The 288,358-nt window shown below is 38.0% G+C and overlaps 1 protein-coding gene across 1 annotated transcript; it reads right to left on the bottom strand.

The window, feature by feature from the left end:
* Positions 1-93,095: 93,095 nt before the first annotated feature.
* LOC149256312 (uncharacterized) lies at positions 93,096-187,434 on the bottom strand. Its single transcript, XM_089455309.1, has 3 exons — positions 186,242-187,434; positions 183,703-185,719; positions 93,096-93,332 (listed from the first exon to the last, which is right to left on the bottom strand). Exons 1-3 carry the CDS (start codon positions 187,432-187,434, stop codon positions 93,096-93,098), a joined length of 3,447 nt encoding a protein of 1,148 aa, XP_089311435.1.
* Between the last annotated feature and the right edge of the window lie 100,924 nt (positions 187,435-288,358).

Below are 288,358 nucleotides of genomic sequence, written 5' to 3'. Positions count from 1 at the left end.
GTGTAGGTACTTTCCAAGTGATTTAAGTACGAAAAGGAGTGACGAAATTGGTCAAAGGAGAGAGGGAGCAAGTGAAAGCTATAGGTTGGTTTCTTTTCCTCCTTCTCTTATCTATTGATTATAGGAAAAGCAACGAATTACTTTTTCTGTTGTTTGTAGACTAGCTACTAGGTCTAGAGGGTTAGGCGTTTGTAGAAACACTAAATTTGCCCAAAAAAAATTGGTGACTCCACTGGGGATCGTTTTAACCCTTTTAGTAGCTTATCACCTCCTTAGACACCTTGACATACTTTAGTTGTTGTAATTCAGCCTTTTGCATTGAATTTTGGTCAAAATTTGAGGGTAGATGACTCTTGAGTGGCCTCACAGGAATCGACGCACACTAGCCTTAGAGACAGTGCTATGCAGCACAGTTATGCCTTCCTTGATCTATGCTGATAACAATGGAATATTTTAATCAGTGTAGATTGGCCCTCTTCGACCTACGCTAATCAATGCAGGTAGCCCTTCTTTGACCTGCACTAATCAATCTTGAAATCATTGAAAATAGCGCAGGCTTTAGTGAGAGACAGTGCACTGCAGCGCTGTTAGTCCCTCTTTGACCTGCGTTGATCAACCTTAGGTTAAATTCTGAACTTTGGGTTGAGTTTTTGCCAAAATTTTTCTGATTTCTTGCTTGCTGAATGTCAATGATGTTTTGTCTATGAAAATAGTTTTTCATCTCCTTAATCTAGCCCTACTTTGATTCGATTGATTAATGTTTCTTTAATGTTTTCTTTGTCATTATCAGTCTATAGTCAAAGTTAGAATATAGTTGATTGATCTTTGTCGAAAGAAAGTGTTGTAAAATCATCTTTTCCTTCAAAAGTTGAATTGTAGTAAAGTCTTCATTCATGAAAGATCGATTGATTGATGTGTGCACCTGATTTGTATTTTAATTTAAAGTGTCGAAAATCTTCATTTCTTTAAAATCAAAAGTGTCGTACAATCTTCCTTTCCCTTTTAAAAGAAATTGTCACAAATCGTCATTTTTTATGAAAAGAGTTCTGAATCATTTGTGCATTAGTTTTTCTTATTGCATCATTCACATTAAGAGAAACTGAAAAGAAATACATGCAATTGGAATTTTGTAGTTTGTGAATGCTTGAAAGGAATGGTTTAGGTAATTGCATTAGTTTGTACTCTTTGTTGCTTATTCAAAAAGTAATTGTATGCTCTATCCCTCATAGGTAGGATTTTCATTGCTGAAATTAAATGGAAATAGTGCTTCTCATTTTAGTTGCATTTTTAGGAATTTCAAAAAACATCACATGGTGAACCTTGAAAGGAAAATTCTAAAGAAGATCAAGTTAAAATTTATCTGAATTAATCTAATAATGCATTGAAACTTAACAAAAAACATCTAGAGGTCTAGGCTAGAGACGTGTTTTGGCATCTTTAAACCTAGTGGCTGTCGTTTTCACTGAGGTTGGGTGATTCCTCCTCTCTGATTTGATAAGTGCTAGTATGGACTTGTTCTCCCTGTACCATCAAGTATATAGTGGGAGACCCCAATATTTTGAAATCATTTATCCCTAGGAAGCCAAGTCTGCCACCTTATCATTTGCAACGCACCGAACACAGCATTCGGGAAGATTGACTGCAGTATGTAAAGTACTTGGTCAATTCTCTTTCATTTATCACCAAGGTTTATATTGTAGTTTTTCGATTTGTCTGGTAAACCCTCTCATCTAGAATCTCCAGAGCAGTCACTTTCATTCCTTTTCGACTTTTTAAAAGTAAAATGATCATCTAAGCACTTGTCCTTTCAGGATCATTAAACATCGAAGGTGACTAGAGTTATCTTTTTATTTTTCTCGAATATTTAAAAATGAAAAAGCAAAGTTGTGTTCTAGTGTCATAAAATTAATTGACAGCGGATAACATCCTCCATGCTCTCTCCTTTGTTATCTTAGGTTGAAATATATGGTGACAAATATGGAGTCCACCAATCAAGGAATTCCTTTTAATGGGAATCCTAGTCCTTTTCCTCCATTTGGAAATATTGGTGCTCCATATATGGCTACATTGACCCTTTCGAGATTTATCTTCAGCTTGCCAGTATGGTTGTTTTCAACCTCCTTGGATCAAACTATTGTGATTTCTTCGTAATCCAGTACTCCTCCAACTGGACAAAATCAACCTCCACTTGATCCTAAAGTTGACCCTTTTCCTTTTTCCTCGGTTGTTTCTTCCTCCCCTTCTTCCTCTTCGCCTGGTGAAAGTATTGGTACTAGTAACCAGGTGGCTAAGAAGAAGAAGAAAGGGAAGAAGAAGAAGAAGAAGAAGAAAATTCAACAGAGGGGCAACAAAGAAACCATTGCTTTGAATTCAACATCAGATGAGAAACCATCCATCAAGCCTCACAAAGTTCGATATCCATGAAAACTTTTGTGGGAGACCATCTTCTTCAAAGTTGTCCTGATATTCCTCAGATCTTAGAAGAATGGTTTTCTTGTTTACGTCATCCTGTGTCATCAACTTTTGGAGATCATGTTGGTGACACACCATCAACTAGTGATAGTAAAGTTCATGGAAAGATGAGAAAAGTTAAGTTTCCATGTAGGTTATGTGAAGGAAATCACCCCATTCACCTTTGTCCCTATCTGGATGAAGCCAAAAAAGTGTTGGATAACCATCCTACTTCACCGCAGTGACTTCCATCTGGTTACAGGAAACTCTTCGTAAATCCTTCACTAGTTGATGAATTGACTAACTCAAATCAACTGTCGATCAAACCCACTCTCTCTAAAAGTGAATCCTCTGAGTCTATACTCGACCCAAATCAACAGGTTGAGGTAACAGTTGACCCGATTTCACCTTCAACTAATCATACCTTTCCCGAAGAGAGTGAAAATGATACCACTCAAGTTCTTTTTGTTTCTTCAGATTCAAATGAGCTTGGGGGAAATCCTCTTGTTCCATCAAGACAGGAGGAAAATCCTCCCGTTCTTGTAACTCAAGGGGTTAATTCTCCTATTTCTATGGTAGCCCCTCCAAGTAGTCTAGTCACTTCCTTTGATTGGAATCGACTATCAGGACTCTGCCTTCCTTCTTATGTGCCTTTCCAGATCATAGTAAAAGTTTGTAATATGATTGTATCTGGCACTATTATAGACGAAGGTGCATCAGTGAGCATCCTTTCCTCAACTACTTGGCAAGCGCTTAGTTTGCCACCACTTGTTCTTGTAACATAGAATCTGTTGGGTTTTAAGAGAGGAACTAGTCAACCATTATGGATCCTCCCTCAGTTTCCTATTACTTTGGGAGGAAAAATCATTTATCTAAATGTGATGGTAGTCCCAGGCCCTTTAGATTACAATTTAATTATAGGGCGCGACTATGTTTATGACATGGGAGCTATTGTTTCAACACTCTTTCATGTGATTTGTTTCTCGGATGAAGGAAAAATTGTCACCATTGACCAACTTTCATTTCCCGGTCCAAATATGACTTCCAGTCAACCATCTTCCCTAAATGGTCCTTTTGTACCAATGGTATCATCCCCGCCATGGGTTAATTATGTGGAAACCTGTTCCATACCTACATCAACTGACGATCAATTCAGTGATGTTGTACACCATGTACTAGGGGCATTTGAGCTAGATCTCTCCTTCATGACTTCTTATGAGTTGTGATCCAAGAGTCCAAGGATAGTTCCTGGTCTTGTGTCAACCTCGTTAAAAAATGAAACAAGTAGTCCGAGGATAGTTCCTAGTATTGTGTCAACCTCGTTAAAAATTGAAACAAGGAGTATGAGGATATTTCTTTTACTGTGTCAACCTCGTTAAAAAATGAAACAAGCCCATGAGCATAGTTCCTTGTCTTGTGTCAAGCTCGTTAAAATATGAAACAAGGAATCTGAGCAGAGTTCCTTGTCTTGTGTCAAGATCATTAAAAAAATGAAACAAGGACCCTTGGAGAAAAGTTCCAAGTCAAGTATTTGAGTAGATCTCGTAAAATCCCAGTCAAGTCTTTCACTTGAACTCGTAAAAGAACCTTCATTCCATCCACTTGATAGCCATGAGTAGTCTACTTAGGTGAATGTAATGAAGCTTAGGGGTGTGCACCTAGTGGTAAGGTCAAGTTTCCCTGTAGGTTATGTGAAGGGAATCACGCATTCACCTTTGTCCTTATTTGGACGAAGCCAAAAAGGTGTTGGATAACCATCCTGCTTCACTGCAGTGACTTCCCTATGGTTACAGCAGACTCTCCATTTCATCATGTTGGGGGCATGTAAACCAATCTGAAGCATAGTTTTTCGTTTCGAGCTTGTGTAAAAATGAAACTGAATCCAAGCATAGTTTTTCATTTCAAGCTTGTGTAAACATGAAACCAAATCCAAGCATAGTTCCCTATGATTCAAGCTTGTGTAAAAATGAACCCATTTCCATTTTAACCCTTGTGATTGCCATTCTATTAGCCTTTTCTATTAGATGAGACTTGGTTGTTTATTTCCATCACCACCATATCTTTGGCTGATCATACGCTTTCACTTGGTTTTTTTACCCTTTTTAAGGAACAGTTGCAATGAGTGGTCTTATTAGCCAACCTCTTCACATAAATAAAAATGTTTTGAGAAGTTCCAACATCATTGGAACTAATTGCTACCCTAGACACCACTCATTCCTCAAAATGGAGTCCTCTTTAAGCTCTTTTCAGACTCTCTAAACATGAAAAGATTTCCAAGCACTTGTCATTTCTAGCTCATTAACGGATTAGAATTGATATCTACTAAGTATAGTTTTACCCCTTCTTCAGGCTAAGATAGGTTAACTATGAAAAAATTACTTGTTGATCGAACATGGTCAATAGATTCTCTCTTGTATTATTTTATGCTTTTTAGAACTTGAGAGACAAATATACGAAAAAGAACTTGTGTAGTTTCCTTTTAGTCCCTTTTTAGACTCTCTAAATGTGAAAAGGACTGAGTTATCTTTGTCATTAAACTCATTAAAAACATTTAATAGCGACAAACTTGTCCATCTAGACAAGACCGAGTTTCACCTTTGCTAGACTCGTTAAAACATCAAATAGCGATGGATTCACCCGAAGGGTGGAATTATACAACAAGCATATGTTATCCTCCTCAAGCTTGATAAAAAATAAAGAGGTACTAGTCATAAATGACTGGGGAAAATGGGAAAAAGCCGAGAACACTTTATGCTAGCAGGTCGCTCTTGAACATGACACTTTCACCTCATCACTATGACTATGTGGGTTAGGTCATTCAGCTTGATGGTTATCAAACCTTTGGTCTATCATACCATCCATCACTTTGTTTTCGGTCAATGCTACCAATTCACTTTCAATGTTGCCGATATGTTCAAGAGTAGTCATTTAGTTCGAAACTTCATCATTTATAATACAATAAACCTTCATTTTCATGCCCGCCATTCCTGAACCTTGTGTCATCAGTTGATGTTTCATCTCCAAAATCATTTACCTCGTTTCATGTCATTGATGTGGGATACATCAAGGCCCTCCTATGACAAGTTGCTTCTTGTCGACATTAGCACATCATCCAAGAAGTTGATTAGAAACACCCCTTCAGTATCTTGAGGCTTGCATACATCAATGGTAGGTTTCTCACTTCCAGTGATATGTTGACATCACTAGCCTTTGACCGAAAGACTTCGTATGGTGTTCGAAATCAAATCATTTATTCACACCTTGCGAAATGTACTACAGTACCTTCAGGGTCATTATCATTATCGATGATTCCTCTCACATCTATTAAGGACTTACATCATTGGCTAGTAATCAGACGATGTCTCTCCACGTTAGACTTCAGATCATTTATTCACATGGTTAGACTTGTACATTGAGTGAAAGATCAGATGAGATTGAAGACCTTGGATCTAGTTTCATCCATCTGGGCTATGATATATTTTCAGGAGTACTATATCAAATGTAAAAATGGCCTTACATTCATGGGTCTATATCTGTAGATGACTATATTTGTTCATGTAATGAAAGTTTATAAGCTGAGCATGGGTATGCCTTCCCTTAGCTAGTTCATGAGAAAAAATCAAATTATCATGATATTTGTATTGTAACCGATGCAGGTCACCTTCCACTTCGAAACCTTCTCTCTGAATGGTAAAGCATCTCACTCGACAGGTTTATTTTCGGCTTCATGCTTTAGGGGGCAACTATTACAGGTTAATTTTGGCACATCAATCCAAACTTCCAGATCAGTATTATAAGGGTCCATCAATCCCTAATTCAGTTGTTTTCATTCCCTAATGAGGTCAACCTACATCATGCTTGCCTCCCAAGAGTTTCCATGACACCATTCATCCAAAAAGTGTCCCTAACGAGATCAGTGCAGGCAACCTTTTATAACGCTGCATTGCAATGCAAAAACTACACTGATTGGGTGCACTATAGCACACCTAGACTTTGTTTCACCCGCGCTGAGAGAGATTCATCAAATTTTTTAAATGAATCCATTGGATTCCTCATCCAATGGATACTTTTGGAAGTTTCCAGGTTGATTGAGCTCGCATTTGGACGAGGAAGAGGATGAATGAACCTCAATCCATTATCCCTTCCTCCATGGAACCACTTCCCAAATTTGGTAGAGAATTCAATAAGGCCATTAATGGCTTAACCTCCTCCATTCAGCTATAAATTGACCAAGCATTCAAAGGCTAGTCTAGGTTGGAATTTCTTGAGCTAAGGAAAGGTTGTTTGAATGAGATTAGTAAGAGTATTGTAATGATGTCGAATTGTTACTTCATGAGGAGAGAAGGGATTGAAACTGGAAGGAAGACTCTGAATCAAGCATGAACATTCATGGGTTGTAATCTTTCCTTTTATCAATAAAGAGTTCAAATCTTTTTCCATTCATGTTCTTATATGATGTATATCGTATTGTGGATTCTATGATATGTTTAATTAACATATCTTTATGGTATGCTTTAATGGGTTTCTATCTCGGCTTGTGTGCAAGTACTTTCCAAGCGAGTTAAGTACAGAAAGGAGTGGTGGAATCAGTCAAAGGAGAGAGAGAGAAAGCGAAAGTTACAGGTTGGTTTCTTTTCCTCCTTCTCTTATCTGTTGATTATAGGAAAAGCAGCAAATTACTTTGTCTGTTGTTTCTAGACTAAATACTAGGTCTAGAGGGTTAGGCATTTGTAGAAACACTAAATTTTCCCAAAACACATAGGGTTGTTGATACTGAAAATTACTTGATCTAGATGGACCAACGTGATTCTAAACCTGTTGGTACTGGACATTGCTTGATCCAGTGGGGTCAGCAGGGTTATAAATAATACCAAAGAGGGTTGGTTTATACTAAGCATGTGAGCTTGTGATCCGTTCACATCAGTGGCACCTAACACCATAGAGACATTCAGGTTCTACCCCCAGGTGCTGGCACAATCTAGCCACTGACTAATGGGACAGAGGAATTGATAGAGACGATCTTTGAACCTACCAGTTGTGACTAATTTGTAATTGGGATCGATGATACAAGTGTATTTAGAATGGTGGATTGCACCGGGACTATAGTAACAACTTGTTGGGAGGTCATGTTCATGACGAATGGGCCTGATGCCTGATGCCCAAACAGGATTATGGTAGAGTAATGAGGCACTACGTGTGCTTGAAACTAAGTGCCCCAAAGACAGATAGTTGTGTGGAAAACTAGCGGGAATACCTTCCAAATAAGGGAAACCCTTGGGAGGAAACTACAGTTGCAATTCTTCCCCCTCAATAGCGTGCGGAGTAGAAACTTTGGACTCATCTGGAGATGTGACTAGAGCATCGCCTTTAGGTTCCATGTTCGAAAATAAATGACAACGAATGGTCGAACGGGTTCTAGGGTATAGTTCCAAAGGAACACCTAGCTAGTCATACAGATTGTAAGGACGCTACGGTGATATCTCAACAACATCAAATAGAGGGTTCAGAGGATAGATAACCAGTCTAAGCTGACTGTCAGTGGTCAATGAGTTCTCTAGAGTTTGAATGGGATTTTCCAGAGATTCTAGTCCAACATCAGCAGATGACCCTGAATCGAAAGTAGGCGGAGGATGAGATGACCATGGTTGAACATTCAAAAAAATTGCGAGTTCAACATTTTGGTCCTCAAGTGACTCTGATAACTCAGGAAATTATTCCTTAGACAATCTTTCAGATGGAGGAGAGGAAGAGGAATTGGGTGAACTAGATGGTTCAGCCATAATGACCTTGTCTTAGTCGATAGACCAAATAAATTCAAGGCTTTAAAATGTCCTTTTAAGGGAACTCACGATTTGGTCAAAAAGACTAACAAGATGTTTTGGATTGTGGGCAATCAATTATTAAGACGCATAAAAGACTACTCAATCAAAATGAAAACAATCAAGCAACTAAAAACGAAATGATCTTTCACTACTTCACTTTTTCAAAAAATAAACTAATGAAAAATGCATTCCAATTCATAATTCCTTGATAAGCACTTATCTATCAGTCCTTTCAAAATGAAAAAAATTCTCTTCCTTTTTCAAATGTTGAGGCAATTCTAGTCCTTAAAAGATTCAAATTATTGTAACATAATGATCCAACAAGCTATAATTTCATACTTCCTCATGAAACAATGAAACAAAATTTTCGCATATAATCTTTCAATGAAATTCTTTTTGAGATGATGAGCTCTTCAAGCAAATGAAAACATGAAAAGAGAAGTTCATTCAGATCATTGAAACATTGAATTTACAAAACACAAGAACAACAATGTAATCTATGCTGGAAAGAAACTTTTAGGCTAGTAAATGAAACTTTTTTAAACTTGTGCAAAAAGAGGTCAAAGTCGTAAAAAGGGCAAAAAAAAATGCAAGGATCAAAGACACCCACAACCTGAATTAATGAGTCCACAAGCTATTGAATGGATGACTAACTATATTCCCTAGTGTTGTTGGCCACTCAATGACTCAATCAATCAAATAGAAAGATGACAAGCCAACAAGAAAGGAAAACCAAATGAAAAGTAGCTTTCTAATCGAGGAGAAAATAGTCAAAAACACAAGAGAAAAACACACTAGCCAATATTGGGGTCAAGCCCTAATCTTCACTTATAGGCATCGACATGACTTCCTAACTGACAACAAGCGCCAGAGGCTGGTTGGCATAACTATTCCTTAGCAATTCACACTGGTCGGCACGACTATTAGAAGATTAAGTGCACTGGCTAAGGCAACTAAGGAAAAATAAAAATAAAATTCATAATAGGGACCAGATCTGCTACCATGAATTTTAGACTTAGGCCAGTAAGTGGGAGAACAGAAACAGAACCAAAGGGAAAATGTGAAACTAGAAAAGTTATCACAAAATCATGAAATCCAAAACAAGCAAAAAGATGGGATCCCCAATGGAGTCACCAATTTGTGGTGATGTAAAATTATAAGTGCGGACACGAATGAATTCCTCTAGCCCGATAATGGGTCTAGCCACAACAGATACATTCTATGGAAGACTTCCTTAGGTTAGAATCAATCAAGAGGGCCTACCTCTTGGTCTCTTATCCTGCTTGATGGTGTCCTCGCTTGCTCGCTCCAGCAATCTCTCACTTCCTTCTTCAAGCTCCCGAAACAAGTAAACAACAGTACACAAACATAATAATAGACAAATTGCAATTCAACCTACTTAATGAGTCAAGAAGCATTCAGACATGGATATGTAATATTACCGAACATGTAGGAAATCTATCGATAGTTGCATATATTAATATCAAAGAGAGATTACAACCATTCCTCTTGATGCTGCAGTCTTCCTCTGACAAGACCAAGTTCCCACACACTTTTGCTAGCATTCCATGATGGCTTCAAAAAACAATAGTTTAAAGGATCTTCCCTTTAGGCTTCACTCTAAACCAAACACACTTCTTCCTTACACAACTAGATGGCTACAACTAGTAATAGCTTGCTTGTATAATCCAAAATAGTATACTCACACTCAGCCAAAACTCTAACTAGTTTGTGCTTGGGAAGAAGGCAGGTTTATGTAGGAAATATGGATGGGAGAAGGATCCTCTTCTCATGGGAGAAGGACTTATGCCTTGAGGTAGTTCTATCATTATAGGGGAAAGGATCCCAAACTATCATCCTCAACCCCATCCGGCAAAATCATTTATTAGACTTCCGTTATGGAGCTTCTAGAGCTGGAAGCTTCAGCTCTAATTTTAAAAACTTTCCATAACAAGACCGACGTGACTGAAACACAGCTCAGTCACTCCGGTCAGCGCGAGGAGTAGTGCTAATGTCTGCACATCGGTGTGGGGGAGACAAAGGCCATTAGTGCTGGTCTTGTAAACTGGGAAGAACAAAAGTTTCAGGGGAAATGGTGCAAAATGGAAATGATCTGCTCATGAAGAGGAACATAATGGGAGTTTCTCCATGAAGCAAAAGTATGCGGGGTTCACTATAGAGGTCCTCTAGGATCAAGGAACGGGGAGTACAGGGATAGTGACAAAATACTATGTAACAATTCTCCATTTGGTGCCATCTGCAATAAAGACCATTCAATCACATGATCAACATCTTTAACATACTTCTTAAGCAATGACACATCAAAAACATCATGGAATTTCATTGTCAGAGGCAGTGCAAGTCGATAGACTACTGGACCAATCCTCTCAATGATACTAAAAGGTCCAAAAAATTGTGATGCCAACTTGGCACAAGATCCAATCCACAAGGAGATCTTCTTTGGTTTAATGAGCAAGTACATTTGTGTCCCAACCTGAAACTCCTTGAGCAACCTGTTCCGATCTGCATATCTCTCCTGCCTATCCTGTGTTGCCTTTAGATTTTTCTTTATAATATTCATTTCATGTTCCATGTCTACCAATATCTTTGGTCCAATCAACACCCTGTTAACTGTATCACTCCAACTGATCAGAGTATTGCAACTCTTCCCATACAATGCCTCAAAAGGACTCATCCTCAATGACTCCTCATAACTGTTGTTTCATGCAAACTCTACCAAAGGAAGATACTCTTCCCACTTCCACTACTGATGCATCACATACATCCTAAACATGTCCTCCAATATCATGTTGACCCTCTTCATCTGTCCATATCTCCACGTATGATAAGTTTTGCGAAAGGCCAACTCTATGCCCAAACCTACAAATTACTCCTTCCAAAACTTGGAAGTAAACTTCACATCCATGTCTGCACAATCTTCTTTGGAACACCATGCAATCTGACCACATCTCTAATGAATACCTATTCCACATTGCTAGCTGAGAATGTAGACTTCACCGCAATGAAGTGTGAAACCTTCGTCAACCTATCCACAACAACCATGATGAAATCATGTTGTCTCACTATATTTGACGACCTTGTAATGAAGTCCATGGAAATCACCTCCCATTTCCACTCTGGAATCACGATCAGATTTAGCAATCCACTAGGATGTTTGCAATCTTCCTTCACTCGCTAACAACCAAAACATCTATCCACAAAAACTACTACATCTCTCTTCAGATTTGGCCAATAATATTATCTCTTCACTGCAGTCAATGTATTTTGATAACATTAGTGACCTGAATAAGGTTTTACATGAAACTCCCTAAAGATCACCTTCTTGAGCTCACTGCTATTTAGCACATATATCCTATCTCTGAATCTGACCAATCCATCCATTGCAAGACAATAGTCCATACCCTATGCACCTACACCTATACCTGTACCTATGCATGTACCTATACTATAACCTATACCTATACCTAGACCTGGACCTGTACCTATAATATCACCTGTACCTGTACCATCACCCTATTACAACCAGTGCACAATATCCATATACCTAACATCCTGCTAACATTCCTGTAAGATCCTATCTTGTGAGTCTGTCCCATAGGAGATCATAGTCGCCAAGTGATTTATCTATACCTGCCTGCTGAGATCATCTGCCACCCTTTTATCTTCTTTTTTTTATGCACCTGCTCTTGAAATCAAACTCACTTGTCGTGGCAAATCATCTGGCTTGTCGAGCGTTCATATTCAACTGGTCAAATAAATATCTCAACCCAATATGATCACTCATAACTACAAACCTCCTATGAAGCAGATAGTGCCTCCACATATTCAACGCATGTATGAGCGTTGCTAACTCAAGATCATGTGTCAGGTAGTTCTTCTCATGCTCATTTAGTTTCTGGGACTCATAGCATACCACCTGTCCATCCTGCATAAGGGCTCCACCAAGTCCTCTATTACAATCATCTGTACATACTACAAACTCCTTGTTTGGATCTGTAATCTATAGCATTGGTGCATGTGTCAACAACTCCTTGAGATACTCAAAGCTAGCCTCACACTCCTCTGTCCATTCAAACTTCTTACGTTTCCTCTATAATGATGTAATAGGATAAGTAATTTGCGAAAATTTCCAGATGAACCTCCTATAATAGTCTCCCAGACCCATGAAATATCTCACCTCATCCACACTCTTAGGAGCTGACCACTCCATGATGGCCCTTATCTTCTATGGATCTACCGTAATGCCTTCCTTGGAGACAACATTTCCCAAGTAGTGTACTTCACTCTAAAAGAAACTACATTTACTGATCTTAGCATACAACTAATGCTCTCTCAACAACCTCAACATTGCTGCTAAATGCTCAGCATGCTCTTCCTCATTTTTAGAATATACCAGTATATCATTAATGAACACAATAACAAACTTATCCAAATATGGATGCAACACACTATTCATCAAGCACATAAATGTAGCTAGAGCATTAGTTAAGACAAATGGAACAACAACAAACTCGTAATGCCCATACCTGGTCCTAAATGCAGTCTTGTAAATGTCCTCCTCTTTGATATGTACTTGATGGTATCCCGATCTCATGTCGATGTTGGAGAACACTGTTTCTCCATTCATCTAATCGAACAATTCAACAATCCTCAGCAACAAATACCTTTTCTTGATGGTCACTTTGTTCAATTGCCTATAGTCAATGCATAATCTGAGAGTTCTATCTTTCTTCTTCAAAAACAAGACCAGTGCGCCCCAAGGTGATACACTTGGCCTAATGTATCCCTTGTCCAACATTTCCTTCAAATCTAGCTTTAACTCAACTAACTTAGGTGTGCTCATCCTGTAAGGTGCTTTTGATGCTGGAGCTACACCTGGCACTAACTCAATAGAAAGGTCTACCTCCCTGTGCGGTGGAAACTCTATAATGTCCTCAGGAAATACATCATGAAACTGCTGCAAAAATGGTAACCTTATTAACACATCCGAATCCTCAACCTCCTTACCCTTATCACTAGAAATGTGTACTACAAACAACATGCAACCTTTCATATCGTTATGCTTTTCTTACATAGTTGTCACCATCATAACTAATGTGGATTTCTTCTTACCCTACAAGACTCTTTATTCCCAATTGTCATCAAACCACTTAATGGATTTGCCATAGAAGTCTACCATGGTTCTATGAAGATACAAAAAATCCATGCCCAACAACATAATGTATGATCCCAATGGTAATACATTCAGATGTGCAACAGTAGGCATACCATTCAAATCAAATGCACAAGCTCTTACCTAATGATGAACTCGCTTCTTTGTAACTATTGCCAACTGCACTAACCAAGATTCTGTATGCAATTCCTTACTCAAACCACATTTACCCACCAAGTAAGGACTAAAATATCTATAATTAGATCTAGGGTCAATCAAAATAGAAATAAATTGATCACAAATATTACCATCCATCTCAATGATAGATGCATGATGGTCTTCCTACCCATTGTCCATTGCTGCATAGATACGTGGAATACTATGACCAAAATCCCCAAAAGTTTGTGCCTCCTGTGCACTATATATCTTAGGCCTACCACCCTGATTCTATGGATAATATCTCTTAAGGTTCTCCTTACAGCATGTCCAACACTCCAACCGACCAGTACCAACACCTCTATGCTGCTTCTGCGACTCATGTCACCTGTCTAGCTGCATGGAACTTATTTTGCAGTGCCACATTCTCTTTCTCATCTACATTCTGAGGCCTTGTTCTCTTAGGATGCCATTTACCTTTACCATTTTATTTTCCCTTCCATCCTTGTTGAGATTCATTCTTATGCTTTAGTTGTTCATAAAAATGCTTTAATTTCCCAATAAATTCCTTAAATGACTGAGGTTCATCATGCTCAATCTTATCTCTAAATGCTAATGTTAAACCACTAACAAATTACTAAAATTTAGTCTTCTCATCAGTAAGATATATTACATACCTCAATAGCTCCAAAAACTTGGTCATGTACTCTTCGTCTGCCATTGATCCCATCTTTAGCTAATAAAACTCTTTATCCTTACTGTCGTAGTACCTTTCTGACAAGTACTTCTTCCTAAACATCCTCTTGAACTCCCACCAATTCCAATCATTCGTCCTGATGTCTTTGACCCGCTTCACATATTCCCACCAAATGTCTTTACCCTACAAGTTGAAGATCGCTACTCTGGCCTTCATCTTATCTGTGTAATTATGAAACTCAAATAATTTTTTCATCCCAAGTATCCATGCCTCTACAGCTTTCAACTTCTTCATATCTCCATCAAAATTAGGTTGCTTTTATTTCTTAAACTCATCTCATAAGTATCCCATATCATTCTTCCTATAAGGATGATAACAATGACGATCATGATGTTTGTGTTAGGGCCTAAATCTACCTCAGGCTGAGAAAGGCAGGATCTAGGGTAACATCAAACCACGCTTAACCTGGTAGCTATCCCTACGAGGTCCAGAGAGGGCTCTCTTCTTGTCAATCTCAGAAAAAGGTGGCCAATAAATCTTGAGATGACTGATGTGATCACTGATTTTAGGCTAGGTATGTGCACAGAGGATTTTGATTGAATTTGATGTTGGTTTGATGGCTCAAATGTGAAAGGCAGTTTTGGGTCTGGGGAATGGACATAGTCTTGCAAAGATCTCTATGGGGCTAGGTAGGAAAATGGTTTAGCACCTCAAATTGAGTGAGATAGAGAGCTTTTAGACTAGTGAGGAGTTGGAGAGGTCATTAAAGTCTTAGGGATCCTCTTCAAACAACTGAAAACATAAATAACTAAACAAAACCCTAGGTAGAGCACTGCAACTCAATGAATTCTACCTTTATCCTTGTTTCATTTAGTTAATATGGATAGAGAGAGATGATGGCATACATAAAACACATGTAAAATTTCAATTATAGAAGAAAAAACAATACCAAATCAAGTTGCCACAAGAATCCCATAAAGTGCTGCAAACCCTGGTCTATTCCTTTGCCAAACTGCTGAAATGAGTGGACAATAATGCTCAAAGCATTCACAAGAGTCCAACCTTATGCCAAATTCCAACCACTACACTATGAAATTCATAAAATATATACATTTTCTCATCCTTGTACTAAGTGAATTGAGCTCAACCATTTTCTTCAAAATAGAATTAGTTACATTAAACTTGGACCGAATTTCTGAAAATAGGTGTTGAATATGAACTCGTATCTCCTAAACCATAGCACCTATTACAAAACGGAAAGAGGTTTTTGCAGATAATGTCATGTTAGAGAAAAAAATCTCTCAAATTTTGGAAATTCGTTTCCAGTTTCTCGTAATATGTGCCACAAAATCATCTCTAAAACAGAAAATCATTAAAAATTTAAATCTATGAAAATGCATTGTAAAGATCTAGTCACATATCGCAATTCATGACACCTGTGAATAAACTGAAAGAGGTTTTTGTTATATGGCTCATGATTAACAAAAAAATCCTTGGATTTTGCAAAATTAATTTCCATTTGTTGTAAAATGGCACCACAATAAAATGACTAAAACAGTAAAAAATATGAAAAATTTGTTTTGTTTTAATGTAGGCTCCACATATCACTATATATCTCTCACATAGTAGCACCTGTTCATAAACTGAAGGAGGGTTTTTTTATTTGGTATGTGATGAACAAAAACCAATTTCACTTTTGAAAAATTCCTTACCATTATTTCAAAAACTGATTCTTTACTAAACTTGTTATTGTGTGCAGCAACTGACCTCAAAACATGCATAACCAAGAATGATTCATTCATTTCAATCATATCTTCTAATCAGGGAGTCAGTTACGGGAGTGTGATATTCCGTTGGAAATATTTTTCCGAGCTTCTTTTGATGGACACACTTGTTGCATGTTTTGTGCTGAACATCATGTGCAAAACATCTAACAAAACAAACATAATAAGAGTTCATGTTGATCCCTAGTGACAGGCTGTGAATACTGGAACTAACATCGGCTCCATTGGGGATGGCAGCTCCTTGGAGTTGTCAAGAACACCATAGACCAAGTGCTTCATCCATTGGGCAATATGGTCAAACAACTACAAACCCAAAACAACTCATACCAATCCAAAAACATATACATACTGCAACATGTACATAAACAAATACCGAAAACTGAAATGCTACTGCAGGCAGCTTATTTATGTACAAATCTAACCACTTTGCTACAAAATTGATAGATCAAGTAACATTGTAATGCCATATCAACCAATCAAGTAACTGTGGGAAGGATTTTGCTTGAAAGTGCTTCAACCAAGACACAAATGTAAATGCTGATAGCCATACATGCACATAATGAGTTTGGTTGTGTAAAAGACAATTTGATCTATCATTCAAAATGAAAAAAAAAAATCCATGTACGTTGCAATAGGATCGAAAAAACTAGACTCTGTTTGCTACCCCAACTCCTCAATACATTCTTCCGACTGCAAATTATCAACGCAAATATCCACGGGCAGCCTTACCTTTTGTTTCTTCTGCTGAAAAAGGTCCCCAAGGAATGGGACTCAACAGTCCAGATAGTGGGACTGTATTTGGGTCTCTAATTCAATTATATCTCCTTTAATTTTGATTGCAAACTCTTGCAAAAAAATGAGCTTAACTTCATGGCTGCATCGACAGGATTTCAGATAAGAAGAAAGAGATGAAGCAAAGTTATCATCTACCTCATCATCCGTGCACATATCTTCCCATTCTCTAAAACCTTGAATAGAGGGCACCTTTATTTTGAATTCATCCTCTTTCTCCATCCATGTTTCTAGAAAGACATGCCAAAAATCTGCAAAGGACTTAATAGATTTGATAAGAAAACCTTCAATCCATTTTCTACATTTGCCTTGAAACGAATCAAAGAACAACCTAATGAAGACATCTTCCTTTTTAACTCTAATAATTTCCACAAATGTTTTAAAATTTTCTATATGTTCTAGAGTCAAAGTCAGATCTTCCCCATTGAATTTAGGGTCATTACTCAAAATTTATGCATCCTTTGGTAATTGATTAGGAAAACCAGGAAGCTTAGAAAATCGATACATGAATACCTTGAACAAATAGAAGCAACATCTGAGTCCTTCATTTAGCCAGTGGAGCCACCATCAATACTTTGAAACTCGGGACTTCTAACAATGGAGTCACCAGGTAGATGATTTCAACCTTCATATGTGTCTGACTGCTGTCCACCATCAGCAATTAGATCTGCAACTTGAATGATCTTCCTGGAGAAGATCTGTCACCTCTTCCCTAGTTGAGTTCAGTTCATAAACTAAACCGGAGTTTGACTGAAGCAACATTCATCTACTATGCACTTGTAGAGAAAGAGCAGTTTGAAGGCTACCTGGCTAACTTCAGGCTTCGTCTGTAGTTTATACAGCAAACAACAATAACAAACCAACAAACTTTTCGTCCCCAGTAGAGTCGCCACTATGTTAGGGCCTTGATCTACCTCAGGCTGAAGGAAGTGATGAGCCCCAAAAATGGATAATTATATGGACTCATTTAGCCTCCTAATTCAACTTAATCCACCATTCTCATTAGTTTACTGCATGTTTTTTATTATATTTATGCTAATAGAGTGAATTTGGTTAGTCATTATGCCAACAAGTCTAATGTGTGCTTTATGCAGTCTTTTTGGTCAATTTGGAGACAAAATCAAAGGTTTAAATGAACATTTGGCAGCCAAATTTGTGGAGAGGATTTTTAGGAAGGTGTCCCCTTAATTTATGGGCCCTTACCTCGAATTATCCACCATCAGCTCGGAGTTCAAGGGCCACTAAATCGATTACCACAAGGGCAGCTGAGCAAGGGCTAGTAAAGTTGTTGTTAACTACAAGTTTTGGCAACCGAGTTCCTAAAATTTAGGAGGGTTGTTGGGGTCCTCAATTTGTATAAATAAGAAGGCTTAGGGACTCATTTTAGTTAGTCACTTTGTAGGCAGAATTTAGCTATTTGGCAGTTCGATTTTAGTCATTTTTTAGTCAGTAGGTTAGCACTCTAGTGCTGCTCTGTTTTTGCTCATTTGTGGAGCCTTTACTGTAAACATTTCTGTGATATGGTTATTTTATGAATAATGGAGATCAGTTGCATTTTGCCTCAGTTCTGAGCTTCTTTTTGGGAGCCTATAGCTCTTGGGTTGGGCACAATCAAAGTGCCAGGACCTCATTTGTGCACTGTTATATGTTTTTCTGTTGTCTTTAATTAATTTCTGCTAGTAGGTTACAATCTTTTTTGGTCATTTAGCTCATTTTTGTCGATAGAAATATTTTCTTATGTTTTAAGTTGATTTAATAGGTTGGTAACGGAAAAGATCTTTAGAAAAAGGCTATCAAGTACCCCTGATCTCACCTCTCCCTCTGTGGGACCATGAGCTAAGACCAAGGTGTCCTTGTTGCCACCAAAAACACTGTCTTTGCTTCATGATGCAATTATTAGTGTTAGATTCTCATTTGCAGATGTTGATACCAGTTTTGGTTACATGATCAGGTTCATGATTTCTTAGGTTTCATAGCTACTTCACATTATTTCATTGCAAATAAACTGCTGTTCATTTTCTTTGCTGTTATTTAGGTCAGATTAGGTTAAAGCAGCTAGATCTTTGGTTTTCTTAGTCTTTGTTGTTTAGTTTTGAAAAAATCACATGCAGAGCACCTATGAAACCTCCTCTCCTACCCTTACCCCATCCATGCAACCTGATTCATCCTCCAACTTAGATTCTTGCCTCTCATTTGCTACGTTTTCTCCCTTTGCCCTAATTTCCATATTTTTGTACAACATTGCTCTACCACTCCTTGAACAAATCCAACCACCCTCATCACTCCTCAGCTCCATCCATAAAGTCCTGGACCTCCTCACATCCTTATCTGACCTCCATACCCACTTCTTCACCTTTCTTCCTCCATCAACCCTCCAAAACTCCCTTTCGGAACATCTTGTAGAAATTACAGAACATCCTGTAGAACCCCTGTAGACTTCCTGTAGTAGCTCACGAAAGTGGTTTCTTGAGATCCGATCACTGTGAAACTCTTAGGAAGGGTGCTAGGGACCCCTTAGGACCTCTTCTAACCTTCCCAACCTCCTGCAAACATTTCCTTTCGCCAATCAACCTCTGCACAGTAAAAAACATTTAAAACACATGCACAATAATTCTGCCAACTTACTCAAAAATACAAAAAGATGTTTCGTTTCAGATTTCACTTCAGAAGTAGCTTAGTCACGCATTTTACCTTTCTAAGAGTCAATGGCATTGCTTTATGTAGCTTTCATCATTTTTCTTGCACTAGTAGGGTTAGTCGGTAAAACTAGTGTTTGCTAGGGTTTGCATTTCCTTTATGCTTTCAGTTTCTTTCTACAAGTAGATTAGCCCCCTTTGAGTTAGCTTTCATCCATCAGTTAAAAGGCTTCTTCTAAGAGATCATAGAAGTTGGCTTAAGCTCCTAGCGGACTTGTGCCTGCTAATCAAGTGACAGCTACGGCAAGAGCTAGTACTTGTGCATATAGCATCGTCGCTTCCAAATTTGTTACGAACTACCGGGTTGATAAAATTAAAGAAGGGAGTTCCAAGAGTTACAACATTATTGCTGCAATAATGGGGTCCACCCACCATCTTTTTGGCGCCGTTGCCGAGGAAGCATCAGAGTATTGGTGATTGCTGCTTTTCTTCTATCTTCTACTACAACCTTCTGCTAAGTAGTTTATTTCATTTCAATTCTGCAATTTCAATTCTGCAAGCGTAGATTAGCATTTAAATTCCGCAATTTCAATTCTGCAAGCGTAGATTAGTATTTCAATTCCGCAATTTCAATTCTGCAAGTGTAGATTAGCATTTCATTCCTGCAATTTCATTTGATAGTTAGTTGCAGTTCAATCTATTTTAGTTTTGTAGGTACAAGCAAAAAAAAAAAACCGAAAATCAACCAAAAATATTTCCTTTCATGCCTTGTAGGAGTAGAGATAATTCAGAAAAATGATTTCACAACACCCCCACTACTTCACACAGCCAACATTCTCTCTTCTTCAATGGCTGTGATTAAAGAACCCTTAGGTTGACCACAAGACATATTTGAAGAACCTCAAGGGAAGAAGAAGAAGAAAACATTCCTCTGGAGCAAATGGCTACAAATAGAAATGTTGGGAGCACTACCTTGTCCAAAAACGAATTTGCAAATTAGATGGAAGATTTCAAGAGCAAGATGAGGCAGTTTCCTGCCATGCAACTGGATACCTTGCAGATCCAAAGGAAGTAAGAGGAAGCCAAGAGGGCTTTGGCCATATTTTGTCCCAGGTGCACTAGAAAGCATCCTAGGAATGAATGTCCATTGCACTCCATAGAAGTGTGTTTCATCTGTGAAAGAGACCATCCTATGAATCAGTGCCCTTCCTTGCCTAGAATTAAAGATGCATATCAGAGAGCCAAAGGAGCCACTGAATCACTCTATTATATGAACCAAAGGAGGCCACATGGACCCATACCCTACCAGCAGGGAATGCAAGGGACATCCCAGACCTATTACGACCCCTATCAAGCCACTTTCATGCCTTCTTGGCGTCCCCATTCTCATCCTTCCTGGCCCACACCCCCTCCTTGGTCTATCCTCCTCAATACCATGCTTCTCCAATTGCTCATTTGTTTCACCCCTATGCTCAGCCACAGCCTCAGTGGGATGCACCTCATTAGGGGTGGAGGCCCCAGTACAACACTCCTCCCACTCCTTTGCCTCCACCACCTGCTCAACCACAACCCCTTCCACATCCATCTCAAATATAAACCCCCACTCAACTACCCATACCACCATTTCCAAACTCGCACATTGGAATAGCTCAACCTAATTGCAAAGCTGAGGCACAACATGTCCAAATGACTCCTCTTGAGCTCAATGATCTTCACCATAGCTTAGGAAAAGCATTGCAAAAATCTTGACAACATTGAAGGAAAAAAACCAGCAAAAGAAGATTCAAAAGATGAGATCAAAGAACCATGGGCTGCACTTGATGAAGAGAAAACATCATAATCAAAGATTAAGAGTGCTTCCTCATGGTTACCATCAAATTCTCCATGTATTCAAGAGAAAAATCAGCAAAAAGAGGAAGATGAGAAGGTCATGATAGAAGGTGACATCAAGAATGATCCAGATCAGCAAAAGGATGTTGGAGATAAGATGCACAGCAAATTCAACTAAATACTCAGCAAATAAATCAAGCACATAAGACACAGAGGTTTAACGTGGTTCACCCAACCAATCTGGGCTACCTCCACACAACATACGCATCGGCAATCTTTATTAATCAAATAAGAGATTACATAAATCAAATCCTCACAAACTCTCTCACCTCAAAAACAATCTATATGGATACCTGTTTTATAGCAAGGAGAATCTAACTGCCTCATAAATCCTCTCAACTCAAATTTAGGATGCATTAACTCCCTCCCAACAACCTGGAGCTAATCTAGCAACCAATTCCTATTGTTGTCACACATTAGAGATTTTTGCCTAATTTATGAAACATAAAATCTCAACAATCTCCACCTTGACAACAATTAGCCTGATGCCTTGTTTCTTTATTACTTTATCTTTTCTGCAAGCCAAGAGAAGCCAAACACCAGCATAGCTTCTCTAACAAAACTAGTTTCGTGAACATGTCTACACAATTCTCCTTTGTATGCACCTTTTCAAGAGAGACTCCCCTATCAGTGATAACCTGTCTTACAAAATGGTACTTGATCGGTATATGCTTTGATTTACTATGATAGGCCAGATTCTTAGCCAAATGTATTGCACTTTGACTGTCACAAAATAACTTGATGTTGTCCTGCAACCTACCAAATTCACCAAACAAACCTTTCAACCAAACCGCTTCTTTGCAAGAATGAGAAGCAGCAATGTATTCTGCTTCAGTAGTGGATAAAGCGACAATGTTCTGTAGCTTTGACATCCAGCTGATAGCTCCACCTGCAAGAGTAAAGACATACCCTGAAGTTTACCTTCTCTTATCCAAATCACCTGCAAAATCGGAATCAACATATCCGCAAACAAATTCACTACTCTTATTGTAAGTGATACAATAACTACTTGTGCCTCTCAAATACCGAAGCACCCATTTCACTGCTGACCAGTGTTCTTTACCCGGATTTTCCATGTACCTGCTGACAACCCCAACTGCATGTGAAATATCTGGTCGCATACACACCATCGCATACATTAAACATCCTACTACATTAGCATATAGAATTCGAGACATATAATCCTTTTCTTCATCTGAATTAGGACATAAACTCGAAGAAAGCTTGAAATGGGAAGCGAGAGGGACTGACACAGGCTTCACATTATTCATACCAAATCTCAAAAGTATTTTCTCAATATACTTCTATTGTGATAGCCATAGCTTACCATTGCTCCTGTCTCTGAAAATCTCCACGCCCAAAATCTGTCTTGCTGCTCTTAGATCTTTCACATCAAACGTCCTTGCCATCTGAGCCTTCAACCTGTTGATTTCTTCTATGCTTTTGCTTGCTAAAATCATATCGTCAACATACAATACCAAGATAATGAATATGCCATTATTTAACTGTTTAAAATAAACACAATGATCATATTCACTTCTAACATATTTCTGACTCAACATGAAAGAATCAAACTTCTTATACCACTGCCGAGGCGACTGCTTCAGGCCATATAATGACTTCTTGAGCCTGTAGACAAATTTCTCATTGCGATGCTGAACAAACCCTTCCGGTTGTTCCATATATATTTCCTCATCTAAGTCTCCATGTAGAAATGCAGTCTTAACATCTAATTGCTGCAACTCTAAATCAAGCAAAGCCACTAATGCTAATACAATTCTAATTGAAACAATTTTAACCACTGGTGAAATAATCTCATGAAAGTCAATACCGGCTTTCTGAGAAAACCCTTTTGCAACCAGCCGCGCTTTGTACCTGTCTTCCGTATCATTCACACCCCGTTTCAGCTTGAAAACCCATTTACACCCCACATTTTTCCTGTCTTTCAGAAGCTCAACCAGATCCCATGTGCCGTTCTTACCTAAGGCCATCATTTCATCCTTCATGGCTGCTTTCCACTTGTCACTTTTCGAACCTTCTATTGCTTCCTGATAACATAGAGGTTCATCGTCATTAGTAGTAAATGCAATAGAAGTGACATAATCATCATACCTTCTCGGTGGCCGTTTGATTCTTGTTGACCTCCTTAAGGATGTTTCTGGCACTTCCTCGATTGGCTGACTACCATCTCTAGGAACTTCTTGATGATCAGTATCTGAGACCTGTTCATGATCTAAACCTGAACCCTGTTCATGTTCTGATTGTGAAACCTGTTCATGACTAGTATTTGAACTATGGTCATCATGACTATCATTAGAAATGCTATCAAACTGAATGTGCTGAAAGTCAGATACATCATCCTGTTTCAATCTACTATCTACATCTAACTGTACAAGAGAGGATTCATTAAACTTTACATCTCTGTTGATGATGATTTTGCGGGTAGTAGGATCCCACTATCTATATCCCTTTGTTCCAACACCATACCCAACAAAGATATACCTTTTAGACTTTGGATCCAATTTAGTTCGCTGATGTTTAGGCACTAGAGCATATGCATCACAACCAAACACTCTGAGTTTAGAATAGTCACAAGGGTGTCCTTTCCATACCTCTTGCGAAATATTGCAGCCTATCGCCGTTGATGGAGATTGGTTTATCACATAACAAGCTGTTGCCACCGCTTCCGTCCACAACTCCTTTTGCAAGCCAACGTTACTCAGCATACTCCTTGCTCTCTCTAGAAGAGTCCTGTTCATGCGTTCAGCAACTCCATTCTGCTGAGGAGTATAAACTGTGGTCTTATGTCTCTCGATCCCTGCATCCTTGCAATAACTGTCAAACTCCTTGGAAGTAAACTCACCACCATTGTTAGTTCTTAAACATTTTATTGTTCTACCAGTGTTGTTTTCTACCAATGCTCTAAACTGCTTGAAAACTGAAAAAACATCAAACTTTCTTTTCAACATGTAGACCCACACCTTCCTAGAAAAGTCATCAATGAATGATACAAAATAAGATGAACCACCATATGAGGTTGTAGGGGCTGGTCCCCAAACATCTGAATGGATATAATCAAGTATGCCTTTACTAGTATGTTTGCCTGTTTTAAACTTCTTTTTACTTTGTTTTCCAAACAGACAATGCTTACAGAAATCTAACTTTCCAGACTTTAGATTTGGAAGTAACTTTCGATCAGCCAAAATTTTCAACCCTCTTTCACTCATATGCCCCAATCTTTGATGCCATAAGTGAATGGAACTACTGTCATGTTTAGACACCATAGACACAAAATCTGACCCTGTACCTCCTTCTAACTGAAATAGATTTCCTACTTTCTTAGCTTTCATAACTAGTAAAATGCCTTTGTAAATTTTCATTACTCCACCTTGAATTACAGTTTTATATCCATTCGAATCAAGTGCTCCTAATGAAATCAAATTTTTTCTTAAATCTGGTACATGCCTCACATCAGTTAATATTCTTGTTGTCCCATCAAACATTTGTAGTTGTATGCTCCCAATCCCCACAATATTACATGTTACATCATTACCCATGTACACAACTCCATCATTAATTGATTTATATGTCGTAAACCAGTCTTTATGAATACACATGTGGTTTGATGCACCAGAATCTAACAACCAATGTTTACCATGATTTGACACATTAACTAATAATACTTCATCACTCATACCTAAACCAGATGTCGAACCTGTATCTGTCGTATTTGCCTCCTTCTTTTCTATCGAAGAATCTGCTTTAGAAGTTTGCTGCTGTCGCTTCCAACATTCCTTCTTTAAATGCCCTGATTTGCCACAAAACCAACACTTTAGCTTACTCTTCTTCCCTTTTGACTTTGAACGTGAGTCGCTCGGCCTCCTGGAGTGTCTTTCTTTCGAACGACCTCTAACCATCATAGCTTCTGATGTAGAGGTTTCGGAATGCGACCTTCTCCTCATTTCTTCCGATAATAAGGATGCAACTACATCATCAAACTCAATAGTTTCTGATGAACTAAGACTTATAGAAGTAACAAAATGATCCCATGATTTGGGCAACAAGCACAATAAAGTAATAGCTTTATCCTCGGATTGAATATTTACTTCTATACTTTGTAATTGCCCAAGAAGAGTATTAAAAGCATTTAAATGATCAGCAATCGATGTACCTTCCTTCATTCGCAAACCGTACAGCTGTCACTTCAGGAGAATCCTATTGGTTGAGGATTTGGTCATGTACAGTTTCTCCAGTTTCGTCCACAAACCAGCAGCTGTTGTCTTCGACACGATATTAAACAGGACATCATCAGCTAGACACAGTTGAATAGCACTTATCACTCTTTCATCCATCTCGGCCCACTCATTATCTGTGATGTTGTAAGGCTATTTGGATTTTCCCAACAACGCCTTTACCACACCATGTTGGACAAGCAAATCATACATTTTCACCTTCCAGATCTCGAAATTATTCTTGCCATTAAACTTCTCAATTTCAAACCGGGCACTCTGAGTTTTCGCCATTTGTATCAACCAAAAAACCACAATAATCTCCAAAACCAATGTTTAAATACCAGTAATTAACAAAAAAACTGCCTATGCCTTATATGCCTTTGCTTTTAAAAAACAAACAAATATCGGCCCTTTGTACTTCACATAAAAAATTTCTGCCATATGCACTTCTCATAATTTAAAAAATACGTTTTTAAAAAAAAACTCAATGCTCACAAAGTTCTGGGATATCGACCAACCTCAACAAACTAATTCAATAACACATACGCACCAGGTATATATATCACAGCACATAAATCTTCACGCACCAGATATACATACCACTGAGATATATAGTATGACAGAGGCCGGTAACATATGAACTGCACCACCCAACATAACGATGAAAGTAGCTTCTGAGGGAAACTCTGTTGTCATACGCCATGATTTACAGAATCTTCCATAGGCAATGCACCAGGTAAGTGTACACATCAGCAGTTCTGCGCACCAGAAATTCAACAAATAGACCAGCAATCTCCACGCAGGCTTTACTCAGCGCACCAGCAGTCGCTCGGTCAATTATTTCTCAGGCAAGTTCATGATACCCCATTACAAATCGATGCTGCAGAGGGTAAAAGACAAGCTAAAAACACGACGGTGCTCGCCCGATTACAAATCGATGCTCCACGCACGCACCAGCAGGTTTTAATCCTCAGCGCCTCCAGCACTCACCTCAGCAATACACTTCACCTCCAGCATGGCTGTTGAAGAAAGTTAAAAAAAAAGAAAAAAAAAAACTCCACGCTGTCATATATATGCAGGTAGGCGATCGCCCCCAACTACGCAGCAATCATGCGCTCCTCCACGCATCAGCATTCCAACAATGCTCTGATACCACTTGTTGGAGATCAGATGCACAGCAAATTCAACTAAATACTCAGCAAATAAATCAAGCACATAAGACACAGAGGTTTAACGTGGTTCACCCAACCAATCTGGGCTACCTCCACACAACATAGGCATCGGCAATCTTTATTAATCAAATAGGAGATTACATAAATCAAATCCTCACAAACTCTCTCACCTCAAAAAAAATCCGTATGGATACCTGTTTTATAGCAAGGAGAATCTAACTGCCTCATAAATCCTCTCAACTCAAATTTAGGATGCGTTAACTCCCTCCCAACAACCTGAAGCTAATCTAGCAACCAATTCCTATTGTTGTCACACATTAGAGATTTTTTCCTAATTTATGAAACAAAAAATCTCAACAAAGGACCAAGGATATCAGAGCTATATTGAGATATGGTTTCAGACGGTCACTAAGTTGCAGCAGTACTCTCTTCCTCAGTTATGCTTGATCCCTTCAAAGTCAAATCATTTGGTCTCTGAAATCCAGATAGCTGTCAAAGCATGCATTTCAAGCCTCCACATAATTTTGTCTTTAATCTCGATGTGCACATGGCTCCATTGGAAGTATTCTTACACTTGAAAATGATTTTGTTTTTCAAGTAGGGTAGGGTAGAAAAAGAAAAAAAAATGAAAATAAGAAGAAAATAAAAATCTAAGGTGAAAACCTCCTCGGAGGTGCCTTAGATTGGCTCATTGATTGAAAACCTCCATGAGGTGGTCAACGGGTTGGAAATAAGAGAAAATAAAAAGTGAGTAAGATCCCTGGGTGAAAACCTCCCTTGGAGGCGCCAAGGGCAGGCAATTAGGGTGAAAACCTCCATGAGGCGCCCTAGTTGTTTTTCAAAAAAAAAAAGAGAAAAAGAAAAATAAAAATAAACCTAATTTCCATTGAATAATCGCAGGTTGTAGCAAGGACATTGCAGGTTAGGAGGATTACTCAAAACAAAGATAGAGGAAGTTCTGTGCCTTCTACAGGAAGTTCTGTGTCTTCTACAGGAAGCCTACAAACAAGCGAAAATTGATCTCCGAAGAGGACCAGAAGGCTAGGAATATGTCCATGAGGGTTGCAAGCATCCATGTTTCCATCCCTCACCCTTCTCCATCATTTTTTCCATCTCAATGTGCTTCTTTCCTAAAAACTACGTGTTCTACAGGAAGTTCCTGTAGAAATTACAAGATTTCTATAGGAAGCTAGAAATGGATTTCAAAAAGGCAGTTTGGCGAACATGATAGCTTCCTCATGGGTTCATAAGTCCTCCTACAATCCTCAAACCTCTCTCCCATCAATTCCATGCCTGCATCACATCCTGAGCTCATTTTTTCTTACCATGCAAAAAACTGCACAATGCTTGGAAGCAAAAATACATAGTGCTGAATTTGTTTTTTCCCTAGCTTGAAAACCGTGCATCCATTTGCAAAACTGTTACATGGGGAGTTGTATAAGGATGATGGCAACGTGCCCGAGCAATTTCAGCCAATTCCGATACACGGTTTCCAACAAATCAGCCCCCATCACCTTCAGCCATTTTTGCATTTTCTCCATATATGTACATCCATTTCAAAATCTATTTCATGGGGAGATGCATATGGGCGATAGTAACCTACCCAAGAAGTTTCAGCAAATTCTGATGCATGGTTTCCGAGAAATTGATCTCTGTAATCTTCAGCCTTTTTTTTGTTTTTCTCGAAATCTGTGCATCCATTGATCACAATTTTTCTATGGGAGGTGCATAATGATGATAGGAACATGCTCAGAAAGTTTCAGATCAATCCGGTCTATCGTTCAGGAGAAATGGAGAAAATAAGTTGCTGCCTTGTAAAAATTCAACATCAACAGCTTGAGGGTGCAGATCTGAATGTTGAAGCCAGCTCCTGTAGCGTGGATCCGGCTAGAGGATACTTGCACAAGGAAAATAACCGCACATCAGACAACAAAAAGCTTATAGCATAAAGGATCCAAGCATGCAACAACAAAAAAAGGACCCAGCAGCACGTCGACTTACAGGTATGTGTCTAAACCAGTTCCTCTATTTGCATCAATATGATTCGAAAGTGCATAAACGAATGAAGTGGTGGGATTCATCCGATAGTGCCTTGTCCAATTCTCTAACGCTCAGCCAGAAATCGTGCAGCATATGTATATAGACAACTCACGTGAAATTAAAAAAACAGGTAGTGTTGGCTGTTTGAACTCCAGTGCAACTGATTAACAAGAAGAGAACATACAGTTCATCATAGCACTACAGTCTACATGTGGCCACGTACACCTGGCCACCTAGCTCCCTCACCATGAATCACGCCGAAATTAAATGGTGCTCGACTGAAACTCTCACCAGTCTTTGTTCAACTGCGGTCATAATTGAAGCACGCGTCCACCACGTCCAAATCAGTTAACCAGTGGTCCTTTGCAAGATTCCTGCCTGATTTCTCAAGATTTCTTCCATTTTCTAAAAAATCTCCTACCTATCGGGCTCTACAGGAAGCGTCGTTTCGTTCTATAGGAAGGCTTCTACAGAAAACGCAGGAAACAGCCATGCAGAAAGAAAACCTGGGATTTTCAGCGAAGTTCAAGCTCAAAATGAGGTAGGATCGAGGAAACTTCTTTGTGCATGATTTGTAGGTGCAAAATGGTGAATTGAACACGACATTAAATTGACAAATGAGAGTAAAAAGTTTGCCTGTGCATTGAGAACAATGGAAGTCTTCCTGCATGATTCACTGAGTTTACCCATTTTTTTTCTTCTGCATCCGAAATCTCCTCAGCAGTTTAAAAAAGAAAATAAAAGATTCCCTTGCAAAGAAGACATGTAGTAGTAGAGACCAACCTGTGTGTGTGGAAAAACCTGAATTTACATATCTATCAATGTGTTGCAAAAAAAAAAAACAATGTCCTTATGCTCTGCTTTGTAAAAAAATTTGTTTCATAAACAGACAGACCAATTCTAGGTGATAGCAGTTTTAACACAAGGGAATTACTACCATTTGATTTTGTAAGGAGAACAGGAAGAATTCCTTATTTGGTCTCAGAAAAAGAAGAAAATTCAGTTATCCTCTGTCACAGTGAAATGACTATTTCCCTTAACAATTTTCTTTTTTTTGGTTAAAACACAAACTCAACACCATGCCAACTGAAGAAATTGAGAATAACATTGATGAGAGAGCACAAGACATTCAAGCAGAGGGCAAACAGAGGAAGAACAAAAGGAAAAAGAGGAATTTGACATGACCACTGAGCATGAGACAGAAAAGGAGACAACAACAAAAATAGAGAGGGCGAAAAAGGAAAACGGTTGGGAAGAAAAAGGCCAAGAAAGCCCAAATGAAAGTTATCACAACCAAGGCAACCACACAAAAATTAAAAGGAAAGACACATCCAGCCAAGCAGACCAAAATAGTTGAAAATAATTTCTACAGGAAGCATGAGAACAGTCGACACAGGACTTTCTACAGGGAGTATAAAAATAGAGCAGCAAAAGGAGAAATCACCTGAGATATTGACTAGGGAGGTAGCAGCTGTGCTTGCTTCCTTAAGCACATCTCCCAAGAAGAAAGGGAAGAGAAAGAGGCAAACCTCGATGAACTTTAAAGCGAGGAGGAGAACACAGATCAAAGTAGGCCTACCCCAGCCACAGTCAAAGGAGCAATTGTCATTAAGGACACAACAACTAAACAAAAGGAGGAGTCTTATTCAAAGATAACCATCACCTATGAATGAGGAAGCCAACAGCCTTCACTTGGAGAGAGAGAATTTAGATGATGGACTCAAAGACAACTCTACAAGAAGCTTAGACAATTCTACAAGACGCTAAGATAGTTCTATAGGAAGCTGAGAATTCTCTACAGGAAACTCGGGCTAAGCTAAGAGAGACCGAGCAATTGGAGGAAAAGGCGGCCAAACAATCACAGGAAGAAGGAAAGACAAGGAAACATCTGATGAATAGAAAAGCGAGGACAAGCTATAGGCTAAGGTTGAGGTGCTAACAAAACTGCTACAAGAAATGGAGCGCAGGCAGTGGGAAGAAGCAGAGAGAAAAGAATGGTTTCATGACCGAGAAGAGGACATCACTTCAGAAGCTTGGCATGACAGGGAGGCCACCAGGGCCATCAAAGATGAGGAGATAGATTAGTTGCTCAGAGGATGAGCAACACTTTCGGTAGGGGGTGATGATGAGCCCCAAAAATGGATAATTATATGGGCTCATTTAGCCTCCTAATTCAACTTAATCCACCATTATCATTAGTTTATTGCATGTTTTTTATTATATTTATGCTAACAGAGTGAATTGGGTTAGTCATTATGCCAACAAGTCTAATGTGTGCTTTATGCAATCTTTTTGGTCAATTTGGAGACAAAATCAAAGGTTTAAATGAACATTTGGCAGCCAAATTCGTGGAGAGGATTTTTAGTAAGGTGTCCCCTTCATTTATGGGCCCTTACCTGGAATTCTCCACCATCAGCTCGGAGTTCAAGGTCCACCAAATCGATTATCACAAGGGCAGCCGAGCAAGCGCTAGTAAAGTTGCTGTTAACTACAAGTTTTGGCAGCCGAGTTCCTAAAATTTAGGAGGGCTGTTGGGGTCCTCAATTTTTATAAATAAGAAGGCTTAGGGCCTCATTTCAGTTAGTCACTTTGTAGGTAGAAGTTAGCTAGTTGGCAGTTCGATTTTAGTCATTTTTTAGTCAGTAGGTTAGCACTCTAGTGCTGCTCTATTTTTGCTCATTTGTGGAGCCTTTGCTGTAAACATTTCTGTGATATGGTTTTTTTCTGAACAATGGAGATCAGTTGCATTTTGCCTTAGTTCTGAGCTTCTTTTTGGGAGCCTGTAGCTCTTGGGGTTGGGCCCAACCCAAGTGCCAGGACCTCATCCGTGCACTGTTATATGTTTTTCTGCTGTCTCTAATTAATTTCTACTAGTAGGTTACAATCTTGTTTGGTCATTTAGCTCATTTTTGCTGATAGAAATAGTTGCTTATGTTTTAAGTTGATTTAATAGGTTGGTAATGGAAAATATCTTTAGAAAAAGGCTATCAAGTACCCCTGATCTCACCTCTCCCTCTGTGGGACGATGAGCTGAGACCAAGGTGTCCTTGCTGCCACCAAAAACACTGTCTTTGCTTCATCATGCAATTATTAGTATTAGATTCTCATTTGCAGAAGTTGATACCAGTTGTGGTTACATGCTTAGGTTCATTATTTCTTAGGTTGCATAGCTACTTCACATTATTTCGTTGCAAATAAACTGCTGTTCATTTTCTTTGCTGTTATTTAGGTCAGATTAGGTTAAAGCAGCTAGATCTTTGGTTTTCTTAGTCTTTATTGTTTAGTTTTGAAAAAATTACGTGCAGAGCACCTTTGAAACCTCCTCACACCCTTATCTCACCACCATACCCACTTCTTCACCTTTCTTCCTCCACCAAGCCTCCAAAACTACCTTTTGGAACATCTTGTAGAAATCACAGAACATCCTGTAGAACCCCTGCAGATGTCGTGTAGAAGCTCATGAAAGTAGTTTCTTGAGATCCAATCACTGTGAAACTCTCTAGAAGGGTGCTAGGGACCCCTTAGGACCTCTTCTAACCTTCCCAACCTCCTACAAGCATTTCCTTTCACCAATCAACCTCTACAGAATAAAAAATAGTTAAAACACATGCACAATAATTCTGCCAACTTACTCAAAAATACAAAAGGATGTTTCTTTTCAGATTTCACTTCAGAAGTAGTTTAGTCACATGAATTTTACCTTTCTAAGAGTCAATGGCATTCCTTTCTGTAGCTTTCATCATTTTTCTTGCACTAGTAGGGTTAGTCGGTAAAACTAGGGTTTGCTAGGGTTTGCATTTCCTTTCCGCTTTCAGTTTCTTTCTGCAAGTAGATTAGCCCCCTTTGAGTTAGCTTTCATCCATCAGTTAAAAAAATGCTTCCAAGATCTCATAGAAGTTTTCTTAAGCTCCTAGCGGACTTGTGCCAGCTGATCAAGTGATAGCTGCGGCAAGAGCTAGTACTTGTGCATATAGCACCGCCGCTTCCAAGTTTGTTACGAACTACCGGGTTGATAAAATTAAAGAAGGGAGTTCCAGGAGTTGCAGCATTATTGCTACAATACTAGGGCCCACCAGGAAGGCAAGTCTAGTGTAACATCAAACCATGCTTAACCTGGTAGCTAGCCCTACCAGGTCGGGAGAGGGCTCTCTCCTTGTCAATTTCAATTAGGATATTAGCAATTAGGGCTTGAGATGACTAAATTTAATATAAATTTTAGGCTAGGTATAGTAACTCAGGGTTTCAGGTTTGATTTTTAGGTTTTGGTTTGAAATAGCAAGAGAAAGGATGATTTGGATTATGGAATCAATGTCAGTTTCTGCCAGCAAACTTGGGGCAAATTAAGTGCCATGTTTAGCCAAGTGAAGATTGTAAATGTGAGAAGTATAAGGGAGAAAGCCCACTACCCTGCAGGCATCAAACAAAGGATGGATCTACAGCAACAACTTTAGATGAAAGAGAATAACGAGGTTTCTCAACAGAGCATCTAACAATGGATGAATTCTGCTAAAACTACCATTACAGCTAACAGCAAAATCATCATGAAAGGAGCATCATTATGGATGAATTCCTAACACATCACTTAGATAACGCTGAAACAAAGGAGAACAAGATAATGTGTAAATGAATTATAGGAGAAAAAACATACTGAACATTTAAGCACCGTGATGAATTCCAGGCCTAAAGGGCAAAAACTGCTTTATTATGATATTCAATAAAACTTTACATAGTCCAAATGCTTCTTTGTTGCCAAAATCCAACCTCTACACTATGAAATTCATAAAATATATACATTTGCTCATCCTTCACTTGTGGACACAAATGAGCCTCCTTTGATATGAAAAAACTTTATGTAGCATTGGCTTTAATTTTTCACGCAAGAAAACCCACTTCGCTAATGTTTATTTTTTCACTTGATTTTTAAAACTCTGTTTTGGGCAGTTTGCTTTACATTTTGCCGTTGATGGACTAAATACTTTGGCATTTTGTTTCTTTCGCAGGAACTAGAGTGGTAGAGGCTTGGCAAGGTGACCAGGGCTGCCTCTGAGATTATTACATACAAATAAAATGAAATTACTTGAAATTTAGTAAATGAAATATAAAAAACTCTGTTTTTCTTCAAAACAGGGTTTTGAGGGAAAAATCAATCACTGAGCATGTGATTATTCAAATTATTGTTGTTGATACTTTATTTGAACTCCTCATGCACCTGCTGAACATTATTGAATGTTGACAAGACCTTATTGATGAAACCCTAGACCTAATGAGACCTAAGAACCTAAAAATGACTTTTGCAGATTTAAAGACAATAAATGACTGCAGATGATCTAGATGTATGAAAATGGGCTAGCAGGTAAAGAAAGTGAGGGAAAGTGTATAATATTCCACTACCATGAGATGATCCATGACCCTAATGGAATGCAGCTGATCGGATGAGACACCTAACATGCAATGCAACAAGAGAATTTGATCACTGATGGAGGGATGAAGATACCGACACTAACAGTTGGTAAGAACCAGAACTAAAATAGTACCTGTACTCATCGCTTATCCTATTCGGAGTATCCAACAACCTGCCATCTCTCACCATATCAGATTTATCCAACCTGTGTCTACCAAGAGACCTACTTCTACATGCCCCATTAGTTCTATCCTCATGTCCATGACTGATTTGAAGTGGCCCTTATTGTTGCAAGTCTCACGAACTTTCAAGATGTATAACATTAACCTCTGCTTGTTTCTCTTGTGCCTGTATGATTCAGTCGTTATCTACCTTACAACTCCTTATCTCTTCCTTCAAGCTTCTCAATGTGTGTGCCAAATAAGAAGAGTGCCCCAAACCACGTTTCCCATCTAATTCATAGGGAGATTCTATGTAGTCATCTTTCTAGCCATTTGGTCTCTTTCCTACAATGCATAATATTTCACATAAACCAAATCACAATAAACCAACATACCTTAGTATAATTCGGGGAGGATATATTGTCTACAAGATCATCAAATCACATGATACATGTATAACATAATTGTAACAGCGTATAGACACATAACAAGTAAGTGCATCAACGCATAAACATCATGCTAGCTAGGGTCCAATCAATAATGAAAGGTCATATCAACAATGCATACTATGACCTCATGCATGAAAACAATCATTACTCCATCATACACATTGCCACATGCAACCATCAATATTTTTGTACAACATTGCTCTACCACTCCTTGAACAAATCCAAACACCCTCATCACTCCTCAGCTCCATCCACCAAGTCCTGGACCTCCTCACACCCTTATCTCACCACCATACCCACTTCTTCACCTTTCTTCCTCCACCAAGCCTCCAAAACTCCCTTTTGGAACATCTTGTAGAAATCACAGAACATCCTGTAGAACCCCTGCAGATGTCCTGTAGAAGCTCATGAAAGCAGTTTCTTGAGATCCAATCACTGTGAAACTCTCTGGAAGGGTGCTAGGGACCCCTTAGGACCTCTTCTAACCTTCCCAACCTCCTACAAGCATTTCCTTTCACCAATCAACCTCTACAGAATAAAAAATAGTTAAAACACATGCACAATAATTCTGCCAACTTACTCAAAAATACAAAAGGATGTTTCTTTTCAGATTTCACTTCAGAAGTAGTTTAGTCACATGAATTTTACCTTTCTAAGAGTCAATGGCATTCCTTTCTGTAGCTTTCATCATTTTTCTTGCACTAGTAGGGTTAGTCAGTAAAACTAGGGTTTGCTAGGGTTTGCATTTCCTTTCCGCTTTCAGTTTCTTTCTGCAAGTAGATTAGCCCCCTTTGAGTTAGCTTTCATCCATCAGTTAAAAAAATTCTTCCAAGATCTCATAGAAGTTGGCTTAAGCTCCTAGCGGACTTGTGCCAGCTGATCAAGTGACAGCTGCGGCAAGAGCTAGTACTTGTGCATATAGCACCGCCGCTTTCAAGTTTGTTACGAACTATCGGGTTGATAAAATTAAAGAAGGGAGTTCCAGGAGTTGCAGCATTATTGCTACAATACTGGGGCCCACCAGGAAGGCAAGTCTAGTGTAACATCAAACCATGCTTAACCTGGTAGCTAGCCCTACCAGGTCGGGAGAGGGCTCTCTCCTTGTCAATTTCAATTAGGATATTAGCAATTAGGGCTTGAGATGACTAAATTTAATATAAATTTTAGGCTAGGTATAGTAACTCAAGGTTTCAGGTTTGATTTTTAGGTTTTGGTTTGAAATAGCAAGAGAAAGGATGATTTGGATTATGGAATCAATGTCAGTTTCTCCCAGCAAACTTGGGGCAAATTAAGTGCCATGTTTAGCCAAGTGAAGATTGTAAATGTGAGAAGTATAAGGGAGAAAGCCCACTACCCTGCAGGCATCAAACAAAGGATGGATCTACAGCAACAACTTTAGATGAAAGAGAATAACGAGGTTTCTCAACAGAGCATCTAACAATGGATGAATTCTGCTAAAACTACCATTACAGCTAACAGCAAAATCATCATGAAAGGAGCATCATTATGGATGAATTCCTAAAACATCACTTAGATAACGCTGAAACAAAGGAGAACAAGATAATGTGTAAATGAATTATAGGAGAAAAAACATACTGAACATTTAAGCACCGTGATGAATTACAGTCCTAAAGGGCAAAAACTGCTTTATTATGATATTCAATAAAACTTTACATAGTCCAAATGCTTCTTTGTTGCCAAAATCCAACCTCTACACTATGAAATTCATAAAATATATACATTTGCTCATCCTTCACTTGTGGACAAAAATGAGCCTCCTTTGATATGAAAAAACTTTATGTAGCATTGGCTTTAATATTTCACTCAAGAAAACCCACTTCGCTAATGTTTATTTTTTCACTTGATTTTTAAAACTCTGTTTTGGGCAGTTTGCTTTACATTTTGCCGTTGCTGGACTAAATACTTTGGCATTTTGTTTCTTTCGCAGGAACTAGAGTGGTAGAGGCTTGGCAAGGTGACCAGGGCTGCCTCTGAGATTATTACATACAAATAAAATGAAATTACTTGAAATTTAGTAAATGAAACATAAAAAACTCTGTTTTTCCTCAAAACAGGGTTTTGAGGGAAAAATCAATCACTGAGCATGTGATTATTCAAATTATTGTTGTTGATACTTTATTTGAACTCCTCATGCACCTGCTGAACATTATTGAGTGTTGACAAGACCTTATTGATGAAACCCTAGACCTAATGAGACCTAAGAACCTAAAAATGACTTTTGCAGATTTAAAGACAATAAATGACTGCAGATGATCTAGATGTATGAAAATGGGCTAGCAGGTAAAGAAAGTGAGGGAAAGTGTATAATATTCCACTACCATGAGATGATCCATGACCCTAATGGAATGCAGCTGATCGGATGAGACACCTAGCATGCAATGCAACAAGAGAATTTGATCACTGATGGAGGGATGAAGATACCGACACTAACAGTTGGTAAGAACTAGAACTAAAATAGTACCTGTACTCATCGCTTATCCTATTCGGAGTATCCAACAACCTGCCATCTCTCACCATATCAGATTTATCCAACCTGTGTCTACCAAGAGACCTACTTCTACATGCCCCATTAGTTCTATCCTCATGTCCATGACTGATTTGAAGTGGCCCTTATTGTTGCAAGTTTCACGAACTTTCAAGATGTATAACATTAACCTCTGCTTGTTTCTCTTGTGCCTGTATGATTCAGTCGTTATCTACCTTACAACTCCTTATCTCTTCCTTCAAGCTTCTCAATGTGTGTGCCAAATAAGAAGAGTGCCCCAAACCACGTTTCCCATCTAATTCATAGGGAGATTCTATGTAGTCATCTTTCTAGCCATTTGGTCTCTTTCCTACAATGCATAATATTTCACATAAACCAAATCACAATAAACCAACATACCTTAGTATAATTCGGGGAGGATATATTGTCTACAAGATCATCAAATCACATGATACATGTATAACATAATTGTAACAACGTATAGACACATAACAAGTAAGTGCATCAACGCATAAACATCATGCTAGCTAGGGTCCAATCAATAATGCAAGGTCATATCAACAATGCATACTATGACCTCATGCATGAAAACAATCATTACTCCATCATACACATTGCCACATGCAACCATCAGTATGCATAAGCAATGCCAAATGAACTACACATATGCATAAACTCATGTAGTCGAGCATAAGTGATCAATTCTTGTAATCAACCTACAAGACTGATACATGTAATAAAAACTACAAGAATGTAGCCTAACATACAAGGATGTAAGTAGGCGACATATGCAAATGACATGCATGCATGACAAATGCACACTGTCCATCTAGTCAGAGGGGAGAACCATGTTCTGATACCACTCTGCAACACCCTCCTCCCACATCTACCCAAGTAACCATGCCAACCAGTAAACATGTGACGAGAGGCTACTATGATTAGATTCAACCTCCTATGTGACCTTAAGGAAGCGGAATCAACAAAACACATCAACCAACTTATCCACATCCACAATATAACCCTCAGGAGACATGTGAGCCACTCAGACATCTTGTCCCTAGGTCCCACTATTGTTCTAGACGTCTTAGGCCTCAGTTGTTGACATGATATAGAAAAGAGAGCATCCAGAAACCCAAATTTGCTCTTAGAGGCTTGCCTACTAGCAACCAAAGACTAAATTTGTTATTGCTATGCCAATGACCCCGAGATTTAAGACACTTTTTCAGGCCGAGAGATTGGGTCACTTCCTAGAATGGAATGATAACTTAGGAAGAATAAAATAATAGGGAGACAATGATGCAAAAGCAATAAGTCGAATAATACCTTAATTGGATCTCGACTAGCCATGACAGGCATTTCATCAAACATATCACCAACATGTAACCTACAGGTGTAAACAACATAATTAAGTGTAGGGATATCATACATACTTGAGAATCGCTATGAACCATTGTTCCCTCATGTCATTTGCTGCATTATCATCTATTAGGCCATAGATACATTAGTCCATTCATTTACAAGAAAAAACATGTTTAGATCCATACATAGCTGTTGTCGTAAAACACACATATAACCAACATAATAACAAAATAAATAACCATGAAAGTATAGCTATATAGATCACATATAATCCATCAAAATATTCATAGAAATGCAAGGATAAATAAATTTTTATTAATGATGAAAAAACCAAACCTCGGATGGAAATTCAACATTCCACCCGACCATAGAATGGCTGAACCAAAATCTCTCTTCAGCGATTCACCCCCATGCGATTTTCCAAGTATGAATGTGGGACTCAAACCAAATAAATAACTAGGGCATACCGAGGCTAAACCACCTCACCCTCATTAATGGAAACTAGGCTTTATCGTAATGCACCCTGGATCACTAGGCCAACACAATGAACACATCATAGCAGGCTTTACCATGATGTCCACCCAATCACTAGTCCAAATAAGCATGGATGCAACCATATTTCTCCACCTACATCGTGAGGAATTATACTACCTCCTAGTCCCTCAAGATGTACCGCAATTCAAACTTGGATCACTAGGCCCTAAACCGAGACCTACTTTCCAGGCATTTACCGTATGTCCCAAACCCACGATTACTAGGCCCAATTGAGAGAAAAACACCTCTTGGCTTTACTGTATATCCTTCCATTCACCGACAAGGATTCCTAGCCTCACTGAGGCAACACGATCCTGGATTTACTACAACCTACAATTTGGCTCACGGGTCACTATTCCAATAGCTTTACTATGATCCACAATCCAGTTCAGGGACCACTAAGCCATGTGCTCTATCATTTGAAGATCCACTCCACTCATCTTCGAATCCATCTGACAATATAGCTCAACAAAAATATGAGAACCCCATCACATCATGGCTATCCGGAAAAGGAAAGGCTAGGGTGAAAACACTGTTACATCTGGAAAAACCCATTTCACAACAACAAAATAACCACATGCAATACCATGAATTCGAAATATAGAAAGTAAAATCCACATTCAAATCAATACCTACAATGAACCATGTTGTAGATTCTTGATCCTGCCTTTCCCTACTTGATCTTTGCTTCTTCTTGTCTTCTTTGCCTTTCTTGATCCAATTCCAAAATGCTCCAATAAAACTCTAAGTGTCCAAGAGTGAGAGAGAGGGAGAGAGAATAATGATAGAGCTCCAAAAATCAACTAACAAAAGATTATGAACTGATTCTCAGAAGCCTTTTTATGAATGAGACCTCTATTTTATTCATTTTCCATTATTTTCCTTCAATTTCCTCCCCACATGCAACCTGTGACCTTTCACCTACCATTTCTCCTAATTTCCATTATTTTCATAAATAAATGTGCCAAAAATTCCATTTTTCCTTTCCAAATCCTCAGCCATTGCCTTTTTTCAATTTCTTTAGCCATAAAGAACCAAATGAACACCCCCTAGGATGTCTTGTGCAACATTCATCTTGGAATAGGTGTCCCATCAACCGTGGTTATTATTTTTTCCTTTATTAACTTTTATTACGTGGAATCTTCACCAGGACTGTTACAAAACCCTCCCCCTTGGGGAACACCATCCTCGGTGTTAGACCACAGCAAGACTTCAACAAGACTGCTAAAAAGCAAACATACTTCCCATGGAACTTTATAACATAGCTCGATGTATTATTTACAATGATCACCCTGCTGAAAAGCAAACCAACATTATAACAACATAATACCATGACATCATAATGTCATGAAACCCATACCGCTTATTCGAGCTTTATAGCTTAGCTCATTTCGATATTTACATCCATATACATATGTACATATAGAAAAATTATCAAAGCATATACCAAAACATATACTAGGGCATATACCAAAGTCACATCAAAACACCAAGCCGAAACTACTTTGCCTCAACCGAAAAACAAGAAAGGATACATAGATTGCATCTGATCTGACATATCCCATGTAGCTTCATCAGGCGCAAAGTTCTTCCACTACACTTTAACTTTCTTGATCTCTTGGTTACGAAGTATGAGCACCTTTTTCTGCAATATACACTGAGGCTCCAACTGGAATTCTCCATCTGGTTCCACCTACAATACATGCTAGTCAATTGCATGATCAACATATTTAACATACCTCTTAAGAAATGATACATGGAAAACATCGTGAACTTTCACTCTCGGAGGTAGTGCATGTCGATAGGCTACTGGACCAATCCTCTCAATGATACTGAAGGGTCCACAAAACCATGGTGCCATCTTGGCACATGATCTAATCCACAAGAAACTCTTCTTCGGTTTGATGCACAAGTACACATGTTCCCCAACATGGAACTCCTTGAACAACCTGTTCCAATCTGCATAACTCTTCTTCCTGTCCTATGCTGCCTTTAGAATTTTCTTTATAACATGCATTTCCTATTCCATGTCTGTTAACATCTTTGGCCCAATCAACACCCTGTTAACAAAATCAATCCAACTAATGGGAGTATTGCAACTCCGCCCATACAATTCCTCAAAAAGACTCATCCTCAATGACTCCTGATAACTGTTTTTGTATGTGAATTCTACCAAAGGAAGATACTCTTCCCACTTCCATTGTTTATGCATCACATACATCCTCAACATGTCCTCCAATATCCTGTTGACCCTCTCTGTCTGTCCATCTTTCTATGGATGATAATTTTTTGTTAAAGGCCAACTCTATGCCCAAACCTACAAATAACTCCTTCAAAACTTGGAAGTGAATTCCACATCCCTGTCTGATACAATCTTCTTTGGGACACCATGCAATCTGACCACATCTCGAATGAATACTTGTGCCACATCGCTAGCTGAGAATGTAAACTTCACTGGAATGAAGTGCTCAACCTTCGTCAACCTGTTCACAACAACCATGATGGAAGCATGCTATCTCACTATCTTTGGAAGCGTTGTAATCAAGTCCATGGAAATGACCTCCCATTTCCACTTTGGAATTACGATTGGCTGTAGCAGTCCACTTGGATGTTTACACTCTACCTTCACTCGCAAAAAATCAAAACATCTAGCAACGAACTTTGCTAAATCCATCTTCAGATTTGGCCAGTAATAATATCTCTTTAATGACGTCAATGTCTTCTAATAACCTCAGTGACATGAATAAGGTTTCATATGAAACTCCCTCAAGATTGCCTTCTTGAGCCCACTTCTATCTAGCACATATATCCTATCTCTGAATCTAAGCAATCCATCCGCTGTAAGACAATAATCCATGCCTTGTTCACCTTCACCTATACCTGTACCTTTACCTATTCATGTACCTATACTCCTACCTATTCCTTTACCACTACATGTACCTATACCTTCAAGTATACCTATACCTATAATATCACATGTACATGTACCAACATCCTGTTGCAACCTATGCATAATCTCCATATACCTAACATCTTGCTGACCTGCCTACAAGAGCTATCCTGTAAGTCTGTCCCATATTAGCTCATAGCCTCCAAGTGATTTACTTGTACCTACCTGCTAAGAGCATCTACCACCATGTTCTCTTTACCTTTGATTTACCTGATCTCGAAATAAAACTCACTAATTGTGGCCAACCATCTAGCCTATTAGGCGTTCATATTGGGTTGGTCAAACAAATATCTCAACCCAATATGATCATTCATAAGTACAAAACTCCTTCCAAGAAGATAGTGCCTCCACATCTTCAATGCATGTGTGATCGTTGCTAACTCAAGATCATGTGTCAGGTAGTTCTGCTTGTGCTCTTTTAGTTTCTGGGACTCATAGAATACTGCCTATGCATCATGCATAAGGGCTCCACCAGGTCCTCACTTACAAGCATCTGTACATACTACAAACTCCTTGTCTGGATCTGCAATATGTAGCACTAGTGCATGTGTCAACAACTACTGAGGTTGCACAAAGCTAGCTTCACACTCCTCTATCCATTCAAACTTGTTACCCTTCCTCTGCGATGATGTAGTAGGATACGAAATCTGTAAGAAGACCCTGATGAACCTCCTATAATAGCCTTCCCTACCGATGAAATATCTCACCTCATCCACACTCTTAGGAGCTACCCACTCCATGATGGCCCTTATCTTCTCTAGATCTACTACAATGCCTTCCTTGGAGGCAACATGTCCTAAGTAGTGTACCTCACTCTGAAAAAAAATACACTTGTTGAACTTAGCATACAACTGATGGTCTCTCAACAGCCTCAACACTGCTACTAAATGATCAACATACTCTTCCTCCTTTGTAGAATATACTAGTATATCATCAACGAGCACAATAACAAACTTATCCAAATATGGATGCAACACACTATTCATCAAGCACATTAATGTAGTTGGAGAATTATTTAAGCCAAATGGAACAAAAACAAACTCATAATGCCCATACCTGGTCTTGAATGTAGTCTTGTAAATTTCCTCCTCTTTGATGCGTACCTGATAGTATCTCGATCTCAAGTCAATCTTGGAGAACACTATTGCTCCATTCAATTGATCAAACAAGTCATCAATCCTCAACAATGGATATTTGTTCTTGATGGTCACTTTTTTCAACCGCTTGTGTTCAATGCATAATATGAGAGTTCCATCTTTCTTCTTCACAAACAAGACTGGTGTACCCCAAGGTGATACACTTGGCCTAATGTATCCTACAAGGTTCTTTTGATGCTAGAGCTTACCCTGACACTAAGTCAATAGAAATGTCTACCTTCTTGTGTGGTGGAAACTCTGTAATGTCCTTAGGAAATACATCCCGAAACTACTGCAAAATTAGGTACCCGCTCAACACATATGCTTTCTCAACCTCCTTACCCTTACCACTAGAAATGTGTACTGCAAAAAAAATACACCCTTTCATGTAGCTATGCTTTGCTTGCATAGCTATCACCATCCTAACTAATGTGGCTTTCTTCTTACCTTGCAAGACTCTTGGTTCCCTATTGTGATCAAGCCACTCAATGGATTTTTCATAGTAGTCTACCTTGGTTCTATGAAGATACAACCTATCCATGGCCAACAAAATATTGTATGATCCCAATGGAAATACATTCATATGTGTTGTGGTAGGCATACCACTCAAATCAAATGCACATGCTCTTACCCAATGATGAACTCGCTTCTTTGTACCTGTAACCAACTTCTCTAACCAAGATTCTGCATGCAATTCCTTACTCAAGCCACACTTATCCACCAAGTCAGGACTAACATAGCTATAATTAGATCCAAGGCCAATCAAAATAGAAATAACTTGATCACAAATATTACCATCCATCTCAATGATAGATGCCAAATGGTCTACGTGCATGTTGTCCACTGCTGCATAGATACACAAAATACTTTAACCAACATCACCAACAGTCTATGCCTCCTGCGCACTATCTATTCGAGGTCTACCACCCTGATTTTGTGGACAACCTCTCTTAAGATGTTCCTGAACACATTTCCAACACTCCAACTGACTAGTACCAACCCCTCTATGTTGCTGCTGTGACTCATGTCCTTGTCTAGCTACACTAAACTTATTTTACGACTCCACATTATCTTTCTCATTTGTATTATGAGGCCTTGTTCTCTTAGGTTCCCATTTACCTTTACCTTTGCCTTTTCGCTTCCATCCTTGCTAAGATTCATTCTTACACTTTAAATGTTCATAGTAATGCTTCAATTTCCCAATAAATTCTTCAAGTGACCGATTCTCATCATACTCAATCCGATCTATAAATGTTAATGGGAAACCACTGAAAAATCGCTAAAATTTAGCCTTCTCATTAGTAAGATATGGTATAGACCTCAATAGCTCTAGAAAAATGGTCGTGTACTCTTCATCTATCATTGATCCCATCTTTAGCTCATAGAATTCTTTAGCCTTACTATCATAGTACCTTTCTAACAAGTTCTTATTCTTGAAAATCCTCTTGAACTCCCGCCAACTCAAATCATTCGTCATAATGTCTCTGACCTGCTTCACATCTTCCCAACAAATGTCTACTTTACCCTTCAAGGTGAAGATTACTACTATGGCCTTCATGTTATCTATGTAATTATGCAACTCAAACAATTTGTTCAACCTAAGTATCCAAGCCTCTACAACTTCCATCTTCTTCATATCTCCATCAAAAGTAGGTGGATTCACTTTCTTCAGCTCATCTGGTAAGTATCCCGTATCTAGTAAGGATTTTGGTGCAAAACCAAGGTTGACCGGTCCTCCTCTCTCTCCTCTAGTAGGACACATGGCCTCATGTGATTGGCTCTGATAAGAACACATGGCAGTGTTTGGTTGGCTTCGATAAGGACACATGGCAGCATCTAATTTTCGCTGATAAGGTAAAGTGGTAGTTGATGTAAACATGACATGGCAGTACGACAAGACTTTGGTAGACATATTCAACCTTATTTATTAGGCTAATGGGATAGAACCGGGTGACATGTATCACCACTAAGGAGTTGCCACGTGGAGTGATGACATCATATCGGAAGTCAACAATCGAAGGTTGAAGACATGAAAACTTTATAACGGGTGGAGTTTTGAAAATTTATGATATACAAGGGCTTCCAATAATGATTTTGTGCATGGGCATGAGAGGTCAAAGAACCAAGGGCATAGAGATGTTAACAAAGGGAGAATGATCTAAAATGATCATGAACTAAATACTGATGTAGAATTGATTAACCATTAATGATTTGAATGTTAGCTGAAGCATGCAAACCGAGGTAAAATGCTGGAGAAGAACACTTTACGACAACTGATTAAACATAAAATCGATGCATAATAGAAGTGAAAACAATAAAAACACAACGATACCAGATAGAAAATTGATGATGAAGTTCATCCCTAATGGACTACGTCTCCGGGTTTGCTTTCAGGGTGGGCGACTGTTTTTATTAGGAATGAGAAGAAAGGAGTGAATTACACATTGATTTAGTTAGGCTAAACTTGTGCATAGGTAATTCTGACCTCTGTAACTAGAAAGCTATCTGAACTAGCATTCCAACTCTTCTTACGGTTTTCAAAACCAACATTCGATGCTCCCGAAACACTGAAAACAAAATCGCCTATGTCCTCCAGAATTTTCATACAAAAGTCAAAAAACTACTCCCTTCCCTCAATGTAGGAAAATTTGTCTTTATAGGCATGAAGGTACATGAAAACCACCTTAGCTAGTTTGTAGAAGCATCTGGTTACAATCTGGTTAGGTTTTTCCTTCAGTCTAGTGACATAGGGACACCTAGGGTCAGTTACATGGTCATCGCAATAGTTTGTTGATAAGCTGTTAACAAAAGACCAAAAAATACCATATTATAACCATTTGACCTCTGGTGGTCAGCTAACTAGGCAGAGGTGGTTTGTCGGTTTCGTGTGACTAGTCGCAGTCTAACTGTAGGCTGCCACCTCCGTGGTCTGCCCCGGCAGTTCCAGCTACCTTCCCGCTGACGGTTTATCCCCGCAAGTCACATGACCCCTTACAGTTTGCACTGACTGTTATGACAGTTGCAGTTTCGACTAAGACTCTGGCAGTTAAACCTAACCCCGCTACAATGTTCACATGCAATGGTTATGTTACAGTCTCTGCTGCGGTTTCATACCCTAGAGGTTAGGACTACTCTGATCACATGCCCCATCGCGGTTTAGCTATCCCGACAATTATCTGGCGATTAGGGACTGTGGTTATAGTTTTGCATTTTGTATTGTTTTTTTATAATGCCGATAGTTGTTTAATTACATAGGGTTATATGTATTTTTGCATAGTTTAACATATTAGGGTCTAGAACTTAAGGTAAAGGGTTTTCGTTCATATAACTTTAGGGTTATGGATTTAATGTATTTTTAATACATATATTTAATGCATGGTGTAGTTCTAGGTTTAGGTTATGGTTTGGATTAGGATTAGGACTTACATCAAGACCCATTTACTACCCTTTTTAAATAATTTGTCACAATGTGATAAAACCACACACATCATCAACTCTAGCTATCTTTGCGATGACAACCGTGATGATGAACCTATTCCATGGACGATACCCATGTTGAACCCAAATCCTGCGAAGAAGAACGACAAAACACATGTCGTCAACCAAATCCTAGGGAACTTTCGATGAACTCATGTCGACAACCATGTGCGAACCCATATTAATTGAACGTCATGCAAAACCATATCATTACCCGAACAACCTGATCCATAACCAACACTGTTGAAGTTGAACTAAAGTGACGATGACACTGAACACTTGTGCAATTGAACCAATGGATCCTCCTTAATCATTCCTCTCCACTTGGAAGATTTTGGACCACAAAAGTTTGACTAAACAAATAGTCGATGAGGGTAGAACTCCCTCTCTTTCCACCTTGACCTGATGATGTACTAATACATTCGATCAATCACTTGCAATTGATGACCCTGATGATGTTGACCATGGAACTTTTTGATTCGGTGACCTTTTTCTTCCATCTGCAGTATGAACAAATTGCGATAATGGGTAAACAACCTGCTATAAACATGGCAATTGAATTCTTTCCATGAAGAATCATGATTTAGTGATTCACAATCTTTGAAAACAATATCTACTGAACATTGTTTAATACCATCAACCTGTATAAAAAATCTATTTTGCGAAATGACAGAGACAGTCAAAGATACTTTTGACATCAAACCATCTACTTGACTTATCATACTTTCCTGATTCCTGTTTACTAAGTGAACTTGCTACACTAAACCTATCCAATTGTAAGGTGAAATTTGTTGCAACTTAGTTTGTCTTTGAAAGAATTGATTTAACTGTTGATTTGTTTGAATCACTTTTCCTTGATTTATTACATGTTGTTTCCATTGATTAGAACTTTCCTCTGATGCATAAGTTCCCATTAGACACTTTGACGTTGCTTTGGAAAAGGCTTTGATATGAAAACAAATAGGTTTCCTCTCCACTGGAAAAGAGGTTTCCAAAATGTTCGAGACATGACATGGTGACATAATACAAGAGAAATTGAACATTGACTTTCTCCAATATTGACCTATATCCTTGAAACCGAAAATAAACATACCATCTGAAACAAGTCTCTGATTAGACTCACATGTACCATTCCCTGTAATACACTGCTGATGATGATAGTTTCTAGAATTAAGTTGAATGAATGAGTTGAGAGTCATTCTGTTTTTAAGAAGATGTTCATAGGACATTAAATGTATCTCATGTTTCTTATCTTGTTTATGAATAATATTTCTTGGAAAAGAATTAACCACCTTGACCAATTGATCTATAAACTGAATCTCGCATTCCAAACAATCATCCTTATGTTGTCCCTTAATAAACATGAGTACATACTTACTTGAAATTATTTACTGCTTAACTTTATTTGTAACAATTAAATCCAAGTTTTATTTGAATTTATGTGCCCTAACAATAAATTCAACCTCTTGTTTCTTTAGGTGATATTTATGTTCTCTTCTGTAAAAACATTGCATCTCTATCATAAAGATACAGAATTCCTAAGACGACTCCACATATGTCTACTGGGACAAAATCTAACTCCACTTCATCAATGTACTTAGATGTAATTGAAAATTTTAACCGACACTACTTTGTGACATGTATCTGAGTTGATTTATTAATCCAACCTAATGGGTATGGTCTTGGATGGTTCTGTGTCTCCAATCCCAATTTATTAACTATATGTTAAGATATTATATTTGCTTGTGATCCACTATCAAACATTGTGTCAATCTTTGTATGCTTAGAATTTATCCTTATGTGGAAGAGTTCAACTCTTCTATCCTCATGTGAAGGATTTATGTTTGAAGAAGATACAATAGTTTTCAAACTTGAACCAGTGTTAGAAGTTTTACCTGTCATAACCATAGCGGCTATCCTCCTTTCATCTCCTGAATCTGAACCTAGATCCTGCTGGACTGTTGAAATGGCCTTCTTTTCATCTTTCGCCTTAAGGAAATATTTGGGCTTATGTTCTGGATGAAGTTTCCAGTACCTCGATTCATCATGACTGATTCTCTGGAAATGAGAACAAGTAGGTATTTCCTTTTGAACAATCGCTGATTTCTTTCTCTTCGAATTGTTCTTCCCCTTACTGTCACTGGAATCTTTGGTTTCCAAATCTTTGGATGACTGCGATGAAAACTTGGATGGTTTGCCACCTGATTCAATATATATGGCTTGAACACACACCTCATCAAAATCATCAGGATTAAACATCAATAAAGTATGAGGCAAATATGAATGTAAATTGTCGATGTATTTTAACAAAGTTTCTCATGTATCTAATGAAATACCAAGCGCTAATTCTTTCTTTCTGAACTCCTGAGTAAACTCATGAACACTCTACCCTTTACCTTGCCTCAGATGCTGCTAATCAATAACAACTTGCTGCATGTATCCTAAAGGATAGAACTATTTCCTAAGAGCTTTAAAAAACTCAGACCATGATGAGATGACTTTTCCTTTACACTTTACATCTATCTGAGTTTTACTTTCCCACCAGATTAAAGTTGTTCCCCCCATTCTAAGTGTAGCTACCTGAATTTTAGTTTTATCACTAGAAATGTTCTGAATGTGACAGTACGCTTATAACTGCTTAATCCAATTATCTAGCTTTACAGGATTCATTTCACCATCATAAATAGGTAACTCAAATTTAACATCAAGTTTCAAAAGAGATGTTTTCTTAGGTTTCTTTTCCATTTTAGATTTTGCACTGGAAGAAGAAGAAGAAGAAGAAGAGGAGGATGATGGAGATGATGGAGGTGAAGGTGGTTTATCAGCCTTACCTTTACCTTTGACCTTCTTCGATGTCATTGGAGAAGATGCATCTCTTGCCTTCTTATCTTCGTACAATTCTCCCAAAATATGTTGCATAGTCAAGAATGCCTGCTGAAACTTTTCCTCACTCATCTTAGTTTCAGTTTTTTCACCTGCATCAAGTCCTGACATGGTCGATTTCTGAATGACTCATCACTTTCCAATCTCTGGATGGATCTGCTCAAGGGTTCCTTCTCCTCGTTGCGAATTTGACCTAGTTAACATTCAATGGAAAATTATACAAACGCAACCTACTCTGATACCAAATTATATGATCTAAAATGATCATAAACTAAATATTGATGTAGAATTGATTAACCATTAATGATTTGAATGTTAGCTGAAGCATGAAAACCGAGGTAAACTACTGGAGAGGAAAACTTTACGACAACTGATTAAACATAAAATCGATGCATAACAGAAGTTCAAACAGTAAAAACACAGCGATACCAGACAACAAATTGATGACGGAGTTCGCCCCTGATGGACTACATCTCTGAGTCCGCTTTCAAGATGGGCGACTGTTTTTATTAGTAATGAAAATAAAGGAGTCAATTATACAGTGATTTAGTGTGGTTGAAATTGCACACAGGCAATTCTAACCTCTATAACCAAAAATCTCTCTAAACCAGCTTTCCAGCGCTTCTTACGGTTTCCAAAACCGACCCCGGATGCTCCCGAAGCACTAAAAACAAAATATCCTATGTCCTCTAGAATCTGCATACAAAAGTAAAAAAAGTACTCCCTTTTCTCAATGAAGGAAAATCTACCTTTATAGGCCTGTAGGTACATGAAAACCACCTTGGCTGGTTTGTAGATGCATCTAGTTACAATTCGGTTAGTTTTTTGCTTCAGTCTAGTGATATAAGGACAGCTAGGGTTAGTTACATGGTCATCGCAATAGTTTGTTGATAAACTGTTAACAAAAAACCAAAAAATACCATATTATAACCATTTGACTACTGGTGGTCAGCTAATCGGGAGGAGGTGGTTTGTTGGTTTCATGTGACCAGTCACGGTCTAACCACAAGCTGCCACCTCTGCGATTTTCCTTGGTGGTTCTAGCTACCTTCCCGCTGGTGATTTATCCCCACTGGTCACATGACCCCTTATAGTTTGCACTGACTATTCCGAAGGTTGCAGTTTCAGATAAGACTTTAGCGGTTACACCTAACCTCGCTATAGTGTTCACATGTAATGGTTACGTTACAATCTCTGATGCGGTTTTATAACCCGGTGGTTAGGACTGCTTTGATCACATGCCGCGACACGGTTTAGCTGTCTCGACAGTTATTTGGCGGTTAGGGACTGTGGTTATAGTTTTGCATTTTTCATTTCTTTTTATAATGCCGAGAGTTTTTTAATTACATAGGGTTATATGTATTTTTTCATAGTTTAATGTATTAAGGTTTAGGACTTAGGGTAAAGTGTTTTAGTTCATAGAACTTTAGGATTATGGCTTTAATGTATGTTTAATACATAGATTTGATGCATGGTGTAGTTATAGGTTTAGGTTAGGGTTTGGATTAGGATTAGGACTTACATCAAGACCCATTTACAACCCTTTTTACAATCATTTGTCACTATGTGACAAAACCACACACATTATCGAATCCAGCTACCTTTGCGAAGACAACTTTGATGATGAACCAATGCCACAGACGACACCCATGTTGAACCCAAATCCTGCGAAGATGAACAACAAAACACATCTCATTGACCAAATCCTAGGGAACTATTGATGAACTCATGTCGACAACCAGGTGCAAACGCATATTAACTGAATGACATGCAAAACCATATCATTACCTGAACAACTTGATCCATAACCAACACTGTTGAAGCTGAACTGAAGTGACGACAACATTGAACACTTGTGAAATTGAATCAACGGATCCTCTTGGATCAGAGAATGGCCACCGGCAGGAGTCTAAAGGCTTAAGAACCTTAATGTTAAGTGAAAGCTCATAGGAAGTGGTCCTATGGTGAGAAATATTGTGAGGGCTAATCGGAAGGAGCTTGGAAATAAGAGGATTAGGGTATCAAAACTTCAGAACAATTGGTTATTGAAAAAGTTCTGATCAAGGGAGCTTCCAATATTGAGTAGGCTCTTGGTCATGTAAATCCATAGAGCCAAACACGTTGAGTGGTAGAAAAGGAAGATTGGCCTCAACAGGAACATTTCACTACTGTGAAGTTGCAATATGGAATTTATCTGATAGCGCAGTACAAAGCGTTGAAGGCGTATGGGTCAACAACTATCAGTTGAGTGCATAAACAAAGGAGTTGGCCCTAGGAGTAATTGTCACTGTCAGAGATTATTGGGTCAAGGCTGCAAGGACCAAGATCTCCGGGAAAGAGTGTTGGGTCTGCCTTGAGGTGATACAAACCACCTCTGTGGTCCAATGCATGTCTTCAATGAGTTAAATGAAAGTATGAAACTCTTGATATAGTGTGCAGGTCATTTGAGAATTAATTTCTCAGCATGGAGTGTAGGTTTTAACCCCGTACAGAAATTACTTGCATATGAATTCTAAAACACAGAAAATAAACAATGCGAGAGCATAACACATAAGACACATATACATGGAGATTTTCCTTTGGATCCCAAAACTGAGACTACCAGCTTGATTTTTCATTATATTCCTTTCAATGTTACAATAAATATTTATACTTGCCGAAGCATCCTATACCATGGACCAAAAACCATTGCATCCAAAAGCATGGACCGAAAACCATCGCGTCCAAAACCTGTTGGGTTATGTTATATTCTTTCCATGACTAGCCCACATAGTTAACCAGGGGGTTGGAGGGGGGGTCACATGGGGTTTGAGGCGTATGGAAAATTTTGGTTTTGGACCCTATGTTAGGATGCGCAGACCCACCTATGGTTTTGTGCATGATTTTCACACATGTTTTTGGTCGCGATGGTTTTCATTCCATGGTATTAGACGCAATGGTTTTCCGTCCATGGTATTGGATGCTTCAGCATGTATAAATATGTATTATAACATTGAAAGGAACATAATGAAAAATAAAGCTGGTAGTCCCAGTTTTGGGATCTCGGAGAAAATTTCTGTGTATATGTGTTTTATGTGTTATGCTCTCACATTGTTTATTTTTTGTGTTTTAGAATTCGTATGCAGGTAATTTCTGTATGGGGTTAAAACCTACATTTGGTATTAGAGAAGTTTTGGCTTCAAGGGGATGCCTTTATTTCTGAGGGGTTTCGCTCTGGCCTGTGGTAGACCTTCTTCAGTGGGAGATCTGTGAGATTGATTCTGGTGGTGAAAGAAGATGGTGAGCAGTGGAAAGATAGAGATCGAGAAATTTAATGGTCAGAGTTTTGAGTTGTGGAAACTCAAGATGGAGGATCTGTTGGTGGATAAATATCAGTGGATCGCAGTAGATCCGGGTACTAAACTAACAGGAGTGTCCGATGAAGAATGGAAGAAGTTGTATTGGAAGGCAAAGAGCACAATACAATTGTGTGTCTCAGATTCAGTATTGCTAAATGTATTAGGGGAAGCTACAGCGAAGGCTTTGTGGGACAAGTTAGGGACTTTATACCAATCTAAGACTCTGGTGAATAAATTATTCATGCGGAAAAAGCTGTATAACCTGAGGATGAAAGATGGAGACTCGATGATAGAGCATCTGAATGCATTTAATATTGTGGTAAGTCAGTTAACATTTGTTGACATTAAAATTTTAGATGAAGATAAGTGCATCAATCTGTTGTGTTCTCTACCAGATTCGTGGTACAGTTTGGTTATTGAAATAAGTAGCAATGCAACTTCCTTGCAGTTTGATGAAATAGGCTCATCCTTGCTAATGGAGGAGATGAGACGGAAAAATATGGAGAGCTAGAATGGTGATGCCTTGTCTGTACGAGGACGGTCCCAGAACATAAACAAAACTAAGTCATCTAAATCTAGAGGGAGATCTAAATCTCCAGGAAAACCTATAAATGTGGTGTACTGGAAATGTGGAAAGGAAGGGCACTACAAAAGGGACTGTAAATCTAAAGCTCCTGATAAAGGAAAGGGATTTCATGATGCTCCTTCTGCAAAGGTGAAAACCACCTCAGATGAAGGTGGGGATGTGTACTTGGCTTCTTCAAGTACACATGTAGATCATGAGGCATGGTTGATTGACTCAGGTGCATCCTTTCACTTCACTCCCCATAGAGAGTGGTTCTGCGAGTATGAGAAATACGATGGTGGTGATGTCTTCTTAGGGGATGATAAGAAGGCTAGAATCATTGGTCACAGAAAATTAAATTTGAAGTTGCAAGGTGGAAGGGTTAGAACACTTCCAGGTGTTCTGCATATTCCTGCATTGTCTAGAAATCTGATTTTTGTAAGCGAGCTGGATGATGCAGGTGTAAAAATAGTGTTCGAGAAGGATACCTACAAATGGTTCAGGGAGCATTAGTATTGATGTGGGGAGTTCGAATTGGAACTCTGTACAAGTTGCAAGGTAGCACTGTTATTGATGCGTGCAACGGTTCCGTGGTTCCTGAAAGTGGAGAAGAAAATCTAGTGGTCTTTCGAGAGAATACCATGTTGTGGCATCAAAGGCTTGAACATATTGGAGAGAAGGGCCTTCAAATACTTCATGGTAAAGGTATAGTAGAAGGTATGAGTAATAGCTCTCTGGATTTTGAGTTCTGTGAAAATTGTGTATATGGGAAGCAGAATCGGGTGAGTTTCCCCTCTGGTAGGAAGAGGGAGAAACAGATATTAGAACTTCTACACAGTGATGTGTTTGGACCTGTGAAGGTTCCATCACTGGGTAAGTCTATGTACTATGTATCATTTATAGATGACTTCCCAAGGAATAAATGGATATATTTCCTTAAGAAAAAATCTGAAGCCTTTGACAGGTTTAAAGAATTTAAGGTTCTCGTGGAAAATCAGATAGAGAAGAATATAAAGGTGCTGAGGAGAGATAATGGTGGAGAGCTTTGAAACAAGGAATTTGAAGAATTCTGTAAGAAGTGTGGTATAGCATGACAGAAGACTACTCCATATACACCTCAGCAAAATGGAGTTGCAGAAAGAATGAATAAGATGTTGATGGAAAGGGCAAGAAGCATGCTCAATGGTGTCGGGTTAGGACAAGAATTTTGGGTAGAGGCGGTGGATACTGCATGTTACATGGTCAACAAGTCACCTTCATCAGTGTTGGAGGATAAGACTCCATAAGAGGTATGGACTGGTAAGAAACCCTCTCTTTCACATATGAGGGTATTTGGTTGTGATGCATATGTACATGTTTCAAAGGAGAAACGAACCAAGTTGGATAGTAAATTTGAAAAGTGCATCTTTATTGGGTATAAGGATGGTTTAAAGGGTTATAAGCTTTGGAATCCAGTCACACGGAAGGTTGTGTACAACCGAGATGTGGTGTTTAGAGAGGTGAACGATGTTATTAAACATGAAGTCCAACGAAAGGAACCTGAAAAGATAGAGTTTGAGCTTAAGGAGGAAGAATCAGACTCTACATTAGATGAGGAATCAGAAGATGAAGAGCCACAAACTTCGGGTGTGAGAAGATCATTTCAAGAAATAAGGCATCCAGAAAGGTATATTCTATCTGCTTTTTGTTCAAATTTTTCTTTATCTATTACTGACGATGATCCTAGAACTGTGAAGGAAGAAGTAGATTCAAAGGATGGAAAACTATGGAAAGAGTCCATGGCTGATGAAATGGCATCTTTGCACAAAAATGAGGCTTGGGATCTGGTGGAGTTGCCATCTAGAAGGAAACCCATTGGCAGCAAATGGGTGTTCAAGAAGAAGACAAATACAGAAAGAAAGGTGGAGAAATATAAAGCTCGGTTGGTAGAAAAAGGTTATTCCGAGGTGTCAGGAATTGATTTTGGTGATATTTTTTCCCCTGTTGCCAAGGTAACTTCTATTAGATTACTTTTATTTGTTGCTGCTACTTTTGATTTTGAGGTAGAACAGATGGATGTGAAGAAAACATTTCTTCATGGGGATCTAGAAGAGGAAATATACGTAAAGAAACCTGAAGGCTTTGGAGTGAAGGGTAAGAAAGAAATGGTATGAAAGTTAAAGAAGTCTATGTATGGGTTAAAATAGTCACCAAGGATGTGGTATTAGAAATTTTATACATTTATACAGGGACTTGGCTTCACCAGAAGTAAAGCAGATCACTATGTGTATTTTAAATTAATTAGTGACCGTGTTATTTATCTGGTCTTGTATGTGGATGATATGTTGCTGGTTGGAAATGACAAAGAAATTATCCAAGATTTGAAGACCCAATTATCTTCTAAATTCGACATGAAAGATCTTGGTGCTGCAAACTATATTTTGGGCATGGAAACTAAAAGAGATCAGGTAAAGAGGAAGCTCTGGTTAAACTAGAGGAAGTATGTTGAGACAATACTGCAGAGGTTTAATATGCATGATAGTAAATCGGTGAAGTTTCCTATTCTTGTAGGTGTGAGGTTATCTGATGAACAGTGTCCCAAGACAAAAGAAGAGGAAGAGGACATGTCCCATGTTCCATATGCAAGTGCAGTCGGTAGCTTGATCTATGCAATGGTCTGTACTAGACCAGACATTGCACATGCAGTGGGAGTATTGAGCAGGTTTATGTCAGAACCAGGGAAGGAGCACTAGACAGTAGTGAAGCGGGTTTTCAAGTATTTGCGTGGCACTAGTGATTATGGTTTGTGCTATCAAGGAAGATCAAGATTGGACAAAGTGTTGGATATTCATGGCTTTGTTGATGCATACTAGGATGGAGATCTAGATCAGAGAAGATATACAAGTGGGTATGTGTTTAACCTATTTGGAGGTGCAGTCAGTTGGATAAGTAAGAAACAATCTGTAGTGGCACTATCAACTACAGAGGTAGAATACATGGTAGCCACTCATGCAAGCAAGGAAGCAGTTTGGTTGCAGATATTGTGTTCAAGTATGGGGTTAGTACAGGGAGCTATAAGGATAGACTGTGATAGCCAAAGTGCAATTTTCTTGGAAAAAAACCGTGCATATCATTCAAAGACAAAGCACATTGATGTTTAGTATCACTTTGTGAGGGATATGATAGAAGACAAAAAGGTGTTGCTGGTAAAGGTGGACACTTTGAAGAATACTGCAGATGCATGGACAAAATCTATGAGCTCTGAGAAGTTCTCTTGGTGTAGAGAGACAATGGGCGTTTCAGGGCTGGAAAAATGACAAAGCTCTCTTGTGGCCCCCTGTGGAAAGAAAACAACAAGTGGGAGAATGTTGGGTTGTGTTATATTCTTTCCAGGACTAGCCCACATAGTTAAACGGGGGGTTAGAGGGGGGGTCACATGGGGTTTGAGGCATACCCGTAATCCCGCTTTATGTTTTGGACCCTATGTTAGGATAGGCAGATCCACCTATGGTTTTGTGCATGATTTTCACACATGTTTTTGGATGTGATGCTTTTCAGTCCATGGTATTGGACGCGATGGTTTTCGGTCCGTGGTATTGGATGCTTTGGCATGTATAATAATGTATTATAACATTGAAAGGAACATAAATCAAGCTGGTAGTCCTGGTTTTGGGATCCAGGGGTAAATCTATGTGTATATGTGTTTTATGTGTTATGCTCTTGCATTGTTTATTTTCTGTGTTTTAGAATTCATATGTAGGTAATTTTTGTATGTGGTTAAAACCTACAAAACCATGTGCGAAAAATCATGCAAAAAACCATAGGTAGGTCCGCCCAACCTAATATAGGGTCTAAAAACAAAATTTTCTGGGGCGTTTCCCCAGACCCCATAGAGTGGGGTTACCTGCACCCCTCAAACCCCCTGTGAGCCCCCCCACTACGCAATCGACGAAACAAAGGGGGGGCTCTGCCCCCCTTCTAACCCTTGGTTAACTACATTGGCTAGTCGTGGAAAGAATATAACACAACCGAACATTCTCCCACTTGTTGTTTTCATTCCACAGGGGGCCACAGGAGAGCTTAGTCATTTATCCAGCCCTGCAAATCCCATTATTTCTCTAGAACAAGATAACTTCTCAGAGCTCACATATTTTTCAATGCATCTACAGTATTCTTCAAAGTCTCCACCTTTACCAGCAACACCTTTTTGTCTTCTATCATATCCCTCACAAAGTGATACTGAACATCAATGTGCTTTGTCTTTGAATGATTATGCAGGGTTCTTTGCCAAGAAAATTGCACTTTGGCTATCACAATCTATCCTTATAGCTCCCTGTACTAACCCCATTCTTGAACACAATCTCTATAACCAAACTGCTTCCTTTCTTGCATGAGTGGCTGCCATGTATTCTACCTTTGTAGTTGATAGTGCCACTACAGATTGTTTCTTACTCATCCAACTAAATGCAACTCCAAATAGGTTAAACACATACCCACTTGTAGATCTTCTTTGATCTATATCTCTAGCTCATTCTGCATCAACAAAGTCACGAATATCCAAAACTCTATCCAATCCTGGTCTTCCTTGGTAGCACAAACCATAATCACTATTGCCATGAAAATACTTGAAATCCCGCTTCACTATTGTCCAGTGCTCCTTCCCTGGTTTTGACATAAACCTGCTCAATACTCCCACTACATGTGCAATGTCTAGTCTAGTACATACCATCGCATACATCAGGCTACTGACTACATGGGACATGTCATCTTCCTCTTCTTGTGTCTTGGTACACTGTTCAGTAGATAACTTTACACCTACAGGAATAGGAACCTTCACCGGTTTACAATCCTGCATATTAAACCTCTACATTATTGTCTCGAAATACTTCCTCTGGTTTAACAAAGCTTCCTCTTTATCCGATCTCTTTTAATTTCCTTGCCCAAAATATATTTTGCAGCACCAAGATATTTGATGTCGAATTTGGAGGACAAATGGGTCTTCAAATCCTAGATAATTTCTTTGTCATTTCCAACCAGCAAGATATCATCCACATATAAGACCAGATAAATGACATGGTCATCAGTTAATTTAAAATACACATAGTGATCTATTTTTCTTTTGGTGAAGCCAAGTCCCCGTATAAATGTATCAAATTTTTGATACCACATCCTTGGTGATTGTTTTAACCCATACATAGACTTCTTTAACTTGCATACCAGTTCTTTCTTACCCTTCACTGTAAAACCTTCAAGTTGCTTCATGTAGATCTCCTCTTCCAGAACCCCGTGAATAAATTTTTTCTTCACATCCATCTATTCTACCTCAAAATTAAAAGCAGCAGCACTAGATAGAAGTAATTTAATAGAAGCTACCTTGGCAACAGGAGAAAAAATATCACCAAAATCAATTCCCGACACTTGGGAATAACCTTTTGCTACCAATCGAGCTTTTTATTTCTCCACCTTTCCTTCTGCATTTGTCTTCTTCTTAAACACCCATTTATTGCTAATGGGTTTCCTTCTAGTCAGCAACTCCACCAGATCCCATGCATCATTTTTTTGCAAAGATGCCATTTCATCAACCATGGCCTCTTTCTAGAGTTTGCCATCCTCTAAATCTACTACTTCCTTCACAGTTCTGGGATCATCATCAGTAATAGATAAAGAAAAATTTGAACAGAATGTAGATGGACTATACATTTCTGGCTGCCTTCTTTCTCGAACTGATCTTCTCACACCTGGAGTTTGTGGCTCTTCATCTTCTGTTTCCTCCTCTTCTCTAAAGTCTGAATCTTCCTCATTAAGCTCAAACTCTATCTTCTCAGGTTCCTTTGGTTGGACTTCATGTTTTATAACCTCTTTCACCTCTCTGAACACCACATCTTGGCTGTACATAACCTTACTTGTTACTGGGTTCCAAAGTTTATAACCCTTTAAACCATCCTTATACCTAATAAAGATGCACTTTTTAGATTTACTATCCAACTTTGTTCTTTTCTCCTTTGGAACATGTACATATGCATCACATCCAAATACCCTCAAATATGAAAGAGAGGGTTCCTTACCAGTCCATACCTCTTGTGGACTCTTATCCTCCAACATTGATGAAGGTGATCTGTTGACCAGATAACACGCAGTCTCAACCACCTATGCCCAGAATTCTTGTCCTAACCCAGCACCACTGAGCATGCTTCTTGCCCTTTCCATCAAAATATTTTTCATTCTTTCTGCAACTCCATTTTGTTGAGGTGTATATGTAATAGTCTTTTGTCATGCTATACCACACTTCTTACAGAATTCTTCAAATTCCTTATAGCAAAACTCTCCACCGTTATCTGTCCTCAGCACCTTTATCTTCTTCTCTGTTTGGTTTTCCACTAGAGCCTTAAATTCTTTAAACCTGTCAAAGACTTCAGATTTCTTCTTAAGGAAATATATCCATGTATTTCTTGAGAAGTCATCTATAAATGATACATAGTACATAGACTTACCTAGTGATGGAACCTTCACAGGTCCAAGCACATAATTGTGCACAAGCTTTAATATCTATTTCCCCCTCTTACCACCAGAGGGGAAACTCACCCGATTCTTCTTCCCATAAACACAATTTGCACAAAAATAAAAATCCAGAGAGCTATTACTTATACCTTCTACCATAGCTTTACCATGAAGTATTCAAAGGCCCTTCTCTCCAATATGTCCAAGCCTTTGATTCCACAACATGGTCTTCTCTCGAGAGACCACTAGATTTTCTGCTCCACTTTTAGAGACCACAGAACTATTGCACCCATCAACAACAGTGCTACCTTGCAGCTTTTACAAAGTTCCAATTCGAACTCCCCGCATCAATACCAATGCTCCCTGAACCATCTTGTAGGTATCCTTCTCGAACACTTTTTTTACACCTGCATCATCCAGCCTGCTTATAGAAATCATATTTCTGGCCAATGCAGGAATATCCAGAACACCCAGAAGTGTTCTAACACTTCCACCTTGCAACTTCAACCTTAATTTTCCATGACCAACGATTCTGGCGTTCCTATCATCCCCTAAGAAGACATCACCACCATCGTATTTCTCATACTCGCAGAACCACTCTCTATGGGGAGTGAAGTGAAAGGATGCACCTGATTCAATCAACCATGCCTCATGATCTACATGTGTACTTGAAGAAGCCAAGTACACATCCCCACCTTCATCTGAGGTGGTTTTCGCCTCTGCAGAAAGAGTATCATAAGATCCCTTTCCTTTATCAGGAGATTTAGATTTACAGTCCCTTTTGTAGTGCCCTTCCTTTTCACATTTGTAGCACACCACCTTTACAGGTTTTCCTGGAGATTTAGATCTCCCTCTAGATTTAGATCTTCCACTCGATGACTTATTTTTGTTTCTGTTCTAGGACTGTCCTCGTACAGACAAGGAATCACCATTCTGGCTCTCCATATCTTTCCATCTCATTTCCTCCATCAACAAGGATGAGACTATTTCATCAAACTATGAGGTAGTTGCATTGCTACCTATTGTAATAACCAGACTATCCCACGAATCTGGTAGAGAACACAACAAACTAATGCACTTATCTTCATATCAAATTTTAATATCAACAGATAATAACTAACTTACCACAGTATTAAATGCATTCAGATGCTTTATCACCGAGTATCCATATTTCATCCTTAGGTTATACAACATTTTCCGTAGGAACAGTTTATTCACAAGAGACTTAGATTGGTACAAAGTCCCTAACTTGTCCCACAAAGCCTTCACCATAGCTTCCCCTAATACATTCAGCAATACTAAATCTGAGACACACAATATTGTTGCGCTATTTTCCTTCCGATCCAACTTCTTCCATTCTTGATCAGACACTCCCATTCGTTTAGTACCCTTATCTACCACGATCAACTGATCTCTATCCACCAATAGATCCTCCATCTTAAGTTTCCACAACTCAAAACTCTGACCATTAAATTTCTCGATCGCTATCTTTCCACTGCTCACCATCTTCTTTTACCACTAGAATCAATCTCACAAATCTCCCACTAAACAAGGTCTACCATAGGCCCGAGCGAAACCCCTCAGCAATAAAGGCATCCCCTTGAAGCCAAAACAACTCTGATACCAAATGTAGGTTTTAACCCTGTACAGAAATTACCTGCATACAAATTCTAAAACACAGAAAATAAACAATGCGAGAGCATAACACATAAAACACATATACACAGAGATTTTTCCTTGGATCCCAAAACCAGGAATACCAGCTTGATTTTTCATTATTGTTATCGAGAAATCTAGTGTCCACTCGGAGCTGCTAGTCCCACTAAGACTAGTAGCTATCTTAGAAACAAACAAACTAAAACTACTTTCGTTTTCCTTTATGAAAAGTAGATAAGAGTTGAATGAAGGACACCAACCTCAGTCTTGCGCTTGGTTCCTTGCTCGATTCCTCTCGCTTTTGACAAATCCTTGCTGCTCCTCCTTCGTCTACCCAGATTCAAAGAGCACCCGTGGAATCAAAGCAGCATAATAATATCGAAGAACATAGATCTACAATCATAAACAATATAGGACCAGATGTATATTGACCACACAAATGCATATATCATCAAACATACAAGAATGTGGAGGAAAACTTGAATAGCTTTATTAATATCAAGAATAGCAAAGAGGATTACAACCAATTGTTCTGACCAAACATCATCCTCCAGCATGAAAGCCCTTCTTTCACCTCATGCAAAGCTTAGATCACCCAACACTATGATATTCCAACAAGAAATCAACATCACTTCCTTACAAGATACAAAATTCCAACCTCTGGATCTCTGGGATGAGGGATCCATATATAGATGATTGAAGGGGGGTGAGTCAGCTTCTAGGATTTTGATTAGTGTCTTCTCTCTGATAGTTCTTGATTCCACTTGGAGATTGATGATATCTTACTCATCCCTGGGCGAATTCAGAGAGGCAAGTGTCATAGGAGAAGTTTCTGGAAGATTCTGTGATCATCCACCTCGCAAATTGTCTCTACCATTTGTCCTCTCTCGCCCATCGCACCCTACAGAAGGGCTTTTCAGTATGCATCGTGCCCTTTTTACTGGGCAGGTGGGATGCATCGCACCCTTAGCACTGAGCAACTTGTATGGTCTAGTTTTGACCAGTTTCCTGTGGAGAACTTCTAGGAGATGATGTAATCAGCTGACCTTGTTCCTTTAGGGTATGAAACAACACTTTTAGGGACTTAGGAGCCCTTGGTTTATGGACATGTTTGATTGGGGTTGCAGTGCCCAAATATGTCTATAAAATTTGCCCCCTAAAGCATGAGGTCGTTAATCTTTTGATGTCGGGTGAAATGCTTTATCATGAGGATCCGAAGTTTTTTCGAGCTAGAAGGCGACCTATAATAAGATACAATACAATACATTATCTTCATAATATTTTTCATGATCTAGTTGAGGCAAGCATTCCCATGCTCAGCTTTATAAATTCATTTTCATGTACTTAAGACAGACAACCGTATGTATGGGAGACTGATGATTCTAATAGAGTCATCATCCTTTGATTCAGATGATCATCTGTGTAGCAACAATGTACATTTGATGTCTTTATTTTCATGAATATATCACAGCCCGGATGGATGAAACTAGATCTGGGGTCTTCAAACTCATTCAATCTTCACTCGGAGTACAAGTCGATCCATGTGAAAGATTTTCTGGAGTCGAACATGGAAAGACATCGCCTGATTACCAGCCAATGATGTAAGCTGTTAACAGGCCGAGAGGAATCACCGATAATGATGATGACCCTCAAGGTACTACAATACAATTCGTGTGGTGCGAATAAGGGACTTGGCATCGAACACCGCACAAAATCTTTCGGTCGAAGGCCATTGATGTAAACCTGTTGACGGAAGTGAGAAACTTGCCATTGAGGCATGCAAGCTTCAAAGTACTGAAAGGGTTGTTCCTAAGTTGACTTCTTGGATAATGAGCTGATGTCGAAAAGAAGTGACCCGCTGTAGGAGGGCCTTAATGAAACCCACATCTACGACACAGAATGGAGTAAATTATTTTGGAGGTGAAAACAATCTGATGATACAGGGTTTAGGGTGGCAGTCATGAAAGAATGGAGCGTGAATGTATTGCAGCGGATGAGACACAGGTGAATTCTTTGAGCGACTTCTCTTAAACATACCAACGACACTGACACGGATTGGTAGCGTTAACCCCAAATATGGATGGTGTGATGGACCAATGGTGATATGACCAGTGAACGAAACAACCCAACCCAACTCAGATGCAGAGTGAAAGTGTCATGTTCAAGAGCGACTTGCTACCAATAAAGTTTCTTCAAGTTTTCTTCCCAATTTTTCCCTAGTCATTGCTTACCAGTACCTCTTTATTTTTGTCAAGATTGAGGATAACATGTGCTTGTTCTATAATTTTCCCTTTGGGCAAACCCGTCGCTATATTTTAATGAGCCTAGCGACAGTGAAACTCGTTCTTGTCTGTATGGAAAAGTTTGTCGCTATTCGGTTTTAACGAGTTTAAAGACAAAGATAACTTGGTCCTTTTCAATTTTAGAGAGTCTGAAAGGGACGTAAAGGAAACTCCAATAATACTATTCCATCATATAATCCCTTAAGTCCGAAAAAGTATAAAATAATACGAAAGGGATGAATTTTCAGTAATTTTAACGAGCCGAACAAGACAAGCGATTGATCTTTTTATGTAATAATCCCTCAGGTCCAAAAATATTAAAATATAGAGGAGGGATAGCACTTCTAGTCGCTTTAACGAGCTGGAGAGGCCAATCGCTCAGCAATATTTTCATATTTTACGAGTCAGGTGAAAAGAGCTTAAAGGAGACTCATTTTTGAGGAACGAGTGATAATTTCATGTAGCAGCTGGTTCCAGGTAAGGTTTGGAATTTTCTAGTCATGGTAGTGTCACAAGGATGGCTAACAGGATCACTCTTCACTGATGTTCCTCAAAAAGGGGTAAACAATCAAATGGAGGTGAATGATTAGCTAAAACAGATTGGAGGTGATGATGAGAACACGACCAGGGCTCAAAAGCTGATGATAATTCATTCACAATGGTTATTTTGTTAGAAAATTATATATTATGGAGCAATGGAACACGTAAAATATTGCAAAAATATAAACACAGAAAGCACATAGAACAAGAGAGACACAGATATACGTGGTTCACCCAATTTGGGCTATGTCCACCCCGAACAGCCAGTCCTTCCTTTCTATTATCCAACAAAATTAAGAGACACAACCTACAACAGATCCGCTGTAATATCCTCTATTTTCTCTCACAGTTTCACCTCTCTATTTCCCGCTCATAGAATACACATCTATCACACAGCTTCAAAATACAATGCCCTCATACAAAGAGAGGGGTTGCATTCTAGGGCAAAAAACCCTAAACTTAACATAAGTTCTACCGTCAAATCATCCGCCTAATGAACAGCCCAGATTGACTAGAAATTACTATACTTTTACAAGGCAATTTTACAACTGTTTTTAGCTTCGGGGGCGCTGCCCCCGAAACCCCCTGCCAAGGGGGGGATCCCAAAGGTCACAACTGCCCCCCTGGACCCCCCCTGTAGCGAATATTTTACGGGCGGAGTTGCCGCCCCCATTTCGAACTGGGGTCCAATGTGGCGATACATTTGAAAATATAGAAGATAATCAGGCTCCACACCCAACAATCTCCCACTTGGAGACTGATTGTAGCAACTCCACCGCTGCTCCATTTGCTGGACAATGACTCCTTTGTGGACCTGGCTGTTTCTCATCTTCATCGTCATCCTTGAAGACCAATTGAAACTGAGCATATTCTCAGTTTCTCCCTGGTTACAGCTTTTGTTAGCATATCTGCAGGATTCTGGCTAGTGCGTATCTTTTCCAGCGTCAACTCTCCATCTTCCAACACTGATCATATGAAACAGTACTTGAGCTGTATGTGTTTAGTCCTGGAATGAAATGCTGAGTTCTTTGCAAGATGAATGGAACTTTGGCTATCAATGTATAACATGCCCATATCATGCTCCTTACCCAATTCACCCATAAACCTTTGTAACCAAATCATTTCTTTACTAGCCTCTGTAGCAGCAACATACTCTGCTTCTGTTGTTGAAAGTGCAACAACACTTTGGATTTTTGAAACCCAACTGACAGATGTTCCTCCAACAGAAAATACATATCCTGTAGTTCTCCTCCTGTTATCTCTGTCACCTGCCATATCTGCATCAACATATCCTTGTAGGGAGATGTTTGAACCACCAAAGCATAATGCTTGATTTGTGGTACCTTTCAAATATCTGAGAATCCATTTCACTGCCATCCAATGTTCCTTTCCTGGATTTTTCATGTACCTACTTACAAATCCCACTGCATGTACAATATCAGGCCTTGTGCAGACCATTGCATACATTAAGCTTCCAACTGCTGATGCATATGGAACTTTAGACATATAATCCATGTCTTCTTGGGTCTTTGGGCACATTTCCTTGCTAAGTTTGAAATGGCTAGCAAAAGGTGTACTAACTGGTTTTGCATTGTGCATGTTAAATCTTTCAACACCTTTTGTATGTACTCATTCTGAGACAATTTTAATTTACGATTTTTCCTGTCTCTAGTTATTCTCATACCAAGGATTTGTTTTGCAGCTCCCAAATCCTTCATTGCAAATGAATTTTCCAATTTTCTTTTGAGCACATTTATTTCCTGCATGTTAGATCCTGCAACAAGCATGTCATCTACATACAATAACAATATAATATAGCTGCCATCATTTTTCTTTTTCAAATAAACACAATGATCATAATGACATCTAGTATAACCTTGTTCAGACATAAACTTGTCAAATTTTAGATACCACTGCCTTGGAGCCTGTTTTAATCCATACAAGCTCTTCTTCAACCTGCACACTAGTTTCTCCTTCCCTTTCACCTCATATCCTTATGGCTACTGCATATATATCTCTTCCTCCAAATCCCCATGGAGAAAGGCTGTCTTTACATCTAACTGCTCAAGATGCAAATCTTCAGCTGCTACAAGACTTAAAATAGTTCTGATTGAAGTCATTTTAACAATAGGAGAAAATATTTCATCAAAATCAATACCTTTCTTCTGTGCAAACCCCTTCACCACAAGTCTAGCTTTATACCTCTGTTTTCCACCATCTTCTTCCTTCAGCCTGTAAACCCATTTATTCTTCAATGTAGTTTTTCCTACAGGAAACCTGACTAAATCCCAAGTCTGGTTATGCATTAAGGAGTCCATCTCTTCTTCCTTGGCTACCTCCCACTTCTTCCTGCTTTCAACCTGCATTGCTTCTTCATAACATTTGGGTTCACCGGAATCAGTCAACAATAAATAATATAATGAAGGAGAGTATCGTTCAAGGGGTCTACTTATCCTGGTAGATCTTCTAACACCACTTTCAGGTGTTTGGGGTGCCTGTTGTTGTTGTGGTGGTTGCTGTTGTTGTGTTTGTTGATTATTATTATTTTCAGGCACCTTTACTTTTTCAGTGATTTCATCAAGAACTGTGTATTCCTTGTTTTCCTTTTCCCGTTTCTTTTCCTGCAACTGATTCTTATACAAGACCTTTTCATTGAATATTACATCTCTGCTCCTAATGATTTTGTAATTTTCATAATCATATAAGCGATAACCAAAATCATTAACACCATATCCAATAAAGGTACATTTCTTTGACTTTGCCTCAAGATTTGTTCTATTTTCTTTATCAATATGGACAAAGGCCTCACAACCAAAAGGCTTTAAAATAGAGTAGTATACCTTTTTACCTGTCCATGCTTCCTCTGGAACACCACCATCCAAGGAACTTGAAGGCCCTCTGTTTATTAGATAAACAACAGTATCTACAGCATCTGCCCAAAACTGTAAAGGCAATCATGCATGCAATCTCATGCACCTTGCACGCTCCATGATTGTTCTGTTCATCCTTTCTAACACACCATTTTCTTGTGGTGTTCTTGGAACTGTCTTCTCTCTACGAATTCCATGCTCTGAACAGTACCTATCAAACTCTTTGCTGCAATATTCACCTCCATTGTCTGATCTAAGACACTTCAATTTCTTTCCTGTCTCAATCTCAACCAAAGCTTTCCATTTCTTGAAAGTATCAAATACATCAGATTTATTCTTAATACAATAAATCCAAGTTTTTCTAGTTGCATCATCAATAAAAGTAACATAATAACGAGAGCCACCGAGAGATAATACCTGAGAAGGTCCCCATACATCTGTATGCACAAGCTCTAATTTTTCGTTCTTCTTTTCTTTCCCAACTCTGAGAAATCTGACTCTCTTCTGTTTTCCATAAATGCAATTCTCACAGAAGTCCAAATCAACATTCTTCAAACCCAGCAACAAATTCCTTGAGTGAAGAATCTTCATCCCCTTTTCACTCATGTGTCTGAGCCTATGATGCGATAATGCTGCATCTGCTCTTTTGGAAGTTAAAGCATTAATAGAGTTAGAAATACCATTGCATAAATACAATGTACCAACCTTTTCACCTTTTGCTATTACAAGGGCTCCTTTGGTGACCTTCCAAGCTTTATCTATGAAAGTTGTCACACAACCTTCAACGCCTAACTGCCCTGTTGAAATCAGATTTTTCTTTAGATCTGGAACATGCCTTACCTCCTTTAATAGCCATTGGTTTCCATTCTGCTGTTTTACAAGAACCTTACCCATTCCAACGATTTTACAGGGTTTATCATCACCCAGACGAACTTGTCCAAAATCTCCTTGAACATAGTCATGAAAGTATTTCTTATCAGGTGTGGCATGGAATGAAGCCCCTGAATCTACCACCCAGGAATCAGTAATATTTTCAAAAGAAAGAATCAAAGCATCTTGTAACACCTCACCTGTCACATTTGCTTCATGATTATTTTCTTGCTGTGCATCTCCTTCTTTTCCCTTCCGAGATCTACAGTCTTTCTTTAGGTGTCCTTTCTTTCCACATTTCCAGCACACTATCCCCGATCTGGACTTGGATCTGCCTTTCCTTGATTTACTGCGATATCCTGAGCTCTTTCCTATTTCCATTTTTCTTCCTCTAGACTCTGCACTCAAAGCATTTCCCGATGTCTCACCGGAACTTTTCCGTCGCATTTCCTCGCTAAGGATAGCACCGCCAACATCATCAAACTTTAATGTACTAGATCTAGAAACAGAGTTACTAATGACCATTACCAAACCATTCCAACTTTCTGGTAATGAGCACAAGAATAACAGAGCTCTAACTTCATCATCAAAGTTTACCCCTACAGAACTTAACTGACTTGTAACTGTATTAAAATCATTTAAATGGTCTGCAACAGATCCAGCTTCCGACATCTTCATATTAAATAACCGTTTCATAAGAAATACCTTGTTTAAGGCCGAGGGTTTTTCATATAGTTTCGACAACACCAGAATCAAACCCTCTGTCGTGGTTTCCCTCGAAATGTTGAAGGCGACTGACGCAGCAAGGCACAGCCGTATTGTTCCGAGTGCCTTTCTATTGAGAAGGTTCCATTCTTCGTCTGTCATACCCGTCGGCATCTTTGATTTTCCACCCAATGGTAGGTATAGATCTTTCTGATACAGATAATCTTCCATCTGCATCTTCCACAGCGAGAAGTTTTGGCCGTTAAGTTTCTCAACCCTAAACTTACCATCTTCCGCCATTGCTCCCACTCGAACCAGGAACCCTTCTTTCCTGCGCGTTTATCAGCCAAATAGACCTTCGGCTCTCATACCAGTTGTTAGAAAATTATATATTATGGAGCAATGGAACACATAAAATATTGCAGAAATATAAACACAGAAAGCGTATAAAACAAGAGAGACACAGATATACGTGGTTCACCCAGTTTGGGCTACGTCCACCCCGAACAGCCAGTCCTTCCTTTCTATAATCCAACAAAATGAAGAGACACAACCTACAGCAGATCCGTTGTAATATCCTCTGTTTTCTCTCACAGTCTCACCTCTCTATTTCCCGCTCACAGAATATACATCTATTGCACAGCCTAAAAATACAATGCCCTCATACAAAGAGAGGGGTTACCTTCTAGGGAAAAAAACCCTAAACTAAACATAAGTTCTACCATCAGATCATCCGCCTAATGAACGGCCCAGATTGACTAGAAATTACTACACTTTTACAAGGCAATTTTACAGCCGTTTTGAGCTTCGGGGGCGCTGCCCCCGAAACCCCCCGCCAAGGGGGGGCTCCTAAAGGTCACAGTCGTCCCCCCCTGGACCCCCCTTGAAGCAAATATTTTACGGGCGCGTTTCCGGCCCCATTTCGAACTGGGGTCCAATGTGGTGATACCTTTGAAAATATAGAAGATAATCAGGCTCCACACCCAACATATTTACCAGAAATTGGTTCATTTTTTAATGAGCTTAAACTCTGGGGGAACATTTGCTCATTGCTTATGTTTAATTTTTAAGGAGCTTGAAATCCACATAAAAACTGCTCGTGCCAGTTGTATAATAAGGATATCTCATCTAAGATGCCATTTTTTATGGAGCTTGCACCTTCCAAAGCTTTGCCCCAGATCCTTTCTTTATGCAAGTTAGGAATGAACAATCCATGGTCGCTCTTCGCTTGCATGCAAAAAGGTTTTCATGCCCCCAGGTATAGTGAAAAGTTTCCAGGTTACCATATGAAAGCTCCCCATCCGCGTTGCAGACAAAATGCTTCCTTGGCGATGTCTACCGAAATCGACAAAGGTGAGTGGCGCGGTCGCCTCCACCCACATAACTTTGACAAGGCAATCTTATTCTATTCTAATGCCATTTTCCTAAATAGACGGGTGTGTCAGACTAGTCATATATCCTCCATGGAAACCTACCCTATACCCAAGGTTTTCCTGCCGAAATAGACTAGGGTGCATGCCCCCTGGGTTTCAGTCATGTCCTCCCGAATCACTCGCGCTCTTCAGGTGGACGGACTAGAGATTGATGAGACATTCCTTGCGTGAAAAGACCATTTAGGGATGGCATTTGACTATTTTCTATGTGTGAGCCGGGGAACGAAAGCTGGTCTACGAGCTTGACCACTCGGCCTTCATGCAGAAAACACATTACTCTAAAGAGTGAGGAGACAATGGCTCCCATGCAATAAATATAGTCACGCCCAAGGAGTAGATTATAATCTAGAGGTCCTCAGACTACCATTACATTCATGTAAACGATTTTCCTTCTCAACATTATGGGCACATTGGGAAGGATCCCTAACAGTCGACTGGTTCCTTTGTCAAAGCCTGTCAGATTTCTCATCTAAGGTAGAAGCAATGGCGAACCAAGTGCTTCCCAAGCAATTGAGGAAAGGATACTCCCAGAAGCCCCTTCATCTATGATGGTACTGACCATGATCATTTTGTAAGCTTGTACAATGATTCGAAATGGTACATTGGTCGGTACCCGGGGTCTGCCTAGTAGATTCCAATCGAAATAAACAACTAGGTTGCTTGGAGGTGGGACCTAATAGATAGCCGGATATGAATCTGATGAACTTCCTTCCTGCGATAAAGGAACGGGTAGACTGCCCCCATGTTCATCGGAGTTTGTGTTTACGAAAATAATTTGGACGGTGTCGTTCTCATTCTCTTCGGTGATTGTGTCATCTGAAGATAGACCTTCCGAAGACAAGACCGGGTCGACTGCCGCCTCAACCTTTTGACTTTCGTCTGGTATGGATTCAGCGGGTTTATCTTCAATGACAGATGCTTCGACCGACCAAAATGGCGTGTCAGTCAGATTTTCAACTAGCGATGGACTCGGCAAGAGTTTCTTATATCCAGGAGGAAGCCGTAGCGACAAAGCCGGACGGTTATCCAAAACTCTTTTAGCTTTGTCTAGGAAGGGACAACGGTGGACAGCATGATCGCCTTCACATAATTTACAAGGAAATTTACATTTCCTTTTTTGTCCAAATGCTTCGTTCTCACTAGTTGATGATGTACATTCAACATGGTATTCAGAGGTTGATGACGCCGGGTTGTGCAAACGAGGAGACCAGTCCCTTAATATCCGAGGGATGCAAGGACAATCTCGATGATAGTGGTCTCCTTTGCAAATGACATGTGGAGATTTAGGCTTGGATGGTTCAGTGTGTGGATTTTCACTAGACGATGCCTGGTTACCCCTTTTTGCCTTTGGCTCCTTCTTCTTCTTCTCTTTCTTCTCCTTCCCCTTCTTTTCCTTCTTAGTTACTTGATTTTTGGCCTTACCAACTTTATCAAGCGAAGAGGAAGGAGGAGAGGGAGAATCGGATGAAGTAGAAGGTTTGGGGGTAACTTTAGTATCATCTAGTTGCTGACCTGATTTCTCAGGAATCATGGTGTTCTAAACGACGGAGGTCGAGAAGAGCCATATTGGCAAGCCAATCGTCAATCCTGGAAGTGACAATATGGCCATATGAGGTGCACCAACATCTCCCCAAGAGGAGAAAGGACTAGGATTTCCCCCAAGGGGAAATCCTTGGTTGGTGGACTCCATTTTCCTCAACCTAAGACCAACACGGGAATGGTGATATTATTTCTATTAAAATAAATTTTATACGCTTTGACACAACTTGTTTTTTCAATTTTTAAGAGTCAAGAAAAAACAAAAGATGACTCTAGTCGCCTTCGATTGTTAATGAGCCTGAAGTGACAAGTGCTCAGATGGACCTTTCCTTTAAGGAGTCTGAAAAGGAACGAAAGGGACTACTCTGGAAATCTAGACAGAGGGATTACCAAACCAATCGCAAAACTGCAGAATACTTTTTATAGTACGGTAGTCAATCTTCCTGAATGTTGTGTTCAGTGCATTGCGATCGATAGGGCGGCAGACACGGCTTCCTATGGATAAAGGATATAGCCTATTGTGGTCTCCCAATATATACTCGATGGTACGTGGGAGCACGAGTCCGTACTGGAACTTGTCATCTCAAAGAGGAGGAATCACCCAACCAATAGTGAAAGCGACAGTTACCAGGCTTTACGACGCCGGAATACGTCTCTAGCCTAGACTTCTAGATGTTGTGCATTAGGTTCCAAAGCATTTTTAGGTTCATTAAATTTATTTTATAGTTGATCTTTCTTAAGAAATTTTCATTTTAGGTTCACCACATGATGTAGATGTACAATTCCTAAAATGCAATCGTTTAATCTTCTTTTTGCAATGAAAATCCTAGCTACTAAAGAAAGAGAGATGATATTCTTTCAACATAGAGCAGAGAGCACACACTAGATGCACTGTCCTAAATCAAACCAACAAGCAGTCTAAATGCAAATGCAAATGCATGTATTTGTTTTCAGCTTTCTTAATGTGTGAATGACAAGAAGAATGCTAAGTACAAATCTGAATTATCTTTTCAAAGCGACAGTACTGACAAATTTCTCTTCAAAAACGAAAGCAAGATAATGACGACACTTTACTATTTTGAATTGAAAACTGCTTTTGACACTTGAACATCTACTAATTCAAATCAAATACAAGAGTAACTATATAATCAACCATCAAGAACAATAGAATTCTTTTCTTTGACTGAAAATGACACTTGCGACACTTTCAAATCAAAAGACAACAGTTCGACTATGCTACTACTTTGTAAAAGAGAACTGAAAATGGCGGAAAATACATAAAAACATTCACAATTCTTTGCACAATGGAGGTGGAATGATGGAAAGGAAGGGGGTTTCGACAGTGGTATACTAATCACAGACAGCAAAACTCCTGAATATAGCTGAAGAGAGTGAACACAGAAACCAAAATCTGAGAGCAGAAGAGGTCTTGTCTGATCAGCACACCTGTAACATAGAGAAAGTGCAATGCAGTGCACCTACTGCACATGGGAAGTGCGATGCACCTAGATTCCAAAGAGTAAAAGGTGCGATGGTCCAGGAAAGAGACTTCAAATGGGTTCCGGTTCATAGTTTGCAGCTCAGTTCAGGGATTTAGGCTGGGCAAGTGATATACAATAAATAGAAATCACAAGGGCTGATCTAATGAGGTTACTAGAGCCACCACTAGGGCAATTAGAAATTTTGCAAATCGATTGTTCGGTTTATAAACAAAACCTGGAGATAGACTGAAGCAGCATTGATCTACTTTGCACTTGCATAGCAAATGCAGTTCGAAGGCTAGCTGGCTTGACTTCATGCTTCATCTATAAGTTTATAAAACAAACAAATATAGACAAACAAACAATCTATTCGCTCCCCAGCGGAGTCGCCATTTTTTCATCCGAAAATCTAGTGTCCACTCGGAGATGCTAGTCCCACTAAGACTGGTAGCTATCTTAGAAACAAACAAACTAAAACTACTTTTGTTTTCCTTTATGAAAAGTAGATAAGAGTCGAATGAAGGACACCAACCTCAGTCTTGCGCTTGGTTCCTTGCTCGATTCCTCTCCCTTCTGATAGATCCTTGCCGCTTCTCCTTCGTCTACCCAGCTTCAAAGAGCACCTATGGAATCAAAGCAGCATAATACTATCGAAGAACAGAGATCTACAATCATAAAAAATATAGGACCAGATGTATATTGACCACACAAATGCATATATCATGAAACATACAAGAGTGTGGAGGAAAACTTGAATAGCTTTATTAATATCAAGAATAGCAAAGAGGATTACAACCAATTGTTTTGACCCAGCGTCATCCTCCAGCATGAAAGCCCTTCTTTCACCTCATGAAAAGCTTAGATCACCCAACACTATGATAATCCAACAAGAAACCAACAGCACTTCCTTACAAGATACAAAATTTCATCCTCTAGATCTCTGGGATGAAGGATCCATATATAGATGATTGCAGGGGGGTGAGTCAGCTTCCGGGATTTTGATTAGTGTCCTCTCTCTGATAGTTCTTTATTCCACTTGGAAATTGATGATCTCTTACTCATCCCTGGGTGAATTCAGAGAGGCAACTGGCATAGGAGAAGTTTTTGGAAGATTCTGTGATCAACTACCTCGCAAACTATCTCTGCCATTTGTCCTCTCTCGCCCATCGCACCCTACAGAAGGGCTTTTCAATATGCATCGCACCCTTAGCAGTAAGAAACTTGTATGGTCCAGTTTTGACTAGTTCTGAGCAGTTTCCTGTGGAGAACTTCTGGGAGATGATGTAATTAGCTGACCTTGTTCCTTTAGGGTATGAAAAAACACTTTTAGGGACTTAGGAGCCCTTGGTTTATGGACATGTTTGATTGGGGTTGGAGTGCCCAAAAATGTCTATAACAATTATGTTTCTTTCAATATTACAATACATATTTATACATGCTGAAGCATCCAATACCATGGACCAAAAACCATCACATCCAAAACTATTGACCAAAAACCATCGCATACAAAACCATGTTCGAAAAATCATGCACAAAACCATAGGTAGGTCTGCCCAACCTAATATAGGGTTACCTGCACCCCTCAATCCCCCTATGACCCACCACCCCCCCTCCACTACGCAATCAGCAAAACGAACGGGGGGCTCCACCTCCCTTCTAACCCCTGGATTAACTACGTTGGCTATTCGTGGAAAGAATATAACACAACCCAACATGGAGCTCCACACACTTAGGCAATGAAGGACTGCAAGGTCGATTACTATTTCTGCACTATGACAAGAAACATACATGAGACATAATAGCGGCAAGGAAGGCCATGCCTGATTATAGTTGAGAATACATGCTAAAGGAAAACCGAGCCATGTGAAACCATGAATAAGTATGGGGAGCCTCCATGATAGGAGATCTATTCACAAAGAGGACTATGCCTCATGGAGTGTGCAGGTGGAATGAGAATTCATTCTCATTATGGAGAAATTGTCAAGTGCACACTCTCATGGTTAATTCACTGGTAAAGACCAAGTCATATGTGAAAAGAGAATGGTAGAGCCATGCCGAGGTACATTCGCATGATGTGAATACAAGATAGAGTGACAACATCGATCAGGGGGTAGCAGAGGAACAAAACCTAAGAGCTTAGATGAGAAAAGTGGGGAAACGTAGCATAGTTTCAAGTGAGCTAAGTGGAAAATCTCTAAGTATGTGCACTGCTATGTAAGGGTGAGAGAGAGCTAGTTCTACAGAGAAAGGCTGATAATTATTATGCAGAGGTAAGAGGCCCTGAGAGTTGAACTAATGTGAGTAAAGGTGGAAGTTTCCTGTGTGCTGCTGTAAGCAAGGCTGAAGTTTTCTTTGTTGTGTGAGCAAGGCCAAAGTCTCCTGTGCTGTGTGAGAAAGGATGAAAGTGCCTCTATTGTGTGAAAGGTCGAAGGTTCCTGTGTAGAGAAAGAAGGCTAAGAGATGTGTGTGTGTTGTGGCAAGAAATAGGCTGAGAGTTGAGTGATTGTTGATTAAGAGCAGAGAACAAAGTTACGTGGGCTATGATAAGTGACTATTGTTGAGAAGATTAGTGGGTTGCTGCAGAGTGTGCAGAGTGAGTAGAGTGAGCAGAGAACAATGTTGAGATCAGGTAGAGTGGCTACCAATTATCAAGAACACACAGTTCCTATTTGAGTGTGGGTTGGTGCTTGCATATAGTAAGTTGGTGCTTCCATCTCTAGTGGGTGCTTGAGAAGGCTTGGGGGTTGGTGCCTCCTACAAGCTGGCTTGCAAAAATTGAAGGAGTTACAAGTTGGTGCTTGCAAAAAATCCGTGAGGTCGGTACCTCACATGGTGCTTCTAGTAAGCTCGAAAAGTGTCTACAAAAAGAGGGAGTTGATTCTTCCTGCTAGTCAATGCTATCAAAAAATCAAAGGGAGTTGGTGGTTCTTGTGAGTGGGTGCTCACAAAACAGATTGATGTAATAGAGTTGGTGCTCTTATTTACATCAATAACAACAACAAGCTTTGATGGTTTTTTTCGAAAGGGTTTCTCGTAAAACCTTGTATCTCACGTGTATGATGCTCATGATGTGTGCTTGTATGTTGATTTTATATTGTTTCTCAATATTTGGATTGTTCACAAGTATGAATCACAAAAATAAATTGGCATAAAAGTTAAAATTAGACTGAATACTGATTCACCCCCCCCCCCCCCCTCAATATAATCATTGTTTCCAACAATTGGTATCAGAGCCACATTCCTTCAAGAATATATTAATATATAGAAGGGAGATCAAAGGGAAATAATGGACAATTGACCTTGGCTAACAACAGAAGGAGTTCCATTTTTATGCAAATCAGGCCATGATCTCTAGTATGAAATCAAGAAGGTTAGAATAGTAACCTATTTAATGGCCTTGGATGCTGATATTTGGCTCTCCATATTGAATGGAGAAAAGAGTAAGAAAAATGAAGAAGCCCAAAATATTATCATGAAGGGGATGTATAAGTTATATTTTGATAAAGTGAGTCATCGTGGGTCAACAAACAAAGTGTTGGACATACTGCAATGTCTACATGGTGGAGATATCCATGTGGCCCAAGAAGAGGCTGAGGAGCCCTACTGCTCTAGCAATGAACCAGAACATGGAGAATTTGTTTCTCATAACACTCCTATTGATGAGTAATAAGTCTCAGAATAGAGACCATGCTGCTTAGAAGCTAGCACCTATGGTAGTGAAGAAAAGGATCTAGATGAAATGATCTTTTCTATAAATAGGTTGACCTAAGCTCTAAAGGAGGTCAAGGACCTATTAAACAAAAATATGAAGCAAGAGGAGAAATTGAAGAACTATGAGCTTGAGAATGAGAAGTTGAGAAAAATAATAGCTGAACTAAATGGTTAACAAGAAGAGGCTAGCAGACTGACTACGATGTTAACCAATCAGCTGAGTTAGAAGCAAGCTTACTTTGAGAGACTACAAAATGAGGCAGTATCATGGAGACATGACTTAGAAAGGTAAAATAAAGAATTGTCAAAATATCAGAAGCTAAGCGGAGTCCAAGGTCCCAACAACAACAAAGAAATAAAGGTTCTTAGATAGTAACAACAACAAGGAAAGAAAAAACAAAAAAAAAAGAAAATCCAACAACAAAAGGGTAAGAAGTAGCCGGTAGTGCAACATAAGTCTAAGAAGCAGCAATAGGAAGTGCAACAAAAGAGGGTAAGGTAGTTGCAAGGAAGAGTGCATGATAGAAATTCAAGTTGTCATAGAAGGCACATGAAGAGCCAAAAGAGGTCCTTTCCTACTCAAGGACAAATCCTACAAAGTAAAGGTAACCTATTTCATCAAAATCCTTTTCATGGATATTGTTTTTCTTACAATACTTTTGGACATATGTTAGGAATGGAAAGCCCCCACAACATGTTTTGGGGCACAAAGCCCAAAATTTGAGTAATATTGTTGTAAAGACTCCACGAATTGTGGGCACAGAGTGCGAAATGTATGATAGAGTCACAGGATTGTCTACCCTAGTTTTGTAATGTAATGTCAACCTGACCATGGTCCACAGACCATGGGATTGTATAAATAGAGAAAGGCTCTAAGTGTAAAACGAGAGATAGCAGAGTAGTAGAGAGAAAAAAGAGTCCAAGTGACTAAGTGTGTCTTTGGGTTGTTGATTTAGAGGAGGCTCTGCAGCAGAGTGCGTAGAGGCCTAGTAGTCCGCAGCTAAGTGTGCAAGGCGAAGTTCAGTCTGTAACCGAGGAAGGAATTAATAAAGAGAAGTTTTATCATAATTTTGTGCATATATTCTTGGGTTAATGCATGCTTGATGTAATTTGCAAATATACTGTTTATTTACTGTGCACACCTGTATGAATGATTTATATTGTTAAGTATAACTTAAAGCATGCAAGTAGGCTAAGTTAATTAACTAATAGTGGAATATCAGTGAAGTCTTGGGTAATAATGTAGAAGCCCAGTTTCAACCCTTGAGTAGGGCTATGCAAAGGTAGTATCTCAGGCTGCGAGGTATGGGTAAGCACCCGTAGGAACGTGCGCGCAGGGTCGGACCACGGACCACTTGATACAATTAGACATTACTAAGGTGTAGAAACCTGGTTCTAGCACCCTCCCCTACTACTTCAGGTGAGACCTCATTCCATGCTCCATGGAGTGTTGCCGAAAGGGCCAGTAATACCGGGATTTGTTTGGCTAAATCAGCTTCGAACCTAGGTTAGTCCCCAACAAGCCAACAAATGGTTCCATTGCTGGGATCGGATTTGCATAAGGGATTTTTGATGTCGTGTCATTGGAATCTGACAATGAAAGAAATTGAAGGGTGGCTGCACAGAAAAATTCACGAGTTCACGGCAAAGGAAAATAGGAATCTGCGAGTATTGAAGGAACAATGGTTATAACACTACTTATATACAGAAATCCAAGAAATTCTCTTTGCATCCTTCCCCTCTAAGTTGTATGAGTGGATTACAAAGCCAGCAGATAGTCAGGGAAGGTGTAGGCTCGACAAACCAATTGTGTGGACTCCACAATTGGTGTGCAGACTAGAAGTATCGGAAGATAAGGTCACGTGTGCTGTGGACCATTGGCTCGATTGAATCATAGGAGGATTTATCACCGAATTCATGGAAGATACTTCAGTCAGCTACACTGAGGCGGAATGCCGGTTCCTCAAAGGACTGCGAGGTAAGTACATTAAATATTTGAACACTTGGATTAAAATGCTACTGTGTGAAAAGTGGGTTATGCGAATAAATTGATGTTTGGTGCTACGCGAAGTGGGAGGATATACAGAAAGGAAGGTAGTGAAGAATTAGAGATTAGTCCCTTGATTTCACCCTTGTGGGGGAGCGAGGAGGAGCTCACAAAAGTTTCACCGAGAAGCACAATCAGTCTGGTAAGACAGTGAATTCTGCGCATACCACCCCCACCTGCACCACCACTAGTCTCACCATCCTCACCCACATCTTCACCCACACCACCTCCGCCACCACCACAGTTTAATATGGTGAGCACAATAAAGTTTCCAGCATTAAGGGGAGTGGGAAACGAAGATCCGGACCAATTTTGGTTTGTGGTAAAAGCTGTATGGGAAGAACAAGGAGTCACGGATGATAATATCAAGAAGGCAACATTGGTTAGCGCCTTGCAGGATCGTGCACTAACATGGTACATCAATCTTTCCAAGGACAACCAAATGTAGGGATTATGTATATCTAAGCTGTACTAAACAGGGAATTTAGCAAGCCAAAATCAGAAACACAATCGATCATTGGGTTTAAGGAAATCATGATGCTTCCAGGTGGGACACCCTAGGAGCTGGATCAGAGACTGAAGGGTAAGATCCATGAAGCTAATATGACATTGACGAGTGCAAAATGCCACGCGTGGTTTGTAGCATCACTAAGATGGCATCTAAGGAACGCGTTATCACAACAGAATCTAACCACTCAGATCGAAGCCTTGGAGATGGCGATGAGACTGCATGAAACCCTAATACAGGATCCTAACCTGGGGGTTCAACAGATCCACACGCAGTTGCAGAACTTGTGTCTTGAGATGCAGAGCTTGAAATAAGATAGGATAACTTGGCTAGAGGGGCGCGAAGAGGTATGGTGCATAAAATGCAAAGGCCAGGGACACGACAAGGACCATTGTCAAGTCTTCGTGAACTACCTAGTAGGAGGGGGGCCAATTCCATTATGATCAGAGGCACAGGCAGGGAAATGTGTGGCACGTGCATTATGGTGCGTGATTTGTTAGATAGAAGGGAAGCATGCTACAAATAATTGTCACCTATTACAAAATTATACATAGACGCCCCAACAATTGTTCTGCAATTTCTGCAAGTCAATACGCCATGATGAACAAACTTGTAGAAGTTATGAATTGATGATGGATCGGACTCCTACCTACAGAGTTCAGACAAAAATACAAGCCCTCAATCAAAATACAGGGATAGCGCGCACTAGATTTCAGGGGCGCGGAAGAGGTCGAGGTGGAATAGGACCAGGAAGGGGTCGCAAAGAACTGATTTGTTACAATTAGAACCTACAAATGATGAGGTCTGAGCTGTGCAAAGAAGACTCGAATGTAAACATAGTGCTTCGAAGTGGTATCACAACTAGAGATGACAAAGGTAAGCAGCCAGAAGAAAGTGTGTGGGTTTGCAAGGCTCCTACAAAGGAACATGAATTTGATTTGGAGTGCGCGAAGGAGACATTCATGGAAGCTAAGAAGAGCTTCACAGAGGCCTCCACTTCAGGTAGTAAGGATCAACTAGAACCAAGGATGGATCCTTCAATGCTCACTACCTTTCTAGAGGCATGCATGAAACTGTTGCACAATAGCAGGGCTGTAAAAGGACTGCAGGAACTTATCACTAGGTGCACAGGGTCAGGAAAATCACGCGTAGTCCAGAAACATGGAAAGCATGCATTGCAAACAAGAAGGGAAATGAGATTGACTATGCAAATCGAGGAATATTAAATGGATCAAGTGATTCTGGATTTAGGATCAGAAGCGAATGTACTACCAAAAAAAACATGGGAGTGCATGGGTAGACCCGGATTGCAATGGTCCCCTATTCAATTGCGAATGGTAAACTAGTAGAAGATCTTACCGATGGGAAGATTGTAGGGAATAATGGTAGACATCGAAGGTGTGAGCGCATTTGAAAATTTCAAAGTGATAGAGATTGTCAATGATAGAAATCCCTATCCCCCACTACTAGGAATAGATTGGGCCACTAATATGAACGGAATGATAAATCTAAAGAAGCACAAAACTATTTTTGAGAAAAAGTCACTACGCATAGTGGTGCCTTTATACCCTGCGGAAGGAGCACACTATATAGAACTGGTGTGTGACAATGATAGTGATGACGATCTCGACTATATCTTTAAGACAACTGCGCGAGAATAAGATTGGGTGAATCCTACAGTGAATGGCAGGATTTCGTGGGATCGCGAAAGTTCTTGCACATCGGATTCGGATGAGGAAATAGAGTGATGGAAAAACCGGCTACATGAGGTAACCATGCTCAATTGTAACATGATGGTATGATCACTGTGCTGCATGACAACGAGGTAAGTGATCTTCCTATGTATGATGGGTTGACAATGGTGGATGAATTCTTGACCAAATTTGAAAGAGAAGTACCAGAATAGCAGTGTTTTGAAGCTCTGAAATGGGCATTGTGTGTTACGCCCACCAGGTGGTGGGGTACGCATCAAAGAAGTTTTGAAAACTGGCACAACTGTAGGAGGATGATGGTTATACAGTTTGCAAAGTCTTATCCACAGATGAAAACCGGGTATGATGGACGAAACAACCTGCACACACACCTCTCCAAATGGATACAGGTGTATGGTATGGAACCTACACAAATGCACAATGTCCTCGTGGTAGGAAAAATGCACAACAAGCAGGAGCGGGCAGGAGAAGGGCACGATCGACAAAGTATGATAAGACCAATCGCGCTGAAGATTATACACTGGGAATTCTTTAACAAGGTGTGCGATATGTTAAGCACAGTCCACTATGTGAAATGCACTGACTGGGACCTGTGCGTACCAGCAGTTCGATGGGCCTATAGGACCATGTGCACAACCCTGATTGTAAGAACAGTTCCGAAGCTAAAGCATGAAGCAAGGGCTGTAATCACTAAGAAGTATGCAAATCCTAGTCTGTGCATAAAAACACCCGTAGAAGCTCGGAATGAAGGAATCACACAGCCGTGAGAAACAAAATGCATAAGACTCGAGGAAGAAATTCGGCAGGGAAGCCTTAGACTTCGCGAACTTGAAAAAGACCAGGTACCACTGAGGGAGAAGAGCGCTTCAATCGACAAGAAGCTGGAAGATGCAATAATGGGAGCATTTCTCGTCAAAAAACTTGGGATGGTAAGGAAAGGTTCATACGCTCATACTAACAAGCTGGAGAACTATCACCATGAACTAGTTAGCCTACTAACTTGGCTTGAAACACATATCACTAAATGTATTGACCAGCGTAGCGCGTTGCAAATAGTACAGTGCGCAATGCCGAGCACCCCAATAAAAGATAGGGATTCCTCGCGAACCATGCTGGAGGATGAGACGGAGAACCACACGGGTGGTACGCTCACCTGACTAGCCGTAGGAAGAGTAGTCTTAGCACTCTAGGTAGTTGAAAGGGAGTGTGGGACTATAAAAGACTCTGTGTGGGAGTTGCACAATATTGGAGATGTGCATAGAATCACAAGGTCATAAGGTTCACGACCGCGCATGGAGGACTGCGCTGCCATGAGGGCTGGCTGGGAAGTGACCTTTAAGGTCATTGTTCATGGTGGGATGTGCGATTTGAGGCCAAATGGAGTGGGTGGCGAGCATTTAAGATGAGAGTTATGGCAAGATTTGGGAAAATCTGCTGCCAAGAAAGCATTAATGGCCTGAAATTTGGTGGAATGGTCCAATTTGAATTCAAAAAGCGCTATAAAACTAAAAGGGCTAGCCAACAAACAATACTTGGTCATTTAACATATCAGCGCTTGAGCAGAGCATAGACCATTGATAGCCGAGTGATAATTGAGCCCCTAAGTTTGCGAGTGATATAATACAGCCCAGATATAATGATGACCACTAAGGATGGGGAATTAAGGAGGGCACCACTGGCAAAGTTGCACAGACCCCAATAGTGGAGGGTGCTCTATAAGGTGCTAGGGTGGTACCAGAAATCCCCAAATCACCGCGAACACCAAGGCCCAAGAAGGATAAATAGGCAATGGGTCCTGTACGCATGTCCCCGAGGAATCCGTGGCACAACAAACTATCTATGGAAGAGAAGGGGAAAGCAGTCACAATAATAACGGATGAGGAGGAAGAAGACTTATAGACCCTGATCGCGACAGTAGAAGATGAAGAAGACATGGAGGATACCGAACCTATACGCTCTGCAACGAAACTGCTCGCGTATGTCCCTCCGTGGAAAGGGAAAACCAAAGTGCCTAAAGACCTGGACGAAACGAGGAACTAACTCTAGATCCCGCTCCTCCTAGATGGCATTGTATTTGAAGGCACACCCCTACGCCGTGTGCCAACCCTAAAATTTGAAGATTGGGACCTTGCTGACAGCGAGAAGTTCCTGCGCCTCGAGACTAGGAACTTAATGAAACAGAATACTGAGGGGGCAGTGATCACATTAGAGCCACGAAAATGGCTATGCAGTTTGGAAAAGGCCAGGGTTGCTGCATTTGTTATGGATACCACATTTCCACCATGCGCCCATCACCATTTTCGTCATCAAGCAGCTGCTCTGCCTAGTGCATGATGGGTACTTATGGTTGGAAGAGCCTATTCCCATCACGGTCGACCTCATCCACTAAATTTCTTGGCTTCCCTGTAAAGGAAAGGATCCTAGAACGATAGCTGGGAAAAGTAGCGATTTGGCACTCGTAGAAGCAATGAAGGCCAAGTATAAATTGTAAAAGAAAAAGAGGGGTTACACTATCACTAGTATCAAGGAAAAAGGGGTGTGCGTAGCCACCCAACTCCTGGCTGGTAAAATAAAGAGAAAATGTCATGCCAATGAGGTAACAGCACCATTGGTTGTGTTGGCTAAAAAGTGTGCGGAGGGGGTCTAGTTCAACTAGGCTGAGTTCCTCTGCGAAGAGTTTCTGATCAACTTTCGCGAGACCCAGGAGGAGGGTAAGACCTTCCACTAGGTGTGGTTACTCTTATCCATCTTGCTAGTAGCAGGGGAACTATTGGAGGATAGTTAGTTCCCAAGCATTGACTGAGACCTACCTGAGGCTGCGAAGTAAACTTCACTCTTGGCCACCAAAGACGTGAAACGGATTCGCGATACCAATATTTTTTGGGTGCTCATCGAGGCGAGCATCCCAATGTAGATTAATAGGAGGCCCCACCTATCCCCCACGGTGCATAATAGTCGAAAGAGTTTTGCAGACTTCAAGGCGGACATGTGCAACATCTACATCAGGGCGCGAAACGATGCGATGCAGCAATGGACAAAGCTTCGGTTTATAGCCACTGATCACATGATCTTTGTAGTGTTAGAGACATGGCCTCCTGAGTGGAGCACCCTAGATTTGGCAGAGTTGAAGAAGACAATGGCACAAAAAAGGAAGGATGATGCTAAGTTGTGCATCACCCAACCGACCGAGAGAAGACGAAATGAAAAAGTAGCAGTGAGGTAAGGGAAGCCCACGAAGTGGCATAGGCAGCCACGAAACAAAAGAAGGCTGCAGAAGTAGCAGTAGCAATTCACACAGTAGAGGCCGCAACAGTGCAGGCAGAGGTGGGCCAAGCAGTGTCTACAGGACACGGGGCAGAGGACATGGAACTTACAGAAGAGAGCGTGGACCCGGGGACTACCTCTACATAGCTCAAACGGTCACACATCGTAGAAAGATCGGGTCCATGAAAGAAGACCAAGGCCTCAAAGCTGGCCACTGACCTGATAACCTTAACTGAAGGTGATCTCCATGACATCGCAGAGACGGTCAATGATGTCATAGGTGAAGCATTCCAAGAGTTTATGATGGAACATGAGAGTGTGTTGGGGGCCCTCTAGGCACAGCTGTAGGAGTTATAGGTGCGGCCCTCATAGGAAGGAACCTTGTCTACCCACATCACAGTAGGCACGTTAGCAACAGAACTGATGCTACGCATGAAGATGGAAAATATGATAGTATTGCCAGATGGAGTGCTAGTCTCAGAAAACACAATGGATCAGGTGACGCTTAGTATGATGAAAGGCATTGGCCTTAACTTGGTTGCCCTTCCCCGAGACACACTATATCAGTTGCAGGATGGGATAACAACAGAACTCCGCGCCAGGGAGAGCCACGCGATCCTGGTTCTAAGCAACCAAAAGATTAATATCAAATAGTTTAGCTTGAAGCGTGATGAGTTGGTGTCACAAAATTGGCAGTTGGTACAGACAGTAGATGACTCTTGCCGACGCCTCCCAGAGCTGGCTATCATAGCAGATCTACTGGTAGAAGTGTGGATCCACAATTTGGCAAGTGGATGTACGACATGAAAAAAGGGACAACAAAGGTTCAGCTGGAGCTAAACCTTCAAATTGTCAAACTGCGGTTGAAGGCGCAACCTTCAAGCCCCCTAGAAATCAGAGAAAAATGCGCCATCGCTATTACAACAAAGTTAGAAGCTATTGTAGGTGCAGTGCGGGATTGTATAAATATGTTGGAACAGGCACTGGAGGTCCTCACGACTTTGCAAGGGGATCCCGAGGCACGTGAACTCCAGCAACAGTACGCCAAGATCATAGGGACTACGCAGACAATATTCCTCACTCAGCGACTTGCGAGGATACAGCAAGGCAAGGCATTAAAAGAGCAGGTGGATGCAATGCGCCATAAGGAAGACGTTCTCAAAGCTTGCATCCATCCATGGATGGATGAAGCCTTCAAAATCACGACAGCTATTGAAGGAAATCTCATGCAAACTCAGGGGATGCATGCACAGATGCAGCGCAACACGCTAGAAATAGAGGTCTTAGAAGAACAAATGTAGCAGGTACAGTAAGCAGCAGCTCAGTGTGCTCCCGACATCAAGACTCTCTGAGATCAGTTGGAGGGACTCTGCGTCAAGATCACTGCGCCAACAAAGTGACTCGAGGATGAGTAACGATGTTTGTGATGGGGGCCAGTTGGGCATGGAATCCCCCCACAACATGTTTTGGGGCTCAAAGCCCAAATTTTGAGTAATATTGTTGTAAAGACTCTGCGAATTGTGGGCACGAAGCGTGAAATGTATGATAGCGTCAGAGGGTTGTCTGCCCTAGTTTTGTAATGTAATATTGGCCTGCCCATGGTCCACAAACCATGGGATTGTATAAATAGAGTGAGGCTCTAAGTGTAAAATGGGAGATAGCAGAGTAGTAGAGAGAAAAAAGAGTCCAAGTGACTAAGTGTGTCTTTGGGTCATAGAGTTGGGGGAGGCTCTGCAGCTGAGTGCACAGAGCGCTGGTAGTCTATAGCTGAGTGTGTGGACCCCTGCAGCTAAGTGAGCGAAGTTGATTCTATAACTGAGGAAGGAATTAATAAAGAGAAGTTTTATCATAATTCTGTGTATCTTTTCTTGGGTTAGTGCATGTTTGATGTAATTTGCAAATATACTGTTTATTTACTGCGCATACCTGTATGAATGATTTATATTGTTAAGTATAACTTAAAGCATGCAAGTAGGCTAAGTTAATCAACTAACAGTGGAATATTAGTGAATTCTTGGGTAATAACGCAGAAGCATAACGTTCAGCGCTTGAGTAGGGCTGCACGAAGGCAGTATCTCAGGCCGTGAGGTACAAGTAAGCGCACGTAGCAATGTGTGCATAGGGTTGAACCGCAGACCACTTCTAGCACCCTCCTCTACTACTTCGGGTGAGACCTCAGTCCGCGCTCTATGGACTCTTGCCAAAAGGGCTAGTAGTACCAGGTTTTGTTTGGCTAAATCACCTCTGAACCTGGGTTAGGCCCCAACAAGTGAACAACATAAATCCATAGACTGTAGATGGCATGCAAGGAAACAAAATGTGATGGGAAATAACAACCCAAGGATGGAAAAAAAATACTAGAAGAAGGCATGCTACCCGTAATAGGATTTTTCACAAAATCATTGTCAAAAAGAGTAACTCCTTTTCCCCATTCTTAGGCCAAATCAATTGATACAATTGTGGTAAATTTGGGCACAAGGAAAATTTTTGCATGGATAGAAAGTCAAAGCATACATTTCAGGTGATGCAAAGAAATGAAGCCAGGAATGTCTTCAGTGCTCTGTGTCAAAAGAGAAAGATGAGAAGAGGAGGAAGAAATTAGAAGAATGATCCTCTTACTTATGTGATGGACCCCTTTGTAAGGCAGAAAGGCTCCAAGTGGATTTGGGTAAAGAAAGAGGAGTTGAAAGGAAAGTTTCTTCTACCCATGTGCAGCCAAGAAGAATCCCAAACATGGGCAAAGAAGAAGCTAGAGAACGTTGCTTCTGTCATGACCCGACCATTGAAGGTTTGGAGGAAGAAGCGGGATGATCTACTTAGGGGGAGGAGCTCCTTTGTTTCTCTTCAGTGAAGGAATAGAATGGCCTCAAGGGAGGCCAAATAAGTTAGATGCGGGAACCCAAAAAGACTGAAAATAAAAGTGCATCTGATTGATGAAGGTATGGTTGTGTTTTCTTGCTGATTACTAAAATAAATTGGTTTATTTTGAATGTATTAGCATTGAAAAGGAGCAGTGCAACCAACATGAGGAGTACATAACAATATCTTATGTTATGGGAAGAAGATGGGCTACAGTGGAAGTGTGGAATGACATGAAGCTCACAGTCAAGTTAGGTCCACAAGATCAGTCCCCGCACAGAGGCAAGAAAGTTGTTGCAAGAGATCAAGGAGAATTAGCTGAGGGGGAGCTTCTTTGATAAGTAGTAGTAGGCGACAATGGGTAGCCTCAGAAAGGGAGATTGCTGAGAAAATGAAAGGTTTGCATATTTGGTGAAATACCCTTATTTCATTTAAGTTATGAGTTTCATTATGCATAGCCATCTTGTGTTCATGAAACACAATTGGTGTATTATTTTCATTTCCCTTAACCCTCAATTGGTATCACTATGTAAATTAGTTGTTTTGGGCTCATGTTAAGTAACCTGGCATGCAAATGGACATTTCTTTTTCAGAAAGTAATATTAGATTTTTCCTGGTACATTGTTCCATATGTATAATTTCCTTTGGAGCAATTGGTATTAGTTGAAAAGCAGTCCCTATTATGTGAGTATGACCTCAAGGGGAGAAGAGGAGATGCTCAAATAATGTGAGCACAGTCTCAGAAGAAGAAGCAACAACAAAGAAGTAATAGCCGAAATGCATAATCATTAATTGGTATTTGTAGTAGCAGCAATACCATGAGCAATTTAATGGGTAGCGATATTTTTGATACAAAAAGATGCATTAGTGGAGAGAATACTCAGCTGGCAGCCATAAGGTGTTCAAAATTATAGTCATTCAAATCAAAGGAATTATATGCTTAGGAGGAGCATATCACATATGCCCAGTTTATGGAGTAGTAGCAGCGACATTCCTGAAAGAGATGTTGTGAAGCAGAATGCACATCTCAATAGCTAGATTCTTGTCTTCATAGCCAAGTAATTGGATGGGGAGAGAAAGATAGCTTGTAGCCCCTTGCCATTGATGTGAAAGGGGTAGATAATTGTGGACAAGCTGTGATGGCTTGTGTAGAAGAAAGTAGGCCATTTGTGTCTCATTCAATGAGATGTGTGGAAGAAACATGAGGTTTGGCCATCACATGAAGAGAAGGATGGAGTGTTTCCATCAATGCCAAAGGGGGATATTCTTGGGAAATTGCATTGTTTGGATGGCCAGTGGTGCAGAGTTGTTAACAAAGGGAGAATGGACATTGACAAAATTCTGAATGCTTAAGAACCTTAATGCTAAGGGGCAGGTCATAGGAAGTGGTCCTATGGTGAGAAATGTTGTGAGGGCTAAGCAGAAGGAGCTCAGAAATCAGAGGATTAGGATATTAGAACTCCACAACAGTTGGTTATTGAAAAATTTCTGATAGAGGGAGCTTTCGATATTGGGTAGGCTCTTAGTCATGTAAATCCATAGAGCCAATTGTGAAAAGTGGTAGCAAAGAAATATTCTCCCCAGTAGGAACATTACACTATTATAAAGTTGCAATGCATAATTTCTCTGATAGCGGAGTACAAAGAGTTAAAGGCGTATGGGTCGACAGCTATGAGTTGAATGAAGAAATGTAGGAGTTGGTCTCTGTAGCAATGGCGACTTTCTGAGATCATTGGGTCAAGGCAGCAAGGACCATGACCTTCAGGATATAGTGTTGGGTCTGCCTTGAGATGAGACAAGCCATATTCGTGCTCCAATGCACATCTTTAGTGAGTTAAATGAAATTATGGGACACATGAAGTAGTATTCAAGTAACATGAGAATTAATTTATCAACGTCGAGCTCCACATAGTCAAGTGATGAAGGACTGCAAGGTCGATTACTGTTTCTGCACTGTGACAAGAAACAGATAGGAGATGTAACAACGGCAAGGAAGGCCATGCCTAAGTAAAGTTGAGAAGACATTTCGAAGAGCATCCAAGCCATGTGAAAACCATGAATAAGAATGGAGAGCCTCAGTGATAGGAGATCTGTTCACAAAGAGGACTTTTCCTTTTGGAGTGTGCAGGTGGATTGAGAATTCATTCTTAGTATGGAGAAAATGTTAAGTGCCCATTCTAATGGTTAATGTAGTGGCAGAGACCAAGTCAAACATGATAGAATAATGGTAGAGCCATGTCAAGGTACACTCGCATAGTGTGAAAACATGATAGAGTGGCAGCATCGTTCAGGGGGAAATAGAGGAACAAAATTGAGGAGCTCAAATGAGCAAAATGGGGGAAAGTAGCATAGTTGAAAGTGAGATAATTGGAAAAGATATGATTAAGTGCACTTCTGTGTAAGGCTGAGAGAGAGACAGTTCTGCAAAGAAAGGTTGAGAATGCTTATGTAGAGGTAAGAGACCCTGAGAGCTGCGCTATTGTGAGTAAAGGTGGAAGTTTCCTATGCACTACTATGAGAAAGGCTAAATTTATATGTGTTGTGTGACCACTGATGAAGTCACCTGTGTTGTGTGAGAAAGGATGAAAGTGTCTATGATGTGAGAAAGGTAGAACGTGCATATGTAGAGAAAGAAGGCCGACAGTTTTGTGTGTGTGGTGGAGGGAAAAATGTCGAGATCTGAGTAACTATTGATGAAGAGAGGAGAACAGAGTTGCATGGACTGTGATGAGTGACTATTGTTGAGAAGATAAGTGGGATGTTACAGAGTGTGCAGAGAAAGAAGAGTGAGCAGAGAAGAAAGCTGATATAAGGTAGAGTAGCTTCGAATTATAGAGAACATGCAGTTCCTATGTGAGTGTGGGTTGGTGGCTTCATACAAGAAGTTGGTGCTTCTATATCTAGTGGGTGCTTGAGAAGGCTTGGGGGTTGGTGCCTCCTACATGTTGGGTTGCAAAAATATAAGGGGCTATAAGTTGGTTCTTACAAAAAATCTATGAGGTTAGTGCCTCACTTGGTGCTTATGGTAAGTTGCACACGTGTCTACAAAAAGAGGGAAATGGTGCTTCCTGCTAGTCGATGTAGCAAACAATCTAAGGGAGTTGGTGCTTCCTGTGAGTGGGTGCTCACCAAGGATAGTTTTAGGGGCGAATGTTCGCCCTTTGGCGAAATTAAGGGGTTTTAAATTTTTAGTGGGCGAATATTTTGTATCATAGTACATTTTTACAGATCACCTCAAATAGCCCACCTTATTTTAAGGGAGAGGGTTAAAAAGGTAAATTTAGCCCTTGAAATTAGGACTTACAATCTTCCATTCGCCCACTTTCAAGAATAGGTTTTATTTAAGTTAATCCATTAGCCCATTTTCAAGAATAGGTTTTATTTAAGTGAATCCTATGGGCCAAATACCATATTTATAAAAGAGGTATGGTAAACTAGTAAAAATATAAATAAATGAGAGGTATGGTAAATAAATAAGACATTTTTTATATTTACTCCATAAGTCACCTTATATACATGTGAGGGTGTAAACAAATAAAAATATAAGTAAAGTGGAGGTATGGTAAATAAATAAAACGTCTTTTTATACTTACTCAAAAGGTATGGTAAATAAATAAAAATATAAATAAACTAGACGTTCGTAAATAAATAAAACCTCTTTTTATATTTAGTCCATAACCCTCGTTCTATTTATGAAGGCTCAAGAAAGAGGTTTTATTTAAGTGAATACTATGGGCCAAATACCATATTTGTAAAAGAGGTATGGTAAATTAATAAAAATATAAATAAACGAGAGGTATGGTAAACAAATAAAAACATTTTTTTATATTTACTCCATAAGTCACCTTATATTTACGAACACTCAAAAAAATGGGTTATATTTAGGTGAAACCTATGGCCAAAATACTATGGGATAAATACCATGGACTAGATTGTTATTAATACCATGCAAAAAACCATTATTAACCCTAATATTAGAATTAATAAAAATAAAAATGGCACATGGTATTGACCCATGGTATTCACCAAAATGGCACATGGTATTGACCCATGGTATTCACCTGGAATGTAGCCTATTTAAATGGGGGAATTAAACCAGCATGTAGCCTATGCTAAGATTCACTAGGAATTTACAAAGTTTTATTATTTAGTGAAAGACTCGCCAAGATCTTACAAGATTTTATAATTGAGTAAAATATTCGCCATGCCTGGTGAGAGATTCGCCAAAAAATTATATATACATATTATATTATTGATAAAATCGCCTTCCATTTTTCCTATATACCATGGAGATTCACCCATTTATTATATTTATAAATTTAGGGGGGGTTCTTAAAATTTTCCCTGGTGCTCACAAAATAGATTGATGTAATAGAGTAGGTGATCTTATTTACATCAATAACAACAACAAGATTTGGTGGTTTTTTCCTGAAAGGGTTTCAAAAATGTTGGGATAGGGTCCCCTGGTTAATTTTTGGGGCAAAAGCCCAAGTTTTGATGTAAAAAGATGTAAAGGCTCCACAAATTGTGAATGCAGAGAGTAGAGTTAGTTAATAGTAAAAAAGGGTTATTACCCTCATTCATACTTGAGTAGGTTTTTGAATATCTACCCATGGTCCATAGACCCTAGGATTGTATAAATAGGTGTGTATTAGAGAGTCTAAGGAAGATCAATGTTTTGTCTATGGGTATGAATGAAGGAATATAGCGTAGAGAAGTAAGTCTTATAGGGGAAAAAGGCTATGTAGCTGAGTGCGCAGAGGCCTAGAGTAGTGTCCATAGCTAAGTGTGTGGACCCCTACAGCTGAGTCCACAGGGAAGTATTGAGTCTGTAAATCTATATTGTGTTGAAAATAATACTGAGAGGGGGGGTGAATCAGTATTATCAAATTCTTTTTCAACTTATATAAAGATTAGTAGATCTGACTAATGAAACTTGTGAATACCTTCCAGACTTATAGTTTAATTTATTCTTCAGATGTTGATCATTAATCTATGTGTCAGAATCATATAACAGTAAGCAGGAATAGAAAAGTAGAGTAGACAGTCACACCAAAGAACACAAGATATAAGGTGGAAACCCAATGTGGGTGAAAACCACCTGCTGCAATATGTCTCTATCTTCTTTCAATTAGAAAATTCCTTTTACAATGATTTTGTACTGGTGTAGTCTTATACTAGTATGCAGGCTTCAACCTGTAGAAGGCTACAACCTTCTCTCATTCTCCAGACTCTCCTGGAAGGGAGCTACAACCCCCTTAGCTCTTGTACTAGCTTAGGTACTAGTACGTAGGTGCTGACCTACAGAAGACTTTTCTTTTCTTCTAGGGACCACGTTTCATAAATTTTCAAACTGGATCCATGAATATCAATCAAACATCAAATAGATTTTCAATCAACCAACTTCCTTGTACAAATACTGAATCAATAACTTCTCAGAACATAGTACCAGTAACCAGACACCAATTCAAAACCCTGAACACTGCAGAAATAGACAAAAGCAGCTAAAACCTATTTCAAGGAAAAAGTCCGCAACTTCACCAATAGAAACCTCCGTACGTCCACAGTATTCCCTTCTTTACCCTGTGGGTATCCGCACCTCCTCTTTGTTGAACTTGCGGTATCCGCACCTGAGCTGTGTCGAGACTGTGGGTATCCACGCCTGCACTGTGTCGAGCCTGCGGGTATCCATGCCTGTGCTGTGTTGAGACTGGGGGTATCCGCACCTGCCCTGTGTCGAGCCTACGGGTATCCGCGCCTACGCTGTGTTGAGCCTGTGGGTATATAAATTTATCAGACTTCAATTATACCCAGATTATCAAATTTACAAATCTGCTCATGCGCCAAAGAGATCTCGACCCATCAGTAGATCCGTCTTTTAATGCTCAAGTTTCTCCTTGATTCAGGTCTAGCTATAACTCACCAACCGATCACCGGTATTTTAGATCTTTCTCCTCTCAAGATATTCAACACATTAGTTGTTCCAGCCAAAAGATCTCCTTTCCTTTTTATAGTCTAGGCCTTACTCAAACCATGGTCCAAAACCATAGAGATCCAATACTAGGGACCCAAAACCTGGGTTCAATACTTTAGATGCAAAACCATGGACCAAAACCATAGGATCAAAAATGTCGAACTAAATACCATGGACCAACCATAATATTTCTCACATGCTTGCTTTTCTCTGCATGAAAGTGCGTGTACTTTATGTCCGCACTTTTTGTTCAGAGAACCTGCTTACATGTCCGCAGCTTTTGTTTGGAACACCTGCATATGTCTGCGGCTTTGTCAATAGGAACCTGCGGGTATCTCATTTTCTACTATTTTGAGAGCCTGAACTTGTGATCTGCTACTTGAGTGAGTTTCCATCAAGGACAACACTTATGTCATTGAGCCAAACCTGTGCCGAACCTGTGTCATAATGCTAACAATCTCCCCCTTTGGACTTGATGGCAACCCAAAGTTACTCAAAGTATTTTCTCCCCCTTTGACATCAAGGGCAAAGGGTTATGCTCCCCCTGAGTACATGTTGAAAGCTCTGCTCTGCTGTTGCCCAAGCTCCCCCTGACATATAGGCAAGATCTGCAAGAATATGACTTTATACATCATAATTGACCTTCCTATCACCAAAGACTCATACATACGACTCCCAACCAAGTGGGGATACATGATATAATAAGCATATTACATTATCCATCTGAGGCATAGTGGGGTACGAAGATAGACCGTTACATGACCTTGACATAAGAAAGATAGAGACAAAATATCAGCAGCATCTGTCAATCATTATTCAGATCAGTATCCATGTTGTCCTTCTACACTTGCTCCTCGTGATATCAAAACAACTGAAGAATTGAACCAAGATCTTCTATGATAATGCCAACAATGCATTATTAGAAGAATAAATGCTCCCCCTGAACCTGTGCCAGATGGTCTCTAACAGACCCATATCATACTCTTCTCATTCTTGCTTTTCTTCAAGTCGACTATACCCACATAAACCAACGTATGTACATGTATACCCCATATGAAACTCGCGTAGAACCTACAATCAACAGGATGATGCATCAACTACCCCTAGATTTTGTCTGAGGTATTCAAAGGTCTCCCTGGGCAGTGGTTTGGTGAGAATATCAGCAACTTGTTCCTTAGAGGGAACATACTCCAATTTGACCTTTTGTTCAAGCACTTGTTCTCGGAGAAAATGATACTTGATCGGTATGTGCTTAGTCTTTGAATGCATGACAGGATTCTTTGAAATACTGATTTCACTTGTATTGTCACAGAAAATAGAGATAGGTGGAGTGCAGGTGATTTGAAGATCTTGCAATGTTTGCATCATCCAAAGGAGTTGTGTGCAGCAAGATGCAGTAGCTACTTATTCTGCTTCAGTTGTAGATAATGCAATAGAGCTTTGTTTCTTGCTAAACCAAGATACTAATCTAGGACCCATGAAGAATGCACCACCACTCATGACTTTCCTTTCATCCACGCTTCCTTCCCAATCCGCATTAGTATATGCATGAAGAGTGAGATCTCTGCCTCTAGGATACCATAAGCCATAGTTTTGATTTCCTTGAAGATACTTGAAGATTCTCTTAACTGCCTAAAGATGAGTTTCCTTTGGATTTTCCTGAAACTTTCCAACTATTCCCATTGCATGCATAATGTCTGGTCGGGCACCTGTTAGATAGAGAAGACTACCAATCATGGATCTATAGGTTGGTTGATGTACAACTGCCGATTCATCATTTGCACTAAGGCTGCATCCTGTCACCATAGGGGTACATACTGGTTTCAAATCCTCCATCCCGTATTTCTTCAAGACCTGCTTGAGATATTTGGTTTGTGATAGAAAAATGCCATGTTTTTCTTGTTGGACTTGTAAACCAAGAAAATATGTGAGCTCACCAAGCATGGACATTTCAAATTCTTTCTGCATCACCAAGGAAATTTTTTGACTCATGTCTTCTTCATTGCTACCAAAGATGATATCATCAACATACACAAACAGTATCAGCAACTTATCATTGTCAGTTTTTATATATACATTGCTATTAGTTGATCCTTTTATAAAACCTTGTTGATGGAGGTACTTATCCAACCGATAACACCACACACTTGGATCTTGTTTAAGGCCATAGAGAGCCTTTTTGAGTCTGCATACAAGTTTTGTATCATTTCCAAGAATAAACCCATCTGGTTATTCAATATATACTTCTTCATTTAAGTCTCCATTCAGAAAGGAAGATTTTACGTCCATCTGAAATACTTTGAACTTCTAAAAGCTAGAGAGAGCAAGGAACATTCTCATGGCCTCAAGTCTGGCAACTGGAGAAAAAGTTTCTTCAAAGTCTATTCCTTCTTTTTGCACATATCCTTTACAAACACGTCTTGCCGTGTTTCTAACCACATCCCCATTTTCATTCAGCTTATTTTTGAAAATCCATTTTGTCCCTATGAAATTCTTATCTTTTGGTCTAGGAACCAACTCCCAAGTATTATTCTTTTCAATATGCTCGAGTTCTTATTCCATGGCTTTGACCCAACATTCATCTTTGTAAGCCTCTCTTACATTCTGTGGTTCAGTGGAGGAGAGCAATGCTAGATAGCTTGAAGCTTCTAAAATGGTTCTTCTTGTTTGTACACCTGCCTCTTTCTGCCCCAAAATTTGAGACTCTGGATGATTCTTCTGAACATATCTAGATGGAGTCTTTTCTTCTATCCTTATCTATTCTTCTAGTGCCTCATGGGTTTCTTTTTCATCATGAATCTGATTTGATGTTGATGGATAGTCTTTGCCATCTTTGAGATCTTCAGATTTTACCTTTCTAGGAGTGTTTCCTTCTTCATCAACCACTACATCGATACTTTCAGCAATTTTACCAAGTCTTTTATTGTAACATTTGTAAGCTTTGCTGTGGGGAGAGTAGCCAAGTAAAATGCCTTCATCTGCTCTAGGTTCAAACTTGCCAAGATTTTCATCAGTTCTTAATGTAGCATTTACTTCCAAAAATTTTAAAGTATTTTACCGTGGGAGTCTTACCGTACCAAAGGTCATGAGGAGTCTGAGTGCTGTTTACCCGGACGTTTGTCTTTTTTAGAATAGTAACAATGAAAAATGTGGCTTCACCCCAGAAGGTTGCGGGAGTTCCAGACTCATCAAGCATAGCATGAGCCATTTGCTGAACCATTCTATTCCATCCTTTCCACTACTCCATTTTGTTGAGGAGTCCTTGCAGCAGAAAATTCCCTTCTTATTCCATGTTCTTCACAAAAATCAAAAAATTCATTTGAGGTAAATTCCCATCCTCGATCAGATCTAAGGCATTTGATTCTGTGATCTGATTTGTTTTCAACCAAGGCTTTGAATGACTTGAACTTTTCGAAAGCTTCATCTTTATACTTCATGAGTCCTATCCAACACATCCTTGAAAAGTCGTCAATGAACAATATGAAATACTCTTCTCCTTGAGGTGACCTCTTCCTAGTTGGACCACATATATTGGTGTGAACAAGTTGAAGTGGCCTGCTAGCTAATCCTTCATTCTCAGGGAAATTAGTTCTGGTTTTCTTACCAAATTGACATGACTTGCATATTGTATTGTCTGGAATTCTGATGTCAAGAAGATCACTAACTGCCTGATATTTGCATGCTTTCCTTATATGAGAGAAGATAAGATGCCCCAGTCTTCTGTGCCATAGCCAGTGTTCATCATTCTTGCTTAAATAGCATTGTTGTTGTTCTCCCTTGAGTACATATAAGTTATTTGGAGTTCTTATGCCTCTGATCACTGTCTTTCCTGTATCAAGCTCACGAACAATACATCCATTTGGTCGAAATATTACCTCAGTTCCTTGATCACACATCTGATGGACACTCTATAGATTATGCTTTAAGCCATCAACATACATAACATTACCAGCCTTGACCTTTTCTTTCAAACGAATAGAGCCTTTACCTTTTATGAATGCAGGGGTGTCATTTCTAAATGAGACCTTCTTTTCCTTTTCTAAGGCACTACATGACTAGAGTTTTTCTTTATTACCTATCATATGCTTCGAGCATCCACTGTCGATGTACCATTGATTTTCCTGTCCTTCCGCATATAAGGCTATCCCACATCTTTCAGGTTGCATTTCTTTCTTTTTCCACGTTTTGGAACTCAATGAGGCTTGCTCCTTCTGAGTTGTTCGCCGAAACCTGCTTCTGCATTCAGAATATTTATGACCGAAGTTGTTACAAATAGAACATTCTATTTCATTTTCAAGAGTAGAGAAGTTATTGTAGGTTCTTTTCATGATTCCTGTCATACCCCTTTGTTTTTGAGCTTCCCTAGTCATGATGGTCTTGTAGGAAACACATTGAGTAGCTTTATGACCAAAGTTATGACAAGAGAAACATTGGCCATTGAAGAAATTCCTGTGATTACCAAATCTACCAACCATATGATTTTAGTTTACTTCCATTCTTGAACCAATATGAGAATGATTTACCTGTGGTCGGTTGAGGCTTCTGTTCATCCTTGACGTAGATTGCCCCTAATTTACTTGATAATCTTTGATCATTCTTGAAGCAAATTGTCCCTAATTTACCTGGTGATCTGCATTATGGTTTGCTGTCGATTGTCAACTTGTTCACTTCTCCTTACTGCATCAAGATAACTTTTGGAGTTGGATGGCTTCTGCACTTACTTCTGAGCTTGAGATGCTTCTTCAAAATATCCGAGACCAGTCTTGACTAGAGGAGAACACTAAACTTTGATAATGTCATCTAGAGTTTCTGATCCTTTAGCAAATCTGAGATTAAGGGCTTTTGTTTTCTCAATTTCTTTTCTAAGTCCCACAATTTCACATTCTAACTCTTCATTGTGTTTATCCCTTTTAGCAAGTTGGAATGTTAGAGTATCTATAATCATATTCTTTTCCTCTAAACAAACTTTAAGTTTAGAAATTTCTTCATAAATACCTTCTTCATTTATATCATCCAAGAAATCATCATCTTCAAAAGCCATCAAAATTCTATCATCATTACCTTGTTCATCTTCATCACTATTTGACAATCCATCACTGTATTCATGCGTGTAATAGCTATTCTTATTTACATTTTGTTTTATGTTCCATCTAACAGGTTCCTTACCTTTTTCTAGTTTATCCTTATGAGGACATTTTGCAGCATAATGACTGACTCTTCCACAAGCAAAGCATTTGAATAGTAGCTTACCTCTGCATCTTCTAGTTCCCCGTTGAAGGTTCTTGACAAAATTTGATTCTTCCTCTTCTGCTTACATATGTCCTGCCTCATAGTAATCTCCTTTTCCTGAAGCCTTAAATGCAGCTTCTCTCCTATCTGATGGTCCTCCTTTTCTTATCTCGTAAGTGGTTAGAATTCCATGTAGCTGTGACATGGTAAGGCTCTCTAGATTCTGCTTTTCTTCTATGGCAGAAACTTTTGAATCAAACTTAGGAGACAAAGATCTTAGAACTTTTTCAACCAAAACAACTTCTTTTATTTCTTCACCCAAGTTTTTCATACAATTTACGATCTCATCTATACGTAGGAAATAGCTAGCCACACTTTCATCATTATGCATTCTGAGACTTTCATATTGAATTCTAAGAGTTTGTAATTTTTCTTGTTTTACCTGTTCATCTCCTTCATAGCTCAGAACGATCTTGTCCCATATTTCTTTTGCGCTTTTGAGCTGCATAACCTTGACAAATTCTGATTGAGATAGACTTCCTAATAGAGTATTGACAGCTTTTGCATTTGTTTCATACTGCTTCTTACCAGCTGCATCTGTAGGAGTTGCTAATGGAAATGTGTATCCAGTTTCCACAATATCCCAAACTTCTATACCAAGAGATTGAAGATAAGCAGTGATTCTTACCTTCCAATAGACGAAGTTGCTTCCATAAAAAATCGGTGGCCTGATAGATGCTTCTTTTTCATAGTTTCTCATGATGATAGATCTTCCTTCAAGCGGTCAAGCTTTTCCTGAAGGACCTACTCTGATACCAATTGTTGAAAATAATACTGAGAGGGGGGGTGAATCAGTATTACCAAATTATTTTTCAACTTACATAAAGATTAGCAGATCTGACTAATGAAAGTTGTGAATACCTTCCAGACTTATAATTTAATTTATTCTTCAGATGTTGATCATTAATCTGTGTGTCAGAATCATATAACAGTAAGCAGGAATAGAAAATTAGAGCAGACAGTCACACCAAAGAACACAAGATATAAGGTGGAAACCCAATGTGAGTGAAAACCACCTACTGCAATATGTCTCTATCTTCTTTCAATTAGAAAATTCCTTTTACAATGATTCTGTACTAGTGCAGTCTTATACCAGTATGCAAGCTTCAACCTGCAGAAGGCTACAACCTTCTCTCGTTCTCCAAACTCTTCTGGAAGGAAGCTATGACCCCCTTAGCTTTTGTACTAGCTGAGGTACTAGTACGTAGGTGCTGACCTACAGAAGACTTTTCTTTTCTTCCAGGGACCACGTTTCATAAATTTTCAAACTGGATCCATGAATATCAATCAAGCATCAAATAGATTTGCAATCAACCAACTTCCTTGTACAAACACTAAATCAATAACTTCTCAGAACATAGTACCAATAACCAGACACCAATTCAGAACCCTAAACACTATAGAAATAGACAAAAGCAACTAAAACATATTTCAAGGAAAAAGTCTGCAACTTCACCAATAGAAACCTGCGTATGTCCGCAGTATTCCCTTCTTTACCCTGTGGGTATCCGCACCTCCTCTGTGTCGAGACTACGGGTATCTGTGCCTACGCTGTGTTGAGCCTGTGGGTATCCGTGCCTGCGCTGTGTGAAGACTGCGGGTATCCACGCCTGCGCTGTGTCGAGGCTGCAGGTATCCACACCTGCGCTATGTTGAGCCTATGGGTATAGAAATTTATCAGACTTCAATTATACCTAGATTATCAGATTTACAGATCTGATCATGTGCCAAAGAGATCTCAACCCATCAGTAGGTCCATCTTTTAATGCTCAGGATTCTCCTTGATTCAGGTCCAGCTATAACTCACCAACCGATCACGAGTATTTCAGATCTTGCTCCTCTCAAGATATTCAACACATTAGTTGTTCCAGCCAAAAGATCTCCTTTCCTTTTTATAGTCTAGGCCTTACTCAGACCATGGTTCAAAACCATAGAGATCTAATACTAGGGACCCAAAACCTGGGTTCAATACTTTTGATGCAAAACCACGGACCAAAACCATAGGATCAAAAATGTCGGACTAAATACCATGGACCAACCATAAGATTTCTCATGTGCGCACTTTTCTCTGCATGAAAGTGCATGTAATTTACGTCAACACTTTTTGTTCGGTGAACCTACGTACATGTCTACAGCTTTTGTTCGGCACACCTGCATATGTCCGCGACTTTGTCAACAGGAACCTGCAGGTATCTCATTTTCTACTATTTTGAGAGCCTGAACTTGTGATCTGCTATTTGAGTGAGTTTCCATCAAAGACAACACTTATGTCATCGAGCCAAACCTGTGTCATAATTCCAACATATTGAAGATCAATAAAGAAGGTTGTTGCAGAAATTCCTGTGTTTTATCTCTTTACTTTTGTTATGCATGATTGTGATATATGAAATGATGCCTTTATAAAATAATGATGTATTGATGCACGAATTTACTTGATCTGTCTTATTATCTGAATGCAATTAATGTTAAGTGATTATGCAAAGAAAATAACACTTTCTGCTAAAGTTATCGAACATTTAGGTATATTTGAGTAAACACTGACTTAAGGGTTATCTATGGTGCACACAAGTAGCTAATTTTCTTGTTCAAGGTCCGCAAAGGCTAGTCACATACCTTCATGGAGGTCTGGAGGTGGATTGAGGGAAGATACAATGCTAAGCCCTAAGGGCGTAGAGATTTGCACGAAGGCACATCTAGGTCATAAAAGGAAATCACACTGATCTCTGGATGTGGAAACTTGGTTCCAACATCACCCCATACTGCTTCGGGTGAGACTTCAGTCTGCGCTACATAGATTGATGCCGAAAGGGCCAGTAGTGTAGTGATTTGTTTGGCGCAACTAACTCTAAACCTGTGTCAGGACGCCCTAAGCCAACAAATGGTTTCATTGCTGCGGCCGGGATATGCATAAAGAGATGTGTGATGTCACATCATTGTAATCTGACCAAGAAGGAAATTGATAAGTGGTTGGATAAAAAGATCCATGAATTCATGGCATAGGAAAATAGGAATCTGCACCTGACAAAAGAATAGTGGTTGGACAGATATTTGTACACAAAAATACACTAAATTTTCTCTTGCACTTTCCTAATTGAACTATATGAGTGGATAGATAAATTCACAGATGGCCAAGGAAGGTGGAGGCTTGACAGTCCAATAGTGTGCTAGTGTGGAGGTTGGAAGCCTCTCAAGATAAGATCGCATGCACTGTTCACCATTGGCTTGATCGGGTTATAGGAGGATTTGTTTTAGAGTTCGTGGTTGACACCTCACTCAATTACAATGAAGTTGAGCGAGGCTTCTTCAAAGGATCATGAGGTAAGTATTTGAGATCTTTGTATACCTGGATTAAGATTCTCTTGTGGGAAAAATGAGTTATGCCATTGCCTTGATGTTTGGATCTACGCGAAGTGGATGGAGCTTTAGAAACCAAGAAAAAGCAGGTTCTAAATACAACCCGATGATTGGACCTCCTTTAAGTGATGATGAAGGAGCGGTGCAGACTTCACCATGAACTGCTGTCCAGTTAATATGACAAGGTTTTCTACACATACATCATCCTTCCACACCACCTCCACCGTCACCTCCACAACCTACACTTTCACCCAGTCCACCTCCACCACCACTTTCGTTCGACATGTCGAATACCATGAAGTTGCCAATTTTCAAGGGCTTAGGAAGTGAGGATCTAGATTAGTTTTGGTTTGTTACGAAGGCTATGTGGACATCACAACAAATCATAGATTATCATATAAAGAAGGCATAGTTGGTTACCGCTCTACAGGATCGCGCGCTAACATGGTAGTTGTTGTCTTAGTGGGTCCTGACCCAAGTTTAGAGTTAAGTTTTCCAAATAAATCCCTACACTACTGGCCCTTTTGGCATCAATCCGGAGAGCACAGACTGAATTCTCACCCGAAGTTGTATGGGGGGATGCTGGAACCAAGTTTATGCACCCAGAGATGATTGTGATATCATTTTGTGCCCTAAACCTGCCCTCACGCAGATCGATAAGCCCTTATGGCTTATCGATGTAACACCCTTTTACTGACCTCTAGGCCTTCGCAAAGGTCTACGATTGTCTTTCATGGACCCTAAACAGGTTAATAAACCACTTACGCGCCATTGTAATCACTCCTACTTCTGTATTTACCCAGATTGGATTAAGTGTTTGATAACTTTACCATACATTAATATATTCTTCGCGTAAATAGATATTATTACTTGCGTTCTTATAACAATGTAAAATATGAAGGATCGCACATCAATACAGTATTAAATCATAAACCCATTATTCATCATAAGATAAACGTATTCATTCATGATAGAATTAAATGGACAAAACATAGGTATTTCTAGAATAGTCTCTTTATTAATACTTCATATTTGTTTACAAATTCAAGACTACCTTAGGCACTCAGTTGTAGGGGTCTACGCACTCAGGTGTGGACTCTACTCTAGGCCTCTGCACACACAGTTGCAGAGGCTACCTTCTACTCTAATACTCTTCACTCTTCACTTCTAGTGACCCATCACATTCATTGATCTCTTTTTTCTACCATTCCTTAGACTTTCTAAGACTCTTCTTTTTATAAAATCTCATGGTCTGCGAACCATGGGTAGGCCTAGAAAAATCGACAAAACTTACATAAAAGAAGGGAAAATCCATTTATGAAACTTTGTATCTACATGCTCCGCGACCATAACTTGCATAGACTTTACACTTTACATAATAAAAACTTGGGCTTTTTGCCCCAAACTTGACCATAGGGGACCCTGTCCCAACAGGCCCCCAACACAAATATTGTGACTCACCCTCAAGTCACTCTTCTAGTGCGAATATCATACTATGGAGACATCTCAGCTTGACCTGTGCCACTACTACCTGAGTCACGCTCTTCGTGGCTGCCTGCTTGATCTACTCCACTAGCTGCTCGTTTGCTTGTCCTATGCTATCTTCATTTGCCTTCTGTTGTGTCTTATGTAGGCTCGCCAACTTCTCCTCAATGGTGGTAGAGATAACATAGTCCTTTTCTAGCCAAGGCCCCAATCTAGCCTTAACGACTGACTCTTTTTGTTGTGCTGCCTCCACCTATTTGAGCAACTGCTTTGCCTCATGCAACTTAGCTAGTCACTATGATATAGCGATGGTGTGTGTCATCACTCTTACTTTGTCATATTGCTGCTAAAATTCCTAGGCCTCTATGTTTAACCTCTGCATGTTAGGATCCTCCTGCAGAGTCGTAACAACCTCCATAGATTGCTCAAAGAGCACGGTGCAGTCGGCCACCACAACATCCATTATTGCAATTGCATCCTTCATAGCAGCTTCGCGTTGTGTTCTGACCCTTGGGGGAGTTGAAGGTTGTGACTTCCACTCAAGATCTATGATTTTAAGGTTTAGTTAAAACTAAAACTTTGCCATCTCTGTCTTCACATCGGACACACTTGCAACCAACTTCCTAATCTTGGCCTTCACCGATGCTTCTTTTGGGATATTCAATTCTAGAATGGTTTTGTATGCTTCAACTACCACTGTTTTGGTTTGCTCATTCTTCTCCTAAACCTTCTTCCATGCTTCTAGCGCGACTATATTCTCAATGAATATATGTTCGTTGTTGACTTTCTGTTCGCTGATCGTGCTTAGGGCGCACTTCTCTCGGGCCTTAAGCTTGGAAATCACACCTGCTTGTATCATGTGAAGGAAGTCACTGGGGAGTGCGGCCAAGTTAAAACCAATATTATTTAATGTGCTAAAAATAGCCTTGTTAGCTTCCTCCTATGTGCTTAGATCTCCATCCAGCAGCGTGACTACCTGGAGATCCAAGGATCGAACCAACTCCGTGGCTTGAGTGGTCCCTTGTGCCAAACTAGTTGATGTCGCACTACTCTGCTTTGCACCTACTTGCAATCTAGTTGTTTGGATCTATAGCTTGCGCATACCCGTCTATATGGCACTTAGTGCCTACTTATGTTGCTGATCAAACTCTTGCAGTAGTTACACTATCGTATCCGTTACCTTCTCTCGACTATCGTCCACGTCACCCTCTGTCAAGGTGATTGGATCTAGCGATGATTTGGAGGCTTTGGTATTCTTTCAGTGTCCCTCTTTTTCCTATTCCCTATGTCCCTTTACGTGAAAAGGAGTGCTCCCCAGATCTTCGCCACCCTTTTCTGACTATTCTTCTTCCTCAATTTGGGCTGAAGGAGATTTATGACTTCTATCGGAGTCGTGCTCTTCTTGCTCGGCTTGCTCTTTTATAGCACGCTTTGATTCTGTGCATGCTTTGTCCTGTGTCTCCTTCTTCCTTTTTCTATCAAATGTTGCACCTTCAATCGGGTCGCTTCCTTTCTATGCTTCTTTGTAGACTTGTTAGTCCCCGTGGCCAAATCTGATGGTGTGTGACAATCAGTTGGACATCGCTTGACGACCTCTCCGATGGCATCATCTGTAGCCAAGTAGGGGAGATCATACCACTTTTGGTCTAGATCCTTCAACACCCACATGTAAATGCGGTGGAAGTCTGCTTTGAACTCTCCATACCCAGATAACTGCTCAAAAATAGTAGGTGACAACCACAGATTTCGGTTGATGGCCATATGAATTCTCATCTCCATTAATACCCAAAAAAATTTAGTTTCTCGAACTCGTTCAGTGTCCTTTGTGGCACATAGTGAAGCAAACTTCATTGCTTCTAGTTAATCTACATGAATTGGAGGAAGCTGGCTGTCCTCCGACAACTCCCATGTGACCAGCACAATTGACAGTAATAGCCATGAGTAATGGAAGTTTTTACTTTGGCACTATGCCTCTCTGCAGTTCGTGAGGAACTTGTTGCACAGGTAGCGTGCCTAGTTGAACTGTTATGAAACCAGCTCAAAAAAAGATAGAAAAGATATATCAATGCCTTAGAAATAAGCCTCTTCAAGGGGGAAACCTCTTTTACATTACACAAATGAACAATTCTTGGATGATACAAATGACAAGACCTCCTTTATATATATAGGAGTTTAAGGGGTCATAATATAATCAGAGTTGACATAACAATAATAATGTAAGGGCATAATAATAACAATAGTTGGCTTTTATGGGGCACAATAATCACAATATGGGGACTACATGGACATAAAAATATAATAAGGGGGTTGTATTAATAACACTAAGGGGTTACACTAGTAGTATATGGACCTAACATGCCCCTCTCCTTCAAAAACTGTTGTCCTCAACGCTTGAGTAGTTATTGATGCTTCTATATAAAAGTCTTGTCCTCCCATGTGGAATATTTAGCGGGTAAGTTCTTCCACTTGATGAGGTAATTTGAAATTGATCGATTTCGTAGTTGTTTGGTTCTTGTTTCTATGACTGCTCCAGGTTCCAATATGATTTTTCCTTCCCTTTTAAGTTCTAGCAATATTATTTGAACTGGGATTTTTTGCAAATTTTGAATGAGTGATCACACTTCTTCATCATTCTTCCATTCATCCCTTGCTTTGTTTATCCAAACTGGTTGGATAATAGAAATAGCACAAAACAATGCTTCCAAATCCTCATCCTTTCTCGAGAGTGCATTTGCAACAACATTTTTCTTCCCTTTTTTGTAGATGATTTCAAAGTCATAACCCAACATATTTGTGACCCATTTTTTCTATTCTTCTAAATATAATCTTTGTTCTAAAATGTATTTAAGAATATCATGATCCATTTTTACCTTGAAGTGTCTTGCCATTAGGTAAGTTTGCCATTTCTTAAGTGCATGTAGTATTGCCAACATTTCCTTCTCATAAATAGCTTGCTTGAGATGTTGCCATAAAAATACCCAATCGCTTACATCAAAACTTCTTTCACTACGATGTTGATCTGTCTGTTGTTGCATTCGATTCTACAGCAAAGTGGTGTTATCCTTTAAAAGTTGGAGAACCTTTTGTTGATGCTCGATGTGATCTTTCATAGCTTGAACCTTTTTCTTCTTGATATGTCCTTCTATCTTGAGAGTTTGAGGAGTGGTAAATTCTTCCAATGCTTCAAAAGATATGGTCGGATTCATTTCTTGATGCTCGATGTGATCTTTCACTTCTTGAACCTTTTTCTTCTTGATATGTCCTTCTATCTTGAGAGTTTGAGGAGTGGTAATTCTTGCCAGTGCTTTACAATACATGGCCGGATTCATTTCTTCTTTCTTTGGGGTTGGGTCCTAGTGTATATCCTCTTCTTTTGATGTTTCTTGATCCTTTTCTTCCTCCTCTTCATACTCTATGTAAAATAATTTCTTATTAGCACACTTATGACCTTTAGTGCATTTTCTATCACAATTGTAACAAAGCCCTTTTTCTCTTTTTTCTTCCAATTATTGTGGTGTAAACCTTGTAGGTTGTGGAAGGCTAGGAGAAGAAACACTTCCATAATTATAGTCATGAGTGGTGGGATTCCTTGTTTCCATAATTTCTCTTTCAATTTTTCTTGCACACCTAAATGCCTTCTCCAATGAATCAGGTTCCCAAAGACAAAACTCCTGTTGAATGTTATCCTTTGAAGTACCTATGAAGACATCAATCCTTTGCTTCTATGGAATATCATTTACTCTTATATTCAATTTTTGAAATTCCTCAATGTGCTCTGCCATTGAACACTTTTGTTTGAGATTTATCAATTGGCTAAATAAGGTGTTTCTATTTGTATCCTCATTATGTGCTATCATTTCCTTCGTGAAAATTGACCACGTAACAATTGGTTTACGAGAACAAAGCCCTTTATACCATAAAAAATGGTCCAGTTCTAAATATGAAGATGCAATACATACTTTTTGTAACAGTTACACCTCATGTAGATCAAAATATTTCTCCATCTATCATATCCAATTTACCAGATCCTTGCCATCAAACTTCCTCATATAGGCTTTTCTTGATTTTAGGAGCTCGATCTTGAAATGACTATAAATCTGTAATTTTGGCTCTTCCAATTCTGAAATTGTGACCTAAAGTAGCCCTCTGTGTCCTCTTTCCAATGCCACCAGTATGATCAAAATTGGATTCTCCATTAAAGAGTTATCTACAATCTCCCAAGATGACCTGATTATATAACTTTTTAGAAGAGAGAACTTGTATTAAGTTCCACGTGTCATTGTTTTGACCTTTAGATCTGAAAAATATACAAAATAAAATATAGTTTGTCCTCTTTTTGTAACTTCTTACGAAATTTCAATCTGATGCTAGAGAGGAAGTTATGACGATTTTCCCAAGGTGATCTGTTTGGAATGTAATTTGGGGGTCTGTAAAAAACCTAACTTCCTCAAAACATATCTCTGAAACTATTGCAAGACAGGATCTAAAATTTGGAGCCGAGCTTTAGACCGATTTCTTCTCAAATGGGTTTTTGTTTTAGCTTCTGAAACTTCGTAGTGAAAGAGTTATAGAGAAAATCCCACGATGACATGTTTTTGTTGAAATTTTGGAGCTTGCAAAAACCCTAACTTACTAAGATCATATCTCTGAAAATTTAGCGAGATAAGCTCTGAAATTCAGACCTGAGGTTTAGTGTGAGTCCATCTCAAATGGTTTTTTTTTTCATTTCTAAAACATCATAGAAAGAAAGTTATAGCAAAAATTCCGTGATGACCTATTTAGAGCAGCGAAACCCTAGAATCCAAAGCTTTGATACCAAATTTTATGAAACCAACTCACAAAAAGATAGAAAAGATAGATCAAAGCCTTAGAAATAAGCCTCTTCGAGCGAGCAACCTCCTTTACATTACACAAATGAATAATTCTTGGATGATACAAATCACAAGACTCCTTTCTATATATAGGAGTTTAAGGGGTCATAATATAATCAGAGACGACATAACAATAATAATGTAAGAGCATAATAATAACAATAGTGGACTTCTATGGGCCACAATAATCACAATATGTGAACTACATGGGCACAACAATATAACAAGGGGGTTGTACTAATAACCATAAGGGGTTATATTAGTAGTATAGGGACCTAACATGAACTGTACAGCCTTCGTGCATTGAGCCACTAACGAAACAAGTCATGCTGGCACCTCATCCACACAACACTTCCTCATCACTTTGCTAGCCAAAATTTGGGTGGCCACCTTCAATCCAGGTTAAGTAATATTGGAAATATAATACCCGCATGATTTCTTGACAAGTTTTAACTTGTCCTTCATCTTCTCGACAAGGTCATGCTCGCCCATCTTTGTGCCAAATGCTTTTGCAGGATTCAGCCCAGAGTGAGGTAACAATGTGATCTGATGGATGAACATATCCATGATTGGTATCGGCTTAGTAAACCACAAGCACCTGTTATGCACAAGGCAAAACAATTGCTTAATGACTGTCAAATTTGTGGGGGCGTGGTGGTAGTGAGGCACCCATGGGAGGTTCAACAACGCTACCTTGTTTACCCCACGAATCCATTCCACCAGCTCCAGCGTGGTGACATAAGACTCCTTGTAGAACATTCACTTCATGAAGGTATGATTAGTTGGGGGGAACCACTCAACATCTACCAAATCCCAATCTTCAAGTTTCAGATGTGGGACATGTGCCAAGAGCGGACCTTCAAAAGTGATTTTTTCTGGTAGCAGGGGTGTGTTCAAGAGGACATGTCCCTCATCTAGGTCCTTCAAAACCTTCACCTTCCCTTGGTTTGGAGGGATGTACTCTAACAGCTTCGAAATAGGGTCTACCCCTCAACATCTATGTCTTCTGCGCCCTTGTCGGCCTCCAGGTCTACCACTTTTCCCTTCTCCCACATGATTGGCTTTTATTTCCACTACACTTGTGTAGCTGCATGTTTCCTTGGTGACTCATGCACTGACAGTGTCTTCTTTTGTTTATCCTTCTTTGGCCTGGAAACCTCTCTTGGTGGCATAGGCTTCGACCTAGGTGACCTCGGTGCGTTAGGCACTACTGCAGGAACCTCCATACTCACGAATTCAAGGGCAACTCCCTCAGAGGTAACAACACCCCTAGTACTAGCAGTCTTCGCTAGTGTAGACATGATGTTGTTAATGAGCTTATCATCAGACTCAAAATACTACTTAAACATGGGGCTTGCAAGAAAATTCGCAAAGAGCTCACGCAACAGACGACACAACTCAGAAATTCTCTAAATGAAAAGTATTTCTCGCTAGATGGTCATTTGTAACTTATAGGAAATTTCAAATTCAAATTTTATCATTCCCCCCACAATCCATTCATAAATACAAGATTGGTGTAAAATTTATAAAGATTTGACACTTGATTTCATCCTTAAATGCTTTAAATGTCGACTGCCCACTCCTCTTAACTATCTTCTGGCAGTCAAATCATGAACAGTGATAGTAATGGTCACATTCTAGTTACACTGCGTGGTCTCTTGTCCTATAGCGCAGCTCCCTTTGTGCGTCTGTTGAGACTATGACACCCTTCTTTGTCGCGCAAACCCCTCATCGTGCAACTCTACAACTTGAGCAATGTAGTTTATAGTCCCGTGCCTCCCTGTAGCTGCCTGTAGCGCTAAGACTATGCTACTGTCATATAGTCGTCTAGTTGGATCCTTGGCGTATGGCTTCAACCATATTCCATTTACCTTTATGGGAGATTTATCTCCATTCAATTTCACAAGCTGAACTGTTCCACCATCGGTAATTTCCTTGATCACATATGGCTCCAACCAATGCATCTGAAATTTTCCTAGAAATTTATCAAACTTGTTGTCATATAATAAAACTAAATCATTTATATTGAAGGTGTGCATCTTTATGTGTCGATCGTGTCATGCCTTTTCACGCTCCTTCTAAACTTTATGATGGAATCCATCCAAGAATCGATCTTCCTCCAGCTCTATCAGCTGCACGAGTCGCTCTTCTAGGGCTCCGCGATCCGCCATTCCTATGAATGGCACAATGTATTCCATCGAGATCACAACTTATATGCCATAGACCATCCTGAAAGGTGCCTATCGAGTCAGCTTCCTATAAGTGGTCCTATACGCCCATAACACAATGCATACACGCACATCCCAATCATTCCTTTGTGCATTGCAAACCTTTGTCAGCAAGTTCTCCAATATCTTATTAAACGCTTCCACCCTCCCATTGGCCTGAGGATGATATGGCTTGCTCTTTTGATGACAAACCTGGAACTCTTCCATCAACGCACTGATCATTTCACTAAGGAATTGTGCACCACGATCACTCATCAAAACCTTTGGGCAACCAAACCTGGTCAACACATATTCAAATATGAACTTCACTACTGCTGCGCCTGTACAATCCTTCACAGGTTGTGCTCCTCCCATCTGGTCAAATATTCTCATGGTGATGATATACAGCGCACCCATCTTCTTTCCTGGAGGATGAATCAGTCCTACAAAATCAATTTCCCACTTTTCAAATGATTGCAACGACACTTATGGATTTAGGGGAAGCTCATCCCTTTGTGATGGCCTGATAGTCCTTTGACATGCATCGCACACCCTACAATATGCTTTCGAATCCTTATGCAATGTTGGCCACCATAATGCAACACTTAAGATCTTTTGCATTGTTGCCTTTCCTGCATAATGGCCTCATGCAGCTCCTCCATGAGCCTCAGCTAGGATACTGCTTCGATCAAAATCTGGCACATAACATCACAGTATCTCATCGGATCCCATCTTATACAAGTGACCTACAATAACAGATAAGTCTGTCGTGTGCACCACTAATTCATTCTTTTGTTGAATAGTGTACCCCTCTGGAGTCATTCCCATAGTCAGGAAGTGGATGATGACTACAAAATGATTGTCTGCCACATGCACCACAAAGAGATGCACGTCAAGCTATCCTTCCTCCAAATTAGTGTCCTCCTTTCATGTTTGAATGTGCGGCAAATGATTCAGTCCTACATTCAATCTTCCTAGCTTCACAATGACTTCAAAATCATACTCCTGAAACAATAGCAACCATCTCCATATTTCCCCCTGCAACATAGGCTTGTTGACCAGGTACTTTAATGCAAATGGTATGTATACATCTTAAAGTGTCCTCCTAGCAAGTAATGCCTCAACTTCTAGAGCGCGTATACCATAGCCAAACCTTTGTGCTCCATCGTTGAATAGTTCTTTTCAGCCTTATAAATATTTCTTCTTGCAAATTCTATCGAGTCATCCAATTCTCCTTCACTGGCTTGTGTCAGTACTACTCCCAGTGCAATGCATGACGCATCCACATGCACATGAAATTCCTTCTTCCAATCTAGGAAGACTAGGATCAGCGCGGTGACCATCTTTTCTTTTAACACATCCAGGCTCCACTGACATTCCTCATTCCAACAGAATGTAGCATCCTTCTTCAATAGTTTTTCCATCAACGCGATAATCTGAGGATAAATCTTGATGAAATTTCAATAATAACTAGTATGATCTGGTGTTGTGTGCAATTGTTTAACACTTCTTGGCGCCTCCAAATTGATTATAACTACAATCTTAGTTGGGTCCACCATTAACCCTTGTCTTCACACTACATGACCCAACAAGATTCCAAAAGGGATGCAAAATAAACACTTTTTAAAGTTTAGCGTGATTTGATACCTTTGGCACGTATCCAGCATCAAGTGAAAACTAGCTACATGGCATTTGACTAGTCCAAACACCGTCTAATCATTGAAGTATACCTCCAAAAACTTGCGAATAAACTCTTTGAACACCTTAATGACTACATGCAAAAAGATCGCTGGTGCATTCTTTAGTCCAAAAGGAATTATAATATGCTAAAAGCATCCCCACTCAGTCAAGAAGGTCGTCTTCCTCCTATCTTTCAATGCGATCTTTATCTGATGATATCCAGAGAACCCACCAGTAAACTAATATGCTTCCTATCTGCCAAAATTATTCAATACCTCATCCGTGAACGAAGTTGGAAAGGGATTGTGAATGTAAGCATAATTCAGTTTCCTGAGATCTATGCAGATCCTTATCTCATCCTTTTGCTTCTTTTCCTAAACTACCATAGGACCTACCCAATCGGACTCCTCCACTACTTCAATAATACCAGTTACCAACATTTTGTTCAACTCCAAGTGGACCCTTTCCTTGTACATAGGATTAAGGTGATATGGCCTCTGCTTCGCAGGCTTCGCATCTAGTTTCAACGTTATCTTCATCACTCCTACATCACCTATTATCCCCTTCAGGTCTGAAAAATTTATAAGGAACAAATCCTCGTATTTGTGGAGAAACTCAGTGACCTTATCCATCATAGCATCATCCTAGTAGTCCCCTATTTTTTCAAACTTTGGCTCCGCGTTTGTTCCAATGTTCACTTGCCTCGTTTTCGATGGCGCAATGATATCAGGGTTATTTATCTATGGTCCTTCAACTTTGCAGTGACCTTCTTCCTTGGGGATATTAATGTTTCTTGGATCCTCCTCTTCTTCTTCAGTAGTCACATTGTAGGACTCCAGTGCATGGTGTAGCTAGGTGGTCCAATCAGGTTGAATCAAATCCAAGGGATCTTGAGGGATTTTGAAGATTACTGCTTTGACCTCCTGCAGTGCTTCACCGAGGTACTCGAATCCATCCTCAAATATGAATGTCATCAAGAATAATTGTCTCAAAATATCCCATTCTCCCATGTCGTGGCGAAGCTCTATCTCCAAGTATCAATTCAGTGGTATTACATCCAAAGTGTGACAGAATAGATGCAACCACTCCAGTTGGTTCTTCTCCATAAGCATCAGTCCATTTTTCTAAGTGATCGTGTGGATCACTCCTCCCATTGTATTTCTCTATCAATCGCACCATTGGGCAACCAAACCGTACCCTCATCATTCTTCTGTATTCATGCCATGCATCGAAATTGTCTTTACATGTACCCCACCATCTTGTCGGTGTAGCATGTAGCGCCAAGTCCAAGGCTTGGATGCGATGATTCTCTAGCACTTCCCTTTCAAATGCATCCAAGAATTTATCAAAATTAGTTAAACCATCATAATAAGTTATACTTCTTACCTCCGATGATACACAACGCAGTGATTTAGTCATCATGTTACATCACAATGTAGCTACATTGTGTAATCGATTTTGCCAGTGTTCGAATTCCTCATCTGAATCTGATGTGTAGGAGCTCTCGTGGTCACATGCAATATTTCCATCTCTTTTTGGATTCACCCAATCTTGATCTCACACTGTTATCTTATAAATCTGGTCCAAATCATCATCACTTTTATAATCGCAAACTGGTTCAGTATAGTGTGGTCCTTCTATGGGGTCCAAAGGCACTACTACATGGAGTAATTTTCTTTCATATCACTTTGTCCACTTCTTCAAGTTGATCACCCCATTCATGTCAATAACCCAATCGATCCCAAGGAGAGTGGGATAGGGATTGCTATCATCGACAATATCTATCACTTTGAAATCCGCCAATGCGCTCACACCTTCAATATCGACAGTAACTCCCTGCAATATTACCATGGGGATAATCTTTTGTTGATTCACCATCCTTAGTTGAATAGGAGACCACTGCAACGCAGGTCTCCCCATTCTCTCCCATGTTTGTTTCAGCAAAACATTCGCATCTGACCCAAGATCCAGAATAACTTGGTCCATTTGATATTCTCTTATTTGCATGGTGAGCCTCATCTCACATCCTATTATTTCTTTATTCTTACAATTTTTTTTAACCATGTGGGGTCCCTCAGGAGTATTTTCTTTACTACCACATTTATTGATCAACTCTTGTAAGTATTTCATGGCCTTGCTATCATGTAGTAGCTTCATACAGGTCTCCAAAAGGGTAGTAAGCATTTGATGGGTCCTTTTCTTTAGATTGCTTATTCTGACTTCCTAAGGTAGAAGCCTCAGGGAATCTTTTCTTCTATTCAATGAAGGTTTCTTTCACAAACTCTAGATCAAAGCCAACCTCCTTCTTTGGAGATTAACGAACCCATTCACTTTCCTTAGGCTAGTTTCCTTTATCTTCTCCAATCATCATTCCACTTTGTAGCACAATATTCACATTAGGATCCTCTTCACGGGGTTTAGCTGTCATCATCTACAGGTTCTGTGTAGGCTGTTGAGGCTGCATCCCCTTTTTATGCATATTATTTATTAATACAAGGTAGTCTTCTGCCACGTGGTCAATTTGAGTACAGTATTAGCGCAACAAGCACGACAGGTTTGCATATTCTTGTGCATAATGTCCTGGCCCTCCACAATTTTAGCAAATAACTTGCCCCGACCTCTCACAGGTCCTCCTCCTCGTCAGCCTCGTCCACACCCCTAATATCCTCCTCACGCTCCCCGAGCACCTTTATCCGGATGCTGAGTTTCTGTCTGCATCTAGTACGTGGGTGTTCTCTCCATCATTAACTCATAACTATGGCAATTGTGCTCATTGTGACCCATTGATTTGTAGAAGTTGCAGAAGAGTTCTTGTGGTGTCTGTACAAATTTTTGCAGCAAGTGACAATTATCTGTCCCATGTTTTCCAACCACCTGACAGATAGCACACCGCAGTGCAGTCCCTATACCTGGCCCTTCATGAGCTTCTGGCCTCAAAGGCATCGAACCTCCTCCTGCAACATAATTTGTGAAGACAGGGAAATGATCTTTATCATTCCCTTGACTCTTACATTTCAAACACCAAACTTCCTTGCACACCTGAAGCCGAGCCACTTTATCCTTCTTCAAACTTTGAAATTCTAGGAAAAGGTTCTACAACTCTGCATTAATCTATTGAACTCCTAAAGCAACATATTGAATCAGCGTCTCATGAAATCTCATCGCAATCTCCAGGGCTTCCACCTGGGTCCCCATCTTTTGCTGCGATAAAGCAACCCTTAAATGAGGTAAGAGCGAAGCCACAAACCATTCGCGATGTTGCCCATCCGTAAGATTCATGTCAGCTTTGTGGATCTTGAATTTCAATCTTTGAGCCAACTCCCAGGGTGTCTCACCAAGCTTCATCATGGTTTCCTTGAATCCCACGATCGATTGCGCTTCAGACTTGACCCTACTGAATTCCTTATTCAGTGTAGTATGAATGTCTGTCAATGCAGCTGTTGGGTTTTCAGTGCAATACTTAATGTACCACGTTAGTGCGCTATCCTATAAAGCAGTAACCAATGTTTCTTTCTTCATATGATCATCTATAATGTTCTGGGCTTGCCACACATCCTTCGTGATGAACCAGAAATGGTTCGGGTCCTCATTTCCCAAGCCCTTAAAAATAGGAAATTGCACTGTATTTGCGATATTGAACGGTGGTTGAGGTGGTGGCAGTCTGGGAAAAGGTGTATGGGCAGAGGTGAAGTTGGAGGTGGTTTGTGTGGATGGGTTATTCGCAGGAACCATTGCCTTATTAGCTAGACAATGCTCTGCGGTGAAGCATGTGATGCTTCTTCATCATCACTCAGAGGAGGCTCAATCAATAGGTTATATTTAGGACCTATTCTCCTTCTATCCCTGAATAACTTTCCGCTTCACGTAGCTCCAAACATCAAGGTAGTTTCATAACCCGGTCTTCACATAAGAGCATTTTAATCCAAGTATTCAAAGATCTTAAATACTTACCTCGTCGTCCCTTGAAGAAGCGTTGCTCTGCTTCGATGTAGCTGGACGATGTATCGACCACAAATTTTGTCACAAACCCTCTGAGGACACAATCAAGATAGCGATCGACAGTGCACATGATCTTATCTTCAAAGCCTTCCAATCTCCGCACTAACTCCAGGGTCCACACTATCAGACCGTCAAGCCTCCACCTTCCCTATCCGTCCGCTAGTTTAACAACCCACACGTATAATTCGATCGGGAAGGAACAAAAGAAGATTTCATGTATCTCTATGTACAAATACCTATTCGACCACTATTCTTTCATAAATCGCAGATTTCTATTTTCTTGCACCATGATCAACGCCTTATAATTCAACCTCTTCAAGGGAGCAACCTCCTTGACATTACACAAATGAACAATTCTTAGATGATACAAATGACTAAACCTCCCTTCTATATATAGGAGCCTAAGGGGTCAAAATATAATCAAGCCGACATAATAGTAATAAGATAAGGGCACAACAATAACAATAGTGGGTCTCTATGGGGCACACTAATAATAATATGGCGACAATAGGGGCACAATAATAACAATAAGGGCTACACTGACAATAAAATTCGAGGAATCACTAGTATTATAGGGACCTAACATGCCCCTTGTCCTCAATGCTTGAGTAGTTGTGGACGCTTCTGTATAAAATTCTCATCCTCCCATGTGGAATCTTCAACGGATAAGTTCTTCCACTTGATGAGATACTCTGAAATTGATCGATTACGTAGCTATCAAGTTCTTCTTTCTGTGACTGATTCCGATTCCTATATGATTTTTCCTTCCTCGTCAAGTTTTGGCAATACTGTTTGAACTGGGAGCTTGTCACCTATAACCTTCTTTAAACATGAAACATGGAAAAATTGGGTGCACTCAGGAAGCTACAGGAAGCTCCAATTTGTATGGCATAGTACCAATCTTTTGTAACACAATGTACGTACAATAATAATTTGGTGATAATTTATGATCCTTCTTAGCTTGCTTGAGGGACATTCGTTTATATGGTAGTATCCATAGGAATACCCAGTCACCTACATCAAAACTTCTTTCATTGTGATGTTGATCTACCTGTTGTTTCATTCTATTGTTCGCGAACGTGAGGTTATCCTTTAAGAGTTGGAGAACTTGTTGTTGATGCTAGATGAGATGTTCGATTACTTGAACCTTAGAATTTTCTCTTAAATATGATGTGATAGATGGTGGATGATATCCATAAAGTGCCATAAATGGGGTCATTTTTGCTGTAGTTTGGAAGGAGCTATTATACCACCATTTATCCAGAGGCAACCATTTGACCCATTGTGTTTGTTTATTAGATACAAAGCAACGAAGATATCCTTCCAAAAATTTGTTTACTATCTCAGTTTGCCCATCAGATTGAGGATGATAAGATGAGATATGAGCTAACTGAATACCGAGACAAGAAAATATTTATGTCCAAAAATTTCTAGTGAAAATGGGATCTCTATCACTTACAATAATCTTTGGGTTTCCATGTATCTTTTTAATTTTTTCCATAAATGCAGTAGAAACTGTATTGGCTTTAAATGGATGCAATAATTCACAAAAGTGTGCATAATTGGTAAGTCTATCAACTACCACCATGATAACACTCTTTCCTTTGGACATGGGTAAACTTGTGATCAAATCCATTGAAAGCTCCTCCCAACATTGGCTTGAAATGGATCAAGTTTGTAATAGACTTGGGGTCTTAATTGTTTCAACTTTATTTTGTTGGCAAACCAAACCTTCCGCCACAAACTTTTGAATATCCGATTTAAGGCTATCCCAAAAAAAATCCTTCTTAACCCTGTGGTAAGTTTCTAAAAATCCTGAGTGCCCTCCTAAGGGAGAAGTGTGCAATTCCATAAGAATATTTTGTTTCAGTTGGTAATTTTTACATAGGTATGAGCGATCTTTGTACCATAACGAATCATTTTTCCAGCTAAATGTATCAGATCTACTAAGATCTTGTTGTAACATTTGAATGAGTGCTCACACTTCTTCATCATTCTTCCATTCATCCCTTGTTTCGTTTATCCAATCTGGTTGGATAATATAAATGGTGCACAACAATGCTTCCACATCCTCATCCTTTATTGAGAGTGCATCTGCCACAACATTTTTCTTCCCTTTTTTGTAGATTATTTCAAAGTCATAACCCAACATCTTTGTGACCCATTTTTGTTTCTCTTCAGAGGATACTCTTTGTTCTAAAAATTATTTAAGTCTATCATGATCCATTTTTACCTTGAAGTGTCTTCCCATTAGGTAGGGTCTCCATTTATTAAGTGCATGTAGTATTTCTAATATTTCCTTCCCATAAATAGCTTTGCATAAATACTTTCCTTTGATTGGACGATTTTCAAAAGCAATGGGTCTTTCATCTTGCATTAAAACAACACCAATTCCATTTTGTGAAGCATCACATTCCACAATAAAGGTTTTTGTGAAGTCCAGCGTAGCTAAGACTAGTGGTTGGCACATTGCCTCTTTAAGATGTTTGAAGGCATTTCTTGCTTCTGGAGTCGATGAAAATTCATCTTTCTTCAATAATGTTGTTAGAGGTGCTTCTATTCTCCCATAATTATTAACAAACTTGCGATAATACCTTGTCAACCTGAGAAATCCTCGCAGATGCTTTATGGATGTGGGGATTTTCCCTTTCTTAATGGCTTTAATTTTACTAGGGTCTACCTTAACACCTTCATGAGATACAATATGACCCAGATATTCCACCTCTTGTACTCCAAAGAAAAATTTGGAGCTTTTTGCATATAAATGTTTCTCCTCCAATAGTTTGATCACCCTGTCAACATGTTGAACATGATCCTTCCAAGACTTGCTGTAGATTAGTATATCATCAAAAAATACTAACACAAATTTTCTAAGGAAGGGTTTGAAAATGGAATTCATCAAATCTTGAAATGTAGAAGGTGCATTGGTAAGGCCAAAAGGCATGACCAAAAATTCATAATGACCCTCATCAGTTCTAAGTGTTGTTTTCAGAATGTCTTTAGTTTTCATTCTGATTTGATGATATCCTGAATGAAGATCCAACTTGGTGAAGTAAATTGATCCATGCAATTCATCCAATAATTCATCAATGAGAGGAATGGGAAATTTATCTTTAATAGTGAGCTTGTTGAGCTCCCTATAATTCGGACACATGCGCCATGATCCATCCTTCTTGTGCACCAATACTACTAGAGCAGAGCAAGAACTTTGACTAGGTTGAATTATACTAACCTCTAGCATTTCTGCAACCATACGCTCAATTTCACTCTTTTGGGCATAGGGATATCTGTAAGGCCTAATGTTTGGAGGAACACTTTCTAGAATCAAATGAATAGCATGATCATGATCAAGAATAGGCGGGAGGCCTTTGGGAGTCTCAAATACCTTAGAATGATTGTCCAAGACTTTTTGAAGATCTGGAGAAATAGATGATTTTGATGTGGGAACCTCTAGTGAACATAATTGTGCAATTACAACTTATTGTTCCTTCTTTAGAAGCTTTGTCATGTTGTTAGAGCTGATAATCTTTCTCGGTTTCCCTGCAATACCCCTTAATTCAACTTCCTTTCCTTCTGCACAAAATTTCATGAAAAGTTGTTGAAAATTAAAAGCAATTGTACCCAAGGATTGTAGCCACTGGACTCCTAGTACAACATCAGCACCACCCATTAGAATGGAAAGCATTGGGCTATTCAATACATATTCTCCAATGGGTAGCTTGATATTATGGCACTTTCCAGAGAAATTTATGGTTCCTCCACTTGCAAACATCACTTGACACTCTGCTGCTGGATATAGGAAGCAATTCAATTCCTTGGCTATCTTACAATGAATAAAATTATGGGTACTTCCCGAATCTATCAACACTATTACCTTTTTCTTCTTGATATGTCCTTCTATCTTGATAGTTTGAGGAGTGGTAATTCCAGACAATGCATTACAAGATATGGTTAGATTCATTTCTTTTTTATCTAGGGTTTGTTCCTGGAATATATCCTCTTCTTTTGACATTTCTTGTTCCTTTTCTTCCTCCTCTTCATAATCTATGTAGAATAATTTCTTCTCAGCACACTTATGACCTTTATTGTATTAGCTATCACAACTGTAAGAAAGCCCTTTTGCTATTTTTTCTTCCAATTATTGTGGTTTCAACCTTGTAGGTTGTGGAAGGCTAGGGGCAACAAAACTTCCATATTTATAGTTGTGAGTGGTAGGCTTCCTGGTTGCCATAATTTTGCTTTCCATTTTTCTTGCTAACCTGAATTCCTTCTCCAATGAATCAGGGTCCCAAAGGCGAACCTCATGTTGGATATTATCTTTTAAATTCCCTATGAACACATCAATCCTATGCTCCTCTGGAATAACTTTTACCCTTATGTTCAATTTTTGGAAGTCCTCAGTGTGCTCCATCATTGAAACCTTTTGTTTGAGATTTATCAATTCGCTAAAAAATGTGTTGCTTTTTGTATTCTCATAATGTGCTATCATTTCTTCTGTAAAAATTGCCCAAGTGACAATTTGTTTATGAGAAAAAAGACATCGATACCATACAAACTAATTTGGTTCCAAATATAAAGTTGCAATACATATCTTTTGTGTGTTGTGCACATTATGGAGATCGAAAAGTTGCTCCATCTGTAGTATCCATGTTCTAGGATCCTTGCCATCAAAATTCCTCATATCAATTTTTGGAACATGGTGGGTCTTAAATCCAACATTAGAGTCTATGAAATCATGATTAGCATTTATTTTTTTCTCATCATGAGTTTCCTTTAATACCCTTTCACCATTAGTAACCATTTCTTGTAGCAACTTATTCAAATTTATCTTCAATTCTTCCATCTTAGCGTCCATGCCATTCATCTTAATATCCATGCTATTCATCTTAGCTTCCATGCCATCCATATTATCTTCCACACCATCCATCTTAAATTGCATGCCATTCATATTAGGTTCCATGCCATTCATATTGGCTTTAGTTACCTTTTGTGAGAGCGAAATTTGTTGTACTTGGTCTTGTAATTTTGATATATCATGTTGCATTTCTTCATCTTCTTCAGGAGTCATGCTAGAGATTTCAGGTTATTGATGAGGTGTTTCCATTTTCTCTCTTTGGGGCATCAACTAATGGTAATAACTATTCACTATTCCCTTTGAATTCCTTCAAACTAATTTTTCAAACCAATCTTATGCAAAATAAAATAAAATAAACAACACACCTTTTTTTTCACTTTATAAGAGCTCGATATTGAATCTGTTGTATCTCTATAATGGAGGATCTCTAATATCTAAAATCACTTCTTGTGGTATCCCTTTGAGTCCTTTTTCTAACCCTGCATGTCTGATCAATATTGGATTCTCAAAGAAAGAGTTATTCCAAACATCCCACAGTGACCTGATTATATACTAGTTCAGTAGAGTGAACTTGTAAGAATTTCCACGTGTCACTTATTCGACCATAGTACCTGAAACTTATATACATAAAGGTACAGTCCATCCTCTTTCTAAAACTTCTGAAAAAATTTCAATCTGATGCTTAAAAAATAAATTATGACGATTTTCCTCAGTTCACCTGTTTGGAATATAATTCAGGAGTCTCCAAAAACCCTAACTTCCTCAGATCATATCTCTGAAAATATAGAGAGACAAGCTATAAAATATGGACCCGAAGTCCACAACGATTTCGGTGAAGATGTGTTTTTTCTTAGCTTCTAAAACATCACAAAAAAAAATTTATAGCGAAAATTCCACGATGACCTGTTTGGAGCAGCGAAACCCTAGAATCCAAAGCTCTGATACCAAATGTTATGAAACCAACTCACAAAAAGATATAAAAGATATATCAATGCCTTATAATTCAGCCTCTTAGAGGGGGAACATCCTTTATGCTACAGAAATGAATGATTCTTGGATGATACAAATGACTAAACCTCCCTTCTATATATAGGTGTCTAAGGGGTCATAATATAATCAAGCTGACATAATAGTAATAACATAAGGGCACAACAATAACAATAGTGGGTTTCTATGGGGCGCACTAATAAAAATATGGGGAAAATAGGGGCACAATAATAACAATAAGGGCTACAATGACAATAATAATGGGAGATTCACTAGTATTATAGGGACCTAACACTTTTGTCAATCTAGGATTTATGTTTTCTTGTGCCGTGAATTTGTGGATCTTCCTATCCAACCAATCTTCAATTTCTTTAATTGTCAGATTCCAGTGATGTGACATTACATATCTCTTTATACAGATCTTGGTCCTAGAAATGGAACCATTTGTTGGCTTAGAGGGTCCTGACCCAGGTTCACAGTGAAGTTTACCAAAGAAATCCCTACACTATTGGCCCTTTCGGCGTCAATCCATGGAGCGCGAACTGAAGACTCAATTGAAGCAATATGGGGGGATGCTAGAACCAAGTTTCCACACCCAGAGATGATTTTGATGTTGTTTTGTGCCCTAAACCTACCTTTGCACAGATGGATAAGCCCTTAAGTCTTATCAATGTAACACTGTTTTACTAGCCTCTAGCCCTTCGCAAAGGTCTACAACTAACTTTCGTGAACCCTAAATAGGTGAATCAACCACTTACACACCTCTGTAATCACTCCTAATTCTATATTTACCTAGATCAGCTTAAGTGTCAGATAACTTTACCATGCATTAATATATTCTTAGTGTAAATAGATATTCTTACTTGCATTCTTATAACAATGTAAAATATGCAAGATCACACATCTATAAAGTATTAAATCATAAACCCATTATTCATCATAACATAAACGTATTCATTCATGACAGAAGTAAATAGACAAAACACAGGTATTTCCAGAATAGTCTCTTTATTGATACCTCATATTTTCTTACAGACTCAAGACTGCCTTGCGCACTCAGCTGCAGGGGTCTACACACTCAGCTGCAGATTCTACTCTAGGCCTCTACACACATAGCTACAGATCCTCCCTTCTACTTGCAGACTCTTTGCCCTTCACTTCTAGTGACCCATTATATTCATTGATCTCTTTTTTCTACCATTCCTTAGACTCTCTAAGACTCTCCTTTTTACACAATCCCATGGTCATGGACCATGGGTAGGTCTATACAAGCCGACACAACTTACATAAAAGAAGCGAAAAGCCCTTTATGACACTTGCTATTTATGTGCTCTACAACCACAACTAGTGGAGAATTTACACTTTACATAACAAAAACTTGGGCTTTCCGCCCCAAAACTTATCATAGGGGACCCTGTCCCAGTAGTACGTTAAGTACTACACTGATAATCTGTTGGACCACTTTGAACAAAGAATTCAGTAAGCCTAAGTCTAGCTCACAATCAGTAATTAGATTTAAGGAAATCACGACGAGGCCTGGTGAAACGCCCTGGGAGCTAGATCAAAGACTAAAGTGTGGGATTTACGAAGCTAATATGCATCTCACAGATAGTCAGCACCACGACTGGTTTATAGTTGTGCTCCTGCCCCACCTAAGGATTGATTTATCACAGCCAAAGATAGGAACTCAGGAGGAAGCTCTGGAAATCATGATGAGATTGATGAAACACCTATTCAGGACGCTTCTTTGGGAGTCCAAAAAATTCACTCGCAGTTGCAGAACCCCTGTTTGGAATTTCAGAGCTTGAAAAAAGAAGAGGAGGCGAGAACAGAGGTGCACGAAGAAGTCTAGTGCCTCAAGTGTAAGAGCTAGGGGCATGATAAGGATCATTGCTCTGTCTTCATGAATTATATCTCAGGGGGGGCCAATGCCCCTGAGGTAGGAAGCTCTAACAAGACCAAGTATGGGGCCCGCACTATGGTGTGCTATATGTCAGGTGGCTAGAAAACATGTAACGAAGAACTGTCATTTGCTGCAAAAATTTGTGTAGACACCACAATAATGGTTCTCTGATTTCTGCAAATGCATGGGCCACGATGAGCGTCACTGCTGTAGCTATGACCTAATGATGGCGAGGACACCTACGTACGAATGCATGTAGAAACTTGGCCTCCATATCAGGGCACCGGGGGAGAGTGCAGAGGATATCAGGGGCACGGACAAGGCCAAGCTGGAGGAGGAGGAGGAGGATCTAGTAGAGGTCATGGATAGGTCATTTTCTATAATTGTGGAACACTAGGGCACTACGCATGGGAGTGTATGAGTCAGGCACACCCATCATGTCAATACTGCACTCATTTTGACCACATAATAGAAGAATTCCCTATGTTGATAGCTAAGATGCAGGAGAAGAAGGCACAGCCTCAGCATCCTACCCAAAACTTACATATGATGAGGGATGAGCCCCGCTAGGAAGACCCAAATGTGAATATTATGTCGCGAAGTGGGATAACGATTGGTGATGATAAAGGAAAACAACCTGAAAAACGTGGGTGGGTCCACAAGGCCCCAGAAAAGGAGGTTGGGTTTGTTTTGGAGCGCCTGAAGGAAATGTTTATAGAGGCAAGGAAAAGCTTCTCTTAGGCCTCTACCTCAGGAGGTTAGGACAAACTACCAGAAATGGGTGTGCCTACAGAGGTTGACCCCTCTATGCTTACTACCTTCTTGGAAACTTGTATGAAACTACTACATGATAGAAAGGTTGTGAAAGGGATACAAGAATTGATAAATAAGTGTGCTAAGAAGGAAAATTCTCCCGAAGGACACCACGTAGTCAGAAATATTGGTAAACATAAGACAAGGACAGGGCACGAGATGAGTCTCACTGCACAAATAGGAGACTATGAGATGGACCAGGTTATTTTGGATCTCGGATATGATGTGAACATTTTAGCTAAGTAGACATGGGAGAGAATGGGTAGGCCTACACTACAGTGGTCTCCAATTTAGTTGAGGATGGCGAACTAGCATAAGATTATCCCTATGGGACGGTTGCATGGAGTGACCATAGATATAAAAGGTGCGAGCGTGCTGGCTGATTTTGAGGTGATAGATATTTTTTGATGATAGAAATCGATACCTTGTGCTCCTTGGTATTGATTAGGCTATTGACATGAATCAGATCATTAATTTGAAGAAGCGGACAATGTCATTTGAAAGGAAATCACTCTGTGTTGTAGTACCATTGGACCTCGCAGAACGACCGTGTTCTATTGAACCAGTTTGTGACTATGACGAAAGTGATGATGATTTGGATCAAATCTAAAAAATTATGTAACAAGACCAAGATTGGGTTAATCCAACAGCCGATGGACGGATTGCGTGGGACCGTGAAAACTCTTATACCTCAGACTTAGATGATGAATTGGAGCACTGGCATAATATGTTGCATGAAGTATATACATTGTGCTGCAATATGATGACTAAATCACTGCACTGTGTGTCATCAAAGGTAAGAACTTTACCTTATTACGATGGTTTAACCGATGTAGATAAATTTTTGGATGCTTTTGAAAGAGAGGTCTTGGAGGATCATCATTTTCAGGTGTTGGATTTGGTGTTGCACGCTACGCCTACTCGATGGTGGGGTACACACAAGGACAACATTGATGAATGGAACCATTACATGAGGATGACGACGATACGATTTGGGCATCTTAAAGTGCGGTTAGCTGAGAAATATGATGGGAGGAATGATCCACGTGATCATTTAGCAAAGTGGACTAAATTCTAGGAAACAAAGCCACAGCCAAAGTGGGCGCACTTATTCTGTCACACTCTGGATATAATCCCTTTGAATTGGTACCTGGAAACAGAGCTTCGCCATGGCACCACAAAGTGGGATATCTTAAGGGAAGGATTTTTTATGACATTCAGTTTTGAAGATAGATTCAAAAGCATTGATGAAGTGTTGTAGGAGGTTAAGGCATCGATCTTCAGAATTTCATAGGGACCTTTGGAATTGGTTCAACCGGATTGGAGCACCCAGCTGTGCCATGCGTTGGAATGCTATAGTGTGATTGTTGAAGGAGAGGATGAGGATCCAAGGAATATCAACATCCTAGAAATGGAAGGTCATCGTGAGGTCGAAGCTCCGTAGATAGAGAACTTGGATATCACTGCACCATTGAAAACTACACAAGTAAACATTGGTACTGAAGCAGAACCAAAATTTGTGAAGATCGAAGATTATTAGGATGATGCCACAGTGGATAAAGTTGTTGAGTTACTTCACGAGTACCAAGGCATTTTTCCTACAAAATTTTTGGACTTGAAAGGCATCATAGGCGATTTGGGTGTGATGAAAATAACTTTGAAACTAGATGCAAAGCCTGTTAAGAAGAGGCCATATCACCTTAATCCAAAATATAAGGAAAAGGTCCACCTGGAATTGGACAAGATGCTTGAAGAAGGTATTATTGAAGCAGTGGATGAATCTGATTGGGTGATCCTAATGGTAGTTCAGGAAAATAAGCAGAAGGGAGATATAAGGATTTGCATAGATCTAAGAAAGCTTAATGATCCCTGCATGCATGATCCTTTCCTGACTCTATTTATTGATGAGGTACTGGATAATCTTGGAGGGAAGGAGCCCTACTCGTTCACTAATGGGTCCTTTGGGTACCATCAGATTAAGATCGTGCTAGAGGACAGGATTAAAACAACCTTCGTGACGGAATGGGGGTGTTTTCAATACATGGTGGTGCCATTCGGAATCAAGAATGCATTGATGATATTCTCTCGCGTAGTCATTGTGGCATTCAAAGAGTTTATTCACAAATTCTTGGAGGTATATTTTGATGATTGGATAGTGTTTTGGTTAATAAAGTGCCCTGTATCCAATTTACGCTTAATGTTGGATACGTGTCGAAGATATCAGATCATGATGAACCTAAAGAAATACTTATTCTGTGTCCCTTTTAGAATTTTTCTGGGTCATGTGGTGTGCAAGCAAGGAATAATGGTGGATCCTTCCAAGATCATGGTATTCGTCAATTTAGAGGCCCCAAGGAGTGTCAAACAGCTACGCGCAATGCTAGGCCATATTGGATATTATCGAAATTTCAATAAGGCTTATGCTCATATTACTATGCCTATGGAGAAACTATTAAAGAAGGACAATACATTCTATTGGGATGAAGAATGTAAGTGAAGTTTGGATGTATTGAAAGAAAATGTGGTCATTGCACCGATCTTGGTCTTCACGGATTGGAAGAAGAAACTCCATGTGCACATTGATGCCTCGTGTATTATGTTGGGAGAAAAGCTGACATAGGCTGGCAGAGGAGGGATGGATCACCCTATAGCCTTTGCAAGCAGGAAAATATCAAAGGCTGAGAAGAACTACTCCATGAAAGAGCACAAGGGATTGGCTATGGTGTATGCACTCCAAAAATTTAGACACTTGATGTTGGGCGGACATTTCAAGATGTACACAGACCACTCTCCCTTGAAGTCTCTAGTCAATAAACCTGTGTTGGGGGGAAGATATGTAGATGGTTGTTGTTGTTTCAAGAACATGAATTTAAGGTAATTATGAAACCAGGAAGGTTGAATGCAGGACTTGACCATTTGTCGTGAATCGAAATGGGGGAGGAGCCTACTACTTTGGAGGAAGGGCGGCCCAATGCGTAGGTCTTCGTGGTGTGCATAGTGGACAACCACTTTGCATATATTATCCACTTTTTGACTACAGGGACGGCTCTAGAAGGATAAACCAGCTAAGAGAAGAAATAATTAGTAGTGCACATGACTGATTTCTCGGTAATTATAGGACATTTATATAAGATGGGTTCATATGAGATACTCTGATGGTATTGCCCGATTTCAAAAGAAACAACATCCTTGCAAAGGCTCATGGAGGGGCTGCAAGAGGGCATTATGAAGGAAAGGCAATGGTGTAGAAGATTCTACACACCAATTTGTGGTGGCCCACATTACACAAGGATACCAAACCATATTGTATGGCGGGTAATGTATGTCATAGAATGGGAAGGACATTGTGAAGGGATGAGCTGCCTCTGAATCCTTATGTGTCGTTGTAGCCATTCAAGAAATGGGCTATTTACTTTGTAGGATCAATTCAGCCCCCAGGAAAGAAAACAAGTGCACGTTATACATCACTATGACTGAGTATCTGACCAGATTGTCGGAGGCACAACTTGTGAAGGATTGTACAGTGGCCACAACAATTGAATTCTTGTTTGAGTAGGTTTTAACCAAATTTGGCTGCCCAAAAGTGTTGATGAGTGATCGTGGTACGCACTTCCTCAATGAAACAATCAACACGCTAATAGAAGAGGTTCAGGTGTATCATCAGAAGAGTACGCCATATCATCCTCAGGCTAATGGAATAGTGGAGGCCTTTAATAAGATATTGGAGAATGAACTAACAAATATTTTCATCATGTAATGGAATGATTGGGACGTGCACGTACTAGTAGTATTATGGGCGTATAGGACTACTTGCAAAAAACTAACAAGTCAGATAGCTTTCCGATTGGTCTATAGCATAGAAGCTGTGATGCTCATGGAATATATCTTGCCTAGTCTATGCATAACAACTTTCACAGGGATGGTGGACTGTGAAGCCTTGGAAGAATGGCTTGCGCAGTTGATGGAGCTCGAAGAGGACAGATTATTGGATGGATTTCATCAACAAGTACAAAAGGAACATGACAAATCATGGCACGATCGACACATCAAGATGCACACATTCAAGGTAAATTATTTGATATTATTATATGATAGTAAGTTTGATAAGTTTCTAGGAAAGTTTTAGATGCACTAGTTGGGGCCATATGTCATGAAGGAAATCATAGATGGGGGTGCGGTTCAACTCGCAAAGCTAAACTAGAACCTTTTCCAGGAAGGGTGAATGGAAGTCGGTCGAAGCCATATGCAGGAGATCCGGCTCAATGACTATATGGCGACCAAATAGTCTTAGTGCTCCAGGAAGCTGTAAGGGAGCACGGGACTATAAACTACACTAGTCATTTTTAGGGACTCCACGAGTGGGCATAAGACAAGTTAGCGCCACACAGACGAGCCTGGCACTAGGGACAAGTCAGGTTACGGAGCTAGTGAGGACAGTGGATCTCAGGACAGTCATGCAGATAGAAGGGTCCCTTAGCACAGAGTCGGCTGATGATAAGATCATCATTAGCACCTTAAAGAACATCAACCTCAACATTGTAGTGCTCCCTAATGAATATCTTCACGCGCTGCAGATAGGTGTGATAGCGGAATTGAGAGCATGAGAGAAGCGCACTCTCAGCTTAATAAGAGAGTACAGGATGAAAAATGAACAAATATTCACCAAGATGACAGAGGCCCTGAATGATAGGGATACAATCCACATGCAAAGCACCTAGTTGGTAGCCATGGTTGCCAAGGCATGCAGGATAGTTCCGGAGTTGCACATACTTGAGGAGGCACCGCTCGAGGCTAAGATCCAGAAGCTACCTGCGGGCATCTGCAAGGCGAAGGAAGAGGTGGAAAGAGCTCAATTTTAACTCAACATGAAACTCAAGGAATTGGAGCTTAAGTCACAGCCTTCAAATCCACCTGAAGTCAAGAAACAACGCAGCACTATCATCAAAGAAGGGATAGCTACTGTGGATGCCACAGTCGTTAACTGCACACCTTTATTCGAACAAGCCATGGAAGTGGTGATGACCCTACAAGAAGATCCCACCATGTATATATTGAATATAAAGATACGCAAGCTCTAGTAGCAATACGACCAAGTAAGGGCGACGACATGCTCCATTTCTACAGCGCAGCACCTCGCCAAGTTGTAGGAGGCAAAGAAGCTCCTTGCAGAAGTGGAAGCAGAGCAGAGAAAAGAGGTAGTGCTTAAGGAATAGTTGGGTCCTTGGTTGGGCAAAGCCTACCAAGTCTTAGCCAACATCCACGAAAAGCTGATGAAATTGCTCACTCAGCGAAAGATCAAGTGAGTCGACAAAGGACTAGCTACAGAGTAGCTAGTCGAACAAGTAAAGTAGGTAGCCACACAGAGCACGACTGAAGTAGCAGTTATATAGGTGGAGCTAGAGGATCTTTGTGGCAAGATCACTGTGCTAGCCGAGTGACTTGAGGGTGAGTGATGACCTTTGTGTTGGGGACCTATTGCGATGGGGTCCCCTGGGTCTGTTTTGGGGCAAAAGCCCAAATTTTGATGCAAAAAGATGTAAAGTCTCCTCAAATTATGGACACGGAGAGCGGAGTTAGTTAAAAGTAAAAAAGGGTTTTTACCCTCATTCATACTTAAGCCAGGTTTTGAAGATCTACCTATGGTCCACAGACCATGGGATTGTATAAATAGGTGTGTCTTAGAGAGTCTAAGGCATATCAATGTTTTGTCTATGGGTACAAACGAGGGAGTCTAGTGCATAGAAGTAAGTCTTAGAGGGGAAAAAGGCTTTGTAGCTGAGTGTGCAGAGCCCTAGAGTAGAGTCCACAGCTGAGTGCGCAGGGAAGTATTGAGTCTATAAATCTATACTGAAGATCAATAAAGAAGACTGTTGCAGAAATTCCTGTGTTTTATCTCTTTACTTTTGTTATGCATGATTGCAATATATGAAATGATGTATTTATAAAATAATGATGTATTGATGTGCGAATTTACTTGATCTCTCTTATTATCTGAACGCAATTAATGTTAATTGATTATGCGAAGATCATAACACTTTCTATTAAAGTTATCGAACAGTTAGGTAGATATGAGTAAATGATTACTTAAGGGTAATCTATGGTGTGCATAAGTAGCTAATTTTCCTATTCAGGGTCCACAAAAACCAGTCGTATACCTTCGCGAAGGTCTAGAGGCCGATTGATGGAAGATACCGCACTAAGCCTTAAGGGCTTAGAGATCTATGCGAAGGAAGATATAGGTCATAAAAAGACATCACATTGATCTCTGGATGTAGAAACTTGGTGCCAGCATCCCCCCATACTGCTTCGGGTGAGAATTCAGTTTGTGCTACACAGATTTATGCCGAAAGGGACAGTAGTGTAGGGATTTATTTGGCACAACTAACTCTGAACCTAGGTCAGGACCCCCTAAGCCAACACCACATAAAACCTTATGTCTCATGTGTATGATGTTGATGGTGTGTTCTTGTATGCAAATTTTATATTGCTGCTCATTATATGGATGGATTCCAAGTATGAATGAAGAAAGTAAATTGGAATAAAAGGTTAATATTAGCCTTAATACTGATTCAACCTCCCCTCTTAGTATTATCATGGTTTCCCATAGTGCTCAGACTCTAAACAGTGTGAGGTCTAATTGGGAATTGATATTGGGAAGACCCCCTTTATTAACAGATTTCCATCACCATCAACGGGTTCTTGGCCAACTTTATTGCAAAAGTGTTGTTAATAAAAAGTGGAATTGAATGCACTTTCTTCTCTAGAAAATGTTTAAGAAATTTCTTGAGCCACCCAATTTCTTCATTGCTTTAGCTGCTGCCACATATTCTGCCTTAGTTGTAGAATCTACTAGAACTGACTATTTGTGTGACCTCCATGAGATATCTCCTGTTCCAAGACTAGCAACATAACCTGAAGTAGATACTCCAATTTCTTTATCTCCATCAAAATACAAATCAAACTATCCAATGAAGCTAAATTCATCCATCTATGTATACTTGAGTTCAAAGTCCTGTGTTCCCTTCAAGTACTTTATAACCCTTTTTGCAACAAACAATTGACTTTCACAGGGATTTTTCATAAACTTGGAGATGATTGCAACAACAAATGAAATGTCTGGTATCTAGTAGTATTTAGGTAGTTGAGACTTCCTATGAGTTGTTTGTTGCATCCACATATTCCTTTCCATTAGTGGAAGTAAGCTATAATTTTTGTTCCATTGGAGTAGTCAAAGGATTGCGCTAAGGCTTGCCAAACTTATTCAATAGATCTCTAATGTACTTCTTCTCAGAGAGGAATATAAAATTTGGATGTTGGGTTACCTCAATACCAATACAGTAGTAAACATATCCCAAATATTTCATTTCAAAACCTTTCCTTAAGTATTTCTTCATGGACGCAATGTAATTATCATTGTGCCCTAACATGAGAAGATCATCTACATACACCACAAGATATACAACTATTTTTCAAACTTTATTGAAAAACAAAGTTGCATCATAGAGGTCATAGTGTTTGAAATTGAGTTCAGAATATGCGTAGTCAATTTCTCACACTAGGCTTGTTGTGCTTGTTTGAGGCCATATAAGTATTTGACAAGCTTACATCCTATATACTACTGACCTTCTCAACAAATCCTTTTGGTTGGGACATAAAAACATTCTCTTTCAAATCTTCATTCGAGAAAAAAGTTTTTACATCCATTTGATGGACTTTCCAACTGTTATGAGCTACCAAGGCAAAGAGAGTCTAGATAGTATCCCATTTTTTTTGGGGACAAAAGTGTCCTCATAATCAACCCTTCCTTCTGTGAAAAATCCTTTGCCGCAAGCATAAATTTATGCTTTTCAAGTGAGCCATATCTTTTATACTTGTTTCTGAAGACTCACTTGTATCCTATCAGTTTGGTTCCCAATGGAGGATTAACCAACTTCTAGGTGCCATTATTTATCAAAGAATAATATTATTTTTTCATTAGATCTTTCCATTCATCATGAGAAGTGTCTTCTTTGAAGGAAGTTGGTTCAAAATCTATAGCAAAATTTATTTCACAATCATAAGAAACATCCATATCAACAAGTGAATCAGAATAATCGATATGATCTGTATTGGATCATTATATTATTTTTCATCCATCTCGATGCATTCAAAGTGGAAAAAGTAGACGAATCAACTCACCGGATATTTTTTACCGGCAGGGCCCAGTTTGGTAAAACAGGGCTTGAAACCTTCTAGGAGAATTTGGAGGCGTCGAACAATGTTTTTTGGGGGTAAAATATTTTTTCTTTACTGCCATACCTTTTCATGATATTCTACACATGGACATATTTCCAATTGTGCAAAAATTGCATTAATTGGAGTTTGTATGCAAAAGTTATGCCACTTACAAGTTGATCTTCCTATTTTCACACCCATAATTTAAGAGGATGTTGCGTCAGTCCCCATTATTCATGGAAAAGGGTCTGTCCATGTGATTATGATGTAAAAGCCACTATAAAATTCTATATTGTAACTTTGGTTAAGATATGAGGTAGTCAAGCTTAACCACTAGCAGGCTAGACTTTAAGCTTCTGTGGTAGCTTTTTGGAGTGGCATGATCTGGATTATCCACTAGTAGGCTATCAGGTTGTGTTGTAAGTGGGCCATAATGAGGAAGATACATTCCATTCCTTTGAGTGCATTTGTTCCATAACTGAGCAAACATATCCAAGAGGGATAGGAGACAGAGCACATAGAGAGGATATGTGCACTGTAGAAGCCCACGGGCCACAAGCGATACTTCTTTGTACTCATAGCCATATTTCAAGACATAAGAGAGTGGAGAAAACTCACTTTCTAGTTGGATTTTTCTACCAAAAGGGTTCCTTAAATAAATATTTTGTCATGTGTGTGTGAGATTTTATTTTTCCATTGTCTATTTTCTGCATAATTTCCATTCGGATGCCTGCACTATTTACAATAAAATCTACATATCTAGAAATTTAATAAAACTGTAATAGTGTAGAATTCCGTAATATTGTCATATATGTTGTGATGAACTCTCCAATGGAATATCCATTGAAGTTTATAGATCATATTGGTATTAGAGTAGGCTTCTTTGGGTATATTGTGGATATTTTTAGGAGATATAGATCTGCGATGCCAAAAATTGAAGAACCCTAATCATGGTCGATGAATCTATGAATGACCCTCATGATCCTGTAGAGGTGAGGTTTTTGTAGCTGAAACAAGAAGTTGTATATATAAATCAAAATGTAAGTTTGATCATGGTGGTTTTGAATAATAATCTTGGATATTTGAAGAATATGGGTGTTCAAATGGAGAGGATAAATCAGAAGTGGGATCAACAAATGAGGAAGAAACAAATAACTAATAGAAGAAAGAACCCATAAAATATTAACCTAGTTTGAATGTCGTGAATAAATCACAAACTTTATTTAAATAGGAAGAAAAATTCAATATCAAGTGATACCATAGCGAGATAAACACCCTTAAGTTGAATCACTGCTTATAACCATTGGAAGTTTATTTCATTGTCCATCAACTTGAGGAAGGACAAAAGATCTCATTTGCATGGCTAAAATTAAAGGGCCATGCATTGGCTTTATAGGAGAGCCACATAGAGAATCTAAGATTTGAGGGTGAGCCTCCGATGACTAATTGGGAGGAATTCAAAACCCTAATTAAGTCACAACTTTACCCTATTAGGTACATAGAGGACCAGTAGATTTGGTGGCATTACTTGAGGAAAAGGTCATGCCAAAGCATGAAAGAGTATACCACAAAGTTTAGAAATATGGCCATAATGTTGGGCATCTCTCCGAAGAGCCAGATACACTCCTAAAGTATTTGGGGGATCTACACTTACATCTATGGGAGAAAGTTATGTTGTTCAAGCCGAAATCAGTGGACTAGGTTGGTGTGGAGGCACAATACCTGGAGAACATAGGTGTGAATAGAGTGAAATCAAGAGGATTGAAGCAGAGGGAGCAACAAGGAGCTTCTAAGGAGGGTGAGAAGAAGAAAAAATAGGGAAAATATAAACATACTTCGGACAGAACGCAGTAGTGTAAATATCCTAGCAACCACCCCAACCACTGTAACATTGATGACTATATAGAGGATAAGTGTTGGAAGTTGCATCCAAAGCTAAACCCAAAGAACAAGAATAAAGAAAATAACAAGAGGAATCTCATGGCCACATATTCAATTAACAAAGTTGAAATTAACTTGGGTGTGGATAATAAGATCGTTTGTATGTTAGTGCAGAAGGAGGTGAATCTAAGTAGCCTTCAGCAACAAGTAGAGAAAGAAATGACCAAACTCTTCCATATAAATATGCATGTCAAGGAGACCAATATTGATGCTCTATTTGACGCAATATCATAGGAAAATCTCATTGCAACAATGTTGGTCAAGAATTTGGGGCTGGAAGTTCATGATCATCCAAACCCCTATCCATTGGGATGGGTAATAACGATTCATAGCTAAATATAAAAAAAAAAAGTGCAAAATTATATTTTCTATCACTGCTAATTTTATTGATCAAGTAGAACTAGATGTGGTTCCCCTTAATGTATGTGAATTCATTCTTGGGAGTCCCTACATGTACAAGAAAAATGAAAATATTCGTGTGGAGATCCAACAAATATCAACTCATCAGGGATGGAAAATCATTGATCATTTATGTGCACAAAGACAAGTCATAAATTTCACTCGTAAGTGCCAACGTAGCCAAGAAATTGATGAGTTCTAGTAAGAAGTATGTTTTGTTTTTGTTAATATAAATTTAGTTTGTAGAGGAGTCAATAAGAGACAAGGCATCATTGGATGGATGTACTGACAAATAGAAATAACAAATGGAGAAGTTGTCGTATGCATACAATGATGTGTTTTGAGAGCCTAAAAGGTTACCACCTAAGAGGGAAGAGGAGCACGAGATCCAGTTATTGTCAGACTCCCCATTGCCAAACATTGGGTTGTATAAGAATTTTGTTATAGAAGTAAGTAAGGAAAGAAATAGTTTCAGTAGCTACTAGGACAAGGTGTCATTTGACTTAGTACATTACCATGTGGGTCACTCGTCATCATTGTGCCAAAGAAGGATGAGACTTGGTGGATGTGTATAGATTTTAGGACGTTGAACAAAATCACGCTTAAGAATAGATACCCCCTACCCAAGATATATGATCTACTTGATCTGTTTCATCAACAAAAGTACCTTACCAAGATGGACATGAAGTCTGGATATCACTAAGTTCGATTCAAAGAAGAAGATACTTGGAAAATCACCTTCAAAACTAGACAAGGTTTGTATGGGTCATTAGTCGTGCGATTTGGCCTATGTAATGCACCAACTACATTTATGATATTAAAGATTGATGTACCACACCATTTTATAGATTAATTTTTTATTGTCTATTTAGATTATATATTGGTATATTGTGTTACTTTGGAGGAGAAAAACTCACATTTGAGACATTGACAAAGCACCAACTATTAGAAAATCTCAAGAAGTGTGAGTTCACACAACAATCTTTGGTGTTTTTTCCTATGTGATAAGTGGAGGAGATCTGAAGATAGATACTACCAGGATGGAGGTCATAATGAAATGGTTAGTTCCTATTAATGTTTCTGAGGTTAGGAGTTTCATTTGGGCACCACAGTACCTAAGGAAATTCATAGCCTCATTTTCAATGGTAGTAGCACCACTCCATGCCATAATAGAATGTGGCAAGAGTTTCTAGCTTGGAAGCAGTCGCCAGAGGGCTCTCGAGAAGCTAAAAGAGAAAATCAGTCAAGCACTAGTTTGGCATTACCAAACCTACAGTAGTTCTTTGAAGTGGAGGAATATGCAAATGGGTATGTTATGGGTGTAGTCTCAATGGAGGGAGGAAGACTTGTATGTTACCATTCTGAAGTATTTCATGGGGTAGTTCTTAACTACCCTACTTATCACAAGGAGCTTTATGCCCTGGTGAAAGTTGTGAAGAAGTGGAAGAACTATCTGATGGGAAAGGAGACAATAATACACACAGATTACCAACCACTATAGTACTTGTAGGCCCAAAGTAAGCTACAATAGACCATGCATCACAAGTGGATGCATTTTCTACAACAATTTCATCTGATGATCAAGTATAAGAAGGGTAGCACAAACACATTAGAGGAAATGATTTCAAGGCCACCCACACAAAAAACAGAACTTTGGTGACTATTATCCACATGGAGCCATTCACCCATGATGCATATAGAGGTATATTTAGAGGATGGGAAATTTATGGAGTTGTATCAACAGTTTCAGAGTCAGAGTCATGTGCACGATGGAAACATCAATGTTGAATACCATCTCTAGGATTGATCCAGACTTATACATGAATGAAACATGATACAGATATACACATAAAAATAGAGACATAACATAAATAAATCTTCATTTCATTAATACCAAAGAACTAAAATATGCTTACAAGCATAATGGAAATAAACTAGCTCGGGTGATGGTAGCTTAACTCTGCGCAGAGATTTGGAGGCTACACACCTCTGAACTATGTTACAATAAGTCTCAAGGGTATTTTTATTATTGGACAACAAAGGGAAACTCTAAACAACCAAAACCATAACCCCAAGAGATGGAACACCAAAAGTTTGTGGGGCCCATTGGGGTTAGTTGGGAAGCCAACTTCCTAGGGTCGTAACTTGGTCATATGATCTTCGTTTGGCATGTACGATACCTCATTGGAAAGATCTCCATGAGTACTATAGGATTTTCGATAGGCCCATTCATATGGGTCTATGGATATGGGTATGCTTCAGACATTAGAAAAACGTCGTTCAATGGGTCAAAACAACCGAAGAAGTTAAGGACCAAAAAAACTGCTAAAAATAGTAAATTATTGTATAATCAAGGAAATTGATGAAATCGAATGTAGATCTAGGTGGAGTAGGCCAATGGCCACCAATATACACCTAGATCAAGGATGGGTTACTCTAGAAGTTGGATAAGATATGTGTTCCTAAATGTGAGTGATTACAGTTGATTAGAGAGGTTCACACCTCCAAGGTTGCAGGGCACTTTGGTGTAGGGAATAGCGTGGCCAACTTGTAGAGGTATGTGTATTGGCCCAAGATGAAAGAGAAGGTAGCTAGGTTCATAAGAAGATGCATGTTTTGTTGTACCAACAAGCCTAACAGCAAGAAAAAATGTCTATATCATCCATTACCTATACCCACTCATCCTTGGGAAATCTTTTCCATGAACTTTGTGGGAGGTTTACGAACAACCAAGAAAGGATATGACTACCAGTTTGTGGTAGTCGATAGGTTTACAAATACATGTTTTATGATGCCCTATAAAAATACCATCATTAGGAAAGAAGAAATAAATGTATTCTTTTGATAGGCTTGGGTGCACTTTGGGATACCAAGGAGCATCATTTTAGATAGGGCTACAAGACTTCTCAGTGCATTCTGGACTACATTATGAGAGAACATGGACATGAAGTTGAATATATCTACAACATTTCATCCACAAACATATGAACAAATATAAGTATTCAATAGGAATTTGGTGTAGCTTTTGAGGGGGTTACAACCAGAAGAATCCAAAGACCTCAGATGAAAATATAGTATATATACTACATTCTTACAAGAGGGAAATCCACACTTCTACAAGTAAGTCCGGATTTAAAACCTATTTTTGATATTTTTCACCTTCAACTTTGGATATTTATTATGGGAAGAAAGGATTGAGGGAAGATATTATAGGAGATTCATTTAGAGATGAAAAAATTATACAGAAGATAAGGAAGCCATCTACAGGTACAAGAGACATTATAGAAGTTGAAGGAGAAATATAAGGCCATACATGATCAACATAGAACAGAGAAATCATTCAAGGTGGCAGAAAAAGTATAGATATAGGTGATAAAGGAGATGCTACAAGGGCCTAGTAAGAAAATCAAGGCTCTGAAATATGGTCCCTTTGAGATACTTGAAAAGGTGGGTGATGATACCTATTTTCTTAGTTTACCACCACATATGCGCTTTTACTTAGTTGTGAATGTAGAGAATATTAAACTCTACGAGGCTTCCATGCTAGATCAGGAAGAGGAACATGTCCTAAATTTTGTGGAGGATTTTTCACCAGATGCTTAGGAAGAGTTAACAAAATATACAATTTTGTAGACGATACGGAAACATGACCTTTGGTAGATTGGGTTGAAAGGACAACTTGAAGGCAAGGCTAAATGGTATAACATAGAGAAGGTGGAGGAAAATTTTTCTTGGCTCATTCAGTAGAAGATTTCGGGGACCAAAATCCTCCCAAAATGGGGAGGTATGATCCATATTGGATCATTATACAGTTTTTTATCCATCTCAGTGCACTTAGAGTGGAAAAAGTGGAGCAATCAACTCATGAGACCATTTTTACCAGCAGGACCCAGTTTGGTTAAACAAGGTCTAAAACCTTCTAGGAGAATTTTGAGGCACAAAATGAATTTTTTGGGGGGCTAAATTTTTTTCTTTAGTGATGCACATTTTCATGTTATTCTACACACAAATATTTTTCTAATGATGTGAGAATCACGTCAATCAAAGTCCGTATGCCACTCAGAAGTTGACCTTCCTATTTCCACATCCATAATTTGGAAGTTAGCCTTGTCAGACCCTATTATTCATGCAAGCTAGCCACATGATTATGATGTCAGGGCTCTAGAATATTCTATATTGTAACTCTGGTTAAGAGTTGAGGTAGTCAAACTTAAACACTAGTAGGCTATCGGGTTGTGTTATAACCAGGCCACTAGGAGGAAGACACATTCCCTTTTTTTGAGTACATTTGTTCCATAGTTGAGAAAGAGTAACCAAGAGGGATAATAGGTAGAGCACACATAGAGGATATGTGCATTGTAGCATCCCACGTGCCACAAGGCACACTTCTTTGTATTCACAACCATATTTCCATGTACAGAAAGAGAGCAGAGAAACCTCACCTTCTAGTTGGTTTTTTCTCCTAAAAGGGTTTCCCACAACAAACCTTGTCTCTTATGTGCGTGTGAGATTTTGCTTTACAGTTCTCTATTTTCTTCATAATTTCCATTTCCATGCATGCATTATTTACAGTAAAATCTAAAAATTTAGAAATTTAATAAAACCATGATAGTGTAGAATTCCATATTTTAAACATAATATTATCATATATGTTATGGTGAATTGTCTAATGGAATATCCACAATAGTTTACGGATCACTACATCACCTCCATTTTGTCCAGTAGAGCTTCTTGTCCTTCTCTTTCAAACCTCATCAGGACAAACACTTTCAAGTGACTTTGTGAGCCATTTTGGAGGACCTTTCTGAAATGGACCAAGTTGTTCAATTGACTGAGATGGGGCTAAATAAAGATTTAGCCTCCCAATTATCTTAATCAAATCACTCAAACTATCTTCTTGATCAGTGGATGGAGCTTCACGAGGGGGAGAGAGTGCTTCAGAAGGAGACTCCATAGATTGATCTAGTATAGGGATCCCCCCTTCAAGATGTGCAATCTCATTATCAAAATCTTGAAAGTATTTTGCATTCCTGAATTTTTCCAAGTGATCAAGCTGAGGGTCAACAAAATTGTCAGTCTTGCAATATTCAAGAAAGATCACATCTCTAGATATTATAAACTTTTTATTTACTTCATCATAGAGATGATATACTTTGGAGGTATCTGCGTACCCCAAGAAGATACATTTCTGACTACTTGCATTGAGTTTGTTTCTTTGTTCCTTAGGTATCAAGTCATAACAGGTGGAACCAAAAAACTTGAGATGCCTCACCGAAGGAATGTGGCAGCATTTCATAGGGAGTCTTGTTTTTGAAATCATGAGATGGACACCTATCCTTTATATACTTAGCAGATAGAACCACATCAACCCAAAACATCAACTTAACATTCTTCAAAACATCATTGAATGTACCATATTTAAGATTGTCTTGTTCATTCTTCAAGCTACATTGTTCTGTTGAGGATTATAAGGCAATATTGTTTGATGTTTGATCCCATGCTGACAAAGATAGTTTTCAAATTCATTTTAATTATATGTTTTTTTATTATCAATACGAATAAAGCCAATATGAGATTGTGTATCATTTTCAATCCATGCATGAAAGTTCTTAAAAGTTTCAAAAGCTTCAGATTTGTTCTTTAATAGGTATACGAAACACATTCCAGTGTATCCATCAATAAATGTTATCATGTATTTATTACCATCTATATAAGGAATAAGCGTAGGGACACATAAATCAAAATCAATGAGTTCAAGATATTTATGCGCTCTAGAATGAGAATCGTGAAAATATTGTTTGTTGTTCTTTCCCAAGATACAAGCACCACATTTCTTAAGTTTCCTAGGAATTGTTGGCAAACCTGTAACACCAAATTTCTCCAAAAAATTAAGGTTTTCATAGTTAAAATGTCCAAATATAGCGTGCCATAAAAGATTGGATGGACGTGTACCTTCATCATATTGAGAACTGTATGAAAATTTATGTTAACGAGAATAGGTTCCTTGCAGCTTCAATAGTCTTTATTCTTCTATCCCAGTCATGAGAAGTGAGTGGTACGTGGTTTTTCTAGCATCAAAATTACCATAAAATATTTTAATGGAGTGTCCTTGCCAGTGGATGTGGAGCAAAAATAAAAAGATTCTCTTCAACTTCGGGAGGTAGAGAACACCCTATAGAAGGAAGTTTGGATGACAAAACATTTTTAGATTATTGGTGCCAAGCCCCAATGGCTTTAGATTTGACTTGTCTACAAAGTAGACTGCTCCATCAACATTGTCAATAATTCTTCAAAGAAATCTCTTCTAAAAGTCATGTGGCAAATTGCTCCTGAATCAAGCAACCATGCATCTTTCCACAATGCAAGTGAAGCATTAAATAATTCTTTAGTTACTACAATATTGAAATGTGCCACAACATAATGAGCAAATTTTGGTTCTTTACCTTTCCTTTTATTTGATGATTTTCCTTTATCTTCATCCCTTTCCTATCTAATACTATCCCATGAGATATAACATGTAGATGAATCATGTCTATTTATACTACACTGTATGAAATGAAGATCAAGTCTTTCTCCTTGGAAATGTCTCCCCCACCTGCCTCTATTATTCGTCCTTGCTCATCCTCTTTGGCCACTTCTTCATCTAGAAGAACCCTATTCCGTATTCTTCTATTTTTGTTCAAGGTACATAACTTATTTAGGAGACTAAACAACTATCTTTGACTTCCCAAAAACCTTCTCTCTTTTAGAAAACTTCTCCACAAGAGATTTAAAGGAAATCTCCTTCAATTTGTGGTAGCTTGTAATGACTTAAGATAATGGGAATAAATGGGATACAATGCCTTGAAAAAAATAGTGAGAGGAACATACATTTTAACACTTATGGCTATGTAATCCATGATGACTCTTAGCTTAGAAGTTAAGGAAAGGGTATCATCATCATTCAATTCAAAATTAAACAGTTTGACCTTTAATTGAACAACTTCAAGCTCAGAGTGTGAGTCATGTACATCCTTCAACTTATTTAAGGCTTCAAATGAATTTGTGAATGGTACAATATAGAAACTTACGTCTTCATTGACTAATGTTGCAATCAAGGTATAAGCCTTACTATCCTTATTCTCCCATATGGAAAGCTCTTTTTAAGAAGTGGGCTTCTCAAGAGGATTGCCTCCTTCTCGTTCACAAACTCTTTTCCACAACTCATAGAAAATCAAGGTACATGCTTTATCTTTCTAGACCATTCATAGTAGGCCCCTTTTCCATATAGAACTAATCCAACTATGGAGATGAGTGAATGCATGATCATAAAAAATTTGAATATTTGCAAAAAAAAATGATATGCCTCTGTAATAAAGCTAATTGGTTATGTCATCAAAAAATGGTCATTAACTAAGAATGCATGCTCTCAATATTCATATAATATACCTACCAACATATACCATCCAACTTATATAATTACATATCATCATATATGAAATTCACATATTTCAACACAGTCTAGTGCTTAATTGAACCAACTCAATCAAATATCATATAAACTCAATCAGAACAAATATATAAGATATATGTATTCCATCCAATTCAATGCACTTTAATAAATGATACATATTCCCATCATATATTATATATCTCCTTAATATATATTATATGCCTCAACATATAAAAAAGGTTTCAAGTGCATAAACTTTATGCTCATCATAAATGATTTGGAATCCAAGTATTCAATCAATGAAATATAATGGCTCAACGAATATGCAATGACGGGTTCAGATAGAATTCAAAACCAAGGGTTATGTCCATAAAATATCAATATAAAATATATATATATATATCCATAAAATATCAATATATATATATATATATATTCAATGAATTCCATAATACATCGAAAGTCAAGGAACTCAATGCAGTAGGCTATGAAAACTATTATTCTTCACATCAACAACGAATACCATGCATACCAAATCTACGATGACAACATGGATGAGTAGCATAGAGAATCAACGTTATAGTTTAACGACCAGTAACGACCAACGATTTTAATGCACATATTTCTAGGTTTCCACCAACATACCTTTAAAATTGGACCAACGAAGAGAGCAATCAGCCACAAGTTGGATATCATTTTTTTAACACTCTATTATTGGTAGGAGTTGTCAACTCATCGAACAACACAAAAATAATGACCAGCGTAGAGAGAAAAGGAGTAATGCATAAATAATTCAACTCTTTATCCAAATGCACAAAAATTAAGGAAAAGGGGAGAATATGTAGCAATAATTAATAAAATGACCAAAGGGATAGGACAATATATACCAGAGAATGGTAGAGTTACAATACAAAAAGGTTAATTTGGGACCTGTGCTTTTATACCATGTCAAGCTATGCATTGGTAGCTCCACAATGGAATTTATGTAATTTCATTAACCAAACCATGAATATATACATCAGTGGAGAGACTCTTGGGATTCCAATTCCAAAATCTCTTGGTTTTCTCCAATTCATAAGTGAAATATTAAACTATTTACAATATTTAAAATAATCCGAATCCTTTCAGATTAGGTGTCAACATTATCATTAGAAAGTTTAATGTCACATATTTAAAAGGAATTGTTTGATTTTTACTTTTTTTTGTGTTTGATCGACCTATTTTTACACTTTTCTATTTCTATTCAGGGTTTTACTATAACTACATCCTAAGTTCATTTTGTTAGATTTACAATCAAGTTTAATAATCAAGTATTTCTAGTAACTAGGCACAAACTCAATTATCATTATAGGTAATCTTGCTAAGTCTTTTAACTATCAATAAATATTCATCAAAAAATTGCAATGAACAATCATAATATATGATGAACAGAATATAACAAAGTTCTGAGGAAAATTCTGTTATAATTTTCAATATGATACCAACTATCATTGACTTAAGGGCTTTGCTTGAAATTTGTCTTTATGTCATCTCCAATCATGAAACGCTACCTTGCCTCAATCACAAAAACTTAATCAACAAACACCTCCTACAACCAAACTATGAATCTTCAATTATGGTACTTCCTATGATTATTCCCTAGCCCAAAATATATTATATTCATGATCAATATGAACAACCAAATCCTTTCAACAACTAGGTGCATGTCCAACCATAGCCATAAAACATTCAAGCAATACCTTTAATACCTAGCTAATATTTATCAATAATGAGCCATTCAATGAATTACAAGGAAAATTAACATTCATATAAGTAAATAGAACACAAGATAAAATTATCATTGGCACAAAAAATGTTAGCCTTAACTTATTATTATGAGTAATGTTACAATAATACAACAAGGAAGTTTGGTGACTATTCATCACCCATTTTATAGATGTACAAATAGTCCATTGCACAACAACCTATTTCCACGATATTTGTACAATATAACCCTTGAAGTATTAGTGAATCTAAGTTCTATAAATACCATCTCTTTAATATATCACAGTATGGATTCCCAAGTTTTTCACTATGCCATATGAGACATAGCACCTCAAAAATCCTTGTTCATTTGATCTCCAATGATGACTCTTGAATGAGTGCCTTTACACATTATTTCATCCACTTATTACTTTCTTCCTGAACTATATTTACATTATTTCCCATTCTTCAGTGGATCCAAATCTATAATCCACCCTAATAAATCCATCAAATATAGGAACACTCATCCCCTTGTGTCCAAATCCAAGCACATCATACATTACTACCAAAGTTATCCTATTATTTTATGAAGGAAATTCTTAAACAACTCACCACTCTTCCCAATACCTAGCACACATTGTCTTGCACTTTTTCCTATTACCTTAATCTATCACATGTGTAAGCCAATTAGATAGGGGTTCCTATAGTTGTCTAAGGTCAAATGTGTTACAATTATCCTCTAATATGAATATTTAAAGTGAAAAACCTCTTATTGGTTCTCATATCACATCTGAAGGATATAAATCATCTTTAGATAGCTTGAGTTGTGGTTATAAGCATCATCTATGGTGTTATAGTGTCATTTATGGCTCCAACCCTTATTTTCCTCTCTCAAACATGCTCAATCCTTTGAGACACCTTATTGGTGTGAAAACCTCTTAAGATTATCCATATCTCATTTAGATTCCAAAGCTTAGACATGAGAGATTTTATAGTGGCTTGAAGCACCAATCATGGTCCATGAGCCCTACAAGCTTCACTCATGGCTTAAAGTCGTTCATTTCTTCTCTCACCATGCTCAAGTCTCATATCCTACTTAAATTCCAAAGAACCAAACTAAAGAGTTTTTTTTTTCATTTGAGACCTCAATTATAACCCATAAGCCTTAGAAGCTTTATTTAGGACATAAGTCCCTTGACCATGACCAATGCCTTGGAAACCATTCCCATTCCACAAGTCTCATAATGCAATTCATATCCTACTTGGATATAAAATATACTTTTTATATACCTTTTGAGGTTGTTTGAGTCCTTATTCATGTTTCATGAAATAAGGAAGCTTCATTTAGGACCCAATTCCATTGATTCCTTCCCTCAACCATAATCAATGCTCCATGCCCCATCCTTAATGCAAAAGCATCATAATGGTGTCCATATCTTTATCAAAGGCCAAATATTATCTATGGAGGGTTTCAAAATTCCTTTTATGACTTTCTCATGACTCTCGAGTCTTGTAAGAAACACATTTAAGGTCTAAGACCCTTATTTTCCTGCCTTGGCCATGGTTAAGACCATGAGTCCCATCCTCGGTGAATAAAATATCCCATTTATACCCATATCCCATTGGAAGCCAAATATCACATTTAGATGTCCCATGTGGTGATTTGAGTAATCTTTCATGAAATATAATTATAAAATAGTTAATTCAAGGAAATTCCCTTAATTTCCTCTTGAGACCATAGTTAAGTCCATCCCTAGTGTGTAAATCATCCTAATGGTGGCCATATCTAACTCTAGGGCCACATATATCCTTTATACAATTATATGGAGATTTACATTGTCCTCCATGATAGTTGGACTATGAAAAATATATTTAGATCATAATTCACTTATTTTACTCCCTTGACCATGGTCAAGGCCTTAAGACCCATCATTATTGCACAAAACCTCCTAGTGGTTCTCATATTCCTCTTAGAGGTCAAAGATTCCATCAAATGATAAATTATGTGGTAGAAAGCCTCATTCATGGCCCATGATATCTATAAGAATAATTTATGGCCCAAGGCCCTTTATTACCATCCTCCCTATCATGGTCAAGGCCTAGGAATCATCTGTAATAAACAAAATATTCAAATGGCACTCATATCCTAGTCAAAAAATGAAGATCCACCCTAGATTAACTATGTATATTTTTTGAGAGCTAGTTCATATCCCATGAGCCTTACAAGATTCATCTGGTGCACGAGGTCTTATTTTTATCTCTTAAAAATGGTTAAAAACTCATTCTTAGCATGTAGAACCTCATAATGGAATCCATCACCTAATCATGAAGATCCCATTTAGAGGGATTTTGTAGTGGTTTAAGGCCTTTCTCATGGTTTGTGAGCCTAATAATATTGATTTAAGATACGGGTCCCTTTTTAGCACCATTGATGATGACTAATTCTAGAGACCCATCCTTAGTGTACAAATCCACCTAATAGCAACCATATTCTACCATAATTTTAAATATTTCATGTAAATTCCTTGTGTGATGTTTTGAGGATTTATTTATGGCATTTCTATAAAAGAAATTCAAGACTTAATCCCCTTCTTTTTTGTCTCGTGAACACAACTAAATTCCTTAAAAATATGCCTAGTGTATAGAGCTTCCTACTAGCACCCATATACCACTTAGAAGCCAAAAATAACCTCTAAAAGGAATGTGTGGTGGTTTCATACCTTGTTCATGGTTCATGAATTATCTAAGTTACATTTCATGGTATAAGGATTTTATTTTCCTCGCTTAACCATGGTAAAATACCCTAAACCTATCCCAAGATAGAAAAACCTATAATGGTGTCAATATCTCAATTGGACTCTAACTATCTCCTCAGGACATTATTATTGGGTATGTTTTATACTCTTTGTGTGATTATCCCTGTGCATTATTTCTATGCACTCAACATAGCAGGGGGATCATAAGCATGACAAACCCCTAAAAAAAATTTTGATAGTATTTTACATCATTTTTTGATAGTTTTTAGCACATTGTTTTGTGCTTTTGGTGGTTATATGGCACATGATTATTGTGTTCCTCGATAATTTAATTCTCATTAAGGAACTGCAGTTGTATTATGATCCAAGGTTAATGGATGGGGGGTTTATGGATGTCGCATAATATACATATTATATCGTAACATTATAAAGATATAATATGTTGAAAAAATTTCAAGTTTTCCTATTTTGAGTGTTCAAGGAAAAAAAATTGTGTTAATGTGTGTGTGTGGGTGCCATCGCCTCTTTACTATCGTTGTCTAGACCAAGTCAGATAAGAAAGAGAGGAGAAAAATATGGTTATGCCTCCCAAATTGAGTATGGTTAATTTTTATTTTTTATTTTTTTTTTTATTTTTTATTTTTTTATTTTTTTTTTCAGGATAAGATATAATGAAGGTGATATGGAGAAAGTTATGGGATTTGCATCAATCTAAGTCCTTGGTGAACAAATTGTTGCTATGAAAGAAGTTGTATAATCCAAGGAGGAAGAATATAGTTTCAATGATAGAGCATATCAATGCCTTCAATATTGTGGTAAGTTATCTAGTATAGTTGATATTATGATTTCATATGGAGATAAGTGTATTATTTTAATGTATTATTTAGGAGACTCTTGGGATAATCATGTTGTTTCCATAGGTAGTAATGCAACTACTTTAAAGTTCGATGAAACAGTCGCATCTTTGTTATTCGAGGATATGAGATGGAAAAAAATGAAATTTAGAGAAAATATGTCTTATTTCTAAGAGAATGTTTCCAAGATAGACATAAAAATGCATTCTCAAGTGGGATATCTAAAACTAGAAGAAGATCTAAGTCTATAAGAAAATCCATAAAGGTATGCTAGAGATGTGGAAATGAAGGGAATTAAAAGAATTTTTTTATATATAAAAGTGTTGAGGGAAGGGATTTGATGATGCTCCTATTATAGAAGAGAAAACTTTCTCAAACGAAGGAAGGAATGTGTACTTTTCTTATTCAAGCACAAGTGCAGAACACGGGGAGAAATTGGCTGAATTAGGTGTATTTGTTCATATGAATCCCCATAGGGAGTGGATTTTTAGTATGAAAGGTATTATGGTGGAAATATTTTGCTATGAGATGAATTGATAGCTAGAATCATAGGATAAGGAAAATATAAGACAAATCTCAAGGACACACGGACTAGAACACACCCTAGTGTTATGTACATCCTAGGATTGGACATAATTTGATTTTTGTATGTAATATGAGTGAGGTAGGTGTGAAAAAAATGTTTGAAAATGAAACTTGCAAGATGGTTCAAGGAGCAATGATCAAGGAAAAATTTAGTGGCTAATATTCACAGGCAGGCTAATTTTTCATGCTTTTTTGAAAAACAAAAGATTCACCAATTTCCATTTTTTTTTTAATTCTTTGCCAAAATTTTATAGTGTAAAATTATTTTAACTTAAAAATTTCCAAAATATCATAAATACTGTATAAAATCATTATAAATTTGAATATTTAAAAAAAAGTATAGTCAAACATCTTACAACTTGTGTACTAGGGACTAGTAAGATTTGCAAAGGTTTCTAAATTTTATGATAAATTTCCATTCTTAAAGTTTTCCTTGGAAATGGTATTGCTCAAGGGGGTTGGGATTGTATCTATATATAAGTTAATGGGAAGAGATATTACTGGAGAAGGAAAAACTCCTATGATATTTAGATAGAAGACTATGTTGCGGAAAAAAAGACTAGAACATATCAGAGAGAAGGGCCTTTAAGAAACACATTCTAAACCTATGGTAGAAGTTATTTCTAATTGTTCTTTGGATTTTTATTTCTATGAACATTTCTGACATGAGAGGAGGAATTAGGTAAGATTCTCCTCTAATCTTATGAGGGTAGAGGGAATATTATAATTAGTGCATAGTAATGTGTTTAGATATGTATTAATTCCATCACTAGTATATATGTGTACTATGTCTCATTTATCTATGAATTATCAGGACTACATGGATTTATTTCATTAGAAAGAAAGTTGAACATTTTGAAAAACTTAAATAGTTTAAGGATGTTGTGTACAATTAGAGACAGAAGAAAATTAAGGTGTTGAGGACAAATAATGGTTGAGAATTCTATCAGTATTATTATATAGTAGAGAAGAAGAAGACTCCATACACACCTCAACAAAATACATTCATAGAAATAATGAAGAAGACACTAATGGAAAAATAAAGGAGCACATTTAGTGGTGCGAGGCTAGGAGGAGAAATTTGGGTTGAGGTAGTAGATATTGGATGTTTCTTGGTAAATTGATAACCCTCAACAACATTGGATGTCAAGACTCCACATGAGTTGTGGATTGCTAATAAACTCTCTCTTAAATATATAAGGGTATTTAACTATGAAGCTTATGCACATGGTCCAAATGAAAATAGGAATATGTCGAATAATAAAGCTGAAATGTGTATATTGGTATAAATATGGTTTGAAAGGTTACAATATCTGAACCCAAAAATGAAGAAGGTTTTGTATAGTTGATATGTGGTATTCAAAAAAGTCAAATATGTTTTGAAATAGGAAGTCCTATGAACATAGAATGAACAAAAAAAATAGAGTTTCAATTGAAGGACAGTTACCATTAAATAAAACTATAGATAAGAATAAGAATTAGAAGAAGAAGAACCGCATACCCTTGTTCATTTTAGAAATAAAGAATCTAGAAAGGTATACTTCTCTTGATTTCCATTTTTTTTCTTTGTTGATTACTCATGATGATCCTAAAACTTTCAAGGAGGAAGTGGATAAGGATGGAAAACTCTAAAGGAAGTCCATGGTTGAAGAAATGAAAGACCTGGACAAGAGCAAGGGTTGGATCTAGTGCAGTTACTAATGATCCTAGGTATTACAGCAAGAATGCTAAAACTCCCATGGCTACCAGCATTATTTATCAACCCGAGGTTCATACAAACTTGGAGGTGATAATGCTATATGCACAAGTAAAAGTGAAGGTATTGCCTATTGTTATTGCTCATCTGGCAAGAAACCCCAGGAGTTACAAGCCAGACTTCTATAGGGTTAGAAGAAGCTTTATTTTGATGGAAGAAGAGAAAATATATTCTAAGGGAGAGCTACTCTACTGCAATAATGAAGAAAACAATCATGTAATGCTAAACTCGCACTAGACCCTAGCTAACCAATCAAACAACTATGCTAAGTAGAATTTCTAGATCAATGACTAATCCAATGCTACTTATCTAAGATAAAGAAGTAAAAGCATCAAAACTAGACTAAGGGGTAAGAAAAGGAAACTAAGATAAGTCTGTGTTTAAGCGAAAGAGTAGTCAGAGATCAAAATTGGTCAAAAGAGGACGTAATGAGAAATAGTGCATAAGGGCCGTTGGATCAGGTGGGTGAAAGGTAAATTAATGGCTAAGATCGGGTCGCAAGAGGGTACGTAGATAGATGGGTGAACAGGGTTAACTAACGGGATGAACGATGGAGATTATGTCATGGTAGTTGAATGAATAGATGAACGAACAAGGTTAAGAGGAGATGGATGACTAAGATTAGATCGCGGAGGCTAAGTCAAGAGATGGATAGATAATATTAATCGTAAAATGGACAATGGAGATTAAAGCGGGAGAAGAAAACGTGCGGAAATGACGAAGCGGGTTTAGAGGGCGGTAAGTTGTATATCGCGCGCCCTCAAAGTTGTAAGAAGTTTTCTAAAATTTCACGTGATTAGCCTCCCTGGGCAACACGTAGCACAAGGAAACCACTCTTCTCGTGTTCCCTCAGGTGGATAATGGTTGGACAGAAATCCATGCGATATGGCACAACAACCATTGGATCAGGGGGGGCTGATCAACGTTAGAGATTGACCAAGCTAATTGGCGATCGGGTGAAGTGACAACTGTCGGATCGAGACAAGGAAGATCGATGGGGGGATTTAAGGTGCATAAAGTCAACGTTGAAAATGAATTGGGCGGTGATTGGTCGGGTTTTTCTATGTAAGGTAATCTATAGGTAAAAACCATTTAAACATGAATTAACTACTTCCACCTAAGTATTTCATGCTGAGGGAGAATGAAAGGGATATGAGGGAGATCAAATGATAGGAAGAGAGTGAAGGAGCAGATGATCATGAAAGGAGCAGAGTAACAATGTAATGAACCCAGTGATTACATTAAACAACAAACTCCTTGTGAAAACCAAAACCCTGTGTTTTTGGGGTTGCTGCGAGGTTTCTTCCTCGCGTCATGGTCCCATATGGAGGAGGTGAGGCTAAGACACCATTAGGCAACCTTGTGGATCTTTTCTTTGTTATCCTGCTAATTGAATGAAAGCATAAAAGAAGCAAGATGAAACACAACTAATCTACTCTACACTATTGTAATGAGACTCTAACTACTTAACCAGATAAATTGTTAAACAATGAACCTCTGTAATGCAAATGAACTAATTAAGAAAATGAACAAAAACATGAATCTATGCTAGTATAACAATACAATACAGATAAGCTTTGTCTACTAGGGTCAGGCACTAACCCAAGAGCTTCAGCCCTCTGAGTTAACTCAACGTTGGCTCAACAAAAAACTCATCTTCATTATGAAAACCATGGATTACAGAGAAAACTGTCACAAGTCTTTTTAGCTCAAAAATAAAGCAAAGCTTTTACAATCCAAGTTCCCAATCCTACTAAGGTCCTAAGCATCTCTATTTATACATTTGAAGTCTTTAACAACTTCCTTCAAAATTAGGGAGGCACGGCTCCCAATTCAATGATAAACTCGTCCTTTCCCTTTCACTAGCTTGGTTGCCTTCTAGTAGGGAGGGTTGGCTCCCAACTCAAGATAAATTCGTACTATAACTTGCTTGGCTACCTTCTAGTACACCTGATTTGGTTGTTTTTACTTTCAGCTGATGGAGGGATATTCAAATGGAGGGGAAATAAATGAAGAGGATTTACCTCCTGTAATTCCTCTCCCTTGTCCCATTCGAGTTTTTACCAAGGTATTTACCATATTTCCTTGCTTTCATATTTTATCCTTGTATTTTCCTTTCTTTTATCCTTTATTCCTACATTACATGCACATTAGACCACAAAGAAAAATATCCAACTCTACTCATCTCATAAACAAAATATAATCAAAAGTATGCAATAAGTTGTGAGAATAGTTGGTTTGACTAAGCTAGGAAGTGAATTAAGGTCAATTAAGGCCCATATAATTACTCAATGATGAGGCTCATCATCACCCCTACTGAAAGTGTTGCTCATCCTCTGAGAAAATTAGTGGCTTTAGTAGCCCCTCTGACATATCATGCTTCTATTATGGTCTCTACTTCTTTTTTATAGAAGCTTGCTTTCCTTTCTACTTCTTCCCACTGATATTCTCTAATCTTCAAGCTATGTGGCAGTGTTTTCCATTTCCTTATGCAGGCATGTATATTATCATTTCTTAGCAGCCTAATCATGTCCTCAAAATGTGAAATTGCTTGCCCTTGAGCAGCAAGATATCGAGGTGCCAGCTGAGGATTATTCACAATTAGATTATGGGTGTTGATTAGGGCCATGGGATTTGATTGTTCAGCTACTTCTCTGTCCATGAAGCCACTTAGCTCTTTCGTTTCTTGCTGCTCTTTCTTGTTCTGAAATGTAGAGGGGTTTGCCTCCTTTTCCTTTTTTGCTTGACTGGTGTGCTGAGAGTAGTGATGGCAGTTGCCTTCTACTCAGGGACCTCTAGAGACACCCTAGGTGACTCCTCCTTTTGTTCTTCCCCTTCTGTTTCAATGCCTTATTCCTCTATGCTTTTTCTTTCTCGTCTCTATCAGTTTTTTGCTTCGTCTCCTCCTTTGTTTCAATGCACTCTTTTTCTTCTATTTTAGCATCATCCTCTATATTAGTTCCTTCTTCATCCATCTCATCCCCATCTAGATCTGTATCTTCTTCTTGTTTTTCCTCCCCCTTACTGATAGAAGGACTAACATCATAGATGCGGGTTTTGATGTCATCCTTTGCTGGTAAGTCTCTGAAGACTGACCATGTTATAGGGATCTTAAGGTTTTGGAGGGCATCCTCAATGAGCATTCTGGTCACCCATGGTGAACTGACTGTTGGGAATTTCCTGTCTTTTCTTTGCTGCTGGAGTCCATGAGTGATTGCATTGAAAAATAGGGTATGATGATTCTTCGGTGAACTTTTGTTTCTACCCCAAATCTTGATTCGTCAACCTCTCTAAAATGGTAGCCATAAACGACACTATATCTACCCTCACATGAGATATATTTGAAGAGCATCTTGCTTGTGAGGATTGAGGAGGAAATAAGTGAATTCTATGATAAAAACAGAGTTTCCTGTGTATGTAATCCACTAGATTTCTAGAGGAAACTGGCCACCCTTTTACTTACAAACCAATTACCTCTTAACCTTTACAACTTTTGATCAAATGATGCATATGAGTGAGTGAATAGGATACTTACCTGTGGCCTTAATGCCATGTTGCAGTGGTCAAATATCAGAGGTGTTGTTGATGGTCATTCTTCTTCCTCCTCTACTATCTGTTGATGGTTTCTTGACTGCAGATATGATGCTGATGCTGCTGTTGTAAGGTCATATTTATTCCTCCTCCACTATCTACTAATGGTGTTTGTGACTGCAGATCTATTGCTTCTGAATGGACAAAGGGAGTAGGAGTGTGTGTGGATTCAGGGATGATGGTAATGGATGAGGTGAGGGGTTAGATCATGTGTAGAATGAATTTTGGGGATCTAACCAATCTACCAGTCAGGTGATCTTGTAGAAAACACAATTTTCACCTAAATTGGAGCAATGAAGTGAAAAAAATGGGAAATTATGGGGGGATGCATGGTAAGGAGTGGAGGAGATGAAAATATGTGAGGCAGGGATCCCTTTGGATCTTCTCTTTGCTCCCCGATTGTCTTTCTCATCCTCCTACAAATAAAAATTATGTTTTTTTTCTTCTTCTTCTTATTATATATATATATATATATATATATATATATAGATATAGATAGATATATATATATATCTCTAGATATATATATATTAAAACACCTAGGCTGCCTCAGAGAGGTTTTCACCCTAGATATTTTCCCTAGGCACCTCAAGGAAGATTTTCACCCAAGGATCTTCTTTTTCTTTCCATTTTTCTCATCCTTCGGCAGCCTCATGGAGGTTTCAACCTGAATCCTTATTCTATTTTCTTTCTTTTTTAGTGACCTGATGAGGGAGGAGCTGAAACTTTCTCCACCATCATCATTGTCTTATCGATACTGTCAATGAACTCTTGTTTAGATAAAAGCCTCTTATACATTTTCAATTTATGTCCATTAACTAGTAATGGAAGGGCTTCTTCATCTATAGTTCTGATCTACACTGAACCGTTGTCATGGCATCTTTCCACCACATAAGGTCCAAGCCATCATGTCCTTAGCTTGCCCTTGAAGTCTGTATACTTGGACTCATATAACAATGTCCAGTCTCCTTCTTGAAATTGCTTCCCCTTAATATGCTTGTCATGCCAGATTTTTTTCTGAAGCTGAACTATCTCAGCATGGAGTAGGGCCTACATTCTGAATTCATCCAAGCCATTCAAATGGAACAATCTTTCTTTTTGTGCATGGCTGAGATCCAAATCTAGTTGGGCTTCCATCTTCAATGTATTATATTCAAATTCAATGGACAACAAAGCCTTTTTTCCATAGACCAAATCATAGGGTGTAAATCTAGTGGTGGTTTTCCATGTCGTATTATAGGCCCAAGTGGCCCCAACTAGTCTGTCTACCCAATCCTTTCTACTGCTATTCACTACCTTGGTTAGGATGTTCTCCAGTGATCTGTTGGTCACCTCCACTTGCCCATTAGCTTGTGGATGATAAGGAGTGGAGGTCCTATGATTGATTTTGTGATGCTTGAGTAGTTCTTTAATCATGCTGGAGGTAAACTGGCTACCTTGGTTTGTGACTAGCTCTCTATGGTACCCAAATTTGTAGAATATATTCTCCCTTAGGAACTCAACCACCTTCTCTTCTCTTGCTTCCTTAATTTCCTTGGTTTCAGCCCACTTAGTCATGTAATCAATGCACACAATAACGTGTTGTTTTTTGTTTGAAGGAGGATTGATAGGCCCAATGAATTCCATGCCCCACTTTTCAAATGGCTCGAAATTCACTTGAGGTTATAGGGGAATTTCATCTCTTGGAGTAGTCTTTCCCATCCTCTGGCACTAATCATACTGACTAATGTAATGTTTCACATCGTGATGAAGAGTAGGCCAATAATAGCTTACTTGTAGCACTTTGAATGTTGTCCTCTTTGCTACAAAGTGACCTCCACAAGGCCAATCATGACAGGTCAGAAGGATGTCAAAAAATTCCTCTTCCTTGACACACCTTATCAAGATCTAATATGGGCCAAGTTTGAACAAATTGCCCCCAATCCAAGTGAAGAGGGCACTTTTCTTGATTATCCTGCTCTTTTCTCTGGAGGGCAGGTTTGGTGGGAACTGTGCTGACACCAAATAGTTTTCTATATCAACAAACCATGGGGAGAGCACTAAAATAGAAAAAAATGCTCGTTTGGTAACTAATCATCCACCATTCCTTCTTCACCTGCAAGTAGATTCATCCTAGATAGAAAGTCAGCAACAACATTCTCCTTACTATGCTTATCAACAATAGTTAGATCAAATTGTTGTAATAAAAGTAACCATCTTATGATTCTAGCATTTACATATGGTTTGTTCATTAAATATTTAATTGCAGCATGATCAGTATGCACAAATGTCTGATAGCTTGTAATGTAATGCCTAAACTTGTTTAATGAATGCACAATAGTTAGGAGTTCTTTTTTGGACACAGTATAATTTAACTCAGCCTTCGATAGGTTTTTACTAGTAAAATAGATGGCATAGGGAAATTTCACCTTTACCTGAGCTAAGCCTTCTCCTATGGCTTTGTGTGAGGCATCAGCATGAATATGAAAAGGGAGGGCCCAATTTGGGCCTCTGAGAATTGGTGCAGTGGTTAACTTCCCCTTTAGAATATCTAAGGCCTCTTGACAACTCTTTGACCATATAAACTCAGAATCTTTGGCCAACAACCCAAACAAAGTAGATGCCAACTTGCTGAAGTCCTTTATGAACCTTCTGTAGTATCGAGCTAACCTTAAGAAACTCCTGAAATCTCTCTACTTTTATGGAGGTTGGACCCTTTGGATGATGGCTATTTTGTTTGGGTCCACTTGCAGTCCTTGCTGAGATACTAAATGACCTAGAATAGTCCCTTCAGTCATTAAGAACTCACATTTTTCTGGACTGAGAGATAGGTTCATTTCAATTCATTTGCATAATACTTTGCCTAGGTTAGTGAGGGCTTCTTGGAAATCATAGCCATAAGGTGTAAAATCATCCATATAGATTTTCACAACATCATTTACTAATTTAGCAAAAATACTCAAGACTGCTCTCTCGAAAGTTGCAGGAGCATTGCATAGGCCAAAAGGAAGGACCCTATAGGAAAAAGTACCCCAAGGACAAGTGAATGTGGTATTATCCTGGTCTTCTGGGCTGATTTGGATTTGGTTGTACCCATTAAATCCATCTAGGAAAGAAAATAACTTCTTCCCTACCAGGCCATCTAGCACTTGGTCAATGAAGGGTAGGGAAAATGATCCTTCTTTGTGGCTTTGTTCAACTCCCTATAATCAACACAAATCCCCTACTTACCATTTTTCTTGGGAACTAATACTGAAGGAGAGACCCACTCACTATCAGAGATTGGGTAAATGAACACTGCATCTAATAGTTTTTACAGTTCTTCTTTGACTATGCCTTTAAGGGTTAGATTCATTCTCCTTTGTGGTTGCCTGACTGGCTTGCAAGCTTCCTTTATGTATATGTGGTGAGTACACACTGTGGGGTGTACTCCCTTCATTTCCTTGTAGCTCCAAGGGAAGGCTTCTAGGTCTTCTTTCAACATATTGTGCAACTTTTCCTCTTCAAGAGCAGATAGAGATCTATTGATTTTCAACATTTTCTCTGGGCCAAATTCTATGGTTTCGACTCAAAGTGGGTTGGAATTAGCCAAGAATAAGTCAATTTGATGATTGTTCAGTGTTTCCTTTACTTCTTCTTCTAATGGTAATGAACTAGGAGTTGGACTTTGGAGCAGGTGTTCAATTAAGTCATCCTCCTCTTGTTGTCCTCCTCCTATGATTGCTTCCAAAGCATAAATTTGGGCAGAATAAAGCTCATCTTCTTCCTCCTCCTCCAACCATAAAGGTAAATCATGTTCTAGGGAGGGTTGAGCAGGAGGGTATAAGACTAACTATTTGGACATATGCCCATTCTTGATGGTCATATTCCCAGCTCTGCAGCTAATGTAGGCATCAACTGTGGCCAACCATGGCCTCCCAAGGATGAGAGGGTAACCAGTAAGCTTAGCCTCAGGCTAGAGAACTAGGAAATTTGCAAAGTAGTCCCAGGAGTTGATGGAGACCATCACATCTTCCACAATTCCCTCGGGGATGACTCTGGAATGGTTTGCATGTTGTAGAACTGTTGTGGTCTTCCTTAAAGACCCTTGGAGGTTAAGCCTAAGCATGGTGTCCTCAGTCATCACATTAATAGCAGCCTTCAGATCAATCATAGTGTGTGGGGAAATGGTGCCATTGATGTGCACATCTATTACAGGGCTTCCAGGGTCTAAGTATTTCGGACGTATTACCTTCCCTAACATTAAGTCAAATAACTTCCCAATGACATTAATGGTAGAGGCATCCCTTTTTCTTCTTCCTGGATTCTTGAAGCACTTCTCCTTAATCAACTTATTGTAGATAGGAACATCCTTGATTTCTTGGACAAGGGGGATCTTTACACATATATTCCTCAATTCTCCCATAAGTTCAATTCTTCTGGGGTAGGCTGGAGTGGTTGGGCTAATCTTTCAGGAAAGGGTGGATTTTCTTTAAGGTTGCTTTGCTCTCTTTCTTCCTAAACCTCCCTATGTGGAGAGGGCGGTTGGTTATCTAGGAGAATTCTCCCAGATCTTAGGTTGATCTCCTAGATTTATATAGCATAAGCTGGGTATGATGTCTATCCAATGTATCCTTGTTGATCTTGCCTATTGCTTGGATTTGGATTTGGCTGGACAGGCATCTATGGTTTCTTAGGTGGAGCAGAGTGCAGGAGTTGTGGTTAGGTAGGTGGTGGAGGCAATAGAGCTGGAACATTGTGGAATTGGGGCCTCCACCCCTAAGGTGGGGTATTCCATTGATGTTGTGGCTGAATGTAAGGTTGAAATGACTGACTAGCTAGCTGGGAATGATGTTGAAGTGCATAGGACCAAGGAGGGGTTGTAGACTAATAATGATGAGCAGGGGGTCTACAAGAAGGTGTAGTTGTGGTTTGGTTGGGTTTGTAATATGCATGGGATGATCCTTACATACCCTACTGGTATGGTCTAGGCCCAGGAGGTCTCCTTTGGTTGATGTAGAAAAGCTGCTCAGTGACCCCTTCAACTCATTGATATACAATTTTGAGTCTAGGTAAATAAGGCCACTTGTCTGTGGAGGGGTTCTCTTCACAGATTGAGAAATTCTCAATATAGCTCAATGGGCATTCATTCTTAGGATGCATCCTGGTGTATCTAGGACAAAATATGGCCAAGGCTCTCTCTTATTCCTCTTGCTTCCTTTTGATATTCATGGTATCCAATTGCAAAGCAAGGGTTTGCATGATCTCACTTTTGAAGTCCTCCAGCATATTTCCAATTTCACCCTTGATGGATGAGTTGGAAGATGATGTACTGGGCATAGGTTGACTACTCCTACCCTTTTTCCTGGTTGCCCAGAATGTTTTTTAGAGATAGTCTTAATATCCTCATAGGGTAGTTGGTAGATATCTCCTCCTGCTAACAAATGCAAGGTATATAGGATGCCCTCCCTTACTCCTCTAAGCAGGACCAACTTCAATGACTCAAGGTCAAGTGTGCACTTGACCATTTTGTAACTGAGCTAGAATATTTTTTCATAGTCTTCTAAGGATTCATCCTGGCCTATGGTCATCCTAAAAATCTCTTCTTTAGTGTCCTTTGACCTACATTAGTCCCTATATTTGTTGTTAAAGGCTAGCTGCATCTGAGCCCAAGTTATGATGCTATCTCGAGATAAACCCATGAACCAGCGCAATGCTGCATCCTTGAGGGTAGATGGAAATAGTTTTAACTTTTCCGCATCCTCTGTATAGTCATAGGTTTGGCATATAACAACAAACTCAAATAGGAAAGTCTCAGGGTCCTTTGTGGTCAAGCCATGGAAATGAGGTAGAGTAGAGGGACTTATATTCTTCATTTTAGTGTCCCCATTGGTTTCCCTAATGGGGAAGGTACCCTCAATTCTCTCTCTATCCCCTCTCTCTTCTTGGTTTTCAGCCATTGGTTCAATAGGAATGGGTTCTTCCTCTTCTTCTTCCCCTATAGGTTCTTCAAATATGTCACGTTACTCACCTAAAGGTTCTTCCAATTCACAATCACTGAAGAAGAGAGAAGGTCGATTGTTGGATGTAGTGGGGGTATTTGGCAAGAATTTTCTTGAATTATCCCTATTCCTACAAAGCATGAAAGGAAATGTTTTTGGGTTGGTTTTTGTAAGATTTTCTTTATAGCTAGAAAGTACTCTGCAAAAAGGAAATTGTTGATTAAATAAAAATACTAACAGAATGGAAACTACTTGTAGAATGAAATTGTTGATTGAATGGAAAGACTTTTGACAGAAAGAAAACTACTTGCAGAATGAAATTCCTTAATTGAATGAAAAACTACTTGCTGAATTGAAATTGTTGATTGCAGAATTGAAAGGAAGGTAGATAAATGACAAATGAAGGAAACAAACTAGATAACTTTTGTAGAAATAAATAATGGAAGAAAAATGAAGACTAGAAGTAGAAGAAAAGAAAGTTAGAGACTAGAAATAGAAGAAGGAGAAGTAATTCACATCCTACTCTGACAATTCCCCACCAACAGCACCAAAAAGTCATGAGCCTAGGTATTACAGCAAGAATGCTGCAACTCCCAGGGCTACCAACTTATCAACCGGGGCTTCGTACAAACATGGAGGTGATAGTGCTATATGCACAAGTAGAAGTGAAGTTACTTCCTGTCGTCACTATTCATCTAGCAAGACACCTCAAGGGTTCCAAGCCAGACTTCTATAGGGTCAGAAGAAGCTTGATTTTGATGGAAGATGAGCAAATATATTCTAAGGGGGAGCTACTCTACTGCAGTAATGAATAAAACAATCATGTAATGCTAAAATCACACTAGACCCTAGCTAACCCATTAAACAGCTATGCTAAGTAGAATTACTAGATAAATCACTAATCTAATGCTAATTCTCTAAGTTACAGAAGTAAAAGCATCAAAAATATACTAAGGGGTAAGAAAAGGAAACTAAGCTAAGTCTCTGTTTAAGCGGAAGAGAAGTCAAAGATCAAAATTGGTCAAAAGAGGACGTAATGAGCAACAGTGCATAAGGGCCATTGGATCAGGTAGGTGAAAGGTAAATGAATGGCTAAGATCGGATCGCAGGAGGGTACATAGATAGATGGGCGAACAAGGTTAACTAACAGGATGAACGGTGGAGATTATGTCATGGTGGTTGAGTGAATAGATGAATGAACAAGGTTAATAGGAGATGGATGGCTGAGATTAGATCGCAGAGGCTAAGTCAAGAGATGGACAAACAAGATTAATTGGCAGATGGACGGTGGAGATTAAAGTAGGAGAAGAAAATGTGTAGAAATGACAGAGCAAGTTTAGAGGGCAGTAAGTTGTGTATCGCGCGCCCTCAAAGCTGTAAGCAGTTTTCTAAAATTTCACGCGATTAGCCTCCCCAGGCAACACGTTGCATGGGGAAACCACCTTTCTCATGTTCCCTCAGGCAGATAATGGTAGAACAGAAATCTGCACGATATGGCGCGATAGCTGTTGGATTAGGCGGGGCTGATCAATGGTGGAGATCGGCCAAGCTAGTTGGCAATCGGGTGAAGCGACAGTCGTCATATCGAGACAAGGTAGATGAATGCATAAAGTCATTGTTGAAAATGGATTGGGTGGTGATTGGCTAGGTTTTGCTGTGAAAGGTAATCTACGGGTAAAAATCGTTTAAATGTGAATTAACAGCTTTTGCCCAATTATTTCATGTTGAGGGAGAATGAAAGGGATATGAGTGGGATCAAATGATAGGAAGAGAGTGAAGGAGTAGATGATCATGAAAGGAACAGAGTAACAATGTAATGAACCCAGTGACTGTGTTAAACAACAAACTCCCTATGAAAACCAAAACCCTATGTTTTTGGGGTTGCTGCAGGGTTTCTTCCTCACGTCATGGTCCCAGAGGGAGGAGGTGAGGCCGAGACACCTGTGGGCAACCTTGTGGATCTTTTCTTTGCTAACCTGCTAATTGAATGAAAGCATAAATGAAGCAAACTGAAACACAACTAATCTACTCTACACTACTGTGATGAGACTGCAACTACTTAACTAGATAAATAGTTAAACAATGAACCTCTGTAATGCAAATGAATTAACTAAGAAAATGAACAAAAACATGAGTCTATGCTAATATACCAATACAATAAAGAGGAGCTTTGGCTACTAGGGTTAGGCACTAACCCAAGAGCTTCAACCCTCTGAGTTAACTCAGTGCTGGCTCAAAACAAAACTCATCTTCATTATGAAAACCATGGATTACAGAGCAAACTGTCACAAGTCTTTTCAGCTCAGAAATAAAGCAGAGTTTTTACAATCCAAGTTCCGAATCCTACTGAGGTCCTAAGCCTCTTTATTTATACATTTGAAGTCTCTAATGACTTCCTTCAAAATTAGGGAGGCACAACTCCCAATTCAATGATAAACTCATCCTTTCCCTTTCACTAGCTCGGCTGCCTTCTAGTAGGGAGGCTTGGCTCCCAACTCAAGATAAACTCGTACTTTCACTTGCTTGGTTGCCTTCTAGTACACCTGATTTGGCTGTTTTCACCTTCACTTGCTTGGCTGTTTGTACTTTCAGCTAATGGAGGTACATTCGAATGGAGGGGCAAAAATGAGGAGGATTTACCTCTTGTAATTCCTCTACCTTGTCCTATTAGAGTTTTTACCAAGGTATTTACCATAGTTACTTGCCTTCATCTTTTATCCCTGCATTTTCCTTGCTTTTATTCTTTATTCCTGCATTACATGCACATTAGACCACAAAGCAAAATATCCAACTCTACTTATCTCATGAACAAAATATAATCAAAAGTATGCAATAAGTTGTGAGAATATTTGGTTTGACTAAGTTAGGAGGTGAATTAAGGTTAATTAAGGCCCATATAATTATTCAATGATGAGGCTCATCAGTTATTGACTGGAATAAATCCCACTAGAAACAAATGGATGTTTAAGAAGAAGTTGAATGTAGAATGAAAAGTGGAAAAATACAAATCTTTGTTAGTAGAAAAAGGTTATTCCCAAGTAGAGTGAATATACTTTGGTGAGTTTTTTTCTCCTATTTCCAAGTTAAATTCTATTATATTTATTTTATTTGTTGTTGTTTCTTTTTATTTTGAGGTAGAATAAATGGACGTGAATAAAACATTCTTACATGGGGATGTAAAAGAAGAAATATACATGAAAAAACTAGAAGGATTTGTCATTAAGGGAGAGAAGGAGCTAGCATGTAGGATGGAAAATACCCTATACGGGTTAAAGCAATGACCAAGGATATGTGGTCAAAAACTTGATAGTTATATATTAGGACTTGGCTTTAAAATGATCAAAGAAGATCATTTCATGTGTTTCAAGTTAGTTGCTAATTATCTTATCTATCTAGTCTTGTATGTGGATAATATGTTGTTTATTGGGCATGACAAGGAATCATTCAAGAGCCAAGCATATTGATGTGTAGTATTTTTGAGAGACATGGTTGAATACAAGAACGAGTTGTTGGTAAAGGTGGATACTTTAAATAATGTTGTAGATTCACTAAAAGCAATTGTTAGCACAACAAATTTCCAATTTGGAGTGGAGAAACAATAGGAATTTTTACACTAGAACATTGACCAATAAATCCTATGACCCCCAATATGCAATGAAAACAACAAGTGAGAGAATGTTAGGTATGTGTTATATTATTTTTGTGAATATCCCCACACATGGGTTCCATGTTCTAGGCATGGGGGGTGGGTTCACAAGGGTGGTGTAGCACCTGAGAAAAATATTTAGGCGGTCTTTTGCATCATTCCTTGGTAGTTTTTAGCACATGAATTTATCTTTTGGGGGTTTTATCGAACATGATTATTGCAGTGGATTGTAATGTAATCCTGGTTAAGGAATAATTTTGTATTATAATCCAAGGCTAATGGATTGGGGTTTACGTGTGTTGTGTGATATATATATTGCATTTTAACATTATAAATATATAATATTATGAAAAATATTTCTGGTTTTCTCAATTTATATTTCTAGGGTAAAATATTTTTGTTAATGTGTGTGTATGAGCCATTGCATCTTTTTTATTTTTATTAATAATATATTTGTAATAGTTAATTATACATGGTTAAAACCAATGCTTATGATGGTTTTAAGCTTGATTCATATCCCACAAATCTTGTAAGATTTATTTATTGCCTAAGGACATTATTTTCATTTCTAGATCATTGTTAAGGGCCCAAGACTCACCCCTAGTCTGTAGAGAACCTCCTAATAGTTCCCATATAAGTACTAAGACCCAAGGCTTTTTCTCTGATCAGGGATCAATATTTTAGCTAAAAAATGAAAATGCTCAGAATTTCATTAGACCTGAATGACTGGAAAGAGTTCGTCACCAAGATTCCAATGCCGCAAACATTTCAAAAAATCGACATGGTATGAAAAAGCTAGAGCTTCTGAAAGTTTGGTAAAAAAAAGTCAAAGTCAAAGTTTGACTAGGGTAGACTGGATGCCTAGTCAGCATGGATAAAATATTCTCCAGTTTTAGCTAGTGACACTGTGACAAGTGTCATCTCCGGATTTGCCTGTGTGGTTTTGTGCAAGGGAAATTTCCTAATTGGCCTCTAAGGTGAAATTTGAAATATATATATATATATATATATATATATATATATATATATTATATTTATAGTATATAGTTTTTTATTAACTATATATTATATTTAATATATATATTAAATATATTAATTTTAATTAAATTTGAATTCACTAGTGGTAAACTTAAATCCAAATCCGCATATTTTGGCACATTTAAATGTTTTATGTTATGTATTAAATATAAATTCATTTAATATGGTATAACCAAAGTAATATAATATGGTATTAAAAATGTGATGGGGGAGGGTGGGGTTGAACCCATGACATCTCCCTCATAACTCCCATGCCTTACCATTAAGCTAAAAATAGTACATTGAAAGGATGGCGTGCAACTTTATATTTAATGTAGCACAGATGCCGATGGCAGGATGGTGGGAGCCAACCCTACGGGCCAGCCCCCACCCCATATGACCTTCAACCACATGTCCAAGGGCCAATGCTAAGCACATTTAGCACCATAATTATGGTTATATACTAATTAACTTTGTGTTAATGACAGATTAAGTTGGTGGAGATTTTGGAGGAACCATCAAATCCGGAACTGCCACCAAATTTGGCGGACTTAACTGGAGTCTCTCTAGATTTAGCAGAGGATTTCTAGGAAAAATTGGTTTTGCCATAACTAAGGCAATTCTCAGAGAAATTTCGAAAATGAATAGTCATTTTTGGCTAATTGGCATGCTAGGAACTCATTGGAGAAGGCTTCAGAGGCATAAGAAGTCATCTACAGGTTTTTTTTTGTCACTTGAAGATTTTTGAAGACGAGGGCCACCAGGTGTTGGAGTCCATTCCTAGAACAGCTGGTAACCAAATTGAGTAAACAAATATTCATTTCTGATAGATTTGAATTTATTAAACTCGTTGAAACAAGTTCCAAGAGAATTGGATGCATGTAACAACAATTTCAGCACTATTGAAGCTAATACAAAGGACCACATTATGAAGCTAGACCAAGGAGATGTAGCCCAGGAGGGGTGAACTCCTTCAACAAAAATTTGTGTATTGAGCTATGTTATTTGTGCTTGCTTTGTTTTTATATGCTGCTATTCATCCATTTAAATTCATGTTTTTAGGCTCATGCAAAACACTAAATTTCACCAAGTTAGATGAATTGACAATCACATGATCATGGATAAACTCTTTATGGATAAGCAAACCAAAGCAAAGTAAATTTTATATCTGGAAATGATACTAACACAACATTAAATAACAATAAATTTCATATCAGGTGGTATTAGAGTTCAAGGTTTCTTTCTTTATTTTCTTGAAAGGTTTAATAGCTGCAATTGTTGTTATGATTACAATGTTGAAGTTGGAAAGAGGAGAAGGGAAGCTACTGATAGCTACTCCTGAGATTAGGAAAAGAAGGAAGAACGCTAAGAAATCACCATCCTCACCCAAAGGACCACTCAAGGCAGCACCTGAATCACCTCAAGTTCCATCTCCATCAGTTGACATAGAAGAGGCACATATTGCACAAGAGGCTAAAGTGATTTGAGAGGCACAATCAGTACAAATTTCTGAGCCTAAATCCATAGCCATTATGTCTGGAGAAAGAGAGCATGAAGGTCCCTCTTTAGAAGAGGAAGAATTCAAGAAATATTTCTATACTTTGAATGAGATGTTAAAGTCCTCTATGAAGAGAGGAACAATAGAATGGTTGGAGAGAGTTCTAAACCTCCACATGGATAAGGAATCTCAGAGGAAAAGAAAAGATGAAAAGAAGGATTCCAAAGGGAATGGTGGAAAGCCACCTCCATCTCCACCATCCTCATCATCTTCCTCATCATCTTCACCATCTCACACAAAATCATCTTCCACTACCACCACTGCCCATACTCATTCCAAAACCCCAAAAGGAAAAACTCGATTACTGAAATTGGACATAAAACTCTAACTTCCCATGTACAATGGAGAAGTGAATGCAGAAAAGTTGGACAATTGGATTAGACATTTGGAGGTATACTGCAGAATTTATAACCTTCAAGAAGACGGCATAAATATCCAGTTGGCTTCACTAAGGCTAGAAGGAGCTACACTAGTTTGGTGGGAAGCAAAGACACGAGAGGAAATGCGAATCCATGGTAACATTTCCATTTCTTGGGTTGAATTCATTTCTTCCATTAAAAGATAATTTTATCCATTAACCTATATGTTAAAGGAAATCATGAGTTGGCAAAACTTTAGGCAGCTAAAAGGCCAAACTATCCAAGACTACACTCAGGAGTTTAGAAAGAGGGCTTTATTATTGGGAGTAAACTTGAATTCACAAGACACACTCTTAAAATATATTGGAGGTTTACATTCCTATTTGCAGCATACTATTCTTATGTTTAACCCAAATAACTTAGATGAAGTATGTATGCAAGCCATGCATCTTGAGGCAAGGGGAAAACAAAACATATAGGAGAAAGGTGAAAGTGAGTGTAAGGGAAAGGAGAAGGGAGGAAAATGGAATGGAAAGAAGAATGCAAGTATCAAAAAAGAGAAGGAAAAGCTCACATGCAAAAAATGTTCAAAGATTGGCCATGATGAAGACCACTGTTGGCAACTTCATCCAGAATTAAAACCAGATAGATTGAAAGCCAAAGAGAAGGGAAAAACTGTTGCTATAGCTAAAAAAGACTTAGGGTCAGATTCAAGAGATGAGACAAAAATTATAGTTATGGGTTTGAAAGGTCAACATGTTGAAAGTACTAGTTGCACAAGTGGTCACAACAACACTCCAAATGAAGACAAAAGGGAAGAGTTGTGCACTGTCAGAGTAATCTCAAATCATACCAAGATTGATGCACTCTTTGATAGTGGATCACAAGAAAACATGATTTCAAAAGACTTAGTTTAAGAGCTTAAACTTGAAATTGTACCACATCATAAACCATACCCTTTAGGTTGGATAGTTAAGGATGCCAATTTACAAGTTTCAAGGAAATGCATTTTTAGATTTTCTATTCTGCAAACTTTGTTGATGAAGTCGAGTTAGACGTTGTTTCACTTGACATTTGTGGAATTATCTTGGGAAGTCCATATTTTTATGATAGGAAAGCAGTGTTTCATCGATATAAGCACAAATATCATTTGCTTAAAGATGGGGGGAAGTATATTGTGAGAGCTCATCACAAGAAACAAAAATTTCTTTAGTTAATGCAGGGCAAATGAAGAGGGTAGTGAATGCAAGTTAGAACTTGACATTGTTGATGATCAAACAAAGAGATGTTTTGAATGATAATTTCCATAAACATGATTATATTTGTAATGAGTTGTTTCAAAATGATAACAGGTTGTCTTTGAAAGAAGGTGAAAAACATTTGCAGCAACCAACATTGGTGTTGAGTGGTGTTGAAAACAAGTTTCCGGTGCAAGAAGTTGCAAAGGTCAAAGAGAAGAGGAAAAAGAAGCTTGGTAAAGAAGGCATGTGTTTCACAAATGCTCATTGTTGGTTTACAAAAGGCACATTACAATGGCAAAGAAACTTGGGCAAGGGTCAAATCAAGTACAAGGCAAAAACAACTAAAAATCACCATGGAGACAAAGTGCAAGATGAGAAAGATTCCAAGTTTCCTTTGATTGTCGACCAAGGTAGGAGCAAAATGTTTTCTACAAAATTAGATTGTTGTTTTGTAAATTCAGAAATATTGCAACATGACGGTGTCAAAGACAACAATAGATGGTTGTCGAAATCAAAGAAAAATTTGACTTTTTATGAAAAAGCTTCAAATGATGAAATTAGGAAAATTTCAATGGATAAAGACTGGAAGGATGAGGGAATAGTCCCATCATCAACATAATCACTGATTAAGAGATATTTTTGGGTCCAAAAGGCTTCTAGTGTGGAGGAATGATCTGGGATCAGTATTTTAGCTAAAAAATAAAAGTTCTCAGAATTGTTTCAGACCTAAACGACCAGACAAAGTTCGTCGCCAGGATTCCAATGTTGTGAATAGTTCAAAAAACCAACATCGTATCCAAAAGTTAGAGCTTCTGAAAGTTTGGTAAAAAAAAATTCAAAGTAAAAGTTTGACTAGGGTTGACTAGATGCCCAATCAGCATGCAAAGAATATTCTCTAGTTTTAGCTACTGACACTGTGACAAATGTCATCTCTGGATTTTCCAGTGTGGTTATGTGCAAGGGAAACTGCCTAATTGGCCTCTAAGGTGAAATTTGAAAATATGTATATATATATATATATATATATATATATATATATATATATATATATATATATATTAACTATATATTATATTTTTTTTAAATATATTAATTTTAACTAAATTTTAATTCACAAACTTAAATCCAAATCCGCATATTTTGGCACACTTAAATGTTTTATGTTATGTATTAAATACAAAGTCATTTAATATGGTATAACCAAAGTCATATAATATGGTATTAAAAATGTGACGGGGGAGGGAAAGTTTGAACCCATGACCTCACCCTCATAACTCCCATGCCTTACCATCAAGCTATAGACAATACATTGAAAGGATGGCTCACAACTTTGTATTTAATGTAGCACAGATGTCGACAATGAGGTGGTGGGAGCTAGCCCTGCGGGCCAGCCCGCATCCCATATGACCTTCAACCACACTTTCAATGGGAAACACTAAGCATGTTTAGCACCATAATTATAGTTAATGCTAATTAACTCTCTGTTAATGATAGATTAAGTTGGAAAATATTTTAGAGGAGCCAGAAAATCCAGAACTATCACCAAATTTGGTGGACTTAACTGGAGTCTCTCTAGATTTAGCAGAGGTTTCCTAGGAAAAATTGGTTTTGCCATAACTAAGGCAATTCTTGGCCAAATTTCAAAAATGAATAGTCATTTTTGGCTAATTGGCATGCTAGAAACTCATTGGAGCAGATTTTAGAGGCATAGGAGGTCATTTATAGGTGTTTTTGGTCACTTGAATATTTTGAAGCCGAGGGCCACCAGGTGTTGGAGGCCATTCCCAGAGCAGCTGGTAACCAAATTGAGTAAAAAAAATAGCCATTTCTGATATATTTGAATGTTTTAAACTCATTGGAATAGGCTCCAGGAGATTTTTATGCATGTAACAAGAATTTGAGCACTATTGAAGCTAATACAAAGGCCCACACTATGAAGCTGGACCAATGTAGCCCAGGAAGGGTGAAATCCTTCAACAAAAATTTGTGTATTGAGCTTTGTTATTTGTGCTTGCTGTGTTTTTATATGTTTTTGTTTAGCCATTTAAATTCATGCTTCTAAGTTCATGCAAAACACTAAATTTCACCAAGTTAGATGAATTGACAATCACATGCTTATGGATAAACTCTTTATGGATAAGCAAACCAAAGAAAACAAAATTTATATCTGGAAATGATACTAGCAAATCATTAACTAGAAATCAATTTCAAATCATGCTCAAAGTGTCTATATATAGTATTGAAGAATTTTTCATGGATTAGAACACTTAAATCTATTTATGGTCCAAATGTCCTTGATTTCGTCCTTTGACCATGGTAAGGCCTTGAGACCCATATAAAGAGTGCAAAATCTCATAATGACACCATATTGTACTAAAAGTTAAAATATCCCTTTAATAGGTCATATGGAGTTGTTCAAGGTCACATTCTTTAACCATTGAATTTATAGGATTCGTTTAAGACATATGGCCTTTGTTTTCCTCCTCTTATCATGACCAATAACATAAAATGCATCCTTGTTGTGAAAAACCTCCATGTGGTACTCATATCCTACTCGAAGGACATAGATTCTCCTCTATATGGTCGATATGTTGGTTCAAGGCCTCACTAAGGAGTAGAATTGTCTTTTTAGAACATATATCAACGATTAAAATTGTTTTAAATATGATATTTTTTTTTCAAATCATACAAATTTACATGCTTCACAAATGTATTCGTAGATATCAAAATATTTATTTTTATTCCTTAACGGTAAAAAATACTCTTTAGGAACATCACAAGTGTATACTATCAAAGTTTTATACCTCTTCATATCTTCCAAAAAGTCCAAAGAGCCCAAAAAATGTAGGTGAAGGTGAAAAATTATAGAAAAATTACAAAAAATCCCTTTTTGGGGTAAAAAAATATTTTCTCTTATTTTGATAAAAAAAACATATATAAACATGAACATATTATAATATCAAAATTGTAAATATTTTTAGGATTTTTCAATAGAATAAATATCATCAAAGTTGGATGTCAAGTTAAATTAGGGATTGGAATATAAATTCATGTTACAATCATGGATTCAAATAACAATAAGAGTGATGAAATGCATGCTCTTGGGTTAGAAGTGTGTTGAGAGTTTTTTTATAGCCAAATAGTTAGCAATATTTGTAAACCACAAAGTGTTTGTATATAATGAAAATAAGTGATCATAAGAGAATATATCCTCAATATGATGAATATCCCCATCATTAGTGAGTCAAGAAAATACATTAACAACAAAAACATCCTTTCCAGACTTATGGAGGATGATGATGACAAATTATTCTAATAGAAATAACCACCTAGTCATTCTACCATTAGTAATATGTTTTATTTATTAAATAACACATGGAAAATTTGTTAGCATGTATTAATAGTAGGAAGTTATGTAGTGACAACACTTATTAATAAAATTAAAAATAGTAAGATCTTCTTTCCTCTTTTTATTATAGTATATTTTAATTCTACATGGGTAATTCTAACTAATGAAGTATAAGTCATAAGGTTTCTATTTGTCTCATTTTGCAAGTACTAGTCCAACAACTATGTCTAACACATTGATCGAGATGTGGAATGGTAAGGACCAATTTGGTCCTCTCAAGATCAATTCTATAAATAGATTTTCTATAAAAGCCTCACAAGTAGATTAACATTGGTTAATCCAAGAAAATTATAGACTTTTGAAAATTAATGAAAATGAAGTCGATGCATTTTAGTAATTTCTAAAATAAAGTGACTATAGTAACTAATATGCTTCAAAGAATTCTACACATCCTTTTGTGTTTTCAAAATAGGAATATTGGATATAACCTTGATTTTCACTAGATTAACCTTAATACCTACAAAAGAGATATGGTAACCAAAAATTATTCCCTTAGTGAACATACATATATAATTTTTCATGATTTAGGGAGAGGTTTGTTTCTTCACATCTTCTTTGCACTTTCCCTAACTTAGATAGAGCCTCTACAAATGTGTTGTCATGGACTATGAAATCATTCATATAATAGTCTATAAAATAATGGATCAAGTTTGTAAAGGTATTGTGAACTACCCTTTGGAAGGTAGTACGTTAATTGTGAAGTTTAAAAGGAAAGACTTGTTAGGAAAATGTCCCCCATGACTAGGCGAAGGTAGTATTGTCATGATCCTCAAGGGTGACATGAATTTGATTATATCCATTAAATAATCCAGGAAGTATAAGTTCTTCTTTCCTTCCAAGGTGATGAAAATTTGATTGATAAATATGGGGGAAAAGGTATTTTATATGTTTTTTGACTCTATATAATCAACACAAATTTTTCATTTTTTGTTTTTATTTCAGAAAATCACAAGTTATTAGACCCATTTTTATTAGAGATGTGGTAAATAAAATTCATGGTCATTTAATTTTGTAATTCTTCTTATGCTATCTCATGTAATGTTGGATTCATTATGCATTATGGTTTATGAATATGTCAGTAATCCTCTTCCATATGGATGTGGTACATACAAGGCTCTATATGGATCCCCTTCATATCATTGTATTCCAAAGTGGATTGGCAACTATGGTAGTACAATAATTTAAGAATCTATTATGTTTGCAAAGGTTGAAATCCCAAAAGTTATCTTTAATGTTCTTCTCGGGCCAATCTCTACTAGTATAATGGTGGATATTGTAATGTCCTATAGACAAATAGGTGCATAGTTTGATGGAAATGATAGATTAGATAATGAATATTTTTCCTAAGAAATTTGGTCCATGATTTTGTTAAAAATTTGGAAAGATAGCTATGGGGATTAATAAGGAATATGTACGAATTTTTTAGTTTCAACATATTTAGTTTCTTCCTAGAAAGAGGAAACTTAAAGTACTTGATGGATACTCATCATTATTGTCCTTATACCCTCTCCATATAGGCATTTGTTGATCTATGTGGGGTTTTCCAAGAGGATAAAACATTGGTATCTTGATGGAATTCTTGTAAGAGATAGTTATTGTTGTTAGATCTATAAGTAAAATAGGCATCAATGATGCCACAACATAATCCATCTAAGATAAAATAATAACCTCCTAATTTGGATTTTGAATATATAACCATAAATTTTATAGGGTATTACTAGGAATCTGTAGAAGTCACTACATCTTCTAAGATACCCTTAAGGTTTATAATGTATTTTTTGGTTAATTAGAGAATTATGGTGGTTCACTGAAAATTAGATAACCCAAGTTTTTCCACAGTTTCCTTATTCATAATGCTAATAGTAGTTTCTAAGTTGATCAACATATTCGATATGAAGATATTATTTATTTGGACATCAAAAATAGGTGCCTCAAACCTATATATTTGGTAGTAAGTGATGGTAACCAAATTCAACATTTTTTTAGTACCCATATAAGACCTTCTTGCACATATTTTTCCCATTTTCATCTCATCCCAACAATATTGTTTCCCATATAGATGCATTGTGGTAAAGGCACAATTATCCTCTTAATTTACAATTTTAATGATCATTCTTATGTGTTTAATTAGATAATTACGCTTTTATAAGAACTAGTGGTATTAAGGAGTAAAATTTGCATAGGTACCCTCCTATAGGAGCAAGAAACATGTGCTACAACTTGCCATGGATAGTTGTTGCAACTCCTGATTTCTAGATGTTGCAACTGCAATTTTCACGTGTTGCAATTAGCCACTCTAACTCGCTCCATCATTGCGTTGCAATTATATAATGTTGTAACTTGAAAAGAATCCAATTTCCAAGTATTTCCACTCATGTTGCAACTATCAACTACTGCCACCTGTGTTGCAACTCTAAGTGCTACCACTCATGTGGTGATTCTGAGGTGATAACAATAATTTTTTTACTCCCTACTACTACAATTCACCTCAGTGCCATTATTGCAACTCACTCTAGAAACCACTATTGTAACTCTCAATTTAGTTTACCATTTGGGAGAGGTTTTGTAACTTTGGAAAAACTATACAATACATCATATCAATAACATAGTTGTCACCAAAAAAATTCCAAGATTAATTAACCAAAAAATATCCTAACAAAGAAAAATGACAAAGACAATTGGTCACTCCATAAGGAAAGTATGACCCAACTGCCACCTTTGATACAACTGATCGAGTTAACATTTGATGAATTTTATATCTTTTGAGAGATACTCAAGAGAGAATGAGAATCTATTCTTGTTTTATATTCAAGACATTGTTAAGAGCACCCAACATATGAACAACCAAAGCATTTACGATTCTTGACTAGACATAAGAATAACATCCACTGCAATGCTTTCTACATCTTGTAGACAATACAGCTCAACATATCTTAAACTATCTCATTACAAATTCCCAAACTTGAGAAACTAGAAGCGAACACTATCCCATAATGAAATGTGACGCCCAGTCAAATGCTACTAAGGCAAAGATCTAGAATGTGAAAGGAGTTTTTCCAAACTAGTGTGTTAAGATCATTTCAATTCGATTACCAATAATCCCCACAAGAATAGATCCTAGCATTAAAATAGTGGAAACGGTTTGCATCCCTGACAATTATTTTTCACTGAACAATCTTAGAGATAAACTTTGTGGCATTATGGTAGTCACCACAAACACGAACGTTTTTGGTGATCCGGATAGGTGTCTCAGGGAAGGTACTAATAATTCCAAAAGAAACTTCCAACTTTTCACTATGACCACACAGGATGTAATCCTTTTCCTCCTCCTCTACATCATGCATTAGAAAGCTTGTGCTTGGTATATACCCTGCCTCTTCCATATGCAGATGCAAACTCATCAATGTGGCATAATTTTTTTGAGATTGTGTATTTGATCTGTCTCTAGCAAGAAATGCATGAACCTTGTTGTTGAGTTCGATCCAACTACATCTTGGCATCCTTTTCAAGCCAATGTCTTTCATCATCATTCTCATGTTTACTGCATCATCCCACCTGCTAGTTGTAGTATAGAAATTTGACAATAGAACATAATTTCTAGCATCTCTGGGCTCTACTTCAAGGATTCATGCTGCCACATACTCTCCTAGCTCCAAGTTGTCATGCATTAAACATGCATTAAGAAAGGCTGCCCATATAACAGCATCAGGTTTTAAATGCATTTTTTTAATGAAATTTTGCGCTTCATATAAATTATTTCCCAGTGCGGAAAAGAAGGTCAACCATCCATCTGTAGTGTTCCATCTGAGGTGCAATATGGTAAACTTGTATCATGTATTCAAAGTATTGCAAGCATTCATCCACTAAGCTTGCATGATTGCAAGCAAATAGTACTGCAACAAAAGTGACATGGTCTGGCTTCATGCCTTCCTCTTACATTCAGTTAAAAAGTTGGAGAGCATCTTCACCATACCCATGCATACCATAGCCTGCAATCATTGCATTCCATGAGACCACATTAGCTTGAGACATCTTATCAAAGACTTGGTATGCTAACTCTATACTTCCACACTTTGCATAAATGTCTGACAACAATCTGAACAAAAATGTCGAAATCAATTCCATTTCTAAGTACATATTTGTGGATCTCTTTACCCTTTTGTAGAGCTGCCAAGTAGGAAAATGTGTAGGGAGAATACTGAAGATGGTAGTTGAGTTTGGTTTTACACCTGCCAATTGCATTTTATGGAAATGTTTGAGGGCATCATTAGTGTACCCATTCTAAAATCATGATTTGAGAATCAAGGTATTATTGATGAGATTGATGATTATTCGTAACATATGGCTTGTCACCGTCCATCCTGAGCTTCGCCTCACAGCCCTCGGCCTCAAAGAGGGATTGCAACCTCGAAGCGTTGTACTTCTAGCAACAGAGGGGCAGCAGAAGGGCACCACCTCCATAGGAATTACCATGCCACTGCCACTGAGGCCACTGACAAACTTCGATTCATCGGCGATGACCCCAACCTTGTAGAATTTTTCTACAAATCAACTAGCTATGATACCATGTAGAAATTCCCATGTGTAGATCACCTGATAATGCAATGTACTAAAGCAAAATACTTGATCTACTTCTACAACCAATTTAGAGAAGCTTAATTGAACATGAGCAACATCAATAAGAAAACATATAACTGATAAGAAGGAATGAATCACACATAACACATAATAGTTTACCTGGGGAAAGCCTTAGCCTAAAACCCTATCTCTATATCATCATACAAGTGGAAATATAACCAGCGTTATAGAAAGAATCAACTCAAAAGCTATCTTGCTCTCTCTGCAATACCTCTGCTGCTCATAGACAGTCAAATGCCTCTATCTAACCTCTGTTCTACCCTCGAAGCCTCCTATTTCTTTGCGCAATTCTGATTGGGGTCTAGTGCAGCCACTTGTGTGAATTGGCCTCTTCACATGCTCACCAACCTCTGATCCAACTGCGTAGTCCTGAAGGAGATAAATCCTTCTCCATGGATGAGCTTCCTTTATAGGAAAAATCCATCCAAATGATAGTACATTGTCCCTCCTCTGATCTAAACTAGGTCTCTGTCTAAACTAACATGCATGAGCTATTTATGAGAGAATATTCAGTTATCTGAAGTGCAACAGTTATATGCAAGCATGCATTAACTAATTGAACTCACATTAATTTAAACAAACTGTTTAAATCAATCTAACTAGACTTGATTCAGTTAAATAAGCCAACTAATTACATCTCAAATTAGAACTCTTCCTTATCTCTTTAACTGATGGATAAATTCCTCAATTAATAAATAAACTGTTGCATGTCCCCACATAGACTTCAAGTTTGATTTTCCTTAACTAATTAACTCAGGATGAATTAATTAATTAATTTACAAACTGCTGTTAATATCAAATTCGAATTTTACTTCCTATTTTTAGTCCAAGGACTGACTAAAATAGGAATCCATCCTGAACTGCTAAAATAGAATGCTATTTTTAGCACTTCCATTTTTCATTCCTTGTTTCCCAATCCAGCACTAGTACCCAAACTACTATTTTAGCACTTCTTTTTTTAACATTTCTTGTTGCCATTTTCAACACTCCCTCTCAACAAGAAAGACTTCCTCTCGAACCCAATCCTGTACCTTCAGAATGTTCTGCATGCAACACTTCTACCAAGTGTGGTTGCTCCAGCAACTCTTAGAACAGAAAACTCCCAACTAACCTCTCTGTTGGGCTAGAAACATACTTTGATGCTGAAGCTCTACCTGTTGCTGACAAGTGCTCCTTCTCTGACCTCTGCACTATTGCAACATCTCCATGCATCTCGCACCGTTGCACACCTCTCTGTACCATCTTGCACTGGTGCAATGCACTTGTGCCTCTCGCATTGCTGCAACCTGCTAGCTCTGCGCTGCCTTGGGATTCCTGCATTGTAGCTCTCTCTACCGCTCCATTCGCATCTGTCCCTACCCAATCAGTTAGTCCTGCTACTCCTCATCGAGGCTCCTATAGAAAAGTCGAATCAAAGAGTTTGGGTACCTCAAGGATCATGTCCCTCCTCCTTGGGACAATCACTCCACATCGCCCCACCTCCTACCTGGAGGTATGGTTTCATGTGATCCCTCAGCCCACCTGGCTCGAAGTTTCCCCTACTGGAGGTCTCTGCATGAGTAGATGTCTTTAGTCAATCTCCTCTTAGCTTGCCCTGTTGTGACTGCTCCACAACCTCCTAAAGCTATTGCACCAATCGTGGCTCCTCCACAATCATGTGAGACTTCTTCTGGTGCTGCATGTTGAGAGGTAATATACTCTCCCTCTCAACCACCAAGTTTCCATGAGTTGCCTTGCTGCTCAAGGCTTTTATGCATCTTGAACCTCAAGTGCATACAGGTTCTTGACCTGTGAACCAATCTGCTTCACCTATCTAGTGATGATGTCTCTAAGGAAAACGTTTCCCGTACTAAAGACTACATCATAGCCTCTGTCTTCTAGCATCATGATCAACACCAAGTTTCTCTTTAGTCTTGGTACATACTTGACATCGGTCAAGGTAAGGCGAGCTCCATTCTCCCTCTGAAAAATAATCGTGCCTACACTTGAGACACTGTACTTTTCATCATTCCCATCACTATGAGTATCTAGAGATCTTTCTCCTCCAAAGTACTGAACAAACTCTTGTCACCGGTCATGTGGAAAGAAGCTCTACTGTTAAGAAACCAACCACTTCCCACCATGGATGAAACCATGCATGCGAGGAGTGTGAAATCCAACTCGAACTGTGAAGCAAGTGCCTCACCTTCAGATCCTTCCTCGGATCCCTTCTTAGATTTCTCTGTGGACAATTTGTAGCAAAATGGCCCATGTCATGACAACGAAAGCATCACACTTTCGATTTGTCAAAATTATTCCCACCATGGGAAGAACTGGATTCGGAAAGAGAAACCTTCTCCTTCCCCTTCTTTGCCTTACTTGCTAAGGCACAATTTTCTTCATCCTCCATGGATGAAGAACCATCTCTGGTGCTTCTTCTTATCTCCTCCTGCATCAAATTCGACCAAAATCGTTCCCAATCTGGCAGTTTCTCTCTTCCATTAACCGAGTCCTCGTAGCTATGCCAGCTCTTAGGAAGACCGAGGAGTGCAAGACTCACCATGTCATCATCAACTGTGATGATCCCTACACTTCCAAGCTCATGCCTGCATGAGGTGAGCTTGTTTAGATACATAGAGATCGCGTCACCCTTTTCACACTTGATCTTTCGAAGTTTGTCCTTTAGTGCTAGCTTCCTCTGATCACTACTAATTAGATAAATATCTTTCAATGTTTTCCACATCGAAAACAGAATCTCCTTCCCATGGAGGCTAGAGACAATGTGATCTCGAACTCCCTCCAGGAGGATTCTCCTTGCTCTAGCCACACACTTTTTCCATTCCGCTAGTTGAGTAGCATCAGTCAGCTTTTGGACTTCTTGATCAATGAAGTCCTTTAGACCGTTATCTTCTAATACTACCTCCATGCGATCCCTCTAGGCTATATAATTTGAACTGCAATCAAGGGCATATTCGAGTCTCAAACCACTGAACACCATTGGTGAAATAGATGTGATAAGAACTCAATTCAATATTCAGAAACCACAAACTTCAACTTCTCCCTTCTTGTATAATGTTCTTCCTTGATCACCTATGCTCTGATACCATGTAGAATTGTTCTACAAATTAGATAGCTCTGATACCATGTAGAATTTTTCTTCAAATCAACTAGCTCTGATACCATGTAGAAATTCCCACGTGTAGATCACCTGATAATGCAATATACTAAAGAAAAATACTTGATCTACTTCTACAACCAATTTAGTGGAAGCTGAATCAAACATGAGAAACATCAATAAGAACACATATAACTGATAAGAAGAAATCAATCACACATAACACAGAAGAGTTTACCTGGGGAAAGCCTCAGCCTAAAACCCCAACTCTCTAATATCATACAAGTGGAAATATAACCAGTATTACAAAAAGAATCAACTCAAAAGCTATCCTGCTCCCTCTGCAATACCTCTGCTGCTCATAGATAGCCAAAGGCCTCTATCTAACCTCTGGTCTGCCCTCCAAGCCTCCTATTTATTTACGCAATTCTGATTACGGTCCAGTGTAGCCACTTGTGTGAATTGGCCTCCTCACACACTCACCAACCTCTGGTCCAACTGTGCAGTCCTGAAGGATTTAAATCCTTCTCCATGGATGAGCTTCCTTTATAGGAAAAATCCATCCAACTGATAGTACATTGCCCCTCCTCTGATGTCAACTGGGTCTCTATCTGAACTGACATGCATGAGCTATTTATGAGAGAATATTCAGTTATCTGAAGTGCAGTAGTTATATGCAAGCATGCATTAACTAACTGAACTCACATTAATTTAAACAAACTGTTTAAATCAATCTAACTAGACTTGACTCAGTTAACTGAGCCAACTAATTACATCTCAAATTAGAACTCATCCTTATCTCTTTAACTGATGAATAAATTCCTCAATTAATAGATAAACTGTTGCATGTCCCCACATAGACTTCAAGTTTGATTTTCTTTAACTAATTAACTCAAGATGAATTAATTAATTAATTTACAAACTTATATTAATATCAAATTCGAATTTTACTTCCTATTTTTAGTCCACGGACTGAATAAAATAGGAATCCATCGTGAACTACTAAAAATAGAATGCTATTTTTAGCACTTCCATTTTTCATTCCCTGTTACCCAATCTAGCACTGGTACCCAAACTGCTATTTTTAGCACTTCTATTTTTAGCATTTCTTGTTTCCATTTTCAACATGGGGGCGACAGTCTCCACCATATTCTCTCCAAGCAACGCGCCACCGCGGCCCTTAGCGAGATTGAGCTATGGGTCAACTTCGCTAGCGCCATCAATGGAAAGATCAATGTTGTGGTGATCATCAAGTTCCTAGAGTGGGATGCACATAGCCCTGGCCTTCTCAGCAAGATTTAACAGCAAGACTCTGATCACGACCTTGGCGGAGGTAGCCTCCACCATCTTCTCTCGGAGCAATGCACCACTGCGGCCCTAGGAGAGATTGAGCTCTATGTCGACTTCGTCAATGCCATTAATGGCGAGATAAATATTGGGGTGATCATCAAGGTTCCTAGAGTGGGATGTCCAGAGACCTAGCCTGCTCAGTCAGATTTAACAACAAGATTTCAAGAAATAGGAAAAATGGTGCAAAAAGAACATAAGAAACTACCCTAAACTAATTATTCATCCAACGGTCTAGAACTTTTGAATCGTCTAACATCTGATCGAATGGTTCAGACACAGTAGAAATTGGGGGAGTTAATTTCAGAGGGGAACGCCTTACGGCATAATTATGTAAGAGAGACTCAAAAGTTGAAAATATTCCTTTTCAGACAAAAAAATGTTGCATTATGCTAGTTCATGAGTCTTAGAAAGGTCAACATCCACAATTCGAGTTAAATGAAATTCTTAGAAAAGTACCAAGACTACCACATGGAGAAAGAAAGAAGGGAGGAATACTTCAAGATGACATATATTAAAGACGGAAGTCTTGAATATTATGTTGACATATTCAACTATAATCTCCATAGAGCAAAGAAGGAAACCTTGGCTTTTGAGACACTAGCATTATAATTTAGAGGGATATAAGATGTTTGCATTAAACTCCATAATATGAGGGGTGGAGGATATGTCTCTTAGCATCCCTATGATGTCATCATTGAGTTACGCCGCATATATTTGAAGTACACATTGAAAGCTGGTAAAAGATCAAGAGATGTATTGACAAGAGTTGGAAAGACAGTTAGAAATGTGGTTACAAGAGTAGAAATTGTAAATACATTGGAAAATTTAAAACTAATATTCTCAATTCATTAAGCTCTCAATTAGATATGTTACATAATAACAAAAATAAAAAGGAAACCGAATTGGATTTGGGATTTGGAAGTTTTTTTCCCAAATGCAAAAAAAGCCACCCAAACCACCCATTGAAAGAGTGCCTATTGGACCAAATTGAGGCATGCATGATATGCACCGAGGACGACACTACCATCCAATATCTATTGATACCAAAACTAAAAGTTTTTCACCATGAAGTTGAACAACTAGAGAAATTATATTTCGTCTCTCAAAAACGAACGATCATGATGAAAAAAATCCTCAAAGTATGATTCAAGACCCATCTCAATATTTTATTTTTACTTAGTAATTTAAATTCGTTTTATTTTATTTTTTCTAAACATATTTATTAAATTAAATTAATTTTACATTTGATATGCAAAACCCAATGGCCTTTCTGTTTTTTAAATTACGTTATTTAACATGTTTATTTATTTTTTAACATATAATTCAATACTTCGAGGGGATACCTTGGATTCTCAAAGTTGGTAAAATTAACTTGAACAAATATGGAACATATCAAATCAAATAATTTTGCAATTCAAGAGTATGCAATTCAACGGGAAGTAACTTATGTAATCTATTTAGATGTATTAAGGAGTTGGATTTGTTTGCTAAAAACCTTAATTCATTATCTGCACTTGTTAATTTACGAGGCTATGTAGGGACAATACTATAACAAGTCACTTTCAAATATAAATTAAAGTCAGTCCAATAAAGCAATTGACACTTCAATTGTTTCCAAAATAGTGCTTCTTATAAACCTACGAAGGTATAGAGGAAGTGAGGGTTGAAATATGAAACTAAAATGTAGTAGAAGATATAGAAACGAAAAATGAGTTTACATAAAGCAAACATTACAAACTTATGGTTACATTGTCAATTGGGTTTACTTTAGGTTTTTTTGGAAAAATTTTGTTATACTCCTCATTCGGTTTAAATCATGTGTGTAACATGTTGAATTAATAATGTGTATTTCTTGTAATGGTTTCAAACCTTATTATTTGAGCATTTTCTTGATGATCAAAATATATATATGTTTAATAAGGAATATAAATATATTTGAAAAGAATAGTGGTTGCACATTTCTTGTTATCTAAAGCTATGCATATTAATATATTTAATATAATTATATGTGCTTTTCTTGGCTTGATTTATGACTAAAAATGATATTAATCAAGATAATTACTATAGCACTTTATCTAGAATTGTTTCTACTTATCATGTTGGGCATCAAGAAATTGAAAAACTGATAGCATTTAATATTACATTTAAGTATTATCAAAAGCATATCAAGCAATGTAAGGATATTAAGTGAAATGATATGGCAACATTGATTCTCTATTATTAGATTGTCAATATAATGATAATGAGATTTAGATCTTTTGACATAGAGTTAGCCAACAAGCGTCATTTTTTTTAACCTTTACACTTTTAGTGAGTTTAATTGTTAAGATCATGTGTTTCTTTCTAATAAGTCACATGTTAAAATCTAGAGGGGCTTTTGGAAATCAAATCACTATGCAAAGGGGGCTCCCTTATGCCACAAATAAGGAGCCTCTTAAGCCAATTTAACATCTCTCTTATCCCACAAACAAGGAGTCACTTGCACCAATTTGGTGTGTAACTTGACTATGACCTTAGAATTAAATTAAAAAATATGTGATTGTTTTAAATGCATTATTGAATTAAAAAATAGATTCAATACCCTAATTTTTTTCTAACATTCTAATCATGCAGATTATATAGATTAATCTTATTATTCTAACCAATATTTATCAAAATCTAAACAAAATTGATTGAAATTTTTTCCACTGGAAAAATCCGTAATATTTCATTATAAATATGAGAGATTACATATGTAGATGCTTTGTCGCATATGCCAAAATTGTTCAGTGCATTTTCAAGATATTTGCAGATCAGTGCTGTATATCTGTTTGTTACATTTACAAAAATTGTGCAAAAATGGTGCCATTTAAGGCAAACCTCGATCTATTTACATATATATCATATTGTGCAGTCAAAAAACAAAAAAGACTGTTTGTTAAGTCGCTTGTAGACCCGCAGTAGGATATGACGGGTCTATATATGGCCGATGGTGGTATTTCTGCTCCTGCTGTTCCAAAGATTCAGTGATTTCCCATAAGCCATTTTCCATCACCGCGGCCTCCTTGGAAAGCTTGTCAGCAGTCAGGTTATGTTCTCTGTATATATGAGATATGTGAAATGTGTTAAAAGCCTCCATTAGTATAAAGACTTCATCAAGCAGTATATTTAGAGTGTGTTAGTGACATGTAGTAACTCTATTGACCCAATTAACGACAATCTGAGAATCTCCATAGATGTTGATGCTGGTGCAATGATGGCTGAGTGCAAAATGAAGTAAGTGGCGGAGAGAAATGAGCTCAGAGTAATTGTTTGTGCCAGCCCCCAGTCCTATTTTGATGTGATAGAAGTGCCTCATTGATTTGCGAATAATGATGCCCCCTCCACAGCCAAGTTCGTTTGCAGCCCCATCGAAGAAAGCCCAAGGTGAGCTCATGTCGATATTGGGAGGAGGGGTCGGCCGTCGCTGTTTTGGGGGAGGGGGATTCGGTAGTTCGTTATATGCTGTAATGATACCAGCTTCAACGAGAGACCATGTAGGCTCCCATCCATCGAAAATCATTCTGTTCCTAGTCTTCCATATAGACCAATTTACTATGATCGGAAGGTTTACAGATTTCGAACCACTGTGTCTGTTCCCCCAATCCATCCACGCGTTGATAAGTTCTGTGCCAGACCAATCGCCCGAAAACTGTATGTGATGTTTGATATGATGCCATAATTGATTTACAATGGGGCATCTTAAAAATAGGTGTTCGGTGGTCTCTGTGTCTGCTTTGCACAGCACACAACGCGAAGGACCAGATACAGCCCTGCGCTTGAGGTGTTCGTCAGTGGGAATGCGGTTGCGTAGGACACACCAAGTAAATAACTTAGACCTGGGCGATGCATTAAGCTTCAAAATCTGGTGCCACCATCTATCAAGCACCTCTGGCTTTCTGTGAGAAATAATGACTTTGTATCCCTCACGAGGAGAGTAAATCCCACTATCAGCAATCTGCCAGATGAGTTCATCCAGTCCATCCACAATTCTGATATGGGATTCTGAGAGGGCGTCACAGTATGCTTTCCATGGTTCGTGCCATCTGATCGGGATGTCTAACTGTGTGCCAGATTTCCAAGCCTGATGTAATATGTCCGAGCCCTCAGGGTCAGCGATCTGCGCAAGCACTCTAATGCCACGGGAGTTTAGGAGGGCAATCAGGTCTGAGTGAAGTCTGTGTCTTCCTCCGCATCCACTCCATGGATCCATTTCGATGCGTGCTCTATTCCCACTTTTTATGCGCCATATGATGTTGCTCCTGAGGAGGGGGAGGGAGTGTAGGAGGGCTTTCCAAATGGAAGAGATGCCCGTTCTGTTCCAGCTTGGGAGTCTGGCCGAATCTATGATGTCGAGAGGCCAGATGTACTTATGGTATACAATCTCTATCCATAAACTGTGGGAAGTCAGCAATGCCCAACCCATTTTAGCAGCAAGGGCTTTTGCAAAGGATGCCAGGTCCTTTAATCCCCAGCCCCCCCACTTCTTAGGGAGGGCAATCTTACTCCAGGAGATCCAAGCAAAGGTGCGCTTCTCTTCCTTTCCAGCCCACAAATATCTGTTGCAGAGTCTCTGAATCTTTGAGAGAATATTTCGGGGAATCCATGCTAAAGCCATCCAAAAAACAGGAGTTGCTTCCAGCACAGATTTGATCAGAGTTAATCTGCCTGCTCTGGATAGGTATCTGAAGTACCAACAAGTTATTTTCTTTTCAATCTTGGTGACAAGCCATACCCAGTCGGCAATTTTTTGGTTTGTAGGCTTTAGCCAATATCCAAGGTATTTAAGACCTCGATCCAGAGGTTGAGTGTTAAATGGAAAAGCCTGCATAGCCGATTGTGATTCAGCTACAGATGTACCAACCATAGTGATGGAAGACTTCTCATGGTTGACCACCATGCCCGTGGCATGTGAAAAAAGATTAAGGATTATGTTGAAAGATGAGGTATCCCGAATACTTCCATCGAGAAGTATAAGGACATCGTCCACGAATAGAAGGTGAGTTAGGAAGCAAGCTTCTGAGATCTTTAGGCCCCGGATAGTTCCATCCCTCTTTGCATCAATGATGAGACGACTGAGCGCTTCTGTAACCAATAGGAACAAGAGGGGGGAAAGGGGACATCCTTGACGAAGTCCCCTTTCAGAGTGGAAGAAATGGGATGCAACACCATTTATCAGAATACTATAAGTAGGAGAGGTAATGCATGCCATAATCCAAGTGATAAGCTGATGTGGAAAGCCCAGGTGAATGAGAATCATTTTGATGTAAAGCCAGCTGACTCTATCGAAAGCCTTTGAGAGATCGATTTTGAGAAGAATGCTCTTGAGGTGCTTGGTCCAGATAGAGTGAATGGCTTCCTGGGCAGAGCCAATGGCTTCATGAATCTGCCTGTTTTCCAAGAAAGCAAATTGCTGAGGAGCAATGTGATTGGAAAGGATGGGTCTGATCTTGTTGGCTATGATCTTGGATATGATCTTGTAGAGTACATTGCATAGCGAAATGGGACGAAAATCAGCAAAGGATGATGGCGAGTCGGACTTGGGAATAAGCGCAATGAAGGTAGAATTTATAGCATGATAGATCTGACCTGAGGTTCTGCTTTCCTCTACCACCCTTAATATGTCCTCACCCAAGATGTCAAAAAAGGCCAGATAGAATTCAATGGTCCATCCATCAGGGCCCGGGCTCTTTTCCTTCTGAAACCATTTAATGGTGTTCTCCAATTCAATCATGGTGACAGGAGCATTTAGATCCTCCAAGTCTTCATTGTTTACGAACCTCGGGAAATGGGAAGCGACACAGAAGATTTCAGCCAGGTTGGAGCCCTCAGGGCATTTGAAGATGCCTTTGAAATAGGAGGTACCCATGCTAGAGAGCTTGTTGAAAGAGTCTGCCAGACCCCCATCCGGATAGGGAAGGTTCCAGATGGTATTTGCAACCCTCCTCCCATTTGCAAAATTATGGAAGAATCTAGAATTTTCATCCCCAGCCTTGAGCCAAGTAGCTCTACTTCTCAGCCTGATCGATTCTTCTCTGAGTCTGAGAATGCTAGACTTCTGCTCTTCTAGATCAACCAGCCTATGCTTGCTTTCCACAGAGATAAAGCCCAAGTTTTGTTCATCCAACAGGGCGTGTATGTCTGCTTCTATCGTGTTGAGCAGTTCATCTTCCCTTGCCTTTTTCCTCTTGGCCCATTCAATCACAATATGCTTGAGTTCCGTCAAATTTTTTACAAATCCCCTGGCCAAAGAGGGTTCTCTGTCAATAGGGTGAGCAGCCCAAAAGTCAGTGACCAGCTTAGAGAAACCAGGGTCCTGTAACCAATGATGGTTGAATTTAAAAGGAGCTTTTGGTTTAGGGTGAGGGCCCAGAATTTCCTTCAGGATGGGAGAGTGATCCGAGATTCCCCCCGAACTAACCCACTGTTTATAGTGATGGAGATTGCGGAGCAACGGTCCCTTGATCAGATAACGATCAAGTCGACGAGCCAAGGCTGCTGATCCGATCCTTCGGTTCCTCCATGTGGGAAGAGGGTGATGCATAGGGATGTCGATGAGATCGTGCTGTTCAAGCAGATTCCTCATGAAGTCTGATATGGGATCTGATTGAGCAGATGAGCCCCAAGATTCACCATATCCCAAGGAGAAGTTTAGGTCGCCTCCAATGATCAGGTTTTCCTCTTGCAGCAAAGAACGATTAAGGAGGGTGCACCAGAATCCTTCCCTCTGCTGACAAGGACCATAGATATTGATGATGCGCAGTGGCATCCCAAGGTCTTTTGAAAAAATGTCAGCACCCAAATATCCTGGTCCGCCCCATGAGGAGTCCAATCTGATGGAAAGAGGGTTGAGCCCAATGGCCAGACCACCTGAACGGCCCATAGCATCCAACCCCATGAATTGCCACTTTGGCGCAATCGATTTCAAGGCAAGAGATATGGCTTCTGCAGAACCCAGGGTTTCTTGAAGGAGGATGATGTCAGGATTTTCGACCTGAAAAAGTCGTTTTAGGGCTAGCTTTTTCGGGGTGCTAGCTAGACCCCTGCAGTTGAAAGAGAGACACTTCATGGGGGAACCCTCCGAGGGGGGTTTGTAGCTCTAAGGGCCCCGGCAATGGGGGATTGACGTCCCGAAGCAACTTCAGCCCCAGCACGCCGAATGGCTTTATTCAAATTGGATTTTCGACCCCTGGATGAGGTGTGACCAGGATCAAGGGGAATAATGCACAACCCCGAGGTACCCTCAGATACAGATTGAGAGGGACGGGGCCGGAGTGAATAATGGTGAGGCGGATTTGATCCAGAAAGAGGCACATTGGGGCGAGATGGGGACAGGGAGTGATCATGGGTAAGGGAAGGGGGGATAGTGGCAGTAGTAGGAGGGGGCAGCGGAATTGAGCATTGAGCCTTAGATACAGAGATAGAGTGAATGCAATCAGATGTAAGAGAGAGAGATTGTGATAAGGGAGGTAAGTCAGTACCTGATTTCTGATAAGCTGCCGCAGCTGCCCTTGTCCTCGTCATGGGAGGAGTGGCTGTGCCCTTTGCAGAAGACGGTGGATGTTGAAACCCTCCCTGTGGTGTTGATGAAGCCATCTGAGGCGGGGAGATCTGTGGCGCCGATCTTCGGGAAACAATGGGAGTATGCTTTGGTGGACTGTTCCCACGATTATTGAGAGGGCAATCCTTATAGAGATGCCCTAACTGGTGGCATCTGTTGCACCGAAATGGGACACCCTCGTAGTCCAGAATCTGGATGTGCTTGTGCCTTCCCCATTGCAGGGTGATGTCCTCCTCCAATCCTTCCCTGGTGTCAAGATGTACCAGGATGCGAACCAAGGTTCTTCTCCGAGTGTCTATATAAGAGCGGTCATGATCCAGGTATGTCCCCAGAGCGTTTCCTATTTTGATGAACGCCTCCTCATTCCAATATTGCCTAGGGAGTCCAGGCAATCTTACCCACAGAGGTCCAGCAGCGATCTGCTCCCGCTCAGGGTCAAATAGCGGGGTCCAACGTTTCAGGAGTACAGGGGCAGTTTCTATGTGCCAATAGTTCTCAAGTACGATGTTCGTGTGATCTTCATGCGCAAATTGGAGTGTAAACCATCCCCGTGGGAGTACCTCAACCTCTGGGAGCTTTGGAAGCAAAGAGCCCCAGATTTCCTTCACCCATCGAATCAAACGATCAACCGAGAATGTGCGCCCTCGCACGTGACCCACCAAGACGGTGCAGGCGAGCGCCATGGTCTCTTCGAAGCTTGTCGAATTCCCAAAGGTAACGGTGGTGTCCTTCCTGATAGCCCTAACACATCTTGCCTTCGGCTTTTTTGTTCGCGGGGCGGATGGGTGTTCAGAGAGGGGATTTGTATTGCCCGCCGAGGAGGACCCCGGAGCGCTAGAATTTATCACTGGTGTGCCAAAACATCCAGAGGGCTTTGACCCGGATGACGCAAGAGGGGTAGCCGGGTTCGACAGCGGGGGCACATGAACCCTAGGATCCGGGAGTAAGGAAGGAAGAATAATCGGTGTGGGAGGAATGTCATCCAGAGTCAGAGTCTCTGGGTATGAAGATGCGAGCAAGTATGCGGTAGCAGGCGATAGGGGAGGTACCTCGAGACCCTGATCAGCAGTGGAAATTGACGACAAGTTTGCCCTAGACAGGAGGTCAGAATCTGTAACAGTTGCCTGAAACGGAGATGAGAATATAGGGTCGGTGAACACCGCCTGTCCGGATAGCGGATCCTCGGAATAATCCACGAGGTCCGTTACCGGAAAGTCCTCCATTGCGACCGAGAGCGAACAGCAACCGTCGACGTCGAGCTGTCACCTGTTCAAGAAACCCTAACTCCCGACTGAAAACAACCGTTTTGTGGTCCTGTGTCCGATGCGTTGTTTTACCCGAAACCGTCGCGGTCTTCTATGGAGCGCGGTTTCAGAGCCATCGCGCCTCCTCCTCTTCCAAATTGATTGAAATATATAAAAAGGAAACAAAAAAAAACGTTAAGCATCTAAAAATTAAATTAAACTTTAAATTATTATTACTATTACTATGATATTAATATTGATACACGGGTTGCTTATGGGTGCACTGTTAAGGCACTCCTTGCGATAGGTAGGTCACTGGTTCAAATCCCCGTGGGTGCTTACCTACCAAAAAAAAATATTGATACACGGGTTGGAAATAAAATGTCGTTAATTAAACACTTTTAATGAAAATTGAGAATATCAATAATATTGTAGACAAAGAAGAATAAAGTTTTAAATTAACATCCAATAAGATATATGAAAAAATATATAATGAAATAGCCCTTTTCACAACCATACAATTTCAAGCAAGATTGTTAAATTTTAGTATTCAAAATACATTTTTGAATGCATAAATAGATTTAGCATCCTGAAACCCGTTACAACCCTCGAATTCTACAAAGTAGACAACTTAAACTTGAGTTTCTAAAAATTTCTACCAAATTTTAGTTAAAATTTACAAAAAAATACCAAAAAAACCATTTCATCTAAAATATGCCTATCTATATATATTACCAGATCAAACTTTATAAATAAAATAAACAACTAATTAACACTAAATTAATCACTACGTCATAATTTCACAATTATTTTATAATTACCAATTTTGAAAAATAACCACTCTAATCAGAGATGTAATTTGACGAACAACAAATACAACTAAAATTTTAGAAGACCGTTAAAATTCTATTTTGAAATTCCAGCCGTAACTCCAATACCTCTGGCAAAAATACATAAATATTTTGGTGCTCATAAACGGACCACCATTAAAGTACCGTGTGTTACTGAAGTCCACAGATATCATTACAAATCACCATGAATTACGGAGCATTAAATAAGTCATAATTTTTTATTTTAATAATAGAAAAAAACATATCGGCCCTTCGGCGATACCTTCGGTAGAAAGGCTGTGCTCCTTTCAGTTCAGTTAATGATGTATAGTTTCGTTGAAATTTTCCCGCTTGCTTGTGTGCACGGCAGTGAGATTTCAATCGTAAGGCAGTTTAACGTGGGCAGTGGCTAACCAGTCTGCCATAGGGCATTAAATGTCCGGGGAGATGCAGGCTGGATTCCTGAGATGACGTTAAACCTAGGAACACCATGCCTTGTAGGAATCATCATTCTAGTATATCGGGTAATAACCCCCTGTGGTAAACCTCCCATTTAGGCAAGAAGAGCATTAACCTTGGCCCCCTAATGTCATCTGTGAATCTGTATCCTACGCCTTGATGGAGAGCCTCCATATCCTCTGTACAGTTTAACTCATTTGGACAGCCGTGTGGTTGGGTGTCATGTCAGCCCCCAAAGGAGATGGCAACCTTAACAGTCGAGCCTGCTTACGCATCCTTATCAGTCGAGCCCCCTAAAGGGTCCTCTCCTTAACAGTCGAGCCTGCTTACGCATCCTCTCTCTCTCCTCTCCCTCTCCTCTCCTTATCAGTCAAAGCTGCAATGGAAGGTGATCCACCCGCCCCACCACAATCGAATGGGAGGAAAGAATGCCATCCCTGCCACCTTCGAATCCACACTAAATATACGCCCTACCCGCAACATGAACAAGTGAAAGTCCCATAACAAAAGCAAGCTCGACCAATCGGCCAGCCGCAATCTAGTTAGCATCCCACCCACCAGCGAACTATCTGGCCGCTAACACGCCAATTCCGATTTATTATTTAATGCCCAGTTTCCGAATTCGCGTGTTAGCGGGTTATCCAGCCTGCATCTTCTTGGACATTTAATGCCCTATAGCAGGCTAGTTAGCCGCTGCCGTTTAACGTGGATCCTACTAATGCCGTCTCAATGAAATTAGAGTAAAAACGTGCAATTGGATTCTTGGCAAACTGCATTTCAACTCACGCGGGATTTCTTATGTTCCATCCACGACAAGCTATCTATATTACCGAGACCAAGGGGACCCTTCTGGTGAAGATTTAACTTAGGGATTTGTCTATGGTGGCTATCGTTATTTTTCATTAGAATTTTGTAATGTTTAAAAAAAAAAATTAGTTGCGAAAGTGTTTGAATTGTTTCTTTTGAAAGTTAATTTAGCACCATCAATTTTTAGGCACCCAGAAAACTTAAAGAACTATAACTGAGATTTCAAAAATTTCTATAAAATTTGATCAAAATAGTACTATAATTTGCTTTGTTTTCCACTTACAATAGGCGTTACACGTTAACTTTACGTTGTTTAATTATTTCTATGTCTTCGCACCAGCCAGTTTGTCAAAATGTAATAAATGAAATATTTAGCCGCGTCGAAGAAGACTTTTAGTCCAACCATTGTGGAATCAATTCATTTATCACCTCAATAAGGCTCGGTTTGATTTCTACATGAGTTGTTATCTGTTACTATCAATGTTGATTACTAGCAGCTTAATGATACTGCCAAACTGAGACATGTTCTAAAATATTGATGTCTATTATTACCACAAAGATGAAGCGGACATAAAGCGCCATGCCGGACAGGAACTGCAGTTTTTCTATCACTAATATATTCATTCTTCCACTATCTCAACCACATTCCCAGTTGATTAATTTTTAATATTAACCACGCTTGAGTCGAGAGTCTTCCGACAATATCCTCAATGTTTATAATGGTGGCCTAAATATTTATAAATTCTTATTGATTTGTACATTGTTCTTAAAGAATGGAGTTGTTTTTAAAGAGACGTTTTGGAAGTTTTTTGGTGGGTTTTTCCGATCAAAATTTGGCAGTAATTTATTGAAATCGCAAGTTTGATAGCTAATTTTTGCACAATCAAAGCGTCCCACGGGTTTTTCAGAGTTCTGAATCCAAATATGCAGTTAAGAAACCATTTTAAATAATACAAATCAAGATTTAACCTCAATTTTTTCTGCGGAATTCACCAGAATCTCCAAAAAATCACACTAAAGACAACTCACACATTCACACCCATTCATTGGATAGGCGGGACGGTTTAGTGGTGCTACTATTAAAAAATCACACTAAAAACAACTCACACATTCACACCCATTCATTCGATGCGCTGGACGGTTTCCTGGTGCTACTATTATGAATATTTTACTCGTAATGTTCCAACACATTCTACTGGACTTTTGCCCTATTTTGCAATTTCAGAATTGTCTACTTTTGTTGTCCGCATGTAAAAGTAAAGTATTGCTTATATGCATGTGGTGATTGCAAAACCAGGTGGAAACTGAGAGTTACAAGACGTAGATATTAGTGAAGGAGACAGTGACTGTCAACTACTTAACAAATGGGGTTGGGTCATCATGTGAATTGGACTTGTGAACATCCACATGAACGCCATTTGAAATGTCTCTATGGACGACGCTTCATGTATCACGAATGTGGAAAATTCATGGGTCCCATGGATATGACTGAAATAGTGAAAACATGTGGGCATCACTGAACATATACATTCGAGAAGAAGCCATGAATATTTGTTTGCATTGGGAGGTAAGCGACACAGATGGTTGTGTTCATGCTTCAGTAGGTGTCCACGATTCATCGAGCGCCACCGAAAGTACGATGCCGGTGATGAAGTTCGCTGGTACTATTACAATTTGGACTCAGCGTGCTGGTCTTCTAACTGAGAATGAAGCTTGCGAAATAATTTTTTCACCGAGTCACACGAACTCTTAGACAAATTTATATACTAATCTTCAGAAAGATCCAATATAAAATACGCTCTTTCAACGACCTCCTGCGTAGACGAGCAAAACTGCACTCCAGCATCCTATGCGAACCTCCTCTGAACTTTAGATGAACTTCACTCAGTCAAAAGATATGACAGAGATATAAACACACGTAGAATAATAGCATAACTTTTTCTTTTATTGATTTGCACAATAGTTGATATGACAGAGATATAAACACAAGTAGAATAATATAATAACTTTTTCCTTTTATTGATTTGCACAATAGTTGGATTTTACGATCATAGTCTCAAATTTCACAAGAGATTGACTACTAAAACATTTATCAGTTATACAAGCTCAAAGCAAGCTAGAAAGCGAAAGCTTCATGGCCTTTTGCAGACTGTGTCTTATGAATTCGAGAACTCAAACCAAAAAGACTCTTTCTTGAAAGCTACGGCCACATTACGTTCTCACCACACTTAAGTCCTCATGCGCAGGCATATGAGACTTTAGACATTCTATATCTAGATTACAGACTAAAGAATTTCTTCGTGATGCAAGCATATCTCCTTAAAGATGCAGATGAAGAAAAGGGATAATTCTTTCTCTTAAAAACTTAGACTTCTCAACTCTCTAACTCTCGATGCCTCAAATGGATCTCTTCTCCCTTATTTATAGGAAGTTAGGGGAGAGAGGGCATCTTATGGTAGTAGTGCCTCAAATGGATCTCTTCTCCCTTATTTATAAGAAGTTAGGGGAGAGAGGGCATCTTATGGTAGTAGTGGTTTTGACTAATATTTTTTTCATAGATGCTTTGAGATGTGGATCAATTCCCAATAATCATCAGAGAAGTGCTCCGACTCTCCGAGAATCGTCCAGAGATTGTCGGAAAAGTATACAAAGTGGAGATATAAGGTATACTACAAAATCTTTATTTACATAGTGAATATATTATCGGAATCCCACGATACCGGTCACACTCATAGTCGGGTAACTAGACATTACATTATTTTACACAATGTCATGCAAAGCCCATAGGAAAAAAATGTATGTACAATAATCATGTTCCCAACATATTGTTCCAGGGAATTTTTGTCTGGCATATCTCCCACTGTTGTCCCATGCTTTAGAAAAGATGTGCCGAACTATCATAAGATTCCCCAAAACTATTTGATGCTTCATCTTTGTCATAACTAACCATTGGTGATGTTTGGCCATGAAAACTAAAAGAATCACATCATATGTGAATCTATTTAAATCTACTACAACTTTAGAAGGCTGCTAAAAGCAATCCATACAATCTTGTCTCTAATTGGATTGGAAATAAATGGGGGCCATAGAAGTTGGGTAACAAATAGTGATCCAAATTTTAAGAGTGTATAATAGGTACCATCTGCTTTGTCTCTATAGAGTAAATTCCACCATAATTTTTATACACAGACAAATCATAAACAGAATCACGAAAACAAATTTTGTGTTATGTTGTAGCCACACGAGTCGAGTCTTTGATGGAAAATTGAATCTTTGGCCCTATTTATCAAAAATTATTTGTGAAATATATTAAATATCACATTTTCCTCTCTCCAAATTATATCTAAATCTTCAAAATGAAGATTCAGGGCACCTTTTGCTAGATTTGCCAGGTGTCTAGAATTATCAAAAACCATGTCATGAATCCATTTGATAGATTTTGGATAGATCTTATGTTCTAAGACCAAATGTTGTAAGTCTCCATACGGTTGGCGATTTGTATCTAATACCTAAGTGTTTCTCAGTTGCCAAGTCGGTTTCCAGAAATTCATATAATCTTCCCAGGTCATGGAGTGGAGTGTGGAATTTCCTAGAAGGTTTCATGATTAAGAGTAGGGCCCCATTTAGTTAGGACCATGAGATGTGGTTTTTCTTGAATATTTTCTCTGCTAAGAAAATCAAGAATACAGTGTTTACTACCTTGGAATTTCCTAGAAGGTTTCATGATTAAGAGTAGGGCCCCATTTAGTTACTATGACCATGCGATGTGGTTTTTCTTGAATATTTTCTCTGCTAAGAAAATCAAGAATACAGTGTTTACTACCTTTCACGTGTTCTGTCGCAAAATCAAAGTTTCTGAAAAGGGCTTCCCACCTTGCCAACATTGACTCTCCTGGTTCCTTTATATCTTTGGTTAACACTTTATTTTGTTTATCAATGCAATTCCAGGCAACTTATTTTTCAATGGTTGAATAGTTTTTTTCTGCAAGGTTCCATACACATAAGGAAAACTGAATAAATTTTTCTTGCCATTTCTTGAGTTGTTTGAGGATTCCCCCCCATCCTATATCATTGGCATATTTCTCAACAATCTTTGGAAAATTTCCTTCTGAAACATAGAGGATAGGAAGATTTTTTACCTTTTCTTTTATTTTTCTAACAACAACTATGTGCCATACTCCATGGTTCCAAGTTCTTTTTTAATATTTGGTTTAAAATCCTCTTATCTTGCACAAAATATTTATAAAAATTGCAGACAAAGTTTAGACAACCCAAGAATCTTTGCAATTAGGTTTTGTTCTTTATTTCATCTGGAAATTTGTCTACAAATTCCACTGCATGTTGTTGAAGAGAAATCTGACCATTTTCAATGATGTGTCCAAAGAATTTAACCTTGGTATGGAATATTAACATCTTCTTTTTTCTCAAAACTAAATGATTATTTTTGAAAACTTGTCTAAGTTTATGTACATGCTTGAAATGTTCATCAATTGATCTAGAAAATATCAAAACATCATCAATATATACAATAAGCCAATCAAAGTATGACTTAAATACTTGATCCATCACCTTTTGAAATTTGGAAGGAGTATGCTTCATTCCAAATGGCATGCAATTCCACTCACAATGTCTAAGGGGACACTAAAGGTTGTTTTAAACCAATATTCTTCCTTGATTGAAACTTGCCAGAACCCTAACTTCATGTCAGATTTTGAAAATATCTTGGCTCCTGCAATTCTGGATATCAGACTTCCTTTGTGAGGGATAGGATGAGTGTCATCATCCATAACATTATTTAATGGCCTATAACTTATTACTAGTCTGGGCACTCCTCTAATTTGTTCATAAAGGTTATTCACATAGAATCCACAACAATTCCATAGGCTGTCAGATTCTATTATTAGACTTATTTTTGGAAGTTATTGAATTTCTCTTTGTCAGAGTTTTCTATATTCTTCGTTCATTGAATAACTCTGCTTTTACATCGTTTTACTTCATGTGCGAGAATCGATTAGGTTCTTCTGCACAACATTCTCATTCTAACTAGTTTTTCAATATTATATTTTTCTTATGACTAAAACTTGTTTCAGTCCTGTTGACATGGCGAATTTTCGCTATACCAACAAGGGGAACTAACCCGATTACAAACCCCAATTAACATTGTTTTCATTTGGAATGGCTAGCTCCAATGGGTTTAAGGGACCCCGTGAACTGTAATAGGTGTTGAGAGATTGCTTTCAGGAAGAAGACTTCAATTTAATCAATAGAATAAAATAGAAAACCACTATGTATTAAATCCTATCTACACTACTTCTAATTACTCTCATCTAGTCCTAACTATCTTAATCTATCCTGCAGGAGAAAAACAAAGGAGGTTAAACATCATATATAAATCCCGAGTCCAAATGAATCAATTACTGTTCCACATAAGAGCAAGGTTGTATTAAATCCTAATCACAATGCAATTACTTATATAGGAATATAGATTCCTTTCCATACAAATAACACTTGCAACTGATGTTTAACAAAGTCTGGAATTAGCGACCTTTCATGAATTATCAATGCTATTGAATTACATTCAAATAACCAAGAACAACCATGAACTACTAGTTATCAATATGCATGAAACAAATCACATTTGTTTTTATACCAGCAACAACACACTGGTTCCAAATATATTAGAGAAAGGGAAAAATAAATCTGAAACACAGGGTCCTTCTTGAACCAAAAAGTCCTCTTTATTCACAATAAATCAAAGCTGTTTTTCTCCAAACCAAAAAAGCCCTAATTTCCTATCTAGAGGGAATATTTATGCCCCTGGAAATGACCCTCGGTCTTCCTTTTCACCCTTTTGCTTTCCCTCTGTCCTATTTCACTATGCAGATAGGAATACATAGATGAAGACAATTGATGTCATTGCTGAGACATAGAGGGCATTTCCTATCGTTGGAGTGCTTCATTTCCTAGGGAAATGAATAGTTATTGATTAGAAGGGGATGATTGTGTGTCATCCCTTCATGATGAAATCCAGGACAACCTCTCCTTTGGAATATACAGGCAACAAGTGGGAACCGACTGAGAATGCTAAAGGCCGACTCTTTCAATAGAACACACCCGCATAAATGAGTTCTCCGGATCTGCTTATGCATCCTTTACTCCTTGCCTGTAGAGATAATAAACACCAGTCATGCTCATATAAATATGATAAAAATGCTTAAAAACAAACAGATCTTTGCCTTCATTAAGCTCTATGACATCAAGAGCAACAATCGTGAAAGAATCAACCCCTGGTCTTTAATCCATGCATTGATTCGGTCTCACAGGCAAAAATCCGATTTACACTGAAAATCCTCGCAAAACACGGAGCCGAATCCAAAACCCAGACTTGAAATACTATAGGCAGGAACCTATACCCTATCGGGTCCGCCATATCGCATCGCATTGCTTCAATGGGCTTTCCCTTTAAATACCGCGACTATAGCATTTTATCGAATACATAGGAAACTATGGGAAAACCCGCGTCTGGCCATACAACAGACTTCAAAAATTATTTACCGGATCTATAACCATCATTGGGTCCGCCATATGGTGTCGCACCTTGTGCATGAGCACTAGACTCCGCCGATAGCAATTTATGATGGGCGGGGGCGGACCCGATAATATATATATTATGTTTAATAGGATCAACATGTGCGCTATATCGCATATCGCAATATGCATAGGCCTAGAGCTTCGCCAATTGCGATATGCGATTAGCTCCGAACCCAAAATATATGAATTATGGTTTATAACACCGTCGGGTCCAGTACCTCATGATAGGCGCTGCACGCCAATGTTGCATGCGATAAGCGAAAAGGAGTGTTATGTGTATTTTGCGAACTATTCTCGTTATAAAGAGTTATGATGGGAATAAAGAAGCGATGGAAGATTTTGTGGGTTAAGCACACAATGATTATATTAAGGGTGGGGGTGATTATATGTGTGGGCATAAATGTACCATGAATGTTTATGAAGATTGGAAAATCCCGATGAAGGGAATGAATGAAGGGCTAGGCTGATTATAAATGGATCATGCGGCAGATGTTTAAAAAGGGGGGCTTAACCATTAGGAATTGGAGATTTGGCTCAGTCAACGAGTTAAGGCCTCTGGAATAAAACAGATCATTCAGAGAGGTGGAAGATCAACTTTAGGGGACCCATTCAAAATTGCTACCAAGGCAGGTTTTGATAGGGTGGTAGTTGTGGCCACAACAAATGGTGAACCGCTGGGTGAACTAGTTATCTCTGTTTCCAAATAAACCTCAGATCAATAAAATATCGGGGTGTTAAGATAAACTTGAAATGAAAACTGTACAAATGAACAGGCATGGGTTCCACTTCAACATTAATTGCTTCAGGTGGGATAAAGACAAATAACTTCTACTTATTGATAGGGTTTTGACAGGCATTCTCCAATGGTGATTTTATGGAATTTATTGACCTTCCTTTACCTATTTCCTACATTCAAAAATCCTTTCAGAGCCATCACTGGTCTGTTAGTACGTGTTTAGGTGTGTACCTCAGCTCTTTATTGCTCATCAAACTTGATGTAGATATGTTTATCTTCACTTTATATGAGAATTTCAATGCTATATTTTCATTGATTGAATGGGGCGCAGTCATGGATCATGCCATATTTTTAAACCGCTTAAGCAAGGTTGGGCTTGTTGTGTCAACCGATACTTTGATCCTAGCAACCATCCTTACTCTAACTGGCTTCCCAAACAACCTATCCTTCCAAATTGGCACAAGGACTTGACATTTCATTTTCTTTTAAATAAGACCTTCCAGTTTTAAGCACAAGGACTAGAGCACGATTGGATTTTCCACATGGTATAAGACAATGAGTTTAGCCCATGAAAGGATATTTATTTGTAGATAACAGGTATTAGACAATTTAGTTTGGTGGATGGGACCAATGGATAATGACTGCAAACCTTACAGGCAAGTATAGGCTAGGTCTGAGTGGGATTTATTCAAAATGCAACATCCCTCCATGCCCATCCAGCTGTAGTTACACACTTTTTGTTTTTATAAAGATGCCCCTACATGCTTTAAATATCCAAGTTATCAACATATCTTACCTAGTTCTCAACAGATGCCAATGATTGGCTTGGTTTGAATTCCAGAACTGATTTTCAAGTTCTCATGAGCTGATTGAAAGTTTGTTTGATTTGCAAGGTAATGATGGATTTAGGAACAACAGAATCATCATCAAGTTAATGAGGAAGGGAAAGGCTGAAGGTGGTGAATGAGGAAAAATCTGAAAGGTAAAACGAGACTGGAGGACCGAAATCAGTTGGCTGAAAAGGACTGCAATTCAAAATAGAAGGAAAATAAAAATTGCAAAAAACAAAAGTGAAAGACAGAAATGCAATTAAACTAACGATGAAATAAAATGAATTCTAACCTACTCAGGAGGTAACCACCATGTGGTGGCTACAGGGAGTATCCATTCAGATGTTGGCCATTAATAGGGAGTCTTTCAGTCTCTCCCCATAAAATTTTCAACCTGTAAGTTCCTTGACCAATTTTTTCAACAACTTGGAATGGGCCCAACCATAAGTGTTGGAATTTTGTTTGTTTACCTTTTGGCTCATTTAACTTGTCCCATTTCAGGACTAGCTCTCCTATGTGGTAGTTTTTATCTGCTAGCATATGGCGATAAAACCGCCTCTTCACAATCATTTGGTGATTTTTGAATTTAATTCTAGCTTTATCTCTCAATTCCTCCAATCTCATCAGTTGCTTGATCCTTTCTTGAAGCAAGGCTGAAGGGGTTCCTATTGAAGCTTGGGAGACCTGTAAAGAGGGAAGGGTAACATTTGGAGGCAAGATGGCTTCCTTTCCATAGACGAGGAAGTATGGGGAGTTTTCTAAGGCCACTTTAGGGGTGACCCTATCAGCCCAAAGGGAATCAGTTAGAGCGTTGTGCCAGCTCCTCTGGTTGTCAACGATAGATTTACATATTATGCATATGAGGTTCTTATTTGAGGATTCTGCAACTCCATTTCCCTGGGGGTAATAGTTTGAGGCATACCTAATGTGAATTGATTTATCAATGACAAATTCAGTCAATTTTTGTGATGAAAAGTAAGAAGCATTATCAAATATGAGATCATCAGGTATGCCATACCTATTGATAATGAATTTCTCAATAAATGTTATTACCTCTTCTTCGTTCACCTTCCGAAGCGGGATGGCTTCGGTCCATCTGGTGAAGTAGTCGGTTGTTGTGAGTATATACTTATGTTTTTGTTAAGAGTTTGGATTGATCTCACCTATGATGTCTAGGCCCCATTGTTGGAACGGTCGATAAATCATAACAGGCCTAAGGGGAACAACTGGCTTTCTTTCTCGTCCTGCGGTCATTTGGCACCTAGCATTTGCGAGCGTAGGCATGCGAGTCTCTAAACACGGTGGGCCAATAATATCCAGCTCTTAATATTTTGTGAGTAGTGGTCTCTCTGCTGTAGTGACCACCTACTGGGCCATCATGCATGTATTTTAATACATGGCTGGCATCATCCTTTTCCAAACGCCTCAGCCAGATTCCATCATAATTTTTTTTGTATAATGTGTCATTGGCCAAGTGATACAGATTAGATTTTAATCTGAGCGCTCTCGTCTGTGATGCATCCATGTGTTCAGGACATGATCCTCGTGTGAGATAGAAGCGTTTATCATAATACCATGACTCGGGATCCAAAAGGGCTTCTTACACTTCGCGTTCATATATCAGCACTTCATTAATCCTTAGGGGCTGCTCCCTGCGTTCTACTTGTTCATTTTGCATGCTCCGCGCTTCTGGTTCTTCGAATGCCCCTTCTCTATTCTCTAAGGCCTCCGCTGCTAGCCTGCACAACCCCTGCCCTCGGACTATCTTTGTTGGCTTAATCTCGAGCTAAAATTCTTGAAGTGTGGTGATCTAATTCCCTCTCCATTCACCCATTTATTTCTGCACGAAGAGGGCTCTCACAGTAGGATGGGGAATGATTACTTTAGTCTTGGACTTTAATAAATAAGGGCGGAAATGTTTTATGGCCTTAAAGACCACAAAGCCTTGTTTCTCCACATCTCGGTAGTTCAGTTCTGCTCCTTGGAGATTATAACTCATATAAGAAATAGGGACTTCATTTCCATCATCATTTTTTTGAGTGAGAATTGCGGAATATGAAAGATCAGAAGCAAATGTGTACAAGAAGAATTCTTTGCCAAAATTGGGGCTGACTAATGCAGGAGCTTCTGCAATGGCTTCCTTGATTTGCTGAAACGATTTCTTAGCTCCATCGCTCCACTTATACACAACGTCTTTCTTCATCATTAGCTGCATGGGGTGCACTATTTCCACGAAACATGAGACAAATTTTCTAATGAAATTGATATTCCTGAAGAAAGATTGCATGGCCTTCTTATTTGCAGGGGCTTGTATTCTCATGATGGTCTCTATTCTTTCAGGATCAATAAAAATCCCTTCTTTAGAAAGGATATGACCAAGTAGTTTCCCTTCTATGACTGTGAATACACTCTTCTTAGGATTCAATGATATTAAATACCTTCTGCATCTTTCGAAAATCTGTCTCGGGTGATAAATATGATCCCTTTTGTGATATGAATACACAGTGATTTCATCCATGTAAACCACTACTGATTTATTAATCAACCCTCGGAAATCTATGTCCATAGCTCTCTGGAATGTGGCGCCTGCGTTAATAAGTTAAAAAGGCATTTTATGATATGTGTAGGTGCCCCATTTAATGTTGAAGGTTGTCTTTAGCTGATCCCCACTAGATACCAACACTTGATTATATCCTGAAAACCCATCTAATAGGGACAACATTTCAGACCCAGAAACACACTGAAGGATGTGTTCCATAGAGGGGATAGGATAGTTATCTTTTTTCAATGCTTTGTTTAGGTTTATGAAATCGATACATAGTCTGATATCTCCATTTTTCTTCCTTACTGGCGCGAGATTGCCTACCCGGCGATGTGTCTGACTAGAAAGATGATTTTAGCATCCATCATTTTGTTTAATTCTTTCTTCACCAATGGTTCTAGGCTTAGATGCATCTTGCGAAGCTTTTGTTGGTAAGGCTTAACCTCCTTTTCTAAAGGAATTACATGTTGCATAACACTGGTATCAAAGGTTTTTAGGTCTCCATATGTCCATGCAAAGACGTCCTTGTATTCTTTAAATAGCTCGACAAATGCAGCCTTTTCTTGTGGAGAGCACCTCAGGCCCAAATTAACAGTTTTTGGGTCTTCTTTGGTCCCAAGGTTGACCAGTTCATACTTGATGGATGAGCTATGCATTTTGTATTAGTTGGCCTCTTGAATTTACTATGCATGTCATACAAGTGCTCAATCTTGACAACTGACTTGGGAATCATATTGGAGTGATCCTTTTCTTCATCTTCCCTCTCATTCATTAGCTTTTCATGCTCTTTTTCATCAGTGACTGCATTCTTGAATGTCTTATCGCAGTGCAAGAAGTCAAGGACTTGCTCATGATATTCAAACACCTGCCAGTTTGAGATGTTATCAGGCATGAATGGTTTAAAAATCAATTCAACATAACATTTATTCTTCTTCAATCCAAAATCAGGCAAAAGTTTAGCAGCCATACTAGCCATCAGATCGACATCTTGGTTTTTCCCTTGAGGTATGTATGTGATATTAAAAGAATCAAAATTGTCGATTAAGCTCCATACCTCATGCTGGTACCTTACCAAGTGTGGCGAATTGTAGTGTATCCTTTTCCTTACCTAATCCATGATTATCTGTGAGTCACCAAAATCGTTAAGATTTTTTACCTTCATATCAGTGGCTTTCTTCAGGCCCTGCAGCAAGCATTCATGCTCTATCGTGTTGTTGGTGCACGTGAACTCCAACCGATTGGCCATTAGATGTTAGTTCCCTTGTCGATCAACGAGAATGCTTCCAACACCTGCACCTTCAAGGTAGTTAGAGCCATCAAAATAAAGTTTCCAAAATATAGAGTCTAGTGTTACATCAATTGAATTGCTTCCTATGAAACTAGTTCTATCATCTACTATATTTCATGGTGGTTCATCAGTTGGATTATAGGGGAGAGCTTCCAACTGTGTGCTTATTGTAGTTTCTTCATTTTTTTCTACATGGAATTCTCCAAAACAGGTTTTTGTCACACAAACATTGAAACTATAATTCCCAAGGATAAAGTTGGTAAAAATCACATGTTCGTTGGGACCGTTTATCTCTATCACTACCTACTTCATGTATCTTTCACGATCAACTCTTAGCATATCACCCTTCCCTTTATGAGGTAGCAAGAGATGGGACCAATCAGTTGAGAAATATCCATTCAGTTTTGCTGACCAATCCCTACTAAGAAGCATTCCATAAGCCTCGGGTATATCAACTACCACTATATCAATGACTTGTGTGTATTGTGGTTTAGCAGTCATCCGAATCAATACATCTTTCAATTCCCCAATTACTTTCACATTTGTCCTATCTAATTGCATGATTCGAGTTCCAGTTTTCTCAGGTATCGCATGAAGTCTTTTAGCAACAACGTAAGGCATCACAGTGGATGAGGCACCTAAGTCTACCAAGCAGTTGTGTACGTTCATGTTGAAGATTTCAAATGTGATAAGGAAAGGGGGAGTCATGGATTTTGATTTCCTTCCTATCATGGCTGCACTGACATCTTGGGGTTTTTGATTCATTTTTGATAGGGTGGCTTCCATGGTTGCTGGCTTTTGGGCTGTGCTGGGAGTACTAACAGGTCTGGAGACTGACTTCTGGGTTTGGCTACTTGGGATGGTGGGAGTTTTGCAGTTCTGCTCATTCATAGCTTTCAAGAGAAAATCTCTTTGCTGCGTTAATTTCAGCAAATCAAAGTATGTGATATTAGCCCTAGATTTCTTAAGATCATCCACAATATTGTAATCAATGTTATAAACAGGATAGGGTAGAGTAAACATACCGGTTTTGCTATTCTTAGGTGGGAGTTTACCATTTTGAGTCGCCTCTGTTGCAGTGGGAAATGCATTTTCTTTCTCTAGATGGTTTGCCACTGGGTATCCTTGGACTGACCACTAGGTCTACTCTTCTCAACAGGGACTTTGGGAGAAGGTGCCTTCAGAGGGCAGACATCTTCCTTGGTCTTATCTATAGGCTTCATCACACCTGTAAGTGGCCCCTTGCTTCATGTGTGGATTTCATTAGTGTGGATTTCTACCATACTGTCTCCTTGGTCATCATCATTCTCATTTGTATAGAAATCCCATAGTACGTTGATTTGAGATTCTTCTTCCAAGGGCTCTTCTACTTGGTATTCTTCCTCATCTTCTTGTTCTTGCTCTAGCTCCACTATAGGTTCTTCTTGGTTAAGGAGCGATCTGATAAGAGCAAGCTCTTCTGTATTTAAATTCCCTTCATTGGGTGGAGCATCAATGCAAGTGGACCATGACTACCCTCCGTATTCTTACGATAGGAAGGTTTGAAAGGTTTTCTGTTGATTTACTCTCCTCCACTTCGGCTTGTACTCTCTCCAGAATTCCTTTTCATATCGATGAATGTATTTGTGAACTTCTTAAAACCTTCTACGTTTGTGGTATCCTTTTCTTTGGTTTTAGCCCCTTTGTCATCACTCCCATTATTCTTCTTGGATGCTTGAGAGGCTTTTTTTTTCTCCTGTTGTATGATGGCATGCTGTGAGACTAAGCATTTAATTCTCGACTTTTACTGCTTCATCGATAGCACCTTGTAAGGTTTGTGTGTTACGCCTTTTGACCCACATCGCAGTAGGGACAGGGAGAGCAGTGATGTAGAATTCCATGAGTACCCCCTCAGTAGGTTTAGCGGTGGCCGAGATTCTGTTGAACAAGGTGTTGAACTGGATGTTAAAATCCTTAACCTTTTCTTTGGTCTCCGTTTTCAAACAGGGTAGTTCTAGAACTAAAGCAGTAGGGGTTTTTTCCATCGCCATACTTGTCTAAAAAGGCCTGTTGAAAGGCAACCTAGGAGGTGATCGATCCGGTTCTTAAACTAAAGTACCATGTGGAAGCTACACCAATCAAGGTAAAAGGGAATAGGTGACATACTATATCTTCATCAGCTACCCCCAGCATGCACACGGCCAGGAAGAAGGAGTGAATATGGTTATCAGTGGTGTCTCCCTTCCTAGGGTCAAATTTAGGCAGAATTCTTTCTGCATTCTTGGCTAAGGGATGTTGTTGCCCAAGTATCGCTATGGCATCCTGAGCGATCCAGGGAGGAAGTGCTCCTGAAGGAGGTGGGAGTTGGTTTCCACCCGGTTGAGGAATGTTAGCCATATCGAGGATGCAGATGTTTTGGTTGAGGGTTTCTTCATTAGGATTTTCCAAATCAGGCTAGGGATTGTCTTCAGAAGGGGAATTCTCAGGAATTTCTTCCCAAGGAGAGTCGATACTCTGCAAAGAATCAAGCACAATATCTTCAAGAGAAGGGGCTGCAGATGTCTCTTTGTTTATGTGATATACTCTTGGCTTTCTTTTTTCTGTCAGAGGTAAAGACTGAAAGATAGGGAGTTGTGATAGTGAATGAGTGTAAGCCTGAGTAAGTCTTCAAATTGGTTGTTCTTGAGTGACAAGATACTCCCATGTCTCTTCTTCGAAATGAGGGTTTTCCGAATGAGAGGAAGGGTCTTTTCGACCTTCACAATCCATGCATTAATCTTTTTGAATCCATGCGTGGCACTTATAGATGAAATCTTGAAAAGCTGTGGATGATGTTTCAGGCCTCCTTCTAGTGCCAATTTGTTGACATGGTGAATTTTCTCTATACCAACAAGGGGAACTAACTTGATCACAAAACCCCAATTAGGCCTGTATTCATTCGGAATTGCTAGCTCCAACGGGTTTAATGGACCCCGTGAACCATAATAGGTGTTGGGAGATTGCTTTTGGGAAGAAGACTTCAATTAAATCAATAGAATAAAACAGCTAACCACTATGTATTAAATCCTATCTACACTACTTCTATCTACTCTAATCTAGTCCTAACTATCCTAATCTATCCTGCAAGAGCAAAGAAAAGTAGGTTAAACATCATATATAAACCTCGAGTCCAAATGAATCAATTACTGGTCCACATAAGAACAAGGCTGTATTAAATCCTAATCGCAATGCAATTACTTATATAGGAATATACATTCCTTTCCATACCAATAACACCTGCAACTGATGCGTAACAAAGTCTGGAATCAGCAACCTTTCATGAATTATCAATTCTATTGAATTACATTCAAATAACCAAGAACAACCATGAACTGCTAGTTATCAATATGCATGAAACAAATCAAATTTGTTTTCATACAAGCAACAAAACACTAGTTCCAAACATATCAGAGAAAATGAAAAATAAATCTGAAACATAGGCTCCATCTTGAACCAAACAATCCTCTTTATTCACAATAAATCAAAGTTGTTTTTCTCCAAACCAAAAAAGCCCTAATTTCCTATCCAGAGGGAATATTTATGCCTCTGGAAATGACTCTCGGTCTTCATTTTCACCCTTTTTCCTTCCCTCTATCTTGTTTCACTATGCAGATCAGAATACACAGATGAATACAATTGGTGTCATTGCTAACACATAGAGGGCATTTCCTGTCACTAGAGTGCTTCATTTTCTAGGGAAATGAATAGTTATTGATTAGAAGGGGATGACTATGTGTCATCCCTTCATGATGAAATCTGGGACAACCTCTCCTTTGGAATATATAGGCAACACATGAGAACCGGCTAAGAATGCCAAAGGTTGGCTCTTTCAATAGAACACACCCACATAAATGAGTTCTCCAGATCTGCTTATGCATCCTTACTCCTTGCCTACAAAGATAATAAACACTAGTCATGCTCATATAAATATGATAAAAATGCTTAAAAACAAACAGATCTTTGCCTTCATTAAGCTCTATGACATCAAGAGCAACAATCGTGAAAGAATCGGCCCCTGGTCTTTAATCCATGCATTGATTCGGTCTCACAGGTGAAAATGCTCACAAAACACAGAGCCAAATCCAAAACCCAGACTTGAAATACTATAGGCAGGAAGCTATACCCTGTTGCATCCACCATATCACATCGCATCTCTTCAATGGGATTTTCCTTTAAATATCGTGGCTATAGCATTTTATCGAATACACAGGAAACTATGGGAAAACCATCGTCTGATTGTACATAGAACTTCAAAAATTATGTATGGGATCTATAACCATTGTGGGGTCTGCCATATGATGTCGCACCTTATGCATGAGTGCTAGACTCACCGATAGCGATTTGCGATGGGCAGGGGTAGACCCGATAATATATATATTATGTTTAACACGATCGACGGGTCCACTATATCGTATATCGCAATATGCATAGGCCTAGGGCTCCGCCGGCTGTGATATGCGATTAGCTCCGGACCCGAAATATATGAATTATGGTTTATAACACTGCCGAGTCCGGTACCTCATGGTACGCGCTACATGCCAATGTTGCATGCGATAAGTGAAAAGGAGTGTTATGTGTATTTTGTGAAGTATTCCTGTTATAAAGGGTTATGATTGGAATAAAGAAGTGATGGAAGATTTTGTGGGTTAAGCACACAAATGATTATATTAAGGGTGGGGGTGATTATATGTGTGAGAATAAATGTTCCATGAATGTTTATGAAGATTGGAAAATCCCGATGAAGGGAATGAATGAAGGGCTAGGTTGATTATAAATGGATCATGGAGCAGATCTTTAAAAAGGGGGGCTTAACCAGTAGGAATTGGAGATTTGGGTTGGTCAACGAGTTGAGGCCTCTGGAATAAAACAGATCATTTGGAGAGGTGGAAGATCAACTCTAGGGGACCCATTCAAAATTTCTACCAAGGTAGGTTTTGATAGGGTGGTAGTTGTGGCCACAACAAGTCCTTCACCTATATTCAAGAAGGATTTCAGGTATTTGAGTTCTTCTATCCTTTTCACTGATTGTCCTACATATTGCATAACTTGGACCATTGTAGAAATTCTAGGGGTGGAGAAAAATGGTAATGTGATGGCATGTAAATACCCTTCTTGATTTGGTACTGAGATATAATATCCTAATCTGCAATCATCTAATTTTTTTTTAACCCTGATATTCAATGACGACTAAAAAATGGATTTCCCAAGATGCAGTCTATTGGGATGCTTCCTACTGCGAATTTGACATTAATGCAGTACTTTTCTAAACAAATAGTGGCTTTAGGAACTTCATACTTGAAGTTGTACTCTTGTGTTCCTAGCCCTATGACTTATCTTTTTGCCTTTGTCCAATATTTTATAAGGATTTTTTTTTTTCAATAAATATATATATGCCCTTGTGTCTAACAAAGTATTTAAGGTAAAGAATTCTCCCTGAACCTTGAATGTAAGCATAACATGATGTTGCAATGTCATAATTTTCATGTTATTTGGCCCTGAATATTCATCTGATCTGACTTCATATATTTCTACATTTTATTTTTTTATGAAAGGGGTTTTTTTCTCTAAAAATTCATCTTCTTTCCTTTTACCTCTTTCTAGTCTCAAGTCCTGAGTTTTGATTTCACTGATTTCTTTTTTCTGACTCCTTATCTGTTGACTAACTTCATTTATAGTTAGAACTCTTTGCTTATCTTGCTGGGGTATTCTTTGAAATGACTTAGTATTTTTATCATAAGAAGCATCAACAAAAAGGGATTTTGGTGAAATACCTTTTCCTTAATTTACTGATGTAGAACCTTGGTTCTTGAGCATTGTTTGTAAAATGTCTCCATCAGTTTCTCCTTCATTCTCCTTTAGGAAAAAAATTTATTCCAGCTAAGGTTTTTGCTTCTTCGTCATCGGAAACATGAGTTGTGCATATTTTTAATTTTTATTGTAAATGAGACTCTTCTTTAGAAATATATTCAGACTCTAAATCAGAACTGCTGCAATGGGAATTTTTTGAATCTATACACTTACAATAGTCAGCGTAAATACTACATCATTATTTTTTGAATATTCTGAGTCTAAAAAACTAAAAATTGAAGTCTTCGTAGAATCACAACAGTTCTCGATAGAATCGCAACATTTTTTTCCTATAACATGCATTTCTTCTTTAATATGAATATCAGGATAATTTTCTACTTTGTGGAATTTGGACCCACATTTATAGTATTGGACTAAGATTAGTGTTTTTGCTTCTTATCACCTCTATTTTTCCTGTTGATATTTTTGAGAAAATTATTGTGAATTTTCCCCTTTATGTAGCTTACATTCTTCCCCGTGTGAACATTTATTTGAGGTATGGCCATGTTTCCCACATAACCAACAAGTAAGCTTATTCCAGGCTTCTTGCTTGCGTGTTCCCATATGGATATCTTGTGGACCATAGTAATGGGACCTTGGGATTATTTTGTAATAATTTCTTTTTCTTTTTGACTTTTGGGGTTCTACAGAGAAGTTAGTTTGTTTTGGTTTTTTTTCATGGCATTTTTCACTCTATTTCTTTGTACAACTTGGTCATATAAAGGCAAGCCATATTTGTTGCATATAGATTTCTTATCTTGTAGCCTCGACAATTTTTGTATGGAATTTTTCACTTTCATATTTGTACAGAGGCCTACTAGAGCTTTAGTTATCATACTATATATCTCCCCTTAGGTGTAAGACTCATAGGGGTTCTGGAAAACATTTTGTATTTTCAAATAATCTACAAACTTTGAAGGAAGGGCTACAAGATAAACCTGTTTCCATAAAATATTTTTACTTTGTATTACTTCATAGATTCTTTGGACCCAATCTATATGGAAATATTCATATTGTGACATTCTTTTGAATTTGAGGTTCATTAACACTAGAGAATGCTTGCCATAAATCTATGTTTCTGCATCGCACTAGTGTTCAAGAATGAAAGATGTCAATGCTCTGATCATGTTGCTTTGTGGACTTCCATTTTGATTACATATGATATCACCAGTTTCATCTTTCAATGTTTCTTCTACCATTTTATGTACAAGTGCTAGGAAAGATTCTACTTCCCACCATCTTTGTAGGGTACAAGTAAACCATTGAATTAATGTATTACATGCTTCTACTTCACTTTTTCCTGTCATTCACATTAGCTTACACTCAGTAAACATCTGATCTATCATTTGTCTTATTTGTCCTAAACTCAAATTATCAATATTCCATTCCTTATGAGCATCACAAGAAAAAGGTTTGAGTCTCTTGCATCTTTCCTTTACCACTTAGATCAAGTGTAGGGTATCGAGAGTATTAGATGGGAAGTGGTTCATAAACTGGAAGGAGATGGGACTCATATGAATATTTTTATTTTTTTGCATTTTCTTTTGGAAACAAGCTAGGAAATTTATCTACAAGTTTCTGAATAGATTGTACTTGTATAGGATGCCAGTTGAATAGTAGTGAAGAAGGAATTTCTTTGTCTTTGTTTGTCAAAGAAATTTTTGCAAATTGGCAAGAAAGGTCGTCAATATTTTCATGGGTTGAGACAAATCCTCTTTGTACTTCATGTCCAATTTCTTCAAAGTGGTTTTCCATTTTTACTGATAATGTGTTTGCTTCATTATATCCTTCTCTTACAAACCCTTCTATAGTAGAGATGGAAAATTGAAATTCATTCATACTTTTCTTTACACTATTCATAGAGACTTCAAGAGTATCTACTTGGTCTTTTTGTGCACTTATTTATGATGTATGCATTTCTAGACCTTTCAAAGAAGTACTAATCCAGTTTACTTGTTAACTAACCTTCTGTATTCTACCCTCAGTTTCTATGATAGAGTCATATTTTAGAACTAATGGTACTGCTTTAGCAACCCTGCCTATCTCTTCAAAAGTGATTCCTTTATATGGAGGAAAAATAGTGGGAGATTCAATTTCTGTGCCATCTATAGTTGTCCATTGACAATTAGGGGAGGTAGAGAAGGATTATTTAGATATCATATGTACATCAATGTTATCATTTGTTATCTTCCATTCATAAAAGGAAATCCATGCATTGTTCTAATCCATATAATATTTCCAAGATAATGAAAGATTATGCTTTTGTTCTAAGGATATAGATATGTTGAATTCTTCTGTGTCTTGATGAGTAAATAAATCCCAATTTAACATCCTTTTCATTCAGTCTATATCAACCTTGCTTTTTACGCAGCCTTCCATAAGAGAAAACGATTTATACATCTCAGGTTTTGATGGTTTTTTGCAATCATTTGGAACATGATTTTTGAATATGCAAGATGGAATAAGCTCATCCATTTGTTCTAAGTATCCAAGTCCATATCTTGGCATGTCAGGAGGTCTCATTTTGCTAAACATTTTAGTTAACCTAGGGTATTCATTCTCAAGGGATGGCAATTCATGTATTACTAGGACATAACCATTAGGAAATGATATATCACTACATTTGGGATTTGAACATGAATTTTTCAGCGTGGAGGATGGTGCTTCACTCGTTCTTGTGTTTTGGTTCTCATGAGTGCCAATATGTACAAGAGATTGTAAGTTAACCAATGATTGATAGGTAGGACATTTAACTATTAACATAGAAAAGTTTAAAAATTGAGCAAGCTCAAACAACTCACTATGAACACAATTTATACAAGTGGATGATGAATTTGTTGTGGATGCCTCAGAAAAAATGGGCTCTAATTTTATGTATTCTTCTATTTATCTGTCTATCATTTTTCTCGGAATGGTAGAGTATCTTGGAATCCCACGATAACAGTCACACTCATAGTCAGGTGACTAAACATTACATTATTTTACACGGTGGATTTTTTTATCATGCAAATCCCATGGGAAATGAATATATGTACAATAATCATGTTCCCAACACATTTGTGCCAAGGAATACTTGTATGGCATATCTCTGATTGGTGTCCTGTCCTTTAGAAAATATGCGTCGAACTATCATAGGATTCCCAAGAACTATTTGATGCTTCATATTTGTCATAACTAACCATTGGTGATGTTTGGCCATGAAATCTAAAATAATACCATCATCGATGGATCTATTCAAATCAGCTACAATTTTACAAGGCTAGTGAAAGTAATCTATACAATCCATATAGTCCTGTCTGTAATCTGATTGGAAATAAATGGGTCCATAGAAGTTTTCTTGGTGTTGAATCAAGTCCACCATTCCTTTAACCAGATTGGCCAATGTAGGAGTTTGGTCACAACTAGTGATCCAAATTTTAAGAGTGTATAATAGATACCATCTTCTTTGTCTCTACAGAGTAAATTCTACCATAATTTTTTGTACAGAGATAAATCATAAACAGAATCAGGAAAAACAAATTCTTGGTTATATTGTGGCCACAAGAGTCTTTGATGGAAAATTGGATCTTTGGCCCTATTTATTACAAAATATTTGTCAAATATATTAAATATGATATTTCCCTCCCTCCAAATTATATCTAAATCTTTAAAATGAATATTTAGGGCATATTTTGCTAGATTTTTTAGGTGTCTAGAATGATCAAAAACCATGTCATGAATCCATTTGCTAGATTTTGGATAGATATTACATTTTGGGACCAAATGTTGTAAGTCTCCTTGCGGTTGGAGATTTTCATCTAACACTTGAGTGTTTCTCAGATTCCAAGTCAGTTTCCAGGAATTCATATAATTTCCTGAGGGGACACTGAAGGTTGCTTTAAACCAATCTTCCTCCTTGATTGAAACCTGCTAGAACCCTAACTTCATGTCAAATTTTGAAAATATCTTGGCTCCTACAATTCTAGATATTAGATTCCCTTTATGAGGGATAGGATATGCATCATCGACCAGAACATTATTTAATGACCTGTAACTTATTACTAGTCTGGGCACTCCTCTTATTCATTTAGAAAGCTTATTCACATAGAATCCATAACAGTTCTATGGACTGTCAGATTCTCTTATTAGTCTTCTTTATAGGAGATCTTTAATTTCTCTTTGGAAAAGTTTTCTACATTCTTCATTCATTGGAATAACTCTTCTTTTACATGGTTTTTTAGTGTATTCATCTTTGTATGGAAATTGTACGAAATATTGTCTCATGTCCAAGAAAGCATTAGGTTCTTCCACACAACATTATGCTTTTAACTATTTTATAAATTCTTTTTTTTTTCTTATGACTGAAACTTGTTTCATTTCTTCATCTATCTTCAAGTAGGATTTCATGTCTTTGAGTTCTTCTAGCCTTTTTACTGATTTTCCTAACCCTTCCATAGCTTGGACCATCGTAGAAATTATAGGGGTGGAGAAAAATGGTAATGTGATGGCATGTAAATACCCTTCTTGATTTGAAACTGAGATATAATACCATGATCTGCCATCATCTCATTTTATTGAACCATGAGGTTCAATGATGACTAAAAATGGATTTCTGAGGATGCAGTCTACTGGGATGCTTCCTGCCGTGAATTTGACTTTAATGCAGTGATTTTCCAAACAAATAGGGGATTTAGGAACTTCATACTAGAACTCTTGTATTCCTAGCCCTATGACTTCCCTTTTTTCCTTTGTCCAATATTTTGCACGAATTTATTTTTTGTTCAATACATCTATATCTTCCTCTGTGTCTAACAAAGTCTTTAAGGTGAAGACTTCTCTGTGAACCTTGAATGTAAGAATTTTTACACACCATTTTGTGGGTGATATCCCTAGATTAATTTTTTCCCCAACATGGTCCTTAGCGAGCAGCCAATAGCCTCTTGTATCCACCAACTAGCTCATTGTGTCACTTATCCACCACCTGAGCTAGTCATGTGGTCCCTCACCCATCTGTCATGATCATATGTTTGAAGGTGGGCCTCCCGAACCTAAAGGTATGTCTTGTTAGTTGGTAATTGAGTATTATAGTTTGCTTATCATGGACACTTCTAGGCATGGATTAATAGCAGAATTTGGTGTTTGGTCAATTTAGTGTGTCCTAAATTGCTACATTAATTATCAATCCGGGAGTCGTAAACTGATGAAGTGTGGTGCACTATATGTGCAAGATAGCTTCTTTCTTAAGTTTTTGTCATTTTTCAGTTTTTTATTTTGTTTTGGGGGTTTTTATAATGTGAATGGAATTCCTATTCCTAGGTCTCTCGAAGGCAAGTATGATTATAATTTTAAGGTGCTTGTGTCCTCTATAATAGTTTCCAAAAGTTAACGCTTCAGAAGGTCCTAGAACATACTAGTGATGAAAGTAGTGCTTGAAAAAAAATGAAAATGTGCTGCTATTTAAAACAAGTAAATAATGTGATGTTATCTAAAACAAGTAAATAATGAACTAGTGATCATGAAACTACCATCTTTGCTTCTGTCTAAATACAGAAAAATGATTTAAGCTACTGAACTCAAAGAAATTGAAAATTGCAAGGAAAGTAAAACTAAAATCAAATTACACATTCATGATTCGATCCCTCGCCAGTAGTCCAGCTATGGCTTTCGAAGGTAATCATTAATGTCATGAGCAATCTGATATCTAATTGTAGAAAGGTAGAACTAAAATCAAATTACACATTCATAATTCGATCCCTCGCCAATAGTCCAGCTATGGCTTTCAGAGGTAACCGTCAATGATATGAGTAATTTAATATCTAATTGCAGAAAAGTAAAACTAAAATAAAATTACACATTCATAATTCAATCCCTCGCTAGTAGTCCAACTATGGCTTTTAGAGGTAACTGTCAATGATATGAGAAATTTAATATCTAATTGCAGAAAAGTAAAGCTAAAATCAAATTACACATTCATAATTCAATCCCTTGCCAGTAGTCCAGCTATGGCTTTCGGACGTAACTATCAATGATATGAGCAATTTAATATCTAATTGCAGAAAAGTAAAGCTAAAATCAAATTACACATTCGTAATTCAATCCCTCGCTAGTAGTCCAACTATGGCTTTCGGAGGTAACTGTCAATGATATGAGTAATTTAATATCTAAGCTAACTAATAAAGCAAGGAAAAAAAACTGAAATCAACAAAACATAACTGGAATTAAAAACTAGGAAAAGAAAAGTCAGCAGAGAATTAATCCCATGTCATTAGTCATTGTGAAAATTATATGCAGATGCCCGGGCTGCCTACTCTATCCTGAAACATACATGCACTGATTAGTGTTATACAAAGCTTTAAACTCATGAACAGAAGTGGAATGTTAATACCATGACAATTGAAATATACATAGGTGGAATATATGCAAATGGAAATAAGAAAGCAATGCAGGAAACTTTACAGCAACAAAAGAAACAAAACCTCAGCGTACAAGGGCCTTCTACACAGCCTCGGTCAACAAGCTATCAATCCAAGATTATATTCAGTGTTCATGTAGAAACAGAGTCTTCTCATATATTTCATAACATGGTTACAACGATAAAACTAATGTCATGGCACAGTGGGTTTGAACAGCAAAAATTACATTCACAAAAAGACTAACTATGCGTTATAGAAACGTGTTATTTAAAGCATCGTTTACATAACTATTTACACAACTGTTTTCTTGGAGGACTGTGTGAACAGGGGACATGTAAAAGATAGTGCCCACGGATTTAGCGTATTAGTTGTCGAAAATATTAAATCTACCAACTTGTGGCTATTAGATTCTCATCATGGGTCAGTCTACAAGTGGCAACAGACCTCAGAGAGTTAGGAATGGCCACACATCCTTTAGAATCCTTCACGTGCTAGAAAATAGAGTCTGGCTGCCGTAGGACTCTTACGTAGGACCACCGTTTGACCACCGTTGACCACAACTTCCCTTGACGAATTCAGCTGAACCAATAGGACCTGATCCATGTCCAGGTCATTTCTAACTTGCCCATGTGGCTTGTTTTGCCTAGTGACACCTGCAACATAGAGTTTAACAAAAACAGTTACGGAAAGTTGAATTAGCTGCGGAAAGTGACTGGATTCCGCAGCTAATGAGCAAAATCTAGTTCAAACAACAAACAAAAAACATAGTTAGAAAACCACGTTAAATGCTCTTTAGAATCAATATGCAATGATTTTGATAGCTTAGGAGGTCCAGGTGAGAGGAAAATGTTCTAGGAAAGTGTGTAGGAGAGGTGCAATTTCAAAGCTCTACATTCGACGGAAAGAATGGGCTAAGTATGTGCTCTTGTCCCCTTGATCCCCATTATCCCCTTTTGGGTATTAACTTTGGATCCTAGTCCCATGGGATCTCTTTTACTGACCATTTGTCTTTAGCGATGGAATTTCACGAGAAACCCTGATTTTGGTTGCATGGTCCCACTACCTCATCCGCACGTATTACCCCATTTCCACTCATTATCACCCCATTCATCATTTCTCCCGCCTGGGCCCACATTTGTCCACTAGGTCCACATAGGGCTAGCTCTCCCCTTTCCCTTTCCCACACCTTGGATCGGGCCTGGAATGATGTCCCAGAGGTTGATGCAGTTAAAAAGAAAGGTAAAAGTACAATTTTCCATAATCAATAGGAAAATGTACCACAAAATGCAAAAGATGGTTGGGCCAAACAAATTTAGCACATGGGAAAAAGCTAATACATGAGATCTACCCCATTCCATGGCCATCACCCTGGTTCCTACATGGCCCTTGGTGAACTTCCTTTATAACTCAGGAACGCATGATTATCCCAATCGTTGGTGGGAAATGAACCGCCCTACCTTAAAAGGGGGTATCCACATATCATTCTCTTACCCCTTGAGCTCTGAGCAGTTAATTAAAAAAAATCATAAAAGTGAAAAATGCATATAAATAATGGTGGAAAAATCAAGGTCAAGGCAACTCGTGTACCACAATTGCTCCATCCTATACATTCTATACCCAAGTGTGAGCTTCCCTCTTATTAGCTACCCTTGTACCCCAGTATGTGGCCCAAAACTTCCCCTTCTCATTCCCTATTCCATTCACATCTTTATCACATTCCACCGCCTCTTAAAGGATTTACCTTGGACATATTATCCCCTTTAAAATTAGAAACCACCTAATAGGATACCTGTCTAACCACATTTGGAGTTTGTATACATTAGCACATGCCAAAGTCCATTATGGAAGGGCAGGACATTATGAAGTCCCCATCTATGGTCCATGGTTTGTAAGCTCTTTTACTCGATTTCTTTGATGATTTGTTGTACTAGAAGGCTAGGGGACCCATTGGAGCTTATGTAGGATTACAGGTGGTCTCCATATTGGGTTTGGTCTCCCTATACAAGATCCTAACCCTCCAAAGGGGTACATTAGCACATGTAGGGTGTGCATTGAGAGCCATGGGCCTCCAAGATAGTATACATTGCCCCATGGATCCCCAGAGTTGTTCAAATATTGGCTTGAGATACACTTACTGGATGAGGAAGATGCACCTGGTTCACCTCTGTCCAGCCAACCCCATAGATGTATCACACACTTGGCATCTGACCCAAGACTTGTAGGAAGATGTGGCATCACCTACACCATTGTTGGAGCACTGAAAGATTGTCTACATGCATCTTCCACTTATTTGGAGAACCATGAGGTTATTATCATGCCTTGACACCCACTGGGAGCACCATATGTTTATTGTTTGGGGAACAAGGGGCCACCCCCTTGTCTGTCATCTTTGAGTGTCCTATTCTCCATTATGGAACCTATGGATGTCTTCAAGCCTCTTAAGAGGCTTGTTATTTCATTTATGAGTTATTTTGGTGGGCATGTCAACAAAAGTTAGGTTATTAGCACATTATTTTATTTTTGGGGCTTATGTAGGGCTAAGGGACTAATTCAAACTCCTAATTAGTGTATAGATACAAGTGAGATGAGGTCATTTCCTCATAATCACTTTGGATCGGATCAATCTTCTCTTTAGAGAATTGTACAATTTTTTTTGGATGAAGAATTGGAGCATAGATGAATTTTTATGTTTGGATTGGAGTATATTATCTTGGAGTTTCTTTATTGTCAAATTGTTGAAGGTTGGATATGTTCTAATACATGTAAGTATACAAATTTAATATTGTTATTGTTTTACTTTTGTCATGTGAATTGAATGGGGTTTTCGCTATACTACATGTAATTTCTACATTGCATAATTGTAAGTTTGTGTAATTATTATTTCTATATAGCATATTTAAATGTTTGGGCCATGTATGTGAATGAAATATACTATATATTATTCGACCATTGAATTTATCTTGATAAGCCATCTCTTTTTTCCAAGCAAAGTATAAAAGATTTGAGGTCTCTTCTTCTTTCCCTAAATGCCAAGTGAAGTAGTCCTTAAGGCCTCCTTGACTGAAATACAAGTTTCTTTCTCATCATTCTCCTAGACTCCATTCTCCCCAAGGGATTAAGTAACTGGTCCAACAATATGTGATCATTCAAAGAACAATTTTCTCCATCTTTCCCTCTCTCTCCTAGGTCTAACCAAGTTGGGTCACCTAGGGAATCACTTTCTCGACAAAATAGAACAACAAAAAGTTTGTTATCCTAGCCTCTACTGCAATGGTGTTTCTGCAAGGCCTCCTCTAATATTGAAGCCATTTCGATGATGAAGTTGTGAGATAACCCAAGACCTAGCTCTGAGATCAAACTTTTCCCTGGTATTCCCAGGCTAGCACCTCATAAGATAAATTTAGCACTTTTAATTGGAAATTCTTACTCTAATCCTTTCCCCTTCCTTGATAGGTTAAGAACATCATTGGTTGCTAGATTCTCTCTCCTTAACCTAGGTTGGGGCCACTTACTCCCATGTTGTCCCATACCTTTACAAGGTCAATTCTTTAGGAATCATTCAGGAATTCAAGTTCAATAAGGATTTTAGGATTGGGAAACTCCTTCACAAGGCATATTCCTCTAAACTAACCGTCAAATCCTGACCTCCTTATCCTATAAATATTTGAACTTTGATTTAAGAGCAAGTAAGCTCCATTCTTAACCCTCTTCTAGGAAAAGGATCATTAGGTCACTTCATATCCATTTGTTGATCCATCCTTCACAAGTGACTTCCATATACCGAGTATCATCCACTCGGTGAAAGTCCTTAAAGAGTAGGGATTCTTAGCTGAGGTGACAATGGACTAAGTCTCCAGTTGCTTCCCTTGGCCAAACAGTTGTCTACTTTAGGAATCCCCTTTAGCTCCCCACCTAGTTTGAGTGGTAATAAGCATAACATGATATTGTTGATGTTGTACTATCATAATTTTCATGTTATTTAGCCCTGAATAGTCATCTGATCTGACTTCATATATTTATACATTTGAATTTTTTATGAAAGAGGGTTTTTGTTCTAAACTTTTATTTTCTTTCATTTTACCTCTTTCTACTCTGGAGACCTCAGCTTTGATTTCAATGATTTTTTTCTTCGAGACTCCTTATCTCTTGAATAACTTCATTTATAATAAGAACTCTTTGTTTGTCTTGTTGGTGTATTCTTTCAAATAACGTAGTATTTTTTTCATACGAAGCATCAACAAAAAGGGATTTTGATGCAATATATTTTCCTGAATTTACTGATGTAGAACCTTGGTTCTTGAGCATGGTCTGTAAACATGTATCCATCAATTTCTCCATCATTGTTTCTTGAGGAAGAATTTCTATTCCGACTAAGGCTTTTGTTTATTCATCATCAGAAATGTGAGCCATGCAGATCTTTAATTTCTGTTATAGATCAAACTCTTCTTCGGAGATATATTCGGACTCTGACTCAAAACTGTTGCAATGACAATTTTATGAATCTATACACTTGCAATGGTCAATGCCAAATACTGCATCATGATTTTTTAAATATTCTGATTTAGAAAGACTAAGCTTGAAGTATCCGTAGAATCGCAACATTTTTGTCCTATAACATGTATATCTTCTTTAATATGAATATTGAGAATTTTCTTCTTTGGTTAATTTGGACCCTGTTGAGGGCCCTGAAATCGGGTCAACAACAAGGGGGATACCCACCCGGTCCGGAACCTGGTTGGCGGCTCCTTGCCCGTTTGTTGTAGCGGGTCCGACTGGGGATAACGGGACCAGTTTCCCAATGCAAGGGGGGTGTGTGTGTGTGTAGAGTTTGATTATGCTGATTCTAGAAGCATTTTAAAGCTAATTCAAAATCTAACTTATAAACTGACTTTAAGCTACTGTAATCTAATGAAAACAACATATCTAGTCTACGCTAACCCAGGATATATCTTTTCCATCATGCGATCTAAAAAGATTTCATGCAATAACTGGTAATAAAGAGTATTCAGCTATCATAAGAATATAAACCATTTAAGATGAACCATTCTGCATAAGAAGTTAGGCAAAACAGTTGTGAACAGCATATCGCATAATAAATCATTCATATGTCGAGCATGAACAAATGACTCCACCGTACAAAAGTGCCAAATGACAACCCACATATTCATACATTAACATATAAACGACATCAGCTGTATATCACTCTAAGAATACAAGCAGAAATTCATCAAGAGATAAAAGTACCATTTATGACTGATTTTTACTCACAAACTTCAAGCAATAACGATTTATCTCTACTTACTCCTAACATCTACCAAGTGTACAGAAGTGCAACATCAGTAGCAGACATTAAAATGCAAACATAAATAAATCTCGATCCTTCCATTCATCAAAACCTCCTCTGAGGGTGCAGAAGTGCATGTTCCGAGGACAAGTTTTTGACAAATTTCTGGACCCTTCTCCAATGCAATGAGAAGGGTTAAAATATTACTTCCTAATTCTAATAATAGTATTATTACAAAATTGAGGATACGGTTTTCAAACGACCGTCCTTTTTCTAATCTAGTTAAAAGGAAAAAACAACATTCTAAATGAAATCATTTGTGAACTTGGTCTTTGAATTTGCAAGTGTCCAACATAGGCTTGAGAAGAGTCGGCTGGCTAATTTCTGTGCTGAGCTGGGCTGCGAAAATGGCATCTATGAGAGCTAGCGCTACCTTCTCGGCTACGTTCGTGATGCACTTCACCGTCATCCATTGGCTGTGCAGTTTAACCAAATACGTCCAGTAACCTTCCCAATTCAGCCTAGCCAATGCTTGGATTGCTTTTGCTTTTGCCTGCGCTTTCTACCTCCATTCTATCTCCAATTGCAACTTGTTTGGTAGGTACCCCGGGGTGGTCTCTGAAATCAAATTGGCCCTGTGTAAATTCTCATTTACACAGTCGATAAGAATGCTCGCCTGTGTCGCCGCTGTCTCTGCTGCTTGCTCCGCCTGCGTGATTTGCTCGTCCCATTTATTAAAGAGCAACTCCTTATGATTTTCATTAATCCTGGGTGCCCCTGCTGCTTTCCCTTCCTCATCATCTTGCCAAGTCAAATATTTTGTCACCCTCTTGTCGTTCTGATCATAGTGGCTTCGCAATTCCACCACCTGGCTGGTGATTTTGTCGCTCAGCTCACAAAAGTGCCTCCACTATGATATTTTATGTCCCAACTCTTCCTGTTGCTGCAGCAGTTGCTCGTTCAAGCCGATGGACTCTGAAATAAACTCTGCCAGCTTAGGCTCATCTTTGTGCATTTCTTGCACCGTCTGCAGTTGTTTTTCTTTTTCTTCAAGACTCCTTTGATAGCCTATCTACATCTGTTGAAAGTCTTCCTGTAGCTTTTCGAGCTGTCTGGAAGCTTCATTGTTCGCGCTAGCTTGTTGCAACTGTTGTTGTAGCAGTTGTATATGATTTTCTTGTTCCTTTAAAAGTTGTTGAACTTCAGAGGCCTTGTCAATAGTTGCAGAAGCATATGCCCTTGCAATCTGAGACAGCTTCGTAAGATTTTCGGTTGGATTATTATTTGGGTCTTTCCATAAGACGTCCAAATGTTCAGCGTCTTGAGACAGTGTATTTTCAAGTTTTATCTTCTTTCTCTGTCTCTTTACAACTGCTTTGTGTTGGGGACTGTAGAATACATCTAGTGGGGGAATTTCTTCCACGTTAAGTAGAAGCTCTGAGGATGGAGCGATGGGAAGGTGTTCTGCTTCTACGGCATTACTGACTATGGTCGAAACGACCTCTTGCGCCACCTGTGTATTACACACAGGTGTCTTCGAGACTTGCCCTTCAAGATTGATTAATTCATTGAAGGTTTCCCACTCTTTATCTAGCTCTGTTGTGACAAGAGGTGCTTCGATGACAGGAGGGGGGACATCTCTTGGTGGTGAGGCGATAACTTGCTGCTGAGACATTGCACTTGACTGAGCTGTATCTTTGGTTGTTTCTTCGGTTTTTTCTTTGTCGTGAACAGACTCTTCAGGATGTTCAGATACTTCTTGCGCGGCGTTGGATTTAGATCTGGAAGTGCTGGATTTTTCACTGAGGCTGATGCTCGGATTCGGTTCTCTAGTAGGTATTCGCAGCCTCTCTAGTGGAATATTGGCGAGCCTTCTTTCTCTGTATAACGTGAATTTCTGGAGGTCACCTGGAGACAACCTCGACTGAGCTTCCCGCAAAACTTCTTTGAGTGAGCTCTTACTCTGAAAGAGATCATCAAACAGATCTTTCTTTCCAAAGAACACTCTTATCTTAACGTTCGTTGTGAATTCTTGGGCCACATCATTTGGGTCGAATGGCCTTGCTGGGAACTTAAATAATTGAAGACACGTTACATTCTCCACCTCACCAAAAGCGTGTCATACATCGAACAAAGAGAAGGCCCCACAAGTGACGGGAAATTGAGGCCAAATGGCCTTTTTCTTGTCCTTTAGGTCCTTGGTTAGGCCCCCTTCAGAACAGGTTTGATAAGCGATTTCTCGGGCCAGAAGTTTATCAGGGACATATAGGGGTAGGACATGTGGAGGTACAGTGCTTCCAAAAACTCGAATGTAAGTAAACCACTCTTCCCCAAACCATCTCGCGATGGGGATGATGTCAATTTGGGCCTCGGGAGAGCACCTTGGGGGGTCCTTATCATATATCATTCTATACATGGGCAATATAAGCCCATGGAAAATCTGGTAAAAATGAGGGGCAAACTGGGAATCCCACAAGACTTTGTGATAAACATGGATGGGTAATGGGTCTTGGGTAGTCCATTTCCAACCCATAGTAGGAAAATTAGATACAAGACAAACATAATCCATAACATAGGCAGCCAAATAAAAAGGAGGGTAGACCCTTTCAGAAGAGGATCTTTTAGACCGGTAACTGACCACAGCCATGTATAGAGTATCAGAAAGGATTTTGGCCCAATCTACTATATCGGCGTTTGTGGCAGCATCAATTAATGGCAGCCATTCAGATGAAAACTTGTTGATATCGGGCATACCAAATAACCTACATAGCATGGCTGCAGCAAAACAATATGGAGAGGTAAGGGAACCAGTGCTGTACATACAGTTCTTATCCTTTTTTAACGGCTCATCTCTTCTAGACCATTCTTTAGTGGTGTCTGATAGATCTGGATTCTCTACTGCGAACTTCTTAACAAATTGCGCATTATAGGTCGCTTGCGGTTCAGGAAGATGATACATCAGCTTCAAATCTTGGGCAACGGAGGATCCCACGAGCCCATGTCCATGAACTTTGAATTGTCTGTTTTTCAATTCCGCATCATCCAGAATCCACTTGATCATATCTGTGTATGGTAGAATTTTAGGCCTTGCCGCTATTCTGTGAAGGAATGAACATGCTAGGTCCTCTAGGGACGCCTCCGAAGAGCGTGGTGCACCCGCAACAGCAGTCACTTTCATTATTCTAGGCTTCTCTTCTTCTAACAGCCTGTACATGCCTTCCCATGTTGAGATCCCAGCGTCTCTGTTGCAGGCTGTATCTGTGTATAGGGGCGCCATCTCCTTGGTCTTCTCTCTTGCTTCGGAGCTTTGAGCTTTGTTCTTCTTTCCCATTTCGCTTTGCGTTTCCGTCTGAGTCGTCTTCGCACTTTGTTCCTGCAGATTACGAGTGAAATGGAAATGACTGATCCAGAAAGGTGATGGGAGAGTTTTAAATGAAAGAGATAAATCAAATATGCCACCTTACGTGAAGCAAATCTCTACCAAGGCACGCGTCTTTAATCCATTTAATAATTGACAACTAATTCATTTACTATCATTAAAAGCACATGATTTCAGGTCAGGTTATAGTAAGTGGCTTTTCTTTGAATGGCGCACCCGAAGGATTTGTACTAAGGTGATTTATGATTTGCTGACGTATTCTCGCATGTCACGCAATCGCAAATCGCACCATCGCAAATCGCATGATCGCAAATCGCATGGATGTGGCATCGCAGCGATCGCAATATCGTAGATCGCAGGAATTTAATGTTTGCCAAACCTTGTCTGGCTCATTTCTGCGATATGCGATCTAGCGATCGCAATATCGCAGATCGGCGAAATTTTAAGCTTTTCCTTATGGACACTAGTATGCTGCGATGCGATGCCATTATTAACATGAGGGTGGTGCGCATATTGATCTTTTTAGAAGGGAAATGAAGATGTTTCCTATCGTTTTGCAATGCGACCTTAAAGATTTTCTCTCTATCATAGACTTAGGCTTTAAAATATCTAAGATGATTTTTCCCAAGCGTATGATTTTAACCTCAAAAAGAAAGTCTCGCTTTTCCTAAAAATTTAACTAAGGGTCCCCATTCATTCAGTATCATGGTTGATACTAACTTGAACAAGGGGGGGTGTTGCTGGCCACAACAGACCCACATTTATAACATTGGACTGAGATTAATGTTTTTCCTTCTTCTATCCTCTATTTGTCCTGTTCATATTTCTTAGAAAATTCTTGTGACATTTTCCCTTTGTGTAGCTTGGATTCTTCCCCTTACCGACATTTATTTGAGGTATGGCCCTATTTCCCACATAACCAGCAAATAAGTTTATTCTAGGCTTCTTTCTTGTGTGTTCCTAGATGGATATCTTGTGGACCATAGTAATGGGATCTAGGGATTATTTTGTAATATCTCTTTTCTCTTTTTGACTTTTGGGGCTTTGGAGAGAACTATTTATTTTTTGAAACTTTTTTCATGCCCTTGTTCATTATTTCTTTGTACAACCAGGTCATCTAAAGATAAGCCATATTTATTGCATATAGATTTGTTATCCAGGAGCCTCGAAAAATTTTGTATGGACTTATTCACTTTCATATTTTTACAGAGGCCTACTAAAGCTTTAGTTATAATATTGTATATCTCCCCCCAGGTGTAGGACTCATAGGGGTTCTAGAAAACATTTTGTATTTTCATTTAATCTACAAACTTTCAAGGAAGCACTGCGAGATAAACCTGTTTCCATAAAAGATTTTTACTCTCTTCTACTTCATAGATTCTTTGGACAAAATCTCTATGGAAAGGTTCATACTGTGACATTCTTTTACATTAAATGTTAATTAAAACTAGGTAATTCTTGTTAGAAATCTTTGTTTCTGCACTGCACCAGTATTCAAGAATGAAACATGTCAATGCTACGATCATGTTGCTTTGTGGACTTCCATCTGCATTATGTATGATATCACCAGTTTCATCTTTCACTATTTCTTCTACCATTTTATCTACGATTGTTGAGGAAGATTCTACTTCCCACCATGATGTTCAAAGAATTTAATGCCCATCTCAATCTCATAAAAAAAACCTAAATATTTTTTTTATTTTAATTTTTTTTCCACCATTTTTTTTTCTACTTTTAAAATACAAAACACTATATTATTTTATGTTATGGCATCAATTTATATAATCTTCCGAACATTTAATAAACATATTAAATTTTTTTAATATGTAAAACATTAATATAATTATTTAAAAAATTAATATATATAACATATTATATATATATATATATATATATATATATAATTTTCACAATATTTAATTTAATCAACTTAAGATATAACTCATCATATAATATATAATTATATGTTAAGAAATTTATTTACATTTATATAAAAAAATACTATACAATGACTATGTGTTCAAATATTACATACATAATGACTATGTGTTCAAATATTACATACATAATTAAAGGAATCATTAAATTGTGTGTTATTATAATTAATTTTTAATTTAATAATAAAATTAAAATGTTGTTATTCTACAAATTAAAAACTCTACAATATAGGTTGAGTTTAATCTAACAGCATTGATTTTTACCATTAATAATTTATCTTATTATTGATTTTAAGTCTATATGAAATTGAAAGCCTGTCCCTAACAAATTTAGGTTATATATATATATATATATATATATGCCTATTCAATATCAACTAATAATAATTTAAAATATAAATTTCATTTTTATAATTTTATATTATTATATATTTTTTTACATTAATATTTATTAATTACTATTCCAGAATGATTGCGAACCATTACATAAAGTAGGCTCATGTTACATTTTTTAACACCAAATTATTTGGACCACATATAATTTTTTCCCTGAAAACTATTAACTCAACATTAGTATTGAGTTATTATTAAACTATTACCGAAATTTATATGCAGGAGTTCCATTTATTATACTCACACAACAAAAGATTATGTCATGATTAAGCATTTAATCAACCGTAAAGGCTTGTTACATTCGTTAAACTTAGTAAATTTTCAACCAAGTTTAACTAATGAACAATTCTTTCTAAAGCATTCTTTGGATTACCATCAACAAATGAAATAAGAATATTTTAATTAATTATTAAGATGCAAATATTTTAATCAGGCTTGGAAAGAGCAGAAGGGGTCTGGTAGCATAAATACATCGCCTGATGTAAGCTATGCTCTTCGCCATTTTGGGTGATTTTTTTATCAGCATACAACACTTATTCAAAGGAACAAGGAGCCCTATTAAAAGGAATAAGGAGCCTCTTTGAAGACATCCTAGGAAAAAAAAGTACTTCCATATATTTAGAAATCAACATGAAGAAGCAAATAGATGCAATAATCAAGCCTAGCAGCTTAAGGAAGGGAATTTAGAGGTCAACAATGTCTCAACGTGGTGGTCAACAATGTCTCAAGGTGGTGGTCCCTGCTATAATTCAAATGGTGAAGCTTATTTCTCGAAAAAAATAAATAAATTTCGATATTAAGATGATCCAACTTAGTGATTGGGAAGTAATCCAAATCAAAAAGTGGGCAGGTGGCCTGATGGTTGTCGCCACGCCTAGGTTCAATTTGATGCATGTAGAAGACAAATAATTACACCTTCCTCGCAGATGAGATACAGACCAAAGAATACCATCTCTTTATGCCACAGAACTACTACATCGTATGATTATCATAGAGGAAAGTGAGGCCATTATGAATAGGTATGAAACATTAACTTCAGGATCATGTGGGATTTGTGAGAAGAAACGTAAGGTGCAGAATACATAGCAGTCAAATGCCGTGGGTTTCCTTTTGAGAGGCACACCTATTGAGGAGAAATACGGGAAAATGGCGCTGAGCCTGGTAGGTCCCATGGAGCCGCAACTTGTTTAGTGCGCTCTTCCCCTATTGAAATCTTCGACATCTAGGTTGCTCCTAACCCCTGTTTCTTTCTTTCTCAATTGTGTATGTATGTTTGGGCTATCAGAGGGAATTGCATCTGCTTTGGATTGATGGGTGATTCAACCTGGGCATTCTGGCTACAAAGTTGTATGTTAGCTGTATGGAATAGATATGGTAAATAATATATTGGTATGAATTTCATTGCAAGGGAGATTGTCGGGTCTCACATAAGTTCCTGGAATTGGACCAAGCAGCTGTGGAATTCGCAGTGATATGCGGCTTGAGACTAGGCCTATCTATCTTTTGTGGGGCCTCAAGTCATCTGAGGGGTCTTCATGGTGGCCCACTCTAGTTACCAAAGCATTAATTTCGGGTGTGGTGCTCATAGGAAGGACCGAAGCATTGAAGGGTTAGACATAATCCATATTAATTTTACTTGCAATAATTGGCCACGAGAGACGAAGGTCTTTACCAACATTAAATTGACTAGCTGGTGGGGTAACAATTTCATTCTAGGGGTGTATTACAGTATTGGGGTGATTTGGAGTAGATGGTGTGGCTTGTTGAAGACACAGAGTAGGGGAAGACTATGAGGAACATAGAATCATACAATGAATTTTGGAGTTTTGGTGTTTGGAATCGATTTGCAAAGAGTCCCACCTATGCTCATGTTATGGAAAGGGAAGATGCAGAGAGTCAAGGAGACAATTAGAGGAAATAGTGGTTGTGATAGGCAATACAATTGTAGATTAAGGAGAGAGTAACTCAACTAGAAGCACAACTAGATGTTATCCAAACTGACATTATGGCAATGAACATGTGAGAAAAATAGTAAATGGAAACTAATGTGAATGCAATGGAAGAAATTCAAAACTTGAAAGAAATGATAATCCAATAGAGGGATGAGATCGAGACATCGCACCTTCAGAATGTTGATTGACATGACCAAGTTAGACTACTAAACCGAAATATATATGAATGTAGTGTGGGAAGTTGGGCACAGGTACATAGGTGACCTGAACTCAACTAGACACCGGTGGTAAAGGGTGAGGACTCTAATTGATCTATGTATTGTAACAAAAAAAAATTGTTGTTAGAAAGCTTTTGTTAGATATATACAAATTAAAATCTAATGAAAATTGTGAAATTTTGTGGCCTCTTCGAACTTATAGATGTCAGCGTTTTTTAAATGTCAATATATGGAATTTATATTTATTTACATGTTATTTTTATCCATTTTTTATTTAAATACTTGCTTAATTTATGTTGGGGAGTAACTTATGGTGATTTTTTTTTTTTTTTATGTGGATATGAATTATTTTCAGGGATTTTATTTTTTTATTAAAAAATCACTACGTAATTATCTAAAAACCATGCATGAATATTGGAACCATATCCATAAAGTATGGTATAAAATATGTGATGTAGTTATCGACATGTTGAAAAGTAAATATTTATTTTTCGAAGTTAAACATTATAAGTTGCATTGGCCAATGATAAACTAATAATGGCCAACGATAAATATTAAGTTGTAAATAATATTTGTTACAATACCATTGGACACTACCATGGTTTAACAATACCACATGCCCAAAAACCATAACTCTTTTAACAATCAAAATATTTTATAAATAGTTTATTTTAATTTAATTTTATAAGTTTTTTAATTAAATCTAAGAGAAAAAATTATATAATTTTGATATAAATCTAAACCCTCTACCATCACTGCTACTAATTCCATAGAGATTAATTCGAGGTTTAAATATGAAAAATGAAAATAATTTCATATATAGAAATGGCATTCCATGGATATTCCATAGGAATTAAATCAAGGTTTTAATGTGAAAAAATGAAAATACTTTTATATATAGAAATGTAAAATTTATATAATACCACCCTAGATCCATCTTAGCTACGAATCTGCCAAGTACTAAGAGGGATCAATTCTCTCCAGATGTAAACCACTTTTAGAATGAAAGGAGATGTAATCCCTCTCAGCGTTTAGTACATCCAATGTTAAGATAGATCTAGGCTGGGTTAATATTAAATTCAAATTTGTACTGATTCTCATATGGGTTTATGGTCATTGTCCTAAATGTCACATCTTTGGACATAAGGTCGTTCACTGTAGAAGGATAAAATTTGACAGAGATGAAAATTCCAGGTACAATAAGTATCAAAATTTTAGATCTCAAAACTCTCCTCTCGCAGATCGAAATCCCTTCTCTACACTACTAAATGATGTTGAATGCTTCAAATGTAATAATTTCAGGCACAAGTTGAGTGAATGCAGAAGCATACCTAAGTACCCATCTAAATCCCAGTACTCTTGGTAGACAAATTTTCAAAAGGATAAGGAGGATTGGAAACGAAAATCTGGAAAGAGCATGGAATGTGGACTTGCTATGTCGATACATAATAAAGAAAGAAAATGGTATGTAGGTAGTGGTTCTTCCAAGCATATGACTAGGGATAAGAGAAAATTCATGTCACTAAAAGAAAAGGACAAAGAGAACAATGCCACTTTCAACAACAATTCCCTAGAAATAATTAAGGGTAAGGGCATAGTCAGTCTTGATGAAAAGACTAAAGAACAAAATGTGTTGTATGTAGAAGGTCTCAAGCACAACATTCTTAGTATAAGTCAGATGTGTGATAATGGCTATATTGTCACTTTCCAATACAAATATTGTGAGTTTCGACATGAAAAGAATGAAAATTTGGTGGGAAATACAGTCAAAACTCACAAAATGTATATGTGTTTTATGGCCCGAGAGTAAGTTGCTATATGAGAAAGTCAAATAAAACTTGCTTATGGAACAAGAGACTTGGCCATATGAGTTTTGATAGTTTAATAAGAATAAGAAATTTTGGAGTTGTGAGAGGATTTCCAACACTGTCAAGGCCTCCTAATTCAATCTACAAATCATGTCAATTTGGTAAGCACACTAGGAATCATTTCAAGACAAAATAATTCTCTTCATCTAAACCACTAGAGCTAATTCACATAAATATATGAAACCCAACTAGACCAAAAATCCCAAGAGGAGAGAGGTATTTTATGCTTCGTATTGATGATTTTACCAGGGCCACTTGGATCATGCTCTTAAAATAAAAGTCAGAAGCGTTTAAACATTTTAAAAAGTATAAATCTCAAGTGGAAATGAGAAAAATATAAATATCAAAGGCTTAATATCAGACATTGGAGGATAATACACTTCAAAAGAGTTTTAATAATTTTGTGAAGAAAGTGGCATAAGGAGGCAGTATTATGAGGCTATATCTCCACAACAAGACATAGCAGTTGAGAGAAGAATAGAACAATCCACAAGATGTCCAAAGCTATGATGGATGAAGAAGATGTACCTCACACCTTCTGAAGAGAAGAATCACAAGAAACAATGTACCTATCAAATAGAACACAACTCAAGCCTAATTGTGATAAAACTCCCTATGAGTTGTGGAAGTGAAGACGTGTATTAATAAAACACTATAAGGTATTTGGGAGAAAATTCTTTATCAAAAGGAATGATAAAAATGTTGGAAAGTTTGATTCGTGTGCTAATGAGGGTATATATCTAGGATACTCTACTTGAAGTAAATGATACAAGTGCTACAACAAAAGGACAAAGAGGATTGAAGACTACATTGATGTAGTAATAGATGAAATAGCACCATAATCAGATCCCTCCAGAGGAAACATGAACTCAAATGGAGAAGGGAGTTCATCCATCATGCCATCAAAGCATGAAGAAATATATTGAGATAATGAGGACGTAGAAATAGGCACAACTTCAAGGGCTAGAACACCATCCAGGTATGTACAAAAAGAAAATTCGGAGAGTCTAATTCTTGGAGATTAAAGACTTGGGGTTTAAACTAGGAGGAAATTCGTTGATAGTCCAAGTTGTGAAAATCTTGCTTTGCTATCTTAGGTTGAGCCTAATAATCTTAGTCAAGCTAGTGCAGATAAGTGCTAGGTGAGAGCTATGAATGAAGAACTTGACCTAATGGAGAAGAATGAAACTTAGGAGCTTGTTCCAAGACCCAAAGAGAAAAAGCCATAGGCACAAAATGGGTCTTCAAATATAAGCTAAATGAGGAGGATCAAGTAATCAGGAAAAGGCTTGATTAGTTTGCAAAGGGTATACCCAGATAGAGGAGATATATTTCGAGTAAATGTTTACACCAATATCTAGATTGAAATCTATCAGAATGTTTCTTGCCTTTACTAGCCATAAAATAATAAAGGTATATCATATGGATTTGAAGTCAATGTTTCTCAATGGATATCTAGAAGAACAAGTTTATTTTGAGAAGCCAGGGGGATTCACGCTTAGCACAAATGAAGGATTTGTGTGAAAACTGAAAAAGGCCTTATATGGACGTAAACAAGCCCCCAAAGCCTGGTGTACAAGACTAGATCGATATCTTCAACAACAAGCCTTTAAGAAAGGAATTGTACACAACAATCTGTACATAAAATCTAAAGATAAGCATCTACTAATTGTGGTAGTCTGTGTGGACGACATAATATTTTGCAGTGACTTGGAACAATTGGGACATCAATTCACAAACTATATGCAGATAGAGTTTGAGATGTCCATGATATGAGAACTATCCTTCTAGGGATTGAAAATTTCTCAATAAAAAAATTGCGTATTTATCTCCCAATCCAAATATCTACGAGAAACTATAGAGAAATTTGTGTTGGAGGATTGCATGCTAGTGACCACACCCATGGTTAAAGGCTATAAATTGTGCAGAGAAGATGAGACACCATTGGTAAACCTAACTGACTACAAATCAATGATAGGAATTTTGTTGTATATCACAACACGAAGGCCAAATATCATGCAAGCAGTGGGTTTTGTGGCTAGATATCAAGCATGCCCTTGTGAAATTCATGTCATCGTTGTGAAAAGATTTTTCAAATACCTTAAAGGGATAGAAAATTATAGACTATGGTATGCTAAAAGAAAAGTGTTTAAGTTCAAGCCTATACTAATTCTAGTTGGGCAAGAAGTATTGATGATATAGAGAGCACCTCTATTGCAACATTCTTTTTGGGAAAATGCTTAGTGTCCTAGGTCAGCGAGAAACAAAACTCCATTTCTTTATCAACTGCTAAAGGAGAGGATATCGTAGCTGCCACTTGTTTCTCACAAATTATATGGATGAATCATACCTCGAAGGATCAAGGTAGAGTTGATTGATCCCATTCCAATCATGTGTGATAGTACTAATGCCATCAGTATCTCTAAGAATCATATCATGCACTCAAAGACCAAGCACATTCCTATCAAGTTCCATTTCTTAAGAGAACAAGTTGCATCTAGTGTTCTTTGACTTAAATATATGGCCACAACAGACACACTTGCATACATATTTAATAATCCACTTGCAAGAGAACCCTTTGCGTATCTCACGCAACAGATAGAGGTTCTGACTCCTACTCCCAAATGAGTTAATTATAATATGCGTTGGCAACCACTCAACATGTGGGATCAATTTAAGAGTAGGTTGCAATGCTTCAAGGGGAGTTTTAAAGACAATCCTTTGCCATTTATGTCAAATGGGGAGAAGAATACTAGTGCTCAAGTGAAAAACAACGATGAAGAAGACCATGCGTCGTTTCAGGGGAAGGTTAAAATGTTGCCATCAATGCCAAAGAGGAATTTTGTTGGATAGTTGGCATTGTTTGGATGGTTGGTGGAACTTGGTTGTTAGCATTGATGTCAACTGGACTAGCATCAATAGATTATGACATTGATGTGCATGGTGTGTCAAGCTAAGGAGGAGTCCCATGGTTGTTGCAGTCTCTTGTAGAGAATCATCATAGTAGCATGCTCATTGGAAAAGCCATAAAATGATGATTATGATGGTTGGTAGACTCATAATTTGGAGGAACTTATACATTAGGAGACTTTATCAGATGCTCCTCAAAGTTGCATAGTTGGACAATGTTCCAATGGTATATGGAAGTTTGCAAATGGCCTCATGGATCAGGATTTATTGCTAGTGGACATTTTCTGACCTTAATTCCATGATACCAGAGTTAAAAGGTGATTGGAGGAGTCTTGGTGCATAGCGAAAGTTGGCAATAGTGAAAAACTTGATCAAAAATCATAGCAGAGCATCCAAAAGGAGTTTTGGGCAGACATGCAATGGACAACACAACAATGGAAATATTTTTTATTGGCTTAAGTGGAGGCATCCCAATAGAGTTACCCTGACAATATGGTAATGGTGCACAAGTTAAAGTGTGAGGATGAATGGAGTGGGATGCCAAGGAGTTCCATCAGAGCAGCAGGAAGTAGTTTTATTGGCCAGTAGAGGCCCCACTTGACAACTTGGACCGCTGGAGATAACCTGATGGTATAGCCCTAGTAAAGCCTTAAGGTTTACAAAACAAAAGCATTGGGAGATAGAGCACCAGGACATGGTGGCAGTAATGTTTTCTATGAAAGCCAATGATAAAGGCATTTCAAGGTCCCCATAGTGATAAACAATGTAAACTTTGAAACGGGAACTATAAACTCAAAACGGGAACTCTGGCCCAAAAACCCCAAAAAAACCACAAAAACAGTGCTCAAAACGAAAAGTGTGTATACTGGAACGATGTTTTTTTTTTTTAGGTGTCAATTTTGCAGCTGTTTTAAAAATGGCAGTGACTACGAAATTTTCTACGTAATTTTCCTGCAAAATATAGCTTCAGAACGAAAGTGTTGATACTGGAATAATGATTTTTTTTTTTAGGTGTCAATTTTGCGGCTGTTTTAAAAATGGCAGTGACTAAGAAATTTTCTACGAAATTTTCCTGCAAAATATAGCTTCAGAATGAAAGTGTTGATACTGGAATAATGATTTTTTTTTTAGGGTCAATTTTCATACTTTTTAAAAAATGCTAATAAAACCAATTTTTTATGTCTCAAACAAAGTTAAATTTTAAGGAAAAAACACATTAATGTTTCTGGTAGAATATCATTTTTCTTTCCTCAGTATAAATTTAACATGTTTTCAACCAAAATCAATAGTTTCTCATCTTAATAAAAGAATCAACGCTAGAGCTTAAGTCCCGTGATGGAGCACTAACTCAATCTACAACATATCAGGTGACTTGAAGTAGTTAACCCCCTTGCTACCTTATGATTCGATATGCTCATGCATCGATGATCTGCATCCCCAAAGTTGGAGCCCCCTCCTTTTGTCAGAATGATATGGGTCATATTAGTTATCATGTTTCTCGAGGTAGTTAACTCCCTCACTACTTCTCAACCCAACATATTTGTTGACCATTGATCTCGGTGGAACATGACTTGTCGAGCCAATGGAAAATCATTTGAACATAACTCCCAAATGCCTGATGAACATCACCACATTACTCTTCCAGGTTGTCCATGAATGACAACTTGGTATCTATTTCAAACAATAATTTCATTATTCCATTAGTCTCCCTCCCAATGGCATATCGTTCACCCAGTTCACTTCGATTTGATACAATATGGTTGGATATGACTAGTGATTATAGTCTACAAATACAAGAACTTGATAGATGGCTGCTTCTTTAACATCATTAAATGGGTTTTTGATGTGAGGTTTCACAAGAAGAACTCTGGCATATTTGTAGTTGCCTCTTGATCTTTTTACATGTATGGTGTAACCAAGCACTCTCACCATTGATAAGCAAGGGTAAGATATTCCTTAGGGCTCATGAAGAGCCTCAAACAACAATTGGTTCATGAAGGGCAAAGATGTGACAAGCAAGATTTTGAACCCAGGTGGAGAGGATAACAATCTAAATTTTTTTCCTTTCAATCATCTAAGCTAGACCCCATTGACAAAGTAGGTACCTCTTGTTTATTTGTACTCTTCTAATTTACAAGTCCCCTCCAGGTCTTTAACAAGCTCATTGTAAGCATTGAATAATTTTTGGTCAGATAGTGAAACGCTTTTGAATATATGACCTTATCGTATATTGTTTTGTAAGAGGCTTTAGGCCTAGTTTGATTGTTTTTCATTTACTGTTGAAATCATTTTTAATTTCAATTTACTATTGCTTCTCTCATTTCCTTTTAATCATAAAAATAGACTTGAAAATTTTCATTTAAAAATATTTCTTTCTTTTCTCTCTGATCATGAAAATAAATCTGAAAAATTCCCCAATTCAAGCATTCGGGCTTCAATATAAAATAGGCATAAGGAATAGTGCTTGAATCCTAGAGTTTGTTGGAACCCGGCATAAGAAAGATGCATCCATCCGCCATTTCTATTATTATGTAATAAGATAAATTTGGTGCACTCATAATTCGAGAGCAATGAAGGGAGACAAAAACTCAAATTCCTCGAATTCAGGTTCGCGCTTTATCTATACCCAAAATTGTAATTTAAATTCCTAACTTGAATTATTTTATTCAGATTCAGTGATTAAAAAAAACTACCATGTATTGACTTCAGCCCTAACCTCTATTATCCAACCTGTATATATGGCACAACCGAATTTATCAACTGCTATATACATAAGATATATAATACCATAAAATAGATACGGTAAATAAGTACATGCATTCATATTTTTTTAAATCCAACACATTAAATTGAGAGATCAACTAAATTTATATCATTGTTACAATACTCGAAACCATTGTTTGCTTATGTTTATTTAGATCCAATACATTAAATTGAGGGATCAGATAACTTTACATTGATGTTGCTGTAGCACTCCCCCCGGGTCGGGCGGGGCGGAGTGGCCCGGGGGTTGATGTTGCTGTAGCTTACATTCTTTTCTCCAAAAGGCCTTTACCTCGTATTTGATTTGAATGACATGTTATATGAACTTTGTGTCATGAGTTTTTAGTAATATGAGGCAAACTCGCTCAGTATAGGTAAAAAGAAATATTAATAAGGATAGGAGTAGTGCCATTTTCTAAGTTAGACATTGTTGTTGTAGGTTGAACTATTAAATCTTTTGTTCCTAGAGATAAATACATTGAAGTATTTTTTCAATTGTTATAAAAATTTGACAAATTGACATATCGAGACTCATGAAACACTAATGAATCTACATAAAACTTAAATTCACAAATATTAAAAAACAAATAATCTTCGTTAAATTTCCAATTTACACTCATGAATCTGCCAATAACCTTTATCGAATTTCCAATTTACACGCTCCTGAATCTACATAAAACCTAAAGTAACAAACATAAAAAAAACAACGATTAACCTTCATCAAATTTCCAATTTCCAATTAACCGGAAAAATCAATTTGAAATTCGAAGCCTCGTGAAGAACAGCATGCACAATTTTAACGGGAATTGATCCGCCCAACAAAGCTTATATCAAACGAATTTCCATCCTTGTTATAAAACGAATTTCCTTTTTCCAAAATTAGTAGTAAGAATTTACATTCGTGAATTTGGAGACAACCTTAGCTAGGGATGCATGTTCAGATGGTCGTATGGTAGGGAAAATGAAGCCAGGTTTGTAATGTTGGGTTAGCGGTCGTTTCCAAAAACAGAGAATAACTGAAAGAAAAATCCTAAGCTGCTGACCGTGTTTCTGCACATCAACTGATCTGGTAATGTCATGCAAAAGTTTCTTCCATCCACCAAAATATTCAATCCATATTTTATTTTAATATTATGTTTGATATTTGTTGTATCAGAGATTCCCCTTCGTTGTTTCCGATATTACAACAGCATTAAGAGTTTCCCTCTAACTTGAAAGAATAAATTTCGATTTAGAGAAAAGCCTACACTGTGTAAAGGCAAGTAAAAGTTCTCAGGTGCTTTCTAACTCCTGGAAGAAACTGAATAAAGGCGAGTGCAAAGTGGTCCAGTTCTGATTCTCGTAAGAAAGTATAGTAAATATTTTATAGAGAGCTCGATCAATCATGAACAGAAGATAGTTGCAGTGCTATTTTTATGTAGATTCAAGGATTCATAAACATTACTTTTGCGTGCAGTTGTTGACATCAAAGAGTTAAGATTTTCAACGTGATTATTTTGTGAATGGAAAGCGGGGGTCGATTGTCGGAATCGACCCGCCGCCGGGTCGGGCGGGGCGGAGTGGCCCGGGGGTGGCACTGCGCGGCGGCGCCGCCGCGCAGCGCCACCCCCGGGCCACTCCGCCCCGCCCGACCCGGCGGCGGGTCGATTCCGGGAATCGACCCCCGCTTTCCATTCACAAAATATGTGTAACTCATACAACCATTGTAGCTGTAACATTCTGTTTACGTGTACCGTTGATCTATAATGTAACACCTATATCATGTTTTTAATGCGTTTGATAATTTTATCGTGTTTACTAGTAATACATAGATCACAATATTTCCCCCCAAATTTCTGAACCTCTAAAATCTATGTAATATAATCACAATATTGCCTCTCAAATTCTTCTGTGCAAACAGCTTTGTCTCTGTGACTATAAATGGAGAAGGCCACATTAACCTCTGGACGTGCCGCGCCGGTAATGCTTGAATTTTACAGATGTCGAATTATTCCCGATGTGAGGTGATAAGCGTGTTTTGTAAATTGACAAGTGTATTTATAGTGTCGTGCATAGAATCTTACGTGTTCGATTTAAGTAATCTAAGGATAATTCCAATTTTTTAATATTTATTTCTCCACATTTTGAATAAATTAGGGATTTTATGAAAACCGCAATATAGTTTGAACACACAAATAATATATATAATAAAAAATTTAGGAAAACTAAAACAATAAACCTTAACACAGACATAATTAAAACGTTGTAATAATTATTAACGATGTAATAGGTGTAAGAGTAAAAGTGCAATAATGTTATTTTCACTCCCGTCTTTTAATCTTGTAACTTCAATTAATGTAAACGGTTTAATGCAAAAAAAAAAAAAAATACTGGGTATTTCCGTGCATCGATGGTGATTGAATAGCAGGTAAGCACTATCACTACTGCTATTATTACTTACTAAATAATGCTATAGAATAAAACGCTTGTTCGTCTTGAAGAGAGATTTGGCGGCAACTGTCTGAGGTTGTGCCTGACAATTCCATGGCCGGTTCATTTATAATGTGCAAGCGTCTATATGAGTAGCAGACACCCAGTATTATTTTTTTTTTGCATTAAACCGTCTGGATTAAGTTCTCGTTATAGAATATGCTTTGGATTTACAAATTAACAAATATTTTTGCATTAAACCGTCTGGATCAAGATCGTGGTTTAGAATATGATTTGAATTTAGAAATTAAGAAATATTTGCTATAGCTTTGCTTATGATTAAAAATTTATATTTACTACGTAGTTGGCATAGTAAAATAATAAGCAATGTATATGATTTTGGCTTTTTAAGCATTTTATATTCAATAACGTATACAATTTCTAGGACCATCAATATTCTTTACTACCTATACATTTTGATCGCAATCAACCATTAAGTCCAGAATGTATCACTTATGGTGTGTTTCACTTATTGGTTTTGTATCAAACATAAATTTGAACTATTTTTTCGGCTATTATATAGACCCTGTCTAATATATTATATGGACCCTGTCTAATATACACGCGGTGAATAGTCCAACCGAAAATTTCGGAGACCGAACGAGCCACGTTCACGTTAGATTTGGCAGATCAGGACTTCGAAAAGAAAGCTACCGTAAATGACGTAGTGGGCCATTTAGATGCCCTGAATAAAGCTCCCACAGCATACCTGAATAAAGCTCCCACAGCATACTCTGCAACGCAGGATATTCATATTCATAATTGTTGTTGTTATGAAGTTCAAGACTGTTCTACTGGTGCTGCTTGTGGATATGGTATTCTACGTTGGTGTGTTTATGGTCACTTTCTTGGCACTGAACCAACATATGAGAGTAACTGTAATTGGAGTTCTATGCGTGTGCTTAACGTTAAGCATGTATGGTTCCCCGCTAGTAGTCATGGGGTACGGGTCGATTCCCGGAATCGACCCGCCGCCGGTCAAGCGGGGTGGAGCGGCCCGGGGTGGCGCTGCGCCACCCCCGCGCCGCTCCGCCCGGCCCGACTGGCGGCGGGTCGATTCCGGGAATCGACCCGTACCGGCTATAAGGGATTTGTGACCTGCGACAACCACTTATTTGCTGTCTCAAGGACGATATGAGTTCTAGAATAACTTGACTCAAGAAATCAGCTCTATATTCGATGGCTATCAGTAGCAATAACACATTTGGGAACTCTGACCGCCTTGTCCTCCAAGATTGCTCCTCTGAATCAACCTACTTTTCAGTTAGATACCAAAATGTATGTTTCTTGTCTAAACGGTTCCCTCAGCAGAGAAAAGTTGAATGCGTGGATTTGGAATTTAGAAGCCTACTTAACAACCCAGAAGAATATTTCATGATTAGAGGCTCATAGTTGCTGAAGTTCATATAGAGGATCAAACCCTTAATCGGCGGCACTCTTAAAATTAGATGTTCGCTGCCTCTAATTAACCAGATATCACATTATGGGTGGAACAATTCGGAAGCGGGTTTATCCTCTTGGCTACAGTCAGGAAATACTAGCACGGCGATAAGCACGCTACTTGCACCTTTGACAGATCACCAGGTAGACTGTTCAGCAATTCATTGACAATTTCAACAAACTACCTATCAAGCTTGAGGTCAAAGACGATAATGAATTATGAAACCCTCCATCTTAAGTTTATTGGTGGACTTATTAGTTTTTTTTTTTTTACGATAATGAATTATGAAAACCTACATCTTAAGTTTATTGGTGGACTTATTAGTTTTTGTTTTTTTTTGGAGAAAACTTGCAGGGATCCTTCCCATCAATTTGGTACTTTGCTAGTTCCAATCATCCCACGAGAGGCAAACATGTCACAAGCAAGATATTGGTGGACTTGTTAGTTTTTGTTTTTGTGCGGAGAAAACTTGCCGGGATCTTTCCCATCAATTTGGTGGACTTATTAGTTTTGTTTTTTTCCGGAGAAAACTTCCAGGGATCCTTCCCATCAATTTGGTACTTTGCTAGTTCCAATCATCCCACGAGAGGCAAACATGTCACAAGCAAGATTTGAACTTGAACTTGGGTGGTGGGGATAAGAACTTGTCCTCTCAGCCATCCAAGCTAGACCCATTTGATAGGTGGATGTTTTAGTTTTATGGATGTATGGAAAGAGTAAAGTTGCTCAGGATCACTTCAATTAGCCACCTTTCCAATTTTCACTAAAGTTAGAGTCCATGTTAGCAGAAAGCACCTTCTAAGCAGACTCTGTCCTCTCAACAACAATCGCAGAAGAAGGTTTCTAATCCAAAGCCGACTTCTTTTTATTTCTTCTTCTTAGCCTTCTAACCATGGGGAGGGAAACAATTGGGAAACGAAAGGTTCAACACCTTATCTAGGTAATGGGAGAAGAAGTACCACATATAACATCGGAGGCATGGGCACGCTATTGATGAGTGTTACACATTGAAGGTTGACAAGGATAAAGGTCCATCTTCTGAACCACAAGAAGAAAATGGTGAGGTTGATGCCAATAACCGTAAGTCTATGAATCCCAATCTGGTTCTTATGACCAAGGATTGTTCCATTAGCAATTGTTACATAAAGAACAAAATAGCTAAGATGGCCGTTGACAAGTGGAAGTTAGAAAAATCTGATTTCTTAGCAGCTAGTGGATGAGCTTCAACATCCTAAATTGACACATCCCAATCCATATAATCTTGGAGCTTGTGGGTGGAGGGGGCGGTGTGGGTGAAGGGGTGGGCGGAGGGACCGGGGAGGGGGCGGTGGCGGGGGAGGGGTGGGCGGTGGCGGTGGAGGGGTGGGCGGGGGGTGGGCGGGGAGGGGGCGGTGGCGGGGGAGAGCACAACTGTGATTTTCGCATTGATTTTTTAGTTAATTATTATTTTTTGAAAAAAAAAAGTTGTTATTATTATTTTTTTGACATGAAATTCATAAAAAAACTATTATTTGACCATTTTTAGTTAATATTTTTGTATAAAAATTGTGATTTTGACATGTTAATTCTAGCAAAAAATTATCAAAACGTTTAGTTTTTTTGTTATATTTATGTTAAAAATGGTTATTTTTATGTCCATTGTTAAAAAATGTTGTTTTTTAGGAACAATTATTTCATGTGGATTGAAAAATTAATTAAGGGGGTTGAAAAGATGTCTAAATATGTAGATTATCTAAAATTCAAACTATCGACTTTATAATTTAAAAATGCAAAACAATAAAACGCCCACTAAAAAAAAAATAAAATTAAGATAGAGAACAAGAAAATATGAATACAATGACGACTTCAAAAACTATCGAATTTAGAAAATAATTTTTTACATTTCACACACTAGAAAATTTAAAGTCAAAAAATAGGTCTTTTAAAAAAAGGGTGTGATGCAGAATACACATTTTTTAAAATCAGGATGAAAATCACTACCATTCACCGAGCCTCACCCACTTAATGCACATGAAAAAAATTAAAGTTCCAAAAAGCATGTTCTTAAAAAAACATGTGTATTCTGCATCAACACTTTTGAAAATCGGGTCATTTTTTTGCCACCTCTACAAAACGGGTAACAGTATCAGTTCCCGTTTCAAAGTTTACATTGTTGATAGCAAATCCTGTAAAAACTAGCCCAGAGGAAAGTTAAGTGGAACAAAATGGAAGCACTAGGAGATAAGCATCGAGCCATGCAACAACATTGCTGACATATCGAAAGAGGGAAGTCTTGTGAGGCCTCATGGTGTTGGAAGTGTTTTTGCACACAGTTAATTGCACATATCAAGGACAAAGAGATATTCCGAGAGAATGCCTCCCAAAACCACAATCTTCTTAGTAGTAGTTCTAGAGCCGAATTTTTGAATCTAGTAGTTTTTTATTATAATGGAGGATGGTCGCAAAAAAAGTCCTCAGTGGAACTTTTCTCTCTCCACTGAGAGGAAAGGTGGAAAAAATTGATTGGCCCAAATGACACCATAGGATGACATCAGGATGGAGATGTGGAAGGTGGATATAACATTTTTGGGCACCCAAATGGCCCCTTTCTGGGTGACACATGTCAGCACCCACAAGTCGACATGTGGCAGGAGTGACATCATCTCAGAGGTATGATCCCAACAATTATTAAATAGGCACAAACCAAATGTGTAGAGTTGCAAGGTTCTGGGACATGATGGTAGTGAACAAAGTGACCACTAATGAAAAAGGTGTTGGGCAAACCCCACAAGATAGCTCATCCTAGTGGGATTATGAAAATATTTTAGCAGAGGCATCAAGAAATAGGCGTTAGGCCACAGTAGCATAGTGACAATGAATAAGGAGAAGTGTTGGGTGGTCCCAATGGGACATGTCAACCCAGAGGTCATAAATCTCATAACTTCGATATAATTGAATTTTGAGAAAGTGTTGGGTCCGAGATATTTGGGAATTGTATTAGCATTTGGTCATGTAATATTAAAAACCGTGGGAATAGAGCATTTACACATGTAGATAGGGTCCGAGATATTCAAGAATTGTATTAGCATTTGGTCATGTAATATTAACAACCGATGGAATAGAGCATTTAAACATGTAGATAGGCCCCCAACAAGACCATGAAGGGCTTCACACCTAAGTGTTATGACGTCTGTCATAGGACCCAATCCTAGGTGGAAAATCAATGGGAAGCAAAAAAAAAAGGGGCTAGAGGGCAAGCCCAAAGTCTCGCGAGCCTATAATAACTTGCAAATGGCTATTAGTAAAATTTACGAGAGTGTGAGGATCTAGGACTTCAACACAGAATTGGGACTTTGAATACTAATAGTAAATGCATGAAAAAGAGTTGGTTTGGCTGGAGTAATGGTTACAACAAAGATCATGAGTCAAGCCAACAAGGATCGTGATTGTGCAAAATAATTCGATGGGCCTTTCTTAGGTTGAGGTAAGCCACCTCTGATCTCATGTGAACACTTCATTGAATTAAATGAAGAAAAATGCCTCAAGGATAGGAGATCTGATCACAATTCAGATAAGCCATGTTGGAGTACATATCAAGCTCTATGAGAAATTAATAAGCATGGAAGAACCTACTTTGGGATAAAGGTTGAATGCGATTTAATTATCGGCATGGAAAATCACACATGTGTCCATTATTAGAATTAACTGTTGTAACTAGAGTTGTTGAGTTGTTGAGTAGGAGAAAAATGCTCAAAATCCCATGCATTGCTTTTAATATGATCGCAGTAGAAAGAAGCCATATGTTGCACCAGTATGGAGATCCATTCATAGAAAACACATTTAGGCTATGTGAATGGAAGGTTGATGGTTGACAAGGACTACATCATTCACTGTGTGAAAATGGAACAAATCCTATAATTACAATTGAGCAAGGTGGTGAATTGAGAATTGTTGAGATAATTAAAGAAAGTAGCATTGTGTATGTGAAAGTAGAGTGAGTGGACCAACCATTCGACTAAGATACAATGTTGTAGAGGGTTGTGATTAGAGATCTAGAAGTAACAAGGAGCACAATTTAGAGGAGATCTATAGAGCTGAAGGGAAGATGCTAGTATTGTAGTGAATTAGATTCATATTTCTATGTATATGTATTTTCCTCCATTTTCAATTTGAAAATTTTATCAAAAGTAGAATAGTGGCTAGAGGAGGTAGTGGCCTACATTCTTAAGAGGTTGGTGCCTCTTGGAAAAATTGGGCTTTCTATTTAAAGGGTATTGGGACCTCCTAAGAGTGGGTTCTCATAAACAACTTGATGTAATTAAGTGGGTTCTTAAATTACATCTTTATAACACACAGATTGGTTGCTTTTTCCCTTTGTGTTTCCACGTGAAAATACATGTGTCCACATGTGTGTGTTTTGTTCAATTGATGTATGTGAATATATTATATTGTTGTTCATTACAACTATAGTATGAATTCTCTCTCAAATAATTGAATGTAGTGAAAAGAATGAAAGGTTTGTAATTAAAGTTTTAAGAAACCACACAATTACTGATTCACCACCCCCCCCCCCCCAGTAATTCCTTATTCCAACAATTCTTCTTGCTGACACTAGTGTCATTTATCAGGGTTGAGTTGTACCATTCTACTACTCATTCCATTACTCATTTTCTAATCCTTGGTGTCTTGCTATGTGTTGTAGATACACATAACTGTTATCCAATCAATATATAATTAAACACATTTACCTATCACTTTGGCTTAAATGCAATAAGCCCATGGATATGAGGCTATTTGAAACACCAAATGTCAAGTTAGCAGTTATGTTAGAAAAAAAATAGCATATCATAACCTTCTATCTCTATCATTTCATAGTTTTGATATAAACATTGAAATGCATATAATACACATTGATCAATATAAGTGCTACGACCAACACCCATTTGCACATAACAAACATCAACTAGAAAACGTTACAATTTCGTAATACAACTCCAAATCTATTTATTTTTAAGTCCATATAGTCCAATTTTGAACCATGCTCTTATACCACTCTGTAATTCTCCCTCCAACCCATTTTGATTTCCCTAAGCCTAGTGGGAGGTGCTACTTTAATCTTATCGGACCTTCATAATCTCATCATGGAAATGAGGTTACAAAATTTATTTCCTTCCTAAAGTTGGCAGAATAAACATTGGACAATACCATCACATCTAACTCATCAAGAAATTTCCTATGATACAAAATTTATCTATATCTTCCTCCTGGATGAAAAGATATGTTAATTTTAAGTTTACCCTATTAAACACCTTTCCACATCAATAAGTCACCCAACATGTAGTACCCATGTGGCACCATTACCATCCACAAGGTACAATGTGTCACCCACCACATCACAATGACATCACACCATCATGTCCCCATACAACACCTATTGCTAAGAGAATTCCACTCCTACACTTTTGTTGAACGCCATATATTTCCACGTCATGTGAAGAGAATGATTCTCCATTATATGACTCCTGTCAACTACACCCTACCTACAAAATGCACTACAAACCTCTACAGGGACTTTCACATTGTGGTGATATGTCTCTAGCCATGTCAACTTCCCCATAAAGACCACATAGCTTCCATACACTAGGTTCCACCACTAATCACTTCCATGTGTCACGTGGAAATCGACCACTTAGCCCTCCAAAACGGCCATTATGAGCTGCCATATGTCATATCATCAACATGCCATGTCGATAAATCTGTCATATCATATTCCCATGTGACATCCACATAGCCTCTCCTAGTTTACGTGCCTTTTTCCAACTCATCCTAGTACTCTTGACACTTCATGTCAATCCATGACACGATAGAAGAGGAAAATCAAACAAAAAGCATTATCTTATTAGTTGGTGCATGGGATGCTTTCAAAAAGCACCATAAAAAAGTATTTCTTAGGTGCTTAGAAGTGCATGATTTAGAGAAAGTATTACGTTCTTAGAAGTGCACAATTTAGAGAAAGTATTGCATGAAGGGGACACTTTGTAGGTGACACAACACCACATAAGTTATGCAAGCCAATTTTTCTTAGCCCACATTATTCAAAGATGCTCACACCTATGCCCGCAAATTTCTGGTCTGTCAAAAGTGTGGTGGATGAAACAAGAAGTTAGTCGCTCCATTGCAACCTATTGCAGTGGAAGAACCATTTCAACAATGGAGCCTAGATGTTATTGGTGAGAACTTTCCACACTCATCAAAGAAACACCACTACATTCTCACTCCCACAAACTACTTCACACAATGGGTAGAAGTAGTTCTACTAAAGCAAGTGAATGATCAGGAAGTCATCAAATTCCCTAAGCAGAATATCATTTCCAAGTTTGGTGTTCCAACTTCACTTAATTTTTACAATACAACATGCTTTTCATCACTAAGATTATCTGATTTTACATTAGAAAATGGAATTGTATTGACACATTCTCATACTTACTATTCGCAGGGAAATGGTATTGTCGAGTATACAAACAAGAACCTTATCTATATCACTAAGAACACAATTTTCTTTGAACAAAGGAACTAACACTCTGCTTTGGTGAATTCCGTATGGGTTGATTGATTCAAGCCAAAACCTTCTATGAATATGTCTCCCTACTTCCTGATGTAAGAAAAAGAAGCCATCCTACCCCTAAAATTCTATTTTCTTGCCCTTCAAATTTCACAAAAATCCCAGGGAAATCCACACTCATTAGTTCAACATAGGATAGACACCCTTTGCAAGCTTCAAGAAGAAAGAGAAATGACAAAGAAAAATTTTCTCTTCAACTGAGGCATATCAAGAGATGTTTCAACAAGAAGTCTAAAGGGAAAAATGAGTTTGGTGTGGGTGAATTAACCTTGAAGTGGGACAAAGCCCATGATGACAAAGGAAAATAGATTAAGTTCCAATCCCTAAGGATTGGACCATTCACTATACACAACAAGCTTGGCCAACACACATATCATCTTCAATCACTAGACGGGACGATTGAATCTCTTCATGTCGATGGCCAAGACTTAAAAAAATATTTTCAATGACGATCCAAAGTTGTTCCCTACCCTCTGTACATAATTTCCTGTTTTTTTGTTTGTTTGGTCTTGTTCTTGTTTTCATTTTTGTAAATAAGGGTCGTTTGTGAACATGTTTTTAAGCTTATTTGTGTGTGGATGAGTTGAAAAGAGTCTTTTGACACTACAATAGTTGGCTAACCTTCAGTCCTCCTTCTTTGTGTTGGTTATATATTTTGGTCAATGATTTTCTAAAGAAAAATACTATCCATATGTAAGGAGAGTTTTGTGTCGAACAATGATACCCTTGTCTATTCTGGAAATCTTATGCCTGTACTCGGTTCATTACGTTTTGGTGTTTTTATGCTTATTCAATCAATAGAGGAGGAAAATGGGAAAAAATCAAACAAGAAAACCTAAATCAGAGGTCTCTATATGCTTCTCTGAAGGAAAAACATCCCTTGCTCTCAATAAGTCAGGATTCCTCTTCCACCCATAAAATGAATAAGTGCCTATGCGCAGTCTTATTAAATATATAAATAAAGGTGAAAGAAGAGAAAGGATTCTTAGACAGATAGGTGAAGCAATCAACTTTGTTGAGGTATTGTCCATGCTCGCAAGCAGGGACGCAATGTTTGTGTTCTTGTAGTAACTCTGTCGGGGTATTGTGTAGGCCTGTTGGAACCGAAGCAACAATAGAGATGAAAAACTATACTCTGGAATTCTAAAGCTCGCAAAGTAAACTACCCTTTCCAATTTGAAACATTGCAACATTGTTGAATCTTATGATTGTGTTCAAAGCGAGAAGGCACAAATGGGACCATGTTTCTTCATGGGGTAAGTGGGGAAGCTGAAGTAATTTGCATGATGAATCAATTCACCGTGAAGAATTGAGACCCTGCACAGAAGAGTCAACCATGACAGAGAAGCTAGAATTCTACCAGTGTGTCTCTAAGTGTTGTTGCTGCTATAGCATCCTCTAAAATTTTTGCCCACAAAAAAATTTAGAGCCTACCGTGGTCTTGCACCTTTTCATCGCAAACATAGAAATCCATTGTATGTATTTTCTCTAAGCGTTTTGGTCCCTTTTGCAAGAAAAGAAAAATGTCGCATTTTCACATGTTAAGTGTGACACAATGTATATGAGCTTGTTTTGGTGGATTCAAGGGATTAACTTTGTGTAAATGAGTTGATCTTACCATGTAAACATTCATCGCATTCATTTCCAAAGTTCTAAGCACTTTCACACAAGTGTGATCACTGTCATCGCAAAGTATAACTTTAGGGTCGCATTTGTCATGAGTCATTGCAAGGTCGTCACACTAATGGAATTATTCTGTTCATGTGTCTTGGATGATATATGTTGTTCTGTCGTCAAGTGTTCTAAGTGTGTGATCACAGTAGAGTCTTATCATTGTTTGCACTAGCTTCATCAATCCCACAGTCAAATTCTAAAAGCTCTCCGACCAAGCAAATTAGCCTCATCTGACCCTCCTGAAATGTGAATCGCATAGGCTTAGCCCTCTAGCTTCAACCTTGCATCTTGAAACTATGAAATGCACAGTTAATGCCTCCTAGGACTATGCATTGTGTAGTTTTAGTGCTCAATCCTTGACCTTGGCCTCAGAAAATGTGCAATTCATCCATCCAGCATAGCCTCAACTGCTCATTGCATAGTCTTAAACCTTAAACCCAATCCTTGAGCTCCTGATTTGTGAAATTATGCAGTCATCCAACCTCGTCTTTCTTCTAAAACTGCATAGTAGGATGAATCAGTGCTCAAATCCTCAGCCCCACTCCCTAAGCTCTCAAACTACAAAATTTTCTTCTGCAGTCAACCCTAAGTTGTGCATTGTGCAGTCTCAAGGCTCAAGCTTCACCCCTGACCACCTGAACTATGAAATTGTGTAGTCACTGAGCCTTTCCCTCAGCCTACCACCTAGTTTTGACTCAATTAATGGATCAACATGTAGCATCTTACACTAGCAGTTTATCAGACTGATGTCGTCCTGTCAATGAGTGAATTTCAAATGGAGGTACTCTATCATACCATGACAAGATGATGAAGAATTAGATTGAGAAGGGAAACATGTTGTAATAGATCTTTGTCACTGATTATGTAAGTTGATCAATCAAGAGAAATAAAAAGGACACTAGTTTGGAACTGCAACTCATGGCCTAATATCATTGAAGACTCCTTACCTCTAAGCCATATGAAGGTGGATAAAAGAAAATTCCCATTAAGACACGTAGAAAGGACCAACAAGAATGACTTGAAATTTTCCAAGTCATCAAGAATTCCATGTCAGTAGTGTTATGTCATGAGTCATCATATGCCACATCATGCTTGTGGATTATATAATTTATTATTCAAAATTGTATTGTAAAGTGGAATTCCAAAGGACATGTAAATAATATGAAGAGTCATGTAAAGTTGAAAAGTCAGAGGAAGTCAGACAATCATGAGGGTGGTCAAAGAGTCACAAAGGGAGGTGAAGCATCACCCCATTGGTTATATATACACCCTCATTATATGAGCATAACACTTTTCACCTTGGCTCCTCCCACAAGGAAATAGAGAGACAAGCTAGTTGTTTTGAGGAGAAAGTGGTGGCTCCAACACTCCACTATTGGAGCTAGTGGTGTTTGATGTATACATGTGTCTTGGAACTTTTAATTAATATATGAAGCGTGATGTCCAACAAAATCTTCCTGCATGGATTATGAATGTTTGCAACACTAGTTTGTGAATGCTTATGATTCATGTTTTTTTTCACTTGTACTAAAGTAGTTGAACTATTTCAGTTATTTTAGTGTTATCATATCAAGAATGTGATGTAGTAGTTGCAATTCTCGTTGCATCTTCGTGGACTATTCCACTGGATGTTAGATGGATATCTCTCATTGTGTTTGTGTTTTTACCAGGGTGGTACTATTACCCCTCTCTTAGAGGCTCAATTCCTTTTACCTATGCAGTAGGAGAACCTTGATACACCTACAACCATACACTCACCAAGCACACTGACTTGATTTTCGAAGGCACACATGCATTCCTCTCTGTTGCTGACAGTTAGAGCCACGGAAAATCTTTACGAAATCGACAACAAGGCCATATTCTGAATGGGGGGATCCTATACCAAACAGTGTGAGGTCTAATTGGGACCACATATCGGGGAGACCCCTTGAATGTTGGTAGGTCCGACACTATCGATAGTGAGCTATAAGTAGTTTAGATTTTAGTAGTTAATTAGCATTAGTTAACTAGCACACCTTGAAGCAAGAAAGGAGTCACCAGAGAGAATACATGGTGGATATATTGTAAAATCATAATAGAGTCTACTTTTTAAGATAATAGGTCATGTCTCCAATGGAAAGTGTAAAGTTTGTCAAAGACAATAACAAAACACACTTATATAAAATTAATATTGCGACATCAACTATAAGAAATATGGTTAAATACATCAGATGATGCATTCAAATAGTGTAACTTATAAGTGATAGGGATTCCAAACTCTAACACTTACCAACTTTCTTGTCCCTTGAATATACCAATGGATCACATTATCTAATAGTGAAAGGGTTATAATTGGGTGTGCCAAATTTTTCCATCTCATAAGAATTGCTTTGATGGTCACATGGAGATGAAGATAGATCAATGCATGAAAGCCAATCTCATTCAACCGAAGGGATTTTTTGAAAATAAGTATACAGATGCACCCATGCTAGTAGAGTTTCAAGTGGTCACAGTAGGAATTAGTATCACCCACTTTCTTCTTTCTCGATTTCCATACCAATTTATAATACTACATGGGGATGAGAAATGCATTGAATTCAAATTAGTGAAATGAAAATGGTCAATTATAGCATTTTGCAAGTAACATGCCAAAATGCCATTTATAAAAGAGAATAAAATTTGTGTAGGATTCATACGCTCAAGTAACATATTATCACACCACCAGTGTTGATAATGGTGCTTATCTAAAATATTGTCAGACCACCAATGTACTGTTGGGCATGACTCAACTTGGTCTAGTTTTGGTCAAATACTTCACATTTTGAGGAGTGGAGTGCATGGAGTTTGCGAATTTTTATTTACTGCGCAATTTTTAGAGGATTCGAGGTGAGTTGAAGCCCTTCATTTTGTAACGGGAATCGGGTTTTTAGTTCATTATTTTGTTGAGTCCATTGTATGTGGATTGTGATTTTTGTAGTAATGTAACGTATATGAGGACATGTAATCATTTTTCGAAGATAATTTCATAGGGTGAGAATAAGTGATCGAGTGTTTTGTTTTTTGTTTTAGAAAGGCTCCACAACTAAGTGCGTGGAGACCAAGGAAGAGTCTACAACTGAGTGCGCATATCACCTGCAGCTAGGTGCAAAGGTAGAGAAGTTGTATGTACTGAAGGATCTATCTTAATAAAGAAGAAGAATTTTTGGCGAAGTATTTTGTATCTGTATCTGTTATTTTTTTTCTATCTGTTTATGTGAAGTAGTTGCAAGTAATTAGTATGTTAGCACAATTTTTGTTGTTCTGTAATCTATTTATATTAAAATGAATGTGACGAAGTCTATAGTTAGAATAAACTACGTGGTAATGTTATGAATGTTAGAAGGATAAATAAAGTGAAAAAAAAGAAAAGTTAAGAGACACTCCATGCAGTCCCTCAAGGTTGCGAAAACCTGGCTCTGCAATCACCCATAGCCACCTCTGGTGAGACTTCGACCTGTTTGTGGGTTGTTTCCAAAATGGCCAGTGTTTGAGGGTTTTGTTGGTGTGAAGTATAAGATGAACCTAGGTCAAGCCCAACCGAGCCAAAAAATGGTTCCATTGTTGGGATCGGGATCTGTTTGAGGGATGTGGACATGGGATCCATTGAAGAAGGAAATACAATACTAGGTAGATTAGAAAGAATGAGAAATCACAGTTCAGGAAAATAGAAATCCATGATTATTAACTGAAGCTTGGTTGCATAAGTATCTCTTTACAAAACAACATAAGATATTCTTCATGACATTTGCTAATGAATTATATGAATGGGTCTCAAAGTTGACTAAGCATTTGACTTGTTTCAAAAATGACGATGCTACCGTGTGGAGCCATGAATTGATACAGCGAATCAAGAATACTAACAACATTATCTCAAGGGCGGTTGATTTTTGGATTGATAGTATCCTAGGAGGATTTATTTCTGAGTTTGCAATAGGCATGACTATATCTTACAGGGAAGCGGAGTGAATATTTTTCAAGGGTCCACGAGGCAAGTGCATAAATTCTTTGAAGTTCTGGATTAAAATGATTTTGTGTGAAAATGGTGTATTTGAATGCAGTAATATTAATGTTTAGAATAAGTCTAAACCAAGACCGGGGTCTACGCAAAGTGGAAAGCGATATAGAGTAGAACACGAACGAAAGAATTTTATTGAGATTGACTATATTCCATTGTTAGGTGGGTTTGAGAGTGAAGAAGAAGGAAGTAACCCCGCAGTATTCCCCCTCCCATCCTGAAGGTGCATCAAATTTAGGATTTGAGAAAAATCAGGGCATATTTTGGACTCCCCATCTATCTACTCCCCTTACCCCCCATCCCCCTCCCTACAATTCCCCTAAGCCCGATCCCCCTCCCCCCTATTCACACCCCTCCCCCAAACCCCCCAAGAAGAAAAATGGTCGATGACATTAAGCTGGCTACCTTTAAAGAACTTGGATCAGAGGAGCCTGAGTAGTTCTAGTTTGTATCTGATGTAGTGTGGAAAGCAAGACAAATCACAAACAAAGATTTAAAGAAGGTGAAACTCATCATGACATTGCGAGGAACACAACTGACATGGTACATGAAGTATTCTGTGACTAATAATGTTTCCTTGTTAGATGATATTAAGAAATCATCGGTATCATAATTCAAGAAGCCGAAATTAGAATCATAATGCATTACAAAGTTGAAGGAAATCAAAAAGATGACTATTGAGTCTGTGTGGGAGTTAGATCAAAGATTAAAGGTGTTAAAGGGATAAGTAATCTTTGACATACCCCTAGAATAGCATAAAGAATGGTTTATAGGCATGCTACTGCCACATATGAGGTTACCCTTGACGTAGTAGAAGATAGTGACTCAAGATGAAGCATTGGAGATTGCAATGAAGTTGGAAGTCTCACTGATCGAAGGTACTCATGCCTGATTACAACAAATTTAGAGTCAACTAGAAAATTTGACCTTGGAATTGCAAGATCTCAAGAAAAGTAAAGATATCATAAGTATGGTTTACAAAATGCAAAGCAGAGGGCCATTATAAGGATCAATTCCCTGTGTTCAAAGATTACATGGCAAGTGGAGCACCTAATCTATTAAACCTAGGATCACTTTTGTGGTGCGAGATTTGTAGAACGAGAGGCCAACATCGCTTCGAAGTTTGCTATTTATTACAGAAGTACGTGAAGACCCCAAAGCAGTTGTTTTGTAACTTTTGTAAATCAGTGGGCCATGATAAGAGAAACTGTTTAAGTTATGACATGTTGTTGGAGTGCAATGTTGATTCTTATAGACTACAAGATGAAGGACATAAACGTGAGGAGCCAAGACAACACACTATTCCAGGAGGTTTCCAAGGAATAGAACGGATGAGGAGATGGTCGAGAATGCAACCAAATTATCTGTTATAACTATGGACAAGTAGGACACTTTATAAGAGACTATAAACACCCTACTACACCCTTCAACTACTGCAAATACTTTGATCATGTGATAGAAGAATGTACTGTACTTATCACAAAGATGCAGGAGAAAAGGAACCAGAGCCAAGGGAGGATGAACTGCACATCAACATTGTAACAAGGAGTGGAGTTGTGACAGGAGATGATAAGGGTAAGAAAAAAGTAGAAGAGACATTGGTAAGAATGACCGCAGAAAAGGCCCCTGGGTTCATTATCCAAAAGGAAAAAGAAACATTCATTGGAGCGAAGCGAAGCTTCATGGATCTTGGGGCTTCAACATCTAGTGTGTAACTGAAGTTAATGCCAAAGAAGGACTACGAAAAAGTGTCTACTCTGACACAAGAATTAGATCCAAGTATTTTGAAGTCATTTTTATAGACTTGCATGAAGTTGTTGACAAATTAAAGGGTTTTCGAAGGAATCCAGGAGTTGATAGACTCTTGCGTTGATAAATAGGTACCACAAAGCGATCTACATGTAGTGAACAATCTAAATCAACACAATAAGAGAATGGGGAAGGATATGAGATTAACTGCGCACATGGGGGAATATGATATAGATCATGTAATCGTATATTTAGGATTTGATGGCAATGTGTTACCTAAGAAAACTTGGGAGTTAATGGGAATAACAAAGTTGCAATGGTTTTCGATACAGTTGACGATGGCCAACCAACAGAAGATCGTGCCTATGGGAAGATTACTTGGAGTCATAGTAAACATCGAAAGAGTCTGAACCATTACAGACTTTGAAGTGATTGAAATTGTAGATGAGAGAAATCCCTATTCGACGCTGCTTGGATTGGATTGGGATTTTGATAATTTGGTGATAATCAATTTGAAGAAGAGACAAATGGTGTTCAAATAGGATGATATGAGGGTCATTGTCCCCCTAGACCCCTCGGAAGGAGTGCTCTATACAGAGCTTGTCTAGGATGAGTATTATGACGCAGATGTCGAAAACATTTATCATATAATAGTTAAGGAGGAAGAATGGATTAATCCCATTGTAGATGGAAAATTAGGTTGGGAACAAGACAATTCTTATACTTCATATTCCGAGGAAGAACTGGAAAATTGGCAGAGCAAGTTATATGAAGTCTCTAGCACAAAATCACTTCGCGACATAACTTCCAAGGTATGTGATCCAGATTTAAACAGGAACACAACAAATTACAGATATAACCATACATATAGAGATGTAACAGAAATAATACTTCATTTCATTATTGTAAAATACGGAAAAATGCTTACAAGTAGAAATGGAAATAAACTAGCTAGGGCAATGGTAGCTTATCTCTGAGAAGAGATGTGGCGGCTAGATGCCTTTGAACTGTGTTACAATGAGGCTCGAAGGCCTATTTATTGTTGAGAAACAATGGAGAACCCTAAACATCCAAAAACCTAACCCTAGAAGATGAAATGCCAAACTATGGGCCTCGTTTGGGTAAATTGGTACATCAACTTCCTGGGGGTCGTAACTTTGGCATACGATCTGCGTTTGACACGTACAATAGCTCGTTAGAAAGATCTATATGAGAACTACAATTTTGGGAAGAGCAACATCAGTCCATGGACCGATGTTTCTCCCAAAGTTCCCAAAAAACCATCGTTTAGGGCCTCAAAACGACTCTGGAAGTTCAGGACCTAAAAAACTACTAAAAATAGTAAACTGTGCTACAATTTAGGAAACTGAAAAAATGAAAGAGGCAGTTGCGAGGGTCCAAATGGGATAGGCGGGTGGCCACCAACATCCACCTAGATCAGTATGTGCTTTCCTTATTATTATGGGATCAAGGATGAAAACCTTTTTCTTGATGAATATGAAAGAGAAATACCAGAAGAAAAGAGGTTGCAATCTTTCGATGTAGCCCTGAAGGCTACACCTACTAGATGGTGGTGTACTCATAAAAGAAATATAAAATTTTGAAAGTAGTGTCGAAGATTAATGTGGATCAGGTTTGGCTCAATCGAATCAGAAATAGAAGTAAATTATTATGGTAAGGTTGATCACTAGGAGCATATTCATCATTTCACTTCAGTTTGGAAAGAAATTTCAGAACCAGAGTGGGTACATGGGTTTATCCACACACTAGGAACAATTCCTATGAATTGGTATCTTGAAACAGAACTGCGACATGGAACTGTGAACTGAAAAAATTTGGTTGAAGGGCTCATACTAACATTCAGCTTTGATGATGATTTCCCATGTATAGAATTGACTCTTCATGCAAGCAGAGCAAATATTTTTTAGAATGAAGCTCCATTAGCTTAGCAACATGATTGGGCTACGCAATTACAAAATGCATTGGAATGTTATAATATCACTACCGCGGAAGAAGAAGATTTGTGCAATATTGATATATAAGAATCAAAAGGACATCACGAAGTTGTGGGACCAGAAGTAGAAATACCAGATATAACACAACCATATAAAACACAAAAAGTGAATATTGGGACAGAGGAAGATCTGAAGTTCACAACGATTGGAGACTATTGGGACGTAGATAGAGTTAATAAAATCATAGAGATGCTATATGAATACTAAGAGCTATTCCCTACAAAGTTTACAAAAATGAAGGGAATATTAGGGGACCTAGGAGTTATGAGGATCCCTCTGAAACTTGACGTGAATCCTGTGAGGTAAAGACCCTATAGGATGAATCCAAAATACAAGGAAAAGCTAAAGGAACAATTAGACAAAATGCTAGTAGCAAGGATCATCCAGCTTGTCGAAGAGTTTGAATGGGTAAGTCCCATGATAGTTCAGGAAAAGAAGACTAAGGAAGAGATCAAAATTTGTGTTGGCTTGAGGAAACTAAATGATGCATGTGTGTATGATCCCTTCCCTACACCATTTACACTCAAAGTATTGGACAATGTAGGAGGTCATGAGGCCTATTCTTTCACAGATGGAATTTTAGGTTACCACCAGATCATAATTGCATGAGAAGATAGACATAAGACAAATTTTGCAATGTAGTGGGGCTCATTTTAGTACATAGTGATGCCTTTTGGCTTGAAAAATGTGCCTGCCATATTTTCTAGAGTTGTAGTCACAACATTTAATGAGTACATACACAAATTCTTAGAAGTTTACTTTGATGATTGGATAGTCTTTGGGCTACTAAGGAAGCATATTGCAAGCTTAAGGGTTATGCTCGATATATGTAGGCAGCATCAAATTTCACTAAACTTAAAGAAGTGTATATTTTGTGAGCCTTGTGGCATACTATTAGGGCATATTGCATGCAAACAGGGTTTGTTGGTGGATCCTACAAAGATAACAGTCATTGTAAACTTTCCAATAGTGAAAATAGTGAGACAATTGCATATGAAACTTGGACACACTAGCTATTACAGAAATTTTATAAAGGGATATGTGGAGATAACTGTGCCAATGGAGGAGTTATTGAAGAAAAATGTGACTTTTAAATGGGACGAAGAATGGAAGAAGAGTCTAGATATACTGAAGGAGAATATGGTAACTACGTCGATATTAGTTTTTCCGGAATAAAATAAGGAATTTCATGTACATGTCGATGCATCTTGCATAGCGCTGGGTATAGTGTTGGCACAACCAAGAGCACATGAAATTGATCATCCAATAGATTTTGTAAGAATAAAATTGTTGAAGGCAGAAAAGAACTATACTACAAGAGAAAGAAAAGGGTTATCTATGGTTTATGGATTACAAAAGTTCAGGCACTAATTGTTGGGAGCACATTTCAAGATGTCCACTAATCACTTCACATTGAAATATTTGGTGAATAAGATTGTTTAAGGAGGAAAAATCTATCGATGGTTGTTGTTGTTCCAGGAGTATGATTTTGAGGTTGCAGTCAAGACAAGAAGATTGAATGTTGGGCCCAAGCATTTGTCGAGATTGGAGATAGGAGAAGAACCCACCAATATAAAAGATAACCTTCCCGACATGTAGTTGTTCACAATTAGGGTCGCAGATGATCACTTCATGAATATTATTCAGTTTCTGGCCATAAGCATGGCACCCACGGAGTACACTACACAACAGAAGAAGGATTTGGTGGTAAAGAAGTTGATTTCACGTTGATTGCATGCTTGTATAAAATGGGATCAGATGAAATACTGCAAAGACATGTCCCATAACATGAAAGGTAGAGTATTCTAGCAGAAGCTCATGGAGGAATCATAGGTGGACATTATGCAGGAAAGGCTAGTGCGTAGAAAATCTTGAGAATTGGGTTACAGTGGCCCATAATACATAAGGATGAAAAAGAGTTTGGTCGAGCATGTGATGCGTGTCAAAGAATAGGAAGGCCATCTAAAAGAGATGAAATGTAATTAAATCCACAGGTGACAATGTAAGAATTTGACAAATGGGCTATTGACTTTGTTGGAACTATTAACCCACCAGGAAAGAAGACTGGCACAAATACATAATCATTGCAACTGATTATTTGACTACGTGGGCTGAGGCAGAACTAGTGAATGATTGCAATGTAGATACCACCGCAAAGTTCATTTTTGAATACATTATGTCTAGTTTTGGTGTCCAAAGATATTAATGATTGAATGAAGCTCACATTTCTTGAATCAGACTATTGAGGCACTGATGGGAGAGTTTCAAGTACACCATCACAAAAGTACCCCATATCACTCTCAAGTAAATGGGACAGTTGAAGTTTTCAATAAAATTATAGAGAATGCACTAACAAAAGTGTGCAATGTGAACAAAAATGATTGGGATCTAAGGATTCCAGTGGGGTAGTGGTCATATAGGACAACCTGGAAGGAATTGAAAGGACAAACACCTTTTAGGTTGGTATATGGACAAGAAGCAAGCATGCCTATGGAGTACATTGTGCCCAGTTAAAGGATTGCAACCTTCATAGACATGGAAGATTCCAATATAATGGAGGAGAGGATGGCACAATTTCTTGCTTTGGAAGAGGACAAGTTTATAGCAGGTTTTGATTAGCAAGTACAAAAACCAAGGGAGAAGCCTGGCATGATAGGCACATCAAGCAAAAGACATTCTAGGAAGGAGATCTTGTACTCTTATATGATAGCAACTTCGCGAAGTTCCGAGGAAAATTTAAGACACATTGGTTAGGACCATATATCATAAAACATGTCTCTGATGGTGGTGAAATTTAGCTCGTGAAGTTAAATGGTCAGCTGATTCTAGGATGAGTGAATGATAGCATATTGACGGTATACAGGGACAACTTTGTCCCAGGAGCTTCACACTGAAAGATGAAAGGAGAAGAGCCTTAGTGCCACCTACAGTTGAAAGTGTGCACTAGATTATAAACTACTCTGCAGAAGGGGACTTCACTGAGGAAATATATTTCACGATATTCTGGTGTATGTTGAATTCAAAAAGAACCGCGCTGTTGTAGCAGCTACAACCACCCTCAAAATTTTTGGCTTACATGCAAAATTTCGGAGCCTACCTTGGATCCTGCGATCATTCGTTCCTTGGTCACTTGCTGGTAAGCTGATGATCTCAAGCTTCCCCTCCTTGATCTTAAGGGTTGTTCATGTTCTCATATTTATACAATATGTGTCATCTTTGGTCATAGGGATTTTTGTTTGTCATGTGAAAGGAATGTTGTTTTGCTTCAAGGGAAAGCATGTGTGCATGAGTTGTCATAAAAATGTTTCACGCTCACTTCACACACTCTTGTCATGAAAGTTGTTGCATCAATAAAAGTATGTCTTATGTATTCTGGATGGTCTATGTTGCATCACCATGTATTCGTGTGCAATCATAGTGAAGTATTAGCACCGATCTCACACTTAGCCAAATTCCCAAGAAGGTTAGTCTCATCCAACCTCCCAGAATTGTGCACTTTGCTTCTGAAACCATCAAGCTTCCTCCCTTCCCTGCCGAAACCCCACAGTGCGTAGAGACCCCAACATCCCTTCGCATCCAAAACTGCACAGTGGTTTCCTCCAATGTCCTTCCCCAAGCCAGAACCCACTGTCTTCAGAAAATGTGAAGTGTTGTTCCTTAGCTTCCTAGCCAACACTGCTCTCCAGAAATGCACAGAGAAGTCTGACTGCCCTACATTCGGAAATTGTGCAAGGGTGTCCTCCCAGGGCCTGTATCCTGCAGCAGTGTCCTATGCCTCAAAAATGTGCAATGTTGACCATGCTGCCCTGTCTGTCTTGCAAGAAGAAACTGTGCAGTTGGGCCTCCGAGAGCCTCATTTGGGCAGCAATCACTACCCGCTAAAACAATGTTGATCTATCTCTCAGTGACTACAGGAAAAGGTGACATGCTGAGATCACTCCTAAGGAGTTGAGGAGAAGGACCAAGGAACTCATCAAATTCTATTTTTACAGAAAATTACATTTGTACCAATACATATGAATATGTTGAAGATAAACATAAAAAATATATATGAATATACTAAACATGAACAAAAAGTATATGTTCTACACAAGTGAAATGAACACTCAAGTAGAGATTTTTATCAAACACAATAAAATAAACGAACTAATAAATTAAGAAAATGTTGACGTTGTAATGTTTTATGTAATAAAGACACAATTACATTATTGTTTTTAGGTGATATAGTTTTTAACAAAATTATGATATATATTTCTTAATAATTTGTTTTTGAATGCATAATAATTTAAAGATATTTCAATTAATTTTTATTTGATTTTAGGCAGAATTGACTAGTGACAATTTGACCATGACTTACATAACTAGATTCTAATGTATTGTCAAAAATATAAAAAAATATTACATTTGCATTAATTATCTTATGACCTTTGAAAATGAATAAAGTATTTGTGCGAGGCTTTTACAGCGGAGTAGAGAGATGATCACTGTTGTTGCGTGCTGACGCATATAGATTTGTTCCCGTTAGAAGCCGAGATCATTGGATATGGGTAAATCTCTATATGGAGAGGGGAACCAGGAAAGAGGTGGGATGTATACAACGCCTTCTAATATCTTTAACTCCGCTTATAAAACACTTTTGGTGTAATTAAAAATTAAAGAATTAGATCAATTTATGTAATATGCTAATTTGAAATGTATCTTCAATCTCTGCTTATAAAACACTTTTGGTGTAATTAAAAATTCAAGAATCAGATCAATTTATGTAATGTGCTAATTTGAGGTGTTGATGTTGGATGAATTTTTGTTTTTTTGTTTACATGTTTTTCAATTTGACAAATGAATATTTATTTCAAAAACCAAGTATATTAAGGAGTTGTTGAAGAAATTTGAAACGGAATATTGTGCACTAATCAACCTATTTATAGCCTCAAGTTGTAAATTGAAGAAATATGATGAATCTTTAGAAGAAAATCAAACATTGTACAAGTCAATGATTGATATTTTGCTATATGTGATGGCAGTAAGGCTGGGCATTATGCAAAAAATAGGATTGGTTACATAGTCTCAAGTTGCATGGAAAGAAAATTATGTGCCAACAATGAAAACAATATTCAAATATCTAAAGGGAACTTTGGACTTTTCCTTGTGATACTCAAGAGTTGAATACTTCACTCAATAACATATATCTATGTGGATTGGTAGTGTTGATTGTAACATATATCTGTGAGGATTGGGTAGACAGTGTTGATTATAGAAAAAATATAAGTGGAGGAGTATTTTCTAGGAAATAGTTTAGTGGCTTGGTTGAGAAAGAAAAAGTCTTCATTTCTCTATCTACAACAAAGGCTAATAGAAGTAGTGGCCTGGTTGAGAAAGAAAAAGACTTAATTTGTCTATCCCCAACAAATACTAATAGAAGTAGTATCATGTTGCACACAATTATTTGGATGAAGCAAACATTGAGAGATTTTAAGATATAATATGAACATCTAATATCAATACTTTGTGACAACACAAGTGCAATAAATATTTCGAAGCAACATGTTATGCACTCTAAAACAAAACACATTGCAATAAACTATCACGTCTTAAGAGAACCAGTATCATAATAGAATATTATGTTTGAATATATTGCCACCAAACAAAAAATTGCGGATGTTTTTACAAAACTTCTTCCCAAGGGGACATTATCCATCTCATATAGTCACTAAGTGCTTAATAAGAAGCACAAGTTCAAGGAAAGCATCCATTTTCCACTGATTTCAAAGGGAGATAGTTATAGAAAAGGGGAGTATCACAATCAGGGGGAGAATTATGTGTTTCTTGGTGGATAATGTGCTTTTGTAGATTTGTTGTCAATGACAAAGGGGGAGATTGTTGAAAATATTGTCAATAATTATACGAGAATTAACACAAGGAAGAATTAATATCTAAGGAGAATTGATACAAGTAAGAACCCATATATAGAGATAATACAAATAATTAATAGACATAACTCATAAGATATATTATACCAATGCTTTATATTAATACAACACAGAATTACTCACATTCATGATTATCTCTCTCCTATATGTAATACCATGGGAAAACAACATGGGCTTCCAAAACCACAGGATCATAAATCATCATTGGTAATTTTCACTTTTACCTTGAGTAAACTCTTATTTTCAACTGTTAGACTTAACAATGCGCAGTGGAAATTAAATTAAACAAAACATACACAACACATTAAAAACACAAAACGATAAGACATAGATTTAACGTGGTTCACCCAACCAATCTGGGCTACGTCCACCAGAACAGAGGCATCGAAAATCTTATTATTCAAAGGAGATGACAACAAATCTAATTCTTCACACATACTCTCAAGTCTCCCTATTTTCTCTACTTTGTCTACACACACTCTCAATCCTCTACGAGATTACCTTTCTATATAGCTGGAGCATAAAACTGAATCATAAATTCCCTCACAACAAATATAGGATGCATTAACCCCTCCTCAAGAAATACTGGAGCTAATATAGCAACTAATCCTATTGTTGTCACATACATGAGATTTTTCCCAAATTTAATAAAATAGAAAATCTCAACAATCTCCACCTTGACAACAATTAGCCTGATGCCCTATTCATTTATTATTTTTATCTTTTCTACAAGCCAAGAGAAGCCAGACACCAACGCAGCTTCTCTAACAAAACTGGTTTCGTGGACATGTCTGCACAGTTTTCCTTCGTATGCACCTTTTCAAGAGAAACACCCCTTTTAGTGATAAGATATCTTACAAAATGGTACTTGATAGGTATATGCTTTGATTTACTATGATAGTCTGGATTCTTAGCTAAATGAATTGCACTTTGACTGTCACGAAATAACTTGATGTTGTCCTATAACCTACCAAACTCACCAATCAAACCTTTTAACCAAACTTCTTCTTTGCAAGCATGCGAAGCAGCTATGTATTCTACTTCAGTAGTGGATAAAGCAACAATATTCTGTAGCTTTGACATCCAACTAATAGCTCCACCTGCAAGAGTAAAGAAATATCCTGAACTTGACCTTCTCTTATCCAAATCACCTGCAAAATTGGAATTAACATAACCACAAACAAATTCACTACTTCTGTTATAAGTGATACAATAATCACTTGTGCCTCTCAAATACCGAAGCACCCATTTCACTGCTAACCAGTGTTCTTTTCCTTGATTTTCCATATACCTGCTGACAACCCCAACCGCATGTGAAATATCTGGTCGAGTACAAACCATTGCATACATTAAACAACCTACTACATTGGCATATGGAATTCGAGACATATATTCCTTTTCTTCATTTGTACTAGGACATAGGATTGAAGAAAGCTTAAAATGGGAAGGTAAAGGGACTAAAACAAGCTTGACATTGTTCATACCAAACCTCAAGAGTATTTTCTCAATATACTTCTGTTGTGATAGCCATAGCTTACCATTGCTCCTGTCTCTGAAAATCTCCATGCCCAAAATTTGTCTTGCTGCTCCTAGATCTTTCATATCAAATGTCCTAGCCATCTGAGCCTTTAACCTGTTGATCTCTGTTATGCTTTTGCTTGCTAAAAGCATATCGTCAACATACAACACTAAGATAATGAACATGCCATTACTCAATTTCTTAAAGTAAACACAATGATCATATTCACTTCTTATATAATTTTGACTCAACATGAAAGAATCAAACTTCTTGTACCATTGTCGAGGTGACTGCTTCAGACCATACAATGATTTCTTGAGCCTGCAGACAAATTTCTTGTTGCGATCTTGATCAAACCCTTCCGGTTGTTCCATGTAAATCTCCTCATCTAAATCTCCATGTAAAAATGCAATTTTAACATCTAGTTGCTATAATTCTAAATCAAATAAGGCAACTAATGCTAATACAATTTGAATTGAAATAATTTTTACAACTGGTGAAAATATCTCATGAAAATCAATGCCTGCTTTCTGAGAAAAACCTTTTGCAACCAGCCTTGCTTTGTACCTGTCCTTAGAACCATCAACACCGCTTTTCAATTTGTACACCCATTTACATCCCACAGTTTTTCTGTCTTTAGGAAGTTCTACCAGATCCCATGTGTCATTCTTGTGTAATGACATCATCTTGTCCTTCATAGCTTCTTTCCACTTTTCACTTTTAGAACCTTCTACAGCTTCCTGATAACACAAAGGTTCATCATCGTTAGCAGTTAAAGCAACTGAAGTAACATAATCATCATACCTTCTAGGAGGACGTTTAATTCTCGTGGACCTCCTTAAAGATGTTTCTGGTACTTCCACAATTTGCTGATTAGTATCTGTAGGAACTTCTTCATGATCAGCATCTGAATCATGTTCATGATCTACATCTGAAACTTGTTCATGACCTGCATCTGAAACTTGTTCATGACTTACATCTGAACCATGTTCATCTTGATCATCATCAATATTTGGACTGGTTTCAAATTGAATATGTTGAAGCTTAGATACATTATCCTATTTCACTTTATCATCTACATCTAAACTTTCAAGTGAGGATTCATTAAATTTAACATCTCTGTTAATGATGATCTTGTGAGTAGTAGGATCCCACAATCTGTATCCCTTAGTCCCATCACCATATCCAACAAAGATATATCGTTTTGATTTAGGATCTAATTTAGAATGTTGATGTTTTGGAACTAGAGCATATGCATCACAACCAAAAACTTTCAATTTAGAATAATCACAAGGATGACCTTTCCATACCTCTTGAGGAATTTTGCATCCTATTGCAGTTGACAGTGATCGATTTATCAAATAGCAAGCTGTAGCAACCGCTTTTGTCCACAATTCCTTCTGCAAATTGGAATTACTCAACATACTTCTTGCTCTCTCTAAAAGAGTCCCGTTCATGCCTTCAACAACTCCATTTTGCTGAGGAGTATACACAGTGGTTTTATGTCTTTCGATCCCAGTTTCCTTGCAATAATTATCAAATTCCTTCCAAGTAAACTCACCACCATTGTCAATTCTTAAACATTTAATAGTTCTTCCAATGATGTTTTCAACTAATGCTCTAAACTGTTTGAAAACTGTAAACACATCAGACTTCTTCTTTAACATGTAGACCCACACTTTCCTAGAGAAATCATCAATAAAAGATACAAAATATGACGAACCTCCATATGAGGTTGTAGGAGGCAGACCCCAAACATCAGAATGGATATAATCAAGGATTCCCTTACTAGTATGTTTTCCAGTTTGAAACTTCTGCTTTCTTTGTTTCCCAAACAGACAATGTTTGCAGAAATCTAACTTAACAGACTTCAGACTAGGAAGTAACTTACGATCAGATAAAATATTTAAACCTCTTTCGCTCATATGGCCCAACCTTTGATGCCATAAACGAATAGAATGACTGTCATTTTCAGACACTATAGAAACATAATCTGACTCTGTTCTTGCTTCTAACTGAAAAAGATTTCCAACCTTCTTTGCTTTCATTACTAGTAAAATTCCTTTATAAATTTTCATTACTCCACCTTGAATAAAGGTTTTATATCCATTTGTGTTCAGTACTCCTAATGAAATGAGGTTTTTCCTTAGGTCAGGTACATGTCTTACATCAGTTACAATTTTATTTGTCCCATCAAGGATTTTAAGCTGAACAGTTCCAATTCCCACATTGTTGCATGTGACATCATTTCCCATGTAAACTACTCCATCATTGATTGGTTTATAAGTTTTAAACCATTCCCTATGAATACACATGTGATTTGATGCACCAGAATCTAACAGCCAATGTTGATCATGACTAGACAAATCAACTGATAACACTTCATCACTCATACCTGTCTTGGATGCCGAACCTGTATTTGTCGTGTTTGCTTCTTGCTTCGTTGTTGAAGAGTCTTCTTTGGATGCTTGCTGTCTCTTCCAACAGTCCTTCTTCAAATGTCCCGATTCTCCACAAAACCAGCACTTTACCTTACTCTTCTTCCCTTTCGATTTTGAACGTGAGTCGCTGTGCTTACTGGAGCATCTTTCTCTAGAACGACCTCTAGCCATCGTTGCTTCTGATGTAGAGGTTTTTGAATTTGACCTCTTCCTTGTCTCTTCGGAAAACAAAGCTCCAACAACATCATCAAATTCAAGGGTTTCTGCTATACTTAGACTTATTGAAGTAATAAAATGATCCCATGACTCGGGCAACGAGCACAATAAAGTTATAGATTTATCTTCTGATTCAAATTTTACTTCTATACTTTCTAATTGCACCCTGAGAGTATTAAAGACATTCAAATGATCAGTAATAGCTGTACCTTCCTTCATGCGTTGACTATACAATTGTCACTTCAGAAGAATCCTATTGGTCAAGGATTTTGTCATGTACAGCTTCTCAAGCTTTGTCCACAAACCAGCAACAGTTTTCTCTGACACGACGTCAAACAAAACATCATCCGCCAAACAAAGTCGAATACCGCTCAAAGCTCTTCCATCCAATTCATTCCATTCATCATTTTTCATGGGGTAAGGCTGTTTGGATCTTCCCAACAGTGCCTTCGCCATGCCTTGTTGCACAAGTAGATCATGCATCTTCACTTTCTAGATTTCGAAGTTATTTTTGCCATTGAACTTCTCGATCTCAAAACGAGCACTTTGAGTTTTTGCCATGTTGTATCAAACAAAAAATCTCCAATTACAAATTAAAAAATGCCTTTGTCGTACCGTGTAATCTCAACTTGAAAAGAAAAAACAAAAAATTGCAGGTTTACCAGAGGGAAAAACTGTCGGGCGCTCTTTGACAGTGGAAAACCCGCGCCTAAAACACAATCCACTACCTGGCACTCCTTTGACAGTAGATGATCCGCGCCAGAGCAAAATCCGTTTAAGTGACGAAAAATTGGCGCTCTTAATCCCGTCGATTCCGCGCCAATCGGGATATTGGAGCTCTGGCGCGAGTATTAGACTCGGATCCGTGCCAATTGGCGCTTCTGTTCCAAAATCAACTGCGCCAACCCGTTCACTGTCAGAAATTGGCGCAACTGTCTTTGCCGAAACTGCGCTAATCACTAGAACTCCACCTTCAGCTGCTCTGTCACACGCACCAGCTCCACAACCAGAGTCCTGTAGGTTATGGGCCCTCCACACTTCCACTGTGCCGCTTTGATACCACTTGTTAGACTTAATAATGCGCAGCGGAAATTAAATTAAACAAAACATACACAGCACATTAAAACCACAAAACGATAACACACATATTTAACGTGGTTCACCCAACCAATCTGGGCTACGTCCACCAGAACAGAGGCATCGACAATCTTATTATTCAAAGGAGATTACAACAAATCTAATTCTTCACACATACTCTCAGCTCTCCCTATTTTCTCTACTTTCTCTACACACACTCTCGATCCTCTATGGGATTACTTTTCTATATAGCTGGAGCATAAAACTGAATCATAAATTCCCTCACAACAAATATAGGATGCATTAACTCCTCCTCAAAAAATACTGGAGCTAATATAGCAACTAATCCTATTGTTGTCACATACATGAGATTTTTCCCAAATTTAATAAAACAGAAAATCTGAACATCAACTGAAAATATTAGTATCTCTTGTTAAGTTGGTGCTTCGTGGTAAGGATTGATATCTCTATTATGTTGGTGCCTATGAAGATATGTAAGAATAAGTTGGTTCCTAAAAGGGATTGTACTAGTGGATATTGATATCCCGAGTAAGTTGATGTCTATGAATATTTACAATAATAAATTGGCTTCCACAAAAATTTAAAAAAGAACATGTATCGTTGTGAATTTTTCTAAAAAATATTTCCACCTAAATCTTGTATTTTTAGATAATGAATTTTTATATATACTTACTTTATTGTGATAATTAGATTTAAATATTAAAAAAATTGTCTTTAATTCGTCTACCACAACCCATGCAGCCCGCCCTCCATAAATTATCATTATATGCTCAGCGTTATATGAAATTTTTATATGTATATTACAATTGTAACACTTGAAGACACACAGTAAATTAATATATGTAAAGGTTTTTAGTGAAAATGATGAACATAAAAATTAAAAAACCACATAATTCATTACACCTTTATATTTCTATGGTTAAAGCGTACATGTGGATTATTTTATTTACCGAACCATAGAAATTCCATACATGTTTATCTTAATTTTAATGCAAAATATATGCTAGTCTTACCCTCGTAAGAACTTTAATGTAATGCGCATGATTTCCTATCTCCACACCTCACATAAAGGATGCTCAAGTTATCTTGAAAATATCATACCACGATAGTACTAAAGCTTTTTTATAAATATAAATATTTTTTTATTAAATTACTTATAATTTTAATGAGTGAAGCATAAATTTTATCTTAGTTTTAATGCAAAATATATGCTAGTCTTACCCTTGTCAGAATTTTAATGCAATGTGCATGTTTTCCTATCTCCAAGCCTCACATAAAAGGTGCTCAAGTTACCCGGCAAATATCACACCACTATAGTACTAAAGTTTTTTTATAAATATAAATAAGAAAATTAACAATTTTTTCTAATTAAATTACTATAATTTTAATGAGTAAAGCATAACTTTAAAAATAATGATAGCAATCGTATTAAACGTTAATAGAAATAAATTTGGTAGCAATCTTTTAATAATTCAAATACAAAACTTTATATACTGGTTCTTTTCGACCTGGACACCTATTAAGCAATGTTATTATCCTTACTCCATGTTTATACACATTGGCGTCGGATGCGGTACAATCCCTAACCCAAACGAACTCTTTGTGTTTAAATTGAAAGTTGTTTATCAAATGGTAGACATCTTAATTTACATTAAGAATTCTAATTACTGCTAACAAAATTTAGAGTAAGCTTGATACCGTTTTAATTGGAAGTGTCAATCGAGTATGTTAGAGAATGTGGTAACATGGACATTAAAAAAGGAAATATAATATATAAGTGTAAAGGGTTATCATTGTAACACTTCAATATCATATAAATGTATGAACATAACTCCTAAGCCCGTAGACTTCATGAGACAACTTTTCATAATATTTAAAGAGTATTGGAATATGGTCACTCTGGCTAATGAATGCGGTGATTAAGAGTATTGGAGTATGATGACACTTGCTAATCAATGTGGTGCTTCTATTTTTTATTTTTATTTTTTTTTGGGCAGTGAATGAATGAATGTGAAAAAACATGGGTTGTATGGTATAATTAGTTTAGATTTTAATACTTAATCAACATGAGTTAATTAGCATATCTCAAGGCAGGGGAAGGGAAAGAGACATTGAAGAGAATTGAAGAGAATAGAATGGTAAATATATTGTAAAAAGAGAATAGAGACTATTTTTAAGTAATATATTAAAGTCTCCAATGAAAAGTATAAAGTTTTAATAAAGTTTTTTTAAAGACAATAACAAAAGATGCTTATGTAAAATTAATAGTGTGACATGAATTAGAAGAAATATGGTTAAATACATCTTGTCATGTCATCAAAATAATGCAAATTATAAGTGATAGGGCTTCCAAACTTTAATACATTAACACTTACCAACTTTATTGACCCTTGAATATACCAATGGATTACATTATCTAATAGTGAAAGGGCTATACTTGGGTGTGCACAATTTACCCTATTACAGGAATCACATTGATGGTCACATCGAGATGAAGATAGATCAATGCATGGAAACCAATCTCATTCAAACAAAGGGTGTTTTTGAGAAGAAATATATGGATGCACAGATGCTAATAGAGTTTAAAGTGGTCACAGTAAGAATTAGTATAATCACCCACTTTTTCCGCTCTTGATTATGTCCCAATTTTGAATACTACACGGGCAGGAGAAATTCATCAAATTCAAATTAGTGAAATGAAAATAATCAATTCTAGCATGTTGCAAGTAACATGCTAAAAATGCTAATTATAAAAGAGAATAAAATTTGTACAAACTTCATATACTCAAGTAACATATTATCTCACCACAAATGTTGATTTGTGATGCTTATGTAAAATACTGTTAGACCAACAATGTCACCCTAAAAGAGCATAGTATTTGTGGAGATACCATAATAGACCTCAAAGAATCATAGTGGGCCATAGATTTCAAAATATATTTGCAACCTTTCCTTGTAATAGAACCACAAGTCTTAGGGCACACATAAATCTTAGATAAAGATTTTAAAAAGATTATAGAGAAATATCAAAAGTCTTATTTTGTTTTCAATTGGGTATATTTGGTTTAATTACTTTTATTTTGAATGATTTTAAGTTATATCAAAGTATTATAAAGTAAATTAATACGTTCACCAAATACAATAATGTGTTGGTTTGGTTTTGTCGAACATGCTAATTTAGAGGTAAGAAACACGTGACAAATGACCAAAGCATGCATGTGTCCCATGAAGTTGAGACATCACAGGCCAGACCAAAAACTAATAATCCTAACCCTATCTAATTACATGATGGAATTGTTCATCTCGTTTCCAAGAGTTCCAAACATTTATAATGGTTTCACATAAAATATATACTATAACATGAATCTGCATTAGCATGAATAAAAATTTGTATAATTTTTTTTATCATTTAATGTTTGTTGGGATTTTAATTACTAATTAATAGGTTGGGCACTTTTACCCATGCTAGCATGGTTTTATTCAACTTACCTTGAAGGAGACTTAATAGCTTAAAATGATTTGCTCAAAATCCGAAATAAAGAAAAACAATGTTGAGCTTCAGGTTTACCCTCATCGAAAAATAAATCTAAATGTTAGTAAATTAAGTGTCGTGCTAACAAAATTTCAACTTGATAAAAAAATTATTTGTAACATCAAAGGAAACAAAAGTGAGTTTCAGGACTATGTTTCAATGAGATGGAAATGAAATGTACCTACTATGTAATATCAAATCCATCATTTTAATATGCAAATGGGATGTGTAATTTCCATTTAATCTTTGAATTAAAATGGCATTTTATTTTTGAACATTCAAACATCAACTTTTGAGAAGATCAATGCAATAAAATAATTTTAAGAAATCTAATAACTATAATGTGTCATACATATCCTAAATCATCTACATCATTTTTCATGTGTTAGAAATAAAAATGAGATAGAAAAAAAAACAAAAAAACTGAAAAATTAGAAATTGTGTAATTTAACTAATAGACAAAATGGTCTTTTCATGAGAATTAGGTAATATAATTTATGGAGAGATTATGATTTCTTGTTTAAAAATGCATTAATGAATTCAATAGCCTAAAAAACCCAAAGCACTTGAACTTTGCAAATTAATTAGCTTAAACTTATGATTTTTAAACTCTCTAACAAATTTTATAAAATTACCTTAAAAAAATCCAAAAAACCATTTTAATTATGAATTAGACCATACTATTTTTTTTTTTCCACCGAAAAAAACGAACCATCTATTAAGTATAATAGGTAGTTACACAACGTATGCAAAGCATTGCTAGTGGACTCGTTCTTTGCCATGAGACAGGGGAGAGAACAGAGTCGCTGCTGAAAGATAAAGATCAGCACCATCAAGCGCACCCGGAAGGCAATGAGCCAGCGCAGGGACCCCAAAAAATTACATTCAGGAAAGAGAAGTCGTGCGCCGAAAAGAGCCAAGAGAAGAGGCGTAAAGCCTGCGTCGACAAGAGCCATGAGAAGAGGCGAAAAGCCTGTCTAATAACACTCCTCGCTGAGCCCGAGGAAGAGCAGACCGACGAAGAGAAAACCCATGCTGAAAGATTCGCACAGGGAAAGAGCACCCATCGACCAGGCAGAAATCCTGCGTAAGCACGACCAGGATTCTGGAGAAAAGGGAATAAAGAAAAAGACCAGGTCGAAGCGGGCATCCTTTTACAAGGAAAGCAGCCCGTGTTAGACCATACTATTAACGAGTATAAAAATCACATTAAAAAAATAAAAAAAATTACTATAAATTGTATTTTAAAAATGTATAATTTTGTAAACTTAAATTATCATTACCTATAAAATTTCATAAATTCAAATTTCAGTATATGTATTTATCCAAAAACATGTACATGTCAATTTATTGAATGAATTGAAAATATCATCATAAACCGTATTAAACTTTTACACAGATATTCCAGAATATGTATTCATGAATTCTCAAACAAAATGCTTAGTCAAATGAATTCTCAAACAAAATGCCTAGTCAAAATAAAGTAGGAGAGAAATCTACTTTGAAAAAAACCTTTCATGCAACTGTATACTACCACCAAGTTGCAAACAATTTAGTATACTAATGTTGATTTGCAAAGCATTTAGTATACAAACGTTGTTATTTATCAAGGAACAACTTTTGACACCGCACACATAAAATATGGTTGTGCATTATTCTGTGTGAGAAAGGTCAAATGTCTCCTCACTAAACCAATTATTATAGCTGTTTTCTGGCTCTCGTATACACAACGGCTTTTCTACTCCGATCTGCCATGGGTATTTTATCTTCACAAGGATGGAGAGCTTCCTGCAGGTAATTCAATGTGCACTGGCGATTTCTGTGAGGAGCTTACTTGTAACACTCTCATGGCATCATATCCGTTTTAGAGGTAAATGAGGGGTTCCTCCCATCTGGCCAGTGGCGGGTATGGTTCCATCTGTGTTTTTTCATATAAGTGACATATATGACTGGACTACCCAGGTTCTCAGGGAGTGTGGCGGAACATTGGAATTCAAGCCTCCATGGCTGGCAAACATGTTTTCATTAGTTACCACTGATTCGAAATATAGAGTACATTGTAAAGACCAAGTTTCGCAGCCTCCTCCACGCAAGTTAATTTAAATGTATTTTCGTTGATTTGTTGGAACAAAATAGTCGTTAGGTATGATATTAAATCAGGTCAAAGTTGTTAGTGTCCATGGTATTCATAACTCATATTATTGGGTACATGGTATTATAATGAAATATTTATATATATAGGAGTGAGAGTAAAAAAAAAATGTATGGGTGAGAAAGAATGAAGCCAATGAAATGTATAGATATTTTCACTATGAAAAAAAGTTACTAAACCCTTTCTCGTGGTTTTTCTCCAAGATGGGGTTTTCTATGTAAATCTGGTGTTTTGTGTTTGAGTAAATTTTCTCGGTTAGTTCATGTTTTGAGTGCATGAAAATTTGTATTATAGTGACATTAAGTAATGTGGAGAAATTAAATGGGGCTAATTTTGTCCTATAAAAGGTGGAGATGAAGGACACACTGATTTTAAAGGATCAATATTTGTCGATTGAGGGAGTAGCAAAGAAGTCCTTATCAATGACAAATGCATAATGGAATAAGATATATAGAAACACTATCACCAAAATTTGTGAGTATTTGACAAAAAATGTATATAACACGACATCGAACAAAGTCTTCTTGATGAAGAAGTTGTACAATATCAAGATAAAGGAAGGTGCTTTGCTGGCAGAGCATTTGAACGACTTTAATATAATAACAAGTCAGCTTTCCTTCGTCAAAATTATTTTGGATGACAAGATTAGAGCTTTGAAAGAATAAATTCGGCCTAAATCACATGTAGACATACATTTTTCGACGCGTTTCGAACCAACTAGTGTGGTTCATCGTCAGGACAAGTTCAAGAAATAGATCCAACTTAGCATGATAAATAGTCTCATCGTCAGGACAAGTTCAAGAAATAGATCCAACTTAGCATGATAAATAGTCTGAGCAGAGTCTCCAACGGCTAAATTGACTAATGGCTAATTTTGACCTTAGGATCTAGGTCAAATTCTTATTTATTAATTTAATGTTATTATTATTATTATTATTTTTCTTATGGAAATAAGTTAAATTAGGTAAAATGGTTGGTTTTAAAAAGGGAATTTATTTATTTATAATAATAATAATAATAATAATATTAGGTTATTAAGGTAAAAGTTAGGATTAATAATTTTAATGGTTGGTTTGATAATTTATTTATTTATTCAAACTATTAAATAATTATTATTGGTATTCTATATATATATATATATATATTTTTTTTAATTAAAATCATAAGTTGACTAGTATTTCTATTTAATAATAATTCAATGGTTAGTTTATTTTTATGTAAGTTAGTTAAAATATAAGAATAAAATAATTTAAGGTAAAAGATTTATTTATTTATTTATTTAACTTATTTATTAACAATTATATATATATATATATATATATATATATATATATATATATATATTCAATAATTAAAGTTTTAATATTCGGTTATTAAGGTAAAAGTTAGGATTAATGGTTAGATTAAAAAGATAATTTATTTAAATTATTTAATAATTATTATTAAAATTATATATATATATATATATATATATATATATATATTAATCATAGGTTGAGAAAGTAATTAAATAATTTATTTATTAATAATCAAATATATATATATAATTTAAAAAATAATTTAATAATATATTTATTTAAAAAATTAATTAATTAATTAATAAATTAAGTTAGAATAAAGATTAGAGCTATATTATTATTGTTATCTATGCCAGACAGTTGGGAGAATTTGATAGTAGCTATTAGCGCTTCAACACCTACAGGGACCCTGAAGTTTGATGATGTCAAGGCAATTTAATGAATGAGGAGATGCGTCACAAATCAATTGTGGAAAACTAGGGAGGAGAAGCTCTAGTTTTCACTGATCATGGAAGGAAAATTGAACGTGGTAGACAACGGTGTTCAAAGTCAAGAGCTAGATTGAAATCAATAATGAGAAGACTCACTTGTTTTCATTATGGAAGAGCAAGACACGAGAAAGGATTGTTGGTTTTGGAAGAAGGAACAAAAGGAGCATAAGGAACAAAAATCAATCAACACAAAGAAAAAATATAGCAATACAAAGGAAGGTGAGACTACTTTTTTGGCTTCTGAAAGTGATGTTTTATTAAGTTTTTTGGTACAAGAAGCATGTTTATATATTTATAGAAGTAGCATTGACTGGGTACTTGAATCCAGAGCATCTGATCATGCAACCCCATTAAAAAATAATTTTGTTACATATGAAGAAGTTGATCATTGTAAAGTACATTTAGGAAGTAATCATTTTTGTAATATTGTTGGAGTGGGAGATGTTTGAATCAAAATAAAGGATGGACAAGGTATCTTTTTGAAACAGGTTAGACATCTCCCAGATATGCATATGAGTTTGATCTCTATGGGACGATTAAATGATTAAGGCTACTCCACAACCTTTGGAAAAGGTGGCTAGAAAATTATGAAAGGGTCATTATTGGTGGCTAACCTTGAATACAATGAAGACAAAAACAATGATATCATATACACTTGTTGTTGCAAAAGAAGAAAACTCGGTGGAGGTATGGCATAAGTTCTTCGGAAATATGAGTGAAAATGGGCTAAAAATTATTGTTGGTAAGGATCTACTTCCACGTATCAAATCCTATGAAATTGATCTTTGGGAACATTGTATTTGTGGTAAGTAAAGAAGGGTTTCTTTTATGAGAGGTGGTCATGAAAGGAAAATAATTTTGTTAAAATTAATACACTTTGATGTATTTGGTCCATTGAATATTAAGTCCTTCAGAGGAGCCTCATATTTTGTTACATTCATAGATGATACATCTAGGAATCTTTGGGCCTACCCTATGAAAATTAAAGGTGAGGTGTTTGAGATATTTCAGAAACTTCATGTTGTCATTGAAAGGGAGACTAATAAATTTCTCACGTGTTTGAGAATAGATAATGGCGGGGAGTATTGCTCCAATGGATTCAATAATTATTGTAATAATTTTTCCATTAAACATGATAATCTTGTGCCTGGTACTCCATAAGAAAATGGTACTATAGAAAGGATGAACCACACTATTATGGAGAAGGTGAGGAGTATGTTGTCGAATTTCGAATGGAAAAAGCATTTTTGGGGAAAATCAATAAGGAGAACTGTTACCTCATCAATCACTCACCTTAATTTCATGATGAAAGACATCGGTATTCACGGTTATTGGTAGGACAGAGAGCCACTTTGGGGCCGAAGAACCTCTGGTTACTCTCATGGTTATCTGGACCTTACACTCAGCCACTACATAAAAATCACGATTTCCATAATTAGAAAATCCATTTGCGGGTTCAATGTCTGTCAGGGAAAGATATGGACAGATGATGTAAACAGATTTAAAAGGAGAAAAAACCTCCAAATACATGGCTTTCTTTAATGCGAAATGGACAGACGATGAATGGCGAGTGCAATCCCCCTTTATAAATTCCTTTGGTGTAACTAGCATACCCCTAAGCGGGGGAAAGGAATGTCGAATAGTTATATTTAAAGAGTTGATGATTTTTTTTGATTGAGAAAAATGAATCTTCAAAAGAGATTTCAGTGAGGGTTAATGTGAATGCACATAAAGTGGAAGGATGTAGGAGTTCTTGAGTTACATTTTATTCAACAAGTCAAACTCAAGTAGTGTTTCTAACGGAGTTCTCAAGAAAAATAAAATGGTGATATATAAAGAGAATCTTATAATGACTATTGGAGTAAGGAAATAGATCATCATTATGTATCATGACATTTTCATGGATTTCTATTACAATTAAAATAGAGATATGAAACCATAAATTCAAATGAGTACTAAGTAGCTTATGTGGTAGCAAAGTAATTATTCAAAGGCAAAAATATAAGTGCCCATTGTTAGGATGAGAATTTAACCTTGAATCTTGGTGGTGGTTTGCTACTAATAAATAGAAGTGAAGGCCTCCACCTCAACTCTGTCTCCAAAATCATAATTCTCACCTTCACACTTGACATTGACTTATTTCCCCTCAAGCCCATACCTTGCATAAATCTAAACCCATAAATACCTAGATTGAGGTTTCAAAATGTCGATGTTCTATTTGTTTTAGATGGGGATTCCTATGTTCCTATTAGTCACATGGGTATTGTTTCTATCGATGCTTCTCTAGTGGGTGGCTTTGTCAATGATGTCTCCTTTATTCAACTTACAAATTGCAATTCCCAACCATGAAAAATAGGTTGTAGATAGATAGGTCACACTGAATCCACATTAAATACTTGGATTAACATGTGACCATCTAACGCCCTTCAATTGTGAAATCTAACTCATTTTATCCATTCATTTCCATTCAATTATCCAAGGTGTGCCAATCATAAAATGGCTAGGACCATGAATGATTACTTCAACATGAAAATAAAATGCAGACTAATGAAATGGTATCCACCATAGATGTTTCTGACTATAGTAAATGATTATTGAACTACCAAAGATTCAAAAAGAGAGGTAGGAAACTTCTTTGTCTACAAGGGCACACTATAGAGGGGTGCATAAGAATCTAATGGGGGAATTTGTAACATATATTCATCTTGACAAGAATCATGGATGTAGTTTGGAACATTTGAGACAATAGAAGAGGTACCATTGGTTTATGACAAAACCACTCTAAAGATGAGGGGAGATGGTACCTTTCTCAACATTTTTTGCACATGGTGGTAGAGGCCCTCTCATAGGAACTCAAGACCATATCATCCTCCTTGCTTTAAAATTCCTAACCCATTAATAGGTCAAATATGGCACATCAATGTATATGAAAAGACCCAAAAATTTGTTTTTAGAAACATTTCATCTATCTCCAAAATAAATTTATTTGTGAAGGTGTGGATAGTATGAGTAAATAATCAAAGTATGATTTTTTTTGGCCCATGAATGATAAGAAGATAGGTGGATGGTTTGATAAATGGTGGTTGTACACAAAGTGCATTCCAAGTGGTTATGGATAGATGACAGAGATTTGAATAAAACCATTGGAGTTTAAATAGTTTACAAAAGGAATCTAGAAACCTTTCCAAAGAGGGCACCGGGATAGCATGATCCGTAGGAGGTTTGTTAAATTACAAAATATTATGGGTATATTCAATGTTGGGAAATTAGATAGTTGAATATATTGGAGTTTAGTTAAATTACCAAAGGAATTTGTAAAGCTCTCAAAATCTTGGCACATAATCAGTTGAATCTGTTGGATGTTCTTAACTTACCAAATGAATATGGTAGATTCTTCAAAGCTTCTCACTTAAACAACTAAATTTGTTGGAGGTTGTCTAAATTACCAAAAGAATATGGGAAGATATCCAATGTATTACACTTTGTCAAGATGGCGTGTTGGAGATTGGTTGAGTTACCAAAGCACTCAGGAAATGAATTCATTTCTGAACCTTTTGTTAAGTCCAATACTCTTAATTACTACATAGCAAAAAATTATTATGGCATTTTTGTTAGATTGGCCTTGTCCTTGAATGAATATTTAATAGCAGGACCAATCATGATCTATCGTAAGTTCTTCAGCTTCTCTATAGACTTTGGAATGTTTGAGATGGTAGTTTGAATAAAAAATTCCTGCAACTTTGAAGGTGCCTACAAAATGTATGATGGGAGTCCGCTATAAGAGGCCACTCTTTGGAATTGTCTTCCTTCAAGACTTACATATTTGATGGGGCATTAAACATTCTTTCCTATAAATGTGTAAAGAGTTGTCACAACCTTATTCATTTCAGGATTTTTCTATTGTTATAGGTTAGTATTTCATTGAGATGGTAGAAAAGACATTGACCCATTTCAAAGGACAATATGTGGGCTAATTGGTGTAACAATTCCAAGTGGCATGGGTATGAAAGTGAGAGTTAATGAGGTATTATTGCTTGAAATTCTAGAAATAAAAACCTAGTCTTGCGTTAGAACAAGAAAATTCTTGTTTATATAGTTTTGGTCCTTAAAATTCATTATAATTTATCCTATGAGTTATGACATCGTTGACCATCATGGGCTACTAGAGTCTACAATGAGAGGGAGTATACTTTTAAAAACTTTCAAATAACTACACACACACACACACACACACACACACACACACACACATATATATATATGGAATAAAAACCTTCACATATATAGGATGCTATTATTATAATTATGCTAGGATTGCTCTCGCTCCTCTACCTCCTTTTGTTGTTTCTTCTCTAACTTGTGAATGGAAGATTCAATAATGGTTGGCAACTAAAATTCAACCCTTGCTCCACCAAAAAACCCTTGATGGTGAGGATGATGGTGGTTTAAATATCTCCACAATCACTGATGACGAATATAAGACCTCGTATTTCCTTCTCCAACAACCAAGAAACACAAATGAGTAAACAAAAACCCAGAATTGGTTAAGATCCCAAGGGTTCCCTAGCCTGAAAATTCTTAGGGTCATGGCACAAAATTTTGGCAAACATCATGATGTTCTAGAAAATTGCATAATTTTTTGTTTAAGGAAAAAAATCACAATATATAACCTTCACCTCAATGTGTATAAACCTATGTGAGAATCCATGTTGGATTCTATTACCTGCTTCCCTGCTAAAGTAGGCTGAAACCAAGTGAAGTTGGTTACTCCATACTAAGGTGTATTAATAGACACTCGGTCATCTACTATATAAATTACCTTTCTCAAAGCATATGCCACGTGGAATTTGTTGATATGTTGTCAATAGATGACGAAGGATGCAAGCGGAACCTCCCCATAAATTTTTATTTCATCATTTTTCATCATTCAAGTTATTAATGGTCTCTATCATCTTAACAAATTGCGGTAACTGAGAAAATTTAAAATTAAATTGACCATATTAATCTTAGACGTATTTAGCATATTTAAAATGATAAGAGCAAGAGAGAAAGTAGATCAGAGACTAAATATGGAAAAGGAACCTTGAAAGTAGAAAAGGAATTGAGAGAATGTGCAAATGTTAAGGAAAATTATGATTAATAATAAATTTGTAATACGTATTCATCCAAAAAAAAATTATAAACAGAATAAGATCCAATTTTTAATAACATCAAGTACTATTAAATATAGAGTAATAGACGAGGACAAATATTCCATGTATAGAACTATAATTACAAAAATAGAATAATTTCGGATTTTGTGTCCACGTTTATGGCAAGAAGAAATGGTAGGGGCGATCTTCATTGTTGTGATTATGAGTGATAAAGCATGTAAGAGTGCCTCTTTTTTCTTTGGTAGTGATATATAACCAATATCATTAATTTTTTAAATAGTCGAAGGAGAATTATGGTGCTATTTGCATTCATTGCTATGAAGATTAAGCCTCAACATTCAGTGTTACCAATATCAATGGTAGACCTTCTTAAGGTAATTCCTTGAGATTTATATATAGTTGATACCCAAGCCATCTTAAGGGGGATTTATTTATTTTTACTCTGTTGTATGGGTGGAATTGGTACATGATTTGATTGGGCTTGGTCCCATGGGGGCCAATATATTTATCTAATGCCAAAACAAAATATGTTGGTAAACTTAGAGGGATAAGTCCTCGTGCATAAGGAATTTTCATGTCTATTAGGAGAGAACCATTGACTAATATTGCATGGACCCATAAAATTCAAGATGGAATAACTCATTGACCTACACATAGAAGTACTTGTCTTTCTAGTTGGGCATCATCCCGTGGATGTGCTTCTAAGCCATTTGTTAATTCTCCAATACTTTGTGCATTTGGCATATGCAAAGATTCGAGCATGGACTTATTATGGTTATCAACAAGAATTTTTGTTCCAAAGAGGTGGATTGAAGTGTTAAATCTTTGGCACTCTTTGATAAATGAAAATTTGTTTGTGAGGGAAAATTTTAAGCATAGAAATTTATCTTAAATTTTAGAAATATTGGTGAATATTAATTGCCCCTAATATGCAAATTGTAAAAGGCTTTGTGATACTTTTGTAAAAATATTCAAGTTTCTAATGATTTTGTATAGTCTCTATGATTTTTTGTCGATTTCTAAGGTAAAATATCCTTATACTATAAAATTTGGGCGAATTATATTCTAAAAATTTGGAAATTCATGAATCTTTATTTTTGAAAAAGAATGGAAAATTAGCCCAACTGTGAATATTAGCCCCTAAAATTTTCCTTAGTGTTTGTCCTAGAATTAAGGAGGTTCTAGTCATCTGCTGTTGTTGTTGTAGAATTTTGAATGTTTGTCAATAGTTGTCGAAAGTGTGCCTTGGCGTTGAGAATTCCTTGTTGCTGAAATATTTGTTTACAAATTGATTACTGTGGTAAAGGTTGTCCATAAATTCCCCCTTGGAGTTGCACCTCGATAAACAGGTTTGTCCATTACCAGTGAAAGGTGGCCCAACTCCCCTACAAGAATTATTGAGCGTTGACCAAATGAGAAATGGTTGATTTCTAGAAATGCCTCAAGCAAAAGAGACACTTTGCATAAACAATTTAGATCCTATAAAACTCATCTCATCAATTATAATGTAGTAAATATCTTTCATCTCTTATCAGAACACTGTAAGGGATTGACCAGTTAGAGGCCTCATGTATTTGATAGGAATCCTAAGCCCTTAATGTATAGTGGTTGCATGTGTTGCAACGCTAGTAAGGGCAACAAGTATTAGGTATAACCAATGTTTGCTTGAGAGGATAGTGCCTCTTTGATGAAACTTATTAGGTAGGACTTTCTAGTGCTTACAGTGCCTTGGATGATAATATTTAATGTGTCTTTTGGTTCTCATGCTTGTGAGTTTTGTAGGATTATGCCCAATTCATGTTGTTGATTTATAGATAAAGTGTTTTGGGAAGGATATAAGAGATTGATATATTGTATGACTTCCCCATTCCTTCGATTGTAGTTGATGAAGTTTGGTGCAACGTCTAATACACCTTTTGATACTTGTAGTTGACATGATGGGTGGGAAGTGTGAAGTCCTTGGAGGCCCAACATGTCAAGAGAAGTGAATCAGAAATTACCTATAGGGAACAATCTTTATAAAGTTTTCCATTAATTCATGTACATGTTTGATTATATGTTGATATGGGTGGCTCATCTTTAGATGCTTCATCATCAAGAGTGGGAACAAGGATGCGATTAACATGCCATGCATGGTAGTCATTTCTTAAGCTCTCCCAATTAGGAAAAATGTCTTTTTTGAAAGGTCTGTCTTTAGAGAAAGAGAACAAGGGTTTATATAAGAGTAGCTCACTCCAACAGAACTCAACAAAGGCATTGAAATATTTATTTGGTATTGTATTGGAAAGTGGCCATACATGGACAATTGTGTGGATGTGTATTTTTTTCCACTTTTCATATTTTTGTGCCTGGTTATATGTCCAATATTTGTTTATGTTAAGAAAATAGATAACATCCGAGAAAATAAAACAAGTCAAATATGCATGGATGAAAGTAGATCTAGAAATAGTTCGACAATATGAGAGACTTGGTGAAGTATTTGGTGGCGAACACTTAGTTTGGCTAAGGTGCAACTGCATGTGACTAGGGGAAACTTTTGAAGCATATGGAAAGTTTCCTAGGAACTTATGTCACGATATAAAATTGATTCTAAGTGCAACCATTGATAGGCATTTGAGGCAAGGTCATCTAGATATGATGTTACTGCATTTTCGGTTAAAATATAGTGATAGGTCTCGAACCCCCCTTCTTCTTTGGTAGCATATTTGGCAATTTATTTCAAAACTTCACGACAATAGAGCATAGGTTGGCAATCTACATTTTTTCACCATTTCTAGGATTATGGATGTTCAAGCACTCATCATTATATGTTGGATTATATGTATTTTGTTGGGTCCATATAATACTAGTGATTACCCCATTACTATTGTAGTTGTATCCCTTATTAATATTGTTGTGCCCCTATTGCCACCATATTGTTATTACTGTGCCCCATAGAATCCCTCTATTGTTATTTTTGTGGCTTTATATTATTATTGTTAGGTCGGCTGGGTTATATTGTGACTCCTTAGACTCCTATATATATAAAGGAGGTTTTGTCATTTGAATCATCCAAGAATTGTTCATTTATGTAATGTAAAGGAGGTTGCCCCCTCGAAGAGGCTGAATTCTAAGGAGTGGATCTATCTTTTCTATCTTTTTCTTGAGCTGGTTCATAACGTTTGGTATCAGAGATTTGGATTCTAGGGTTTTGCTGCTCCAAACAGGTCATCATGGTATTTTCGCTATAACCTTTTTCTGCGGCGTTTCAAAAAGCTAAAAAAACAAACCCATCTGAGAAGACATCACTCTGAATCTCGGGTCCGAATTTCAGATCTTTTCACGCCATATTTGCGGAGATATGATTTGAGGAAGTTGGTCTTTTTGCAGACTCCTGAATTACATTCCAAACAGGTGACCTGGGGAAAATCATCATAACTTTCTGTCTGAGTATCAGATTGAAATTTCGTAAGAAGGTATAGAAAGAGTATCGACTCTAGTTTCTTGTATATCTCTTTCAGAGCCAAAGGTCGAAACAGGGACACGTGTCACGTCGTACAAGTTCGCTCTACTGAACTAGTCTATAATCAGGTCACTGTGGGATATTTGACATAACTCTTCCTTTGAGAATCCAATTGGGATCAGACTAGTCGCATTCGAAAGAGGAGACAAAGGGCTACTACAAGTTGCAATTTCAGGACTAAATGATATGAAATTACAGAGAGACATCAGAGGCAATATCGAGCTCCTACAACGTGAAAAAAGGTGTGTAGATTTTTTTAAATTTTTGCTTAAGCTTGGTTTGAAAAATTATTTTGAAGGAATTAAAAGGGAATAGTAGAGCATTGTTATCGGTAACTGATGCCCCGAGGAAAGAAAATGCAAACACCTAGTAAGAAACTTGAAAGCCCTAGCATGACTCATGAAAAAGAGGAAGAAATGCTACATGATATATCAAAATTACAAGACCAAGTGCAACAAATTTCACTCTCACAAAAGCTAACAGAAGCTAAGATAAATGGCGTGGAAGCTAAGATTTATGATTTGAAGATAGATTTGAAGACAGATTTGACAAATTTTCTACAAGAAATACTTACTGATGGTGAAAAGGCAGTAAAGGAAACTCATGATGCTAACAAAAGAAATGTTAATCATGATTTCATAGACTCTAATGTGGGATCGAAGACCCACCATATTCCAAAAATTTATATGAGGAAGTTTGATGGCAAGGATCCTGAAACATGGATATTATAGATGGAGCAATTTTTCGATCTCAATAATGTGCAAAACACATAAAAGGTACGTATTGAAACTTTATATTTGGAACAAAATCAGTTTGTATGGTATCAATGGCTTTGCTATCATAAACAAATTATCAATTGGGCAATTTTTACGGAGGAATTGACAACACATTATGAGGATACAAAAAGCAACACTTGTTTTAGCCATTTGATAAGTCTTAAACAAAAGGGTTTGATAATGGAGCACATTGAGGAGTTCCAAAAATTTAACATAAGGGTAAAAAATATTCCAGAGGAGCATAGGATTGATGTGTTCATAGGGACTTTAAAGGATAATATCCAACATGATGTTTGCCTTTGGGAACCTAATTCATTAGAGAAGGCATTCAGGTTAGTAAGAAAAATGGAAAGCAAAATTATGGCAACCAGGAAGCATACCACTCACAACTATAAAGATGGAAGTGTTGTTGCCCCTAGTCTTCCACAACCTATAAGGTTGACACCACAACAATTGGAAGAAAAAAGAGCAAAAGGGCTTTGTTACATTTGTGATAGAAAATGCACTAAAGGTCATAAGTGTGCTGAGAAGAAATTATTCTACATAAATTGTGAAGAGGAAGAAGAAAAGGAGCAAGAAAGGTCAAAAGAAGAGGATATACTCCAGGAACAAAGCCTAGATAAAGAAGAAATGAATCCAACCATATCTTGTAATGCGTTGGCAGGAATTACCACTCCTCAAACCATCAAGATAGAAGGACAATTCAAGAAGAAAAAGGTAATAGTGTTGATTGATTCAGGAGGTACCCACAATTTTATTCATTGTAAGGTAGCAAAAGAATTGAATTTCTTCTTATATCCAGCACCAGAGTGTCAAGTGATGGTTGCAAATGGAGGAACAATAAATTGCTTAGGAAAGTGCCATAATATCAAGATATCCATGGGAGAATATGTATTGACTAGCCCAATGCTTTCCATTCCAATGGGAGGTGCTGATGTTGTACTAGGAGTCCAATGGCTACAATCCTTGGGTACAATAGCTTTTAATTTTCAAGAACTTTTCATGAAATTTTCTGTGGAAGGAAAGGAAGTTGAATTAAGGGGTATTGCAGGGAAACCGGGAAAGATAATCAGCTCTAACAGTATGACAAAGCTTCAAAAAAGGAACAAAGAGGTGTAATTGCATAATTATGTTCGCTAGATGTTTCCATATTGGAATCATCTATTTCTCCAGATCTCCAAAAAGTCTTGGACAATCATTCCAAGGTATTTGAGACTCCCAAAGGTCTCCCACCTATTCGTGATCATGATCATGCTACTCATCTGATTCCAGGAAGTGTTCCTCCAAACCTCAGGCCGTACAGATATCCCTATGCCCAAAATAGTGAAATTGAACGTATGGTTGCAGAAATGCTAGATACTGGTATAATTCAACCAGTCAAAGTTCTTTCTCTACTCCAGTAGTATTCGTGCACAAGAAGGATGGATCATGGCGCATGTGTCCAGATTATATGGAGCTCAACAAGCTCACTATTAAAGATAAGTTTCCCATTCCTGTCATTGATGAATTACTGGATGAATTGCATGGATCAATTTACTTCACCAAGTTGGATCTTCGATCAGGATATCATCAAATCAGAATGAAGACTGAAGACATTCCAAAAATAACATTTAGAACTCATGAGGGTCATTATGAATTTCTGGTCATGCCTTTTGGCCTTACCAATGCACCTTCAACATTTCAAGGTTTGATGAATTCCATTTTCAAACCATTCCTTAGAAAATTTGTGTTAGTATTTTTTGATGATATACTAATCTACAGCAAGTCTTGGAAGGATCATGTTGAACATGTTGACAGGGTGCTACAACTATTGGAAGAGAAACAATTATATGCAAAAAGATCCAAATGTTTCTTTGGAGTACAAGAGGTGGAATATCTGGGTAATATTGTATCTCATGAAGGAGTTAAGGTAGACCCTAGCAAAATTAAAGCCATTAAGGAATGGAAAATCCGCACATCCATAAAGCATCTGCGAGGATTTCTCGGGTTGACAGGGTATTATCGCAAGTTTTTTAAGAATGATGGGAGAATAGCAGCACCTGTAACAACATTATTGAAGAAAGATGCATTTTCATGGACTCCAGCAGCAACAAAGGCCTTCAAACATCTTAAAGAGGCAATGTGCCAAGCACTGGTCTTAGCTACACTGGACTTCACAAAAACCTTTATTGTGGAATGTGATGCTTCAGGAAATGGAATTGGTGCTGTTTTAATGCAAGATGAAAGACCCATTGCTTTTGAAAGTCATCCAATCAAGGGAAAGTTTTTACACAAAGCTATTTATGAGAAGGAAATGTTGGCAATACTCCATGCACTTAAGAAATGGCAACCCTACCTAATGGTAAGACACTTCAAGGTAAAAACGGATCATGATAGCCTTAAATACTTTTTAGAACAAAGATTATCCTCTGAAGAGCAACAAAAGTGGGTCACAAAGATGTTGGGTTATGACTTTGAAATCATCTACAAAAAAGGGAAGCAAAATGTGGTGGCAGATGCACTCTCAAGAAAGGATGAGGATGTGGAAGCATTGGTGTGCGCTATTTCTATTATCCAACCAGATTGGATAAATGAAGCAAGGGAGGAATGGAAGAATGACGAAGAAGTGTGGGCAATTATTCGAAAGTTACAACAAGATTCTAGTATGTCTAATACATTTAGCTGGAAAAATGATTCGTTATGCTACAAAGATCGCTTATACCTTTGTAAGAATTCCCAGCTAAAACAAAATATTCTTATGGAATTGCACACTTCTCCCTTAGGAGGGCACTCGAGATTTTAAAAAACTTACCACAGGGTTAAGAAGGAATTTTTTTGGGATGGCCTTAAATCATATATTCAAAAGTTTGTGGTGGAATGTTTGGTTTGCCAACAAAATAAAGCTGAAACAATTAAGACACTGGGTCTGTTAAAATCTTTATCCATTCCAAGCCAACGTTGGGAGGAGGTTTCAATGGATTTTATCACAAGTTTACCCAAGTCTGAGGGAAAGAGTGCCATCATGGTGGTAGTTGACAGACTTACCAAGTATGCACACTTTTGTGCATTATCACATCCATTTAAAGCCAGTACAGTTTCTTATGCATTTATGGAAACAATTCAAAAGCTACATGGAAACCCAAAGATTATTGTAAGCGATAGAGACTCCATTTTCACTGGAAATTTTTGGACAGAATTATTTTCTTGTCTCGGTACTCAGTTAGCTCATAGCTCATCTTATCATCCTCAATCTGATGGGCAAACTGAGATAGTAAACAAATTTTTGGAAGGATATATTCGTTGCTTTGTATCTGATAAATAGACACAATGGGTCAAATGGTTGCCTCTGGCTAAATGGTGGTATAACACTTCCTTCCATACAGCAACAAAAATGACCCCATTTTTGGCTCTTTATGGATCTCAGCCACCATCCATCACATCATATTTAAGAGAAAATTCTAAGGTTCAAGTAGTGGAACATCACATCGAACATCAACAACAAGTCCTCAAACTCTTAAAGGATAACCTTGTGTTGGCACAGAATAGAATGAAGCAATAGGCAAATCAACATCGCAGTGAAAGAAGTTTTGATGTAGGTGATTGGGTATTCCTACGGCTACAACCATATAAGAAAATGTCCCTCAAGCAAGCTAAGATGGATAATAAACTATCGCCAAAATTTTATGGTCCATACAAGGTGTTTCAAAAGATTGGTACTATGGCATACAAATTGGAGCTTTCTGCAGCTTCGCGATTACACCCAGTTTTCCATGTTTCATGTTTAAAGAAGGTTATAGGCGACAAGCTCCTAGTTCAAACAATATTTCTAGAACTTGACGAGGAAGGAAAATTACATTGGAACCAGAAGCAGTCACAGAAACAAGAACACGACAGCTATGAAATCGAT

The sequence above is a fragment of the Pinus tabuliformis genome, chromosome 7 (assembly GCF_031772625.1).
Source record: "Pinus tabuliformis cultivar Carrire ecotype Pingquan chromosome 7, CPIR1, whole genome shotgun sequence".
NCBI lineage: Eukaryota > Viridiplantae > Streptophyta > Pinopsida > Pinales > Pinaceae > Pinus > Pinus tabuliformis.
The sequence above is the reverse complement of the archived record's forward strand: the minus strand, read 5'-3'. Positions and strand labels throughout refer to the sequence as shown.

What these genes read in the sequence shown, in the direction of transcription:
- LOC149256312 (XM_089455309.1), bottom strand. Translation starts at nt 187,434, where the DNA reads ATGGGGTTGGATGCTATGGGCCGTTCAGGTGGTCTGGCCATTGGGCTC. An exon ending in TTGGAGAACACCATTAAATG is followed by an intron (nt 185,720 to 186,241) that starts GTTTCAGAAGGA and finishes TCCTACTTATAG; the next exon opens with TATTCTGATAAATGGTGTTG. An exon ending in CTCAGATTGTCGTTAATTGG is followed by an intron (nt 93,333 to 183,702) that starts GTCAATAGAGTT and finishes ATATACCCACAG; the next exon opens with GCTCAACACAGCGTAGGCGC.